At 43.8% G+C, this 219,124-nt stretch overlaps 4 protein-coding genes, 2 long non-coding RNA genes and 1 pseudogene across 8 annotated transcripts; 3 read left to right on the top strand and 4 right to left on the bottom strand.

Moving 5' to 3' along the window:
- Window positions 1-19,112: 19,112 nt before the first annotated feature.
- Window positions 19,113-20,090, bottom strand: LOC111169130 (chromobox protein homolog 1 pseudogene; annotated as a pseudogene).
- A 16,690-nt stretch (window positions 20,091-36,780) lies between these two features.
- Window positions 36,781-133,205, top strand: SLC4A5 (solute carrier family 4 member 5). Its single transcript, XM_089922948.1, has 25 exons — window positions 36,781-36,972; window positions 42,011-42,181; window positions 55,943-56,072; window positions 85,672-85,832; window positions 86,708-86,863; window positions 87,569-87,664; window positions 90,080-90,135; window positions 93,253-93,410; window positions 93,844-93,931; window positions 94,896-95,050; window positions 95,416-95,601; window positions 97,262-97,436; window positions 99,280-99,413; window positions 100,102-100,373; window positions 104,664-104,722; window positions 106,998-107,198; window positions 110,455-110,568; window positions 111,999-112,160; window positions 112,987-113,165; window positions 114,451-114,523; window positions 122,894-122,962; window positions 123,443-123,616; window positions 125,883-126,032; window positions 128,888-128,955; window positions 130,902-133,205. Exons 1-25 carry the CDS (start codon window positions 36,894-36,896, stop codon window positions 131,065-131,067), a joined length of 3,432 nt encoding a protein of 1,143 aa, XP_089779074.1. The 5' UTR covers window positions 36,781-36,893; the 3' UTR covers window positions 131,068-133,205.
- Window positions 126,157-155,797, bottom strand: MTHFD2 (methylenetetrahydrofolate dehydrogenase (NADP+ dependent) 2, methenyltetrahydrofolate cyclohydrolase). Of its 3 annotated transcripts, XM_022563086.3 has the most exons (9): window positions 155,598-155,797; window positions 141,037-141,221; window positions 139,474-139,596; window positions 138,676-138,828; window positions 138,151-138,258; window positions 136,992-137,084; window positions 136,483-136,608; window positions 134,995-135,150; window positions 126,157-134,674 (listed from the first exon to the last, which is right to left on the bottom strand). In XM_022563086.3, exons 1-9 carry the CDS (start codon window positions 155,780-155,782, stop codon window positions 134,580-134,582), a joined length of 1,224 nt encoding a protein of 407 aa, XP_022418794.2. In that variant the 5' UTR covers window positions 155,783-155,797; the 3' UTR covers window positions 126,157-134,579. The 3 variants fall into 3 exon arrangements, with proteins under 3 accessions (XP_022418794.2, XP_089779072.1, XP_089779073.1); XM_089922946.1 differs by having other exon boundaries at window positions 126,162-135,150; XM_089922947.1 differs by lacking the exons at window positions 126,157-134,674; window positions 134,995-135,150 and adding an exon at window positions 135,191-135,445.
- Window positions 152,793-155,591, bottom strand: LOC149747706 (uncharacterized). Its single transcript, XR_016395384.1, has 2 exons — window positions 154,867-155,591; window positions 152,793-154,720 (listed from the first exon to the last, which is right to left on the bottom strand). It is a non-coding gene; the product is annotated as an uncharacterized LOC149747706 (long non-coding RNA).
- A 6,674-nt stretch (window positions 155,798-162,471) lies between the features above and the next one.
- Window positions 162,472-175,136, bottom strand: LOC111169102 (uncharacterized). The gene is made up of 3 exons (XR_016395385.1): window positions 171,597-175,136; window positions 164,262-164,316; window positions 162,472-163,301 (listed from the first exon to the last, which is right to left on the bottom strand). It is a non-coding gene; the product is annotated as an uncharacterized LOC111169102 (long non-coding RNA).
- On the top strand, window positions 171,560-190,708 carry MOB1A (MOB kinase activator 1A). Its single transcript, XM_022563068.3, has 6 exons — window positions 171,560-171,769; window positions 174,998-175,164; window positions 179,845-179,938; window positions 181,392-181,525; window positions 185,627-185,790; window positions 186,913-190,708. The coding sequence occupies exons 1-6, from the start codon at window positions 171,756-171,758 to the stop codon at window positions 186,988-186,990; spliced, it is 651 nt and encodes a 216-aa protein (XP_022418776.1). The 5' UTR covers window positions 171,560-171,755; the 3' UTR covers window positions 186,991-190,708.
- A 6,881-nt stretch (window positions 190,709-197,589) lies between these two features.
- Window positions 197,590-207,890, top strand: BOLA3 (bolA family member 3). The gene is made up of 4 exons (XM_022563070.3): window positions 197,590-197,720; window positions 199,889-200,012; window positions 202,112-202,200; window positions 207,621-207,890. The coding sequence occupies exons 1-4, from the start codon at window positions 197,667-197,669 to the stop codon at window positions 207,684-207,686; spliced, it is 333 nt and encodes a 110-aa protein (XP_022418778.1). The 5' UTR covers window positions 197,590-197,666; the 3' UTR covers window positions 207,687-207,890.
- The last annotated feature ends 11,234 nt before the right edge of the window (window positions 207,891-219,124 follow it).

A 219,124-nucleotide genomic window follows, 5' to 3' on the forward strand; every position in this document is an offset into this window, starting at 1 on the left:
CATTTCTGAGATTGACAACAAACCTAGAAACCTTAAAGAAAAATATGGATAAATTTGACTTCCTTAAAATTCACACGTATCCTCAGCCTGCAAACCTGTTCCCTGTGTGCATCCTGGAGGGAAAGCTACCTATCCCATATCTTCTTGTTCCCTCCCCAATCCAGGATAAAGCTCACCCTCAAATACCTCTATGAAGTCAAAAACAAAAACAAAAATTAGAAGCTAAAATAATCTGAAGTAAATATCCAAGTGGTTTAGACAAAACCTGGGTGCGTAGAAACCAAAGGGTTTCACTTGAATGCTTGACAGTAATGTCCCCATTGGTCTTCCCACCTGTGCTACAGTCTACTCTGACGCCAATTACTCCATTCTTGTACAGAGTCCCATTCCACGTGCCTTTGAGTTAGACACATTTGCTGATGTTTATTCCTCTCTCTAGAATGGCGCAGCTTATCTTACAGGCCCAAACCTTTTTCTCCCCAAATTTGCCCCGTGCCAGGGAAACCACGTCCATATTCCCCGGATATACTGTGTTCTTCCACCTCTCAGTTCTTCATTTATGTGGCTCCTTGCCTCTGCCTCAAATGCTCTTAGAAGGCAAGAAATGACCGTTTGTGGAACGAGTTAATTCTCCAAACACACATAGTTTCTCTTTTACTGAATGCCTTCCTCCCTATGTGCTTCTTGAGGGGCCTCACACTCTTCTGCTTGTGAATTTGTCTAATCTCTGGCCTGCTGGAAACTCCCTGAGGCAAAAGTCTGTATGTCTTCTGGCTTAGGCTGTCCTGGTCTGCCTGAGCCCGAGGGGTTTCCTTGGTCACTGGACTTTTCAGTGCTTAAACCAGGAAAGTCTCAGGCAAACTGGGATGAGTTGGTCATCATCGTCTTGCTAGTCTTTCATTCCTTGGATTGTGAAGAGAACTAGGATGTACGGTTAACGCGATGGCTCAGCCATGGCCTCCAGAACATGTTACACTGTCTCCTGCAGGCAGGACTAGGTCCAAGAGTGTGGCTTTTCCATTGAGGGAAAACTCCACATGATCTGGGAATAAAGTAAGACTTTAAACCAGGAGATAAATTTCCTACGTGAAAGGGAAATAAACCCTGAAATACAGGTCTGAAGACACAGAAAATCCACAGAAGGGCCTGTGGAATAAGAGGAGTGGAATTCATTTTTCAGTGGAGCTTCCAGCCCCTCCTCTTCCTCCTATTTCTATGAGTCCATGGGCAAGTATTGTATTCTCTGAACCTGAGTTTCTATGTTTACAAGGTTGGGGATGAAAATGCTGTCCTGGCAGAACCATTGAGGAAGTTAAATAAGGGAAGGTATGTGTAGTATCAAGCCCAGTGCTTGGTTCCTGGAGTTCCCAAACTGCCAGAGACTTCTCAGCATGCTTCCTGCCCCCTCCCTGCGCTGGTGCCTGGCCTCCCACTCCCACTTGCTTTTTTTCTTTTCACTTCCCATTCACTGTCTCTCCTTTCTCTCCTCTCTCCAAACTTCCTATTTTCCACTTACTGCTCCCTCATCTTATGTTTCCTACTTACGAAGAAGGAAGTAATAAAATGAGTGCAAAAATCAGCATAAAACCTAGAAAAATCAGAAAGTATGCAACACTTTTCTTGCAGGCAGGGTTTGGTTTGTTCTTTGGTTTTCCTTTTCTGTATCCTTCTCTGAAAAGTCAGGAATTGGGGTTTGCAGAGCTGGAGTGGCAGTGGGATGTGGAACATTCTCCTTAATCTCAGGCTTATGGAGAGAAGAGGCAAAAGGTCTGACATCCTTCCCTAGGATTGCCTATTTTAAGAAGCTGATTCTGGGCTTCCCTGGTGGTGCAGTGGTTGAGAGTCCGCCTGCCGATGCAGGGGACACGGGTTCGTGCCCTGGTCCGGGAAGATCCCACATGCCGCGGAGCGGCTGGGCCCGTGAGCCATGGCTGCTGAGCCTGCGCGTCCGGAGCCTGTGCTCCGCAACGGGAGAGACCACAGCAGTGAGAGGCCCGCGTACTGCAAAAAAAAAAAAAAAGAAGCTGATTCTCCTTGAGTAAATGCCTCGGCTGGCCCTGTTGCACTTGGACAAGCTAAACCAGCAAATAATAAGCCTCCCTAGAACATGCTGATTAGATAAACCAATGAGAATCATGGAAGACACAGACAGTAGATTAAAAAACATAAAATGAATGTTACTTTTACAGTGTCTATGAATAGACAAAGACCTTTTGATTCTAAAATAGATGGTTGGCGAAGCAATAGTGGAGGGGCTATCTTAATAGCAAAAGTAGAAAAAGGAGTGACGGGTGGGTTCCAAATGCAAGGCCCACCTTAAAGAGATTGGATTCAAGGGCCCAGGAGCAACAGGCCGCTGCACTGGGGGTGAGTAGAGTGAATTTTAAATATATGGAGTTACAGCTTGGTTGTATGTTTTGGTTTGGGGATGTGAGTGAAAGAACTTAGTAGTATAGGCAGGAATCCCCAGCCCACCGAGGGTCACGTGAGAATATTACTGCTTTTTGCTAAAGGTCTGTGCAAGACTTAGAGAGTAAAGATAAGAGACAATCTAATTGTTTAAATTAATCTATAACTATTCCAACACGGTAAAGGACAAGTAAGAGAATGACCAGTTTGTCCTATAGTAGTGTTGCTTTTCTGTGCTCCCATCTCTGCCTTCAGAGAAGGAATCATGTATGCATGTGTGCATCTGTGCAGTGTCAGACTCCTACAGTGAGGGGCTGAGAATAGTTATATTCTCTGCATGGAGGTCTAACTACCCCTCTTAAATCCATGCTTTTCAGCCATGGAAGTCACAGAGGTTGGTCCTGTGCCTGCTTCACGCTTCTTCCAGTTCAGTAATGATTATTCATAGCATCTTTTTGGAGTCTCCTAAAAATCCAGGAAACATGGGACTTGTACAAAAATCCCCACTTCAGCTAAGCTTTCAGGCCTGAGGGATGCACCCTTTTATGAAGGACCCGCTTCTGGGGCTCTTGAGGCAGTAAGAGGGAGGGATGCATGAGAGGCCGGGGGAGGGGGCGCCGAGTCCACATCTGTCTCCCTAGATGGAACAGGCTGCATAGTTCTTGTGTATCAGGACCCCTGGAGATCAGATGGCTTTCTAAAGAAAGTGTCACCCAGCCCTTGATGAAATTCTGACTCAGAAACCCTGAGCCCTTGGCTCTGTGCGCTTTTGTCCCTGAGAAAGTGTGTTTTACTGTCTCTCTAAGCAGGCATCCTGGAATTTGGAACTGAGCTGTAAGCTCATGACCTGAGGTATTACCTCAGGAGTACCCCAAAGACCCACCAACTATGGTCTTTCTCCCTCTCACCTCCCAACTTATTTTGGATGGACCAGTCTAAGGACAGAACATCTTTCCCCATCAATTGCAGGCACTCAGTAAGTGGTTTGTTGCTTGACTGAATGCTTGCCCACTCTCCTTTCAGTCAAGTTCATTTTCCCAGAGAGACAGTAATCAACTACTTAAACTTAGTAATGGAGCCACTCAAACACCTCTTTTACCTCCCAACAGGGATGGAGGCCATGCCAACAAAGGAGATAACTTCAGCATGAGTGATGTCATGACAAGAATCAGACAGTAGAGTGTGTTCTCCAATGTTATCACTCCCCAAACCAGAATCAACTGGTCTCGGGTTTCCTTTTCTCAACCTTCATTGTAGAAATGGTTGCTCCTTGAGCTACTTGAGATATACTTCCCTATCTAAAGAATTGGGCTCTGTGCTTCTACTGATTTATTATCTCAAAAGTACATGATGGGGATGATTTTATATAACCTTGAGGACAGGAGCCCTTTAAGAGTCTCTTAATAAAAAATGAATTCAGCTTGGTTTGAGGCCTAATAAGGCACTGCAATACTCACTTCTGGTATAACAGGTTGTAAACTAGGTCTGACTCACCCTCCTCTTGTGGTTTAGCCTTCCTCTCCTTAATCCAGTACAAGAACAGCCCTAACAGAGAAATAGAAAATGACCATCCATACCTCCTTCATCTCTGCCTCTTTTACCTTAAGTCTGGGCAACCTGCAACATCATTTTATTTTATTTTTTTAAACATCTTTTTTTTTTTTTTTTTTTTTTTGCGGTACGCGCGTCTCTCACTGTTGTGGCCTACTCCCGTTGCGGAGCACAGGCTCCGGACGCGCAGGCTCAGCGGCCATGGCCCACGGGCCCAGCCGCTCCGCGGCATGTGGGATCTTCCCAAACCGGGGCACGAACCCGTGTCCCGTGCATTGGCAGGCGGACTCTCAACCACTGCGCCACCAGGGAAGCCCTAAACATCTTTATTGGAGTATAGTTGCTTTACAATGGTGTGTTAGTTTCTGCTTTATAACAAAGTGAATCAGTTATACATATACATATGTTCCCATATCTCTTCCCTCTTGCGTCTCCCTCCCTCCCACCCTCCCTATCCCACCCCTCTAGGTGGTCACAAAGCACCTATCTGATCTCCCTGTGCTATGCGGCTGCTTCCCACTACCTATCTATTTTATGTTTGGTAGTGTATATATGTCCATGCCACTCTCTCACTTTGTCCCAGCTTACCCTTCCCCCTCCCCATATCCTCAAGTCTATTCTCTAGTAGGTCTGCATCTTTATTCCCGTCTTGCCCCTAGGTTCTTCATGACCATTTTTTTGTTGTTTTTTAGATTCCATATATATATGTTAGCATATGGTATTTGTTTTTCTCTTTCTGACTTACTTCACTCCGTATGACAGACTCTAGGTCCATCCACCTCACTACAAATAACTCAATTTCATTTCTTTTTATGGCTGAGTAATATTCCATTGTCTATATGTGCCACATCTTCTTTATCCATTCATCTGTCCATGGACACTTAGGTTGATTCCATGCCCTAGCTATTGTAAATAGAGCTGCAATGAAGATTTTGGTATGTGACTCTCTTTGAATTATGGTTTTCTCAGGGCATATGCCCAGTAGTGGGATTGCTGGGTCGTATGGTAATTCTATTTTTAGTTTTTTAAGGAACCTCCATACTGTTCTCCATAGTGGCTGAACCAATTCACATTCCCACCAGCAGTGTGAGAGGGTTCCCTTTTCTCCACACCCTCTCCAGCATTTGTTGTTTGTAGATTTTTTGATGATGCCCATTCTGACTGGTGTGAGAGCAACATCATTTTATATCACACTTCCTAGAACACAGGCTCTCTCTTTAGGAAGAGTCATGTCAACTCAACCAGGTCTTGTTGCTCACCTGCTCTGTGCTAGGTACTGTATAAGCACACTAATGGCCCGGTGCTGCTTCCTATGGGGTAAGCCCTCTTGGTCAGCAGCCATTTCAGTGCCCACTGTGTACATACAAGGCACTTTGCTAGGCTGTGGGGGCAGTATGAGGATAAATAGCACATGGGACCTGCCTTCAGTGAACTTACAATCTAGGGGGAGATGCAAGATGCATGCATTTCAGTTAACAACTGAAAATAATACTGTATAACTATTCCATTGAATAAGCATGACTCATCAGATAAAATCAGAAAGTAACTTGATTTCTGCCTCTTGTTGCTTTTTTTAAAAATTAATTTATTTATATTTGGCTGCGTTGGGTCTTCGTTGCAGCGCAGGCTTTCTCTAGTGGCAGCGAGAGGGGGCTACTCTTCCTTGCAGTGCGCGGGCTTCTCATTGCGGAGGCTTCTCTCGTCGTGGAACACGGACTCTAGGCGTGCGGGTTTCAGTAGTTGCGGCACGCGGGCTCAGTAGTTGTGGAGCACGGGCTTAGTTGCTCCGCGGCATGTGGGATCTTCCCAGACCAGGGATCGAACCCGTGTCCCCTGCAATGGCAGGCGGATTCTCAACCACTGCGCCACCAGGGAAGCCCCTCTTGTTGCTTTTTAAATTTATTCTGTAGGTCTAGATCTTGCTCTGCCACTGGATGAAATTTAGACAAGTCACATGATTGTTCTGGTCACCCTTGGTCTCAGTCTTATTTCAGTAATGATCATGTCCATCCCAATAATAACCCAAACTTCAGTTTCAACTTAAAACTGAGGCCTCTTCCCAATCCCAGCTTGGTGTTGTTGAAGAAGAGAAGCCTATGGTAGCTGGTGGTCTGGATGGGGAGTCTGGTCTTCCTCACTTATTTAGCTACCAGGGGTCTGCAACCCCTTCAACGTTGTTGCCTGGGGAGGGAGAAGAGGCGAGAGGAGAGGAAATTCTCTCTACACATTTGTGATCTCCAGCGTCACCAGGCTCCTCAGAGGAAAGTGGTGGTTCTTTTACTCATCCCTGGTCTGGCCCCTCTGTGATTCCCCTCAAAGACCAAGCTTTTCTAGCCCCCTCAAAATCTACCCCCAACATTCCTCATGGAGAAAGTCTATGTGGTCTGGCAGGAATTTCCTCTACTTCTGCCCCAACCATCACCTCTTCCCTTCCATTTTCTTCCCTGTCTTGGATGAAGCTGCCCTCCTCCCATGGTCCTGGCTCAGCCTGTCACCTCTGCTCTGTACCATGAATCCCCCAAGAGCCATTCAGCGGAACAGGAGAAACTGGCATGGAAAAATGCCAGGATTTGGAGACCGAGTCCTTTTTTCGATAGCACCATTCTTTGTTGTGGCTCATTCGATACAGCTCCTCATAATTAATCTCTGCATTTAACATAACTCCGATCAAAATTTTAAAAATGACTATTTTTATTATTAAAATTATTTAATTGTTTTTTGTGATAAAATGTACATAATATAAAGTTTACCGTTTTAACCATTTTTGAGTGTACAATTCAGTGGCATTAAGTAAATTCACTTTGTTGCACCACCATCCATCTCCAGAACTTTTTTATCATCTCCGGCAGAAACTCTGTACCCATTAAACACTAACTCCCCATTTCTCCTTCCTTCTAGTCTCAGGTAATCACTATTCTGTTTTCTGTTTCTATGAATTTGGCTATTCTAAGTATCTCATAGAAGTGGAATCATACAAGTATTTGTCCTTTTGTGACGGGCTTATTTCACTTAATGTCTTCAAGTTTCATCCATGTTTTAGCATGTGTCAGACTCTCCTTCCTTTTTAAGGCTGAATAGTATTCCATTGTATAGATAAACCACACTTTGTTTATACATTCACCTATCAATAAACATTTGGGTTGTCTCCACCTTTTGGTTATTGTGAATAATGCTGCTACAAACAATGGCATACAAGTATCTATTTGAGTCCCTGCTTTCAACATTGTGGACATATACCCCAATTTGTTTAATTGTTTTTGACTAGAGAATACATCCCTATGATGGACAATATAAAAGGTACAAGAGGTTATACAGTAGCCCTTGAGCTCCTGCCTCTCACTGTCCCTCCCAGGAATCATCACTGTTACCAGTTTCTTGTGACTTCATCCCTGGAGAGACTGTGCACCTCTAGGCACACCCCACACACAAATAGTGACAAATCACAAGCATTCCTCTACACTTTGTTTTTTTTCCATTTAACAACATTTTTAAAAGATCATTCCATAGCACTGTTTAAAGAATATCCTCATTGTATTTAAAATCTTTGTGAATTTTCAATGTAAGACAAAACTTATTTTATCAGTCCCCTCTTGATAGACATTCGTGTTGTTTCCAGTGTTTTGCTGTCATGAACAATGCTGTAATAATAACAGCTGGCATTTACTGAGCACTTACTATGTGCCAGGCTTTCTTTAACTTCCTTTCCATGCGTTACATCATTTAATTCCCCTGATAACCCTCTGACATAAGTGCAGGAAGGTGAGTAACTGCCTCAAACCACATATGTGTCTTTGCCCACAGGTCGGAGTGTATCTGTAAGATAACTTTCTACACAGGAATAGCTGCTACCCAAAGGTATGTGCATTTTCAGGTGTTATGAATATTGCCGAAGTGGTGCCGTAGAGCCTGTACCCATCTGCCGTCTGTCCAACTGCTGTGTGGAAGAGGACCCATTTCCTTCCACTCTTGCTGTTGCGAAACCTTTTGATATTTGCCAATCTGAAGGTGAAAAATGATATTTCACTGTGGCTCTAATTTCCCTATTTTTCTTTTTTATAAGTGAGTAAGGTTGAGCATCTTTTCAAATGTTTAAAGGCAACTTGTTTTACTGGTGGGGCTTTAAAAACTTGATAAAATGATTCCACTGTTGACCTAGAAGCCTGGATTCCTTTATATTTTAATTTTATTTATGTATTTTTGAAAAGATAATATAGTAAAAAGATTCAAAATTCAATAGGAGCAAAAAGGTATAGAGTAGCCAGTCCTGCTTCCATGTCTCTTGTTAGTTGCCCAATTCCTATCCCCAAATGCAATGAGGTTCCATTTCTCCTACCTGCTCTCGTGGTCATAACTCAGACCATGCCATTACCCTGCACTACCCCATGTCTGAAATATTAAGTTCAAACATTCCACTCTGACCCCCACCACTGTCCTCTCAACTCTGCACAGCACCTGACCTTCAACCTCACCACAACTCCTCTCATCAGGTAACACGTGCCCCTTGCTTTTCTGTCCGGGTGAGATTCTCAGCCCATCCAGAGCTTCATTGTCCCACAGCCTCCAGCCACCCCTGCCTAGAAATCCTTACTTTCTATTTCATAGCACCTCACTCAGAGTTGGCCAGCCCATGGGATCACTCATTTAAAAATCTTGAGCAGAGTAACCATATAACTTACTGCCCAGACTGCATCCCTTTTGAGAATGAAAGAGGGCACTGCTGATAATGAAGCCAAGACAACAGGGCACCTGGTGATTGTCCAAGGCAACCTGGGCTGCAAGTTCAACCCCAGTATTAAGGGACAATCACATTTGATTTCAGAGCAGAGATAAATGTGCTGAGTCCAACAAATGATTAGGTTTCTGCCTTTGTCTGCTGCCCAGACTTCTCCTCTAAGTGTAACTTTTGAAATAGTACGTTTCCCCAACACTATTTTCTTTAAAAATCTATCCTTTGGAATACCAGTTTTGGTCCCTGCACTCAAGGTTGTAAGAAACATGAGTTTCTAAAACTCTTCATCTCTATTTTGAACCCTCATTTTTAAAAGGTGCTGACACTTAATCCCTGTCTGTTCTGAGTGTCCCTCGTGGTTTCCATTTTGGGGTCGGAGTGGGGTGCACTGCAGCATTCTCGACTCTTAGGGACCTACATAGGTCCCTACACTTGATGTCATTTGTTCTTGTTCCATATAGTCCTTGTTCATTGGTGCCTGCAAGTCATTGTGGAGCTCAGAGTCCCCCTCCATGTTTCCATGCAGCCTTGAATGAGGGGTAGGGGACAGCCTTGAGCCTTCTCATGAACATCCTCTCCTACACTTCAGTCTGGGTTAGCCAGGAGTCTTTTCTCTTCCTCTAAGGGAAGAGGCTCATTTTGTCTCTGCTTTCTGCTTTCATACACGCTCCTTGAGGCAAAACATGGAATAGTCTGGTTATTTGGGGGAAAGAAAAGGAGGCAAAGAAAATACCAGGCTGGAGGAGGCATTGGCTCATCTGAGGAGTGGCTTTACAGGGTGTCTTAGGTTGGCCCAGGTGGCCAGAGCATTGTGCCCTGGCTCAGGAAGTACAGCCTGGGGGAGGGGAGGGGTGGCCTTTCTCTGGGTCCCTCTTGGGGTCTGAGAGATGAATTCCTAGGTACCCACAGTTCTTCCGTGGTCTCAATGATTTCCAATCATGTTTGCCACATGATGGCTCCACTGGCGGTTTTGTCAAGGGCCAAACTTAAGTAAGGGGGCTGCCATCCAGCAAAGCCTCACTTCCCCGGGAAATACATCATCTGCCGAGCCCCTAACACAGTCGGCTTTCACCAGTGTCCAGCCAGGACCTCCAGAGGGCAACAGAGAGCAGGTGCAGAGGAGAGAAAAGGACTCCGGTTGGGAGCCTGCGCGAAGTAACAATGACTGCTTCATTCCCGGAATGCCACTCCCCACTCCTCAGAGTACACAGGTCATGGGCTTCCTGGGAGTATAATAATTATAATAATATTCATAGTTAATACTAATTATTTCCTGTGGCCCAGACATTGACCTAAGTTTTTTTTTAATTAATTTTATTTATTTATTTTTGCCTGCGTTGGGTCTTCCTCGCTGCATGCGGGCTTTCTCTTGTTGAGGTGAGTGGGGGCTACTCTCCGTTGCGGTGCATGGGCTTCCCATTGTGGTGGCTTCTCTTGTTGCCAAGCACGGGCTCTAGGAGCACGGGCTTCAGTAGTTGTGGCTCGCGGGCTCTAGCGTGCAGGCTCAGTAGTTGGGGTGCACGGGCTTAGTTGCTCTGCAGCATGTGGGATCATCCTGGACCAGGGCTCGGACCCGTGTCCCGTGCATTGGCAGGCGGATTCTTAACCACTGTGCCACCTGGGAAGCCCCGACCTAAGATTTTATATACATTGATTCAATCAGTTCTCATAACAACCCTTAAGGCAGATATAATTCTTATTCTCATTTTTCAGCTGAGGAATATGAAAGAAAAAAATGATAGGTAAGTTGCCCAAGATCCCACAGTTAGTGGAGCCAGGATTTGAACCCAACCATTTATGAGCCTCTATTCTAGACATCAGGGATAAATCTGTGAACAAGACAAAATCCCTGCCATATTAAAGGAACAGACAATAAATGAATAAACAAACAAACACAAAATATGATTTGGGGTAGAAACATCATATAGACAAGGAAGGCAGAATTAAGGACTAGAGAGGGGCATTTTAGATGGGCTGGTCAGGGAGAGCCCTCTTGGGTAGATGGCATTTGGTCAGAGAGCTGAAGACACAAGGGAGCAAGTCATGCTGAAGGTTGGGGAAACAGTAAGTGCAAAGGTTCCGAGTAGGAATGAGCTTGGGGTGTTAGAGGAACAGCAGGACATGCAGTGTGGCTGGTGGAGAGTGAGCTAAGGTCTCTGAGTTGCTGGCCACAGCCACAGCAGTGATCAGGGGGTAGATGGAGATGTGCAAGGCCAGGACCCAGCCACTGCCTAACCTGAGCCTGGCATTTTGGGTATCTCAGCTTCCCTTTAAGATACCATCTTTTTTTTTGCCCTCCTGTGCAGACTTGACACCATCACAGTATGTTCCCTCCTTGACCCTGGATACAGTTCAAAAGCAGCTAAAGTTGTCAAGAATCTGGGGCAGCCAGTCTTGTACCACCTGCCAAAGCTTGGCACAAACAATCTGAGAGCCAAATAATATACATACTGGAGTGAGTCTTGCCCAGCTCATGGAGAATTTCTTATGGGTAAAAGTTCTAGATAGGCCTGCTGGGGCCTTGAAATGTGTCCTTATTCTCACCAACACAAGGACCTGAACCTTGCAGACCTCTCCAGGGTAGGAGGCTTGTTCTCTCTTCATACTATGCCCTCCATGCCAGGACCCTGTGTCAAACCTGCTTAAACCCTGCCATATGTTAAACTCAGGTGGAGTTCAGATGGTATCTGGCCAGGAGATGGAAGGGGATCTGTCCCTGTGAGTAGCCACCTCTCTCCACCAGGTCTCTAAAGGAAATGGAAGCACAGAGGTCAGAAACTTCGAATTACTAAGAATCTTTGCCCCTCCTTCTTCCTTGTAGAGCCCAGACCAAGATGGGCCCATGTGGAATGCTCTTTTGGCCTGGGTTAGAGACAGCCTAGAGCCTAGACCAGAGGGGGCTGAGCTGTCTGATCCAGGACTTCTCGACCTCAGCACCATCGCCAGTTGGGGCCGGATAATTCTTTGTTGTGGGGGGGTGTCTTATGTAGGATGTTAACAGCATCCCTGGCCTCTACCTACTAGAGGCCAGAAGTACTCTCCTCTCAGTGTGACAACCAAAAATGTCTCCAGATATTGCCAAATGTCCCCTGGGTGGGGGATACCTCTGACTGAGAACCACTGGGTCCAACTTTTCCCTTTCCCCTAAGTGTGGATCTCCGCTGTTACCACTCTGGTGATAAAGAAGGACTGAAAGCCTCCAATTTATCCCAGAGCTTAAAGCCAGCTGGGTGAACCAGTCTCCTTGGAAGTAACATGGAGAGAGGCCAGCGGGAAGGGGGAGGAGAGAAAGGGGATGGCCAGATCTTCTCTTAACAGTTTTTGGCTCACAAAACTCAATCATGGGGAAGGGCAGGGATAGTGTTGGCCACAGGCATCATGGGGCTAGGTCTCCCTCCCCCTCCCCATCCTGTCTGTCTGTCTCTCCCTCTCACACCCCCCCACACGCACACCCCTCTGCCACTCTGTGTATTGGCTTTGTTCTCTCCCCTGAAGACAGGCTTTCTTCAGAGATGAAAGGGAGTTCAGTGCTGGAGGAGAAGGTTGATGGGTGGGCTGATCTAGAACAAGAGATTGGCAGGGCAGGAGCCAGAGGTTATGGGTATCACTGAGGGAGGAGTGAAGGGATTCATCACGGGGTCCAGACCAGAACAGGGAGTAAATGAAGCCACGAGGGGCTGGTGGAGAGGGGAGGAGAGGAAGATGTTTGAGGATTTGAGGTCTTCTTTGTATTGAGAAGCAGGAAGGAGGAGAGTCAGAGATTAAGAAGTTGTTTGCTAAGAGTTTGGTTTTTTCCCAGAGAAATGGACTCATAGAATCACAGCATGTTAGAGCTTGAAGGAAACTTAGAGACCGTTTAGTCCAATCAACTCCGTGCTGACTCTCTCATTAATTCACCAACATTGGAATTTGAGAGTGATCCTTGTTCCCAGTCTTTCTCTCTATGCTTGGAATCAAATGAGAAATAAGATACAGGGGTCAAACCACTAGAGATTAAAATAACTTCATAACAGATAAAGCTGACTGGAGAATTTGGTTTAGAAAGTACAACCACAATCAGGCTTCCTAACTCTTTCCCCAAGAACCAAACTTATCTTTCCAGCACTGAAAGACTCCATACCTGCGTGACAAGAACCTGCCCTGGGAAGTTTACTGAGAAGAGAGGAGGAGAGGAGGGCAGCTTGGGCCTTCTCTGGTGCAGGTAGTTCTCAGAAGGATCTGAGTCATGGCACGTGCCCATTTTATTCTCCCAAATTCATCAAGCACATGAGCCACTCCTCATCCACTAAGCAGGAGTAAGTAAGAGAGGTGAGTGGAGAGTACTTTTCTCAAAGCTTCAGAAAGGACAGAAGCTCCTACTTTGTAGGGAAGAGTAAAGTGCTTGGAGGGAGAAAGATGAGTTCCCCTAAACAAGCCACCATTTATTAAGTGCCAATTCTGCTGCAAGGATGCTGAAGCCCAAAGAGGTGAAGTATTTTCTCAAGGTCACACAGCTTTGGGGACAGAATAATGTTCTCCAGATTCCTAATGCCAAGGCTTCGCCATTTCACACTTCTAATCAAAGAAAGTCAGATTCATCCAGGGTCATCAGCATAATAGTAAAAATAATCTCCTACTCTGTCATTTAGGAGGTCTTCTCACCCATTCCTCCATCACCACCGCTGCCTCCACCACCTCCATCTACATCTTTTCCACCTCCATCTATACGTCCACCACCTCCATCTATACGTCCACCGCCTCCATTTATGTCCAGCTACCATATTGCCACTTCTACCATTCCACCTACCACTTCCACTTCTACCATTCCTCCGTTCTTATTACCACCTCCCCCATTTTTTTAGCAGGCAGCCAGCACAAACCATTTCGGGGGAGTGGCAGATGTGAACTAGAAGGTTACCCATACAGCTCTGGTCTCCAGAAGTCTTCAAGATCTTTGAGATCAAAGATCTCCCCAGCTCATGACATCCCCTGATCCCAAAAAGATCATCTTGGAGTATTTCATGAAGATTGTGATAGAGATACATAAACATAAGTACACATGTCTATACAAAAACTCATTGACCACAAGTACAAATTGCTGTAATTTCTAAGCCATGCCCTAATCTGATAGCTGCAGGTTTAGCTACCTGAAGTGTGACAAGATCCATTTAACTGGCATCTCAGCAGTCCTCAAAGCTCTAATGACCTAACAGTTGAAGATATTCAAGTGAGCTGTAATATTGGTGCCAGCCAGTCCTGGTCACTCCAGTATGCATTCAGACCCAGGCCTCTGCAGGCTCCTAGAAGTGCTGCTAACTGACTATAAAATGGGTGGCCCTGGGGCAGGACTGGATCATCTCTAAGGTCCCTTAGACCTCTACCTCTAAGAGCCCTCTAAGACAGAATTCAAAAGGATCTGGGATAGAAACCATGCGGGAGATAAACCAGCATTTCAAAATCCAGGCTGAAACAACACTGCCATGTAAAATCACCAAGTTAAAATCTAAGAAGAAACTTAAAGATGTCTGCCTATGATCCTGGGCAGCTCTGTTCAGACCCTGCACTACCCTTGTCTGTCAGCCAACCAGGCATCAGTCCCTCACCCTGCAGGAGTATCCCTTCCCCCATTCTGGTCACATGGCTGGCCGCCACTGAGCCCACAAGTCAATCTCCAATGCCCCAAATACTGTTCAGCCTGGAAATCACAGAGTGTCCTTCTCACCACCCAAGAGCAACAGAACGAGTGGCTCTGGCCTCCCTGAGATTTGGATTGTGGTTTCCAACGCTTAGAGCTTGAAGGTAAGTTTGCAGCTTGGAGATTCAGAGATAGTAGACAAAGCTATGCAGATAAGGGAATATGTGCTTTACAGTATGAGCACAGAGTATTTAAGACTGAGCTTTACACACACTGAGAAGGAGAAGAGCATGAAAGCTGAGGTAATCCTCCAAATGAGCATTGAATATTTGCCTTTCCTTAAAAAAAGTATAGTGTGTCATCTTGGTGCCTTGAGTTCATTGGTTTGGAACTCACACCAAATGAACAGAAATGACAAGAGACTCATTCTCTCTGACACCCTGGTGAGTTCTTTTTTGTCCTCATCTGATGGAACTGAGACTCTTTCTTCCAGGTAAATAAGTTTCTATTGTCTTTGCCAAAGTTACAAGACTGACTGATGTATTTATGAAGTACGCAAAACCCCTGAGACTTGCCTCTTCCCCAGAAAACTATGGGAAAATAGATTATATCTGTTAATGTAACATCTCAGAATTGAAACTGAATAATGGCTAGCCTCCTTTTATTGGACATTTCTGTTGTTAGGTTTTGGATATGGTACCTCGTTTTGTTACTGAAAGTTTGCTTAGGGATATTTTGTTTGCTTGTTTTTCTTTCCTCTCCTGGGACATGCATGTTAGGGGTCTGCTAAACCCAGAGGCAATGGATAAACTATTGGTTGTGAAGGTGGCCTTTCTCTGGCTTCTAGCTTAGTTTTTTTAAAGCCCAGTATGACCCCATGTCATTCTTGTCAATTCAGTTCACAAAATAAACTCAGAGGAGCCCTTGGGGAGGTCCTTTTCTCAAATACTTTGGGCTATCAGAGGAGTTCACTGGATACCATGTTGGGCTAGTCCTGTGTTCTTAGATAGTATAATAAGGTCAAATGGCTTAAAAGATGGGGTGGGAGGAAAAGCTCCCAAAAGGCTGACTTTTGATGAATGCGGCACAACTTTTTTTCTGTTTTTTTTTCCAGAGATATGAATGTCTAACCTGAAGGACTTTTTTTTACCATATTTTGCCCTTCTTCCCTAATAAACTATTTTGTTCTCTTTGTTTGCAGTGTCTAGTGCAAATATCTGGAACAAAGTGAATTTGTTGGACTGAATTGATGTGCCCTTGTGGAAGGGAGGTTGGGGTGGGGGGGTGGGGGGAGTGTTTAAATGGCAGGTGATTCAATTACCAGGGTTTTGATGGTCAAAACACACTGTCTGCCCATAAGACTGGCTGTATCACCACCTCCTTGCTGCAGTGGACATGAAGGCTACTCGTGCAGGGGCCCTGAGTGTTCACTGGTGTGGCACTCTGGTCCTTAGACTTACAGGCTTAAGACATTGATTTTTGTCAGTAGGGTTTGGATTCGCAGGATTCCCAGATGTGATTTCACACTGGTGGCAGGGACAGTAAAGTGGAATGGGGCCCTTAAGTGACTTGGGACAGAAGAGAATTTGGTCTGATCCCTCACTGTAAAGCCATGCTCATCCCCAAGACAATCTATGATCTAAAGATGGATGGGAGGATAATAGTGAGCTAGTTGGGCAGTGGAGGGGCTGGTATGGGTAAAACTGCTGTTACAAGTTCCTTCATTTGCTACATGCTGGGACTGCTGTGTTCTAACACAATTCCTTTGGCAACATATTGAGGTGGGTAGCTGTACTGGTTAATACTCTTTGGATGCAAGTAACTCAAATCAGCTGAAGCTAGGTGAAGAGAAAATGGGGTTTAGTATAAGGCCATTGGGAGGGCTTATGGTTGGCACCTAAGGCAGGGTCTGGAATCCAGAAGTGGAAGGCTTCTTCCAGACCTCCTCTATCTCTTGTTTCTTTGCTCTTCTTCCTCCGTCCCTCCCTCTCTCCCTCCCTGTCTTCCTTCCTTCCTTGGGTCCCAGAATCAGAGAATCCAATATGAGTCTTGGCTCCACCATGCCTGGCTCTGTGACTCAGGAAAAATTACTTAATTTTCTGAACCTCCATTTCCTCATCTATAACGTGGAGATCAAAATTATGCACCTCACTGAATTTTAGTCAGGATTAAATGAGATTATGAAAACAAATATTTGACAGCCAATTAATATATATTATATGAAATCGTGGAGATAGAGCTTCTGTTTCAAAGTTTAGGTCATGATTGGGAATTTTTATGATGGGCCATGTAGCTGCCAATCAGAGCAGTAATTAATCTAAACACTTTCTATATGGTCAACACTCTGTTTGAGTTGTTTTAAATGGATGGCTTCCTTTGAAGATGAATCTGGGCAGTCTGTGTTCTTCTACTTCTGCATACTCCTGGAAGGGAGCTTGTCTCAAATTGTGAGGATGCGGGACCCAGCACAGAGGAGGTGAGGAGGGAATGGTCTCAGCTAGTGCAGAACTGGAAGTTATGTGTCTACCTGAATACGAGCTACATTATAGCTCCATACTTCTGTAGCCCTGGAGAGTTTTCATCTCTATTTACATCTGTATTGTCATTTTGTATTCATTTTTGCTTGGTTTCCAATCTGAAAAATCCATAGAACTTCAAATATGAAAAAACACATTTTTAAAACATGTTGGAAAACTCTTACTTCATTTGCATTATTCAGGAACTATTGACTCCAAGTGTCAGAAACCCAACTCAAACATGAGGAAAAAGTAAAGTGAATTTATCAGCTCAACACAACTGAGAAGGCCAGTCAGAATTAACTGATTCAGGGAGTTACAGTGTTATCAGAACTGTTTCTCTACTTTCTTTGGATGCATCCTTCCACAGGGCAGGCGAGATAGTAGCCCCCCAAGCTTATAAGTTTCACAATGCCAGAACCAGAGCAAGAGCCAGAACAAGGCAGTGTTTTTGGATGGTTCAAGTGGAAATGTCCTGGGAAGAATTCTGATTGGTCCAGCTTTGGCCATGGGGTCATCTCTGAATCAATCTCTGACTGGGGACTAGGGAGTGTTTTATTGGCCAGCCTAGGTCACATGGCCTTTCCCTTTTGTGGTTGGAAGTGGTCTTTGTGAGCAAGAGGATTTGTTACTCAGCTTCTCTTTACTCCTCATGCTATGCCTGAGGAGGTGATTTTCAAAAAATCACCAACTATTGGAGCTAGCAGTGTGTTCTCACTAAGCTTACCAGTTCACAATGCCCAGTTTGAAAGAAAACGATGTGATATTGTTATGTATGTAAACCTCATGTGAAGCAAACTCCATGTATGGTGATTCAATTTAATAGAAAATATAAATTAGGAGCTATTTCCTTAAAATCATCGTTCTCAAAGTGTGGTCCCTGGATCATCAGCAGCAGCATCAACTGAAAGCTTGCTGGAAATGCAGATTCTCAGGCTCCACCCTGGATCTGCTGACTTAGAAACACAGGGGTAGGGCTGAGCAATCCAGGTTTTAAGCAGCCCCACAGATGACTGATGCCCACTTAAGTTTGAGAACCACCGTCTTAAAGTTTCTTTTTTTGTAGTTCTCCTGAATATCATGATTCAGTTTGAACAAACAGATTTAACCATGGATTTTCAGGGAATGCAATTATCACATAAAGTGAGGGCACATGTTAAATTATTTGTTTTAAAATGTTTAAAGTAAAAATAATATATAATCATAATTAAAAATCAAGTAACACATGTAAGAGCTTATAATATAAAGCAACAGAACTCCATCTCAGCTTTCTGCACACCCCACAGTTCTAATTCTCAAAGACAGTCACTTGGAATTTTTTTTTTGGATTATAAATCTATAGTTTTATTAAGACAAAAACTTACAGTGTTGGTATGAAGCTTAACATTTAAACAAAATTTTCACAGAAACCTAACACATGCCTAAAAATGTTTTACAATGGAGTTCTAGATGCAGGTCTAGATGATGTTAGAACTGATGGATCTCATGATTCAAGACAGAGTTTTGGGTTTTAGTTAATTCTTAGGATTAAAAAAACTTGTTTTGTTTTAAAGTGAGCCACTGCCCCAGTATGAAAATTTAATCTTCTCCTGAGACCAGGGCTTCTGAAATTATTCAGCTCTTGAAGTGATTCAGTGAACTTGTGCTGTCAGTGACTGAACCCTGCCACCAATGGTTTCAAAGTTCAAAAAACAGAGGCTCCAAGAGTTTTCCACCCTAAGAGTACCAGCCCTTGCCTTTCCCTACTCTCCCACCTCCTCTACCACCCTCTGCCCTTCCCCAAATACTTCAGCCAGTGGCTTGGGTGGAGAAGCTGACATTTATAACTTCATAATTGGAAAAGAAAGGGTCTTCTTGTCAGTTTCAAGAATTATCACCTCTAAGACAGAATGACCTGCCTGCGTATACACTCCAATAAGACTTTTCCTCCTCAACCAGTTTCCATCCCACAGACGACAGCTTTGGTAACTTCTTAACTGGCTTAGTCCTTTGTTGGGAACAGCATTAAGCTCAGGCAGGGAACACCTTGGCTTCTAAGTTTCAGGCATTCACAGCTTTTAAACAGTCTCTCACAGTCCTCATTTAGGATGCCAATGACATTTTTTGAAAGGATGAAATATTCTGGACACAGAACCAAATCATCATTAGTTGTTCTTTCCTTTGTTTCACCACTTCCCCCATCAGGCCCCAAATTTTAACAAAAATGATCCTAACCCATCTCCCTTCTTTCCCACCCCATCCCTCCCACCCCAAATAATACACCAGTAATAGCCAAAAACTACATATATGCTACGCTGTAAAAATGCAGAGTTAACACTATTGGGAAGAAGGCTGTGGGTTGTGGAGATGCTCTTTGAAGATCTATGGTATCTTTTTCTCTCCCACATCCCATTCTGCAAGTTTTGTCCTTCATAGAAAGCCCTTTGCTTTTCTCAGCAAAGTTCAGAGTGGGTTGCCTTGAAACACTGACCCTCCTTCCCCTCCACTGGAATGGGTGTGCAAACTATACAGCATGGAATGGCTTTAAAGCACTTGGGCTGCTGTAGGGCATGGAAACTATACTGGCTCTTCAAAGGACATCTTCTCAAGCCACCTCTATGGTGTCAAGACAAGTAGAACTCTTTCTTTCCCCACTTGAAACCCACAGTCAGATGTGACAGCGGCTGGTACTCAGGAGAGTTAATTCTTGTCATCTTTTTTGTCATCATCCTCCGAGGGGTAGGAATGCCACATCAGCCTTTCCTCATAGAAGGATATGACAACCTGTGGGCATGTTGACATTGGCTTCCTTGGCAGGAACCAGGTCAGCCTCATCAGAGTTTTCCCACTTCATCAGGAACATGAGTTCTCCACTGGAGTCTATAGCTCCAATAATCCACTCGGGTTCCAAACCCCGAGCAAAGCCTTGTGGCTTTTCTGACTCTTCTTTCTTCTTCTTGGTTTGCTCTCCTCCCCCTTATCTTCTGAATCAAAATCAGCTTTGCGCTTGCCTCCCTCTGATTTATCTGTCTCATGTGCTGTTTTCTGTGACTGCAGGAACTCGGCAATGAGGTCGGGGCAATCCAGGTTTTCTTCTGGCTCCCATGTGTTGTCCTCATCTGAGAACCCCTTCCACTTTAGGGGGTACTCCACTTTGCCCTTTACTACTCGACGGTGGAGAACTTTTTCCGCCACATATTCTTCTTCCTCTTCTTTTAGCACCTCCTCCACTTTCTTCTTGTTTTGTCTTTTCCCCATGGTGCCCGCCAGCTTTCTGGTATAAAGGGTGACGCTGCTCAGAGCAGTGCCCGTGAACCCGAGAGGAATCAGTGCCGCGCTACTTGTGCGTCTTGTCCGGCCGGCCAGGCGAGTGGGGACCAGAAAAGCAACAATCCGGTTGACCGCGGTCAAGCCCCTCACTGAAGCGGCGTTCTGCAGGCGCCGGCCAGCCGCCCTTCCCTCAGCCAAACAAAAGAGCCTGGCACTCTGCGCTGCTGCCACCAGCATCTGGAATTATTTTTTAAAATTGAGGTAGAGGACTTCCTTGGTGGCGCAGTGGTTAAGAATCTGCCTGCCAATGCAGGGGACATGGGTTCGAGTTCTGGTTTGGGAAGATCCCACATGCCGCGGAACAACTAAGCCTGTGCGGCACAATTACTGAGCCTGTGCTCTAGAGCCGGCGAGCCACAACTACTGAGCCCGCGTGTCACAATTTCTAAAGCCTGCGTGCCTAGAGCCCATGCTCCACAACAAGAGAAGCCACCTCAATGAGAAGCCCGAGCACCACAATGAAGAGTAGCCCCTGCTCACCGCAACTAGAGAAAGCCGGTGTGTAGCAACAAAGACCCAATGCAGCCAAAGATAAATAAAATAAATAAAATTTTAAAAATTGAGGTAGAGTTGATTTATAATGTTATATTAATTTCAGGTGTACCACATAGTGATTCAATAGTTCTAAAGGTTATACTCCATTTAAATTTTTTTAATAGATTTATTTATTTATTTATTTTGGTTTGCATTTGGTTTTGATTTGCATTTTCCTGATGCTTAGTGATATTAAGCACATCTTCACATACTTATTAGCCATCTGTATATTTTCTTTGGAAAAATATCTACTCAGATCCTCTGCTCATTCTGTAATTGGGTGGTTTGTGTTTTTGATATTGACTTGTATGAGCTCTTATATATTTTGGATATTAACTCCTTATCAGACATATCACTTGCAAATATTTTCTCCTATTCAGTAGGGGTCCTTTGTGGTTCCATACAAGTTTTAGGATTAGTTGTTATAGTTCTGTGAAAAATGTCATGATTATTATGATAGGAATTGCAGTAAATCTGTAGGTTGCTTTGGGTAGTATGGACATTTTAACACTATTAATTTTTCCAATCCATGAACAGGGATATCTTTCCATTTATTTGTATCATATTCAATTTCCTTCATCAATGTCTTATAGTTTTCAGAGTACAGGTCTTTCACCTCCTTGGTTAAGTTTATTCCTAGGTATTTTATTCTTTTTGATGCAATTGTAAATGGAATTTTCTTTCTTTCTCTTTCTGATATTATTAGAGTATCGAAAAACAACAGATCTGTATACTAATCTTGTATCCTTCAACTTTACTGAATTTATTTATTAGTTCTAATAGTTTTTTTGGTAGAGACTTTAGGTTTTTCTGTACATAGTATCATGTCATCTGCAAATAGTGACAGTTTTACTTCTTCCCTTCCAATTTGGATGTCTTTTATTTCTTTTTCTTGCCTGATTGCTGTGGCTAGGATTTCTAATACTATGTTAAATAGAGATGGTGAGAGTGGGCATCCTTGCCTTGTTCCTCATTTTAGAGGAAAAGCTTTTGATTTTTCATCATTGAGTATGATATTAGCTGTGGGTTTGTCGTAAATGGTTTTTATTATATTGTGATCTATTCCCTTTGTTGAGAGTTTTGTCATGAATGGGTGTTGAATTTTATCAAATGCTTTTTCTGCATCTATGGAGATGATCATGCGATTTTTATCATTCCTTTTGTTAATGTGGTGTATCACATTGATTGATTTGTGGATGTTGAGCCATTCTTATATCCATGCAATTAATCCCACTTGATCATGGTGCACTATCATTTTTATATATTGTTGAATTCAATTTGTTAATATTATGTTGAGGATTTTTGAATCTATATTCATTAGGAATATTGGCTTTTTTGTAGTATTTTTGTCTGATTTTGGTATCAGGGTAATTTTGGCCTCAGAATGAATTTAGGAGTGTTCCTTCCTCTTCAATTTTTTGTAATAGTTTGAGAAGGACACATATTAACTCTTCTTTATATGTTTGGTAGAATTCCCCTGTGAAGCCATCCAGTCCTGGACTTTTGTTTCTTGGGAGGTTTTTTTTTTTTTTTTCTTTTTTTGCAGTACGCGGGCCTCACACTGTTGTGGCCTCTCTCGTTGCGGAGCACAGGCTCCAGACGTGCAGGCTCAGTGGCCATGGCTCATGGGCCCAGCTGCTCCACGGCATGTGGGATCTTCCCAGACTGGGGCACGAACCTGTGTCCCCTGCATCGGCAGGTGGACTCTCAACCACTGCGCCACCAGGGAAGCCCTCTTGGGAGTTTTTTGATTACTGATTCCACTTCTTTTCTTTGGCCATGCCACGCAGCATGTGTGATTTTAGTTCCCTGACCAGGGATCGAATCCATGTCCCCTGTAACATAAGCAAAGAGCCCTAACCACTGGACTGCCAGGGAATACCCACTGAGTCCATTTCAATACTAGTAACCAGTCTATTCAGATTATCTATTTCTTCCTGATTCAGTCTTGGAAGATTATATGTTTCTAGTATTTTATTCATTTCTTCTAGGTTGTCCAGTTTGTTGGCATTTAACTGTTCCTAGTATTCTCTTATGATTGTATTTCTGTGACATTGGTTGTAATTTCTTGTCTTTCATTTCTTATTTGGTTTCTCTCTCTCTTTTCTCTTAATGAGGCTGGCTAAAAGGCTCATCAATTTTGTTTATCTTTTCATAAAACCAGCTCTTGGTTTCGTTGATTCTTTCTTTCTTTCTTTCTTTCTTTCTTTCTTCTTTTGGGGGTGGGTCTCTTATTTTTTTATTTTTATTTTTTGTGGTATGCGGGCCTCTCACTGTTGTGGCCTCTCCCGTTGCGGAGCACAGGCACCAGAAGCGCAGGCTCAGCGGCCATGGCTCACGGGCCCAGCCACTCCGTGGCATGTGGGATCTTCCCGGACCGGGGCATGAACCCATGTCCCCTGCATCAGCAGGTGGACTCTCAAACACTGCGCCACCAGGGAAGCCCAGGGTCTCTTATTTATTTTCTTTCTGATCTTTATTATTTTCTTCCTTCTTCTGACTTGGGGCTTTGTTTGTTCTTCTTTTTCTAATCTCTTTTGATGGTAGGTTAGGTTGTTTGAGATCTTTCTTGTTTCTTGAGGTATGCCTGTATCACTATAAGCTTCCCTCTTAGAACTGCTTTTGCTGCATCCCATAGATTTCAGAAAGTTGTGTTTTTTATTTTCATTTATTACAAGGTATTTTCTGATTTCCTCTTTGATTTCTCTGTTGATCCATTGGGTTTTTAATAGCATGCTGTTTAGTCTCCACGTGTTTGTGTTTTTCCCATTTTTCTTCCTGTAATTGATTTCTAGTTTCATACTGTTGTGGTCAGAAAAGATTCTTCATATAATTTCTATCCTTTTATTATTTTTAATTGGAATATAATTGCTCTACAATGTTGTGTTAGTTTCTGCTGTACAATGAAATGAATCAGCTATATGTGTACATATATCCCCTCCATATTGGACCTCCCTCCCACCCACCCTCATCCCACCCATCTAGGTTATCACAGGGCACCAAGCTGAGCCCCCTGTGCTATACAGCAGGTTCTTACTAGCTATCTATTTTACACATGGTAGTGTATATCTGTCAATTTAAATCTCCCAATTCATCCCACTCCCCCTTCCCCGCTGTGTCCACACGTCCATTCTCTAGGTCTGCGTCTCTATTCCTGCCCTGCAAATAGGTTCATCTGTACCATTTTTCTAGATTCCACATATATGTGTTAATATACGATATTAGTTTTTCTCTTTCTGACTTACTTCACTCTGTATGACAGACTCTAGGCCCATCCACATCTCTACAAATGACCCAATTTCGTTCCTTTTTATGGATGAGTAATATTCCATGGTATATATGTATCACATCTTCTTTATCCATTCATCTGTTGATGGACATTTAGGTTGCTTCCATGACCTGGCTAATGTAAATAGTGCTGCAATGAACATTGGGGTATATGTGTCTTTTTGAATTATGGTTTTCTCAGGGTATATATCCAGTAATGGGATTGCTGGGTCATATGGTAATTCTATTTTTAGTTTTTTAAGGAACCTCCATACTGTTCTCCAGAGTGGCTGTATCAATTTACATTCCCACCAGCACTGCAAAAGGGTTCCCTTTTCTCCACACCCTCTCCAGAATTTATTGTTTGTAGATTTTTTGATGATGGCCATTCTGACAGATGTGAGGTGATATCTCATTGTAGTTTTGATTTGCATTTCTCTAATAATTAGTGATACTGAGCATCTTTTCATGTGTTTGTTTGCCATCTGTATGTCTTCTTTGGAGAAATGTCTGTTTAGGTCTTCCACCCATTTTTTGATTGGACTCTTTGTTTTTCTGATGTTGAGCTGCATGAGATGTTTGTATATTTTGGAGATTAATCCTTTGTCATTTGCTTCACTTGAAAATATTTTCTCCCATTCTGAGTGTTGTCTTTCATCTTCTTTATGGTTTCCTTTGCTGTTCAAAAGCTTTTAAGTTTAATTAGGTCCCATTCATTTATTTTTGTTTTTATTTTCATTACTCTAGGAGGTGGTTCAAAAAAGATCTTGCTGAAAAAAAAAAAGAAAGATCTTGCTGTAATTTATATCAGAGTGTTTCTCCTATGTTTTCCTCTAAGAATTTTATAGCTTCTGGTCTTACATTTAGGTCTTTAATCCATTTTGAGTTTATTTTTGTGTATGGTGTTAAGGAGTGTTTTAATTTCATCCTTTTATGTGTAGCTGTCTAGTTTTCCCAGCACCACTTAATGAAGATACTGTCTTTTCTGCATTGTATATTCTTGCCTTCTTTGTCATAGATTAGGTGACCATAGGTGTGTGGGTTTATCTCTGGGCTTTCTATCCTATACCATTGATCTATATTTCTGTTTTTGTGCCAGTACCATACTGTCTTGATGATTGTAGCTTTGTAATATAGTCTGAAGTCAGGGAGCCTGATTCCTCCAGCTCCGTTTTTCTTTCTCAAGATTGCTTTGACTATTCAGGGTCTTCTGTGTTTCCATACAAACTGTACAAGTTTTTGTTCTAATTCTGTGAAAAATGCCATTGGTAATTTGATAGGGATTGCACTGAATCTGTAGATTGCTTTGGGTGCATAGTCATTTTCACAATATTGAATCTTCCAGTCCAAGGACATGGTGTATCTCGTCATCTGTTTGTGTCATCTTTGATTTCTTTCATCAGTGTTTTAGTTTTCTGAGTACAGGTTTTTGCCTTCTTAGGTAGGTTTATTCCTAGGTATTTTATTCTTTTTGCTGCAGTGGTAAATGGGATTGTTTCCTTAGTTTCTCTTTCTGATCTTTTGTTGTTAGTGTATAGGAATGCAAGAGATTTCTGTGCTTTAATCTATCCTTTTAAATTTGTTGAGACTTGTTTTGTGATCTAGTATGTGATCCATCCAGGAGAACATTTCATGTGCACTTGAAAAGAATGTGTATTCTGCTCTTTTGGGATGGAATGTCTTGTAGATATCTATTAAGTCCAACTGGTCTAATGTGTCATTTAAGGCCACTGTTTCCTTATTGATTTTCTGTCTGGATGATCTGTTCATTGATGTAATGTGTGTTAAAGTCCCTACTATTATTGTATCACTGTCAATTTCTCCCTTTATGCCTGTTCATATTTACTTTATATATTTAGTGCTCCTATATTAGGTGCATATATTTACAAATGTTATAGCCTCTTCTTGTATGGATCCCTTTATCATTATATAATACTATTCTTTGTCTTTTATCATAGACTTTTTTAGGGTCTACTTTGTCTGACATAAGTATTCCTACCCCAGCTCTCTTTTCATTACCGTTTGCATGGAATATCTTTTTCCATCCTCTCACTTTCAGTCTGTGTGTGTCTTTAGCTTTGAGGTGAGTCTCTTGTAGGCAGCATATAGATGGGTCTTTCTTTTTAAATCCAATCAACTACCCTATGTCTTTTTTTTTTTTTTTTTTTGGTACATGGGCCTCTCACTGTTGTGGCCTCTCCCATTGTGGAGCACAGGCTCTGGACATGCAGGCTTAGCGGCCATGGCTCAGGGGCCCAGCCGCTCTGCGGCATGTGGGATCTTCCTGGACCGGTGCATGAACCCGTGTCCCCTGCATCAACAGGCAGACTCTCAACCACTGCACCACCAGGGAAGCCCTACCCTACGTCTTTTGATTGAAGCTTTTAGTCCATTGACATTTAAAGTAATTATTAATAGGTGTGTATTTATTGTCATTTTGTTACTTGTTTTCTGGTTGTTTTTGTAGTTCTTCTCCATTCTTTTCTTCTTCTTTTAGTCTTATCCCTTGTGGTTTAACGATTTTCTTTAGTGTTATGTTTGTGTTCCTTTCTCTCTAGTTTTTATCTATTATATGTTTTTTTCTATTATAGGTTTTTTTTTTTTTTGCGGTACGCAGGCCTCTCACTGTTGTGGCCTTTCCTGTTGTGGAGCACAGGCTCCGGACACACAGGCTCAGTGGCCATGGCTCATGGGCCCAGCCGCTCTGCAGCATGTGGGATCTTCCCGGACCGGGGCACGAACCCGTGTCCCCTGCATCGGCAGGTGGACTCTCAACCACTGCACCACCAGGGAAGCCCTATTATAGGTTTTTGATTTGTGGTTACCATATGGTTCATATATGTTGACCTATAACTATATCTCCTTGTTTTAAACTGGTAATCATTTCACTTTAAACACACTCTAAAAGATCTACATTTTTCTACTCCCCCACCATGTTTTGTGTTTTGGGTGTCATATTTTACATCTTCATGTCTATGCCTTAACTGTTTATTATGGTTATAGTTGATTTTTACAATTTTTGTCCTTTAACCTTCATGGTAGGTTATTTAAATGATTGATCCTCAGCCTTTACTGTATAGCTGCCTCAGCGTTTACTGTATAGTTGCCTTTACCAGTGGGATTTTTCCCTTTCTGTAATTTATTTCTTGTTGTAGCCTTTTCTTTTCTACTTAGAAAAGACCCTTTAACATTTCTTTTAAGGTCAGTTTAGTACTGATGAACTCTTAGTTTTTGCTTGTCTGAGAAGCTGTTTATCTTTCCTTCAATTCTGAATGATAACCTTGCTGGGTAGAGTGTCCTAGGTTGTAGGGTTTTTTTCCTTTCAGAACCTAAACTATATCATGCCACTCCCTTCTGGCCTGCAAAGTTTCTGCTGAAAATCAGCTGATAGTCTTCTGGGGTTCCTCTTGTATGTGACTCCTTTTTTTCTTGTGGCCTTTAGAAGTCTCTCTTTAAATTTTTGCCATTTTAATTATAATATGTCTTGGTGTGGGTCTCTTTGGGTTTATCTTCTTTGGGACTGTCTGTGATTTCTGTACCTGGATATCTGTTTCCTCCCTCAGGTTCAGGAAAATTTCAGCCATAATTTCATGAAACACATGTTCTACCTTTTTCTCTTTCTCTTCTTCTGGGACCCCTATAATGTGAATATTAGTATGCTTGATGCTGTTCCAGAGGTCCTTTAAACTATTCTCATTTTTAAAAATTTGTTTTCCTTTTTACTCCTCTGATTGGGTGATTTCCATTATTTTATCTTCCAGATCACTTTTATGTGTTTTACTGTATCACCTAATCTGCTATTAATTCCCTTTAGCAGCTTTTAATTTCAGTTATTGCATTCTTCAGCTCTCCCTGGTTCTTTTTTATATTTTCTAGTTCTTTGTTAAAATCTCACTGTGTTCATCTATTTTTATCCCCAGTTCATTTAGCATTTTTATTCTTATTGTTTTGAACTCTTTATCAGTAAATTATTTAGCTCTGTTTCATTAGGGTTTTTTCCTGTTTTTTTTCCTCTTATTCTTTCATTTGAAACATAATCTCCTGTCTTCTCATATTGTTTATCTTTCTCTGTCTTTATGAAATCAGGTGAACAGTTACTTATCCTGGCCTTGAAGGCATGTCCTTGTGTAGGAGCTCCCTGTGCAGCCTGTGTGTGCCCAGTGGTTTTGGTGGGAGAGCTGGATCTGAAGTAAGCATGGGCAGTATCTTCCCAGGGTGTGCTGGCAACCACAGCCTTGGTGGGAGGTAGGGATGGAGTTGGAGGGGCTAGAGCCAGAGTCTGGCTGAAGCCATGGCTTATCCTATGCTCAAGCAGGAACCCTGAGGGAGTTGTTTATCCCATGTGTGGTGGCCTTCACTGAAGGCATGCCTGGGATCTGAGGGCTTGGGGCTGCACTTCTGTGCTGGTTTCATTCTTTCCCCAGTGTGCACACCTTGGTTATAGGCTGGGTTGGGGTTGGTGGGTTTGGTGCCACACCACTGGTATGGCCCTGCACCCTCTCAAGTGTGCACAGAGATGTGTGCCTCAGCAATGGTGGTCTCTGCCCTGGAGCTAGCTTCACCCCTTCCAGGTGTGCAGATCCTGAGCAGATTGCTTCTCCTCCCTTCCTACCAGATTCCATGTGGATCTTTCTTTACAACTTGGTTGTAGAAGAGCTGTTTTGCTAGTCCGCAGATCAAGTTCAGTGAGATTCACTCTATATATAGTTGCAGGTTTTTTTGTTTTGTTTTTGGCTGCACTGTGCAGCATGCAGGATCTTAGTTCCCCGACAAGGGATCGAACCTGTGCTTCCTGCAGTGGAAGCATGGAGTCTAACCACTGGACCATCAGGAAGTCCCTATACAGTTGTAGTTTTTTTTCCCCCCCACTGAGGAAAAATTTTAATGTAATAAAGATTCTGAAGGCAGTTCATTTGTTCATTTGTTGGTTCATAAAGTTAGTAAATATTTCTTTTTTTTAAATTTTTATTTTATGTAGTTTTTTATACAGCAGGTTCTTATTAGTTATCCATTTTATACATAATAGTGTATATATGTAAATCCCAATCTCCTAATTCATCACACCACCACCACCCCCTGCCACTTTCCCCCTTTGGTGTCCATACGTTTGTTCTCTACATCTGTGTCTCTATTTCTTAGTTGTAGTTTTAATGTGTTCATGGGAGGAGGTGAGCCCAGTGTCTTCCTGCCTGCCATCTTGATCTCTCACTTGGAATTCTTTTAGGTTTTTTTGTTGGTTACCTACACCCCTCTAAAATAATAATAATAATAATGATAATAAATCTCCTGCTAGTTATCAAAGTTAGATATCAGTCAACTACAGGTGACTATTTAACTATCATACACAACACCCATCTCCTCTTCTTTATACTTCCAATGTAGATATATCATTGCTGTTTTTAGTTAAAAATCAGTGTTTATGCTCTTATGGTTATGTATATACCATAATCACATTTTATTTCTTACAGTTTTAATTTTCCCTGGTGTTTCTAATTGCCTTTCTTTTTCTTTGCACTTTCTTTCTTTTTTTTTCATTTTTAAATTTTACTTATTTATTTTTTGGCTGCTTTGGGTCTTCATTGCTGTGCGCAGGCTTTCTATAGTTGCGGCAAGTGGGGGCTACTCTTTGTGCGGTGTGTGGGCTTCTCACTGTGGTGGCTTCTCTTGTTGTGGAGCACAGGCTCTAGGCATGTGGGCTTCAGTAGTTGTGGCATGTGGGCTCAGCAGTGTGGCTTGCAGGCTCTAGAGTGCAGGCTCAGTAGTTGTGGCACACGGGCTTAGTTGCTCTGTGGCATGTGGGATCTTCCCAGACCAGGGATCAAACCTGTGTCCCCTGCATTGGCAGGTGGCTTCTTAACCACTGCACCACCAGGGAAGTTCCTCTTTGCACTTTCTCTCTTTGTCACTTCCTTAAGTTGTTCCAAACACTCAAGGAGTGTATTAAGTCTCTTGAATTTCATCTTTTCCTTGGTGGTTCCTTCTGAAACCTCATTTTTAGCTATTTTGAGGACTGACTGCTCTCTAGGGCTATATCACAGCTGTTGTCCAGGGACCTTCCTTCATTATTATTCTGTTTCAACCCCTCTCTCCTGGATCCCATTGTCTTCCCCTTCTTTGTTAATGGAGGTAATATATATTATACATACATAACTTCCTAAGAAGATATGAGAGAGAAGTGAAAGTATTTTTTGCATATCCTAAACTGTCTTCTACCCTCACTCTTGACTGGTGGTTTGGCTGAATAGAGAATGCTAGGCTGGAAACTATTCTCCCACAGAATTTTGAAGGCATTGGTCCGGCACCTTCTCTTGTCTAAGTTCCTAAAGAGCAGTCTTCTGACAGTCTGATTTTTATTCATTTATAGGTGACCTGTTCCTGTTTCCTTAAAAGTTTTTAGGATTTTTCTTTTCTTCACACTTAATATTCTAAAATTTCATACTGACATATCAAAGTGTGAGGATTTTTCTTCCCAATCATTCTTTGTGTATAGAACTCAGCTGACCCATTTTATTTGAGGCTACTATGTCATAGTATTGGGGAATTATCTTATTTATTTTAAAAATTAAAATTTTAATAATAAAATATTTCAAACCTGTAGAATGATAGTTATATGTCATTGTCCAGAATTAGCAGATGTTAACATTTTATCATATTTGTTTCATATCTATATCTATCAAAGATACAGCTGAAACATCACCATTAAACCTTACCTGTCCCCAGAAGTAACCTGAAGTTAGTGTGTCTCATTCCCCTGCATGATTTTGCTTCTATTACTTATAAATGTAGCAATAAATAACATTGGCAGTGTTTTGTGCATTTTAAAGTTTTATATAAATAATGTCATTTTGTTTGTATCTTTTTACAACTTGCTTTTTTTATTCATTATGTTACTGAGATTTCTACAGGTGACACATAGAGATCTAGTTCATTCATTTAAACTCCCTATAGCTTTATATTATGTATCAGTTAGGAAGACCTTCAGCTAAAGGTAACATAAAACTTGGCTAGTAGTTTAAATATACTAGGTAGATTTTTTCCTTTCACATAACAGGAAGATCAGAGATAAACAGTCTAGAGCTCAGTGATTTTATCAGGAGCCCAAGTTTATTCTAGCCTTCTGCTTTGTCCTTAGCCTGTGGCTTTGGTTTTCATACCTGTCACATCATTGTTGCAAGATGACTGCTTCATCTAGAAGTCTCATGCCTAGAGTCTGTGCAGAAAAAAAGGGAAGGTAAAGGGCAAAACGTGCATTCTAACTGTGTCTGTCACTTTTTATTAGGAAGATAAAAGTTTTCCTGGAAACCCTACCCAGTAGACTTCCATTAAATCTCATTGGCTCGGTAGGATAGGGTCACATGACTACTCCTAAGATCATTTACTGGCCAAGGGCCATAAGATTACAATGAATGGTTTAGACAGGTCACAATTTATGTCTGGGGTTGGGGAAGGTATGTATGGCAATCAAGGGCCCTGTGTCTCTATCTGAGCAAAATGGGGTTCTATAAACAGGCAAGGAGAGGAAGGAACGAACGTTGGAAAGTGTAGCAGACACTTCTAGATGAGCACCCAGTGCCCATTCTCCCTGTTTTCCTTACTAGCAGAACCCAATCTTATTTTCCCAGAGTCTTTTAATTCAGGTGTGGTTTTGAGTAACAGAAAAGTTAACTATAAATTTAGTGGTTTAACTTTTCACCATAAAAAGAAGTCCAAGTGTGGGCTGTCCAGTGCTGGTAGAGTGGTTCACTGAAGATGTTAAGGACACAGGCTCCTTCGCCCCCTTTATCCATAGTTAGCATATGGCCTTCACTCCCATGATGACAAGATGGCTGCTGAACTTCCAGGCTCTAGATATAAGGATGAAATATAATTTGCCAGATATAATATAGTTTACCAGATAAAATAGAGTTTTCCCAGTTAAATTTGAATTTCAGATGAACAGTGAATAGTTTTTTAGTATAAGTATGTCTCAAATAGTGCATGGGGGGACTTCCCTGGTGGTGCGGTGGTTAAGAATCTGCATGCCAATGCAGGGGACACGGGTTCGAGCCCTGGTCAGGGAAGATCCCACATGCCACAGAGCAACTAAGCCCATGTGCCACAACTACTGAAGCCCGCGTGCCTAGAGCCCGTGCTCCATGACAAGAGAAGCCACCGCAGTGAGAAGCCTGCTCACTGCAACGAAGAGTAGCCCCCGACTGCCACAACTAGAGAAAGCCTGCATGCAGCAACAAAGACCCAATGCAGCCAAAAATAAATTAATTAATAAATTAATTAATAAAAACATAGAGCATAGGGTATACTTATACTAAAAATTATTTATTGTGTATGTGAAGTTCATAGTTAACCTGGAGAAACTGTATTTTTGTTTGCTAAATCTAGCAACCCTATTCAGGGAGGGAGGGAGAAGAAGGAAAAATGAAGGGGGTTTCTTTTGGAGAGGCTTTATCCAGGAAGGGAATCTTTCTCCAGGTTCTTTCACCTATATCTCTTTAGAGAGGGATTGCTGAAGGGCATCTGGGGGAAATGATTATTTTCAGTTGGCCACATTGCTGCCACGAACAAAATAAGAACAGAAGAGGGGACAGACGTCAGGCAGGTAGATAGCAGTGTCCTCCACATGTGCCTCCATGCACACAGCCCCACCTTGTTTCCCCATCATCCCGAAATAGTTATATCCAGTGGGGACATTCAAAATATTTCACAACCAATATGGCACCAACACTAACCAATCAGAATGAATACCAGCCACAAACAGAAGCCATACTGGTACATATTGGAAAACCAACTTTGCTTATATCGTAATTTTTGATAAAATTAACATTTATTTTTATTTATTATGACTGTATAAATTTTGCTCACAGCTGACTTGCATAGTATACCATGATTACTTTTCCTTTCTACAATTCTTTATTCTTGGTAGAATCTCGGTACCCTCTCGAAATAGTCAAATTCATCCAGATAATTGATCAGTTCTAGGTTCTCCTTGGAGACATCCTGTCCAGAGCGTGATCTAAGATGCACCTGTTGCTCCCTGGACTGCTGCACAGCTCCCCTCCTAGGACCTACCTGTGCCAATCTTTTGTGGTGAATCCCATTTCCCAGATGCCATATTCCTTTCTTTGATGTTCCTTCATCTTGCTTCAATCACTTCCTGAGAAAATTTTTGAGACATTTCATGCCTGAAAATGCCCTTATTCTACTCTCACATTTGATTGATAGCTTAGTTAGGACTGAAATTCTAGGTTGGAAATAATTTTTCCTCAGTTTTGAAGGCATGAATCCCTTGTCTTATAGCTTCCACTGTGGCTATTCAGAAATCAATGCCAGTTTTCATGGTGGATTCTCTGTAGGTGAATTATATTCTTATTCTGGAAGCTTTTAAGGTCTTCTCTTTATATGTGATATTCTAAAACTTCATGGTGATGTGAGTTGGAGTGGATTTTTTTGTATGTATGTATGTACGTATGTATTTTTGGCTGTGTTGGGTCTTCTTTGTTGCTGCACATGGGCTTTCTCTAGTTGCGGAGAGCGGGGGCTACTCTATTGCAGTGCATGGGCTTATTGTGGTGGCTTCTCTTTGTTGCAGAGCACAGACTCTAGGCGCGTGGACTTCAGTAGTTGTGTCTCACGGGCTCTAGAGCACAGGCTCAGTAGTTGTGGCTCACGGGCTTAGTTGCTCCATGGCATGTGGGATCTTCCCCGACCAGGGCTCCAACCTGTGTCCCCTGCATTGGCAGGAGGATTCTTAACCACTGAGCCACCAGGGAAGTCCTGGAGTGGATTTTTTTTTTAAAAAGTATTTTTCTGAGCTCTCAGCAGCCCCTTTCAATCAGGAGAGTCAAATCCTTCAGTTCTGGGAACTGTTCTTACGTCATTTTCTTAATAATTTCCTCTATGGGGCTTCCCTGGTGGCGCAGTGGTTGAGAGTCCACCTGCCGATGCAGGGGACACGGGTTCGTGCCCCGGTCCGGGAAGATCCCACATGCCGCGGAGCGGCTGGGCCCGTGAGCCATGGCCGCTGAGCCTGCGTGTCCGGAGCCTGTGCTCCGCAATGGGAGAGGCCACAACAGTGAGAGGCCCGTGTACCGCAAAAAAAAAAAAAAAAAAAAAAAGTAATAATAATAATAATTTCCTCTCTACCATTTTTCCTGATTTCTCTTTCAGAAACTCCTACTACTTTGATTTTGGAACCCCTGGATTGATCCCCTGATTTCCTTATCTTTTTCCTAAAATTTTTCTTTGTGTTTGTGCTCTATTATCTGATGTATTTTTTCAACTTCGTGTTCCAACTCTTGTATTGAAATTTTTCTTCTAACATCTCTTGAATTTCCAAGAGTTCTTTCTTATTCTTTAAAAGTTCCAGGTTTATAGCATTCTGCTTTTCTTTTTGTCATGGATACAATGTTTTTTTTCTAGTCCACTTGAAGATGTTAATTATATGGTTTTTAAGTGGTTCTTTGGCTGCTTGCAGTGCTCCTGTTTTCTTGGACTTTGTCTTTTCCTGTTTGTTTTGGTCTGTGTCATTCTGGTGATTCTGCTGGCCATCATAATTTGGAGTGGAGCTGCTAAACAGCTGTTTGACAGCCTGGACTTCTTGAATGATAGACTCAAGGTGGGCAATTGAGTGGAGTCCTAACCATTTTGTTAAAGATCTCCAAAATGTCAGAATCTTTAAGTCCTCCAGTCTCCTACCTGGAGTGTGTAAGCTTCATTACTGTTCTAGGAGAGGGCTGAATGGCTCACTATTTTTAATTAAATCCTTTTTTCCCCCAGTGAAATGACATCTTCTTGCTCTCAACTATCCAAGGGCCATCTGAGTTAACTTTTCCATCTTCTAGGATAGGGGAGCCATTCTAGGAGACTGAACCTAGGAGCGAGATCTGAGGGTTTAACTTAGTCCTTATGAAGATTTTCAACCAACTCTCCTGTTTTCGGCCCCATCCTCTATCCTGGTGTTCAGGTGAAACGACTACCTCCAACTCCCCTTTCTCTAGTTTTGAGAACAATTTTGTATAAGTTAGAGACTATATATACTTGAAGTTTCAGATAAAACATTAAAAAAAAAAAAACCTCTATGCTTCTGGTGTTTATTTTTCTTTTCATTACAGAAAATTTTCAAACTTAATAAAAATAGAAAAAAAATATGATGATTCTTTTGTCCCTACAAAGCTCCTTCAATAATTATCAATATATGACTGGTTGTGATGCTTTTCCTGTAACCATTTCAGTTATTGGTTAATTCGGAGTTTCTAATTTTTTAAAGTTATTTGATCATTTCTATTACTTTTCTAATCAACTATCTGTTTATTAGCCTTGTGACTAAGAGCTATAGTCCCAGAAACAGGCAGTCTGGGTTTGAATTGCTGTCCCCCCCTTTGAGCAGTCAATTAGGCCTTCTGTGCCTCAGTTTCCTCATCTGTAAAATGGGAACAACAATGTTACTTATAGTGAAGATTCAAGTAAGTCAGACATGCAGAGCAGAGCATTTAAAATAATGCCTGGCACATTGCAACAGTAGCTGTTATTATTATCTAAGTTAAAACGTATTGGCGTGAAGTTTCTCATGGCATTCACTTATAATTTTAAAATTCTCTACTATATTTTTAGTTACATCCCTTTTTCATTCCAAATGTTGTTTACATATGCATATTCTCTTTTCTTATTGATTACTCTTGCATGGTTTGCCTATTTTAATAATCTTTTCAAATAATTGCCTTTAGATTTATTAACCATCTCTGTGCTCAGTTGTTTTCTATTTCATTATTTGTTGCTTTCATCTTTTATATTTATGTCCTTCTACTTTCTTTTCTCTCTCGTTTTTTTCTAGGTTCTTTAGTTAAATGCTTATCACATTTATTTTCCTTCTACTTTCCTCTCTCCCTCCCTCTTTCTTTCCTTTCTCCCTTTTTTCTCAAAGTATATTGTAACCCACAAGTTTCAAGTTGTAATTCAAGTCTAAATATGTAATAAGTTCCATTGTGATTTCCTGTTAAGCCCATCATTAAAAATTATTTTTAGTTTCCAAATATATGTATATATATTTATTATACACATATATATAAATATGTATTTATATATATAGTCATTCCTTGGTATCTGTGGGTGATTTGTTCCAGGACTGCCCACTCCATACCAAAATCTGTGATGCTTAAGTCCCTTATATGAAATGGCATAGTATTTGTGTATAAACAAAGGTACCTCTTCCTGTATGCTTTAAATCATCTCTAGATTACTTATAATACCTAACAATGTAAAAAGTTGTAAATACAATGTAATGTTATGTAAATGGTTGTTGGTGTGTGGCAGATTCAAGTTTTTCTTTTGGGAACTTTCTGGAATTTTTTTTTTTTTTCCTGCGGTACGCGGGCCTCTCACTGTTGTGGCCCCTCCCGTTGCGGAGCACAGGCTCCGGACACGCAAGCTCAGCAGCCATGGCTCACGGGCCCAGCCGCTCCGCGGCATGTGGGATCTTCCCGGACTGGGGCATGAACCTGTGTCCCCTGCATCGGCAGGCAGACTCTCAACCACTGCGCCACCAGGGAAGCCCTCTGGAATATTTTTTAAAAATATTTTTCATTCATGGTTAGTGGAATTCATGGATGCAGAACCCACAGATAATCTGTATAGTTTTGGGTTTTTTTGTTTTTAGTTTTTTTACTGTAGAAGTATGATACAGATTCTTTAAAATTTACTAAGGTTTTCCTGAGACCTAGTATATGTGCTCTCTTTGTAAATGTTCCATTTGTACTTGAAAAAGAAATGTGTTCTCTTATATATATATATATCTCCCCAACATATATATATTTGAGCTTCCTCAATTTGTTTATATGTTCTTTTGTCTTAATTTTTTTCATCTGCACTAAGGTCTTCTGCTATGAGTATGAATTTGACCATTTCTCCTTGAAATTTTACCTTTTTGTGTCATTTACATTTTGAGGCTGTGTTCATCTTTTACTTTATAGTTATGAAGGTGGAGGAGGAAAAGGCTGGGGTAGGGAAGCTGGACCCCCCTAACTACAGGAGGCGATGTCAGGATCAGGAAGGTAAGGTCACCTTGAGAACTTCATGCAAATTCTTGGAGGGTCTGGGAATTCCTTGGATATCCTTATAACAGCCCTTCCAGCTGGGAAAACTAGAGAGTTGGTCCCTTTCCCTGACCCACCCACAGTGTCTCCCCTAGATCAGGTGGGACCAGCCTTAACCATTTCTTAAAGGGACCACGTGGTCAGGTTGGAGGCAGGTAACTGGTACTAGGATTACGGCATAGCTTCTCCAACACAAAATTAAACTCACTTATTTTACAAGCTCTACAAATCATACTAAATGCCAAATATCAACTTTCTATAGATTCTAAAAATGGCAGCTCAGGTAAAACCAGTGAAAGAGGATATTGAGTGGGGATATTTTTGTTGCTCCAGAATTGCTCACTCAGAGACCCTAAGTATCCTACATTCTACAGAAAAGCAGCCACAGAGTTTATGAAGAGACACTACCCCAGCCCTTTTGGAGGGATACAGTAATCTTCCTGTCCAGCTGGATGCTTCCTGAGCTGAGGAACGTGTAGAGACACTCTGGGGCTGTTGATGAAGAAGAATGCAGTGAGGAGCTGGCACTGTCCTGAGCCAAACTACAAGATGTTCACAGTGAGAAGAGAGGTCCTGCAGAGCAAAGAAACAAGCTGGGGGTGGGCTATGATTCCCTACAGTTTACCAGCTAAACAGCCACACTCTGATGGTTATAGTGGAGAAAATGAGACAAGTTAGATCCATGGCAGAAAGAAAATATTTCCCTGACAACCATCCCCTGATTTTTTTTTAAAAAGGGTGCTCTTTGTTTGTATAACCCCACACAATTCTCAAAATCATGTTCCCATTCAGCATTCCATTCTATCTTCTCAAGAACAACGCGTAGCCAGTAGAGAAAGAATTTTTATTCCTGCGCTATCAGTGAGGACACTGAGTCCCCGAGAGGCAGATGTGCATGGCCATACAGCAGGTGAAGAACAAGCCAGGGAGCACCCAGGGCAGCTAACTCTTGGTAGAGGCCTTTCTGATACATCTGCTGCTTCTCATTTCCATTCCTGGCCTCAAGGCTGGAGAATAGGAACTCATCATTGAAAGAACCAAATATGCTAAACCTTTAGAGTAGAACTACTTATCTCTAAATATTGGTGACCATGGCTTACCTCAGATTACAGCTTGCTCAGGCTCAGTGTAGGAGAGAGAAAGAAGGAGATGCACCAGCCATTCTGATACTGGTTCACTAGGAAGTGAGGCTGCGCTTCATAAATGTATCTACCTCAAATTTCTCATTACACCCATGAGAGATTGAGGGTCCAGAAGAGCAAGCAGTAGGATAAGGTGGGGGTGAGCTGGGGTTCTAAAGAGATTTGGACACTGACATCCATGTAACCTTACTCTCCAGTGCCTAGTAATGCACCAGCCAGTGTAGACTAACACAGAATCTGCTCACCAGAGTGGGCATGCAACATGTCTCTAAAAGGCCTAGACATGCTTCTTCAAGGTTCAGCTTCATGTGGTTTCAGTGTGATATGTGCAGTCAGTGATGCCCAGGCATCTAGTATGTCAGTTTCAGGAGTTTGAGCTAACAGGCAGCCCTCTCCTCCAAGGGAAAAAAACAAACAAACAAACAAAAACAAAACAACCCCCCCCCAAAAAAACCCTCACAAAGTTAGTGTAGATCTTGATGTAAGAACACAAAGTCCAATTTCCCACTCTGCCACAGACTTTCAAATTTTAGCTGCTATTCTTGGGCTTCAGAAATAGTCATAATGATCAACAGCTGTTGACCAGCCCTAGGGAAAATTTTTACCACAAATCAGTCAATGTGATACACCACATTAATGAAATGAAGAATAAAAATTATATGATCATCTCAATAGATGCAGGAAAAGCATTTGACAAAATTTAACATCCATTCATGATTAAAAAAAAACACTCAACAAACTGGCTATAGAGGGAATGTTCCTCAATATAATAAAGGCCATATATGACAAGCCCATAGCTAACATCATATTCAATGATGAAAAGCTGAAAGCTCTTCTTTAAGATCAGTAACAAAACAAAGATGCCCACTCTTGCCACTTTTATTCAAAATAGTACTGGAAGTCCTAGCCAGAGCAATTAGGCAAGAAAAAGAAATAAAAGGCAAGAAGAAGAAATTTTTAAATTGGAAAGGGAAAAGTAAAACTGTCTCTATTTGCAGATGGCATGATATTATAAATAGAAAATGATAAAAATTCCACCAAAAAACTGTTAGAATTAAAAAAATTATTTTAAATTAAAATTTCAGGTTACAACATCAATATACAAAAATCAGTTGCATTTCTATACACTAACAATGAACTTTCAGAAAGAGAAATTAAGAGAACAATTCCATTTACAATTGTATCAAAAAGAATAAAATACCTAGAAAAAAATTTAACCGAGGAGATAAAAGATCTGTGCACTGAAAACTGTAAGACACTGATGGAAGACACTGAAGACAACACAAATGCATGGAAAGATATTCCATGTTCATGGACTGGAAGAATTAATATTCTTAAAATGTCCATATTAGCCAAAATAATCTACAGACTCAATAGAATCTCAATCAAAATTTCAATGATGTTTTTTTCACAGAAATATAAAAAACAATCCAGAAATTCATATGAAGCCACAAAGAACCCTGAATAACCAAAGCAATCTTGAGAAAGAAGAACACAGCTTGAAGATCACACTTCCTGATTTCAAACTATATTACAAACTACTGTATTCAAAACAGTATGGTATTGGCATAAAAACAGACATATAGATCAATGGAACAGAATAGAGAGCCCAGAAATAAACCCACACATATATAGTCAATTAATTTATAACAAAGGAGCCAAAATATACAATAGGGAAAGGATAGCATCTTCAATAAATGATATTGGGAAAACTTGACAGCCACATGCAAAAGAATGAAACTGGACCCCTGTCTTACACCATACAGAAAAATCAACTCAAAATGGATTGAAGACTTGAACTTAAAACCTGAAACCGTGAAACTCTTAGAAGAAAACATAAGGGGTAAGCTCCTTGACATCAGTCTTGGCAATTATTTTTTTTTAATTTGACATCAAAAGCAAAGGCAACAAAATAAAAAACAAAGTTAAACTACATCAAGCTAAAAAGTTTCTGCACAGCAAAGGAAATTATCAACAAAATGTACAGGTAACCTACAGAATGGGAGAAAATATTTGCAAATCACATATCCGATAAGAGGTTAATACCCAAAATATATAAAGAATTCATACAATTCAATAGAAAAACAAAACAAAACAGAAATACAATTTTAAAATGGAAGAGAAACTGAATAGAAATTTTTCCAAAGAAAACATACAAATGGCTAACAGGTACTCGAAAATGTGCTCAACATCATTAAATCATCAGGGAAATTCAAATTAAAACCACAATGAGATATCACCTCACAACTGTTAGAATGGCTATCATCTAAGACAAGGGATAACAAATGTTGGCAAGGATGTGGAGAAAAGGAAACCATTGTGCACTGTTGGTGGGAATGCAAATTGGTGCAGACACTGTGGAAAACAGTATGGAGATTCCTCAGAAATTAGTAACAGAACTACTGTATGATCCAGCAATTCCACTTTTGGGTATATACCCAAAAGAAATGAAATCATTATCTTGAAAATATATCTGTACTCTCATGTTCATTGCAGCATTATTTATAATAGTCAAGACATGGAAACAACCTAAGTGTCCATCAGCAGTTGAATGGTTAAAGAAAATGTGATATACATATGAATATTATTCAGCCATGAAAAAGAAAGTAATCTTGTCGTTTGCAATATGAATGGACCTTGAAGACATTATGCTAAGTGTCTTAGACAGAGAGACAAATACTGTATGATCTCACTTATACATGGAATCTAAAAATCCAAACTCATGGAAACAGGGAATAGGTTGGTGGTTACCAGAGGCTGGGGGTGGGACGTGAGGAATTGGGTGAAGGTGGTCAAAAGGCACAGACTTTCAGTTATAAGATAAATTAGTCATGGGGATGTGATGTACTGTATGGTGACTGTAGTTAACAATAGTGTATTGTATGCTTGAAAGTTGCTAAGAGACTAAATCTTGAAAGTTCTCATCACAAGAAAAAAATTTGTAACTATGTGTGGTGATGGATGTTAACTGAACTTATCGTGGTAATCATTTTGCAGATATACGTATATCAAATCATTATGTTGTACACCTTAAATTAATACAATATTATATGTCAATCACAACCCAAGTTAAAAAAATAATAGGAGAAACTTGAGGTCACATATGGTAGGGTACATGGAACTTCATGTATTATCTGCTCAATTATTCTGTACGTCTAAAATTGTGCTAAAAAGACTATTAATTATTTTTAAAATTGTTGACCAACTCAAGACAATACGGATGAGAAACTGGTGGCAGAACGTCCTTTCTGAGGTCTGAGGGAATTCTAGCTGCCTCTTTGTGTACAGAGTTAGTGGGGGATTTACATAGCAGCCAGGCTTCTTAGTGGAATTCTGAATTAGGGTTCTTGGTAGCTCTAGTTCTTGAAAATTCTAGTTTACGAAACCAGCTTTGAGAAATCCTTAATAACTCACTTCTCTGATGAGTGGTAGTTCACAGAGTCCTTGGCTGTTAGTAAAAATGGCCCTTGATGGAAATGCATATGGCTTTCCCATAACAATTGAAGCCGCGGCTTGGCATTTTGAACTGAATATGTGACCCACCGAGGGGCTCTCTCCTGGACCATGTGTCATAAACCATATGTGTTTATTGCTGCTCTGGACTAGCAAGAATGGGGAGATGGGAGTTCTGCTCATTCTGACAGAATTCTAACTATAGGGCCAAGGGTCTCCCTTCCAGCAACTGGGGAGTTGGTTCAGAGTTGGAATTCTATCAAGCCCAGTGGCCCCGTCCAGGAATGCTTTGCCTTCTGATCTTCTTCAGTGGCCTCAGCTCTTTGTAACTGGAAAATATTAAGGAGAAATGCCAATTTTCAGTAACTCTACCTACCCTCTCTTTTATTCTGTGCCCACAGACTGCCGTTCCATCCACATTGGGCTTTCAGTCCCCAGTTACCCTCACAGGAAAAGAGACCCGAAGGGACATCTTTCAGGCCTGCAAAAGGTCCACTGGGGCTTGCGGCCAGACAAGCCGCAGCAGGGGCTGGCCAGTGCCTGCAGCACTGTGGATCATGTCATCAGGACACGTGAGTTCTTGAGGGGACCATTCTGGGGAGCCATCTGCTGGGTGGTCCAGATGGGGCAGGGCAGGGCAGGGCAGGGGGATTCTCTGGAGAATGTGAGGAACGCCCCATGTTGCTCAGGCCTCTCAGTCCCCTCTGCTCTGCTGCCATGGCAGACCAGCCTCTCTGCTCAGGGACACCTTTAGTCAGGCTGAGCCCCTGTCCCTCTCTGGTGACTTTGAGACCTCTGCTCTGATCCATTCTGCCTTGATTTCACAGTTTAATTCTCAGAATTATTTCCTGTTTCCAAATTCCTAGGGGCCACACAGCCGTTGCCCGAAGAGCCAAGAACAAACATGAGTGTCTGGCGTGAGGTGTTGTGCTCGGTAAACTGAATTCCTTATTGCATTCCCTCCACCCTGGCTCTTCACCTGAGCTTGAAGGAATGGTCTGGAATTGTCTGGGCACCCTGCTCCTCAGCTTGCAGGGTCCTGGAGGCTTTCTCCCAGGTCAGCAGAGCCCCTGAGGCCTTCCTCTGCTGTTGAGGAAATCAGTTCTGGGCTGGTTAAAAATCAGTCTTTTGTTCTTTCCTGTGGAAAGAAAAGTATCAATCTTAAGAGGAGTGAAAAGATTAGAGCACAACTGTGACATTTTATCCTTTTGAGCCTTCGCTGTTTCTAGGGACATGATTTCACCTGCAGCATACCCCAAATCTGCGTAATAAATGGTACCTAATTGGTTTCTGCTATATAGTTCCACTGTCTTGAGCAAGGCAAAATGAGTTATTTTACCATCTAAACCTTCAAAAGAATGTCAGAGGCAGTAACAACCTCTTAACATTCCAGATGGCCTTGCGAAGGCCATCTGAGTCACCCCCAACCCTGCACTGCCCTGAACAACTGCTGTCATTGGCACCAAGTCTACCAAGGCCTGTGACTTTTCCAAAGTAAATGTGCCTATGCGGGAGAAGGGTTAATGGGGAGTCCTTTGGAGGTGTCTAGTTTAAGAGATAAGCTTTGATTAAAATATGCATGTGCACACATACACACAAACATGCACACACAGGCTTATGCACACATATATGTTCAGGGGTAGACATACCAGAGACCCAAAGGAGGGCTAGCCTGGTGGGAAGGCCTGCTCCCCATGTTGGATCTGGATGCTCCCACTCACTCTCTGGGGCATTCTCCTGTCACTCCACCGCATTCAGAGGTGAAGTCACCCTTTCAAAGTTGAGTCTGCTGGATCCTTCCTGAGTCAGGGAAGAGGAAGGTGGGTTAGAGCTGGTGCTCTCTTATCGAAGGGTTTGGAGGAGGTCTAATACATGGCATTTGCTGATGCAACATGGTGCATCACAGAAGTGGTCACGAACGGTGGATTTTATGTTGTTTTGGTGGTTTCTGGTTAATGGGACACTGGTTTTAGCTGGAAACCAAAGGGGAGGGAATGGAGAATACTTTGGTACGTTTGCACATTCAGTTCGTTCTCTTCACAGCCTGCTACTCCCATGCACGTCACATGGCATGGCTGTGGAACAGGGGAGAGAATGGGAGGGCCTGGGAGGACAGGAAATTTCAGGCCATGTCTTTCAAGCTGGGGTAAAGTAAGAACCCCTTTTATAGGGAAAAGGGGTTGTGGACCCGTGAAAATGCATTTGTACCTCTGTAGAGCCCCAGGGGACCATAAAAATCCCAGTTTGAGAAATAATATCTTAATTAAGGTTTTATTCTGTAAAAGTATCTCACATTTTTGAATTATAACAACAGAAAAGTTTTGCCCTTATATCTAATGGAAGAAATCTTTTTAAGATTATCATCAAAATGGAAACATGAAATTTAAAAATTCTTATAGATCCCACCTACCCCTAAGAATACTTTCCAGACCACAGTTCCAGACATGCTGACTTAAGGGGGCCACAAAGCCTGCTAGCAAAGTCAACAGCCACCACAAGTTTTCTGTAGCCCATGGGGGCTGAGCTTGTTCCGGCCATTCTCTTAGGGGTGGTAGAGGTTCACCCCTCAGTCCTTCACTTCTTTCAAACCAAACAGGGCATTGTGTGTATGATGCAAATATAAACCCTGCTCCACCACATCCCAGGGTCAGTAACAATGACCCAAGGAAGGGAAAACAAAACAGTGCCCGAGTAATTTTACTGCATCATCTAGATAATTGCCTGAATCTGCCACTTTTCTTTGCTGTAGGACAACTGACCACATGTGTTTTCCCTCTCTGAGTGTCCTGTCTATTCTATGAATCCATTCAGACAGCCCAGGCAGGTGGTCTAGCTGGCCACAAAGTCCAAGTGGGACCTACCTCTATAGAAGAGGGGAATCATGCAGAATGGAGGGCGTGGGTGCTGGCCAGGCAGGTGGCTAGACATAGCTAGGCCTGAGAGTAAAGCAGGCTGTGCAGATGAAGGATTGACAGGTGACTCCTTTAGTTTCTGCCTCACAAGACAATGACAAGAATTTGTACCATGAAATGGTATTTCATTGTAATTTTGTTAACTAAATGTATGCTGTTAATAAAAAGGAGATATTATTATCCCCATCTTCAGATTGGGAAATCAAGGTTTGAAGAGATGTAGTGTGATACAGCGGTAATCAGTGAAACTAGAATTTGAAAACAAGTCTGTAGACTCTAAAGCCTGTGTGTGCCCCTTCCACTACACTACTATCCTTTGTAAGTTATCACTGGTCAGTCACCATGTTGGATATGGGCTGAGAATTGTATCCTTTTAAGCAGCCAAGCTGCCTTATGATGACGGGGATAGGTAGGTAGTAGTTACATCATAATATGGTACGCCATAGCTGTTGGATTACCACCCCTTCCTCCAATATGAATATAATTTAGGAAGTCAGTACTTAGCAGCCAATCAATTTTGACTCCAGCAGAGCATAGGTAGGGAATAGAACCATCAAGCTGTGGTGAGAACCAGCAAGTGCCATGCTTCCTTCCCTGGAAAGAATGCATTTTCTGGCTCTGAGAACCTCTTGAGAGCTATTACAAGCAAGAGGGTAAAAAGCAGCTGTAGAAATATGGCTGCCCTTTGGCATCTCTTGGCTGGTGCTAAGAACCGGAGCCCAGATCTAAGAAGAACAAGACCGGCCAAGCCCAACCTGGTGTGTAGGCACTAGGGTCTCAGCACCTTCATCTGCAGAGTGAAAGATTGTTGTAGGGTGACCAACTGTTTCAGTTTAACTGGGATGGAGGGCTTTCCCAGGACATGGAACATGGGACTGTCAGTGCTAAAACCGGTCAGTCCGAAGCAAACTGGGATGTTGGTCACACTAAGTTGTGAGCTCCTAGATGAAATATAAACAGACATGAAGTATTTCGCATGGTGCACAGTGCATGACAGGCACTTGACATATGTTACTTCAACTGATCTATGTTAACCCAATTTAAAAGCACTCCTTGGGCTTCCCTGGTGGCGCAGTGGTTAAGACTCTGCCTGCCAATGCAGGGGACACAGGTTTGAGCCCTGGTCCGGGAAGATCCCACATGCCGCAGAGCAACTAAGCCCGTGCACCACAACTACTGAGCCTGCGCTCTAGAGCCCACAAGCCACAACTACTGAGCCCACGCACCACATCTACTGAAGCCTGCACGCCTAGAGCCTGTGCTCTGCAACAAGAGAAGCCACCACAATAAGAAGCCTGCGTACCGCAATGAAGGGTAGCCCCCGCTCGCCGCAACTAGAGAAAGCCTGTGTGCAGCAACGAAGACCCAACACAACCAAAAATAATAAATAAATAAAAATAAATAAATAAAAAATAAAAGCACTCCTTTACGAGTGGACATCTGGTTTGGCTGCCGTCACTGGTACTGAGAAGCTTATGAGATCCTTCTGGTGGGAGGGGTGTGAAAAAGTATTAAGGTCTTCTTCTACTTGCCAAGTATTGAACAACTCTAGGGTCACTAAAAGATCAAAACCACCCCAAGATGAGCAGTAAGGGAGAGGAAGGCTATTTTTTGGCCAGGTGTTTGAGCCTCATATGGTTCCAAAGGCTTTAGATTTCATGGGGTCTTTCTTTCCCGTTTCTTTTTATTTATTTATTTGTTCGTTTGTTTATGGCTGCGTTGGGTTTTCGCTGCTGCACACTGTCTTTCTCTAGTTGCAGCAAGCGGGGGCTACTGTTCGTTGCAGTGGGCGGACTTCTCATTGCAGCGGCTTCTCTTGTTGCGGAGCACAGGCTCTAGGCACGCGGGCTTCAGTAGTTGTGGCGCACGGGCTTAGTTGCTCCGCGGCATGTGGGATCTTCCTGGACCAGGGCTCAAACCCGCGTCCCCTGCATTGGCAGGTGGATTCTTAACCACTGTGCCACCAGGGAAGTCCCTCTTTCCCATTTCTGATGAGGAAGGAGCAAGTGTTGGGACAGAAGACAAATTTACCTCTAAATAATCTGCTCCGCTAAGGAGCTCCTGAGACAGGCTGTGTTTGCAACATAGGAGCAAAGACAATTGGATTTCTTTTAGAGTTCGAAGCTTTAAAATGAGGTGGTTTCCTCTGTCTACTTTACCGACTTGTTTCTGGGAAGGAGTGGTAAAGAGAGGAGCAGAGACAAAGGGGAATAGGAGGGAGGAAAGGGGGAAAGAGTATCATCCTAGGCCTTTTAGGCAAGCCCCACCCCGGTGTGTGTGTAGTGGGGGGAGGTTGGGCAGACAGGAAGGCAAATTCAAAATTCCTGAAGGAAGCCTGTATTTGCTCCTCTCTCTCTTCTTGCCCTTGACATCTTAAAACCTGGATTTCCTGGAATTATCAACATAGCATTCAAACAAACAAATCACAAACAAAAACCCCTATTGGAAGGGAATCCTGAGTTAGTGACCTTAAGACCTAAGGGGAAATTAGGGTTGAAAGCTCAGTTTGCAAGTGGACCAATGAAAGTTCTAATAAATACAAAGTTATTATAACCCATATATGTTACCTGGATTTACCTTATTTCTTGAGAGTTAGTGTCCTTACCTCTGCCTAAATTTCTGTGAATTTCCAGCGACTTCCAGTCTCAGTATCACTGTAGCTCCAAGTCCTGCCTGCTGGGCTCACAGTCTCGCTGTGTCTCACCTCCTGTACCTGTTCTCTGCCCTCACCTCCAGCTCCAGCTCAGGCATGGGATCCAGTCCTCCTTTGGTCTCCCCCAGATTGGTCACATACCACATACAAGTGAGCAGCAGGCTTTCTTGAAGTTCAGAACCATGGAGCAGTTTTACCTTGCAGAGATACACAATTTTTAAAGTGAGATACTAGATATCCCCTTTCTTTAAAATCCCCTGGTCACAGGAAATTTCCTATTGGCCACTTTTCTCTGCAGTTTCAGCTTCCTACCATATTGGCAACTCCCACCTCACCCCCACTCCCCCTCGCCAGTTCCGTCACATCTCCTGCTTCTCAGTTTTCAGCCACCCCCCAGCTTCTCCGCTCCCTCCCAACACATACACCCACTCCCCTCCCTTTCAGTCACATCAATTTCCCTCTGCCCACCTGAGCTCAACACCCATTTTTGCACAGCTAAAGACACACAATGTGTTGAGCTAAACACAAAGACCATCGCCTCTAATTCTAGCCCTTTAGTTAGATTTAACATTCTTTTATAACATTTACACTTGCAGTTTTTTTTTAATTAATTAATTAATTTATTTATTTATTTTTGGCTGTGTCGGGTCTTCGTTTCTGTGCGAGGGCTCTCTCCAGTTGCGGAGAGCGGGGGCCACTCTTCATCGCGGTACGCGGGCCTCTCACTATCGCGGCCTCTCTTGCTGTGGAGCACAGGCTCCAGACGCGCAGGCTCAGTAGTTGTAGCTCACAGGCCTAGTTGCTTCGCGGCATGTGGGATCCTCCCAGACCAGGGCTTGAACCCGTGTACCCTGCTTTGGCAGGCAAATTCTCAACCACTGCGCCACCAGGGAAGCCCTCCGCTTGCAGTTTTTGAGAAGGTATGCAGAGGAAAATCTCCCTACCCTAGAATTTCATATAAGGGAGACTCCTCATGATTAATATGGTAATTTGATCACAAGTATCAGAAACCTACTTGAGCTGTCTTGAACAAGGAGGGAGTGAGGGGGTGGGGGGAGAGAGAGAAAGTTTATACTGTAAGAGCAAAGGATTTTCTCACAGTCCCAAAAGAACAAGCAACCAGGCTCAGCAGGAGGACGAGCACCCTCTCTGGGACTCATGGCCTTCCCCCTGCTTCTCCTGTAAGTCTGCTTTATTCCTCTCTCTCTGTAGCCTTTTCTGCCTCTCTGTGCCCTCAGCTTCCATTTTACATGCGCCTTCTCTCAGAAACCGTCAGGAAACGCCCAGCTATCTCAGAAACCGAATTCAGAATTTCCAGGCTTGAGTCAGGTGTCTGATTAACTGTTCCTGGTCCAATTAACCATGGCGAAGGGGCACAGGTCAAGCATTCCACAAACACGGCTACCCGAGAGTCATCCTTTGGGTGGGGGACTGTATGGGCTGGCAGACAGCCCCAAAGCTACTGACGACAGGATGGATTCCCATAAACACTGCAAGTCTGCAGATTCACTGCTCTTCCTTCCCAGAGATCATATTTTGAGTTTATGGACTGCTGTCTAGAAAAAAAACCTTACTGACCGTGAAACTATGACTTGGAGTCTTCCAGTCCCCTCTTGAAGACCACCTCAAATGACTGCAAGCATGACTTTGGAGCCCTCAGTTTCTGTCTCTCCCACTCCGCAGTACTCGGGGGCCTTGAGCTTGGTCCCCTACCCAGCTCCATTTCCTTGTTGCTGCTAAGGCTAGTCCCAGCTGCTATACTCGTGAGTGTTAAGCAGTGAAATTCACCTAGCAAATATTTAGAGTGTCCATGCTGTGAGCTGAGAGAGAGCACCTCTGAAAAGACTCAGAGCTGAGGACCCTGGGTCCAAGTCCTCACGCTGACTTCCTGGTGGTGCTAAATGCCTCCTGGCTCTTCTAGGAGTTGAAGACTTGCAGGTTGCAGTCCACACGGTGATTTTGTGCTTTGCTCAACTAATGACTGGACAGGTGCCCCCCTCCCTGCCCCCAGTAAAAACACGATTCTGTTTGCTTCTTTTTGTGTGTTTCCTGAAGCTTGCTCCTGCAGAGGTTAGGTTTCTCCCACAAACTGCTGGTTGAGTCCATACCTCCAGTTGAGCCATCGCTATGTGATTCTTGCTGTGAGCTATCAAGGGGCTATTATCTGTGGCCTTTCTCATTTGCAGATTAACTTGCGTGAAGGGCCCAGCAGTGCATTAGAGATGCACTGGTACCCTGATGCAGGAACCCAGCTCACAGAGCTAGGCTTCTGTGGGCCTGAGGGAAGGGAGTGGCCTCAGGGTGGAGTGGGAGGGGTAGAACAGGTATTTAGAAGCTGAAAAGGATTGAGCCCTTGGAATGTTTTAAAGGGCCGTTATTAGGGAGGAAAGTGTCAGACCTGTTGGCAACATCAATCATAGTGATATTTACTTGGCATATGCCAAGCACTGTGCCAACCACGTCACATATATCATCTCATTTAATGGCCACCACAATCCAGTAAAGCAGGTGTGATTATTCCCACTTTATAGATGGAGAAACTAAGGCTAAGATTGCTTAATGCCTTGCCAAAATCCCACTGCTAGTAGTTACCAGAGTCGGGAGTTGAACCTAGATCTGGGCTCTTAAAGCACCACACGAGTAAAGAGAATCTTCTGGCGTCCTTGGTGATCTCTCTCTGGGTGTTCCTCTGGGATTTTGAGGTCACCCACAGCCCCTGACTCGGTGTAGCATGCAGGGTCTGCCCCGTGGCGCTCAGGAAGAAATGGGCCGACTTCAGCCACAGTGTGGTACGAGCTGTAGAGCCTGGGACCTTTAGAGGGGCCCATCTACTCACTGCCCTGCCCTGCTAAGGAGCCCAGCAAAGCAGGAAGTCCTTGGTGGTGGCATTTGCTTGGGGCCCCGCACCTAAAAACCCAGCCCTGACCCTCTGCTGCTATGTTCTCAGCTTTAAAGTGGGCACACTTGATCCTTGAGCCTCAGGCATGAAGCCATGGTAAGGGAGTGCAGGGCAGTGCAGGGTGAGGGCGTCAGCAGACTGCTGTCCTAACCTGGGGCCTGGTGGGGCCTTCTGTGCTGTAAACTAGGTCTCAGATTTCTCATCCTCTCATCCATCGCTAAGCTCTCTCCCAGCTCTGAGACTTAGTGAATTCAGGGTTCAGAGCTCCTTGGAGCAGCAGCCACTCATGACCTCTAATCAACCTTGGCACATTGTAAGCATTCAGTAAGCACTTGTTGAACCAAACCCAGGAGATTAGGAGTTTCTCAGCAGAGCAAAATAATTCCCCAGGAGGGTTCACCACACACCCTGAAGTGACCAGTTCCCACTGTCCATGGGCTCTCAGAAAATACCCACTGAGTGATAGCTGGCATTTTGTCTTAGAAGCAGACTAGGAGGGAAAGGACCAGGAGTTTGGGTTTAAGGTTGGGGAAGGAGAGAAACCAGCTGCATGGAATATTACTGACCAAGGGTGGTTGCTGTGGAACATGAGGCCCCCCAGCCCCTCTCCCCCTACAACTCCACCTCCACCCTGGGGCTGTGCAGCTGAGAGAATCCAAGGGCCAGGACACCTGCAGCCAAGGCACTTTAGGAGGCCCTGGGGAGTCTCAAGGAAAATCCTACCTTTGCCTCTATAAAGGGGCCTGAGGAGAGGTGGCTGGGCTCCCCTTGGGCCCCTAGGCTTGGCAGGAAGGGCCCATGGGGGAGGGGGAAAGGGGCAGTCCTGCCAGTCCTCTCAGAGCCTGCAGCTGCCACCCCCTGCTGCTGTGGAGACCCGGCTGCCTGCGGGAGGTTCTGCCCCCGCCACAGAGCCCTTCTCTCTCCACCGCACCTGAGAACCTGAGAGCTCTCTCTCACTCTCCCCTCTGCCTTTCTCTCTCTCACACACACACACACAATTCTCTTATACTCACAATATCTTTAATTCACTCTCAATATTTTTTCCTTTCATGCTTACTACATCTTCTCACATACAACCCTCTCTCCACTTCCCCAGTCTTCCATACATTCCTTTTCTCTCCCCCCCACCCCCTCCCCCTCTCCCTCTCTTTCCCTCTCCCTCTTCTCCTCTCCCCACACCTCCCCTGGTGCTTAACTGGAAACAAAAGTGAGTTTGTTGTGCTCTGCTGGTGGGGAAGAGGACGTGTGAAGGCAGCAGCCAGGGTGGCAGCAGCAGAAACAGGCTGGGGCCAGAGGCAGTGTCCACAGCCGGAGACCCCAGCGCTCAGCTACTCCAGGGAGCAGGTAATGCCCCAGACAGGGCTGGTTCACGCATCGCCCTCCCTGTCGGGTCTCATCATTTCATGACTGTTCCATTTATTTGCCTTCTTATTTGGCCTTGAAGACAGAAAGGGATTGCAGATTTAGGGAATGGTAGGCACAAAAGGTCCAAGGAATGATGTGCTCTCCTCTTCAGAGAACTGTGTGTGGTCTGATGTGGCTGGGGTCCAGGGCATGTGGGGTCAAGAGTGGCTGGGGTCCACAGTGTCTGGGCTTAAGGATGGCTGGTGTCCAGGGTGGCTGGGGTCCAGGGTAACTTTGGTCCAGAGTATCCGGGGTCCAGGGTGGCTGGAGTCTGGGGTGTCTGGAGGAGGAACATGACAGAACCTACCAGGGCAGGTTAGGGCCAGATCATGAGGGATGTTTTGAGCCATGTCATAGACCCTAGGCTTTAGGTAATAGAGAGCTATTGAATGTTTTTCACCTGGAGAGTAACGTGACCAAATCTACATTTTAAAAGAGTAGTTCTTGAACTCTGATCTCATGGAGAATTGGTGTGCCCTCTCAGCATCAAGCAGTCATAGTCTTCTCCCAATTTAAGGACAAAATAAGGTTATTTGTTCAATTGCTAAATTTTCTTCTATAAAATTTCCTTAAACCTTTGACGTCTGCTAGCAAGTGTCAATAATCAATAAAAAGGATTAAGTTTAAAGTAGTAGAAAAATTCGGAAATAAAAATCCATTTAAATAAATGCAGTCCATTGAGCTATATCCAGATATATTGGTAGTATTTTCTGCTAGTAAAATTATTTCTAACTCATATGCACAATATTTTATGGTGCTGCTCAAAGAGCACCATGACTCCCAGGAGTCTGCCATGTGAACATGTTTGAAATGTCTTAAAGCAAACTCTGGTGCTACACAGGGAATGGGATGGATGGGGCAAGCAGAGGCAGTGGGAGCAGTAGGTGGCTCTTGCGATGATAGGAATAGGAGATAATGAGAACCTGAACAAAGGTGGTGGCAATGGTGGGAAAAAGGGAGAGAGCTAAAAAATAGTCAGGAAGTGAGTGGAAAACGTTAGTGTCTGATTGGACATGGATGATGAGAGAGAAGGAGGCTTCAGGAGTGAGCCCAAGACTTCTCCTCTGGATGGCTGGGTAGCCAGGAGCACTATTAATCAAAACAGAGGAGGGCAAGGTTGGGGTGTTGGAAGATGGGAGGCAGGGCTGCTTTGAATATGTTGAGATTGACTCGAGAAGGCTGGAGAACTCCCAGATGGAGCAGTCCAGCTGGCAGTCGGAAATGCTCAGTAAGTCAGGACCTAGAGACGCGGGTGACCTCGGCTATAGGGCGACACCAAAAAGAACATGAGGTGGCCCAGTCGGGGTGTAGAAAGAGAGGAGACAAGAAGGCCAAGGAGGAATCCTGGGGAAGATCAAGATTTAAGTGAGACGTGCAAGAAGGGCCAGGGAAGGACACTGAGAAGGAGTCCTCAAAGAGATAGGAAAAAATATCAAGAAAGTGCTATCTTATAAGAACCAAGAGCATTTCAGTTCAGAGGGAGCAGTCAGCACCACTCATGTCCCAGAGACACAAGCCAGACCATAGCTTCACAGTGTTGTAGGTTTGATTGATTTTATTGACTTATTGATTTGAGAATAAAACAAGAGAGATCTGAGAGCAGGGTTGTACACTTGGGTGCTTAGCATAAATGAGATTCGCAGGGTGATAATAGGGAGTAGTGGGGACTGTGGAAAACTGAAATGCATATTCTCATCCATCACTCAGCTCTAATTGATTGTTGTCAGGTAGGAATATGGGCACTGTCATCAGAGTATCTGAATTTTCAAGAAAAGTCAGAAATCTAGATTTTTATATGCAATCTCATAATTCTTTATATTAGCAACAATTTCAAAAACTTTTATACTCTGTGAAGGCTGAATTAAACACATCTTTGAGCTTCCAGTTTAAAATCTCTGCCTTAGTCAATGTCCTTAGTGTGGTGGGGATGAATCAGTTGCAGCAGGTTGGGAAATGATTAGGTAAGGAGGAAGTAGAGACAGCGAGTGTAGACCTCCCCTTCAATAAGTTGAGGAGAGAGAAGGGAAAAAGAGAGCAGCAGAGCTTAGAAGGCAGGCAGGATCAGGGGAAGGTGTTTCATAGTAGGAAGAGCTGTTTATGGGTTGAGAGAAAGAGGGTGGAGGGAGAGAAGTTGAAGACCCAGGTAAGGAAAGACTGGTTGACGAAATAAGGATCCAGTAGAAGGGAATAGATGGGGCCAGAGATAGGCTAGAGGAAGAACTCTTGTTCAGAGATAGACTCCAGCAGTGGTAAGGACACAGAAGCACTGGAAAGGAGGAAGTTGATGGATTTCATGCCTGGAGGTCTTATTTTCTTGGTGATGTGGGATAAGAGATAGATCAAGAGGCTTGCAGAGAGGAGCAAAAGTTAGTGGTGGCATCGAGGAACACGGGAAAGGGCATGCAAGGATGAGTGGAAGTGGCTGTACTTCTGAGACCTGTTAACAGTGGAAGCCCCCCATTTGTACAGCTGGGTGGTTTTCACCAGAGAGACTCATGAGCCTGAGTGCTAAGCTTGGTGGCAAGGGGGATTGGCACCTGTTATATTCCAGGCCCTGTATCACGTGTTATTCTCCTTACCTGATTTATTGGGACAATAACCCTGTTCACTCAGACTGAATTCACTCATGAGTAAGTAGCAACTCTGAGATTCACACCCACATCTAGATGGACTGAAAGCCTAGCGTGTGCCTTGCATCCACTGTACTACCATACCACACTGCCTCTCCCTGCACCCCAGGACACATTTGAAGAGGTGGAGATTGGGCCAGTGAATTCTTGTTTGGGCATCAGCTGCCTGGTTTTATTGGGAAGTCAAGGAGTAAGAGACTGGAGACTGTGATGAGAAGGGTAGTGGAAATTATTGACCATTGGGAGTCCATGGAGAAATAAGTGAAAGCCAAAGGGATGATAAACTGAGGGGTTAGAGAGGCTTGGAGGAAGAGGAAGACTTGATGAAGCCTAAAGACAGTCAGTGAGAGATTGAACCAGGGCAGGGGCAATGGGATTGGTGAGGAAGGAGAGTATTCTCGAAAACTTTTAATGTGGGAGTGGAGGTGAGAGAAAGAGGTGAGGTGAGAATGATGCCAGCATGTCTAGCCTGTGTGGTTGGGTGGACAGTTATGCCTCTAACCAAGGCATTCAATGTTGTGTGATACCTCTCTCTCTCCAGCCCACCATGCCCTAGACACACTAACCAGCACACCCCACCTCAGGTCTTTGGCACGCCTGCAGCACTCTTCTTCCAGATATGCAGAAGTGGTTCATTCTCATTTTTCAAGTTCCAATTCAAATACGCCCTCCTCAGAGAGGCCTTTCTTGACTATGCTATCTAATATAGCTCCGTGGTCTTTTTTTTTTTTTTTTTTTTCAGAACACTTATTACTACTTATCACTGAACTGAATTTTATGGATTTGTTTACTTGTTTATTGTCTGTATCTGCCACTGGAGAGGCTCAAGAGATCAAGAATATATGGGCCTCCTTCACAGCTTTGTTTCCCTACACCTAGACCAATGCCTGGCACATAGTAGGCATTCATTAAATATTGAGTGAGAGAAAGAAGGAAGAGAGGGAGGGAGGGAGGAGGGAAGGAGGAAGAAAGGGAGGCGGGGAGGGAGGGAGGCAAGGAGGGAAGGCAGGAGAAGCATGTTTGGGGAAGAGTATGTGTTCCGCGTCAGAATGCTGACTTGAGGTGCCTGAGAGACACCCAGAAGGCGACATCCCCTGGGCAGTTGGAAAGCAGACTGGGAGCTCAGGGATAGACTATTAGGTTGCGCATGAAGAAAGTGGGCCCACATGCCACACTGGTACAAGCACATCCTTTCACATGTCTGATTGCCCCTTCAAGGCCAATGCTGGGAGTTGAGTGTGTGGAGTCCAGTGGAAAAGGGGTCCCTCTGGGCATGTTATGCTCAAGTTGGGACAGAGTTTTTCTCCCCTCACTTATTTGTTCTGTTCCCTGTCCTTGCTGCTGCCCTGGCTTTGGCCATTTTCCGTCTTTCTTCAGTGTCAGCTACAAGACCCGGGAGTCTGAATACAGACTAAATCCTTTCATGTCTTTTATCTCGAAGAATATCCCACCTACATCCAATCCACAGAAACTTGAGTCTAGCTTTGCCAAGAGGGTGGACTTCGTTTTACTGAATTAGGAAATACTTTTTTTTGTGTGTGTGGTATGCGGGCTTCTCACTCCTGTGGCCTCCCCCGTTGCGGAGCACAGGCTCCGGACGCGCAGGCTCAGCGGCCATGGCTCACGGGCCCAGCCGTTCCGCGGCATGTGGGATCTTCCCGGATCGGGGCACGAACCCGTGTCCCCTGCATCGGCAGGCGGACTCTCAACCACTGCGCCACCAGAGAAGCCCTAGGTCGGGGAATACTTTGCCCTTGCACTTGGCTCCTGCTGCATTTCAGCTGGCCTCTACCTCCCGTGGGGCACTCAGCACACCTGCTGCCCTCCTTTTGCAGGGTCTCCAGCTGCTGAGCAGCTCCAGGACATCCTGGGGGAGGAAGATGAGGCTCCCAACCCCACCCTCTTCACAGAGATGGACACTCTGCAGCACGACGGAGACCAGATGGAGTGGAAGGAGTCGGCCAGGTGAGGCAGAACCCGGGAGACAGGTAGAGGGGCCTTTCCACTGCAGTCTGCCCGGGCCCAGGCGGAGCCGACCAGTGGCATCTCATACCTTGAGTTCTACTAGGGCGCTTCCTGGCCCCCAAAGACCCACCTACTTGCCTTCCTTGGTGTCCAGAACTGGGTTGGATGCTAAGGAGCAAACAGAAACTTATGGCTTTGTCTCATCCTCAGAGAAATGAAAATCCTGGTGGAAAAGTAGAACAGGCACCCATGAAACCATGAGAGAATAACACAGGGGCATATATCCTTTCATGTCAAGTGGTTCAAACTAAATGTTGTAGAAGGGAAAGCACCAAGCAGGCTGGGGCAGACAGGAGTGCTTCCTGGAGGAAGAAGAATGCGTGCTAGGAAAAACCCACTTGGGGAGCTCCAGTGAGCACTGAAGCAAAGGGATTTGGCAGAGTCTGGGGCAGGACAAGCAGAGCGTAGCCCTGGAGGCACACGTGGGGAGCAGAGAGAGCTGTGTATGTAGGGGCAGTAGAAGGAAGAGAAGAGCCAAAAGGCTGGAGGAGAACCACACGGTGAAGTCACGGGAGCCAAGGGAGAATCAGGGTAAGGAGTAGCGCTGGCCATACCCAGTGCCCGGGGCAGAGCAGCCTCTAAATAGAGCTGGATTGATCAGCGGCCTCAAATGCTGCCAAGGGCTCAAGGAGAAGGCAAAATACAGCAGGGACAGCAGGAGGGGCTGGTGAGAGGAGGAGGGACCCTGACACAGAAGTTGAGAGTCTGCAAGCAGAGCATACCAATGTTTCTCAACCTTTTTTTGGATTAACGTCCCCCCCACCAAAATTTTAAATTTAAATTAACTTTGTTAAAATAGAATTAAATTTATTTCTAATGAGAGGAATGAAATGCTAAGAAATTAAATGTTGTCGGGTAGGTTTGAGCTTTGGAGTGCCCCAAACCATTGTAATATCTTAAACTTTTTTGCTCTCCTAAGAACCAATTCTTGCCCCCTTGGGGCTGATATTGCCCCCGTTGAGAATGCCTGAACGAACTGCCAAGCTGTGCCCAAGGTGGCTTTGCCTGGGGGCCACCATGACACCCAGGACCTGGCAGCTGCCCCAATCACAGCCTGGGCCCCTTTCTTACCTACCAACCTCACTCACCTCAGTAGCTGTTCTGTAGAACGAGGTGCGGATTTAACATTCCCAAGCTTCCCCCTCCAATCTCTCCTGGAAAAAGAAAAAAAGAAAAAAGGCCATTGAGTGACTAGCAAATTCCTGCAGGCCTCAGAAGGAGTGCATTCCTAGCCTCATGGCTGGGCCCAATCCCTGTCTGGAAGCTGTGGAGCCTCTTCTTATCAGCCCATTCAATGAGCCCTTACTACATGCTGAACAGTTCGCAGGCTCATCTCATTCAAGCTGCACGATGACCCTGAGGAGGCAGGAAATACTATTATCCTCGTTTTATAGATGAGGATAGTGAGGTTTAGAGGGTCAAATAGATGCAAGGGTCAGAGCCTGCAGGTAGCTGAGTCTGGATGCTAGCCCAGGGCTATCTGACTCTCCAACTTGAGTGCTTATGAACTTTGTCATGTTTTCTCCAATTTCTCAGCCACTTCTCTCCCCTTCCTTCAACTTCCAGGGACTCTGTTTTGATTTCCATGGGAGGACATAATTCTGGAGGGAATTCAACTGGTGTGAGAGATAAACGGTGACAGCCACAGAGCCCAGGACATCCATCCAGGGCTGATAAGAGAGGGGAGGACATTTCAAATGACCAGGGCCCAGTCTGTGCTACTGTGGCTTAATGCCTCTGAGGGGCTTGTACCTCCCTGGGCAAATGACTTTCTTGTCCAAGGTGGGCATATAGAGAGAAGGAAAGTTGAGAAAGGCCTTCTCCAAGGCCCAGTAGGGAGAGGGTGACTTCTCCCTACCCTGGGTAAGGTGTGCATTCAGAATCCCTGGTAATAGTTGCCAGGACCAGACTTTCCATGAGGGCCTATCATACGCACCCACAGAGCCCTTGCTGAGAAGGCCCCAGGGCTCTCAGAGACATGATTGTTGCCATAGACGAAATACCCAGTTTCTCTCTGAGTGTTGATCCATAGAGCCTTGCTCACTATAGACCCTGCAATGAAAGTGATAAACTGTAGATAATGATGTTTCTGGAGGAAGGCTCCTTTAAAATTTAAAGGGGCCTGGGGTTACCATCTGCAAACCAGGTTGTTTCCCCACAAGGCAGGCTTTCCAAGGACAGCATTTGAGGAGCCCTGGGAAGGGCCCCAGTGTAACCCAAGTGGACCTCAAACCCATAGCGAGAGGAAAGTGGAGGCTGGAAGAAGTTAAACAGCTGAACCCAATTCCAGGTTGATGGAGAAAGGAGCATCTTGAGGGCCAGCTTTGGGGCAGGAAGCAGTGGGGGAAGAGCCGCTCAGGCCTCCTTATCTCGAGCTCCTTTCTCCACCCCAGCCTCCTTTAATCTTCTCTCCAGCTCCCCCCGGCTGGTTTGCAGCTCACTGTTGGAGGTCTGAGCAGTAGGCCTCTGCAGAAGTCAGAGACAGGGTTTGGTTATCGGTGAGCAGGTCCACCTTGGCCTGGACAGCTGTGCTGGGGGCTCCTCCTGGCAAACTGCATCAGTAGAGGTGCTCTGGGCCAGGCCTGTTTGGGGCCTGTCACCCCACCAAAAAATGGGAAGAATTTCCCTCAGCTGACAGGCTGTGCCATCTACTCAGGGAAGCCAGAGGTCTCGAAAGTTTCCAGAATACAAGAATCAGCAAATCCTAGTGGGTTCTGGGCCTTCTTGGAATAACAGGAGAAAATGATAGGAGGCGGGAACAACCCCTCATGTGGACACTCAGGCCCTGAGAGGGTTGCAGGTTTGTACCCACATCAAAGAGATTGGGGGAGGGGACCTTTTAATAAAAGTATTTAATTTGTTACGGGAGTGTTTGCTTTATTGAGTTAGGAGATTAACAGAGTGAAAATCTCAAATCCGCAAGGAATTTTCCCCGGCAGTGCTTTTCTGGGGGTTATTAGTTTGGGGGATGTTTTGGGCCCTTGGGGAAAGAATCACCACTGGACAGATTTAACTGGTTTTTTGAGCTCCACTGAGCCTGGCCCTTTGTGCATGATGGGGATTGTGTGTGTGGGCATCATTTCTAATGTGATCAATGCTGGTGGGTCAGGCTGTCAATAAGATAGATTTTTATTAAATTTGTCTCTTTTGCGTTCCCGGGAGGGGAGTGCAGCTAGCTTTTTGCTGATACTGACCTTGCCTGAAGGGAGGCTTGGGTTGGGTGGGGCGGGGTGGACCCCCTCACTGTGAGCAAACAATTTACCCATAATTCCATTGTCTCTCAAGCTTGAATCTGCCTGGCTGCAGGGGATGAAGGGAAGGAGAATGATCTGGGCTGGAAGCCAGCCAAGTGTGGAGGGGCTTTTGGGGTTACTCAAAAATAGAGCTTTGAGCCTTCCATGAATTCTGAAAGCAAACTCCAAATCCAAGCTGCCTCTGATCTCAAGTCAGAGCAGACCAAAAGCGTGAACTTGCCGGAATGTTCTTATAAGACACATATGCTCTGAAAAGATTCCTGCCGTGACCAGGAAAGGGCAGAAAGAGGGGCAGGAGAAGTAGGTCATCTTAGTTGGGTCAGACCAGATCAGTACATTTTCAAAAGCCCCTCCACACATAGGCAGGGATGCTTTCTCACTCTGTATATAATGGAAGAAGAAGCCTGAACTTTGTCTCAACCCTGAAACTGTTCCTGCTTACTACCTTGAAGCATGTTCTCCTACCATCATTCTACCTCTTAGTCTGGAGCAGAAGATGCCCCAGCCCTCTGGTCTGACCACTCACCTGGGATCACCCTTATGGCGCCCCAGCTGCCCTCTCTATGTAGAAAGCAGAGCGAGGAGCTGAGAGCTCTTAGTATAGACATCAACAAACCTCACTCATTCATTCAACTACTATTTACCAAATGTTTACTGTCTGTAAGCCCTGAGCCAGGTGCTTAGAGATACAAAAAACATGGCAGATGCCATCCCTGCTCGCTCAGGCTCTCAGTCTAATGGGGCACAGAGGTAAACAACTAGATACTTGATGATGAGGTTCTAAGAAAGCACAGTGTAGGGGCACTTAACCCAGACAGGAGGGATCAAGGCAGATGTGCAGGAAGAAGAGTTGTTCACATAGACACCTGAAGGATGGGTCAAAGTTAGCCAAGAGAGGGTACGGAAGGGGGAAGAGGCCCCTGGAACAGGGGAAACAGACACAGAGGAAGCGGCAGAAGTTCCCTGTAGCTGGACTAGAGAGGGAGTGGCCAATGATGCAGGTCCTACGCAGACCATGTTGTGGAGTTTGAACTTGATGCTGACAGATCTGGAGGACCACTGAGGGGTCTGAGGCAGGAGAGAGACAGGATTGTCTGTTTGAGAGAGACCACTCAGGCTTCAATGTGAAGAATGTATAAAAGAAGGTAAGACTGGGCCAGTTAGGAGGCTGGTCCAGGTGAGAGGTGATGAGATTCTGAACCAAGATGTTGACAGTGGGAATATAGAGAAGGTGTGGATTTGAGACATATTTTTGAATGTATAATTATATATATACAACGTATAGTGTATCTGTATTTCCTTTTAAATATACTTTATTATTTAGAGCAGTTTTAGATTCACAGCAAAACTGAGCAAAATGTACGGAGTTCCCATGTGCCCTCTGGCCCTATACACGCACAGCCTCCCCCATTATCAACATCCTCCACCAGAGTGGTACATTTGTCACTGTTGATGAACCTACATTGACATCATTATCACCCAAAGTCCGTAGGGTTCATATTTGGTATTGTACTTTCTATATGTACTATAATATGTATGTACTATAATACATGCCATTATACATTTTTAGATAAATGTATAGTGACATGTATCCACCATTACAGTATCACATGGAATAGTTTCCCTGCCCTAAAAATGGCCTGTGCTCTGCCTATTCATCACGCTTTCCTTCCTAATTTTTGGCAACCACTGGTCTTTTTACTGGATTTGAGACATATCTTAACAGGACTTAATGACAGATGGCATGTGGGAGAGAAGGATAGTCAAGGAGATGCCCAGGTTTCCGGCTTGAGCAAGTGGGTAACTTGTGGTATCAATTTAGGAAACACAAGGGGAATAGCAAGGTTTTGTTGTGTTGGGTATTTTGCTTTGTTTTCCCTGGGGGAGGTTGATGATGAGTTTTGAACATGTTATGTTTGAGGAAACTCCAAGTGGAGATATCCAGCAGATCACCATGTGGACGTAGAGACCTGGAGCTCAGTGGAGAAGCATAGATTTGTGAGCCATTCGCATCTAGATGGAAATCAAACCCAAAGAAAAGGATAAGGTTGCCCCCCAAGATCTGTGAAATGAGGAGAGCACCCAGGACAGAGCGCCCTAGAACACTAACGTTTGAGGGATGGGCAAAGGAAGCGGAACCCACAATGGAGACTGAGAAGGGGCAGCCAGACAAGTAGGAGGGGAATGAGAAGAGTGCTGTGTCCAGCAAACAGGGGCAAGATGGGGAGTGGCCAAAAAGTAGGGGAAGAACTGAAGAGTATCCACAGGACGGAGGGACACAATGGTCTCGGGAGAGGGAAGGGGACAGAGGGTGGAGAAGAGAGTCAGGAGGACCAAGGTGGGTTCTCTTGGACAGTTCTTCTAATGTGCTTGTCTGTGAAGGGCAGGAGTCTCTCAAGGCGAGCATGGGGTCAAGGGAAGCTTTTGGTTTTTTTGAGAAAGATGAGAGTGAACTGAGCGCTGATGGAAAGGGGCCAGACGAGAGAGAGCGGTTTAAAGATGCAAGAGGGAGAGAGGGCCTGCTGGATGGAGGGTGCAGGGCCCTGGGCACAGTTTGGGGGCTCGCCCAGCCAGAAGGGCCCACCCCGGTGCCCTGTGACGGGCCCGAGGGAGCAGGGGGCAGGGAAGTTGCAGCAAGGTTTGGGGGCTCTGAGCAGGAGTTGAGAGTTCTGAGCTGATAATTCCCATACTATCTCTCATTTGAAGAGAGAGCAGAGTGGAAGAGCTGACTGGAGGAGGTGCAGATTGCCAAGTGGTTCTGAGGCAGGTAAGCAGCTCCAGACCCTGGCCATAGTGGAGCCATGCATGGAGATTTATGGTCAGAGGAAAGATTTTAAGGTTGCCTGACTCTGACTTGATGCTTATCTACTGGCTCGAATAATCATACTCCATAATCATACATCATTGTCAAGCTACTTTCACATCCAATATCTAGCATGGTCTTTCCTTCTCTCTCCTCTAGTCAAATACTGATATCTGACATACAGCACTGAATAAGTTGAAGGTGTAGAGCATAATGCTTTGACTTATACACATCCTGAAATGATTACCACGGTAAGTTTAGTGAGCAACCATCATTTCATACAAAGTTAAAGAAATAGAAGAAAAATTGTTTTCCTTGTGATGAGAACTCAGGATTTACTCTCTTCACAGCTCTCCTGTATAACACACAGCTGTGTTCATTATATTTAGCATGTGTACATCACAGCCTTCGGACTTATTTATCTTATAACTGGGAGTTTGTACTTTTGGCCACTTTCATCCAATTCTCCCTACCCCCACCGCCACCTCTGGTAACCACAAATTTGATCTCTTTTACTATGTTTGTTTGTTGGATTTTGAAGTATAATTGACCTACAACACTATGTTAGTTCCTGTTACACAACATAGTGATTCAATATTTCTCTGCATTTCAAAATAATGACCACAATAAATCTAGTTACCATCTGTCACCATACAAGGTTATTATATAGCTTTTGACTATATTCCCCACACTGTACGTTTCATATCTGTGACTCATGTATTTTGCAACTGAAAGGTTGTACCTGAGTCTCTCACACCTATTTTTCTCCTTCCCTCAGCCCCCTCTCCTCTGGAAACCACCTGTTTGTTCTCTGTATCTATGACTCTGCATCTGTTTTATTATGTCTGTTCTTTTGTTTTGTTTTTTAGGTTCCATCTATAAATAAAATCATACAGTATTTGTCTTTCTCTGACTTATTTCACTTAGCATAGAAGCCTCTAGGTCCATCCATGTCACAAACGGCAAGATTTCATTTTTTTATGGCTAATACTCCATATATAACGGAATATATATGTGTATACATATATATATTTTATCCATTCATCTGTTGATGGACACTTCCATAACTTGGCTATTGTAAAGAACGCTGTAATGAACACAAGGGTGCGTAGGTCTTTTCTAATTAGTGTTTTTATTTCTTCGGATAAATGCCAGGAGGGAAAATGTGATTTTATGTGAATCAGAACCTGGACCAAGTCCCAGGTAGAAGTGGGCGTGGCTCCCCCAGGCCTCAAAGTCCCTGATTCTAGCCGGCACTCTCACCTGGGAGTTGTGTGAACGTAGGATGGGGACTGCGCTAGGGCCATTCATCCCCCAGGAACTTAGTGACCCCTTACAGTTAGCGCAGCCAGGGCAGGTCTGCATGAGGCCTAGCAGACCAGAAGGGGCCGCCTTCAAAGGGTCTGCAGTCAGGTTGGGGAAGCACCAGTCCACATCCATAGTGACAGCCAGGCAGCGATGCAAGGCCTCACACAGTGGACTGAGGATGGTAAGGTTACATTAGCTGGCCAGAGAGTGTGATAGTAAGGCTAGTTCAGTGAGGAGAGCTCCTTTGGCAGGAACTCTTTATGCTAAAGTCAAGAGCCCCTCCCACCCCCATCTGATATGTCTAGCTCTGCAACTACAGCCCAAGCTCAAGTGAGCTGTCAGAACCTGTGCATGCTGCCCAAGGGAAAGAGAAATGCCACTGTCATTGTCAGGATATTTTAGGCTGCAAGTAACAGAAGCCCATTCAAGCTAACTTATGCAAAAAGCAGAACACAGGGTGACCTCACGGTACCCAGGGACAGTCAGATCTCTCAAGGCCTGGGCCTGGGAAGCCAAGCTGTTCTCTTTTTCTGTTTCTGGTCTCTGCCTCTCTCTGGGTATCTTTTTTTACCCTTCTGCAGCCAGCTTCTTCCACGTGTCCCTGCCCTAGGCCATTCCTCAGCCTCTATGCTTACATCTACTCTACTCAAGGGACCATCCCAGAATGTGTTCCTCAATCCACCAATTTCTAATTCGTCAGAGATAATCTAATTTGCCCAACTTTGGTTGTCCCATCATTGTGCCCCAGATCAGAGTTATGGAGAAGTATGGAAGGGCCGGCCATAGCCTGGAGACTACATTGGTATGGATGGCAGCAGAGCAGACACTCCAAACATATCTTTTACACGTATGTAATAGTAAAACTATGCACTTTATGCATTGACCGCAGTTGTGCTTCTCATGCCAACCAGAACTTTTACCATTCTTCAAGTTGCCCATGAGAGTATAGGTGGTGGAGTTTTGCAAAACCATCCCCCTCTTGGACAGGCACCTCAGAGGTCATGCCCTGTCTTTGTAATGGACGCCAGCAGATGTCACTACAACACCACACCAATCCCTAGGGTAGTGGAAAAGGGGAAGCTCTAACCTGTGGATCTAGGAGAACTTTGGAAAGTTTGTCTTATCCACCACACCTTTCTTCTTTCATTCTAAAAACGTTTTAGGGGATGCTGTGTTAGGTCCTGTGGGAGAATTAAAAGGAGTGAAGTATGAATCTGTTCTCAGAATGCTTATCGTCTGGTGCAGGTGTCAACAAACGTATCTGTTAAGGGCCAAACGGACAGCGTTTCAGGCTTTTTGCTCATATATGATCTCTTCTTCCTCTGCGTTCTTCTTCTCCTTCTTTTTATCGCAACCTTTTAAACATACAAAAACCATTCTTAGCTAGCTGGCCATATAAAAACAGGCTGTGGTGTGCTTTTAAGCTGTAGGGCCTGGTTTTCCCACCCCAATCTAGGGTAATAGGCAGACGTGTGCTCATACACACAGATACCTAAAAACCAGGGCAGTACGTGGGAAGTGGTGCGAACATGGCTCTCTGTCAAAAGACTTGCCCTCAAACCCTGTCTCTTATAAGCTGCTTGATCTTGGGCATCCTCCTCATCCTCAAAGGGTCTCCCTACCTACGCAATGAGACAGACCTACCTCGGCGATAGATTTGCGGATTGAAGCCTATAATATATGTGAAGTGCTTAGCATAGCGTCTGGCACATACAAGGTACTCAGTAAGCTTTAACCATTGTCAGTATTATCGTGCATGTGACAAAGTGCATGGGAGTCAGAGGAAGGAGTGGTCTCTGCAAGCTGGGCCCCTGGGGGAGCTTTGTCATAAAGGAGGTAGCCTTTGAATTAGGCCCTGAACAGCAGAGGTGGAAGAGAGAGCATCCAGGTGTAGGAGGGTGTATCTCCTGAGGGCCAGTGAGGAGAAGGTGCTGGCAGATTCTGAGGGAGACTGACAAGTCTATAAATGACAGGCCCATTAGGTAATTACAAATGCCCTCTGGACACACAGACAAGCAGCCCTCAGAGAAGTTTGCCTCCAGAAGTCTTCCCTGAAGGAGCCAGTTCAGAATTTGCCAGTAGCTTTGTCTGATGGCATTCACGTAGCCGTGGGGTCCTCCTTACCCCTGAATGAAGACATAATGTGTGTTCACCAAATGCATGAGCTGGGAGCAAGCGCTCCCCACCCCATTCAATTCTCCACAGCTCTGGGAATGCCACCCCTCTGCCCCATCCCCGCCAGCTGCACTACTGGGTACACTTTTGGGGAAGAAGTGGTTCTCCAGTAATGCCCAAATCGCACTGCATAACTAAAGGTCCTTAGAGGAGACTCCTAGGTTGGCAAGAGGAAAGACTGTCAATCACAGGGAGTTAGCCATGGAAGTTCATGGGTTCATTCCAGAACAATCTAAGAGGTCTCCACCTCTCTAGTCCCAGGCCCAGGCAAATCTCATTTGCAGGGATGGAGGATTCCAGACATCTTATTCTGAGTCTATTAAACATCTGAATCACTTTGCTAATGTGCCTCATTCTGATTCTATAATTTTCTGATGATAATTTGATTTTCCATGTATGCCTGCCTATAAGGAGAGAATGCAAGGGCTAGAAGATGAGAATGACTAGCCCTTATAACTGTTGTAAATCTCATTGTAAATTAAATAAATTGGCCTTTGGGTTTATACATCAACCCTTGTGAACTTGGTTAGTGTTAGTCAATATCCCTGGACCTAATCATCTCTGGGACAATAAAAGGACAAATTTCTGAGTCTAGTCTGGAGTGGATACCCCAAGAGGCCTGTGGGGCCTTTCTGGTGCCGTCAGCCCCTCTTTGTACCTTCTAAACTCCTGCATATGGATGTTGACCCATGCCTGCTTGCTCAGTCTTACATACTTAACAGTCTTTTAAATTCACTGTCAAGTTTGGTTTGTGAACATATTACTGAACTCAGATTTGGCTGCTCACCACTTGAAAGCCAATGCTCAAGAGACAAGTGCTGGTAGGAACAGAAAGTTTGCTTTATTCAGGAGGCCAGCAACCTGGGGAGATGGCAAACTCCTGTCCAAAAGCCAGCTCCAAAGATTCTGCTCAACCATGAAAGTTTTTTGTTTGTTTGTTTTTGTTTTGACCATGAAAGTTTTTAAAGGGAGAATCATTTGGGGAGGATGTCAGTCTTCATTATCTTCCACTGTGTGCTGACTCTCTTTTGATTGGTTGGTGGTGAGGTAATGGGCATTGTTCCAGGAATCTTGTGCTCAGCCTGAAGTTACCATCCCCTACATGGGTGGCGGGCGGCTTTAGTTCCCACAGAAGAACTCAAAGATACTATTATGTATATTCTTTGAGGAGGAACCAGGACCCTGCCCCACTGGCTGCACTTATTGTTTCTTGACTGATCCGCCTTAGTTTCTGCATTCTTTCCCTTCCCTTATAAACAATTGTTTCAATCTGCTCTTCAGAACTCTGGGAAGGTCAAGGAGGCTGAATGAAGCTTATTTCCTTCAAACAAGAAACGGGGGACACAGAAAGAATTTGTACCCAGGAGGGCCCCACAGGGTCCTGCTCCCTTTCAAACATACACACCACATGTGTAGTTTTAATCAGTTGTATAAATAACTTTTTACATTATTTCACATACATATTTTAATGCATGTGTTTGTCATTGTGTAGTATGAATTTGCCAAATAAATTGTAGGAATGGGCAAGAATTTGCTTAGGAGTTCGTCTTTCGAAAAACTTTCCTCCTGTAAATCATCTCTTGGTGCCTCTGTCAAAGACTGAACCTAGGGAGTATCTGATGGTTCTCCGGTATCTCTAGGACAGTTCTTCACTGCCCCATAAGAGAATTAACACTGGCCTTTGGTTTCTGCTGGAAAATTCAGGGCACTGATATGACTCAGTGTGGAGTTAGAGAGCTTTGCTGGATAATGAGGATAAACTGACTTTCACATTACTTTTAAGAAATGAATCTGTTAGTATCACAAAATTTATTACAAACAAGCCTCAGGCAGAAAGTGAAAATACTGTCTTGATGCTTTGTAACTAATACATGGAACGTCTTACGATGATGGCTGATGGGGTGGTCATGGAAGAGTAACAGAATAAAAGTCAATGAGCCTACACAGAGAATTAACACAGTGTGGGTATGTACGTTACAACTTTTAGGTGAGTAAACTTAACTTCGTCTGAGAAATAAATTCATACAGTTCTAAGTCTTAAAACAAGTGTTGAGAGGCAACATAAACTTATCATTAAAGGTTGCATTGTATAGGAAACTAAATTTTTTAAAAATATTTAAATCAGGGTGTCCTAAGAGTAATTTTTCAAAGAAATTAGCCACATATAATTTAATGATATTGATACGCAAAATAAGTGCAGAAGGAAGGGACCTTCACTCTAATTGCCATAGATATAGATATAGATTTAGATATGGATATATAGATTTAGATTTAGATTTAGATATAGATACATATTTAGAAATAGATATAGATTTAGATTTAGACACAGATATAGATATAGATTCCAGATTTTAATCTTATCTAACCACACATAATGGTCCGCTCATTGCTTTGTTTTCTCAAAGACCTGTGTCTTCCTTTTAAAAAGTATTGTTTCTCAGGCCCCTAGATTCTTTTTTTTTTTTTAACATATTTATTAGGGTATAGTTGCTTTACAGTGGTCTGTCAGTTTCTGCTTTATAACAAAACAAAGTGAATCAGTTATACATATACATATGTCCCCATATCGCTTCCCTCTTGCATCTCTCTCCCTCCCACCCTCCCTATCCCACCCCTCTAGGTGGTCTCAAAGCACCGAGCTGATCTCCCTGTGCTATGTGGCCACTTCCAACTAGCTATCTATTTTACGTTTGCTAGTGAATATATGTCCATGCTACTCTCTCACTTTGTCCCAGCTTACCCTTCCCCCTCCACGTATCCTCAAGTCCATTCTCTATTAGGTCTGCAACTTTATTCCCGTCTTGCCCCTAGATACTCCTGACCATTTTCTTTTTTTTTTTTTTAGATTACATATATATGTGTTAGCATACGGTATTTGTTTTTCTCTTTCTGACTTACTTCACTCTGTATGACAGTCCCTAGGTCCATCCACCTCACTAAAAATAACTCAGTTTCATTCCTTTATATGACTGAGTAATATTCCATTGTATATATGTGCCACATCTTTATCCATTCATCTGTTGATGGATACTTAGGTTGCTTCCATGTCCTGGCTATTGTAAATAGAATTGCAATGAACATTTCGGTACATGACTCTTTTTGAATTATGGTTTTCTCAGGGTATATGCCCAGTAGTGGGATTGCTGGGTCATATGGTAGTTCTATTTGTAGTTTTTTAAGGAACCTCCATACTGTTCTCCATAGTGGCTGTACCAATTCACATTCCCACCAGCAGTGCAAGAGTGTTCCCTTTTCTCCACACCCTCTCCAGCACTTATTGTTTCTAGATTTTTTGATGATGGCCATTCTGACTGGTGTGAGATGATATCTCATTGTAGTTTTGATTTGCATTTCTCTAATGATTAATGATGTTGAGCATTCTTTCATGTGTTTGTTGGCAGTCTGTATATCTTCTTTGGAGAAATGTCTATTTAGGTCTTCTGCCCATTTTTGAATTTGGTTGTTTGTTTTTTTTTGTTATTGAGCTGCATGAGCTGCTTATAAATTTTGGAGATGAATCCTTTGTCAGTTGCTTCATTTGCAAATATTTTCTCCCTTTCTGAGGATTGTCTTTTGGTCTTGTTTATGGTTTCCTTTGCTGTGCAATAGCTTTGAAGTTTCATTAGGTCCCATTTGTGTATTTTTGTTTTTATTTCCATTTCTCTAGGAGGTGGGTCAGAAAGGATCTTGCTGTGATTTATGTCATACAGTGTTCTGCCTATGTTTTCCTCTAAGAGTTTGATAGTTTCTGGCCTTACATTTAGGTGTTTAATATACTTTGAGCTTATTTTTGTGTATGGTGTTAGGGAGTGATCTAATCTCATACTTTTACATGTAGCTGTCCAGTTTTCCCAGCACCACTTATTGAAGAGGCTGTCCTTTCTCCACTGTACATTCCTGCCTCCTTTATCAAAAATAAGGTGTCCATATGTGCGTGGGTTTATCTCTGGGCTTTCTATCCTGTTCCATTGTGTATCTTTCTGTTTTTGTACCAGTACCATACTGTCTTGATTGCTGTAGCTTTGTAGTATAGTCTGAAGTCTGGGAGCCTGATTCCCCCAGCTCCATTTTTCGTTCTCAAGATTGCTTTGGCTATTCGGGGTGTTTTGTGTTTCCATACAAATTGTGAAATTTTTTGTTCTAGTTCTGTGAAAAATGCCAGTGGTAGTTTGATAGGGATTGCATTGAATCTGCAGATTGCTTTGGGTAGTAGAGTCATTTTCACAATGTTGATTCTTGCAATCCAAGAACATGGTATACCTCTCCATCTATTTGTATCATCTTTAATTTCTTTCATCAGTGTCTTATAATTTTCTGCATACAGGTCTTTTGTGTCCTTAGGTAGGTTTATTCCTAGATATTTTATTCTTTTTGTTGCAATGGTAAATGGGAGTGTTTTCTTGATTTCACTTTCAGATTTTTCATCGTTAGTGTATAGGAATGCCAGAGATTTCTGTGCATTAAGTTTGTATCCTGCTACTTTACCAAATTCATTGATTAGCTCTAGTAGTTTTCTGGTAGCATCTTTAGGATTCTCTATGTATAGTATCATGTCATCTGCAAACAGTGACAGCTTTATTTCTTTTCCGATTTGGATTCCTTTTATTTCTTTTTCTTCTCTGATTGCTGTGGCTAAAACTTCCAAAACTATGTTGAATAATAGTGGTGAGAGTGGGCAACCTTGTCTTGTTCCTGATCTTAGTGGAAATGCTTTCAGTTTTTCATCATTGAGGATGATGTTGGCTGTGGGTTTGTCCTATATGGCCTTTATTATGTTGAGGAAAGTTCCCTCTATGCCTACTTTCTGCAGGGTTTTTATCATAAATTGGTGTTGAATTTTGTCAAAAGCTTTCTCTGCATCTATTGAGATGATCATATGGCTTTTCTCCTTCAATTTGTTAATATGGTTTATCACATTGATTGATTTGCATATATTCAAGAATCCTTGCATTCCTGGAATAAACCCCACTTGATCATGGTGTATGATCTTTTTAATGTGCTGTTGAATTCTGTTTGCTAGTATTTTGTTGAGGATTTTTGCATCTATGTTCATCAGTGATATTGGCCTGTAGTTTTCTTTCCTTGTGACATCCTTGTCTGGTTTTGGTATCAAGGTGATGGTGGCCTCGTAGGATGAGTTTGGGAGTGTTCCTGCCTCTGCTATATTTTGGAAGAGTTTGAGAAGGATAGGTGTTAGCTATTCTCTAAATGTTTGATAGAATTTGCCTGTGAAGCCATCTGGTCCTGGGCTTTTGTTTGTTAGAAGATTTTTAATCACAATTTCAATTTCAGTGCTTGTGATTGGTCAGTTCATATTTTCTATTTCTTCCTAATTCAGTCTTGGCAGGTTGTGCTTTTCTAAGAATTTGTCCATTTCTTCCAGGCTGTCCATTGTATTGGCATATAGTTGCTTCTGGTAATCTCTCATGATCTTTTGTATTTCTGCAGTGTCAGTTGTTACTTCTCCTTTTTCATTTCTAATCCTATTGATTTGAGTCTTCCCCTTTTTTTTCTTGATGAGTCTGGCTAATGGTTTATCAATTTTGTTTATCTCCTCAAAGAAGCAGCTTTTAGTTTTATTGATCTTTGCTATCCTTTCCTTCATTTCTTTTTCATTTATTTCTCATCTGATCTTTATGATTTCTTTCCTTCTGCTAAATTTGGGGATTTTTGGTCTTCTTTCTCTAATTGCTTTAGGTGTGAGGTTAGGTTGTTTATTTGAGATGTTTCTTGTTTCTTAAGGTAGTCTTGTATAGCTATAAACTTCCCTCTTAGAACTGCTTTTGCTGCATCCCATAGGTTTTGGGTTGTGTTTTCATTGTCATTTGTCTCTAGGTATTTTTTGATTTCCTCTTTGATTTCTTCAGTGATCTCTTGGTTATTAAATAGTGTATTGTTTAGCCTCCATATGTTTGTATTTCTTACAGATCTTTTCCTGTAATTGATATCTAGTCTCATACCATTGTGGCCGGAAAAGATACTTGATACGATTTCAATTTTCTTAAATTTAGCAAGGCTTGATTTGTGACCCAAGATATGATCTATCCTGGAGAATGTTCCATGAGCACTTGAGAAGAATGTGTGTTCTTCGATGGAATGTCCTATAAATATCAATTAAGTCCATCTTGTTTAATGTATCATTTAAAGCTTGTGTTTCCTTATTTATTTTCATTTTGGATGATCTGTCCATTGGCGAAAGTGGAGTGTTAAAGTCCCCTACTATGATTGTGTTACTGTCGATTTCCCCTTTTATGGCTGTTAGTATTTGCCTTATGTATTGAGGTGCTCCTCTGTTGGGTGCATAAATATTTACAATTGTTATATCTTCTTCTTGGATCAATCCCTTGATCATTATGTAGTGTCCTTCTTTGTCTCTTGTAATAGTCTTTGTTTTAAAGTCTATTTTGTCTGATATGAGAATTGCTACTCCAGCTTTCTTTTGATTTCCATTTGCATGGAATATCTTTTTCCATCCCCTCACTTTCAGTCTGTATGTGTCCCTAGGTCTGAAGTGGTCTCTTGTAGACAGCATGTATATGGGTCTTGTTTTTGTATCCATTCAGCCAGTCTATGTCTTTTGGTTGGAGCATTTAATCTATTTACATTTAAGGTAATTATTGATATGTATGTTCCTATTCCCATTTTCTTAATTGCTTTGGGTTGATTATTGTAGGCCTTTTCCTTCTCTTGTGTTTCCTGCCTAGAGAAGTTACTTTAGCATTTGTTGTAAAGCTGGTTTGGTGGTGCTGAATTCTCTTAGCTTTTGCTTCTCTGTAAAGCTTTTAATTTCTCCCTCAAATCTGAATGAGATCCTTGCTCAGTAGAGTAATCTTGTTTGTAGGTTTTTCTCTTTCATCACTTTAAACATGTCCTGCCACTCCCTTCTGGCTTGCAGAGTTTCTGCTGAAGGATCAGCTGTTAACCTTATGGGGATTCCTTTATGTGTTACTTGTTGTTTTTCCCATGCTGTTTTTAATATTTGCTCTTTGTATTTAATTTTTGACAGTTTGATTAATATGTGTCTTGGCGTATTTCTCCTTGGATTTATCCTGTATGGGACTCTCTGTGCTTCCTGGACTTGATTAACTATTTCCTTTCCTATATTAGGGAAGTTTTCAACTATAATCTCTTCAAATATTTCTCAGTCCCTTTCTTTTTCTCTTCTTCTTCTGGGACACCTATAATTCGAATGTTGGTGCATTTAATCTTGTTCCAGAGGTCTCTGAGACTGTCCTCAATTCTTTTCATTCTTTTTTCTTTATTCTTCTCTGCAGTAGTTATTTCCACTCTTTTACCTTCCAGGTCACTTATCCGTTCTTCTGCCTCAGTTATTCTGCTATTGATCCCTTCTAGAGAATTTTTAATTTCATTTATTGTCTTGTTCATCTCTTTTTGTTTGCTCTTTAGTTCTTCTAGGTCCTTGTTAAATGTTTCTTGCATTTTGTCTATTCTATTTCCAAGATTTTGGATCACCTTTACTATCATTATTCTGAATTCTTTTTCAGGTAGACTGCCTATTTCCTCTTCATTTGTTCGGTCTGGTGGGTTTTTGCCTTGCTCCTTCATCTGCTGTGTGTTTCTCTGTCTTCTCATTTTGCTTAACTTACTTTGTTTGGGGTCTCCTTTTCGCAGGCTGCAGGTTTGTAGTTTCCGTTGTTTTTGGTGTCTGTCCCCAGTGGCTAAGGTTGGTTCAGTGGGTTGTGTAGGCTTCCTGGTGGAGGGGACTAGTGCCTGTGTTCTGGTAAATGAGGCTGGATCTTGTCTTTCTGGTGGGCAGGTCCATATCTGGTGGTGTGTTTTGGGGTGTCTGCAGCCTTATTATAATTTTAGGCAGCCTCTGTGGTAATGGATGGGGTTGTGTTCCTGTCTTGCTAGTTGTTTGGCATAGGGTGTCCTGCACTGTAGCTTGCTGGTCGTTGAGTGGAGCTGGGTGTTGGTGTTGAGATGGAGATCTCTGGCAGATTTTCACCGTTTGATATTACCTGGAGCTGGGCGGCCTCTTGTGGACCAGTGTCCTGAACTTGGCTCTCCCACCTCAGTGGCACAGCCCTGATGCCTGGCTGGAGCACCAAGAGCCTGTCCTCCACATGGCTCAGAATAAAAGGGGGGAAAAAAGAAAGAAAGAAAGAAAGAAGATAAAGTAAAATAAAGTTAGTAAAATAAAAAATACTTATTAAGAAAAAAAATTTTTAAGTAATAATAATAAAAAGAAATACGGACAGACAGAACCCTAGGACAAATGGTAAAAGCAAAGCTATACAGACAAAATCACACACAGAAGCATACACATACACACTCACAAAAAGAGAAAAAGGGGAAATATATATATATCGTTGCTCCCAAAGTCCACCTCCTCAATTTGGGATGATTCGTGGTCTGTTCAGGTATTCCACAGATGCAGGGTACATCAAGTTGATTGTGGAGATTTAATCCGCTGCTCCTGAGGCTGCTGGGAGAAATTTCCCTTTTTCTTCGTTGTTCGCACAGCTTCCAGGGTTCAGCTTTGCATTTGGACACGCCTCTCCATGTAGGTCGCCTGAGGGCATCTGTTCTTCGCTCAGACAGGACGGGGTTAAAGGAGCCGCTGATTCGGGGGCTCTGGCTCACTGAGGCCGGGGGTAGGGAGGGGTAAGGATGCGGGGCTCTCCTCGCGCAGCAGGAAACAAAGAGGGAAGAAAAAGTCTCTTGCCTCTTCGGCAGCTCCAGACATTTTTCCGGACCCCCACCCGGCTAGCTGTGGCGCACTAGCCCCCTTCGGGCTGTGTTCACGCCGCCAACCCCAGTCCTCTCCCTGGGATCGGACCGAAGCCCAAGCCTCAGCTCCCAGCCTCGCCCGCCCCGGCGGGTGAGCAGACAAACCTCTCGGGCTGGTGAGTGCTGGTCGGCACCGATCCTCTGTGCGGGAATCTCTTCGCTTTGCCCTCCACACCCCTGTGGCTGCGCTCTCCTCTGCGGCTCCGAAGCTTTCCCCCTCCGCCACCCGCAGTCTCCGCCCGCGAAGGGGCTTCTGGCGTGTGGAAACATTTCCTCCTTCACAGCTCCCTCCCCAAGCTGCAGCTGCCGTCCCTATTCTTTTGTCTCTGTTTTTTCTTTTACCCTACCCAGGTACGTGGGGAGTTTCTTGCCTTTTGGGAGGTCTGAGGTCTTCTGCCAGCGTTCAGTAGGTGTTCTGTAGGAGTTGTTCCACATGTAGATGTATTTCTGATGTATTTGTGGGGAGGAAGGTGATCTCCACGTCTTACTCTTCCGCCATCTTGAAGCTCCTCCGCCAGGCCCCTAGATTCTGATGTCAGTGTGGAGTCAGCCTGGATGTTTGAATTTGTTGAAAGTTCCCAGATGATCCTTGCAGCTAAGGTGAGAGCCACTGATATACTTGCTAGCCAGGGCAGGGTCAGTGGGGGTTATAATTTATTTCCATCTGAGGATGGAACTAAAGTTCAGGTCTCTCAGTTTTCAGCCCTTTCCAGATCCTAAAAGGAGACCCTCCCATCTAGTGGTTTGGTGGTGCCTAGTAACTTGCCCGATGATGATTTCGACCACTCTTGGCATTAACTGAAAAGCAGCTTGCTCTAATCATATAGTGACCAAGTTACTAGTCACAGAAAAGGCCTCAGTTCTGGACACCCTTTGCGTGACTGAGAACTGCTTCCTGTGACATGTGACTCTTCGAGCTTCCATTCAGCTCCATCCCAGTTGGGAGGGACACTTGGCATCTGCCCCTGGTCTGGACAAAATCCCTGAGAGTTCTTTTCCAGTCCAGAGATTTTCTTTCCATTTGACCTGCTTCTCCAACTCTAATTCCCCACTTTTGAAGCCAACTGTGGTATAAAGCTCACTTTGCAATGAGTTGCTTGGGATTACCCATTAGCCACTTTATCAGGCTTCCAAAAGTTTTTAAGCCTGGCTTTGGCCAGAAGCTTTTTAAAGAGCCCATTCCTTTATTCATCCTGAAAAGTGGTTAAATGTTATATTATGGAAATTTATACAAAAATTGTATATAAATTTGTATACAAATTTATACAAAAGTGGTATGTAGTAGAATGACTTCCCTCAACATAACCATCACCCAGCTTCAATGGTTACCAGCTAACTCATGGCCAATTTTGTGCCTCTATTTCTACCCACTACCCCAGACACATACACTGGTTCATGCTGACACAAATCCCACACCCCATATCAATCCATCTGTAAATATTTCAGTAGGTGACTCTATAAGATAAGCCTTCTTTCTTTTTTCCCCCATTTTTTAATTGTGGTAAAATATACTTAAATATAAAATTTACCATCTTAACTGCCTTTAAGTATATAGTTTAGTGGTATTTAATACATTCATAATGGTGTGCAGCCATCACCACCATCCATCTCCATAGTTCTTCTCATCTTATAAAACAGAAACTCAGTACCCGTTAAACAATAACTCTCCATTCCCTTCCCCCCAGCCCCAGATACCACCGTTCTACTTTCTGTCTCTATGATTTTTAGCTAATCTAAATGCCTCATGTTAAGTGGAATCATATAGTATTTGTCTTTTCATGACTTGTTTATTGCATAATGTCCTCAAGTTTCATCCATGTTGTAGGATATATAAGAATTTCCATTCTTTTTTAAGGCTCAATAATATTCCTCTGTATGACTACAGAGGCACCACATTTTGCTTATCCATTCATCCACTGGTGGACAGCGGGGTTGCTTCCACATTTTAGTTACTGTGAATAATACTGCTGGGAACATCGTTGTACAAATATATCTTCAAGACACTGTTTTCAATTCTTTGGGGTAAAGGTGGTGCTGAAACCTTGGCCTCTGTGCACTGGTGCCAAATTGAATCTCAGAGACAGAGTTTTGGGTGAAGTAGAAAAGAAAAAAAAAGCTTTGTTACTTTGCCAGACAAAGGGGGACCCAGGGGGCTCATGCTCTCAAAACTGTGTCCCAACCCAGGGGAATTTGGTGAGGAGTTTTACAGCAATGGTTCAAGGGTGGGGTTACTGGTGAGGATCAGGGTGTGTGCAGGCCTGCATTCCTTTAATCTGGCCTCAGGTGGTCTCCCAGTTAGCTTCTGTGGATCTAGAGGTTATCAAACTGTGACCTTCTCTCTGGAATGAAGAGTTCTGCAGAAGAGCTCAAAGATATTGTTATGTGTATCCCTTGAGGTGGAACTAGGACTCTACCCCAAGGCTGCACTATTGTTTCTTGACTGCTCCTCCCTTGTCTCTGCATCCTCTCTCTTCCCTGATTAGCAACTGTTTGAACCTGCCCTTTGGAATGCAGGGAAGATCACGGAGGCTGAAACCTATTCCCTACAAACAAGAAACGGGGGACACCGAAAGGCCTCTGTGCCCAGGAATCCTACAGGGCCCTTCTTGGTCTCAAAGGCCTTTCTTTTTAACACAACCACAATATTACTGTCACATCTGGAAAAAAATGACAGTAATTCTTTATTTTCATTGAATTATCCATGCAGTATTCATATTTATTTCCCAGATCACCTCATATACTTTTTAATGTGACTGGTCCACACATTGCACTTGGGAGATATGTCTCCTACATCTTTTTTTTTTTTTTTCAGTACACAGGCCTCTCACTGTTGTGGCCTCTCCCGTTGCGGAGCACAGGCTCCGGACGCGCAGGCTCAGCGGCCATGGCTCACGGGCCCAGCCACTCCGCGGCACGTGGGATCTTCCCAGACCGGGGCACAAACCCGTGTCCCCTGCATCGGCAGGCGGACTCTCAACCACTGCGCCACCAGGAAAGCCCTCCTACATCATTTTTAATCTACATGTTCCTCCTCCTTTATTTTTCCCTTGCAGTTGCCATTATTGCTAAAGAAATTGCATTGTTTGTCTTACATGGTTTTCCACATACTGGATTTTGTTGACTGCATCCCTGTGGTGGTGTTTAACATCTTCCTCTGCCCCTGTCTTTCCTGTAAAGTGGTAGTTGGGTCCAGACTCATTTGATTCCTGTCTGGCTTTTCCACAAGACTATTTCGTAGGTGGTGACCTCTGCTTCCATCAAAATGCAGCTCCTGCCCAGCTGGTCTTTGTGTGTATATTTGTGACGTTACTAGACTCCGATGATCATTGCTTAGATCATTCTGAGTATTTTAAAACACATTTAGACCCACAATTGTTGCGCTCTCTTTTTCCCAGTCATTTTCTCATAGTGATTCTCATAGTGATTACCCAAAGTAATCACTGAGGCCTCACTACCCTCAAGCAGGACGCAGCAAACATTTGATGAGCACTACTCTGGGCGGGAGATCAGAAGGGACACCAGAGAGGAAACAAGGTCCCTGTCCTCAGGAAGCTTGATGTCTGTTTGGCGGGACAGGTATATACCAAAACAATTAGGAAACATGATTGACTACAAATTAATTGTCATTTTAGCCTCTGAGCCCCAGAAGTCAGGAACTTTACTTAGAACAATCTGTAGCAGAGTTGCCTGGATCCCACCCAGATATTCTGATGCAAATTTGTCTAGGATACGACCTAAACATCAAGATTTTAGAAGTATCTGGGCTTCCCTGGTGGCGCAGTGGTTGGGAGTCCGCCTGCCGATGCAGGGGACATGGGTTCGTGCCCCGGTCTGGGAGGATCCCACATGCCGCGGAGTGGCTGGGCCCGTGAGCCATGGCCGCTGAGCCTGCGCATCCGGAGCCTGTGCTCCGCGGTGGGAGAGGCCACGGCGTGAGAGGCCTGCGGACCGCAAAAAAAAAAAAAAAAAAATTTTAGAAGTATCTGAAGTATTTTTATATGCACCCAAGTTTAAGAATCATCATCCTAGGATAGGGGTTCTTCAAGTGTGGAATATTACTCAGCCATAAAAAAGAATGAAACAATGCCATTTGCAGCAACATGGATGGACCTAGAGATTATCATACTAAGTGAATAAAGTCAGACAAAGACAAATGTCATATGATATCACTTTATATGTGGAATCTTAAAAAAACGATACAAATGAACTAATTTACAAAACAGAAACAGACTCACAGTCATAGAAAACAAAGGGGTTATGGTTACCAAAGGGGAAAGGGGGTGGGGGAGGGATAAATTAGAAGTTTGGGATTAACAGATACACACTAGCATATATAAAATAGATAAACACCAAGGACCTGCTATATAACACAGGGAACCATATTCAATATCTTGTAATAACCTATAATGGAATATAATCTAAAAAAAGAATATATATAACTGAATCACTTTGCTATACACCTGAAACTGACACAACATTGTAAATCAACTATACTTCAGTAAAAAATTTTAGAAAAAGAAATGCAGGGACTTCCCTGGTGGCATAGTGGTTAAGAATCCACTTGCCAGTGCAGGGAGACATGGGTTCAATTCCTGGTCTGGGAAGATCCCACGTACCACAGAGCAACTAAGCCCGTGTGCCACTACTACTGAAGTCCGCATGCCTTAGAGCCCACACGTCTCAACTACTGAGGCCATTTGCTGCAGCTACTGAAGCCCTCACGCTCTAGGACCCACCTGCTGCAACTACTAAGCCCGCGTGCTGCAACTACTGGAGCCCGCATGCCTAGAGCCTGTGCTCCACAACAAGAGAAGCCACGGCAATGAGAAGCCCACGCACCGCAATGAAGGGTAGCCCCCACTCACCACAACTAGAGAAAGCCCGCACACAGCAATGAAGACCCAACACAGCCAGAAAAAAGAAAAAAGAAAAGAAAAGAAATGCAGTATCTTGGGCGCCATTCCAGACCTGCTGAATTAGAACCTGCATTTTAACAAGATCCCCAAGTGACTTGTATGCACATTAAAGTTTGAGACATGCTGGTGTAGAGGTATGTACTCAAAAAATCAGAGAAATGAAAGCATAGAATGGCCATGCTAGGAAGGAGGCTTCAGAGATCCACTCCACCTTTTCAACTGGTGTTCTTGGAGCCATTCTAAGGGAAAGAGGCCATGCCCCCTCTTATACAAAAAGAATGGGACCTATGTGCCCAGAGCATTTGCCTGTGTTGGAACCCCAGACAAGTCCAACTATTCCTGAGCCACATGGCTGTATATGACTACAGGGCAGAGTCTCATCAACCCTCAGGGCAAAAATAACCTGGGAACTTCCATGGGCAGGCCACCCTCCTGGTGGCATGACCATCCAGGCATCAGTATTTTTACAAATTTCCTCAGGCAATTCTAGCAGACAGTCAAAGTTGAAAACCACAGCTGCAGACTTTGGGTCCTCCACGTTTCTATGTTCTACTCAAGGTGAAAAGTGAGCTTAATTTCTAGCTGTAGCCATAAAATACACAAAATTAAATTCAGGCCTTGGGTTTACTGTTTCAATATCTGGATTCCCAAAATAGTTGCAAGGACAACTGAAGAGGTATCCCTAGTGAAGTTGTTGAGTATCATGGACTTTTTAAAAATCAAGTTCTCAAGAGATGGTGGTAGCAGGAGTCTAGTTTTGGCATTGCCCTGAACCTGGACACTGGTAACTTTGCTTTTCTGCAAACTGTGCTCAGGTTGGTTGAGACCTTGTCTGTGTATAGAGCTAATGTTTTATGGGTACCTGTAACACAGTACAAATAGTTGAAGTCCTGGGAAATGAAGAGGACCGATTGTTCTTGCTATCCAGCGTTACTAAAAGGATGTTTCGAAGGGTTTCGACTCACCTTCCCAGATGGAGCTGCATTTGTATACGCAGGAAGCTGAAGGATGGATGCGTGGGAGAGAACTGCCCGAATGTCCACCCAGGATGTTTATGAGACAGTGTAGAAAGCAATCAACCCAAGTGGCCCCACTTACTGGGACACATCATACCTTTGGGTGGATGGGGTAAGGCTGTAGAGTAGCAAAAGCGTCCTCAGTGGCCAGGAGACGGTGTGGTTTATCTCGCGTATTTTTGAGGTAAAAGGGGGCAATTTGAGTGATTAAATAGGAGAAGGGCTCTCACGGAGAAGAGTGAGCATCTCCTGACCAAAACATTTGGACCTGTCCTTTGATTTCTTCCTTGCAAACCATTATGTTGATACAAGTTTTAGAAAAACTTTGTATTGATATTATACAGACTTGGATCTACCATAATTTAAATAATGTTCTCCCAAACATATTTCCCCATTAAAAATGTCCACTACACCTTGGTGAGTCTCTGAGGCAAGTGTCTGAGCGGTCTCTGCTCCAGTGCCATGTCTTCACCTCCCAGGCCTCCTCTAATCAAACCTCCCCATCCTTCAGAGTTTGGGACTAGCAAATGCAAACTCATATATAGAATGGATAAACAACAGGGGCCTATTGTGTAGCACAGGGAACTATATTCAATATCCCTTAAGAAACCATAATGGAAAAGAATATGAAAAAGTTTATATATATATAACTGAATTCCTTTGCTGCACACCAGAAACTAACACAACTTTGTAAATCAACTATACTTCAATTAAAAAAGAATCATTTAAGGACTTCCCTCGTGGTCCAGTGGTTAAGAGTCTGTGCTCCCAATGCATGGGGTCTGGGTTCGATCCCTGGTCAGGGAACTAGATTCCACGTGCCACAACTAAGAGCCTGCATGCTGCAACTAAAAAGATCCCGCATGCCACAGCTAAAGATCCCTCATGCCTCAACTAAAGATCCCGTGTGCTGCAACTAAGACCCGGCACAGCCAAATACATACATACATACGTACATAAATATTTTTTTAAAAAAGAATCATTTACCTGTAATAATAGGTCCATAATAATGCTAGTCAATAAACATGTATAGGGGCTTCCCTGGTGGTGCAGTGGTTGAGAGTCCGCCTGCCGATGCAGGGGACACGGGTTCGTGCCCCGGTCCAGGAAGATCCCACATGCCGCGGAGTGGCTGGGCCCGTGAGCCATGGCCGCTGAGCCTGCGCGTCCGGAGCCTGTGCTCCGCAACGGGAGAGGCCACAACAGTGAGAGGTCCGCGTACCGCAAAAAAACAAAACAAAACAAACGTATATATTTAGAAAAAGAACCTCCCCATCCTGTGTCCATCCAAGCCCCAAGGCCCCACCAGGCTCCAAGTTAACTGGTCTCAAATAAATGTATTGAATCAGGATATTAAACACTGATACTGCAAAATGCTCACACAATTGTGTAAAGAAGAAATCTGACAAAGGAAAAGATGTTCAACCTCACATGCAGTCAAAAGAATGCAAATATGATATAATTTTTCAATTACCAAATGCACAAAAGTGAAAAGGAATGGCAATACTAGAGTTTGAGAGACTTCAAAGAAATGTGAGGTCTCCTGTACATTGGTGGAAGTATGAATTGGCACAGCTTTCTGGAGAGCAGTTTGACAATGTATGTCATACACGTAAAAATGTGCAGACACAGCAGTTCCACTCCTGAGAGTTTATTGTAAGGAAATTATTGAACAGGGGTCAAGGAAATTCAAACCAGCCTTGTTTATAATAAAGAATAATTAGAAATAATCTAAATGTTGACCAAATGAGGTTTATTCACATAAATTATGGTCTACTCATACAATGGAATGCTAAAGAGCCTTTAAAATGATATGAATATTTTTAGACATTTATAGACATGAAAGGATATCCATTAGATACCACGCCCTTATGGTGTCATTAATGTAAAAGTGTGTGTGTGCATGCATGCACGTGTGAGTTCATGCACACAGAGATCTAATATGAAGGTCATCAGAATATCAACCATGGCGTCTTCTGGTTGGGAGAGCTTTGAATGTCTTTACTTTCTTATTTCCTTATTGTTTCTAAACTTAAAAAAGCAACATTATTTATTTTCACATTAATAGCTAACACTAACAGAGTGTGCATTACGTGCCAGGCACTTCTCTAATTGCTATAAACTGTTAGTATTCCTAACGAAGACAAAGGTGGTGAGAGATTGAGTAACTTGTCCAAAGTCCGTAGCTAGTAAACGTGAAGCTGGAATTCAAAACCTGGTTGTCGGGATTTCCCTTGTGGCGCAGTGGTTAGGAATCCGCCTTTCAAGGCACGGGACACGGGTTCGAGCCCTGATCCGGGAAGATCCCACATGCCGTGGAGCAACTAAGCCCGTGCGCCACAACCACTGAGCCTGTGCTCTAGAGCCCACAAGCCACAACTACTGAGCCCACATGCCACAGCTACGGAAGCCCACGTGCCTAGAGCCCGTGCTCCGCAATGAGAGAAGCCACTGCAATGAGAAGCCTGCGCCCTGCAATGAAGAGTAGCCCCTGCTCACTGCCACTAGAGAAAGCCCACACGCAGCAATGAAGACCCAACGCAGCCAAAGATAAATAAAAAATAAAACTTGGTTGTCTTGCTCCACAGGTTGCACTCTTACTACACTAATTAACCCCAATAGATTGAAAGTCTCTTAAATCCTCCCCCCACCAACAACCCCACACTTCTCTTCAGAAGTAACCATTTAACCACCTGACAGGCATCCTTTCAAAACTGCTGCTGGGCATGTTCAGACACATGTGTAAACACACAAACACACATGTGTGTTTTTCTTTTTTTATAGAATGGGATGCATAGTTCACCCTTGTGCTTTTTATCTCTGAGTGTTATTCTTCAGCATGGATGTATGGAATTGACGTAACCATGTCTTTACTGAAAACTGGTGGTTTCCAGTTATTCACCCTACTGGACAAAGCTGCAGTAAGCATCTCCTGGTATACATATTACTGTGTGTAGATGTGCAATGATACTCCTGTGATAATTTCCTAGAAATAGAACTGCTCAGTCAAACGACAAAAGAGACTCCCCAGTTCCCCACCCCAAGAAGGCTACGTGGCTACACTATATATATATATATATATATATACATACACACACACACACACACACACATACTATATTCATACATACAGTTTGAGTGCCCACCCCCCATGTTTCCACCAACACAGGAAGTTGTCAATCTTTTAAATTTTTGCCAATATGAAAAGTGAAGGATGTTGTTTCATTTGCAACAATTTAAATGTTCTTGATTACTAGTAAAGTTGAACATCTTTTCATACATTTATTGGCCATTATTTCTTTTCAGAATTGTTCACTTTTCAGTTGGGTAATTTGAGTTTTTCTTATTGATGTGAAGAAGCTTTGTGGACTTCCCTGGTGGTCCAGTGGTTAAGACTCCGCGCTTCCAAAGCAGGGGGGTGCAGGTTTGATCCCTGGTCAGGGAACTAAGATCCCACATGCCGTCTGGTGCAGCCAAAAAAAAAAAAAAAATCCTTTGATGCCCTGTTTGTTGCAAATATTTTCTGAGTACGTTGCATTTATGTGAATCTCATTTATGTCTTATTGTGTTACACAGAGGTTTTAGTTTATTTTTATGTAACAAAATGTGCCCATTTATTTTCCCTTTATGGTTTTCCATCTTGCTTAAGAAGTCTTTCTCCACAACCACAACATTCTCCTATATTCTCTTCTAGTATATTTATATTTATAGATTTTAACATGGTTATTTATTTATTTTAATTGTGGTAAAATACATATAACATAAACTTTACCATTTTAACCATCTTTAAGTGTACAGTTCAATAGCATTAAGTACATTCACATTGTTGTGTAACCATCGCTACCATCCATCTCCTGAACTCCTTCATCTCACAAAACTGAAACTCTGTACCACTTAAACAGTAAGTTCCCTGCCTCTCTCCCCTCAGCCCCTGGTAACCACCATTTTACTTTCTGTCTCTATGAATTTGACTACTCTAGGTCCCTCATAGAAGTGGAATCTTACAGTATTTGTCCTTTTGTGACTGACTTATTTCACTTAGCATAATGTCTTCAAGTTTTACTCATGCTGTAGCATGCGTCAAAATTTCCTTTATTTTAAGGCTCAACAATATTCCATTATAGATTTATTTTTATGTCTAGCCTTTAATCCACATAGAATTTAGTAGTGCTTGGTAAGAAGTAGGGACTTTTTTATATTTAGGTTGGTCATCTTTTAAACGGCTCCTCCATCAAAACCCAAATTCCCGTGGGGGCTCAGGTCTGTTTCCAGACTGTTGTTTTACTGATCCCTTTGTCTATATCTGGACTGGAATTACAATGCTTTAATTAAGGTTTTCAGTAAGTTTTTATATCTGCTAAAAGCATGTCCCCTCCCCATTCTTCTTTTTTTAGACTTTCCCGAACCACTCTCAGACATTTACTTTTTCAGAGGAACTTTAGAATTAGATAGTCACAGTCCAAAAATACTCCCCTGGGATTTTGATTGGCATAGCTTGACGCTACTCACTAACTTGAGGTCGACATCTAATAAAGCTGAGCCAGCAGGTCTCCAGCCAGATTTTGCTTCCCAGCGGCTCTCCAGGCTGTGCGGTGCTGCCCTCTGCGGGGGAGGTACAGGCCAGTGCTACCTCTGCCAGCCTGCCCGAGGCCTTCCCACTTGGTCCCCTCCACCCCAGCCTATGATTCCAAGGCTTCTAGAAAGGACAAACTCCTACATACCCTTGGTTTAATTTCTTTCCTTCCTCAAATGACGTTTAGATTTTAACTTGAACTTTCAGAGCCAAAATACGAGTGGGACTCATGGAAACCTCAGGCCCTACACTAGAACTGTGGGGAAATACTTTCCTGCTCCCAGCAAACACCCCATAAGGCAGACACTGAACACATGTGTGACCAGTAGACGGGTACCTAGGGCCCAGTGGACGATTTTTTAACGGCTCTATTATTAATGGGTACCATAACGTTCCCTTGTTTTAAGTGTATGAATTAAATGAGTTTTAGTAAATGTACAGGAGTTGTGTGACCATCACCAAATCCAATTTTAGAACATTTCCACCACCCTAAAAGTATCCTTCATGCCCGTTTATAGTCATTCTCTGATACCACATTGTCCTGAGCATTACTGCATCAGGAGGAGTGGGGGACCGAGTGCGGATGTCCCCAGGAGATCCTCTGCCTGTGAGTCTAGGACCAATGCCCCAACAGTGTGCATAGCATGACTCACAAGCCAACACCCCTCCCCTGAAGAGGCCCAGCTCTGGGCTCCTCCTGAGGGCAAAGGCCATGCTGAGCCCCATCCTTACTTTTCCAGGTGGATAAAGTTTGAAGAAAAGGTAGAGGAAGGAGGCGAGCGCTGGAGCAAGCCCCATGTGTCCACACTGTCCCTGCACAGCCTCTTTGAGCTCCGGACCTGCCTGCAGACGGGGACGGTGCTGCTGGATTTGGACAGCGGCTCCTTACCACAGATCATAGGTGAGGCAAAGGACCGCTGTGGCCCCCACCAAGCAGGGCAGCGTCCCCCTTCACCTGCCCCATCTCATGCCCACCCTTGGTCTGCATGGCACACCCACCTCTGATGCCTGCCTAATTCTGCAGAGACCAGGCTTTGGGTCTGAGGCCCCCAAGGCAGTGTCACAGTTGCTCCAAGTTTCAGATACACGTAGAGAGGGAAAGGTCAGCGTCTGAAATGCCATCCAGCAATGTAACAAAAGGGAGAAGGGCTTCTTCGCGTGGTTGGAGACACCTATTGCCATGGCAACCTGTTTCTTGTCAGGGTAAATAGATCACCATTCATCTTTAGGAAATTAGCTCTCGTTTGATAGAGTGGCAAAGGGAGGGAGCGGCTTGCCTTATCATCCCTAAAACTTCTTGTGAATTTTGTTTTAGCACATTCAGTTTTGCCAGAACTACATTGCCCAAAATACTTTTCTAAAAAGAATTCACGTTAGGACTAAAACCACTTAGCATTGTACCTTGTGCTTCTTAGGGTACTTTCATGTGTACAATTTCATTTATTTTCCACAATGTTATTGATAGAAAGAGCAGAGAATCCTATACCCACACAAGCATGCACATGTGCACCCACATGGGCACACAATGCACCCCCATGCACACGCACATACATACACCAACTCCCACAGACATGCACACACCCTTTTACACATAAGGAGGCTGAGCGTTCATGACTGGTTCAAATTTTCAGTTCTGTGGCAAAGGTGGGACTATTTCTACATTCCCTGCCTCCTTTAGGTCACTTTTAATCCCACTAATAACAGATGAAACTGAAGACCCCCACACCCCTGGTCATTCGGTGCCACGTGGACAAGGCATGTTTGTTTCCCACTTAGATGATGTCATTGAAAAGCAAATCGAGGACGGCCTCCTTCGGCCAGAGCTCCGAGAGAGGGTCAGCTACGTCCTACTGAGGAAACACCGTCACCAAACCAAGAAGCCCATCCACCGCTCCTTGGTTGACATTGGAAAGTCAGTCTCCTCCACCACCAGTGAGTTGGGCCATACGCTGGTGGCTTGTTCTGTGCACGCATCTCAAACCTGCAACCCTCCACTCTTGATACCCCAGAGTTGAGATGCCCAGACACTAGCCTTGCCGGACCTGTCAGATAAACGCAATAATCGGTACAAAGTCGATAACGCTGCTACCTAAAGAGACTTGAGGAATCTCCTTAGATGAATTATTTTAAATGGAAAATGTTTAGCCTACAGTGGGCACGTACTCGGCGCTTACCTGGGTTCCAGGCACTGGCTGAGTGCTCCACACGTATCAACTCACTTCATCCTCACAACAACCCCATGACTAGGTATTGTCCTCATCACCCCCAGTTTACAGACGAGGAGGCTGAGGCACGGAGAGGCTGAGTTACGTACCTAAGATCACATGGCCAGTAGGTCGTGGGACCAGGGGTCATCTACGACACCTGGTGTCTATTTAATCAATTGTATATCTATTTCACTTTCAAAGGTACAAATATTTTCTCTAATCATGTTCAGGCTATTCACTTGCTGAAAAAAATCCTGAAAAACAAGAACCAAAACCAGAACATCCTTTCTTCCTAGAAGGGGAAGAGACATGTCTTGCAGCCCAGCTTTATTTAGGTGTCACGATTGTAAACGTGAATTGTGCTAACGGAAGAAGCTGCGCCACTCCAGCAAGTCGGCCGAAGTCAAATCTCTTCTGTCCCTCCTCCCAGATCGCAGCCCAGGCCGGAGCCCCGCGGCGGGCCCCGGCCTACACCACTCCACCGAGGACCTGAGGATGCGGCAAAGCGCGAATTACGGCCGCCTGTGTGAGTATCTTCTTTCTCTGCCACTGTGTGGCAGCTTCGTCCTGGCTGTGGCCACTCTGGAGTCAATTTTCATGCTTTCATAGCAGAGGAGGTAAAGCCCAGGGTCTGTCTAGAACTCTCAGGCATCCGAAGAAATCTAACTTTCACCCTAAACCTGGGCTGCCCTCAGAGTCTAACTTACTACCGTAATTTTCTAAATAATTCCTCCAAAAACTGCAGCTCTAATCAAGTCCTGTCATAATCAATACCCAATCCTGTGTGCTAGGCATTTTTAACTTAGTCTATGGCTTTATTTTCACCAAACTGATCATTAGCTCTGTTTTTGGTGAGACGTCTTCCTAGAAACAATTAAAAGCAGGCTAGGTCCTTTGCCCCAGGACAGAGAATGTTCCCATCCCTGGATGACGGTCTTGGGCCCCAGACAATGAAATGCTGGTGGAGCTGCAGCCCCTGAGGGCTGTGACTGGGTGAGTGGAGCCTGTGAGGGGCATGGTCACAGACCGGGTTTTGTCAGGCAATTCATCAGGGCTGAACAGACAGGTGAGCTGTGAGGCAAAGAAAAGAGGGAACTTGGGAAGTGAAAAGAAAAAGCAGTGTGAAGGAGTATTTTCCTTTAAATGCTTTTACTAGAATGACAAGATACGAACAAGCACATCCCAGGGCTGTGTCCCTGACCAGGCCAGAGGAATGCTTCAGGACAGTGACAGTGATGTGACCTTTGCCACGGCAGGGGTTTGTCACGGTCTTTTCTCTCTGTTCTTAGTGACCCCTGCTCTTAGTGACCTCCTGCTCTTAGTCTCCCTGGTCTTGGTTATTCCACAGAGGGAAGCTGGCAGTCAGAGACGGTGAATGGCTTTGGGACGAGCCTTCTGCTCTGTTATTTACTGTATATGAAGTGCCAATGCTGCTGTGGTGGGGACCTGGATAAAAGACATGAATAAGTGATTACAGCTTTGTGTGCACACCTCCCTACCCCAAGGTGGCACCTGGGAAGGCTCAAAGAGGAGGAGACACTTGCCTGAGTCTTGGAGAATAAATAGAAGTTTTCCAGTAGCATGGGGGGAGGAAGAGCGTGTTCTTTAGAACAAAGGAAACAAACAGCAGGTGAAGGGAAGGTGCTGTGAAGGGTGCCCCATATTCGGGGAAATAGGGTGATTCAGTTCACCAGGCTCTAAGGGAAAGAGGGTCCAATCAAAAGGGGCCTATGAATCCTGCAAAAGACCCCAGCCTGTATTCTGAGGGTAATGGGGACTCCTGAGAAGTTTTATGCAGGAACGTATCATGGTCAGATTTTTATTTGAGAAATAAACTAGAAGGGGCTGAACTATTGGGAGCAAGAGACGGGGACCGTGTTCGGGCAGTGAGAGCAAGAACAGACAGAAGGACCCCGCTGGGCTTCAGCGACTGGTGGGAAGTGGGAAATAAGGAAGAAGGAGGCGTCAAGGCTGGCTCCTGGTCTGCTCTGATTGCCAGTGGACAAGGGGGAGGAAGCACTGGCGGTGTGGGGTCTATGCGGGGAGACATCTGATGGAAGACAACGAGTTTCGTTTCAGGTGTGTTGAGTTTGAGTTGCCAGGTCAGGCTGCTCAGAGGAATCTGGAGCTCAGGACAGATCTGGACTGGAGACCCAACCTGGGCATCCCCAGCACAAATGTGGATGGGGATGAAACAGGAGGGGATGGGACTGACCGAGGAGGACGGGGGTGAGGCCTCTGGAGGGTCTGAGTGCAAAGCAAGGCCCTGAGGAGAGCCCAGCAAGAGAGGATCCTGGATGGAAATAAGAGAGGGGAGCCGAGGGAAAGCAGAGTCTGGAAGTGCGGGGACACCACAGACCACAGAAAGCCTGTGGATGTGGCTGCTGGTGGGAAATGAGAGCTGAACTTCTCCTGCCTTAATGGAGGAAGGAGCTGTTCGAATAGTTCACCACCACTGTTCTCGCCATGGGGAGTCCCACCTTCCTTCCCTCTGCTGGCCCAAATCCCCAGCCGTCTTTAAAGACTCGCATGGGTCATGGAGGACAGAGGTGAAACTGCTCTTTTCTCTCCAACAAGGCCCAAGCTTAGTGACACCTGGCTCGTTACCCAATAGTGTGTCTGTCCCTCCCCACCTCAGGGCCTGGCGCAGAGCAGCATCTTAGTCTCTGCCCAAGCAGGCAGGGCGAAGGGCTGGGACCAGGGCGTAGCACACTGAGGAGTGAGAAGGACGCAGCAGAACCTGGGGCCCAGCAGTTCTTTTAAGAAAGCTGCCATTGAAAAGAAGAAGAGAGAGAGAATGCTTGCTGAAAGGGGCTGCCGGATTAGGGGAGCGGGGTTTGCTTTGGTTGTGAAGATGGGAAAAGCCTGTGTAGAGACCAAGAGAAAAGGGCCTGCGAGAACCTGTCTTCCCCTGATGGACCTTCTTTTCCTTTTCTCCTAGGTCACGCCCAGAGCAGAAGCATGAATGATATTTCTCTCACCCCAAATACAGACCAGGTAGTAAAGCCCCTGCCCTTGGCTGCAGTGGAGGGCCAGGGCAGGAAGAAGTCTTTGGCTTCAGGGGTAGGGAGCCCCTACAGGCAAAACTCTACTCCCGTGAAAAAGTGGGAGTCCCCAGGAAGGATGCGGGTGGGGCTCTGGGTTGCCTTGGTGACTCAGCCCAGTCCCACACTTGGGTGCTGGCTCTGTGCCAGGCCTTGGAAGGAGTAGGGGACAGAGAAGTGTGATCAGATGAGATGCCAGCTCTCCCTGACCTTGGGGTTTATTGGAGAGAGAAGACCGCCACACAGAATTTCACCTCCTCCATGACACGCAAACACTTTTAAGGATGAAGTGGGGGCTTGGGCTGGTAGAGAAGAGCAGTGGGGCCTCCCTGTGGGGACAATAATGATAGTGAATCACCTGGACTGCCCAATAGTGTATCTTCTCCTTGGCTAGTGCCGGATAAAGTCAGTTCTTGTCTCCCACCAGCTTGGCTGAAACCTCCTTGATGAGATCAGAATCCCGCAAACAAGTTGAGTCCAAGTTCTAAGCCCACAGCCCAGGACCCCCATGACTGTGCCCCCGAGGGAAGCCCAGAGGAGGCTTCCCTCAATTCCAAACATTCACATCTCAGGGGCAGAAGGTCCCAAGGTCTCCTTGCCTGTGCCCCCAGGAGTAGGAAGGAAGGTGATGAGGGAAACCTGAACTTTGGCACCTACTCCTCAGGAGCTTGGGTGACCTCCAGGCCTCCAAGGCAGTCCCAAGTTTGGTGGAAGGCAAAACAAGAGTATTCCCTCATGTCAGTGTCTCCAGGGCCCTTTGGTGGCCAAAATAATAAAATAACAATAATAACGGCATCAACCAACATTTGAGGTCCACACATTGCATGCGCTACATTGTGTGGTGCGTTTTCTGTGCATCATGAAGGTACTATATCGTCTTCACTCTACAGATGAGAACATAAAAGCAGGTAAATAACGTGCCTAAGTTCATGCAGCTGAAAGGTGGCATGCCCATGATTTGATCCAGGCAGTGTGACTCTAGAGCCCTTAATTTGGGAGTGACTTAGGAACGAGTATTCTGGAATCTTATTTAGAGAAGAACCCCACTTTACTATAGTCATGCGCACAGACAGTGGAGCCGTTATAAGGAAGCACTGCCTAGTAAAAGTTTTTCACAACCTATTTTTCATTACCTATGTGGTAAGAAGAGTACCATCTGCTACTTTCCCCCGGCAATGCTGCCTTTGATTTAGGGGTTGGAACCCAACACCGGGCACTAGCGTCCCCTGGGTTCAGGCAGTGGGGTCAGCAGGACCCTGGTTAGACAAGCCCATGGCCAGACCATCACCAAACCAGGGTGGCCAGAACACCAGCATGGCCCATTTCTGGGATGCCACAACTCTGGCCTCCTTACTGGGGTGACAGACTACAAGGGAGGACCAAGGCCCTGTTTTAACTCCTCTCTGCTCATGGTTATGAGCGTGTTGCATGGGCCACTCCAGAGCGTTGCTGTTTTCAAAACCTTGTTCTCCAGGGCACTCCTGCCACCCACCTGCTCCCTGCCTGATGCCCAGGGACATGGAGTTGGCAGGGAGACAGTGGCTGCCCTGGCACACCCAGAACTCCATCCTGAAGAACCTGCTTATGGACCCGCTAACTGCTCCTGGGACAAAGGAACTTTCTGAGTTGTGGGGATTCTGGCCTTCCCATTAACTCGTGCTGTTGCTTATTCTCACTGCGTTAGGGTCCTTGGGGCTGTTGCCCAGGGGGTTGTGGAGAGTTTTATGTTTTTTAAGGGATTTAAAAGATTATAAGGGTGCAGCCCTTGCTCACAAGCCTTTTCTAGGGCTGGTAGGTCCCCAGCCCAGTATGTATCACGTCCCCCACGAGTCAAATCAGGAAATGGCTGTGGGCCCAAAGGGGCAAGACCTGTTGGCCATGCCCATGCCCATAACTGACCCCTCTCCAGGGACAGAAGGAAACTATCTTCACTGAGCTTATGAGAAACAAACATTTCTGTGCCCACAAGAGAGACTCCCATCAAGGGGGAATAGGTGGCAAAATTGTGGCGTCCGCAGAATCTCTCTGTACCACTTGCCTCCACCTCCTGGGCCCTTTCTTCCTTTGTTGGCCACTGTGGACTCCCACCAGCCCGGTCCTCCCCAAACACTCCTTCCCCACCTCTCTCTGTGAAACCATCTCTGTCTCTTGCCTATCCCCTTGCTGCCCAGAGGGAAAGTGATCTGAAAAACTAATGTACCCTAAGATGTACCCTAAGATGTTAAAGACCAAGAAGAGTGTGTATGTGGCCACCCCTGGGCACTTTCATCATAAGAGAGGGCTCCGGAGGAGTTGGCATCTTGTCCATAGGATGAAAGTCATGACCACAGAGAGTGGGGCTGACTTGGGGCAGAGGGCTTGTCTCCAGCACCTCTCACATTGGACCCCACTCACTCTTCCTGCCCTGACTAGACACCAGCCAGAGGGACTGGATAGAGGGTACTTCGATAGTCTCAGTTGGAAAGGCTCAGAAGCTATGAGTTTCCTGGGAGGTCCTCTAGGGGTGACTTGGGGGCACAGAAGCCTCTCACAGGCTTGGACCCACAGGTCCAGGGGTTTCCCGTCAGCCAGGAAGCTGGTGGTAAAGAAAAACAAAGTGTGTCCACTCTGGCCATCAGGATGGTCTCATTCCTCCCACGGCCATCCAGGGTAAAGGCAGAGAGGGAGGGCTGGGTAGCTGGAGTGTAAGGGCCGAGACTCCCATTTGCTTGAGCTGCTGCTGGGGGAAGAGACCTGATGTCCAGCAAGCCCTGACTTTCTACTCTGACCCCTCAACTCACACTTCAGTAGAACAAGGTTTTCGCCCATCAAGGAACATCTTAGGGGGTCAAGTCGTTGCCTGTTCCTTCCCATCTACGAAAGGCTTAACTGGTCCCTGGGGTTAACCAACTTTGAGTCTTCTCATCCGCAGATTGTGTGAGAGTGTCGGCTTATTTCCTTCAGTCTCTTGAGAAACGCTGGGAGAATTTTGTAAGGTTAGGGCTCCACAGTAGTCTGAACGGGCTGAGTGAGAGCCGAAACCACTGCACGTGAGTATCCATGGGTATCTCGTGTCCCCCTCACTGACCAGCGGAAAAACAAATTCATGAAGAAGATCCCCAAGGATTCAGAAGCCTCCAATGTGCTCGTGGGCGAGGTGGACTTCCTGGACCAGCCATTCATTGCCTTCGTGCGTCTCATCCAGTCAGCCATGCTGGGAGGAGTGACCGAGGTGCCTGTCCCCACCAGGTGAGAGCCATTGAAATCTGCCCACCATACCCACCCTCGGGTGGCCAGCTGTCCATGCAGTCAGCTAGTAGTGCAGTTGGAGACACCCCTAAATCGAAGAAGGAAAAGTAGGGAACTGTATGGGGATGGCAATCTGACTCAGGAAGAATTTGAGAGAATTTATTTAAAATAATCATAAACAAGAAGTAGCCAGCAGCTGGAAGAGGCGCTGCTGGGTGAGCTCTGGGATGCCAGGGCGTGGCAAAGATGCTCAGGTGGGAGTGAAGAGGAATGTCTCTCCAAAGCAAATATGGGATTCAGAGGAGGGAAGGGACATGTTTCTGCCCAGTTAAAAAATTAAGAATGGACACTATTTAGGGCCAGAAAATCCTTCTCTCCACCTGCTTTTACTTTTCCTTCTCACTTTCCCCCTCCTCCTCCATCTTCTTTGCAGATTTCTGTTCATACTGCTGGGACCTTCTGGGAGAGCAAAATCCTACAATGAAATTGGCCGTGCCATTGCAACCCTCATGGTAGACGACGTAAGTGCCACGAGAAGCATGTACTCCTGAATGTCATGGCTCCTGCGTCAAACACTGTGCCTTCATTCATTCACTTATCCAACAAGTCACGTTTGAGCACCTACTGTATGCCAGACCCTGTGCAGGGTGTGAGGATTACGAGAATGAGGGAATAGTCACTGCCCTTTAGGAGCACCAATCAAGTGGGAGAGATAGACCTACAATCCTAGAGTGAACCATGTGCTAACTGCCCAGGCAGTCAATGGGCCCTTCACACACGAGGGGGCTTTAAAGCTAAGGATGAGCACCAGCCTAGGAGGCAGGCATTCCAGGCAAAGGGCCACGGTTCAGAGAGGGAGGGGCTGGATGGAAGTGGTTTGATATAGGCTCAGTGCAAGAGCTTCAAGAGCAGGAGGTAACACCAGAGAGAGGAGCCATATACTATACGGAGCCCGTAGGCAGAGCTGAGAGTTGACACTATGTGACAGGGAGCCTAGAGGAGTTTAAACACGAGCACAACCCAATCAGATCTGTAAAGTCAGAAGGAACCCTCTGGAGACAGTGTGGAGTGATGCAGCCTGAGCCTCCAAAGATGAAGGGCTGGGATGTTAAAACAGATTTGAAATACCTGAGCTTCTCCGACTGGGCTCTGCACAGGTTTTCTGAAGAGCTCGCTCTGTGGGAAACTGAGAGCAGAAAGGTTAAGTAAGTAACTCAACCCAGGTCGGACAACTGGAATACAGAGACCTGGCCTTCAGGTCCGGGAAGAGCCGCCTTGCTGCATGTCCCACTGTCCCCACTGTGCTATGTTCCAACTGCCCCGTTGTTCTCATCTCAGAAACTGAGAACAAATTGGCAGCTGGAGTAATGGCTCAAAGTGACTTTCTTTGAAAGTGTATGTGGTTGTGCCCCCCGGGAGGTGGATGAGATGATGACCGCAGCAAGAGAGCGGTCCTTTCTCTTCCTCTGCCTCTTTCCCTGCCAGCTCTTCAGCGACGTGGCCTACAAGGCCAGGAATCGGGAGGATCTGATCGCGGGGATTGATGAGTTTCTAGACGAGGTCATCGTGCTCCCCCCTGGAGAGTGGGACCCAAATATCCGAATTGAGCCACCCAAGAAGGTGACTTCTGCTGACAAGAGGTGTGCATGAATGAAGGGGTGGCAAGCGGGGAACCGGGTCAGAGGGAGCTTTCAGTCTGTCCGTTCCTTTTTTTGGATTTGAAAGAAAGATGTCAGCCTACATGGGTTTATACTTTTTTTTTTTCAGTCTCACTTTATTTCTCTGAAAAAAAAAAATCAGAAGCAAATATGCTGAATGTGACCATCTGTAAAACCTGGGTGATCTGTGTGTGGGTGTTGCTAGATCATTCTCTGCATTCTTCTCTGTATTTTAAGCTATTTGATGATGTTAGAAAGGTAAAGGAGTTATGAGGACAGCCCCGGAGGTGCTGATCTCTTCCTAGGATTGGGAGCCCCACTGTCCCCTGTCGCCCTTCTCCTTCCAGGAAATCCGTGTTCTCCCTGACTGAGCTAGGTCAGATGAACGGCTCTGTGACGGGAAGCGGCGGAGGGGCTGGAGGCGGCGGCGCTGCAGGCGGAGGCGGCAGTGGGGCCGGCGGAGGGAGCAGTGGGGATGATGGAGAGATGCCAACCGTGCACGAGATCGGGGAAGAGCTCATCTGGACAGGAAGGTGCCCACTCCAGGCCTGACAGCGACACCAGTTGTCTTAGATTTCTCTTCTCTTCACCCACCATTTAGGAACCTTCTCCACCTCTGTCAGCAGCACCCACTCCTGGCCTTGGGATCTGGCCAATGCACGCTTTTCCTCCCCAGCCCTCAAAGCCCCTCCTGGATCTGGCAGGAAAGGGGAAGCTAGTGGAGGAACCCAAACTTTTCTCAGGACACCCTTTGTTACCTGTATTAGTTTCCTAGGGCTGCGGAAACAAAGTATCACAGTCTGGGTGGTTTAAACAATAGAAATTTATTCTCTCACAGTTCTAGAGTCTAGAATGTCCAAATCAAGGTGTCAGCAGGGCCATCCTCCCTCTGAGGTTCTGGGTGGAATCCTTCCTCGCCTCTCTGTAGCTTCTGGTGGTAGCCAGCAGTCCTTGGTGTTCCTTGGCTTGCAGCTGCACCATTCCCATCTCTGTCTGTGTCCTCAGATGGTGTTCTTCCTGTGTTTCTGTCTTCGTATAGCATTTTCCTCTTCTTATGAAGACACCAGTCATATTGGATTAGGGCCCACCCTAATGAATTCATCTTAACTTGATTACATGTACAAAATAAGGTCACAGTTACAGGTTAGAATTTTGATATATCTTTTGGGGGGACATAATTCAATCCATAAGAATACCTTTTGAATTTTTTTAACCTTTTGTTACCTAGTCAAAAAACTTGTTTTAAAAGAAAACAATAGAGAATTTTCCTGGCCTTCGTTTCTTTGCCAGCTCTTAGAATAACTTGGGTAGATCTGAATTTAGGAAAGGACACAGCCCTGCAAAGCTATGTGTAAATCATAACTTTGAGAACGAGTCATGTTTTTTTACGCCCTTGGCTCTCTGCCCGCCAGTGGTTCCCAACTTTACCTACTCCCCACTCCCATCCTCACCCAGGGGACATTTGGCAATGTTCAGAGACATTTTTGTTTGTCCCAGCTGGAGGGGAGATGCTACTGGTATCTGGCAGATAGAGACCAGGGATGCTGCTCAACATCCTCCCGTGCACAGGACTGCCCTCCCCCAAACAAAGAATTATCCAGTCCAAAATGTCAACAGTACCAAGGTTGAGAAAACCTGCTCTGTGCTAAGCACTGTGTTAGGAGCTATGGAGACTAGCATCCCCAGTAAACATTCTCCCTAAACCTAAAATTCCCCACTTGTTTGTTCCACAAAGCAAGGAAACCAGTTATAAGGTTCAGAATCTGCCCTTGATGAACCTGTTATAAACCAGGATCTCTCCATCTCCTAAAGCTGGACACACCTATGTTTACCAAGCACAGGCACCCTGTGGATGATCAGGGACGTGAGGAGGATAGCCATCTATGGTCCCCAGGATTTCCATTCCCTGTGAAATGTTAGGTCTACCCCAATACATATTCCCATAAGGCCTTCCCTCTCCCACCCAGGCTGTCTGTGACCACCCTTCCCAGTGGAGATGGTGCCAACCACAAACTCAGTCTAATGACAGAATTCTTCCCTGGTCTTAAATGTTCTGGTGGAAAGATCCCTTTCCCCATCCACCCCTAGTCAAGTTCCCCTCCTCACTGCAGACTCCGCAGGCTCCTGTAAATAGCCCTGCCCCTGCACTGGTGTCTGTGGTGAGAAAGCAGTATCTGGGCCTGTCTTGAGCAGGTTCTTCGGTGGCCTGTGTCTGGATGTCAAGAGGAAGCTGCCCTGGTTCCCAAGTGACTTCTACGATGGCTTCCACATTCAGTCCATCTCTGCCATCCTATTCATCTACCTTGGCTGCATTACCAACGCAATCACCTTTGGTGGGCTTCTGGGGGATGCCACCGACAATTATCAGGTGTGTGTGAGCTGGGGACATGCATGCAAACCTCAGAAAACTCTGCTGCCACCAGGTAGTGGTAAGGAGCTTATTCCCATAATCCCAAAACCAAGGTTTGGGTTTGACCTACCATCCAGGTTCAGACCATCACTTTTTGTAATCCTTTACCCTTGAGAAAAATAATAACAAGCTGGCATAATTAAAAGGTCTAAAGCCAAATCATATTACTAAAGACCAAATTTAAAGATTATATAAATAGAGCAAATGTTTAAGGGGAAATCATCTACTTTGTTAGTTGGTACTTTTCCTACTGATGCTTTAACGAATTCAATGAGCACAATTAATTGAGTTGCTAATTGTGACCTTCTTCCCATACTTTTTAAAAAAACTAACCTTAAATTCTTAGCTTGAAGTTAAGACATTTTTAGAAATGTCTACCATGACAACAACGCAGGTATACCTGGGGAAAACAGTTCAGCAGAGACACTAGCCTGAGACCCAGACAAGGGTCTTCTCCATTGGGGGCCTTTGGGATAGTATCACTGGAAAGCTCAGAGCACCGGGGTGAAGACCCACTTTCCCAGATAAATTAAGATGAGTGTGCCTATCTCCAGCCCACACCACTCTTCTGAGCAGCAGGTTCAGTATCCGGCTGCCTCCTGGGCATGTCCACATAGCTGCCCTTTGGGATCCCCCGACTCACAGGGCCAACATTGCATCCATTACCTTCCCTCCAGACCTGCTGCTCCAGCCAATGAGCGACACCATGGTTGACCCAGATATTCACACATCATCCTTGACTCATAAATCCCAGCTTCCCCCAGTAGCCCTCATGACATGGTCCTACTTGCCTCTCAAGCCTCATCTCCCAGTATTCCCTTTCTCAGATTCCTGTCCTCCTCACTCATCTGCATGCTGTTTTCCATCAATCCTGATCATCTCTCAGGTCTTCAAAGACATGCTCCCTTTCAGCTCCAGCCTTTGTGCCTACTGTTGCCCTTCCCGGCACACTCTTTCTCATCCACTTACCCTATTCTCCTGGTCAATTCTCTGCTCATTTTTTGGTTCTCAGCTTCCGTGTATCTACCTCTTGGGAGGCTTTCCTGACCAACCCTTCACTCTTACTGTATGCTCCTACCTTATCCCAGCTTATCATATTTCTTGGCAGTGGTTCTTAACAAGAGACGATTTTGACCCCTAGGAGACATTGGGTAGCATCTAGAGACAGTTTGGGTTTTTATAACTGGGAGGTGAGGTGCTACTGAGATGCTAATAAACATCCTACAATGCACAGGATAGCCCCCTACAACAAAGGATTATCTAGCCTGAAATGTCAGTAGTGCTGAGGTTAAGAAACTCTGCTGTATGGAAATCGCCTAGTTTCTTGTGTGTATCTCCCACTAGAATGACGATGCATTATGTTGTTTGTTCATGGGTCCTCAATGTCTAGCACAATGCCTGATACATAGTAGGCCCTTAATAGATTTTTGAATGCATGAATGAATGAATGGTCTGACCTCTAAAAGCACCTACTAGATCTTTGAATTAATAAATGATTGGGTGGATGAATGGACTGTCCTCTGGGAGTAGAATGGGCACAGGAACAAGCACGACCATTGGCAGCCCTGTTTTCTAGGCCCTAGGGTGACAAAAGGAAGTCACATGGGACCTAGAATTAGAGAGTGATGCTTGGCAATTATGTGAGGTTGTGGAGTCAGAGATGGGGAGCAGAATTTGAGCAGGAGAGGACCTAGGATAAAGGACGAGCATTGTGGCCCTTGCTGAGATAACTGGGTTCTAACCTGTCAGAGAGGCCCCTTTCGCACACCCCTACTGAGCCTGACACTCCTCATGCCCCCAGGGAGTGATGGAGAGTTTCCTGGGCACTGCCATGGCTGGCTCCTTGTTCTGCCTCTTCTCGGGACAGCCTCTCATCATCCTCAGTAGCACAGGGCCCATCCTCATCTTCGAGAAGCTCCTCTTCGACTTCAGCAAGTAGGTGCCCTTGGTGGCCCCCAGTGCCTGCTCTCACACTTGGGACAGTATGCCAAGGTTGGAGTAGGGGAAGAGCCCCGAGGGGAAGGTGGGGTGAGAAGGTACCAAAGCCGTCTTTACCCGTAGGAGGCACTGCCAGGTGGTCCCTCCTGATTCCCTCCGATATCTGCCTTTAAGCCACCTTAGTGCATATTTGCGCAGCCCATGGGGAGAAATCCAGGCAAGACAAGAGGAGAGAATTCACACTGCTCTGCTCATGAGCAATTATGACTTGAAAGTCAATGCGGTGTATAAAAAGGTTTCAAGCTGGAGGTCAGAAGGCTATGCCCTGACTCACGCAGCTCTGGGCTCAGTTGCCTCACCCACAACATGAGCCCATTTCTAAGGTCTGCTCCAGCTGTGTCATTCTGAAATTCCCTGTTCCTCATTCACTCTGGTGTTTGTTACCAAATGTGTAAGAACCGAAGTGTGTGAGCACCTTTCTGCCACCCCATGGGAGCCTTTCCCAGAATTCTCAAAGACCAGACAACCCCACCCGGGAACTGTCCCCATCCCCAATCCTCTTGTACTTCCTAGGAGGGCATCTGTGCCACAGGAGGGACAGATGAGGCACCCAGGGTGGGTCTGGGGAGCCGAGCACAGCCAAGAGCCTTGGGCTGGAGGCCCTTCGATTCCCTCTGCTCTCCAGAGGCAATGGCCTGGACTACATGGAGTTCCGCCTCTGGATTGGCCTACACTCAGCTGTCCAGTGCCTTATCCTGGTGGCCACAGATGCCAGCTTTATCATCAAGTATATCACCCGCTTCACTGAGGAGGGCTTCTCCACCCTCATCAGTTTCATCTTCATCTACGATGCCATTAAGAAGATGATCGGTGCCTTCAAGTACTACCCCATCAACATGAACTTCAAGCCTGACTCTATCACCATCTACAAATGCGAGTGCGTCGCCCCCGACACAGGTGACCGGTAAACCCAGAGGTGCCCTAGGCCCGCACCCACTACCCACTCCCCTCTAACACCCACTCCCCCTCTGCCTCTCCCCTCCACCCCGTTGTCTACTCAAAGGAAGGAGCATGAGCCTGCTTGGGAGGGGCTGTTCAGCCAAGGACTTTCTGTCCCAAAGGAGCAAATACAGGGTCTTAAACCAGTTTTTGGAAGGAAATCAAGGGGACAGGAACTCTAATGAGGATCACAATACCAGAGCCCAGGGTCGTAGTCAGGAGGAAGCAGTGATAGCGATACCCCAGGAAGGGAAGAAGGCATGCTTGGTCTCAGTGTGGAGTAATGTGGAGGCCACACCAGTCAGAAATGCTACTCAGGCCAGAGGCCTGCTCTAGGCCAGAGGTAGACCTGATGGAGCCTAAAGTCCCTCCCAGCTCCATGAACACATGACACCATGAGTTCTCCCTGACACATCACTGCCAGTGTGTTCACACCAGAGGGATGAACATCCCTACAGATGGGGACATGTCCAGGGTGGAGGACTAGTCAGGGTGGAGGAGGACCTGGCAACTATGTCATTAAAGAATGGTTAGAGAACCTGGGGTTATCCAGGCTTTTAGAGAGGTATGAGAGAAAGTCTGTCATGACGCAGAGGGGCCAGATTCACCCTGTGTAACTCTAAGATGCAGAATGAGGGCTGAGGAACAAAATCTCCAGGAGCCAAACGCTGGCTGAATTCAAGGTATATCTTAACAGTGGTGGAAGCCACCACCCTGAGAGGTATTCGTCCCCTCGGGTGGTAGCAAGCTTCTTGGACACTACCTGGATATCCATCTGCCAGAGGTATCGTAAAAAGGATCCCTGTGCTGGGTGGGAGGCTGAATCAACCAAATGGTCAACCCATTCCTGTGAAGTCCCTTTCTGACCAAAAAAGTGTCATCTGTAAAGTTAGGACTTTCCATAGCTGAACCACTGGCCTCTTTCGCAGTCAGAATCATGCCCCTAAGAGCTTTCAGTGGGACGTGCTCAGAGTGCCCAGGATGCTATAGAGCGGAGGCTAGAGAGCCATCCACATACCTCTTAGCACCACCAGGCTGGACTCACAGAGAAAACTGAGGTCCAGAGACACCCAAGGTCACACCAAATGTCAGTTCCCCTAGAGGATATCAATGCTGGCCCTTCCAGTCTCATGGAACGCTTGTGAGGTTTTCATATCTATACTCAGATTCAGTTGGCATTTCACATAAGTAGTTACCATGTTGTTCAGCACCTTAATGCATACAACCGATAAAAAATATTGATAAGTCAACCAGAAATATTTGTTGCACAATTATTGTGCACTCCACTTTAGACTAGGCCTTGTAAAGATAAAGTTGTTCTGACATCAGGGAACACAGTTTTGGTTGTACCCTCTCACCCCCTGTCACTGCTCTGAATTTGTAAAGATATCGAGACAATTTTTTTCTCTTCTTTTTTTTTCTATAATTCATTTTGAGTTATTTCATTAAAACCCAGCAGTAGGTGAAGCTGTCTGTTGTCCTGAGCCAGGGCATGTTGCTTGCCCAGGGGACTGAGGAGATCCTACCTGCAGGCTCGTGTCATCACACGGTAGAGCAAATCCCATCTCTGTGGACTAAGCCCCATCAGGGCACTTTTGTTTTCTGCTCACACCCTCTGGACTACAGATCCATTGCACTGAACACAAGTGTTCCCACAAACATGGCTTTTGGAAGTACACATCCTTAATTTCTTTCAGAAATGGTCCAAATTCTAGGGTCGTATGTGGAACTTCGGCCATTCTGGGAATCATCTGTCCACAGGAGAAACCAAACATAGGGGTGCCCTAGGAACAGGGCACATCAGGTAGGATTTGAGAACTATAATAGGATCCACCTACCTCCAAATAGTGTCCCCTCTGGCCTTGCCCAGGTGCCTAATGTCACCTCATTCTTTTGGGTCATGCTATTGCCATGATTCTCAAAGTTGGTCCCTGGAAGCAGCATCAGAACTGTCTGGGAACTTGTTAGAAATGCAAATTCTCAGGCCCCACCCCAGACCTGCTGAATCAGAAACTCTGGGATAGAGACAGCTGTATATTAACAAGCCTTCTGGGTGAGTCTCACGTATGCTTAAGTTTGAGAACTACTGCTCTCTTAAACTGAGTCATTATTAGCAACTAGCCGTAGTGAGATTAGGTTTTCAGTTTCTTCATGGAGAGTAAAGGAACTGGAAACAGGACAAGTTAGTTTTGATTAGGAGAATATGAAAGGGAAAATTCTAGATGTTTAGGACCCTGGGGAGGGGGGAGCTAACTAGGGGGGTTTCTTTCCCAGTCCATGGGCCACTCGTTTACCCACTGTTCCATAATCCTAGTGCTACTGCAAAACCCAGTTTGACTGTGGCACACTGTCACTCTTTGTCACTCTTTATCAGTCAGAGCTTGTTTCGGGGCACGCTTTTTAATCTAATCTTGTTTCCATTGTAACTGATTTGTATTCTATTTATGGATGCTGCACACACTGACTTGGCTGCTTTCAATCCCAAGTGAGTACCACTTTGTAAACACTAGAATTTAAAAATATTTGATACTTGGACCCTTTCTAGGATTTTCCATGTTATGGTTCTTCCTTCTTCATCTCAAAGTGGCTTTCAGATAAACCTCACAAAGTTCTCGATATAAAAGAATGGCAAAGCCTAAGCAGAAGACATCAAAAGAATGTCTGATCTGACAACCTTGGGCAATGGAAGCGCATCTACACTCACCAGGCTCGAGTGTTACCTGGGGGTCCTGTAGCATCTGTGAGGGGACCCCTGAGTCAGCCTCCCTGCTCGCCTTCCCTGCTCCATTGTTAACTGTGCGTCGTGTTCTTTTGGTCAGTAGTGTGAGGAAAGGCAGTAGCTGTCCCTGATTTCTCTTAAGTGAAGCGCTCTTCAGAATAGTTGTAACAAAACTCTGGGTTTGTAGAACTTCTCAGAATATTCTGCCCTAGGTCAAGACTGAATTCCTTAGCCGCTCCCAGCCCCAACTGCCCCAGAAGTAGGCAACATAGAAGGGCCCTGTGATCACATCCACCCCATGACAGTTTATTAGAGGTTGAAGGAAGCTTCAGGAATAACCTCTTATTCCCTCTGGGTTCCTAGCAGGAGTTAAATGGGGTTTGCGATGCATTTAGACTATTGCTAGCAAACTGGCTGAGCCTCCTCCCTCCCTCCTTAAATCAGCTGCAGAGGAACTGCTTCGTCAGTCTTCACTTGGAGGATGAAGGCGAGGAGAACCTGGCCCTTCTCCTCTATGCATGCAGTGCAGGAGCAAGAGAGAGGGTGACCTCCAAAGCTGCCTTTTTAATAAATGGCTGCATCCCTCAAGCAGGGGATCACAGTTCCTCTCAACTCGTCTCGTGGCCCCTGAGGGGAACCCTCCTCTGTTCCACTTAGGGACACTGAGGCTGGGGCAGGGGATTGTGGACCAGGGATGTAGAGTGAACAGCTGAGAGCAGTACCTCTGAGGTCCTGATTCTCCTTCAAGTCCTGGGCCCAGCTTTAATTTTCCTCAGCTAGCATTTAATGGGCAGATTAGGGAAGATACCCAACAAGTTCTTACAGGCCCAGCTGACCTGAAGAAAAAAAAAAAAAAAACATATGGACAGGGCAGGAGAGAAAGGAAGTGTACGTGGAGGGGAGCAGGGCAGGGAAGGAAGCTCGTCGTATAGAGCTGGGAGGTGTGTAGGCTCTGGGCCAGCCTGCCTGGGATGGATAACGGCTCCCCCAAGAGTGAGTTCCGTGACCTTGGGCAATGGGCAGGTTACTTAGTCTCTCTGGGCCTCAGTTACCTCATCTTTAAATTGTGGAAATTTCTTGGGGATTTAGGAACTTAGCAAGATGACGTATGTAAGGGATTGGCACAGTGCGTGGCAAAGAGTTAAGTTCTTTGAAAATGTTAATTAAGTCTAAGAGCACAGACATTTGTCAAGTGGGTGGTAGGGATTCACAAGGCACATTATTTACCCACTTGTGTTAGCATCTTGTCTTGGCAGCAGTTTTTAAAGCCAGCCCTTCCATGTCAGACAGGAGCTGTCCTAACCCGGCCCAGCTAGACTGTCGGCGCTGTGGCCCAGTCTCCCTCCCACCACCCCTGCCCTCCCTGAGCCAAGTGAGGAGAGGGAAGGGTGCAGCTGCCCTCACAATGAAAGCCAGTCCTTGTCTCTAAGGAACTGGAAGGAAATGGGAAAGAGTGGGGCCCGGGGTGGGGTGCAGGATCCCCACCCAGCAGTTGCTGACCCTCCCCCATGTCCTGTGCTCACCCACAGCGAATACAACCGCATTCAATGCTTCAGCCACGTCGCCACCAAACACCAACACTTCTCTGGTAAGTCCTTTCTTCATGTCAGACATGCAAGGGCTTATGTTTGTGGGGAGATTGAGAAGATTTGGGAAACTTAGACCAGACTTGCAGAGATTAACCCTGCTGCATACCCACACCAGGGTCACCCGCAGAGCTGTGAAAATGAATATTTTTAAGTATATACTGTCAAAATCCTATTTTGTCTCATTTTTTTAAATCCTTGTGCACAAACCTCCCCCTCCTCCCTCCCTCCCTCACACACACACACACACACACACACACACACACACACACACACGACGGGGGGGGGGGCGGGGTGGGGTGGGGTGGGGTGGGGTTGAGGTGAGGAATGGTAAGTAGGGCTGTGCAAGGCTGTAAACTTTCCCGCCCATCTTTCTGCCTTCTTCCCTGCCTTTGTACCGAGGACTCCCAGTTCCTAACCAACAATGCTACCCTCCAGCCCCAGAAAGCTTATTATTGCTCCCCCCTCTCTGAATCTCATCTGTCCTTTGCACTCATGTGTCTCCGAGGGCCCCTGGTCTGGTCTGCCTTTCCCAATAATGATGAGCAGTGGCCGTCAGGAGAAGACACCTAGCCTAAGTGGCACTAACGGTGGGAAGTAGAAAACCAGGTGAAGGGTAGCACCTGGTAGGTACTGGGAGGAGACTTTTGGACTTTTAGTGTCCCTAAGCTTGCCTCTTAACTTACCCCTGCACAGGCAGCTGACTGCTCAATGGCAATTTAACCTAAGATTTTCTCAAATATCTGATTTTGAGGGAGGAAAAATGGAATCAGTCAGTGCCTATGTATGAATACTTACTATGTGTAAGGCGCTGTGTGCGGGTGATGTGATGGTTCGAAAAACATCTAAGAAACAAATGTGGTCCTTGCCCTCCAACCTGCTTGTAATGTGCACGTGGAGATTAACCTGAAAAAGTAACGGGCAGCACAAGTAGAGCGTGCCATGCATCAAATATAGGTCGAATGCATCCTTCCAGCAGTGGAGGCAGGACGCACTCTGCAAACTAGAGAAGAAAGCCTCATAGAGAAAGTAGAACGCGATCTGGTCTTGAAGGTTGGGAAAGTTTGTTCCATAGAGAATAGCACATTCCAAGCCTAGGGACCAGCATAGACAGAAGGGCACAAGAGGAAAAGCACAAAATCTGTCCTGAGGACAGTGGGTGGACCAGTCCTGCTGAGACAGAGTGAGGGTGGGGCATCACACAGGGAAATCAGGAGAAATAAGTCAAGACAGAGATGTTGGGCCAGATCAGTGGGACAGTAGAGGCACGGCTACATTGCAGGGGGCATTCGCATTGTCTTGGTCTGTTGATCCCCATTCTATTGGTCTATTGATCTAAGCAGGCCCAGGGCCAGCTAAGATTCAAAGGGGAATCACCTTTTGATGGGAGGACGGTTGATGTCACATCACAGAGGAGTGTGGACACAGGGAGCCATGATCCATTGGGGACTGTTATTATATCAAACTACCACACTTCTCTTAATACAAACATACATTATGGCTAGTTGCAAACATCTGTTTACTTCATTATGTAAGTTCCTGAATATTTGCACATTTATTTTTCAAAATATAAATTAAATTTTATTATACATTACTCTCCTTCTATTACACTTAGAAACATATATATTAATATACATGTGTGAATATAGATATATAAATATATGTACCTATACATACTTAGGAACATAAATAAGAATATATATAGGAATGTGTATTTTATATATATATATATATATATATATATATATATATATATATATATATAAATTGTTTTGTATGCCCTGGATTTTAGGCATCTGGGACACCAAAGGTCAAGTGACTGAAGTGATTAACCCAAGAGAGGTCTGACAAGGGTCGGGTGTGAGCCCCTTTCCTTCTTCTATGCACACAAAAAGTGTGTGCATAGAAGAAGGAAAGGGGAGGATAAATGTGAGACACTCCAGGAAGGAGTTGTGGACAGGACCCATGGTTGATTGACTGAGATGGGAGCCAGTCCTGCACTTTTCCTCCTCACTCACAAAGCAGTACATCCTAGAACACAATGAAGAAGCACATGTCAGCTCCTAACCTTCCCAGGGAACCTCCTGCTTGTCATTCCTTGAAACAGCCTGTTCCCAGGACCATCACTCTGTTGCTGGGCACTATCATGGGGCAGGAGGGCTGGGGCCCCTTGGAGGGTGGGAGGGGTGCGTGGGCTGCCTGGAAACTGCAGTGGGGAGGAAACAGCTGACCTCCCAGGAAGGCCCTGACTGTTTCTCTCCTGTCTTGGTCTACAAGTACAACCCCCTTAACCTCACAGCGTTGGACTGGTCCCTGCTGAGCAAAAAGGAGTGTTTGAACTATGGTGGGCGCCTACTTGGGAATTCCTGCCAGTTCATCCCAGACTTGGCACTCATGTCCTTCATCCTTTTCTTCGGGACATACTCCATGACCCTGACCCTGAAGAAGTTCAAATTCAGCCGCTATTTCCCTACCAAGGTAACTTCACCCTACAGTCAGACAGTTCACATGGAAGCCACCACTGAGTCCCTGAGAGGGTTCTGGTCCAACTGTTGGAATGGACACCACATCAGCACTTGCTCACTGAGGTTTTTTCAAGTTAAGAACACAGACTTTGGATCAGAGAGAACTGGGTTCCCTTGTTGTCAAGCCCCATGACAACACTTGATATTGTCAGACTTTTATCTTTAGCCTAGTAGTATATTGTGGGTTTTTTCCTTTTATTTCCCCAATGACTAATGAAGTTGAAAATCTTATCATGTGTTTAATGGACATATGACCATTGACTTTCTTTTTTCTTTTTATACTGAGTTGTAATTTTAAAAGAAGTGACTTATAAAGAAGTCACTGTTATCTTTTTTAAAGATCTTTATTGGAGTATAATTGCTTTACAATGGTGTGTTAATTTCTGGTTTATAACAAAGTGAATCAGCTATACATATACATATGTCCCCATATCTCTTCCCTCTTGCGTCTCCCTCCCTCCCACCCTCCTATCCCACCCCTCTAGGTGGTCACAAAGCACCAAGCTGATCTCCCTGTGCTATGCAGCTGCTTCCCATTAGCTATCGATTTTACATTTGGTAGTGTATATATGTCCATGCCACTCTCTCACTTTGTTCCAGCTTACCCTTCCCCCTCCTCGTGTCCTCAAGTCCATTGTCTAGTAGGTCTGCATCTTTATTCCTGTCCTGCCCCTAGGTTTTTCATGACCATTTCTTTTTTTTTTATATATTCCATATATATGTGTTAGCATACAGTATTTGTTTTTCTCTTTCTGACTTACTTCGCTCTGTATGACAGACTCTAGATGACCATTGACTTTCTTCTTGTAAGAGCCTGTTTAAATCTCTTGCACATTTTCATCCGGGTTGTCTGTCTTTTTCTTTCCAATTTGCAACTCTTTATATATTCTGGATAGAAACATTTTTGTGATCATATGTGTTGCAAATATCTTCTGCTCTATGACTGACCTTTTTACTTTCTTAATGGTATCTTTTGATTAATAGAAATTCTTAGCTTCACTGTAATCAAATATATCCAATTTTTCCTCAAGGAAAATATTGGATAGAAGATATTCTCCTATGGTATCTTCTAAAAGCTTCATTGTTTTTCCTTTCATGTTAAATCTATAATCTACCAGTATTGCTTTTAACATATAGTGTGAGAAAGTGTTTGTTTTTTATTTAGATAGCCAATTGTTCTAGCACTTTAAAATTTTATTTTATTTTTACAAACTAAAGAGGAAATTTTATTTACTTAGGTAACATTTGTTTATAACATTATATAAGTTTCATGTGTACATTATGTTTATACTTCTTTTTTTTTTTTACATCTTTATTGGAGTATAATTGCTTTACAATGTTGTGTTAGTTTCTGCTGTACAACAAAGTGAATCAGCTATATGCATACATATATCCCCTCCCTCTTGAGCCTCCCACCCACCCTCCCTATCCTACCGTCTAGGTCCTCACAAAGCACTGAGCTGATCTCCCTGCCAGCACTATTTTTTTTAAAAAAGACCATCCTTTTCCCACTACTCTGCAGTGCTTCCCTTGCCATATATCAAATGTTCACATGTGATGGGATCTGTTTCAAGGTTCTTTACTCTGTTTCACTGATTTATTTGTATGCCAATATCACAGTCTTCATTTCTAAAACTGATAATAAGTCTGTATATCTTACAGACCAAACTTTCCCTCTTTGTCCTTCTTTTTCAATAATGCCTTGGCCCTTTGTATTTCCACATAAATTTTAGAATCTTAAATTTCACCAAAATAAAAACTTATTGGAATTTTGATAGAATTATATTGACTCTAAATGTCAGTCTGGGGAGAATTTACACCTCTCAAATTCTGAGTCTTCTAATCCTTGAATATGGTATACCTTGCCATTTATTAAGGTCTTTTATTTATTTATTTTATTTATTTATCTTTGGCTGCGTTGCATCTTCGTTGCTGCACACGGCTTTCTCTAGTTGTGGCGAGCGGGAGATACTCTTCGTTGCGGTGCGAGGGCTTCTCATTGCGGTGGCTTCTCTTGTTGCAGAGCATTGGCTCTAGGTGTGCGGGCTTCAGTATTTGTGGTGCACGGGCTCAGTAGTTGTGGCTCATGGGCTCTAGAGCGCAGGCTCAGTAATTGTGGTGCACGGGCTTAGTTGCTCCACAGCCATGTGGGATCTTCCTGAACCAGGGCTCGAACCCGTGTCCCCTGCATTGGCAGGCGAGTTCTTAACCACTGTCCCACCAGGGAAGTCCCTATTAAGGTCTTTTTTTTTTCTCTGTCCATAATATTTTGTAGGTTTTGATCTTGAGGTCTTGCATATTTTTTGTTAGATTTATTCCTAGGTACTTGATTTTTTTTTTTTTTACCTATTGTAAATGCTAACTGCTATTTTAATTTCATTTTCTAACTGTTTTGTGGCTAGAATAAAGAATTTATTAATCAAAACAGCACTTGCATATGTGAGCAACAGTTATGAAATGAGGAGGGGCACTGGGAAGATTTTTAGCAATGCTCTTCTAACAGAAACCACATGCGCGCTCTTCTAAAGCCATCTTAAATAAATTTTCTACTACAACTACTACCAACAATAATCGTGATGATGATGAAAAATATCTTTGATATGAATAATTGAATTTTTGCCAATATTTTGTAAAGACTAAATAAAAGACTTTTGGGGAAGATTTACAAAATACAAACTGAGCAAAAAATAGTGTACTTGCAACACGAATGCATCCTCAAGACAAATTCCCTCCCTTCCTTCCAACTTCCAACCAGATCATATCCCTAAGTTGCCTTTTATATAAAAATTCCAGAGCAGTGACTGCATCTGAGGATATCTATTGCCTGAAGGATGAAATAAAATTCATGTTAGCGTCATATTCTTTTATCACCACCTTTTTTCCCCTCAAATTAATACTTACAAAGTGCCATGTTGCTACCTGGAATTTAGTGTTGCAGAGAAGAATGAGATCATACCATTGCAGAGCCATCAGTTTGGTAAAAACACAAAGGTCTTGGAAAACCAAGTATTGGAAATGAAAAGTGATGGGTGGGAGTGTCACCAGGTTCATCCAACTTAGAGAGTGACTGGCACTCTCTGAGATAGCTGAAGATGGGTCTTCTGACTCTGGAGCTCAAGCTCTCAGCAGCTCTCCTCTTCACTACTGGAGGATGGGGTCTGCCTGGAGTGGGCAGGAGCTTCTCTGACTTGCTCATCTCTTTTCTGCAGGTTCGGGCCCTAGTAGCTGACTTTTCCATCATTTTCTCCATCCTGCTGTTCTGTGGAATTGATGCCTGTTTTGGCCTGGCAACCCCCAAGCTGCTCGTGCCCAGCGTCATCAAGGTTTGCCCAGGGCCCCTGCTCTGTGCATTCTCTCCTCCTGCCCTGCCCACCAGCTGCAGATCCTTTCCCCTCTATGCTGATCAAATTTTTATGTGCTCAGCCAAGTAACCACGTGGGTTCCCTGTATGCTCCACCCTTCCCACACGGCCTGCTAGGGGCGGTCCTTTGAGATAGTGGTTTCCTCAAACCACATATATCCACGATGAACTCCTGCTGTGTAGCCACAGGATGGGGAAGGTGCTGGAATCTACTCTCCAGCCCAGCTGAAGCCCCTTGATTTCCACTTACAGGTTTACAATTCCCTCACTCATGGCAGTCTACAAGTTGGGCCATCATCTGAAAATGATCCTTTAAAACAGTGATCCTCGGGAGTTCCCTGGTGGCCTAGTGGTTAGGATTCTGGGCGTTCACTGCCATGGTTCATTCCCTGGTCGGGGAACTGAGATCCCGCAAGCCATGCGGCGAGGCCAAAAAAAAACAAAAAAACAAAACAAAACAAAACAGTGATCCTCAAAGTGTGGTCCCCAGACTAGCATCTCGCCCTCATCTGGGAACTTGTTAGAAATGCAAATTATCAGCTCTACTTGAAACCCATGGAATCAGAAAGTCTGGGGGTGGGGTTCAGGGCTTTGAATTTAACAAGCCCTCCAGGAGATTCTGGGGCCTGCTTAAGTTTGGGAACCACTGCTTCAGAATTTCCCATTAGTCTAGAGTTGGTGCCATTTGCTTGTAGCTCCGCGTGAGCCCTGCTCCCTCACAAGGAGCTCGACCCCTCTAAACTGGACTGGGAGGTACAGGTTCTAGAATTGACCCTCCCTGCCTTTGAGGGCTTGACCTTTGCAATATTATTTCAGCTTAAACATCTCATAAAACTCATGTTGGCCTTGAAATTTAAAGTACTTCTTTCTCTGAAGTAAACAAAAGGTAAACTTCAGCCCAGCTCCTGCACAGATAATCCTTTATTCTTAATATGCAAGTCTAAATTAATGTTCGGTGTTTTACAGACAATTCTATAACCTCCCCAGACAGATGACTCAGAGAAGAGGCAGAAAGCATCAGGCACTGGGCCCATCATTTTCTTTTTTCTTGCTGTTGGGCCTCATTGCCATTTCTTGTTAACATCTTTTGCAATTAGTGACCACAAGCTCTCTACCAATGCCCCCTGACTCTGCACCTCCCTGTTTCCCAGAGAAGCCCATGGCGGCTGCAACAAACCATCTCCTTTGTTCTGTAGACACCACTGCCCTTCCCAAGTCTGTGCCTCCGGGGTCTCTTTAAAGTTGCAGGTGCCTAATGTCTTTAAGGGATAAGATTGCACTTGAAAAGTACCCCAGGTGTGGGAATAGCGGGAAGTCTGGGAGAGCGGGCTAGACAACAAGTGCACCGGGACAAGGGAGAGAGAAAAGGGCCTTCTCCTTTGCTCTGCTCAGCCCACGCGGCCTGATCGAGGCTGGTTCGTGGCCCCCTTTGGGAAGAACCCATGGTGGGTGTACCTGGTAAGCATCCTGCCCGCCCTGCTGGTGACCATCCTGATCTTCATGGACCAGCAGATCACGGCCGTCATAGTCAACCGGAAGGAGAACAAGCTGAGGGTAAGGCTGGTGCTAGGAGGAGGGGCACAATCTCTTTCTTTCCACAGAGTCAGAAGGAATGAAGGAGGGAGGAGGTGCTTCTTTCAAAATGTTGGGCCATTTGTGAAGCAAAATATGAGGGCAGAAGACTGGAGTTCCGGGGGTGGGGAGAATGTGACCTCAGGGAGAATGTGACCTCCAGATGTGGGTAAGGCCAGAAGGGCCAGCGGGGAGGCTCCAAGGACCAGGACCAAGCCCAGGATGGGCCACTGGGCACGGCTCCTTGCTTCTCCCAAAGTGACCCTCCCGCTCTGTCTCCTGACAGTGAACTTGGGAGTCTGAACAGATCCTAACAAGGGGATTTTGACCCAGAACCATAAGGCAGAGGAGCATCCATAGCCTTCCTGGCCCCGCCAACTGTCCTCCCTGCCTCTGAGTCTGAGGAGACTCAGACTACTCTCTCCCCCATCCCAGCCTGGGTCACTCTCGGCTTGGTCTAGGCCTGCCCCACCTGGGACCCCTCATTAGGGAATTATAGAGATACTGGGCTGCTGGGTAGGAGAACTTCTTCCCAAGGACCCAAACCCAGGGCCTCTCCAAGCCTGAACCCCCCTCTCCTCCCTTACCTGCATCAGTTCCCTGGTTCACCAAACCCTGGGGTTGGTGAGGCCTGATCACCTCAGGGCGGCAGTCCTCTCAGGGTGCTGTGTAGAAGCCCACGGGGAGCCCTCAAAACATGTTCCACAAAATGGCTGCCTTGGGAGAGTTCTGTCTCCCCCACCCCACCCCAACAGGTGGTTGGGAACAGGCTCCCTAGACAGCTTCCTCCCTCCCACTGCCCCTGCAGAAGGCTGCTGGCTACCATCTGGACCTGTTCTGGGTGGGCATCCTCATGGCTCTCTGCTCCTTCATGGGGCTCCCCTGGTACGTGGCTGCCACGGTCATCTCCATTGCCCACATCGACAGCCTCAAGATGGAGACGGAGACCAGCGCCCCTGGGGAGCAGCCGCAGTTCCTGGGGGTCAGGTAGGTGGTGGTCAGGGCCTGAGGACCACCTGGGCAGGAGTGGTCAGATTGGGGGTAGTAGGGAGAGAAAGCAGGTTTTTCTTACCATCAAGGTATTTGGGTGAATAGGACCCCTTCTCTAACAACCCAGGAACCACAGGGATAGGAGTGATATCCCTGAAGGGAGGGAAGAGGGAGACGAAAAGTCAGTTTTAAGCTGTGCTTTCTTCTTAATAGATTCCAGTCAGTACACCCCAGCCCCTACACATGCTCTCACCTCTCACCTGTATAGGCTGCTCAAGAGTTCCCACAGAGCCCCTTCTGACCTGACTCTTTGTCTCCTCTTCAAGACTCCCTAGCCATGCCGTCCCCCAAATACCCCAAAGCAGGGTTCGGGTCCTGCTCAATCTCCATTCCTCCAGAAAGCCTTTCCAGGACCACTCCCACCCCCTGGGCTGTGGCCCATGCCCTGTCACTTCCGTTCCTTCACTCGCCCCTCCTCTCATGTGAATGTTTCAGGCAGGGAAGCGCATCTTCCACCCCTTCGGACCTCTGGGGTGAGCCCACATCAGACCCTGGCATTCTCATACATGGCTGTCCTAAGAGCTTCTCCTCACTACCTCGGAATTCCTGGGCTGCCCGGCCAGCCCTGAGCAAGGTTCCTATGGTCAGGGCAGGGTCCCCTCCCCAACCCCTGAGCCCCAGATGGCTGGGCCTGAGCAATCTGCCCCAGAGCCCCAAGCTTCCCCTGGACTTGTGCCTGGGTCTGAGCACTCCAGAAAACATACCTGCCCTCCAGCCCCTGATACCTGCTCTGCCAGCAGCCAGGCCCCATTCCCTTAAATCCTCATTCTGTCATGCTTTACAAGCGTGCGACCTTGTTATAATCAAAAGGCAGGGATAATAAGCGCTTCATATCCCACTTCATCCTCACAACAACCCCTGAAGTGCGTGCCATTAGTCATGTTCTACTAATGCTGAAGACATTTAGGGCCTTGCCTGATGTCACACAGCTAGTAAGTGGCAGAGCCAGGATTCAACCCAAGCTGGTCTGGCTCAAGCACCCCTTGTTAGCCACTGCACTGGATAACCTCCTGAACACCCCTACAAATGCCCTCACCTCAGTTGGATTCCCTCTCTTCCCATGTGCCAGGCAGCTGGTCCTCACGTCACTGGTTTACTCTCTGGAATGGGGCAGCAAGGCAGAGGCCAGAGCCTCGGACACAACCTTCAAGTGCCCACAGAGGGCTGGAATGGTCATGGAGCATCTCCCAATCCACCCTGACCGTGTGTTCTTTTCTGCCAGGGAACAGAGAGTGACCGGCACCATTGTCTTCATCCTGACAGGGATCTCTGTCTTCCTGGCTCCCATCCTGCAGGTGAGGCTCTGCACCCTCTGCTAGGGCCCTGTCCGCCTGAGAAGGCACTGATCCGATGCCTCAGAGGGGGGAACGGCCTCCCCACAAGGCCCCTAAAAAGGCAGGATCCTATTAGGCCAGACATGTTTCATCATTATTACTGTTTTCTGTAATGTTGCATCCTTTATTATCAGCAGCAGGCCATCCTCACTGCTCTTTCCCACCCCTCCCAGGGTCCACCCTCACCTTTCTGAAGGACACTTCCCACAGACATTTCTGCCAATTTCCATCCTTGCTTAAATCAGTAGCTTCTCAAGCTGGTTGTGTTTCCACGTTGTGGTTTATGGCCTCCTTGCTCACCTATTTTCTGAAGTTTAAAACTTGCAGGGGAGAGGGAGGCTTCTGTCCTTGTTCTTGGGGCCTGTTTTCTGCTCCTCTGTTGCATGTCTTGGGCGCATAGGTGACTTTTTCCCACACTGTTCGAAGCCCCTCTTGCTCATGTCCTTCCAGATCAGCTGGAAGAGATGATAGCAATGGGGTGTGCATTTGGAGCATGGGTCCCCCAGAAAGGCTTTCCATTCCAGCCATTCACCTCTTGTATTAGTCTGCTCTGGGTGCCACAACAAAAGGCCACAAACTGGGTGGCTTAAACTAGACATTTATGTTCTAGGAGTAGATCATGGTCTTTCCTCATGTGTGCACGTCTGTGTCCTATGTAATGTGTCCTGTGTCTCTTCTTATAAGGACCAGTTGTATTGAATTAGGCTTCATCCATATGACTTAATTTTACCTTAATTACCTCTTTTAAGGATCTATCTCCAAATTCAGTCACATTCTGAGGTACTAGAGGTTAAGACTTTAACATATGAATTTGCCTGGGCGGGGGTGTGGGGGTTGGTTAAGGCGCAATGGCTCTTTGGCAGCCTCTCCACAAAAGTAGACATTCCCTGGCCATTTAAAATACTCTTATTAAATAAACAAAATGCCTGCCCCCCACCCCCCGTATGCAATCTGTTTCCTGCCAAATGGAAACATCCGTTAAAAAAAATACCCAACCTCAAACCTGTTTGGTTGTGCCCAGCACCAGTTCTCAAGCCAGAAATATTTTCCATTGTAAACAAATGAATTAACATCATGGTTCTTTAGCCTTCATTGTTTTACAAGCTTACCGCGAATGAGCTTGTAAAAAGATATTCAAAGGGAAAAATAGCTGCAAAAGATTGGGTGACTACAACTTAGCTTAATTCAAGAAAGGAAAGCCTTCTGAAGGCATTAAGGGAAAGGGCCACTGACAGGTCACGACGCGGAGTCTTAACCACTGCGCCACCAGGGAAGTCCCCTGCTGCAGTTTCCGGCACAAATATTGTAACTTCCAAGCTGTAGACTGTATTTCCGTATTAATTTATGCATCTTATAAAAACAAATGGCGGGGGCTTCCCTGGTGGTGCAGTGGTTAAGAATCCGCCTGCCAATGCAGGGGACACGGATTCGAGCCCTGGTCTGGGAAGATCCCACATGCCGCGGAGCAACTAAGCCCGTGTGCCACAACTACTGAAGCCCGCACACCTAGAGCCCGTGCTCCACAGCAAGAGAAGCCGCACCAATGAGAAGCCCAAGCACTGCAATGAGGAGTAGCCCCCACTCACCGCAGCTAGAGAAAGCCCGCCTGCAGCAATGAAGACCCAAAGCAGCCAAAAATAAATAAATAAATTTTTTTTTTAAATGGGGGAATTCCCTGGCAGTCCAGTGGTTAGTTAGGACTTGGCACTTTCACTGCAGTGGCCCGGGTTCGATCCCTGGTCAGGGAACTAAGATCCTGTAAGTCTCCCAGCACAGCCAAAAAAAACCTAAATGGGCTCTATAAATAGGATAAGATGCCAGATACGGGGAAATATTCATTATTGCTTTGGCTGTAATGAAAAAGTTTTTATGGGGTTTATTATAGCTCCAGATGCTCTGATATTATCTTTGCATTCAATCACAAAAGGATATGAAAAATTTGCCTGCTCATGTTCTTTTACAGTGAGAGGAAAAATATATATAATCATTTTATTTAACCATTAATCTATTTGATAAGTTTTATAGCATGGAAGACATCTAGATTTTTATTGAATATAAGATTTAAGATTTCTGCTTAGATTGTATCAAGGTGTATATCAAGGCTTTCAAAATTGTTAGGTGATTAAAGCATTATCACTAGCTGACACCAGTACTAAATATTAGATTGATTTTAGGTAAAGGAGAGATATTTGGTATAGCCAGTTAAAGAAAAATACAACTTAATCCAGATCTGTATTCTTAGATTTAATCCCAGAATTTATTACCAATCAAGAAAATTTTCCATAAAACTTGTTTAACTTTTTGCAACTGTAAGTTTGCCTAGTTCTGTCAAATTAGGCATAGCCAAGTACTAGACTCATAGAGAACTTACATTAGAGAGCTGTCTACCCAAGACCATACTTTAGTTGAAATTTTTCATTCTTATTTATGTAGCCAACAGAAGAGAGGTCCCTCTGATGCTACAAATTTAGGGGGTGCAAGTTGGATCCTAGTTACTAGTGGTTCTATTTTTATTAATTTTTCTATATCGCTTATTAACTTCACCTATTTTTGTACCAGTTCCTCCAGTCGAGTTCTGTTCCAGGGCTTCTCAAATTTTAATATGTATTCAGAACTAGAACAAAAAATTTCACAATTTGTATGGAAACACAAAAGACCCCGAATAGTCAAAGCAATCTTGAGAAAGAAAAACAGAGCTGGAGGAATCAGGCTCTTGGACTTCAGACCATACTACAAAGCTACAGTAATCAAGACAGTATGGTACTGGCACAAAACCAGAAATATAGATCAATGGAACAGGATAGAAAGCCCAGAGATAAACCCACACACATATGGTCACCTTATCTTTGACAAAGGAGGCAAAAATATACAATGGAGAAAAGACAGCCTCTTCAATAAGTGGTGCTGGGAAAACTGGACAGCTACATGTAAAAGAATGAAATTAGAACACTCCCTAACACCATACACAAAAATAAACTCAAAATGGATTAAAGACCTAAATGTAAGGCCAGACACTATCAAACTCTTAGAGGAAAACACATGGAGAACACTCTATGACATAAATCACAGCAAGATCCTTTTTGACCCCCCTCCTAGAGAAATGGAAATAAAAACAAAAATAAACAAATGGGACCTAATGAAACTTCAAAGCTTTTGCACAGCAAAGGAAACCATAAACAAGACCAAAAGACAACCCTCAGAATGGGAGAAAATATTTGCCAATGAAGCAACTGACAAAGGATTAATCTCCAAAATTTACAAGCAGCTCATGCAGCTCAATATCAAAGAAACAAGCAACCCAATCCAAAAATGGGCAGAAGACCTAAATAGACATTTCTCCAAAGAAGATACACAGATTGCCAACAAACACATGAAAGAATGTTCAATATCATTAATCATTAGAGAAATGCAAATCAAAACTACAATGAGATATCATCTCACACCAGTCAGAAGGGCCATCATCAAAAAATCTACAAACAATAAATGCTGGAGAGGGTGTGGAGAAAAGGGAACCCTCTTGCACTGTTGGTGGGAATGTAAATTGATACAGTCACTATGGAGAACAGTATGGAGTTTCCTTAGAAACTGCAAATAGCGCTACCATATGACCCAGCAATCCCACTACTGGGCATATACCCTGAGAAAACCATAATTCAAAAAGAGTCATGTACCACAATGTTCATTGCAGCTCTATTTACAATAGCCACGACATGGAAGCAACCTAAGTGTCCATTGACAGATGAATGGATAGAGAAGATGTGGCACATATATACAATGGAATATTACTCAGCCATAAAAAGAAACGAAATTGAATTATTTGTAGTGAGGTGGATGGACCTAGAGTCTGTCATACAAAGTGAAGTAAGTCAGAAAGAGGAAAACAAATACCGTATGCTAACACATATATATGGACTCTTAAAAAAAAAAACGGTCATGAAGAACCTAGGGGCAAGACGGGAATAAAGATGCAGACCTACTAGAGAATGGACCTGAGGACACGGGGAGGGGGAAGGGTAAGCTGGGACACAGTGAGAGAGTGTAAAACAGATAGCTAGTGGGAAGCAGTCGCATAGCACTGGGAGATCAGCTAGGTGCTTTGTGACCAGCTAGAAGGGTGGGATAGGGAGGGTGGGAGGGAGACAAAAGAGGGAGGAGATATGGGGATATATGTGTATGTATAACTGATTCACTTTGTTATAAAGCAGAAACTAACACACCATTGTAAAGCAATTATACTCCAAAAGAAATGTTTAAAAATTTTTTAATGTGTATTAAAAATCACCTGGGAATCTTGTTAAATGAAGATACTGACTCAGTAGGTCTTGGGGGGCGGGCGCCAAATTCTGCATTTAAAAAAAAAATTTATTTATTTATTTGGCTGCGCCAGGTCTTAGTTGCGGCACTCGGGATCTTTAGTTGAAACATGCAGGATCTAGTTCCCGGACCAGGGGTCAAACCTGGGCCCCCTGCATTGGGAGCATGGAGTCTTAACCATTGGACCACCAGGGAAGTCCCCCAAATTCTATATTTTTAACAAATTCTCCAATGGTACCAAATTATGCCGGTCCAAAGATCATACTTTGAGCAGCAAGGAACAAAATCACCCCCACCCCTCTCTCCGTATCAATGGATGGTCAGACTGATATTAGATACAGTGATGTTTATTAGAGGATCAGTGATAACGTTGCAGGAAGGGGGACCCCTTCCAGGGTCCAAGAGTGGGCTCTTGTCTAACACGCGGAAATGAATTGTCTGAGGAGATACACACGCTGACAAAACAAGAGACTTTATTGGGAAGGGGCGCCCGGGCAGAGAGCAGCAGGGTAAGGGTACCCAGGAGAACTGCTCTGCCACACAAAGTCTCAGGTTTTATGGTGATTGGGTTAGTTTCCAGGTTGTCTCTGGCCAATCATTCTGACTCAGGGAACTTCTTGGTGGCGTGCGCATCACTCAGCCAAGATGATTCCTGCGAGGATTCTGGGAGATTGGTAGGACATATGGATTGGTGTCTCCTCTCTTCTTTGAACTTTCCCGAATTCTTCCCGTTGGTGGTAGCTTATTAGTTCCTCGTTCCTTACCAGGACCTCCTGTTGTAAGATGATTCGTGCGCGTGGCTACTATCTTGCCTGGCCAGGGCGGGCGGCTTTGGTCAGTGTTTCCCCTAACAATAATCTTCAGTCCTTCCAGCACCAATTTGCAAATATTTGGTTATCTTGTCAAACGAGGGTACTGAGGGATGAAGTGACCATGTACCTGATGGGCAGCATAAATGGCTTACACACTCAGAGTTCATCCCAAGCCCCAAAGGTTTTTTGTTTGTTTTGTTTCCTTTTTTGCCTGCAACTCACCACAGCTCATTAAGACTGTGGATTACTGTATTCTGCCTCAGAGGAACTCCTGACCATGTGGAAGTGCCCCCTCTGGTCCCCATGTTGTTCTCATGATCTCAGCCTCAAATTATGTGGGAAGGCTGTGATGTCCTTATGTTTGTAGGGCTGTGATCCTTGTTCATTCCTTTAACAGGTGGTATAAAGCTGACACCAGAGGCATCTTTTTGCCACTTGACTGTGTCACTAATATTTGAAAAGGGCCTTTCCCTGGAGATCCAAGAAAGATTTGCACCGATTAATCTAGAATTCTAGATCACAGCACTATCACTTGTGATGTCATGGGCCATTGGGATTTTCTGAGAAAGCTGCTTCAGCCTGCAAATGACAAGACTGGAGACAATTTCCTAGTCTTGATAATGAGGTGACTTGATAATCAGTCACTGGTAACTATAAACTAAAACAACTCAGTTTGATGTGGTTTTCACACTCATTAGGGTGAAAGGGAAGTTTTAAGCCATCTTAAATTTGTGTTGTTACAGATTATAGCTTGGTCTTTTTTTTTAATTAATTAATTAATTTTTGGCTGCGTCGGGTCTTCGTTGCTGAGTGTGGGCTTTCCCTAGTTGTGGCAAGCAGGGGCTACTCTGTCGCAGTGAGCAGGCTTCAGTAGTTGTGGCTCGTGGGCTCTAGAGCGCAGGCTCAGTAGTTGTGGTGCAGGGGCTCAGTTGCTCTGCAGCATGTGGGATCTTCCCGGACCGGGGCTCGAACCCGTGTCCCTTGCATCGGCAGGCGGATTCTTAACCACTGCGCCACCAGGGAAGCCCCTATAGCTTAGTCTTTTAAGGTTTTATTTCTCTGTTAATTCTCCCACACTTTGAGGCTGATTAGTACAGATTTTTTTTTCAGATTATTTTCCCATCATAGGTTATTACAAGATATCGAAGATTGTTCCCTGTGTTATACTGTAAATCCTCGTTGTTTATTGTATATATAATAGTGTGTATCTGTTAATCCCATATTCCTAACTTATTCCTCCCCCTCCCTCTCTCCTTTGGTAACCATAAGTTTCTTTTCTTTGTGAGTCTGTTTCCGTTTTGTTTTGCTCTTTTAGAAGTAGACTTATTTATTTACTTATTTATTTGGTTGCACCGGGTCTTAGTCGCAGCAGGCATGCTCTTTATTTTTATTTTTTTAATATGAATTTTAAAAAATAAATTTATTTATTTATGGCTGCGTTGGCTCTTCATTGCTGTGCGTGGGCTTTCTCTAGTTGTTGTGGCGAGCGAGGGCTACTCTTCGTTGCAGTGCACGGGCTTCTCATTGTGGTGGCTTCTCTTGTTGCGGAGCCTGGGCTCTAGGCTTGTGGGCTTCGGTAGTTGTGGCTCGCGAGCTCTAGAGCACAGGCTCAGTAGTTGTGGCATATGGGCTTAGTTGCTCTGTGGCATGTGGGATCTTCCAGGCCCAGGGCTCAAACATGTCTCCTGCATTGACAGGTGGATTCTTAACCACTTCGCCACCAGGGAAGTCCCAGGTGTGCTCTTTAGTTGTGGCTCACAGGCTCCTTAGTTGCGGCTCGCCAGCTCCTTAGTTGTGGCTTGTGAACTCTTAGTTGCAGCATGCATGCGGGATCTAGTTCCCTGACCAGGGATCAAACCCGGGCCCCCTGCATTGGGAGCGTGGAGTCTTAACCACTGTACCACCAGGGAAGTCCCTGTTTCTATTTTGTATAAAGGTTCATTTGTATGATTTTTTAGATTCCACATATGTGATATCATAAAATATTTGTCTTTCTCTGTCTGACTTAGTATGATATTCTCTAGGTCCATCCATGTTGCTGCCAATGGCAATATTTCATTTTTTATGGCTGTGTAATAGAATAATATTCCATTTTGTATACACATATATATCTTATTAAAACAATAGTCTGTTGACCTTATTTCATAATTAGGCAAAAACTTCATAAGCCATGTACAGATGGAATGATGCAATGGGCCCAGATTTCCTTTCTTTAAATTCAAGTGTTGTAGTTTAAGGTTTATAGCATATGGGTCCAAATCACGCTTTGTGTTTAAAAAATGAGCACAGCCTAATTTTAAACGAGAGGTTATTGATTTGCTTGGATTTGCCAGCATTCTTAAATGACTTCTAAAAGTTGGACACAGTACTTTGTGTTCTCACAAGTGTTCAGCACAGCTGCCCTGGGAGCGAGCAGAGTAGCCTTGCTCGCAGTGGTGAGCCACGGGTGCAGGTAAAGGGAAGGATGAAAGAAGCAAAGACTCAGCTTGGAGAGACATACCTCAGAAGTCTTCTAAAGAGTCACAGTGATGATGGTAGAACAGTATGGGTGACATGATCCAACTTCTGAAAAAGCCAACAAACTACCTGTGAGCATGATGGGAAGGAGAGATACCCACCAAACCATCAGCAGTTGGTTGTCAGCCAGTAGGGGTTACTTCATACACTTCTGTTGATTCTTTTTTACCTGATCGTATATGAGGCACGAGCTTTGGCCATCAGCAGGTGCTCCCCACTCATTAGTAGGTCAGCTCATCAAAGGTCCCCAGTCCCCTGCAAGCTGAGCAATGCAGTCTGAGGGGGGGGCCCTTAGCTGGCACTGGAGGTGGCAAGGGGCTGGCAGGAATGAGCAGTCTGTGGAGAATTGCCATGTTCCGGAAGGTCTATCTTCAGCCAGACCACATGGCTTCTGCAAGGCCTAAAGGGGGGCAGGGGGGACCAGGCTGGGAGAGCAACTGTCCACTGGGCTAGAGAAGAGGGCACGAGCGCCTCAGAGAGCATCTCCTTCCCCAGTGACACTCTGGCTCCAGATCTGCTAGCAGACACTTCATTCCCCCAAACATCCAGCTCTTTCACCCCTTGGAGAAAGCCGAGGCTGACCAGGCTGCTTCTGTGGCTCAGCAGACAGTCACCCTGAACAGGGTGGCCAATAGCCTGCCTTGGGCAGAGGCCCAGTCCAGAGCTCTGCTTCCCTCTCTCATTTCAGTACATCCCTTTGCCAGTGCTGTACGGAGTCTTCCTCTACATGGGTGTGGCCTCCCTGAATGGCATCCAGGTAAGGCTCTCCCCTTAGGTCCTCTAATCCTCATTTTACAGATGAGGAAACTGAGGCTCAGAATTCAAAACCCAGATTGAGCTGACTCCTACGAGGATTTTACTACACCTCTCTCTTCTCTAAGGCAATTTGCACAGAAGAAAACATTCTGTTCTGTTTTGTTCTTTATTTACCATGATACACCAGATGTCTTGGATAGCTTGTGTTGCTGTTAAGTTGCATTCTCCTTGAATGTGGGCAATGTTTACTGGGGCCAGCGCCAGGGCTGTAGCCCTCACCAAGGGCTCAGCTCTCCCCCGCCATAAGACCTCATTATACATCCTCCGAGACCTCCAGTCCCCTTCTTTTGCATCCTTAAGGCCTGACCAGGGGCTCCCCTCTATGAGACCCCACTGCAGCACCCATTTCACCAGACCCAAGCCCCCAGAGGGGCCACCAGGGTCCCCATGGCCTGGCTGAGCCTTCCTCTCTCCTCACCAGTTCTGGGATCGCTGCAAACTCTTCCTGATGCCGGCCAAGCACCAGCCGGACCATGCCTTCCTGCGGCACGTGCCCCTGCGCCGGATCCACCTCTTCACCCTGGTGCAGATACTGTGCTTGGCTGTGCTCTGGATCCTCAAGTCTACGATGGCCGCCATCATCTTCCCAGTCATGGTAAGATGAGCGCAGTCTTCCCCCTCGTGTTCAGCAGGTTCAGATGGGGAAGGTGTCCAGGGGGAGACTCACCCTAGCCTTCTCCTCCACAGTGGCCTGATTCTCTCAGGGTCACAAAGGCAGGCACAGATCAAGATTCGGGTTGTGACTCCAGACCAAGTAGAGCTGGGGGGCGGGGGTGTGGTGGAATGGAGAGGAGAGATGGGGAGGGAAGTTGTATGTGGTGGGTGGATGCTGTAGTGACAGCCCACACGCCTGCCTCCACCCAGCTCAGGTCAGGGCGGCTCAGTGAGAATGCAAAAGCCAACCAACCTTCCCAACTCTGGGGTGCGATGGAGAAACTGGGCAAATTCAACAAGGAGACTGAGTTCCCCACTGCCAAAATTCAAACCCAGTGCGGAAGTAGATCTACACTAAATATAATTCTTCACTCTTCAATATAACTGAATTTGAAAAGATAAATGGGGGGATAGGATGGGGAGAGCTAGAAATAGAGATTTAGAACTTCAGAGTCCAATGTCATTAACATGTCATTGTTTGGAGAAGCTGGGGCAAGTATGTGAGCATTCTTTGTCTATTCTTGAAATTGTGTGTAAGTTTGAAATTATTCCAAAATTAAAAGTGAAAAGAAGAAAAGCCAACAACATGTTGCATCTGGCATCTAGATCGCCCATGGAGGGCAGTGGCCTCTGCCCCAGCTGGGGCATGGGGAATGGGAGGGGGGACTGTGGGCTAATGCTTGTGGGAAGCCCTAGGTGGGCCCTAAAGCCTGCAGGGCTGGATTAGGGACCGAAGTGAGGACACAGAGTAGGATTTGAAATATCCTGGCAGGATTCTGAGTCAGTGATTCTTGACCCTGGCTGCTCATAAGAGTCACTTGGGAGCTTTTTAAAAGCACATGCACCCAGGCCTCAGCCCAAATCAATGAACTCAGAATCTCTTAGAGAAACCCAGGCACTGGTATTTATAGTAAGTCTACAGGTAAGCATAAATGTTCAGCCAAGGTTGAAAACCACCACTCCAGGGAAAGTGAAATGGATCCTCCCCAACAGTGCCCTCATGGGTTTCAGAGGTGAGGAGGGGAAAGGATCGTCACAATTGGCATGGACTGAGTGCTATTTCATTTAGTCCACACCTTCCCTAAAGAACTACCATTTTACAGACTGGAAAACTGAGGCTCAGAGAGCATGTGTGAGTGACTCAAGCCACACAACCAGCAAGGAGCAGAGCCAAGATTCACACCTTCCCCCATATTGATATTTTTTAATTTACATGCAGTAAAATTGACTCTGCTGTTCTATGAGTTTTGAAAAAACACAGAGTAGCGATTCCGCCACCACAGTCATGATACAGAACAGTTCCATCACCTCTAAAATTCTGTGTTGTCCCTATGTAGACAGCCCTTCTTCCTACCCCTGCCCCTAGCAACCATGCTCTGTTTTCAGAGCCAGGAATTTTAAAAACCAGGTCTGACCAACTCCCGAGCTCTGCTTGCTTCCAAGACACAGGGTCAGTGAGGACCCAGTGCTGGATGGTTTTCTCCCTGACCTCATCTAATGGCTAGTTCTTGGTGGTGAAAGGACAATATTCATAACTAGCTACTTGGACCCATTGCATCTATTAAAAGTCAGTGTTTAATCTTCTCCAAAGAGCACGTGTTTTGCCTTTGTTTATCCTGAACAGAACCAAACTTTCTAGACTTTCCTTTAAAAATTCTAGATATGCCAGTATACTTTATTCAGTTTGTTAGCAGAGAGATTGGCAGCTCTCAGAAATGGGGGCATGGGGACAGTTGGTCTCAAAGTGTAATCCCTGAATCAGCGGCATCAACATCTCCTGGCAATCTTGTTAGAGATGCAAATCTCAGGCCCCACCCCAGACCTTCTGGGTCAGAAACTCACCCAGCACCTAGAAGTGTGGGTATTAACAGCCTGCCAGGTGATTTGATCTAAGCTCAAGTCTGAGAACCACTAATTTAAAGAATAACTGTAGTTCTCCACCCACGGTCCCCATCTGGCTCCCCCCCCCCCACAGCTGTCACAGGCTCTGTGCCTCTGGGTCACTGGTAGGCATCGCCACTCAACTGAGGAGAGGCTGGATGAGAGGAACCAAGATGGGTGGGAGGTGAACAGTGGTTTGGGGGAGCTTTGAGAATGTTCCAAAGATACCAGAAAAAGTCCCTGAACATAGCTGACTGAGGGAGAAAATGAATTGTGCCCAAGTTCGGGGCCTTGAGCCCATGGTTTTCTCTGAACTCTCACCACAGATACTGGGCCTCATCATCGTTCGAAGGCTTCTGGACCTCATCTTCTCCCAGCATGATCTGGCCTGGATTGACAACATCCTTCCAGAGAAGGAGAAAAAGGAGGCAGATAAGAAGAAAAGGAAAGGGGCCCATGAGCACAGTGAAGAGGAGGTGGGGAGGATGTGAGGCCTGGGCTGATGGGAGGGATCAAGAGACCCTCCCTCCACCTCTGCCATGGCCAGGGTGGGGAGGCTTCTCGGGTAGCCAGGAGCGATTGATTGCCTGGGCCCCGTGTCAGTCTGGTGTGCTGAGATCGCGTCTATTCACGTGAATACCCTCAGCGTAGGCCAGAGTGAAGAGCCCTCTCATCCAGGAAAAAGTCAGTTGGCCATGACTATTTTCCCCCATTCCTGTGGGCTCTTGGGGCCATTACAACAGCACTGTAGGTCCCTGAGGGGACAGGGCAGAAGACTCGGCTCCATCATGGAGGAGGTTATGAGGACTGACCTCCAAAGAACAGAGCAGGCCCAGGGGGAGGGGTCTAATAGGGACTCATTAGTAGACTGGACTCCCGGGCAAGTGGGAGGACGGGGGACAAGCCTTGCTTGGGCCTGTCCATAGGGTCCTGGGCAGAGAGGTGGGGGAAGACGCACGTGGCCTCCTGAAAGGAGGGTGACTACATTCCCCAGATGCCTGGGACCACTCAGTCTCAGTTGTCCCATCTGCCCCTCTCTTCTCCCACGCTTCCTCCCCATCTCACCCCAAAACACTCAGGGAGTCAACAGACAAGAAGCCAGTCCAGGACTTATAGTAAATCACAAAGTGTTAGTGAAGAAGCCTGTCTGGTTCAAGTGTTCATTACAGATGATGGAACTGTCCCCCAAAAGGGAAGTGACTCGCCCAAGATGGACGTATAGGCTAAATGTCTAGGAGGGAGCTAAGAAAACCATTCCGGCTTTGAATCTGATCATTTCCAACACACTAAGCTGCCCATGTCCTTCCTAACACCATGCCTGGCTCCCATTCTCCCAGTTTGACCCAAACCCACATCCCTGCCTCCACCGTGAACTGTTCTCCTAGCAATCTTGCCTTTTGCAGATCAAAGCTGCTCACAGGCAAGCCCTTGCTGACTGATTGGTGACGATTAAACCATCTTCTGATGGTAGTGATAGGCCAAAATTCCCCTGGCCCTTAATTACTGTCCTCTTCCCAGAACGTAAGAGGCCCATAATCCCCACTCACATGTTTTTCATTGATGATTTTTTTTGGCCGTGCTGCACAGCTTGCAGGGTCTCAGTTCCCTGACCAGGGAATTGAACCCGGGCCACAGCAGTGAAAGCCCAGAATCCTAACCGTAAGGCCAGCAGGGAACTCCCCCTTGTTGATGACTTAGATGATTTGCAAAGTTAGGTTCTGAGAACAAAGAAACTGAGAGTCTAAGTGCCTTTGAAAGACAAGTATTATTCTTTCACTGATTCATTCAATAAATATTTCAGTGGCTACCACATGCCAGGAACTATTTCAGGGGTGGGAAAAAGCATCTCTGGTTTATATGATACATTCGATGGAAAAACGGGATTCAATTTACATAAGTTCGTTTTATACACGTGTCTTCAGCTCTTGCGTGAGGTTCACTCCCAAGTGACTGGTTACCACGGCAGCTGAAACTGTTCTGATGAGTAACATTCCTGCAAGAGTTCTGTCCTTTCTCGTGTCCTCAGTGGGCCCCAGGGTAATTGCAGCACCCACTGTCTAGTCTGGATATGAAGAGGATGGCGGTTTGCACACTGTGGACGCATGTATTTTCCATCTTGGCAAGAAAGCCAACACTGTCGTATTGGTGGTATTTATCAGCTTTTCCCACTGTTTCTCTCCAGCCCCAGTTCCCTCCTCCCTCAGTTATAAAGATTCCCATGGAAAGTGTCCAATCAGATCCCAAAAACGGTATCCACTGCGTTGCCAGTAAGTAAAACACACGGTGTCTCTTCCTTCCTACTTACTACTAATGCTCCACCTCTTCCTCAAGGAACTTTCATCTCTAACTCAGGTCTATTGGTCTTAGATACTAAAGGACTCCTGTGCTAGGCAGAGTTCAAGAAGAACTGGGCTACAGGAACTGGAACTCCAACCATATGGAAGCCCCAAATCAAACCATGTAGACTTCAGTGGTCAATCTTCATTAGTTTAGGCAAACCCCCTCTTTCCCTCCTTACCCCTAGTGCCCTCAGATGCCTGTGGCACCACCTTGCCCCCTCTTGCATGACCTGCTGAGCCTCTCATGTTTGCCAGTGGTTACTGAAATGATTGAGAGCTCAAAGCCAAGCTGAGTCGTCCCCTTTAGGAAAACAAGTAGCATCACACTGGGATTATAAATTAGTCAAGGTCCTAGTGGTTGGGCTGTGATTCTGTATGTGCTTGATTCACAAGCACCTTCCACATGTTGAAAGGGAACCTGCCTGGGAAGGATCAGATGTGGCTTATGAAGATCTTGGGGGATTTTATTGCTGCCTTTACCCGCTTCCAGCCTCAGCTTCCTATTGGTGGATAGTCTTGTCATCAAGACAACACAGTCTATCCTGGGAGTAGTCTGAAAGATGCCAACATGGGTCCTGACCCTGGCGCTCCTAAGGGCTTGCCGCTTTCCCCAAAGGCCCATACTGGGGATCCTGCCAGCCCCCACAAGGGCCCTTCAAGGAAGGGCTTCCCATTACATTCTCCTCCAGAAGTACCTCCTCCTTTTGAATTTCTCATGCCCTTCCCCCTTCTCATTTGTATACCTCCATCACCCTTCTTCATTCTTCCCTGGCCCTCACCATGCCTCTCACCCACCTCCGGGTGAAGGAATAATTGAACCAGAAGCCACCCATCTCTGTGAGGCGCCTGTATTCCTCTTGTGTAGTACTGGCCACGGGGTTAGAGAATAGAAAGGAGAAGAAATGGGTGAGGGGAGCACTGTAGAAAGAGGGTATATTCTCCAGAATAGTTCACAGACTGCTCCACATCTGACACTTTGATTTTCCTGCCAGGACAAAGATCTTCCAGTTGGAGTTACTCACTCTGATTCCTCCTTCAGTGATTCAGAACTCGACCGAAGGTAACAGAGAGATAAGACTCTCTCTCTGAGTGTTAGATAAGAGCCTAAGCAATGGCTTTGAAAGCGGAGGGACTAGGATTTCCCGGGCTAACCAGTGTCTCAGTCAAAGGCCTTTGCTGGTGCGCCACAGGACACAAAGGTACAGAGCTGATTATTGGGTGTCAAGTAACAAATCTGTCCTCTTACTGACAATATGATTGCACCATACAAAGGCACTGAACTTCAGAAAAGGAAGTTATTACAAAATATTAAGCAGAATGAAAATTGAAAGTAAATATTGAAAAAGGAAAACAGAAGCTAGACGTGATTTAAGCATATATTATTAAAAGCCGGGAGGAATGAACTCTCAAGATCAAAACACCAAGCGCTCGAATACTCTGTGGAGTGGAATAGCAGCATGGTTACTAGGCAAAGGTCAGAAAGGGTATCAAGGAAAGCTAACTAAATATCAACGATCAAGGGGAGATAAAAAACAGTCAAGAAAGGATTCAAGGCCCAGGTTCCAGGAACTCCGATGCCAGCCATGTGATTCCTTGCTGTTCTTAATGAGAAGCCACCCTCAAAAAAAGGTGGGACCACTTGATGACTGAAAACAAGGGGGGGGATCAAAAACGGAAAAGAGGAATTCAGAGGCAAGAAAGTCTGCCTCAGTCGTTACTAGGGAAGATGGTGGGGGCAGTCCCACTCCTACAGTGTGCCCTAAGCTGGACAAGAATCACTGTGCTACATCTGACAGTAAAAGCACGGGCTATCCCAGGACTAGAGGTAGCTGGCTCCAGACGGAGATGGGACTCACCTGAGAGACTTTAGGAAACATGTACAGGATCTTCGGAGTTATGTGTCAAAGCTGTTATCACATTGCCAGGATGAGAAGAGATCTATCACCAGGGTAATAAGCCTCCCTAAGCAGCACTACTGTGTCGCACGTCCAAATGACATCTCTGCCTGCCTTCTCATCCCACCTCCCCAGTCAGGGCTCCTATGCCCTTAATGCCACAGATCTTTATAAATAAATGTGTTAAGAGAAAAGCACTGTCTATCTTATTTTCATTTTAAGGTAGCCTACACAAAATTAAACCTCTTAATGCTCTAATTTCAGTTAATGGAGAGAGAATTTGGTTCAGGATAGGACACCTCCAAAAACCTGTTAAAGTACACAAAGCAGGGGACAAGGTCAGAAATGCAGACAATTTCATAACTAGTGATGGCACCTCCCAACTATGCTGGTGTTTTACTGAATCTATGAAAGTACCTAGAAGTAAAGACAACTAAATAGCAGGATTCCATTTCAGTGAGGAAAAAACTCAGCAACATGATCTGGTTTAACAAAGATTAAGCATCCATGGTCTACCAGGCATGATGCTTAACCTCTGGGAGTATAGAAAGACAGGCATGTGTACCACATGCCAAGAACGGAGCACACATAAGAGAAAGGACAGGCATCTAAAGGAGGAATCTGCCTTACCCAGAGAATCTGGGAACAATAAATAGGAGTCTTCCAGATGTGCAGAGTCAAAGAAAAAAGAGAGAAAAGAAGGCACTGCAGGTATGGAGAAAAGGCCTGAAATATCACACAGACACAGGGCAAAGAACCCAGGATGGATGGGGCAAACAGCAAGCAGGCAGAAGTTTGAGCAAAGAAGGCTCTTGTCTCGCCAGGCTAAGGAGCTTGAATTCTGTCCTTTGAACAGTGGGGAACCACAGTCAGGTTCATGATCCAGAAAGTTCACTTTGGCAGCAATGTGACAAATAGGTTGAAAAAGAGTGAGACCAGCAATTGTGACAGCTGAAGGCCAAGCAGATAGGATACTGCTAGTTCCTGCGATGTGTTAAGAGATCAAAAGCAAAGACAGAGCTGTTTGCACTAGAACCCTGTTCTGGGGGATAGCATTAAAAAACGCCAAATCCTAGATAAATCGTTCTTCCCTCTTCTTTTTCTCATTCAGCATCACCCTGCACTTCAAAATCTCCTGTCCAGCTTCACCTGCCTTCAGCTACTCACAGAGCCCAGTCTTCACGGTGCCACAGGTGAAGATAGAGATGGAGCCAGACTGTGACTTCACAGACATGGAAAGATATGGAAGAGAAGCTGACAGCGAGACCACCCTCTAGGAGGACGGACGGGGCACAGAGTGAGGGCCTGGTTTAGTCTTCACTGCGAGAGTCTGGGCCAAAACCCTTCACTTTTCCAAAGCTGTTTCCTTATTTACCAAACAGAGGGAGTCATTCTGCTTGATAGAAAACTGGAGAGCTGCTGATGGAAAGTACTACTTATGTGCAAAGCCCTCTACTTCCCTCTGTAGTTATGAAAATAACAAAAGCTAAATGTTACACCTTATTTTAAAATGCAGTCCAGCATAGAAATTATAACATTCCTTTTGAAATGAAAAAATGCTTTCTCTCAAAACTGTAGCTAAGATAAAGGGGCACTACTCAATTTTTATATTAAAACAAATATCAGTTAAGACTTTTTTTTTTAAAGCTGAGATTTTAAGTTATCTAGATGGTCTTAAAACAACTTAAAATACTCATGCTTTAATAGACCAAGGTTGGAAATTTTGTTTTGCAATTTTGCATATTAAGAAGTGCTAAAAAGGACCTCTTATCTCTCCATCCACTTCAGTCTTCTAAGGGTCAGAGGACAAGTTTGAACTATCTGCGTTATGAGTCTCGTTCCAGCACAGAAGTGTGCCTGGGGCTTTTCCAGATTGAAAGCTATTTCTAAAAGTCTGGTAACGAAAGAACCAACATGTTTGAGTGGATATTTTAAAAACAAAATAGTTCCTGTTAAAATGAAATCTCAAATCACATGGCAAATCAACAAAATGATCCTCTAAATTAGTATCACTGGTTTTTAAAGCCCAGAGTCACATTTCATTATGCATTTGGGTAGGTCTTTCCTGCGAGTTTTCAATGGCCTGATTCCCAAAGTCAAACTTGCATTCACATTAACATTGCATATTAGGCAGGGCTCATGTGAAATTTTGGAAGATTAAAACTCTGCAATACTAGTCAGACTAGTACTTTAAAGGAATAATTAGAAACAAATTGGGTAGATTTAAAACCCGTTAATAGTGAAGCAAACTCTTTTCCTCATGAAACTTAAGATCAGTCTTCTTATCTTCAAGTCACGTTTAACAAACACCAACCTTGTTTATTTACCACCTACTGTGTGCCTGATAGCCACAATGCATCTGACATTTACCTTCTCCAAAAAAACTGTGGATTTGAATCTTGAGTAAATCACTTTGGTTACGGTTACCACATTTACTCAAGATGACAAATGCAGGTGCTTTTTCTTTATCCCTTTCTATTTTTTAAAGACAAATGACACTAGATCATTAACCACCTTGAGTACAGGGACAGTTAATTGCCTCTGTAATCCCCAGAGCCAGTACAGTGCCTGGTCCATAGAAAGCTCTCAGTGTTTATTAAATTAAATCTCAGAACGCCCTTCCAAGGATACTGCCATGAGGTAAAGCTCTAAACCTCCACCACTTCTACTGAGAGCAGCAGAATTACTTAGCTTTTCACTAATCCAGGACGATTGCCTGAGCTTAAGTATAAATTCTTTGTCTTCATCTGCACCAATTTTGGGAGAGCTAACAATCTACCCTTAACATTTCAGTTTTAAAAACTGGCTGATTTCCAATAGCATTTTGTCCAAATTGAATTGTAGAAATGTTGTGGATTCAGGAGTAAATGTGCTTGATTAATCAAACAAGCTGGAAAACTAGAATGTTAATTTTTTGTTGTTGTAAACTGATCACTGTAATTTTCACATTGCCTGTCATTTGCATTTTGTACACACACACACACACACACACACACACACACACACGAACATTTTAATTTCCATCGCTTTTAATAGGTTGTCAGATTGGTACTTCTCCATGCAGTAACAATAACTTGTAACTACAGTTCAATAAAACTTAATCCTGTCTGCTCGTCTCGCTCCATGTTTGATAATTTGGGTGAGTCAGCAGGCATGGCTGATGTACAGGAACTACACTTCACTTGCAAAAATATCTCTAGCAACTATCACCCCTCTTCGTCTCCAGAAAACTATCAAAAGCATAAAGGCGACGGGCTTCCCTGGTGGCGCAGTAGTTGAGAGTCCGCCTGCCAATGCAGGGGACACGGGTTCGATCCCTGGTCAGGGAAGATCCCACATGCTGTGGAGCAACTAAGCCTGTGCGCCACAACTACTGAGACTGTGCTCTAGAGCCCGTGCTCCACAACAAGAGAAGCCACCGCAATGAGAAGCCCACGCACTGCAATGAAGAGTAGCCCCCGCTCACCACAACTAGAGAAAGCGTGCGCAGCAACGAAGACCCAACACAGCCCAAAACAAATAAATAAAATAAATAAATGTGTAAGAAAAAGCATAAAGGCGGCACATGAACAAGGAGGGGGAGAAGGTCAGCTCTGCATTGCTCTCCTTCCTCTCTGCCTCAAGCTGCCTGGAACAGGAGTTGCTTCTGCCTGCATGAAAGCCAAATACCTAGCCCTTGAGCAGAATACACCGGACCTATCCTCGCTGCAAATGTGCCACAGCAAATACCTTTCAATCTGTGTGATCAAACTAATGCTTTAAACACACACACACAGACACATGAAAAAATTTATATATATGGCGGGGGGGGGGCTTGGCAAAGCACATCAAGAAGTCCTGTGTAAATTGAACATATGGTTTAGAAAATAATCAGAACAAGACTAACCACTTAAATGACTCTTACAGATTAAACTCCTGGCTTGGCACAACCTTTTGGGATGTAAGATTAAAAGGACTAGGCTGGTTTCTCCACAGCTCTTTAAACCAATTTGTTTAAGGCATTGGATTGGGTATTACCAAATACAGGAATATTTAGGTTGATTACATCCAATGAGAAAAATTAGGTCACAACAAGATAGTAGCAGAAAGATACAGTATTTCAGAAACTCATTCTATACCAGTTAGAAGTGTTTTATTTAAAAAAACGAAATGAAGGAAAAAAGTCCTTTTATCAGAAAGTCTGATTAAATTCAGTATTAACTCAAGTTCTCAAAAATCAATCAAGGAAAGCCAACAGGTGCATCAGAGAAAAGCCAGCAGCTCTTGACAGTTCTTTGGTGGAAAAGTGAGTTGCACACTTACACAAGCTGCCCTGATGATCATGAAGCCCAAGTTATGTTTTCCAAATACAGGTTTTAAGATACACTAAAGAAACCATACAGACACCCCCAACAGTATAAAAATTTGACAGTGAAGTTTAAGGATGTAGGAAAGTCAAATATGACAACACACATGAATAATTTATAAAATAAGCCTTTCAATCCTAGAAAACTGAAATGGGGAAACCTCAGGGATGGTAACGAACATAAAACGAGGGCTAATAGCAAATGAAACAACCCCAAACATTTTCCCAATGACTAAAAGCTACAAAATGACAGCTTAGGAGGCTATTAACATGTAGTTTTTCTTCTGGTTATCAATCAGTACATATATTAAATTAGGGTAATTTTTTTCCTACTCAACTACCATCATTTCTTTCTTTTTTTACCTTTTCCCTAATTTTCTCTTGCAACATTTTTCCTTTGGTTTGACCAGTTGAACTCAAAAGGTCTGGAACCTAAAGTGAGCATCAACTCATTATTGGAATAGCACTTGGGAAATGCAATCGTAGAAAAGACAAATTTGTGCAGCGTTGGTGGTATAGCGGTAAGCATAGCTGTCCTCCTGAAAAAGACAAATTTTAACTGAAGTGGTTGACAAAGTTAGGCAGCCATTCTCAGTGTGACAGCGCCCCCCTGTTAATCAGTAGGTTAATGGCTTCTCTTGGCTGGATCCCATGACCCAGCACGATAGTGGCATGTTCCCTGGTGGGTAACTGCAGGGCTATGTGTGCAAACACCCACCCATTTAAGCTTACAAATAAATAGAAAGCATTGTTTTAAACCATTTAAGTAGAATAAATATTGCATTTCTATTGGCCTGGTTTTCCTCGTGAACTAGCCTGGAGTGCTGTTCGTGACACAGAAGACGCAATAGTTAATTACTTGCTACTCCAAGCTCCTTAGACTTCAGTACTTCCCGCTCTTCAAGCCTCAGCACTTTTTTTGCAGCAATAATGGTATTCTTCATTAGCATTGCCACTGTCATGGGACCAACACCCCCAGGGACTGGAGTGATGTAACCGGCTTTCTTCCTGACTCCTACATAGAAATAAGACAGGCAGACTGTTTTAATTATGGCAAAGGAACTGTATGTACTTTATCATGGAAGAAGCATTCAAAGAAAAAGCAATAAAATACATAAGCATCTTCATAAGCCTCAAACTCATTCAAAAAAATCACAGCTACATTACTCAAGAGTAAAGGCTTTTGAACATACTAATATAAACTAACACACATATAGGGACTTCCCGGGCAGCTCAGTGGTTAGGACTCTGCTCTTCCACTGCAGGGGGCGCGGGTTCGATCCCTGGTGGGGGAACTAAGATCCCGCATTCTGTGTGGAGCGGCCAAAAATAAATAAATCAATAACACACATATAATAAGCAGAGTTGTTCAGTGAATATTTATATATCTAAATAACCTATAATTTACCAGCCATACTTTTCCTCCATATTAAATCAACTTAAAAAGAAACATCTCAGTAGGTTAACTGTATGGGAAGTGTAACTATAATAATAATAAGTATTACTTCAATTAATACCTGCCTACAATATTCTCTTTATTTTATCCTATTTATTTAACTATACTGTTTGCCCAAAGCATCAAGCAAAGTGATTTTCTGGAAAGTAAAAAGTAAGATTTTTTTTACTCCAATCTAAAGGGAAAAATACTTAAGATACCTAGGCTTGGGTCTGACTGCTTTAGAAGAAACAGAAAGCTAGAAATAGGATTATTGGCATAAAATTCAGATAAAATCAGAACTGAAAGGAGAAATCTACTAGCAAATTCCAAAATTTTAGCAATTTGGCTCTGTCCCATACTTTTAACATGCCAGGTCTGTGATCTCTCCTCCCAATATGAAAATGAGAAATCTGTAACACTTTTTAGGAGACTCAATAGTTTAGGAAAATCACTTCATTAAATTTTCAGACTTGTTAAAAGTCTTGAAGTTGTTTTAATTATAAAATAGACCTAAGTGGAAAAAAACAAAACAATTCTCTGAAAACTCTATATCTGTTCTCCGTAATTTGATGATACAAACACCTAAAATAATTCTAGAATGACTGTAATTGTTAAAAAGATTTTTCTTAATTAATTCTCATGGAAAGCATTTTAAATGGTATTACCAAGGTAACATAACTTTAACAGTTAAAATAGTCTGCCCTAAATGTCCAATAACGATAGTATTTATTGACTTTTATATTTTTTAAAAATTATACCATTTACCTTCAAAATCCACATCTCATGGAAAGCATTTTAAATGGCATTACCAAGGTAACATAACTTTAACAGTTAAAATAGTCTGCCCTAAATGTCCAATAACGATAGTATTTATTGACTTTTATATTTTTAAAAAATTATACCATTTACCTTCAAAATCCACATCTCCAACCAACTTGGGTTTAGCAGTTATGGGATCTTGAATTCTGTTTATTCCCACATCAATGACAGCTGCTCCTTCCTTAATCATATCTGCTGTGATCAGATTTGGAATGCCTAGAGATGGAGATAGGAATGATCGGTTTAGTACTGAAAAGAAGATTCTTAGATAAGATTCTTATCTACTTTCAATTGCAAGAGACCTGGAAGAACGAATTAGCTTGTTTTACAAAAACCTATAAAAACTATTAACCCAGGAAATGTTTAAACTTCATATAGTAAACAGGCTGTAGAAAAAAACATTCATCCATCAAATCTATAATGGAATGCCAGAAATCAGTGTTCCAACCACGACCCTCTCCTCATGTTTGTAAGCAGCTCACATTATCGATCCTAGGGGAATAATGAATGGAACAGCAGTGCAGCAGGCAAATTCGAAGATGAGAGTCCCATCTTCACCCTGAGGTGACGCACTCCCGCCCCTTCCCTGGTGCTCGCACCTGCAGCGGAGATCACAATATCAGCAAGAGCCGTATGTTTCTTCAGCTGCTCCTTGGGAGTATATCGATGAGATATCGTGACAGTGGCATCACCTATGAGTTAAAAAATATTTCCGAATCAGAGCTGGGATTGGATGAGATCTCAACTAGGCAAAACATGGCAGAAATTCAACATCTCTGAAAAAATAATTGACAGTTTCTGTGCCATACTTTCTGGGCAGCCAGTTGTCCTTTTTTAAAAAAAAAAAACAAATACTCAGGGCTTCCCTGGTGGCGCCGTGGTTGAGAGTCCACCTGCCGATGCAGGGGACGCGGGTTCGTGCCCCGGTCCGGGAAGATCCCACGTGCCGCGGAGCGGCTGGGCCCGTGAGCCGTGGCCGCTGAGCCTGCGCGTCCGGAGCCTGTGCTCCGCAACGGGAGAGGCCACAACAGTGAGAGGCCCGCGTACCGCAAAAAAAACCCAAACAAACAAACAAAAAACCAAATACTCAATTTCTTGTAACTTTTACCTGTTAGTTCTAGCTCCACCCTTTGGAGTCATACATCTTTAGATTTATTCCTCATCCTATTTAACAGTCTTTCTAAACAAAATATCACTAGGATTACTCAAGGATTTTTCTTAAACGTGTGCTGAAAGATACCTGGAAATATTTAGTTTTGACATTATTTCTGATATAATCATGTATAGTCATATTATGATAATCACATTAACTCTGATTTGAAGCTTTGTCTCAAATAGAACTTGACACAATGATGACACATTACAGTAATAGCAATTCAATCCTTTGCATTGGTCTAAGATTTTTTTCTACCAAATGGCACAGAACAGGACACTAACTTTGAAAAAGTTCTACATCTTAGCTCCAACTATCAAAGCCGTAACTGGAAATTCTAATTGTCTACAACCACGCTTATACTCAAAACTCAAATTTCTGAGGCATATCTATCTCTGAACTAGTTCCATACTAGTGAATATAAATGAACTTTCAAGTGACACTGAATACAGCTTCTCCTACAAAGATTACTCCCCAGGTACCTATTAACAAAATTACAACAAAAACAAAGTTAACACTTCCAAACATCCACAGGGCAGTCTCTCAAGCGTTTCTTGTCTCTCGTAAGGGAGAAGAGGACTCATCCCTGGGAGCAAAACCCTTACCTCCGGGACGTTCGTGCGCCCCATCCGTGTGCAGCAGCACTGCAATGGGCATTCCAACGTTTTTTGACCTTCCAGCCACAAGCACATTCTTCCCCAGGGTTGGAATACCTATGAAAAATAAAGATATTTGCATTTAAGATAGGGCCTAATTATCTTAGAAAGAGCACCTAAGGAAAAGGAAGGCTGATGGCCTAGGATGTGACTCTAATTGTGATAATGAAGGAATTCACTAAGCTTATTGCCTCATCAGTCAACTGGACTGTCACTCGCTACACAGAGCGAAAGCTAAAAGGAAACATTTTATAAGCTGCAAAATGTTATGAGTTGCACAGTCACCACTAGTAAAGCTTAAGTTTCCCTCAGAAGTTTCTGGATTAAACAGCAAAAACAGTTGTCGGCAACTGCTAAAGGAGTTAGGCTCTGGGGAGCAGGACTAGAGGCTGTGGGGTGGGAGTTTCCACTCTTTGCATGAATTTTTACCATTTGTAAGTACTGCCTTGATAATACTGAGACGGATATACCTACCAGTTCGCTTAATTATTTCCCACACACCCCATGGAGTAGCTGGCAACATGGAATTCTGGTCCAAACACATTCGCCCTACGTTAATTACATGAAAGCCATCAACATCTTTGTCTGGAGAAACAGCATTGCAGATCTTTCTCTCATCAATGTGCTCTGAAAAAGAAATCAGAGCGGTGGTCTTAAGTCACTGTTACGTAGTTAGCACTGCTTGACTCCAGCTTACCTGGTTTGCCACAAAAACCTATTCCGCTTTTACAGCTCGCCCCCATGACTTATTTCTTCATCTGCATATAAGGAACACACATCGAGCAAAGCCAAACGCCAAGATCAAAGCCAGTGTCCTGTTGTACAACTGCTTCCTTCCACGGTCCTTTGCTTTAAGATCTCAATACCAAATCAAGGAGTAATTGGTATTCTGAGTAGGTCTGTCCCATATCTAATAACATACTCTCTCTCTTGAGTTTACCTCCCCTTTATATCAAATCCACACAAGGGGCCAGTTGTATAAAGTAAACAAGCCTCTCCATTCCTCAGATATCATTTAAAAGATTTATTTATTTGGCTGCACCGCGTCTTAGTTGCAGCATGCGGGATCTTCCTTGCAGCATGCGCGATCTTTAGCTGCGGCATGTGGGATCTTTGTTGCGGCATGTGGGATCTTTGTTGCGGCATGCGGGATCTAGTTCCCTGACCAGGGATCGAACCCAGGTCCCCTGCATTGGGAGCACAGAGCCTTACTCCCTGGACCACCAGGGAAATCCCCAGAAATCATTTTAAATGGTGATGTCCAAATCTCACCCGGAAGAGGCAGCTGAACAAGGAGGCCATCTACGTTATCATCATTATTTAGTTTATTGATTAAATTCAACAGTTCTTCCTCTGAAATTGAAGCTGGTTTCACAATTGTCTCACTGTTGATTCCTATAAGAAAATTTCAAGGTAAGAAAAAAAGAGGCATTTATTGAGACAATGCTACGTTGTCTGCCATGCTACCAGCGAGGCTTTTTATCATCATACCCACCCTGGTAGCTGGAAAGCTTGAATCGGCTCACAAGTAAACTTAAGTAACTTCCCAAATACAAACACTAAAGAATACTAGCTTGATACTTTCTTTTCTTTTCTTTTTTAACATCTTTATTGGAGTATAATTGCTTTACAATGGTGTGTTAGTTTCTGCTTTATAACAAAGTGAATCAGCTATACATATACATATATCCCTATATCTCTTCCCTCTTGCGGCTCCCTCCCTCCCACCCTCCCTATCCCACCCCTCTAGGCGGTCACAAAGCACCGAGCTGATCTCCCTGTGTTATGCGGCTGCTTCCCACTAGCTATCGGTTTTAACGTTTGGTAGTGTGTACATGTCCATGCCTCTCTCTCGCTTTGTCCCAGCTTCCCCTTCCCCCTAGCTTGACACTTCCTATATATTGTACTACATAATCCTCATCAACCTCATTTTATAGACAAGGCTCAGTGAAATTGAAACACAGCTGGCTGGTGACAATCTTTCCCGTTCCAAAGTCCATGTTCTTTCCACTGTATCACACTACCTCCCATCCCAATGTCTTAGAAAGCCATGGCTTACTATTTTCTAGAGGTTCTAAAGTTTTTCAATGAAAAGGGCGGGAGGCTTCATTCCTCAGTGATAAAGAATAGAGTATACTAAGGGCTCACAGTCCAGTAACACTGGCCAGACACGCCAGTGGTTTCACAGCCCTTCAGAAGGGCAGGCACACAGCTCTCAGACCACTGACCCACGGATAAGCTGGCAACGGCACAGCTGAGCCTACCCACCTCTGGTCTGCGGCCACACAGGGTCTGCAGTATAGCGAGACCTAGAACACAAACCTCCCATCACTCAGACCTGTGCCTTCTGCACTCAAACCTCCAACCACTTCTAAACTGCTGATTTAATTGGCTTTGGAACCAACTGGTGGAGAAATCAAAGGCTATTTCAAAGAAGTCAGAGTCATTTCCTTCAAATCCATGACTGTGTTCTAGGCCACATCATTGAGGTCTCCTCAACCAAATGCTCAAACACCTCATTCAGACTCATTATTGCTCAAGGAAAGCAGATGTAAACTGTGTTCAGGGTCACCTATCAAATGTTAGACTAGAACAGAATTTAGATTACATTCCAGAAGACACCAAGAATACCAACCATATTCCTGCTGTCCTAGTCTATAAGCCTCCCCAAGAGACAGCCTGATTTCTTTATGACAAATATTTGGATACAGTTCAATCACATTAGCCTCCTCTGCCTGGGTTTTCTAATCAGAAAAAGGAATCATAAAGTGCAATAGAGTTTGCCTCAGGTCAGTCTCAATTTAACAGCAGTCGGGGTCTGAGAGTGACACATACCCACATCGGCAGCTGCTCTGGTTTTGTTGAGGACATAGGAGTGACTTGCAGGATTCTCACCAACCAGGACGACGCTCAGGTGCGGCCGTTTGTGGCCTGACGCCACCCACTCTTCCACCTCCTGCCGCACTTCCTGCTTGATCTGCTCAGCAAGTTTCCTTCCCGAAATGACAACAGCTTCATTTCTGCAGAAGGCAACAGAATCACAAAAACAAATAGCTTGAATCTTTGTAAAGAATAAAGATCAGGCTACAAAAGTGTTATTAAATACCCAAAACTTCAGGAGGTGGGGGAGGGGGAATTGGAAGGTGGTCAAAAGGCATGGTGGGCCCTCCTATCTGCAGGTTCTGCATTTGAGAATTCATCAACCATGGGTCGAAAATATTGGCAAAAAAAATTCCAAAAAGCAAAACTTGAATTTGCCCTGCACCTGGCAACTATTTACATTGTATTTACACTATTAACACAGCATTTACATGGTATTAGGTATAATAACCTAGAGGTGATTTAAAGTATATGGGAGGAGAGGTTATATACAAATACTATGCCATTTTATATAAGGGACTTGACCATCTGGGAATTTTGGTATCCTGGGGGTTCCTGGAACTAAACCCCTTCAGATACTGAGGGATGACTGTACAAACTTCTAGTTATAAGATAAATAAGTACTAGGGACGTCATGTACGTCCTACATTCCCAGTTAGTGAATTGGCTTTTAATTTATACATGCTTTTAAATATATAAATTATGCTATGCAGTTAAACCAATAAGCAATATGCTAGACAAACCTCAAATACCTACCACTCCCTACAACCACTCCTGGAAAAGACTTTCCTGATGAAGAATAGGGATTGGAAGGGGGACTAAGGCGATTCCATCTCATAGGTGGCAGTGTGCTCTACCCCGAGACCCCAGTGCCCCATCCACAGCTGACACACCAGGAGTAAGTATCTGACGCCAAGAATAACAATTTCTAGGCTGGCCAGTGGTCCAGCTGGTGCAAAAGTTTATTCACCGGGAGCGGTGGTAGTGAACTGGACCAGTAAACGCTCCTCTCTGAACTACATTCACACGCTAGAACCACAGGGATGAGAAACTGCTTGTTGGGGGTGAGACAATGAGAAAACTCAGATCTAGAAGAACCTTCAGTTCCCAAAAACATATTCAAATCTCTGAAAGCCTATCTCTCCCCAATAAGAATTAGTAAGAACAATAAGAACAGTTCTTCCTGGGTTCCAACATGTAAGATTCCTGGTTTTCTTATTTCCACATATATGCTTAAAGTTCCCATTATTTAAAATAGGACAAGCATCTATTCCTTAAGAAAAAACACACTGGGGACTTCCCTGGTGGTGCAGTGGTTAAGAATCTGCCTGCCAGTGCAGGGGACACGGGTTCTAGCCCTGATCCAGGAAGATCCTACATGCCGCGGAGCAACTAAGCCCGTGGGCCACAACTACTGAGCCTGCGCTCTATAGAGCCCGCAAGCCACAAGTACTGAAGCCCGCGCGCCTAGAGTCCGTGCTCCGCAGCAAGAGAAGCCACTGCAATAAGAAGCCCGCGCACAGCAACTAGAGAGAAAGCCCGTGTGCAGCAACGAAGACCCAAAGCAGCCAAAAATAAATAAATAAATTAATTAAATTAAAAAAAAAAGAAAAAACACCTCACTGAAAACAAGACTTTCCCGTTAGATTTTTGTCCCCAGTGTCATAAGGAATGCTCCAACCTCAACACCAATGAAGAATACAATTGTTTGAAACATTGAAACAATCTATTTCCCCTTATAGCACATATTTAATTCTCAGGGATAACATCAAGGTACTGGATATCTTGTATGGTCAGATATAATTAATTCTCAAGGCCACTGTTAATTAAAAACTTTAAAGCTTTAATGGTCTAAGCCTTCAATGCCTGCTTTTCAGTTGCACTGTGATTAAATATCTACTTTAAACCAAATCTCAATGTCTTAGATATAATGCAGTAATTTTATATCTAAACCTTATATTAAACATTAATTTGTACTTACATCTTTTGAAGTATTAAGAAGACACCCCTGAGCAGAAGTGTGCATAAGCACTTCTCTTGTGGGGGTCCCAGGCAGACTTTATCAACCCCTCAGCAGAGGAAGTGGGTGAGCACCTTTCTCAGCAGGCTTACAAATCTCTCTTAGGAAGCATCATGGCTGTACACCTTCCCTCCTGTCCTGGATTTCTCTTATCCTCCTTCTCTCCTGACTTCTTGGACTGTCTACTTATCCTTAAGCCTCCCAGCTGGCTTTGCCAGCACGTTGGGTGTTGCCTCTTTTACTTCTGTGGAGAGGTAGCCCTCCTCACCATCTAAAGGACCATATCCTGAGGGGAGCTGTTACCTTGTATTGTTATCACTGCCTTGTGGTCCTTCAGCCCTACCCTTCTATTTGTTTTTCTTTTGTTTAATTGATAAAGTTAATCCATTTAGTTGGCTCAGGGCCTAGGCCTCCTCCCTCCCTCTCTGAAGGATTTAGGCCCTGGGACTCTGGTTGCTTTTTCTCCCACTGGCTCTTGTTCCTTTCCTTGACTAATCCAAAGGGCCTACTCAGGGTCACCGACCAGGCAGATTTCGGGTGCTCACAGGGACCCCACTGTTGACACTAGGAGAATGTCAGGACAAATAACTACCACCTGGCCGGTATCCATCAGACTCCCATCTTATCAGGACATCCCAATTAAAAAATGGGGGCAACTACAAGCATCCCGAAGGACTCGCTGCTAGGATGTGTTACCGAGTCCAAGCTCGCCCTGCTCGCTGCACGACAGGCCAACAGATGGGAGATGAGGTATTGAGACAAGGAATACGACTTTATTCGGAAAGCCGGCAAACCAAGAAGATGGCAGACTAAAGTCTCAAAATAACCATCTTACCATGGTTTGGATGCCAGTTTCTTTTATAGCACAGAGAAGGGAAGGAGATGAGGAAATAAAGTAAAAAGGCCATAAGTTCTGCAAATATCACCTGGAATGGCCAGTCTCGGGGAGGGGACGTGTTAATTTCTTCTTTCTTTTAGCCATCCACAAGTGGAACAGGGTCTGGATGTTTCCCTGAACAAAGGCACTTTGGTTTAACATTCAGGCAGAGGGGCAGGGTTCCCCAAGGCAGGCCATTATGTATAGACAGTATCCTTTTAGTGAAAAAAGCAGCAGAAAGCAAAGGTTAAAGTAAAAGAAACAGGACTTCCCTGGTGGCACAGTGGTTAACAATCTGCCTGCCAATGCAGGGGACACGGGTTTGAGCCCTGGTCCGGGAAGATCCCACATGCCACAGAGCAACTAAGCCAGTGCACCACAACTGCTGAGCCTGCGCTCTAGAGCCCTGAGCCACAACTACTGAGCCCGCGCGCCTAGAGCCCGTGCTACGCAACAAGAGAAGCCACTGCAATGAGAAGCCCACGCACTGCAACGACGAGTAGCCCCTGCTCTAGCCCCTGCTCGCCGCAACTAGATAAAGCCCGTACGCAGCAACAAAGACCCAATGCAGCCAAAAATAAAAGTAAAAATAAACATCAAATAAATAAATAAAAAGATAAAGTAAATGAAACAGATCCAACATGTAGTCTGATTTGGCTCTTCCCTGCTACAGATGCATATTAACTAACTGCGGAAAATTTAGACAGGGTGGTTTAAGAAAAAAATTAATTTTCTTTTGCAATACTGTATGGTCCCAGTACAAACTAGGGGACGAAGTGATCTGGCCAAAAAAAAATTGGGTCATTGAATTACAATACCATCTTGCAACTGGACCTATTTTGTAAAAGGAAAGGTAAATGGGGGGAAGTCCCATACATCCAAATGTTCATGACTCTATTCCATAATCCAGGTCTAAAGAACTGCCGGGTGTACCTGGCTCACACCCCTTTCAAAGTGCCTTCTTCACAGGAGCCAAATGTTTTAGATGATCTCTTTATGAGTCCACCTCCCCGAGAGGTCTACCGTGAACTCCTACCTCCCCCAATTGTGAGGGGGGACAGTCTTCCGGACCATTTACCCCTGATGCCGCATCCGAGGAGCTGGAGACACCAGACCCCCATAAATCAGCTCATGGATTTGGCCTTTGGAGTATTTAACAATAGAGAGGCAAAAAGGATTCAGGGACAACAGCAAAAAGCACAGCAAGTGGCAGCAGCCCTAACCACTGCACCACCTCAGGGTTACCATTCCTTGCGAAGGCCCATGGTGAGGACAGGATCCAGGAATGCTGGATCAGAGTCACTATCTTGCCAAAAAGCATCTGTTTTAAGTGTGAATCAGAGGGTCACTGGAAGCAGAACTGCTCCCAGTCCCGAAGGGGACTCGGAGCTCCCAAAGCAATGATGGCCAGGAAGATCGAAGACTGATGGGGCCTGGGACCCTCCCTGGCTCCCAAAGGACACCTGGTCATTTCTCCGGAGAAGCCTCGGGTAACCTTTGACATGGAAGCTAGGAAAGTTATTTTCTTATTAGATACCTGGGCCGCCTACTCTGTGGTGACTGATTTCCCTGGACCCTTGTCCTCCACAAGCTGTATAATAACAGGGATTGATGGAAAGCCCCAAACCAGTGATTCACTCCTCCCCTCAACTGCTTGCTAGGAAATTTTACCTTTGCACATCAGTTTCTGCTCATGCCTTAGTGCTCCCTCCCCTTGTTGGCAAGGGACTTGCTCACTAAATTCCCGACAATAATCCAAGCTGGAGATCCTCACAGAGATAGCACCCACCAAGAAAAACAATTGCTCTTGGTCAGAGGAATCTACCTCAGTCCCAGCGAGAGGAGATCTCCATTCCACCCCATCTAAGCTTTTAGACTATGGGCTGTTAAACTAGTTCATAGCTCTAGAACTAAAGGTTGCTTTCTTCTGCATTCCCCTGCACCCCAGTATCTCTTTGCCTTTGACTGGACAGATCCAGACACTGAAATGCCATGAATGCCTCCACTCTGTGTGCTTATAAAATTCAAGCTGAGGGTGCTTACATGATAGGAATGGAATGGACCAAAAAAAAGAAAAAAACGTGGGCTAGAAATTGTCCAGCTACCTTTAAAAATGCGATCACGTGAGGCCGTAGGCAAGCCGCCTCAGATCAAAGGCCTGACTGAGGGCCATAATTTAAAAATTTCTTAAACCCAGGGAGGATGACCAAAAGTGCTTGTAAATAGAGTACCAAAATGGGAGGCCACTGGTCTGACTAAGCTAACCATACCTGATAGAAATTTGGCAGGACTTCTCCCCTAAGCTAAATGAGGAAAGTAAAACATACCTCAACATAGGTAAATGTATAGCAGTCCTTCAATATCATTGTGGTAGCCACCCAATTCTTTAAAAAAAAGAAAAAAAAAACAACACCTGTCCTTATTTTACAAATGTAGTCTTTACAAGACCAGAGATGTAGCTCCAAAAAACAAATCCAAAACTTACAATCCTTTTACCACTCCCCAAACCTTCCCTATTTATCTGAAGAGGCTTGTAAGTATTAAACAAAGGGGAAACAAAGGAGGAACTTACCTGTGCCTTTGAGATGCAAATATCCTACCTGTTTTTTTCCAGGAACCCTTATCTCTGCCATCTTTTTAAAATGCAAATTTTGAAAAAGGGGGTAAATAATTTGGAACTTGTCATGGACAAATAAAAATCTTAAGTATCGGGCTTCCCCAGTGGCGCAGGGGTTGAGAGTCTGCCTGCCGATGCAGGGGACACGGTTTCGTGCCACGGTCAGGGAAGATCCCACATGCCGCGGAGCGGGCTCGCTGAGCCTATGCTCTGCAATGGGAGAGGCCACAACAGTGAGGGGCCCACGTACTGCAAAAAAAAAAAAAAAAAAAAAATCTTAAGTATCTTTTCCATAAATATTAGTAAAAAGGGTTTAGCCATCTAGACAAGTGAGCTTGATTTGTTCCACCTGCCAGAAACCCAATTTTAATCCAACCTCCTTTGTAGACTGATGCTGTACGTGACTCCTGGCTAAAATTTTGGAATGGGAATTATGAGGCTTCTGTGTTTGTTTGTATGTTTGTATGTATCTATGTGTGTGCTGCAGATGTATGGTATTGCCAAAAATTAATTCATAAAAGAGCTCTATTTAGTTGACTTAAAGAAAATCAAATGCTTATACAAATACTTAGAAATAGAAAGTAATCTGGCCAGAATGAACTTCAGGTTCATGTTATCTGTAAAATATTCAGTACTAAACTGATATCTGGTATTGAAGGTAGCTTAAGCTTGTTGGTTTGATTAATATAGACATGTCTTTAGAGTCATCAGTGTTAAGTATAATACTTCTGTTGTGGGCTTCCCTGGTGGTGCAGTGGTTAAGAATTCGCCTGCCAATGCAGGGGACACGGGTTTGAGCCCTGCTCTGGGAAGATCCCACATGCTGCAGAGCAGCCAAGCCTGTGTGCCACAACTACTGAGTCTGCGCTCTAGAGCCCGTGAGACACAACTACGGAGCCCGCGTGTCACAACTACAAAGCCCGTGCGCCTAGAGCCCGTGCTCCACAACAAGAGAAGCCACGGCAGTGAGAAGCCTGCGCACCGCAACAAAGAGTAGTCCCCACTCACCGCAACTAGAGAAGGCCCGAGAGCAGCAACGAAGACCCAACACAGCCAAAAATAAATAAATAAAAAATACATAAATTTAAAAAAAACTTACTTAAAGAAAAAATACTTCTGTTCTACCTAGATTTACTAGACCTTATTATATGTATTGCAAATTTGTTAGCAAATTTAGTTATGGGAGTAACTCAATGAGGAAGAAACTTATAAGGAAGGTAAGATATGTGTTTTCAGTAAAAGAACGTGTGAGGAATGAAAAAATACTGAAAAGTTATGCCGCTTTTGATAACAGGTTGTGTGAGTTTCTTTGCCTTTAATCTGTATTCGCTTTTGAGATCTCTTGACACTTCGGTTAAGAAATAAGTATTGTCTCATAGTGACCAATGATTTTATTTGATCAAGTGTTTTAAAACTTTTTGACAAACTTCCCAAATGTCAAATTTTAATTAAAGTTCTTTTGACTTTCAACTAACTTTGGGGTGTTTTAGAGGGCCCCTGAGGCATCTCAGAGAGAAATATTTAACTAGTATTATTTAGTATGTTAAGTTACATAGACAGCATTATCACAAGAGCAATAAAACTATTTAAAAAATACTGTATGGATGAATGTTATTAATATAGACATTCTAAAAATTATGTAAAGGTTCTAAAATTTGGATATGTCCTGGTATAATGCTATAGTTCTAGTTGTTACCTTAAAATGTTCTACGTCACAACAGTAACCAAGCTTCTTTATCAATTACACTGTAATCAGATATTTAACCTTTTAAGTCTTTTGTCATTTATAGACAGTTACTATTGTACTCTGATGCTGTTCCAAAAGTGCTTCATCTTCAAGAAGATTCATAGGGAGGCTACAGAAGCAGTTCCACATCAAGATGATGGCTATGCAATGATTCCAGCTCATGTCAACTTAAAACAAGAAGCCATCCTGCTCCTGGGGCCCCTAGATCAGGCATCCAGAGATTTTTCACTCCCTGACAGGCAGAGTTGATGCCCCTGCTCAGCCCTGAAGCAGCTACAGATGACAGACCATTGCCCCTCTGCTTCCCATAAGATTATGGGAGTAAAATCTGAGGGGGGAATGAGACAGGAAGGGGGCAGGGCACAACGTTTTAAAGAATGACATGGGGCTTCCCTGGTGGCACAGTGGTTGAGAGTCCGCCTGCCGATGCTAGGGGACACAGGTTCGTGCCCCGGTCCGGGAAGATCCCACATGCCGCGGAGCGGCTGGGCCCGTGAGCCATGGCCGCTGAGCCTGTGTGTCTGGAGCCTGTGCTCCGCAACGGGAGAGGCCACAACAGTGAGAGGCCCGCGTACAGGAAAAAAAAAAAAGAATGACATAGCCCAAGGACATGACATAAATTGGTTAGAACCAGCTAGGTCCAAGATGGTGGACAAGTTGTCTTCCACCAAACCTTGAGCCTCAGTATATGCTCATTGTAACACATCAGTGCACTAAATGACACACCCATATGACAGTTCCAAGGCCGACCATAAAAGGTAAAAAAATGGGCAGTGGCTCAATTCCTGGAAATCCCCACCCATTCCCCAAAATAGGTGGAATACTCCTTCTACTCATCAACCTATGATTACCCACCCCTATAAAAACTGACAACCCCATACCCTGGTGCCTCTTGCCTTCTGAGATGGCCCACCCTCTGTCTAGTGAGTGTGTTTCTCCCAGAATAAACCTTCTTTCACTTAAAAAAAAAAAAAAAAAGAAGAAGATATCACAATTTTATAGCAAACCAAATGCATTTACCCGATTTTACATGATAATTCTAGCAGAGCATAAAATATATAAGAGCATTTCATATATACTCATGATATATTAAGGAACTGAAAACATGTTAATATTTACAAATCCAATCCAGATTTAGGGTTGAGGAGGACTTCTTTAAAAGGGCTTCACTGCTGTCACTGTTTGCAGATGACATGATACTATACATAGAGAATCTTAAAGATGCTACCAGAAAACTACTAGAGCTAATCAATGAATTTGGTAAGGTAGCACGATACAAAACTAATGCACAGAAATCTCTTGCATTCCTATACACTAATGATAAAAAATCTGAAAATGAAATTAAGAAAACACTCCCATTTACCATTGCAACAAAAAGAATAAAATATCTAGGAATAAACCTACCTAAGGACACAAAAGACCTGTATGCAGAAAATTATAAGACACTGATGAAAGAAATTAAAGATGATACAAATAGATGGAGAGATATACCACGTTCTTGGATTGGAAGAATCAACATTGTGAAAATGACTATACTACCCAAAGCAATCTACAGATTCAATGCAATCCCTATCAAACTACCACTGGCATTTTTCACAGAACTAGAACAAAACATTTCACAATTTGTATGGAAACACAAAAGACCCTGAATAGCCAAAGCAATCTTGAGAAGGAAAAACGGAGCTGGAGGAATCAGGCTCCCTGACTTCAGACTATACTACAAAGCTACAGTAATCAAGACAGTATGGTACTGGCACAAAAACAGAAATATAGATCAAGGGAACAGGATAGAAAGCCAGACATAAACCCACATACATATGGTCACCTTATCTTTTTTTTTTTTTTTTTTTGGTCACCTTATCTTTGATAAAGGAGGCAAGAATATACAGTGGAGAAAGACAGCCTTTTCAATAAGTGGTGCTGGGAAAACTGGACAGCTACATGCAAAAGAATGAAATTAGAACACTCCCTAACACCATACACAAAAATAAACTCAAAATGGATTAAAGGCCTAACTGTAAGGCCAAACACTATCAAACTCTTAGAGGAAAACATAGGCAGAACACTCTATGACACAAATCACAGCAAGATCCTTTTTGACCCACCTCCTAGAGAAATGGAAATAAAAACAAAAATAAACAAATGGGACCTAATGAAACTTCAAAGCTTTTGCACAGCAAAGGAAACCATAAACAAGACAAAACGACAACCCTCAGAATGGGAGAAAATATTTGCAAATGAAGCAACTGACAAAGAATTAATCTCAAAAATTTACAAGCAGCTCATGCAGCTCAATAACAAAAAAACAAGCAACCCAATCCAAAAATGGGCAGAAGACCTAAATAGACATTTCTCCAAAGAAGATATACAGATTGCCAACAAACACATGAAAGAATGCTCAATATCATTAATCATTAGAGAAATGCAAATCAAAACTACAATGAGATATCTCACACCAGTCAGAATGGCCATCATCAAAAAATCTACAAACAATAAATGCTGGAGAGGGTGTGGAGAAAAGGGAACCCTCTTGCACTGTTGGTGGGAATGTAAACTGATACAGCTACTATGGAGAACAGTATGGAGGTTCCTTAAAAAACTAAAAATAGAAATACCGTATGACCCAGCAATTCCACTAATGGGCATATACCCTGAGAAAACCATAATTCAAAAAGAGGCACATACCAAAATGTTCATTGCAGCTCTATTTACAATAGCCAGGACATGGAAGCGACCTAAGTGTCCATCAACAGATGAATGGATAAAGAAGATGTGGCACATATAGACAATGGAATATTACTCAGCCGTAAAAAGAAATGAAATTGAGGTATTTGTAGTGAGGTGGATGGACGTAGAGTCTGTCATACAGAGTGAAGTAAGTCAGAAAGAGAAAAACAAATACCGTATGCTAACACATATATATGGAATCTAAAAAAAAATAAAAGTGGTCATGAAGAACCTAGGGGCAAGACAGGAATAAAGACACAGACCTACTAGAGAATAGACTTGAGGATACGGGGAGAGGGAAGGGTAAGCTGGGACAAAGTGAGAGAGTGCCATGGACACATGTACACTACCAAACGTAAAATAGCTAGCTAGTGGGAAGCAGCCGCATAGCACAGGGAGATCAGCTCGGTGCTTTGTGACCACCTAGAGGGGTGGGACAGGGAGGGAGATGCAAGAGAGAAGAGATATGGGGACATATGTATATGTATAACTGATTCACTTTGTTATAAAGCAGAAACTGACCCACCATTGTAAAGCAATTATACTCCAATAAAGATGTTAAAAAAAAAAAGATAACTGTAATAAAATCTTAAAAAAAAATAAAATAAAATAAAAGGGCTTTGCTGATACAAATACATCGGCAACATTCTTTTTTTTTTTTTTTTTTCTGTACGCGGGCCTCTCACTGTTGTGACCTCTCCCGTTGCGGAGCACAGGCTTCGGATGCGCAGGCTCAGCGGCCATGGCTCACGGGCCCAACCGCTCCGCGGCATGTGGGATCTTCCCGGACCGGGGCATGAACCCGTGTCCCCTGCATCGGCAGGCGGACTCTCAACCACTGCGCCACCAGGGAAGCCCAACATTCTTGAATTATAGTAATACCTGCCCTGTGCCAGAAATAGATTCCCAACCCTGGAATAGAATAGAGTGAAAGATTACTTTAAAAGGGCTTAGGACAGTCATTTATATTGAATGAAATAACAAATAAAGTGCCAGGAATATGGGGACTTCCCTGGCAGTCCAGTGGTTAAGACTCCGAGCTTCCAATGCAGAGGGCAGGAGTTCGATCCCTGGTTGGGGAACTAAGATCCCACGTGTCACGTGGCATGGCCCAAAATAGAAAATAAATAAATAAAGTGCCAGGCATATATATTCACTAAAAATTAATATCTAACTCTGTTGGCTAAATTTATACACACACACATCCTTAATATAGATATATTTATCTATTTATACACTCATAAGGATAGCTTTATAAAAATAATCAGTGAATAGGACTTAGATTGCACTTCATTAAAAAGCTCATTTAAAAAAAATGTTTTTTAAGTTCCTTTTGAAAGTAGTAAACTTAGAGAAAATGGTAGCAGCACATTTGGGCTAAGCATGATATAATAAAGTTAAGGACACAGGGTTCTGGGAGAATCCATTGTTCCAAGTTCCAAAGGCAACTTCTAGATGTTATGCCAATTTGCTTAAAAAAAAAAAAAAAGAAAGAAAGAAAGAAATCAAAGAGTAACAAGAACCAAAACAAAGCCACAAAGCAATGAGTATCTTTTACAACATAACTGTGTTTTAGCCCTCGCCTGCATACCACAACTCTGCCAAATGTGAAACACAGTCCTGAGAGGGAGTCATTACCTAATTTCCCAACATTTTTTTTTTTTTTGCCAATGGGCAGATAAAGTTACTGCTACCCCAAAATAAATGGAAATGGAAACTGAGATCAGTCCCAAGGGGAATCCAAAATTTATTAACCATATTAGCTAACACATTTAGGAGTGCTTTCACAGATGTTTTTAGAAAAATTTCCAATAAAATTATGCATCAACAGAGTAGAAAGAAGAGGGCTATCTAAATAAAATTAAAAACTGAAATCCAAGTCAGTAGCATCTTCACTTTCCTTCTAATTCAATAGTTTACAGTACTGTAATTTTCCATGAAAAATTAATATCAGGTGCATTTTACAATTCATGATCAACTTATTTTGGAAAGAGTTCTGTTATCTACTAATTAATGGAACCAGTAATGCGTGAACAAAGACACAAAGGGGGATGGATCTAACATCTCTGAAACGGGAGATATTTTGCTTAGAGTTTTACGTATATTACTCTCAGTTACCTTGGGACTATTATAAGCATGTTATACAGAAAAAGTGACTGAGGACAGTAGAAACAAAATTAAAACACAAACTTCTGCCTCCAAAGTCCATTTTTTCCTTTACCTCACTGTCGCCTAGACTACAGTACTATCTCTCTAACCATGAAAACTCTCACACTACCCCCCCCATAAAAAGGAATATATGCAGACCCATATTTTTTTTTTCATTTCTGTTCAATTTTATTTTATTTTAACATCTTTATTAGAGTATAATTGCTTTACAATGGTGTCAGTTTCTGCTTTATAACAAAGTAAATCAGTTATACGTATACATATGTCCCCATCTCTTCCCTCTTGCATCTCCCTCCCACCCTCCCTATCCCACCCCTCTAGGTGGTCACAAAGCACCGATCTCCCCCTGTGCTATGCGGCTGCTTCCCACTAGCTAGCTATTTTACATTTGGTAGTGTATATATGTCCATGCCACTCTCTCACTTTGTTCCAGCTTACCCTTCCCTCTTCCCGTATCCTCAAGTCCATTCTCTAGTAGGTCTGCATCTTTATTCCCGTCTTGCCCTTAGACCCATATTTTTTAAAGGATGTTTTAATTTTACCAGCTAGCAGTAATCAAAGCAATACATTAGAACCCTGAATACCAAATGTACTTATTGCCTTCAGAGATGTGGAAACCTACATTTCATTCAGAAAAGGAAGTGAAGGGAGGGCATTTGTTTTTTTGTGTTTTATAAATTTATTTATTTTTGGCTGCATTGGGTCTTTGTTGCTGCGCGCGGGTTTTCTCTAGTTGCGACGAGCAGGGGCTACTCTTCATTGCAGAGCCTGGGCTTCTCATTGCGGTGGCTTCTCTTTTTGCAGAGCACAGGTTCTAGGCGCATGGGCTTCAGTAGTTGTGGCTCGTGGGCTCAGTAGTTGTGACTCGTAGGCTCTAGAGCACAGGCTCAGTAGTTGTGGTGCACGGGCTTAGTTGCTCCGCGGCATGTGGGATCCTCCCGGGCGGGCCAGGGCTTGAGTCCGTGTCCCCCTCATTGGCAGGTAGCTTCTTAATCACTGCACCACCAGGGAAGCCCCAAAAGCAGGGCATTTGTTACTGGAGAGTGTGAGCAAACTGTTCCAGTTCTTTAGGTAAGGAATTGGAGTATTTTTATAAATCTCTTCAATCATGAAAGCACATGTGGCCAGAACTCAGGAAGGGAGGAAGAGGGAAGAGAACAGACAGTAATGAAAGATGGGGCTGGAAAGGCAGGTCAGGGTCAGACTAAGGAAATCCTTAAATGTCCCCTCTGAAGTCTTCTTTCAAGAACGCATTAATCCCCATTCTGTGCTCCAACAGCACCTTGGAAACGTCTCTAATAGCATTTTTACACTGATTGGAAATTACATTTTCTGCCACATGTACGTGTTCTGCCTCTTGACAAGTATGGAAGTTCCACTAAAGAAAATCGCTTTTACCATCTCTGAATTCGCACAGCCTAGCACAGTGCCTGGATAAAGGGGCTGCTGTTTCAAGGCTTAGGTCTCTGCAGTGTAAAGGCTCTAAAGATTGACGGGAAAGAGGGTGCATAGCTTTAAGGAACGAAATCACAGCTCTCCCTCCACCGCCCCCCCCCCAGAAAAAGATTCTTCAACCTAGGTTTAGAATAGGAATTTGAGGTCCAAAAAAATCAGGAAATATTTATTACCTCCCTAAGAAAACGCAAACAGAGCTTTCGCTCTTCTCTTCCCGGGCGTTTACCACCTCAATTTACTCGGTCTGGCACTGACCGACTCCGGGTGGGCTGCAGTCAAAGTCCTGGTGACCACAACACATTTATTCCCTTAGGAGGGAAAGGGGCAGCTTGTAGAGCAGCGCGAGCCACACCCACGACCGGGAGAAGGAGGGAAGTGCTGGTACCCGGCGAGCAAGGCTCCGCCCTAACCCCCACCGCCGCTAGGGTCCCGGGAAGGGACGGCTCACTGAAGGCTGCTCACTCACAACTCTTCCCCGCGCTCGCCAAAACATCTCCTCTGCTTTCCCGCTCTTGGTATCAGGGCCAAGGGCGGCCGGCAGGCCCTGGCCGGTGACCTCCGTATGCTCCCAGGTAAGTCGCTGAGTCCCAGGGCCCGCCAGCACCTCCGCTCCACACCGTGGGCCCCGTTCAGCCGGCGGACTGGCCTTGAGACAGGACGACGCCCGGAGCCTGCAGGAGGCCGGCTCCTCCGAAAGGCGGGCTCTCGATTTCAGCCCACACAGCCGAACGAACGCCCTGGTAGTAGGCTGCGGCCACTCTGGGATGCCACGTCGCCCCGCCACACCCTTCTCGGTGGCCACCACCTCCCGGGACGGAGATGCTCATGAAGGGAGTCCCTGGGCGGGCCCCGCGCTCGGTTCCCCTCGGATTTCCGCGCTAACCCAGCCCCCCGACCCTCTTACCGAACTGCCGAGAGGTGGAAGGGGCGATGGTGGAGGCGGCAGCTCTGCGCCGGCCGGAGCAGCCGGGTGGCCAAAGTGGATAAGAGGGACATTGCAGCCATGGCCAGCGCCGGGAGGCAAACGCGCGCGGGCCCTGCAGTTATACCGCTGTCGCGTGGCAGGCCCCGCCTCCTGCCGGCACCCATTGGTCCCTGCGGCTCTCCACTTGCAGTCTGTTGGGCCGCTGGAGCTGAAGGAACCGATCGGTTGTCTTCTTTCAAACGTAGAGAAGCCCAGTAAAGCCATGCTGGTGATTGGAGCAAAAAGCGCCAAGAGCGGGGCCCTGGATGGTTCCGAAGGCTCGATAGCTTGCCGAGACTGGCTGAGGAAGACAAGCCCCTGCCAAACGTTGTCACGGAAGCCCGGCCAACGCGTTCATTCACTGCCCAAATATCTGAGTGCCTACTGTGTGCCAGGCGCTTTAAGAGTGGATAAAAAGATAGGCAGATGGAATAGCAACTAATAAATGTAGAAGAATGATGCAGTTAGAAAACGACTAGTTGGCAAAATCATAGTAAAAATTGATTGAGAATCATCAATGGATGTCAAAACAACTGAGTGAAGTTGGATGAGGACCAAGTTATTTGCACATAGTGTTGCCAGATCTTGCAAGAAAAATACAAGATGCCCAGTTAAATTTGGATTGGGAGGAGGGGTCATACTTTACTAAAAAGGTATTCGTCTGTTACCTGAAATTCAAATTAAACTGGGCTACCTGTATTTTATCTGACTGGCCGCCCTATTTGCATAGTCTCAAAGTATCTCTCCCACAGAGTATTTTTTTAATAGCAAAGGGGGGGGACTTCCCTAGTGGCGCAGTGGTTAAAACACTCTGCTCCCAATGCAGGGGGCTGGGGTTTGATCCCTGGTCAGGGAACTAGATCCTACATGCACGCCACAACTAAGAATTCAAATACCACAACAGTGGAGCCGGCGAGCCGCAATTGAGGAGCCCGCCGGGCGCAACCAAATTAAAAAAAAAAAAAAAAAGATAGAAAAGGGAGAAAATGGTACATTTACAGTGGAGAAACCTGACAGTCATCACCTTAAACAAGTGATCAAAATTAACACCAGTAATAGGACAAAAACACATTATATGCCCTCAGATATGACGCATTGAGGAAGACACACCACTTCATAAATCTTAGCAAGTCTGAATATTGAATAAAGTGATTTTCCTAAACCATTGAATTCCCTAAAATTGTTACAGATTTCTTATTTACACAGTGAGAGGAGAGATCATAGACCTGGAATGTTAAAACAGTCCAGGAAAAAGGCACATTCCTGAAATTTTGCAATGTACTAGTAGATCTAATCACAAGGAAATATCAGACAAGTCAAGACTAAGAGATGTTCTACAAGAAAAGCAGCCTGTACTCTTCAAAAATGTCAAAGTCATGAAAGACAAAGAATGAGGAACTTTTCTAGATCAAAGGAGCCTGGGCATGACAATTCAATGTAATATGTGATCCCAGACACACACCCCCAATTATTTTCTTTCTTTTTCCTTCATTCTTCTTATTTTTCTGTCTCTTTTTTGCTATAAAGGACATGATAGGACAACTGGCAAAATAATAATAAAGTCTGTAGATCAGTTAATAGCATTGTATCAATTTAAATTTCCTGTAGCTAATCATATTGTGGTTATGTAAGAGAATGTACTTGCTGTTAGAGATAAAGGGACATCATATCTACAACTTACTTTCAAATGGTTAAAATATATATATATATATATATATATATATATATAGGTTTTGTTAGGGCTGCAATAAAATACCACAGACTGGGTGGCTTAAAAAATTATTATATCTATATGAGATGATGGCTGTTTGCTAAACTTATTGTGATGATCATTTCTTGATATATGTAAGTCAAATCATTATGCTGTACACCTTAAAATTATACAGGGCTCTATGTCAATTATATATCAATAAAATTGGTAGAAAAAAAACAAAATTTTCTTGCAGTTCTGGAGGCTGGAAGTACAAGATCAAGGTGTTGGCAGGTTTGCCCTCTCTTGAGGCCTTTCTCCCTGACTGGCAGGTGGCTGCCTTCTCACTGTCCTCACATGGTCTTTCATCTGTGGGAGCACCCCTCTGGCGCCTCTCTCTGTATGTCTTAATCTCCTCTTCTCATAAGGACACCAGTCAGATTTAATTAGAACCCACCGTGACCACCTCATTTTAACTTTATTGCCTTTTTAAAGGCTCTATTTCCAAATACAGTCACATTCTAAGGTACTGAGGGTTAGGGCTTCTACATATGAATTTGGGGGGGGGTGACACAATTCAGTCCATAAAGATGTATATACAAAAAGAGAAGCTAATAAAGCATATAGTGAATATAGCATATTAACCACTGGGGAATTGGGCGAAGAGTACGTAAGCATTCCTTGAACTTTTCCTGCAACCTTTCTGTGTGTCTGAAATTATTTCAAAAAAAATTTTTAAATCAGATTTCTTCCCTCCTGGGGTTTGAGGGAAAGGTAGACATACAGTGATCAAGAGAAGAGACTAAGAAAAAGACTGTGGTGCTGAGAACCCTCCAGACAGTGGGTGTGAAAGGTTGTACAGCTCAGAGCATGCCCTCAGGTTATATGCCTGGATGTGATAACTCACAGAATCTATCCCCAGCAAGCCCTGGTGAGGAGGGCCTTACAGTTACTTGGACTTTGCAGCAGTGGCTTTGAAAGAGGGAAAGGAACCAGACATGCCCAGATTTTAGGATACACAGCCCTCTGCAAAATTTTGGAAATTCTCTTTTCCCAAAAAGAAAACTTGAGAGTGAAAGCATGAGAACATTATTATATATTTTTTACTATGCCTAATGAAAGAACTTCCCTCCATGCTCCCACAGTATTATATTGAAATACCACTTGTTTAACAAAAATACTTTATGCTCTAATTTTTAGCCCAAATTCTGTGGGGTGCTCAGGCCCTTCTAACTCAGGCCCTAAATAGCCTTTCTGCATACTCTTTCCTTGCTCTGGCCTTCACTGAGCACATCCTGTACTTCTACCTGCTGTTTGATTGCCCTCCTCCATCTACTCCCCAGAACCACTGCTACTCATCCCCAAGGCTGCACCCCCAGACTGCCTGACTTGCCCATCTTGCCTGTGGGCCTCCACGTTAAGTGGCCTCACATGTTTCATTGACACATAAGGAAGAATTGGGACCACACACGGGCAAAAGAGCATTTTTGCTCCAACATAACGCCGATAGGCAGAATTAATTGCCCTCTCTTTGGGGCTATCGTAGAATATGAGAATACTCCTATGTCAGTCCTCAGAAGGACATCTTGATATTTGTGCATCTGTCTATCTCTTCAAATACTGAAACCGTGCAACTCAGATTGGGACTTACATGCTGGGTCTTTTTTTTTTTTTTTTGGCCCCATTGTGCAGCATGTCGGATCTTAGTTCCCCGACCAGGGATCAAACCCATGTTCCCTGCATTGGAAGCATGGAGTCTTAACCACTGGACCCCCAAGGAAGTCCCGCATGGTCTTTTAATTGAGATCACACACCTGGTCTCAGGACCTAATGAAGCTCAGGTTCTTGATGTCTCATCGCAGAAAGAATTCAGAGAGAGACAAAGTGATAGGTAAGAAGTGGATTTATTTAGAGAGAAACACACTCCACAGAGTATGGGCCATCTCAGAAGGTGAGAGGCCCCACAATATGGCATGGTTAGTTTTTATGGGCTGGGTAATTTCATAGGCTAATGAGTGGATTATTCCAACTATTTTGGGGAAGGGGCAGGGATTTCCATGAATTGGGTCACCACCCACTTTTGGGCCTTTTATGGTTGGCTTCAGAACTGTCATGGCACCTGTGGATGTGTCATTTAGCATGCTAATATATTACAATGAGCGTATAATGAGGCTCAAGGTCCACTGGAAGTCAAATCTTCTGCCACCTTGGACCTAGTTGCTTCTAGCCAGTTTTTGTCATGTCCTATGGTTATGTCATTCATTTAAAGGTTGTGCCCTGCCCCTTTCCCTCCTGTTTCAATATGATGTGAGCTTATTAAGCCAAGACAATTCATATCTCATGATTCATTTCATTCATGCAAGCACAAAGCACATTTATAATCAAACATCTATTAATAATCATTCTAATAATAGCTAAGCTTTATTGAACACTCATAATGTGTCAGGCACTGTTTTATGCCCTTTGCAAATATTATCCTATTTAATTTTCACAGTAAGCCCATGAAGTAAGTGCTATTATTATGTCCATTTACAGATGGGGAAAATGAGGCACAGGAGGTTTAAGGAACATGTCTAAGGTCAGGGTGCTAGTAAGGGGAGGGCAGAGATTGAAGCCAGACAGGCTGGCTCCAGAGTCCATGCTCTGCTATTAAGTACCATTTATTGAGCACTTATTCTGTGCCAGGCACTGGGTTCAGCACCATCTTCTTTAATCCCAACAACCCTGTGAGGTACGTATTATGTTCTGCATTTCAGATGAAAAAACTGAGACTCAGAGAGATGACCACTTGCCTGAAGTCACTCACCAGCAAGATGAGGCCTGTCATGGAAGCCTTCCCTCTAGCCCTCCACTTCACGTGGGCCTGAATATTTAATAGATAGCTAAGGAGGAAACCGGACCACACACAGGTGAAATCACTTAAAACTATAAATGGGTGAGAGAGAACTGTTGGGCAGAGGAGGCCATGGTGGTGGGACCCACAGAATTGGCAGCTAAACTCTAACAGTGTTCCACGTCTAGAAGGAACCACAGAGCTTATGAACACCAACACATTCCACCACCCATCAAACATCCAGTGTAACTGATTTACCTGAAGAAATCAAGGACTCATTATCATCCCAGAGCAATTTCTAAGTAAGGACTATGCTGGGCACCCCTCATGACCTAGAGTTCATAATGGCATCAGGATAGCCACTGCAGTTGTGAAAATATTGAAATGTTTCTGTACAGATGGGTAAAACCTGTTCTCCCAAGCCCTCTGATTGTCTACCACACCCTAGTACCCCTCCCTAGGGAAATTAATATCAACACCCAGACCATGATCCTGCTTTCACACTAGGCTAGTTTGGGCCATGCCTATCCATTTCATACCCCTGACTTTCTCTCATCTTAGAACATACTGTTTTGGGGGCAATGTGCCTTCTATTTCAATACCACCAAAGTAGACAGCACTAAGACAGGACAGCCCAGTCTCCGAAACACCCAACCAGAGAGAATTGTTCCTTTTTTCTTACTATGAAAGCAATTCATGTTCTTTGTTTAAAACACACACATGTATGCATACACACTGGAAAATACAAAAAAGATTAAGAAGCAGAGATAAAATGACACCCACTCCAGCACCAATCAGAAACACCCAGGATTAGGTAAATGGCACTGTGCTTGGAAGTAAGGATATTTTTAAAAAGTTGAATAAGATACAAACTTGTTCTAACTAGGTTTCTAGCTCAGTGAGGTGGAAGACAAACCATGTTCACATCGAGTAGGTAAGTGACAGAGGTATGCCCAGGGGTCTCTGGGAGCTGAGTGGAGGGACCCCTGACTCTTGGCAAAGTCCTGTCCTCGCCTTTATACTGGAATCACTTTATGGCCATAGTGAAAGTGTGGACTCAGGGAAGCAGGCCGAGGAGCATGTTCAGTCTTTCTGACAGGGCCATAAGGCTGACAGAAAACAGGAGAGCTCGTGGCTCACAAGCAGTCCATCCCAGCTCATAAGAAGCTGGGAACTTTGTTCAGAAGCCTGTACAGAAGCCTCCAGTGATTTACAGGGCCACTTTGCATATCTCCTTCGTAAACCATTATAGGGTGAAAGGCAGCAGGTTAAGGATCCAGTGGTTGGAGAATATCAGCCTCAGAATTTTCAGGATTTAGGTTCTTTCTTCAATTCTTCTCATTCTTATATTTGAACCGGGGGTGGCTTCTGTTTCAAGGGTTCTGGATATTGGGGGAGTCCGTGTAGCATCCTGAGGAGATGCAGTTCAGTTTTCTTCTAATTTCAAGGAGAAGGAAGGGGACCTTACTTACTTGACAGGATAGGAAAGGGGGCAGGGAGTCAGACTGCGGAGAAAAGGGAACTAGTTTCATAGACCATTAACCACGTGCCAGGAAATATGCTAGATACTTCCCCTACATTTACTCATATAATCCTAATGTTCCTGTGAGGTCAATATATTATTATATCTATTATAGAAGAAGCAACAAAGTTAAAGTAATTTGCCCATGACCACCAGCTAGTAATGGCAGTGCCAGGATTAAACATAGGTCTGTCTTCATTCAAAACCCATGTTCTTTCACAAAATATGTCTATCACAGTTGTGTGAGGTCAGATTGAAGAGAGGGCATTTGGCAGAATGTAATGGCTGGAATGGAGCAAGTGGAACAAGGAAGGTTGACAAGGTTACAGAACATTTAATGACATGATCCTCCCCAAAGGTTGTACTTTATTAGCCTGCCTGCCTGCCTTCTTCCTTTTCTTCTCTTCTTTTTCCTCCTTTTTCTTCTTTTTGGCCTGCCAAAAAGAACTCTTACTAAATTTTTATCATTTACAAAAATTTTGTATGATTTTTTTTTTTCCTTGCGGTATGCGGGCCTCTCACTGCCGTGACCTCTCCCGCCGCGGAGCACAGGCTCCGGACGCGCAGGCTCAGCGGCCATGGCTCACCGGCCCAGCCGCTCCGCGGTACGTGGGATCCTCCCGGATCGGGGCACAAACCCGCGTCCCCTGCATCGGCAGGCGGACTCCCAACCACTGCGCCACCAGGGAAACCCTGTATGATTTTTTAAAGAAGAGAGATGATGTTTTACCAAAGCGGTTAAAAATACATGTTTCTAACAGCAGCACCAAAAATTGTTATGGAAAATATTGTTTATCTTCCAAACTTCAGTACTTAGATGCCAATCCATCATGTTCTTCCTTATTATCTCCTTAGGATTAATTACAAATAAATCAAAACTTGTATTTTATCATGAAAAAAAATCTACACACTTTCTCCTTGTCCTCATTTTATTACATTCAAGATTAAAGGTGATGGCAATACCGAGGGAAATGATTAGCTGCAGAGAACAACATAACTAACAGGTAGCACTTACTATGTGCCAGGCACTGTTCTAAATGCTTTACGCTGCATAACTCATTTAATCCTCACCATAACTCTGTAAAGCAGTGTGCTGCTATTACCCCATTTTGCAGATGAGGAAACTGAGGCACAGAGTGGTTAGTAACTTCCCGAAGATCACACAGCTAGTAAATGGCAAATTTAATTTTCAAATCCATTTCCTTTTTTTTTTTAATATAAATTTATTTATTTATTTTTGGCTGCTTTGGGTCTTTGCTGCTGCGCGCAGGCTTTCTCTAGTTGTGGCCAGCAGGGGCTACTCTTCGTTGCAGTGCGTGGGCTTCTCATTGCGGTGGCTCCTCTTGTTGCGGAGCACGGGATCTAGGAGTGCGGGCCTCAGTAGTTGTGGCATATGGGCTCAGTGGTTGTGGCTCGCGGGCTCTACAGCACAGGCTCAGTAGTTGTGGCACATGGGCTTAGTTGCTCCGCGGCATGAGGGATCTTCCCGGACCGGGGCTCGAACCCATGTCCCCTGCATTGGCAGGTGGATTCTTAACCACTGCGCCACCAGGGAAGTCCCTTTCTTTTTTAAGACACGAGAGAAATAGCTTTTGAACTCTAGAAGAGAAAAGATGTCAACAACACAAACTTTGGTTTCTGAGACTAATAATAGCCAACATATATTAGCACTGTTCTGAGTATTTTACATGTATTATCCAATCCTCTTATCAGTCTTATTATTGTCCCTATTTTACAGATGAGAAAACTGAGGTACAAAGAGGATAAATAAGTGCACAGGTGCACAGCTAGTAAGTACACAGCTAGTAAGTGGCAGGGTGCACAGCTAGTACGTGGCAGGGTTAAGATAGCAAAGGAAAATGGCAAAAAATATGAGAAAAGGCATTAAAAACTTTAGAGTCTTTGGGCTCTCTTTGTGACTGAAGGCAGTCTGAGCCAAATTCTTGTCACCATTTCTTACTCAAGAGTATGCTTTCAAGGGGATTATATGAAATGTGAAAATTTTGAAAACTGTGAAGCACTATAGAATTTAAAGAATCTTTCAATTAAAAACAGTTGAAGCAAAAAAAGAGTACACTTTCAGAGAAGGCTACTCCTCGGTGAGTACCACAGGACATGCCTGGGTGACAAAGGTTTTCATCAGTACATCTGGTTCCTGCCTGACTCTCCTCCCCCACAATGATGGCACTCATAAAGCTTCTCTCCTAAATCACCGCAGTGGAACGTGAAGATGAGAACACAGTCAGAAGATTTCCCCAAGGTCACCACTTTTATAAACTTTCCCTTCAGTCCTCTTCCTGGAACTTTCAAGATCATTCCATAGAGTTGACCCCCACTCTTACCCTTCAACACGCTTCTCTTACTTTTATAACATCCCCTCCTAGTTTCCCTCCTACTTCTCTGGCTGCTCCTTCTCAACCTCCTTTGCCAGTTTCTTCTTTCTATGTGGTCTTTAAATATCAGGGCTCCTCGAGGTTCTGCCCTGGCATCTCTTACTCTCTACTCTCCCCCTGGCTATTTTAGCCACTGCCATGGCTGTAAAGATCTATATGTTGGTACCTGCCAAGATGATCTTCATCCTGGTCTCTTCTTTGAGCTCCAGACCTGTATATACCTGCATCGTAGATATTTCAATGTTAATACATTCAAAACAGAACTCCTGATCTACCCCCAAAGCTGCTTTTCCTCCCATCTTCTCTATCTTAGTAATTGGGAACAACCAGCTAGTTGTTTGTGCCAGAAACACAGAACTTAGCCTTGACTCACAGTCAGCTCATCACTGAATTATTTCTCCAGAGTAGACCTCAGTTCTGTCTACTTCTCCCCATTGATCTAGTCTAGGGCAACTCCATCTTCTGCCCAGACAACAACAATAGCCTCTTAACTGCTTCCACATTTTAAAGTGTAGATGGCATCACTCTTCTCCTGAAAACCTTTCAATGGCTGGCCAACCGGCTTCAACTAAGATCTAAGTTTTTGGTGGCTGGTTTCAGCTCCCTCCACTTTCCCTTCGCCTACCACATTCTCCTTACACTGGCCTCTTCCGGTGCTTTTTTTTAAAAAAATTAATTTTTATTGGAGTATAGTTGCTTTATGATGTTGTGTTAGTTTCTACCGTACAGTAAAATGAATCAGCTATACGTATAAATGTATCCTTTTTTGGATTTCCTTCCCGTTTAGATCACCACAGAGCACTGAGTAGAGTTCCCTGTGCTATACAGTAGGTTCTCATTAGTTATCTAATTTATACATAGTATCAATAGTGTATATATGCCAATACTAATCTCCCAATTCTTCCCATCACCCCTGCCGCCCCCCACCCCGGTATCTATACATTTGTTCTCTACATTTGTGTCTCTATTTCTGCTTTGCAAATAAGATCATCTATACCATTTTTCTAGATTCCACATATATGTGTTAATATACGATATTTGTTTTTCTCTTTCTGACTTACTTCACTCTGTATGACAGACTCTAGGTCCATCCATGTCTCTACAAGTGACCCAGTTTTGTTCCTTTTTATGGCTGAGTAATATTCCATTGTATATATGTACCACATTTTCTTTATCCATTCCTCTGTTGATGAACATTTAGGTTGCTTCCATGTCCTGGCTATTGTAAATAGTGCTTCAATGAACATTGGGGTGCATATGTCTTTTGGAATTATGGTTTTCTCAGGGTATATGCCCAGTAGTTGGATTGCTGGGTCATATGGTAGTTCTATTCTTTTGGTGCATTGATCATAGCAAACTCTTACCTGCTTCAAAGCCTTTGCACATGCTGTTGACTCTGAACAAACCCTCTTCCCTCTCTCTTCATTCGGCTACCTCACCTTCTCGGGTCTTGGCTTAAATCACATCTCCTGAGACTCCCCAGCCTCTCTTAGGTCTCTCCTGTTATGCTGTCTTAATGCTCTTAATGCATTTTGTGCTTTTCTTCCTAGTAGTAATTATGTAATTATTTGTTAATATCTATCTTCTCCAACTGAATGTGAGCTCCAGGAGTGCAAGGACCATGAACTGCATTCACCAGTGTATGTGACTGACAGAGGTCTGACCTTAGACTGAAGACATTTTCAAAGTGGAAACTTTCACATGGCTTCTTCACTGAGTGAGTTTTCTGTGTTCAACAAATTGGGATTTCTCTTTCATGACCTGTGACCTGAGTCATGAGATAACGAGCAGGGACAGTTTAGCAACTTTACTGTCTGTCTTTTTTCATCCACTTGTGACAGGGGCTAAAACACAGGCTGCCAAGAGCACTGACTAGCTGGGAGGGACAGGAACCTTGCTGTGACCAAAGTGAGAAGAGGTGGGGCTTGAGCGAGTTTGTTCAAATGATGAGACAGGACACTTATACAGAATGAAAATGCAAGGTTGCAAATTCTGCCCGAGGGAGCTGAAAAGGGGAACTGCGTGATGAATGCCGGTGGGGCAGGGGGTGGGAGAGGTTCAGAAAAGGCAGTATTGGCTGCGGTACAATTTGCTGCTTAGCTTCTGCTTTCAGCATCTGCTGTGACCAGATGGTGTGCAGTGATCTCTCTGGCCAACTGAGCCAAGGAAAGAGTAAAACCTCCCCAGTATTTGTAGACTATAGGCTGTGTCTGACGGGAGCAAATTGCCCTGTAGCAATTAGCAATTTCTCTCACTCTTTTCCTATGTTTTACTCTATCTTTCTCTCTCTCAGAAATCTTATTTTTTTTTTTTACATTTTATTACTTTTAAAATTGAAGTATTATTGCCTTGCAATATTACATTAGTTTCAGGTCGATATTTTTATACACAAATGATCATCATAAATCTAGTTACTAAGTGTCACCATACAAAGTTATTACAATATTATTGACTATATTCCCTATGCTCTACATTATATCTCCATGACTAAATAAGTCATTTTAACTGGAAGTCGGTACCTCTTAATCTTCCTCATCTACTTCACTCATCTCCCCCGCCACCCCCACCATGACAACCACCAGTTTGTTCTCTGTATCTATGAGTCTGTTTCTGTTTTGTTATATTTGTTCATTCAGAAATCTTATCTTTGATCTCTAAGTGATCTATATTGATATCCTGGTCAAATATTTCCAAATCCCTAAGGCTCCCCCTCCTCCCCTCTGCTCTCAAATGTAGCTATCTGGAAAGGTTTTCTTATAAATGGCTGGCCTTTCATATCCTCGGTGATTCTCCAACTTAAGGAACAATCCCATTAAAAGGGAGGAAAATTTTCACAAACTCACTTCTCATGCTGTCTGGAAATATTTTTAATGACAATTACATTATTTAAATAATATAAATTATTATAAAAGTATAAATTTCTAAATGTCCTTATGTTTATAGCTTTTAAAAAGCTATGAAATTACAGTTATAAATTAAACACCAACAAAACCAGTAAAGTTAATAAAATCCAAATAACATCAGTACTTAATGTGACAGGGAATATTTGGATGAAATAAAATCACCTGCAACATGAATGTGGTAGTGACAGGTACAGGGTAAATTCTTTTGCACTGGGCATCCTGCACCACCATTTGCTGAGCTATTCTTGATTCTCTCCCAATTTTGCTTTTTCTTGCTTTCTTCATTCCACAGCGTGTCATGTGGCTGTCAGTTGGTACTGATGCATTGTTTTCACATTGCTTGCTTCTGTTAATGTTTTATTAGATCATGACAACTGGCACTTTGATACCAAAAAGAGCAAGCAAAAATGAAGGTATGTTATGAGAGGATCATGCAGATGATCTAGAACTGTGTTGTCCAACATGGCAGCCATTAGCCATATGTGGCTACTGAGCACTTGAAATGTGGCTCGTCCAAACTGAGCTGTGTGTAGATGTAAATACATTCATATCGTGTTTTGCAAGAAAAAGTAAAATATCTTATTAAAAATGTTTAAATTGATTCCATGTTAAAATCACATTATTTTGGATACATCAGGCTAAATAAAATATATTATCGATTAATTCCACTCGGTATTTTTATTTTTGCTTTAAATATCTATCTATCTATCTATATCTATCTATCTATCTATATATATATTAGAAAATTTAAAATTACTTATGTGGCTCAAACTCTGTTTCTATTAGACTGCACCTTTCTAGAATAATTGTGTGTGTGCGTGTGTGTGTGTGTGTGTGTGAAAGAGAGAATGTGTACAACAAACTGAAAATACCATATAAAAACTCTCATAGGGACTTCCCTGGTGGTGCAGTGGTTAAGAATCTGCCTGCCAATGCTGGGGACATGGGTTCGAGCCCTGGTCTGGGAAGATCCCACATGCTGTGGAGCAACTAAGCCCGTGTGCCACAACTACTAAGCCCACGTGCCACAACTGCTGCAGCCCCCATGCCTAGAGCCTGTGCTCTGCAACAAAGAGAAGCCACTGCAATGAGAAGCCCACACACCGCAACAAAGAGTAGCCCCTGTTCGCTGCAACTAGAGAAAGCCCGCGCACAGGAACGAAGACTCAGTGCAGCCAAAAAATAAACAAATTAATTAATTAATTAAAATTCTCATAGAAAACACGTGGGTAATGAAGAGGTTTCCAGTTTAAACCACTGCTCTATCATTTAATGGCTGCATTCTTTCTCAGAAGCCAAGGTTACAGAACCGGCATAGGACTTTCCTTGTGGCTCTCACTCTAGTAGCCTCGTGATATAATATCTCTGTTGTTTTCACATATGGCTTCCTTATTAAAATATTTTGGGGAAGGATCCAGGCACTTCCATCCCTTCCAGAAAATACATACTGCCTTACCTGGTCATTTTACTGCCATTTGATCAAAGATTGTTCCCCATTGAGGAAATATGAGGTAGGTTAAAAACAACAACAACAAAAAGTGAGAATGTACTCCCTGGGCAAGCAGATGCAACTACTTCCTAAGCTACACAAAAACTGCTGAAATTCAGGGACTGCATCTGTTTTAAAAAATTGGTCTAAAATAATACATAGCCCGGAATTCCCTGGCAGTCCAGTGGTTAAGAATCTGTGCTTTCACTGCCAAGGGCTCAGGTTCAATCCCTGGTCGGGGAACTAAGACCCCACAAGCCACGCAGTGCCACCAAAAAATGAATAAATAAATAAAATAATACTTAGCCAAATATTCAGTTGCATTACTTAGCAAATATTTGCTACATTTCTATTTGCTGAATATCTCATACAAGGCTCCACAATAGGCACAGTTAAAATACAAAGATAAGTAAGTCAGGGATTTGCTTTCAAGAGGCTGGTCATCCAACCAAGGTAATAAAACATGTCAAAATTTCTTCCTTTTTAAATAGCAAATGTTGATTGAGTAAATATATGTTCTAGAACTGTCTAAGGGAGTTCTATACCTTATTTAATCCTCACAACCCTAAGAGATTGCCCGCATTTTACAAATGAGAAAACTGAGGCAAAAAGTTATGAAAATACTCAACGTTATATGGTTATTAAGTAGCACTGGCAGGGTCCAAATACAAATAGTCACCTCCAAAATACGAGCTTTTTAGTCACTATTCTATCTTGCTTCTCTTTTCAAAAAGAAAGAAAGAAATTAATATTAGTATTTGCTTTTAGAGAAAAATTGGAATTATACAGAAAAATAGAAAAGAACATAAACTCTCAAAGTCCTACCACCTAACAAAACAGCTGTTAAATATGCAGATACTACTCTTTAACTTCAACTATAATTATATTACAAGAAAGATATATCGATACAGGGCTACAAGAGTTCAGAGGTAGGAAAGAGGATTTCCTGCTGGATCTTGAAGGACAAGGTAAGATGTGGATGTTGAGGCATTCCAGGCAAAAAGAACTGCAAGCACAGGAGCATGGACTCAAAGAGGCCCAGGACTTATTGGAGAAACAGCAAGAAGTTGTTTGGCTGGAAAACCACCTTAAGCAATGAAGCTAGAAAACTAGAAAACTAAAGGCCAAGTCATAAAAAGCCTAGAATTCCTCTACCTTTCATCTTATCAGTACTGGTAATACCGCAATAATTACTGTTTATTCCTGTGTCAATCTCCTCTGTTAGTCTGGGAATTCCAGTCTATATCACCCTTCATTCATTGAGCATTTATTGTGTGCTAGGCACTGTGCTGAGCACTGGCGATGACAAATAAACAAGTTATGTTTTGCCCCCAAAGGAATTCACAGTCTAGTGGGGAAGAAAACGTTAAGATAGTTCTGATGGAAAGATGAACAGTGTGGGTTTCCGTCACTTGCATCCAAACAAGCCTGGCTAAAGTAAACTATTATCAACATATCTGGCCATGGTTTCCCCTTCTCTGTGCCCTACTTGTACCCTATAGAAGCCAGATCACAGGGAGGGACAAAGAGGTTCTTGAAAAATAAAATCAGTGATCAAATCAGGAGTCTAGTGGGATGGGCCAGATAGAACTAAATGGCAAGTAAGATAATGATTGAAAAATGCCTGTGGGATTTGGAAACTGACACTGGAGAGCCTGGTGAGAGAATTTTCTGTGGGAGGGCAGGCACCCTGCAGAATGTGGACTGACTGGTGTTGAGGAACAAAAGAAATGGTAATGTTGTGGAGATAGTGGATGAAGACTGTTATTGGACCAGGACCTTTTTTCAGATGGTCTTTTGGGGGCCTGAGGTAACTTAAAGGAAGATAAAAATGTATTTGTTTCAAAGGCCAATAAGCACATGAAAAGATTCTCAACATCAGCCAACAGGGAAATGCAAATCAGAATCAAGAGATACCAGTTCACACCCACTAGGATGGCTATAATCAGAAAAATACATAATAGCAAATGCTATCAAGGATGTGGAAATATCAGAACCCTCAGACGTTGGCCAGTGGGAATGTAAAATGGTGCAGCCAATTAGGAAAACAATCTGTCAATTACCCCAAAGTTTAAACATATAGTTACCATATGACCCAGCCACTCCTAGGCATATACCCAAAAGAAAAGAACACATTTATCCACACAAAAACCAGTACAGGAATGTTCGTAGCAACAGTATTCATAATAGCCAAAAGTGGAAACAACCCAAATGTCCATCAACAGATGAATGGATAAACAAAACATGGTATATTCATACAATGGAGTAGTGTTCGTCCATAAAAAAGAAGGAAGTACTGATACATGCTACAACATGGATGAATCTGAAAAACATAAGAAGCCAGACACAAAACACTACATATTGTGTGGTTCCACTTAACATGAAATATCCAGATTAGGCAAATTCATATAAAAAGAAGGTACACTAGTTGTTGCTAGGTGTTGGGAGGAGGGAGGCATGGGGACTGCTAATGGGTACCGGTTTCTTTTTGGGGTGATGGAAAAAAATGTTCTAGAATCAGATAATGGTTATTGTTGCACAACTCGGCACACACACACACACACACAAACACAGGAGCGTACTTTTTAAAAGGGTGAATTTTATGCTATGTGAGTTAGAGCTCAACTTAAAAATCAAATTAAAATTAAAAAAAATTTGTGGGTAATTCCCTTGTCGGCCAGTGGTTAAGACTCGGCCTTTTCACTGCCGTGGGCCTGGATTCCATCCTTGGTTGGGGAACTAAGACTCCGCAAGTAGCACAGCACGGCGGAAAAAAAAAACTTTAAAAAAATTTTGCCCTCACAGAGGCCCCTTGCAACCTAGTGAGATGGAACACGCAAGACATTAACAACAATTCCAACCAACCACAGGCTCAGCCGCTCTTCCAGTCCGAAGACCGCAATTCCACCACGCCTCCGGCAGCGGAAGTCCCGGCCTAGAGGCTGCTGATTGGCTGAGGCGGAGGAGCGGGCGGTGCGAAAAGCGGCCTCTCCAGACCCTCTCAGCGGGGAGGAGCAGAACGAAGCCTTAGCTCGCGAGATTTTGCTGGTTCCGCATTTTGGGTCTGTAAGGTGGGGGAGGGGGGAGAGGCGGGTGCAGTTGCTCTCACCTGCTTGCCCCAGCTCGATCCCGGCCCGGAGCAGCGGCGGCGCGGGCTTCCGCTGTCCGCTGGCTGAGGACCTTCAGCTCCCCCTTGGTCCCGCGCGAGCTCCGAATCCTGTCCGCGGCAGGGGCCAGCGGCCCCTCCCCTCCCCTCTGAGGATAGAAGATGAGCTTCCTCTTGTGAGTGTGGCCCGGACGAGGGCTCCAGGATTGAGGGCCGAGGCCCGGGAGGGGCGGACGGACGCCTGAGGCGAGGGCGGGTCCCCGGGGCCGGGGTCGGGTGCCCGGCGCTTGCTTTGCCCACGCTCTGGGTCACGGGGGAGGCTTGGATGTGGGCAGAAGCAGAGGGAGATGAAGGTCGAGGCAAAGGAAGCGGAGCGAGAAGGTTGGGGAGTAGAAAGGCCCTGAGGCCGGTAGTGCCTCCAGACTTTTCCGCCCGAGGGCACCTGAGGGCAGAGGGACGATCTGGGGGGTCTCAATTTGTCTTGAGTCTCGAGCCTTTTAGTAACGATGCATGCTGACTTAGCTTTTTACTCCACTGTACGTCCAGCTTTATTATCGTCAGTATTAAATTACCCCCGCGGAAAAATGCCGCCCCAGGAAAATGTGGGAGTGCCGCTGAAGTTAAGCTGCGGGCCTTGCATCCAATTCTGATTCAGCCCACTTTGTGAATTTGTATAGTTAACTAACTTCTTTTTAACTCAATAGAATCCTATTTTAGAGATAACGTCTGGGCCCAAAGGAGCCTTCAATGGGAAAGTTTGTAAATTCTCTGATGATTCTTAATCGCATTAAGGTTTGAGAAGCATTGCTCTAGCACCTTATTTTTCTCAGGTGGCTCTCTTTACCTAGCATGTTGCGTAAATATGTATTGTATGAGCGAATAAATAATCCATTTTCAGTTATGGGCATCACCCACATACTTGACATCTAAAATAGTGTTTCATAACCAGAGTTTACCCCGTTTCTTATTGTGAGAAGTTTGGATTCTTTCTAGTATTTTGCTATTATAAAATAGGACTACTGAGACTATCTTTGTCTAAATCGCTTTTCCCCTCCTTTGGATTATTTTGTTAAGCGTATGGTCTTCAGAGTATGATTACCATTTAAAAAAATCTTTATGATTTATATTTTAATTGCAAATTTCCATATTACTAGAAACCACCACTACCCTCCCCCCACCCCCCAGTCTTTTTTTCTGTTTTGTGGATGCACAGTTCTTATTTGCTTTTTGGACCTAAATGTGAGGCTCTTTATTTCTTTTAAACTTTGTTTTGTTGATGGACATTTGAGTTTCCACTTTTGGTTATTATGAATAATACTGCTATAAACTTGGATGTACGTGTGTGTTCCTTTCTCTTGGGAATTGCCTGGTTATATGGTAACTATGTTTAACCTTTTGAGGAACTGCCAGACTTTTTCAAAGCACTGCACCATTTTGCCTTCCCATCAGCGCTGTATGAGTTTCAATTTCCCCACACCCTCCCTAGCACTTGTTAATTGCATTTTTGATTATAGCCATCCTAAGTGGACGTGAAATGGTATCTCATTGTGATTTTAATTGGCATTTCCTTAATGACTAATGATGTTGAGCATCTTTTCCCGTGCTTATTGGCCATTTGTGTATCTTCTTTGGAGTAATGTCTATTCAGATCCTTTGACCATTTTTTAAATGGGGTTGTCTTTTTGGTTTTAAGTTGTAAAAATTCTTTATCCTGGATACAAGTCCCTTATCACATCTATGATTTGCAATATTTTCTCCTACTTTGTGGATTCTTTTCACTGTCTTGATGGTGCCATTTGAAGCACAAAAGTCTTAATTTAGATGAAGATCTTACTGAACCTTGAGACATCATTTCTTGCTAAGTACGGAGAATATTTAGCTACCTGTCATTCACAGCTTGTTTCTATTGAAAGGGCCATTCCCTCTAATTTAGTACTTCCTTATTAAATTTAGCTCTTTATCAAGTTAAACACAAACTTTCCATATTTGATTTTTATTGTTTTCATAACTCCTTTTTACTTCATAATCAGTCTTATTTAAAATTCAAATTACCCAGGTAAAGTGAAAGTCCTCAGTTTTATTCCCTTCCCCTTCCTAGAAGTAATCACCACGATCAGTTTGATGGGTGACACTTTCTATGCATTTACAAAATGGGCTTTTGCTGTACATTTCATTCTGTAATATGTTTAAGCATGTATTGAGATCTATCGGTGTGAATTCAAGTACCTCTATCTTGTTATTCTTAACTACTGTATGGTATTCCATGATATAGATGTATCATAGTTATTCATTCCTCTACCAGTAAGCTTTAGGATCATTTCCAGGTTTTTCGCTATTAAAAATAATCTTGGGAAACACATCCTTATCCATATCGAGGAGAGACACCTAGAAGTAGAAGGGATGGATTGAGAAGCATTTCAGTGTTAATAGATATTGCCGTGTTGCCCTCTTAAAATGTTAATGCACTTTGACCATTAGCAAATTAAAGTACTAATTTCTCTCTACCCTATCCCACACTTAATGTAATTGTTCTGATTTCTGACAGGTTAAGGAAAAATAAATCTAATTTTAATTGAACAGCTTTTCATATGTTCATTTGTCATTCTGTTTTTCTTTCTGAATTGTGTATCATCTCCTTAGCCCATTTTTCTAAAGCATTCTTTGCCTTTTTCTTAACAGATTATAAAAGCCCTTTATAATTTAGTTAATATTTTTAATATATGTTGCAAGTACTTTTTTTGGCTACTTGTCTCCTTGTTCTGAATTATTGAAGTTTTAATTGTTACCGTTAGAAAGCTGTCCATTTTTTTCTGGGCTTTGTGTCATGTTAGGAAGACCTTCCTTATGAATGGTGTGAGATAGGAATAAAAACTTGTTCCCCCCCCCCCCAAAACCAGTTGTCTCATTTATTTTCCGTGCTCTAAACTCTAAAATGTTAGTACTACTTCTCTGGTTTGCTTTGATGGCATCACAAATATTTTGATACAGAAAACTGGATTTTTGAGCTATACGAACCTTAAAGCTAACACCCTCACAGCACTATTAGGTGAAAATTGAGGCCAAAGGAGGTTAGGTTTCTCAGGCAGTCACAGAGTTAGTGGCAGATCAAGAACTAGAATCCAGGTTTTTTCTTCTTTTGGTTAAGGTGCCCTTTCTGTTACACCAGACTGCTTCATGAGGCATAGTAAAATTGCCTTCTGTGTGAAATTGTGCTGCTAATCCTGTTTCTATGTAGGGGAAAAAATTTAACTCTTTCTTTTATTGTGTTTATTCTCTCCTCCCCTACCCCCCATCTTGGCACTTTTCAGGGAATATTTTTTAATTTCAAAACAATTTATATGCCTAAAATTGTCATTCTGCTTCCGGTCCTAAAAATTGATGTACTTTTACTTTTAACCTAACAGTAGTAGCCGCTCTTCTAAAACATTCAAACCAAAGAAGAATATCCCTGAAGGATCTCATCAGTATGAACTCTTAAAACATGCAGAAGCAACTCTAGGAAGTGGGAATCTGAGACAAGCTGTTATGTTGCCAGAGGGAGAGGACCTCAATGAATGGATTGCGGTTAACAGTAAGTTCTTAATAACTTTCAACTTTACTGGTTTATAAGAAGATTTTGCTAAAATCTTTTTGTTAATGAACTTTCTTATGGATGTAGCTGTCTTAGTAAAACAGATTATCTGTAAAGAAACATGTAAGTGCAAATACATCCAAAGTGTGTTCTCTTCAGAGTGTACCTGATTGTAGCTTGTGTGGTTAAATAGAGAGAGACCTGAGGAGAAATGAAAAGTACTCTGGGGTTATCTCTGAGGAGAGTGGTCTGAATTGCTGAGTAAGGTCAAATGAAAGATTGATAAATACAAAGATTCTACCTGTGGTGGACATGACTTTGTAGGAATCCATCTTCATAGTTGTGCCCCCACTCCCAGCAGCTTTCATCTGCCTGTGTATACAGAAAAGTCAAGTGCAGTTGTTATGGTCAGTCACTTGATTATTGTGAGTTAGGAGTAGTCAGAAGAAAATTGAGAGATTGGGAGAAAACAGAGGGACCCATGAGCTGAAAGTCACTCTGAATTCAAGAAGTAAGGGCATGACATGGAAGGATATGCTGAGGCTAGAGGTTTGAATATTAGTGTCTATCATTTCTGAGATGAGATCAGTTCTGGATGATAGGGTTTAAGTCTATTAGGAATTTTAGTTGTTCCAGGAATCTTTAAAAATTTTTTTTTTTTTTTTGCCGTACGCAGGCCTCTCACTGTTGTGGCCTCTCCCGTTGCGGAGCACAGGCTCCGGATGCGCAGGCCCAGCGGCCATGGCTCACGGGCCCAGCCGCTCCGCGGCATGTGGGATCTTCCCGGACCGGGACACGAACCCGTGTCCCCTACATCGGCAGGTGGACTCTCAACCACTGCGCCACCAGGGAAGCCCTGTACATATGTTTCTTGAATCTCTTAATTCACAGGTTGCCCTTCATTGCAGTTATTTTTCCTTGCTCTTTTTGTTGTTGTTGAAGAAACCAGTTTCTTTTCTACAGAATGAATTTTGCTGATAACATCCCCAAGGCGTCCATTATCTTGTTCTTTTATTTCCTGTAAATGTTAAATCTAGAGCAGCACTGTCCAAGAGAACTTTCTGTGATTAGGCGAATGTTGTATATCTTCACTGTGGCCATTTAGCACTTGAAATGTGGCTACTGTGACTGGAAATGAATTTTAAATTTAACTTCATTTTAACGTAAGTTGCCCTGTGTGTCTAGTGGCTACCATGTTAGAACAGATGTGGAGCTTTGATCAGATTCAGGTTTGATTTTGTTTAACACTACTTCATAGGTGGTGGTATATACTTCCAACAGTGTAGATATTTCCATAGTGTCTAGTTGTCTTTTTATGTGGTATTCAACTGTTGATAATCATTGCCTTGGTCAGTGTGGTCCAATAGAAATAAATATATTGTGAGCTACAAATGGAATTTAAAATTTTCTAGTAGCCACATTAAGAAAAATTTTATTTTTCTCAACTCATTAAAAAGCCATTATTCATATTACTAAGAGAAAAAAAATCAGATGTAGAACTATGTAATGTGTTTTCTTTTGTGTTAGATGGGATAAAGAAACTTAGGGGGCACGACACAGAAAAAATTAGTATAGTAGTTACCTGTGTGTAGGGTGGAAGTTGGAGTGGTTGGAACTTAGATTTTTCACTGTATATTTTTATCTATCTTTTGGCATGTGAACCATGTGACATATTATCTATTCAGAAAAGACCCCTTTTTTGTAACCTTATTCAAATTATCATCTTTCATTCATTTTTTTGATTTCTCTTAAATTGAAGTACAGTTGATTTATAGTGTTGTGTTAATTACTGCTATACAGCAAAGTGATTCAGTTATACATATACATACATCTTTTTTTATGTTCTTTTTCATTATGGTTTACCATAGGATATTGAATATAGTTCTCTGTGCTATACAGTAGCACCTTGTTGTTTATCCATTCTATGTATAAAAGCTTACATCTGCTAACTGCAGCCTCCCACTCCATCCCTCCCCCAACCCCTTCCCCCTTGGCAACCACCAGTCTGTTCTCTATGTCCATGATTCTGTTTCTGATTCATAAATAGGTTCATTTGTGTCATATTTTATTTTATTTTTAAATTTTTATTATTTTTTAAATTTATTGATTTTAATTATTTATTTTTGGCTGCATTGGGTATTCGGTTGCTGTGTGTGGGCTTTCTCTAGTTGCAGTGAGCGGGGGCTGCTCTACATGCGCTGTGAGGGCTTCTCATCCTGGTGGCTTCTCTTGTTGCAAAGCACAGGCTCTAGGCGTGGGGGCTTCATTAGTTGTGGCATGTGGGCTCAGTAGTTGTGGCTCGCGGGCTCTAGAGCACAGGTTCAGTAGCTGTGGCTCACGGGCTTAGTTGCTCCTCGGCACATGGAATCTTCCTGGACCAGGGATCGAACCCATGTTCGCTGCACTGGGCAGGTGGATTCTTAACCATTGCACCACCAGGAAAGCCCCTGTGTCATATTTTAGATTCTACATATAAGTGATGTCATATGGTATTCGTCTTTCTCTTTCTGACTTACTTCACTTAGTATTATAATCTCTAGGTCCATCCATATTGCTTCAAATGGCATTATTTTGTTCTCTTTTTTTTTGGCTGCACTGTGAGGCATGTGGGATCTCAGTTCCCTGACCAGGGATTGAACCCATGCCCCCTGCATTGAGAGTGTGGAGTCTCAACCACTGGACCGCCAGGGAAGTCCCATATTTCGTTCTTTTTTTATGGCTGAGTAATATTCCATTGTATATATGTACCACATCTTTATCCATTCATCTGTTGATGGACATTTAAGATGGTTTGATGTCTTGGCTATTGTGAATAGTGCTGCTATGAACATAGGGGTGCATGTATGTTTTTGAATTTAGTTTTGTCCAGATATATGCCCAGGAGTGGGATTGCTGGATCATGTGGTAACTCTATTTTTAGTTTTCTGAGGAACCTCCATACTGTTTTCCACAGTGCCTGCACCAATTTATTGATACATTCCCACCAACGGTGTAGGAGGGTTCCCTTTTCTCCACATCCTCTCCAGCATTTGTTATTTGTCGACTTTTTAATGATGGCCATTCTGACTGGTGTGAGGTGGTACCTCATTGTAGTTTTGATATGCATTTCTCTAATAATTAGCAATGTTGAGCATCTTTTCATGTGTCTGTTGGCCATCTGTATATCATCTTTTATTCTGAAGGCATCTGTTGACCTTCAGCTTTCAATTTTTCTTTGAGACTTAATGCTCTAATCAACTGTTCTCAAACCTTTTGGTTCCAGGATCCCTTTATTCTCTTAAAAATTACTGAGAACCTTAAAGGGCTTTTAATTATGTGGGTTATATTTAGTGATACTGTGTTAGAAATTAAAACTGAGCAAGTTTAAATACTTATTTTAAAATACATGTTAACATAAATATATTTTTATGAAAAATGACTATTTTCCAAAATAAATTTTAGTGAGAAGTGTGGCGTTGTTTTACAGGTTTGCAAATCTTATTTAATGTCTGACTTAATAGGAAGTTGGCTGGATTCTCATATCTGCTTCTGCATTCAGTCTGTTGTGATGTCATACATTATGGAGCCTCTGGACAACTCCACTGTGCCTCCTGAGAGAGAGTGAAAATTCAGAGCAATTAAAATGTTTCTGACCTCACAGATTCCCCTCTGAAACAGGGGATCTCTGGACCGTATTTTGAGAACAGATCAATAAACCAGCACACCATCTGGGCACACTCTTTGTTTTGAATGAATTGAATGCCTAAGTATTACTTTCTTAGAAACATGACTAATTTAAGAGGAAGGTTTATAAGTGAGGGAGTTTTGTATAAAATTCCTTTTGACATGGTGGAATATTGATTTGTTTTCTAAGAAACTTGGAAAAGCCCTAGTTGATTTTTTAGGTAGTCTTTTAAATGGGGAACTAAGACATTTTTAAAAAAGCTTGCCAAGGCTTATGTGGTTCTCTTTGCACAGAGTAATATGTTTCACTCAGTTAAGTTCATTTCTTACCCCCTTCCTCTTCTGTTTTCTTCCAGATCTAGCTGAAGCTCCTTTAGGAGTACTCCTTGACTATCTCAGCTCCTCGAGATGTTGCCTTTTCTCTGAACTCTTCTAGCACTTATTGTTGGCCTTTGTATGCTATCTTCTTATATGTTGTATTACTCCTCTCTTTTAATTTTGTCCCTTTTGTTAGCTGGAGACTCTAGGGGAAGGGGCATTATCTCCTGTCTTTTTTATGTTCTCAATATGCACTAGGTCTCAATTTTTTATGATGAACTAGATTTTTTAAATGCCCGACACAGCTGATACACCTCCCTCCCAGTATATTCCGCAACGATTTTTTTCTCTTTCCCAACACAAATGATATTGTCTGGTCCAGATTGGTAAGAAGCTATGGATTTTTTCATTTGCTTGTATATGATCAAATTGTATATTCTAATGTAATAATCACCATTACGTTAGAATTATCCCTAATATTTTATTTTCCTGCTTACAGGCTGTTTAAAAGCTTAGTATATTAAAAGTTAATGTATATTAAAAGTTAACTTTACTTAGGTGTAACAACTTAGAGAATTTATGTGCCCCTGGATTGTTGAATCTCCTGAGGATTCTTGGCTGAATCCTCCGACTGAGAGGTCTGATGTTTTGTTGTGTTTACACAGACATTTTAACACAGTTTTGCTATTATCTTTCCAGCTGTGGATTTCTTCAACCAGATCAACATGTTATATGGAACTATCACAGAATTCTGCACTGAAGCAAGCTGTCCAGTCATGTCTGCAGGTCCAAGGTACATATACTGACTATTATATAGGTATTTGAATTATTACCAAATAAAGCTAATCACCAATTGATATAAATTAAATAATAAAGACTTGTTTTTCTTACCCATTTGCTTGTGAAAACAAAAAGTTTACCTATAAGCTTTTAGTTATTAAATAGTTTGGTATGTGGTACCCAGTATTTTGATTTTTTATAATTGCATTATATTAAGTATGAATATTCAGTAGTAGGATTGACAGTAAAGAAATTTGAGTTAGGATTATCTTGCTTTTACAAAAGTTATTTTTTTCAATTTTATTAATATTTATGGTTCTGTTTCTGGATTTTAAATTAATTTCTTGGAAGAGTTTTTAGTTGACCCTTTAATATTTGATTTTTTTGTTGTTGTGCTTTTTACTGTTAGTTACCTCCAAACTGTGCTGCTTTAGTTATCTGGCTTAAAAATGCTAGATTAAAATTTTTTTGACTATCATAAATTTCTAGAAATGTTGAAAAAGAGATGGAACTCTTTATCACCCATAAAGTTAAGATGTGATGGAATTAACATTTTAGTGTGTCCTTCCGGCCTTTTTTCCTATAACAAATGATTGATTTTATGTGATGACAGATGGTAGCAAGATATTTACCTCTTGGGAAAAAATAGTCCTTTCTGAATTTGCTATAGATGTAAAGGAAAAAAAGGGCCCCAATGAGTTTGAGTCCTATTTTTATTATGTTATTTTAGGAGAGATGTTTTTTATTTTGTGAAGTGTTAAGTTTTATTCCTCAAACTATCTTTGGCTTAAATGCTTCACACAGTGAAGTTTTGATTAAGTCTTATTAATCATTCTAGCCCAGCAAAGGTGAGGTAGAAAAAGACGCATGCGTAAGATTGTTTCTTTAAAACCTTCTCCAAGAAACAGGGTTTTATAATCTTGGCTCTGTTGATGATTACTTAATGGCCAACAAGCTCAGAATGTGGTGGATCCATCAGCACCTTACCCAGTCCTCAGCACCCTCTGTCTAACAGACAGGAATGCAGTTCCTTTGTCTTTCTCAGGGCTGTGTTGTAGAACAGATTCTGGCACAGCCAGCTGCCACACTGGCTTCCTTTTCTTTTCCATTTATTACCATCACATTTCAGAATACAGTGTAACTATGGTCGGCCCTCCGTATCTATGGTTCCTCTGCATCTACAGATTCAACCAACCGTGGATCTTGTAGTATTTACTATTGAAAAATATCTGTTTGTAAGTGGACCTTGTGTGGTTCAAACCCACATTGTTCAAGGGTCAACTGTACTTCTACAGGGAACTCTCAAGTAATCTTCAGTAGAACTTTAGGTAATTTACTAAATATATATACTATACTATACTATAGTACTATATATATAACTTCTGTTGACAAACTGTGAACCTACTTTGATTACAAGTTGCAACATGTTTTTGAAAACTTTATCACTAAAACTTTTTTCTCTCCAGATATGAATATCATTGGGCAGATGGTACTAATATTAAAAAGCCAATCAAATGTTCTGCACCAAAATACATTGACTATTTGATGACTTGGGTTCAGGATCAACTTGATGATGAAACTCTTTTTCCTTCTAAAATTGGTGAGTTAATGTTGTAGAACTAATTTTCTTTTTAAAAGATAAATGTGTTATTGTCTTTTTAATGCTCTATTACTATAAAAAAATGTAATAAAGACTGCCAAATTCCTCTCCAAAAAGTTTGTGAATGTGTACTCCTTCCAGCCATGTTTGTGTCTGCCTGTGTTTCTTCATCAGTACTAGTTGTTACTCAGTTTTTCATCTTTTCTAATATGGGTAAATAAATTTCTAGTATAATGTGCATTCTAAAAAATATCAATAACATTGAGCATTTTTTGGTTTATTGATCCTTGTGTGTTTTCTGTTTATATCCTTTTTCTGTTTCTTTATGTTAAGGTTATTAGCTCTTTGTCATGCATGTTGTGTGTATTTTTTCCCTGGGTTGCCGTATTGTCTTGTTTATGAGGTTTTTTTTCTATGTATAATGTTCTTATTTTGACCTATTAATCTTTCCCTTTATGATGTCTGGATTTTAATACAATGATTAGAAGGGATTTTCCTACTTACAGATTATAAAATATTTGTCCATGCTTTTATTTAGTACTTTTGTGGTTTTGTTTTTACATTTTATTTTAATCTTTGTTCTGTCAGGAATTTTTTCTCAATGCTCCCTTTACTTTTTTCCAACTATAAATGCTAGTTTGTCCAGTACCATTTATCGAATACATGTGTCTTTTATCCCCTCATTATCATATGTGTACACCAAATTGACATATACCTTGGAGTCTTTTAATCTCTTTATCTATTGTTTTAGAAATTCCACACTGTTTTAATTACCATGGCTATGTATCTTTGAACATCTTGTAGGGCTAGTCTCTCTTCCTTGCTCTTCTTTTTCAGAATACTTACAGCTATTCTGGAAAATTTGTTCTTCCAAAGAATTTAGAAACATTTTGCAAGGCAAAAAAAAAACACTGAGATTTTTTATTATGATTTCATTCAATTTGTAGATTAATGTAGGGATTCTCGTTCTCTTGACAATACTGAGTCTTCCTATCCAAGAACAATTCATATTCATTTATTCATGTCTTTTAATTATTTATTTCCTCGTGTAAGATTCTGTATTTTACTTTATGCTAGTCCTTCAGGTTTCTTAAGTTTATTCCTAGGCACTTAATGTTTTTATTGATAATCTGGTTTCTAACTGGTTATTGTTTAGTATATAGGAAAACTATTCTGATTGTTTCTTTTGGATTGGTTTTCTTGAGTTTTTAAAGTATATAGTTACATCATACTAAGATAATATTAATTTCACCTCTTCTTTTCTGATAAATATACTACTTGTGTAACTCTTATCTAATTGCAATAACTAGTACTTCCAGAGCAGTACTGATTAATGGTGATGATGGCAAACATCCTTTTCTTGTTTACTTTTATGTGAGTGCTTCTAGTATTTCAGCATTAAGTAGGAATCTTGCTTTTGGTTAGAGGTATGTGAATTTTTAAAAATCAAGTTGGTTATAGGGTTTTATCAGATACTCTTCTAGTATCTGTTGTTGATCATAAGGTTTTCTCCATTTTTTTTAATGTTCTGCTGCAAGAGTATTTTTTTTATTTCTGCTATTTAAGATTTTGGCATTGGTATTCATGGATGTGATTGGTCCTTGTCACTTTCAGTATAAGGATATCTTATGAACAACATATTGTTGGATTCTGTCTTGTCTGTTCGGGCTGTTATAACAAAAAATACTGGAGACTGGAGGGCTTATAAGCAATAGAGATGTATTTCTCACAGTTCTGAAGTCTGCAAGTCCAAGATCAGGAGCCATCATGGTCAGGTTCTGTCATAGGTCCTCTTCCTGGTTTACAGATAGCAAAAAGCAGTGTTTTTGTTGTATCTGCACATGGCAGAGAGGGAAATCATCTTTGTCGAGTTTTTTCTTATAAGGGCACTAATCCTATTCATGAGGGCAGATGCCCTATGACCTAATCACCCCCAAAGGCCCCACCTCTTAGTACCATCATCTAGGGGGTTAGAATTTCAACATGATTTTGAGGGAGACACAAACATTCAGAACATAGCAGATTCCTTTTTGAAGTCTAATCAGAGGCTCTTTCAGGAGAAAAATTTATATCATGTTGTGTTTGGTCTGTTTGTTTTTGGTCAACTTTTCCGTTCTATAAAACCTTTTGTTTCCTTTCTCATAGATCCTTTATTGTGTATTGGGTGTGCCTGAATGTTAAATTCAGCTTGGAAAGTGCTGCTTAGATTAAAACAAATCACTTGTATTTCTTTATTAAAGTCTCCTTCTTATGGAGGTAAAGAATACTTTTGTCATTATTCTCTTTCCTTGGCTTCCCAATTCTTCAGTATTTTACCCTAATGTTCTGGAATTCTTTCCCCCTTCATTAGGCTATTATCCAGAGCTTACTTATGCTAATTATTTATTCTTATTAGACAAAACTGTCTATTATTCATTTTTAAACAAATATATCCAACTTATTAATGTTTTTTTCTTTGGTTTTTTTTAATTCTTTTTTAAAAATTCTTAATGTTCTTTTTAATAGCATGGGGCTCATTTGCGAATTCTGAGAGAAAAAGGATTTGACTTAAATCCATCTTTTCAGTACATGAATATAAGACCAAGTCCAGAAAAAACATGTCCATAAGCCCCAGAATAATGTGTGAAAAGGCAAGTTGTTACCAAGACTAAGGGTGGGGGGTGGGACACACACACACACACACACACACACACACACACACACACACAAATCAGCTAACAAGAGCAAACTCTACTAAATTTCAAGCTATTAAGGACTGGTTGAGAAATAAAGAATACAAAATGCAGGGAAGGAGAAAGTGACAGCCTTTGTTTTCTGAAGGAAGGAGAAAGTGACAGCCTTTGTTTTCTGAAAGATTAGAGAAAAGAATATGTTCAAGAGTAGTGTAGTGGAACAGACCTTTAAGGCCAACTAATCTAGGTTATTTTGGAAGCAGATGCCTTCTTATGTATTTGTTAGCTATACACAGTGCCAGTTGTATTGTCTTTCTCCTGTCCCTGTTTTCTAAGAAACATTGGTCTTGTCAACCAAAATTCTCAGGAATGCAATCAGTCACATCCCCACCTGCAGTGCTTGGAGAGAGATGACTAAGTCCTCTCCCAGTTCTTTTCTAAGGAAAAATAGGGAGGTGCCATTCCTCCCCTTTACAGAAAGTATTATTCCCCTTCTTAGACTATAGGAAAATGAAAATAGCACTTTAAAAAATTAAATAAAAAGTTGGGGACTCCTAGTTTAAGAAGGAAAACTGGTTTTTCAGAGTACTTCAGAAGAGGAAATACTTTTTTTTTTTTTGCGGTACGCGGGCCTCTCACTGTCGTGGCCTCTCCCGTTGCGGAGCACAGGCTCCAGACGCACAGGCTCTGCGGCCATGGCTCATGGGCCCAGCCGCTCCGCGGCATGTGGGATCTTCCTGGACCGGGGCACGAACCCGTGTCCCCTGCGTCGGCAGGCGGACTCTAAACCACTGCGCCACCAGGGAAGCCCCGAGGAAATACTTTTTATTTGTAGACAGTAGATAATAATGACTCAAAGTGTGCCTTTCTTTTTTTTTTGCTCGGGAGAGTTTCCAGTCCTGGTTGAGTGTGTATGTGTTTGTGTAAAAAAATTATTTTAGAGTTAAAAATTGCAAAAAGTAAAAATTTTCTATTTATAGTCAAAAATACTTATTCTCCAGGAGTTCCCTTGTGGTCCAGTGGTTAAGACTCCATGCTTCCAGTGCAGGGGGCGTGGGTTCAGTCCCTGGTTGGGGAACTAAGATCCCAACATGCCACGACGTGCAGCCAAAAAAAAAAAAAACTTGTTGCATTTAATTTTAGGAAGAAACTCTTCTGTATTAAACAACTAAAATTGTTTTTGATTCCTCATCATCTTGCATAACTTGATACCTGTGTCTACTATTCTAAGGCAGTCAGGAAAAGTGTGGTATGTGAGGATACCTCATATACTTAGGTTTGGGGGGGTTCCCTTGCCTTTTAAAAAAAAAATGGAAATAGGCTTGTATTTGTGAATTTGTGTATTGGAGTTGCTCATTTCAGCATCTAAACTTTTCTGCTATTTTTCTTGAATTGATAAAAGACTGATTGATACATACCTATATTACAGGTGTCCCATTTCCTAAAAACTTTATGTCTGTGGCAAAGACCATTCTAAAACGTCTGTTCAGGGTTTATGCCCATATTTATCACCAGCACTTTGATTCTGTGATGCAGCTGCAGGAGGAGGCCCACCTCAACACCTCCTTTAAGCACTTTATTTTCTTTGTTCAGGTAAGTTGAACTGCGTTGACTTTTGTGTCCTTTGACCTGGACATATCCGGATTGGTAGTTTATATAGAGTAATTTTTAGAGTCTTATTTATAGATGTAGAGCTAAGCATGCAGGGTTCTCGTGTTTTGTTCCCTTTTCCATGTTTATTTCTTTGATGTGCATAGCAGCATAGAAACCATTACCCCCATTTTGGACCTTTTGCCTCTGGAGAGACCTGCCCCAGGTCTCTGGTTAAGATATGACAAGAAGCACCAAACACTCAAGAAAGCTTGTCCATACCCTCCTGTTCCATCGCCACTGCTGGGTAAAGGGATGCCACGGGAAAACATCTATGGTTGGGTTGTTTCATGAGATGTCTATGCCTAAAAGAGAAACTTTTGGAAGAACTCATTAGCTACTATCTTGGGTTAAGTTTCCAGAAGTCCACTTCAGGCCAAATCTTACAAAGCCAGCAGCTAGAAACTTCAAAAAGAACCACTCTCTTCAGAGGTGTGGCCTATTTCCTTATGGGCCCTTAGTTGGAATTAGAACTTTTTAAAGTCAAAATAATTCACACTGTTTGAAAAAGATATCAAAGAATAGGGACTCGTTAGCCTAACTTTCGAGATATATAATTCTATATGTAAAATATAAATATGTCCCTCTAGATATTTTGGAGGGAAAGCAGGTAGTTTTATAGTAGATATTGTATGTCACAATTCTCTATGTACCACACAAAGGAGAATGTACTGTGCTCTCTTCTTTGTTTTCCGTCTGAGATTATTGCATGGCATAGATAGAGTGTATATATATAGATATACGAAAGTAAAAGGTCTGCTGCCCCAGATGAGGCCACTATCAATGATTCAGTGTATAGTTTTCAGATAATTTCTGTGTAAATGCAAACATTATACGATTTTGATTTTACACAGGATCATGCTAATATGTACGGTTGCTTATTTATTAAGTCCCCTGTATTTAAAACAGGGAGTAAAAATGACCCCATTTTAAAATGTTCATAGAGATTATTTCATCATTCTTTTGGATTTCAGAAAGCTAGGGTTGGGAAGCCCTTCTCAATGACATTTATAGAGTTTTAATTTTAGATCTGTTTTTAAATTTTATTTTTCTTCTTTATTTTAGGAGTTTAATCTGATTGATAGGCGTGAGTTGGCACCTCTTCAGGAATTAATTGAGAAGCTTGGATCAAAAGACAGATAAATTTTTCTTCTGGAACAGTTACCCTCTTGCTTCACCTACTGCTAGAGCTATCTCGTTGCTTTCTGTTATAGACTAGTGATACAAACTTTAAGAAAACAAGATAAAAAGACACCTATTGTCTGTGTCTACTGATAAAACTGTCCCAAAGGTAGGTTGGCCTAATACCTTCAGAGTGAGAAATTCAGGACACAGCTGAATCTGAGGCACTGTGTGACCACTGCTGTTACTGCCATAGAGCCATACTTGGTTGTAGAATGTGAGGACTAACCTGTAGTTTATTAGTTTACTTACTCTTTTACTGAAGAAGATGATCGACTCTGTTTCAGGTGACAGCATGATGGATATTAAGAATTTCCAATAATTTATTAACAGGTTTCCAGAACAAATTTCCTAATAATGCAATCACAGATCAGTTTTATTCTGCTTTTATTTTACAAATAGAAGAGGTGTTCTAAAATTTCCTTAAGATTTAGAACATTTGTGTCACTTTGGATAACCTTGTAGTTTGAAGTTTGTATGCTAGTGTTTTTATAGGTAAGATTATATATATGTATATTTTTTCAAAATCCATGATTGCAGTTTAAATCATCATATGACATGTGGTATGGGAGTAACCAAAGTTATTTCTAAAAGGACTTTATTTTTTAATCTTTATTTGGGATTTTATTCACATAAACCTATCTAAATTTTTAGTGTGTGTGTATCAAATAATTTTTTTAAGGCATCTAAGGATCGTCTTGCAGATTTTTATTTTGAAATGCTTCATTCAGATTAATTTTAATATGTAGGTTTTGGCTGAGGAAAGAAAAACTTCCAAAAAATTATGACAAATTTGGGTCTCATAAACCATTATTTTCATTCATGTTTGTTTCAGAGGCCTTAAAATTTGGATAGGAGAATGGAAGAAAGTACTCAGAGTACTTGACTATTTTATTTTGAGTTTTCCTTTAAAAAGAAACTACTTTTATACGTTTTTATTGTGACTTGAGACTTAGTTAAGTGTAGTGTAGAAATGCACGAACCTTATCCCAATAAGGATAAAACGTAAGGAAAACCACAATAAAAAACCTTGAAGGTGTACACATTTTATAACCCAGCTAAAAATTTGATGTGCTGCCTGTTCTTTAATGTGTGCGTGTGTTGGGCGAGGGGGGGTAATATGTTTAAATGAGACAAAATGGGATAAGTTAAAAAAAAAAAAAAAAAAGGAAACTTCATCTGTTAATAGTCAAAGGATGGATTGGGATTTTATTCTGTTTTGTTTCTGTATTAAAACTTGAAATTATTCTGTTTCTATTGGGATAAAAAGAATCTTTAGTGAAGAAAAGATCTAATTTTCTTTAGGTTTCTAAGATTTAGACTGTTTAAAATGTAATGAGGCACACATATTACTAAAGACTTGCCAGACTGGCAACACTTTAATTTCATCAATGTTCTTCGTTTCAGAGCTATGATTTTTTTTTGCAAAGTACTCACCATCTTCCATCTTGATACCTTTGGTTAAGGTTAAATTTGATAGGGTTTTATTTTTATTATTCCACTAGAATGTAAAGAAAAGAATTGCTTAGAAACTCCATTTTTGTAATAATCCAGTTTCAATAAATTCTTAAATATATGTAGAATTTTAAAGGAAACAAAACATTTTATCTGATTTAGGCTGAAACCGTACATCGTTGTTTTGGGAAATAAAAGAGTAGAAAAATCCCTTATGAAAAAAAAGAGAAAAGCCCTCTATGAAACATTCCATAATCCATGTTTTAAGAATATCCAAAGTCCCTGTCACGCATTCTGTATGTTTATGTTGATCATTTCCAAACAAGAAAGACGGTTTTTACATGCCACCTAGAATGTTACTGACTCTTGACTTTGAACATTGTTGGCTTTAAGTATGCAAGGAATGAAATATTTCTCACCTAGGATTGTACTTTCATCATTTCTAATATTTCACATATCATCAAACAAAAGGGTTCTCACTTTTCTCCATTTATTTTCAGTGGTAGAAATCCTCCCTCTCTTCATGACTCAGCCCTAAAACTAACTAAAGATGGCCACATTTAGGACAGTAGTAGACGCAGCTTAATAATGGGACATAAATTTTAAAATTTGTTGGTAATTTGGGAATTCAGGTAATTCAGAATGTCCTTTTTTTAAAAAAAAAATAAAAGCATTACTAGGTTCCCAAGCTAATCTGGCTTAACCAACAATGCATCTAAACATTGGTGTTAACATTATTTGTTTACATACAAGGCCAGGGAGTTGAGAACAGGAGAGTTGGAGGAAGGGGAGAGAATAGGGAGAGGATGACACCTTTCTGACTTGGCTGGAGGGCCAACCTTTGATTAAAGTTGGAAGAAATCAGTCTCTCTTTGACTCCTCTCAATCTTGATTTATCTCCCTGAGTAACACTCACTCCCCTGGCTCCTCCTAATCAGAAGTCATCTCTCAGTGTCTGATCACTGCCCTTCACACCTGACTAAAATCATGGGTTGGACAGTACTTGCTAAATTATGCAGTTAATCCTATGGTGCTTTAATTTCCAGGCCTTTAAAAAAAACTTCTGGCCTGGAAAGTTTTTTTTAAAGGCCTGGAAATTAAAGCACCGTAGGATTAACTGCATAATTTAGCAAGTACTGTCCAACCCATGATTTTAGTGCAGGTTTTTGTTTAAATAGTGCAACTTCCTTGTACTACAGTTTTTGTATTGACAGCCAAATGTATCCTTTATTCTCCAAACTGTGAATAAAGTGATTTTTAGTGTGCTGCCAGCTAACAAAGTATTTCCTTTCATCTTAGACTTGTAGATCCCTAGCTCATGTAGCTGCTTGAGAAATGCACATCTGTATTCATCATTACATTGATAACAGCAAGAGGAAGGTTTTTCTAGTAATGCAAGAGGAACAATTCTGGTGGTGATTTTAATTTTTCAAATATTGTTGAGGTTTCTTGATTATACTCTTGGCCTTCTCTCTGAGCAGTGAGGTCACATTAGAAGTGGAGAAGCTTCTAAACATAACATCATCACCTTATAAGCATAAATAAATCATTACTGAAGAGTATAAGTCCTAGAAATTTGTTTCTAAGCAACTCCAGTCATGGTGCTGTTGTTACCCTTGCCTGGTTGTATGAGGCTGTCTCTCCTGTCTAGAATTCTGGCCTGAAAATACCAGCTGGTACACCAAACTAAGCAGCTTCAACAGGGACATTATTTCCTCCTAATATCAGTTCAGTAACTGGATTTGGTTTTTTACTATTGTACAATTCTGGCAAAGAGGGAAAATAAGTAGTTCCTCAGTGTTCCTTTGTTTTGCATTAGATTTTGATACTTCAGACTGTAAAGGGCTTTGGGGGATGCTATTGATATTACCTGTGATAGCAGTAATTTTACTGAAGCAACTGCATTGAAATTCACTTGGGTTTTCTCTCATTATCAGGTTCTTTTCCAAACAAGTATTCTGTAAATCCAAATGGATTACCAGTGTGCTATAGATTTATTATAGAACAACATTCTATGTTTGGTCTACATTTAAAATAGTTTAAGTTAGTCTTGGTTATCATCTAAAATATTTTTAAATGTTCTTTACATGAAAATTTATTTTGTATTTTTAAACCTTTAGGGGCTTTATCTATTTTTCTAAGTCAGTTAACTGTACTTTTAAAAAATATATTTTGTATCTACTTTTGTAACTTCATCAGAATAAAATATATTGAAAGAAAGGAAGGACTGATGAAAGTATGTCTCAACACACTTGTTTCTATTTAAATGTGAAACTTGAGATTTTTGCAGGTTCTGTGGAAGGTTACCTTTGCTTATCATTTAGTAGCGAAAATGTTTTCTTAACTCTTAGAAGAAAGGGAAGTTCCTAAATGAACTAAACATCTTGTAATAGCAGGCCCATCCCCAAGGAACAGACTGTGCCTCTGGATGCAGTGGCTAAAACCTATCCCAGACAAAAAATAAGTTGTCTCCTTCTTACCATGCTAACCAAGCTCTTGACCTTTTTTGTACATTCCTGGTTGTGAGATTGAGAAAAGGGAAGAGGAAAGACTAGACTTACTAATTTTCTGACCTTGAAATTTAGTACTCGGCTTATCCATAAGACACCCCTCCCCACATCAAACACATTTTTCATTATTATAGGAGAAATATTAGTTATTTTTAGAGGTTCAAATGACAGATACCTAATTTTAGGTCCATTCAAAATATCATTGCTAGAATTGTTTCGACCTTTTTTGAGTAGAGTTAATGAAAACTTAACGAATGTGGCTAAATAATATGGGTTAACACTCATTTTGTATAAAGGTATGGGTAAGCTAGTAATCAAAAATTGGACTTTCTTTTTTTTTTTGATGGTTATATTTCAGTAAACTTAAAATCTGTTGCAAAAGTGTTAAGTTTGTGAAGGTGTCTAATGGCTAAGTTTGAAAGCTATTTTAAACTTTATAAATGAGTGGAAGAACTCGAATAATATTTGGGAGAGCCAGAGTCTGGCTTTGAAGCTGCATAGCCAGAAACAGTGTCCAAACCATGCTTTGAGCCTTTTTTAGCAAATACCACAGTGCTGTTGAGGTAGTTTTGGACACTGTAGCCTGCATTGTTTTTGCTGACCACTAGATGTCAGTGAGCCTTACCTCCTCCCCAAAGCTAGATGCATCTGCCTTGACCAGAATAAAGGATTTTACCTAGCACCTCCTTCCTTTCGTGTCTCTTCCTAATCAAAAGCTTAAATGGGTGACTCTCATTGGCAGATCCTAGGTCACATAGCTCTCTTCTGGCTGCAAGAGGGGCTAGGAAAAAGTTTCTGGATTTTACTTGGGGTTCAGAGTTCATAGCAAATTGTTGAACAATCCTGGATGGTCCAAAAGCTTGGACAGGCTGCTGTTCTGTGAACTTTTTGCTCCTGTTCTGTGAAAAGATGAGGAGTTTTCACTATAATGTAAGTATACTTACATTATAGTGAAATGTGAGTATACTGTTTAGCTCAGCTGACATTTTTTTGTAGCAGATTTGCTAACTGAAGGAAGTAGATTATTGATTCAGATTCTGGCCAAACTCTTTGTCTTGTGGCTGACCAGCATTTTGAATATCACTTCCTTAGAGGAACCTACCTGTTTTAGGGGAGACTTTTAGCAGGTTTATCTCATTTAATCCTTACAGCAATCTGTTGAAGGGGTGACAGTTGAGAGGTATGTTAGGAATTTTTCAGTGTTTTTTAGACTATGTCACAAAAGCTCAGACTTCGAATACATAGTGAGGTGGGTCTCCTTCACTGGCTTGCATTTGTAAAAGTTCTGTGTACTCAAGAGTGCTAGGAGACTCTAAAATAAAATGACTGCAATTTAAAAATCATCCCAATGAGGTAAAAAAATATATATATATATCCAAATAGATCCTACTTAAGGAATTTTCTGCAGTTAGCTCAGATATAAGTATGAAAGCTGGGAGTGATCATGGACTGATACAAGTGAAGAGGAGAGAGTCTCAAGTTCAGGGCAAAAAGAGTAAATGCAGAAGGGATAGACCCATTCTTAGAGACTAAAGGCATTATGCTTCTAATCATAAAGTAAAACTGGCCTTTTTTTAAAAAAATAAATTTATTTATTTATTCTTGGCTGCATTGGGTCTTCGTTGCTGCATGCGAGCTTTAGTTGTGGTGAGCAGGGGCTACTCTTCGTTGCAGTGTGTGGGCTTCTAATTGCAGTGGCTTCTCTTGTGGCGGAGCGCGGGCTCTAGGCGTGTGGGTTTCAGTAGTTATGGCACATGGGCTCAGTAGTTGTGGCGCACGGGCTTAGTTGCTCTGCGGCATGTGGGATCTTCCCGTACCAGGGCTCAAACCCGTGTCCCCTGCATTGGCCGCTGCACCACCAGGGAAGTCCCTCACTCTATTTTTTATGCTGCCAATCCTCTTCTTTTGCATTTTTCATCCAAGTCCTAAAACTGGCCTTTGATTTGCTTCTATTATAAAAAATTATGTGAAGTTATGTTGGAACTAATTTGGAAGCCCAAGATCGTGAGATTGTTCTGAAAATCCTTTTCTAAAAAGGTTCAGATTCATACTGTGGAGCTAGAATTGTTAAACCACTGTCAGTCAGTGCATACCCTTTTTGTCCCATGCCATGCTGGGCCTTTGACATAGGTTACTAAAGCAAGATCCTGTCATGGAGTTTATGGACCAGTGCGAAAAACAGACATATACATAAATTGATAGTTCTAAAGGGCTATTTTGTGTAGTAAAAGTTATGCAGAAGTTATGGTTTAGTTTACTGCAGGGCAGTCAGAGGTGGCTCCCTGGAGAAGACAAGGCTTGGACTGACTCAAAAGATGGGTAGGGGCTTCCCTTGTGGCGCAGTGGTTGAGAGTCTGCCTGCCGATGCAGGGGACACGGGTTCGTGCCCTGGTCTGGGAAGATCCCACATGCCGCGGAGCGGCTGGGCCCGTGAGCCATGGCTGCAGACCCTGCGCGTCCGTTGCTCTGCAACGGGAGAGGCCACAACAGTGAGAGGCCCGCGTACCGCAAAAAAGAAAAAAAAAAAAAGGGTAGTTACCAAATAACCAGAATTGTTGCATGGTTTGCATAGGGAGGTATAAGCAGTCCAGTATTAGTGAAGGGTATATTTCAGTTGGACGGGTAGGTAGGGGTTAAATCACATGAAAGCACTTGGATTTTTACCTGTAGGTGATGACTCTGAAGGATTTTAAGTAAGCAAATAAATGGACAAGTTTTCGTTTCAGATGGCTCTGACAGCAGTGTGGAAAACTGAGGGTAAGAGGAAGATACTAAAGCTTTAATTAATTAAGTTAGGTATTAAGCCCCAGTTTGGTGGTGTGGCCCGGCATAAGTGACCCCATTTGGGGCCTGTGGTTTTCTTTTTAATAATAGGAGTCGGAGCTTCCCTGATGGCACAGTGGTTGAGAGTCCGCCTGCTGATGCAGGGGACACGGGTTCGTGCCCTGGTCTGGGAGGATCCCACATGCCGCGGAGTGGCTGGGCCCGTGAGCCATGGCCACTGGGCCTGTGCGTCCGGAGCCTGTGCTCTGCAACGGGAGAGGCCACAACTGTGAGAGGCCGCGTACTGCAAAAAAAAGGAGTCAGGCTTTCCTGGTGGCGCAGTGGTTGAGAGTCCGCCTGCCGATGCGGGGGACATGGGTTTGTGCCCTGGTCTGGGAGGATCCCGCGTTCCGCGGAGCGGCTGGGCCCGTGAGCCATGGCCGCTGGGCCTGCGCGTCCAGAGCCTGTGCTCCGCAGCGGGAGAGGCCACGGCAGTGAGAGGCCCGTGTACCGCCAAAAAAAATAATAATAAAAATAAAAGGAGTCATTCAACTAATACTAGAATGAATGAGCATACTTTTAGCTGATCACTTTAAACAACAACTGTAGGTCCATCTGATATCAGGTGGCCTTGGCCTGCAGCAGCTTGAAGCAAGATTTCGGTTCCCTGGCCAGAGATTGAAGTCAGGCCATGGCAGTGAGAGTGCTGAATCCTAGCCACTAGACCACCAGAGACAGTGGCCAGTGACAAGGCCCTGGCCTGTCGGTTTTTAGAAATGAATTTCCACAAGGAGATGGAAAGTAGTGAAACAAATGAAGTGTTTATTAGGAGGAAAAATAGTATGTGTGAATAGACACACACAGGCGGACTCAGAGTCATGCCCTCGTGGTAGTTTGAATCACTTAATATGGGACATTTCTTCCGGGTTTCCTCTGGCCAATCATCTAGCATTGCCTGGCTCTGAGTCCATATTTGGTTTATCTCAGGGTCCTCCCTGTGTGCGTGCATCTCTTAGCCAAGGTGGCTTCTAGTGAAGAGGCCTATGGGTAGGTTGACATCATCTACTATGTGTAGTCGGGAAGGTCTCCTTGACGTCAAGAATGAGAAATATGTGGTCTCTTTGTCTCTTATGTGGTCAGGGCTCAGCTCCTCTCTGCCCCTGCCATTACTGTTATCTTAAAGTGTCCACTGGAGGCAAAGTCCAGCTATTTACCCTGTTCCTTTTGTTACTTCTATCTGGAAGTGTAAACAGAAGGCTGTCTGTAAATGTCTCCTGTCTCACGTCCAACTGTTACCCGACATCTGGGTTTGCCTCTTGGTGGGTGTCAAGCCAAATGACACAACCAAGTCAGAGGAGGAGAAGGGAGGATTTATTGCAGCAAGTAATAACACTGGTGATCTTTCCCAAAGCAGTATCTCCCCAAGAGCAAAACTGGAGAAGTTTTAAGCTAAGGGTACATGCATATTCATGAAGGGGCTTAAGCAGAGGAGAATTCAGTCTAGAATTGGGGCACAGGTTGACAGAGTCAAAGTTTTAGTTGAAGTCACAAGGGTCAGGAAAGATCAACATAATTTCTTAGCTTCCAGTTGACCTGGTGGCTGAGCTCTCAAGGCGGGTGGGGATGGTGTTTGAATTCTGCAAAACAACTCAAGAGTGTGTGCCAGGCTAATCTTTACCGTTGAAACAGAACTGGGAGTCTTTATAAGTGATTTATTATCTTTGCGATTGTTACTACTCTTGCTGGGTTACAGTCGTTTGTTCCTGCATTCTTTTATTTCCTTAAGATCATTAATTACTGAGACCTATTCAAGGGCAAGTGCTGTGGCCAGGCTTAGATCACAAAATGACTTAGGCCAGAAATGGCTCATGTCAAGAAAGCCATGCCTGATTCTTTTTCTCCGGGGACCTCCTACCCTATCTGCTTGCACAACCCATCCAAGTGCAACACCGAACATGTTGATTGTATAAGCCAGAATGCAATACGAAAAAGCTGGTACATCCTTCAGTGTATACCAGACCACATGCTGCAAATATCCTACTAGAGAAAGGGCTTGGCTGAATTTTGGCTTTGATATCTTTCTGAAGCATTCCAGCAGTGGGGCAGATTTGCTGATAATCATACTGAAACCGCAGAAATGTGTCTCGGGGCTCCAAGGAGCTCTGGTTCTTTATGGCTCAGCACAGAAAGAATGCAGCAAGAGGCAAAGTGATAGATAAGTGATTTATTAGAATAGGATGCTTGTGAGGTTACAAGCAGCCGGCAAGAAGGGTGCTGCCCCGAGAGCTTAGTGGGCTACAGTTCTGTGATCAAAGGAGAAGTGGGGAAGGGGAGAAGACCACCACCTTCCTCATTCTTCAGTAGATGTCAAGCTTCCGTCATCAGTTCCTCCTCCATGTCAGGCGGGGGAGTTTTCTTGTCCCTACATGGTCAAACTGGGACTGCCGTGGCACAATGGAAATGAGCAAAAAGGCAGTAACAGGGCTTCCCTGGTGGCGCAGTGGTTGAGAGTCCGCCTGCCGATGCAGGGGACACAGGTTCGTGCCCCTGTCCGGGAAGATCCCACATGCCGGGGAGCAGCTGGGCCTGTGAGCCATGGCCACTGAGCCTGCGCATCCGGAGCCTGTACTCCACAACGGGAGAGGCCACAACAGTGAGAGGCCCGCGTACCGCAAAAAAAAAAAAAAGGCAGTAACATATACTAAAATGTGATAAATCATCTCAGGTTTCAGTATAATGTCACCTTTTCCTTATATTAGTGTTTTCAGTGCATGAAGAGAGGTATGTCTTAGGCATCATCAACTTCCTGAACTTACTGGGTAGGATGTGGGTCTCATTACACCATTGTTTTATTGTTTGGGGGCATGTCTCATGCTTCTGTTGCATGGTTTTGTTGCTAGGCAAGCCTGCTTGGTTTTGCGATTAAGCAAACCTACTTTCTTGGGTGATCGTTAACTTACAGGGGTCTTCTATACTTTTTTCTTTACTTATGATTCCTCAGTGGAATTAACTGTTTAATCACCTACTTTGTTCCTTTACTCAGTCCCTATCAATACCGGTCCCTGATGGTGTCAGTTTCCACTGCATTGTGAAGAATCCAAGGTCTGTGTTTCCAGCAGCATCTCTGCTGGGCCGTGTCCTGCAGGCACCTTAGACTCAGACGAATCCAAAACTGAGTTAGTCGACCCCCTTCACCCCAAACCTAGTTCTCCTCTACTCATTTCATTGTCCAAGCCGGAACCCTGAGGGTCCTCCCTGCTGCCTTCATCCCCTCATCCGCCAATCGGGTCACTCCAGTCCATTCACCTCCCAGGTGTCTCAGTCCAGTCCTCCCATCCCTGCTGCTGCTGCTGCTCTAGTTCGGGCCTCAAGTCTCACTTGGACCATTGCAATAGCCTTGGGACTTCTGTCCTCGTCTCCAATTTCAGCCTCCTTCTGTCCCCGCTCCTTGCAGGAGCGAGTGATCTTTCTAAAACACGAATCTGAAAACGACTCCCCTGCTTAAAATCCTCTCCTGGTTCCCTCCTGGAGGGAGAAACCCAAGCTCCTCAGTTTAGCAGCAAGTTTTCGGGGGGGGGGAGTTGGAATGGAGGCGTTCCACCTAGGGCCCCAGGGTCCTTGGGACGAGGGAAAGTCCTGCAGGACCGAGCACCTAGCACCGGCTTCTAGGCAGAGGAGGAAGGACCCGCTGGGGGAGAGCCTTGGGAGGCAGGGGAAGCCGGACCAGAGCCAGGGCAGAAGGCAGGGCCCTGGGCGTGGGGGGGCGGCGTGGGCGGGGCGTGCGGGGGCGGCTCGCGGCCTCCGGACAGCAGGGGGCGGCCTAGCCCGTGGCGGCGGCGGCCCTGGACCCAGGCTCCGCGTCTTTTGGGCGACAAGGCGACCTCAGACGGCGGGCCGCGTCGGCCGGGCATGGCGGCGTGGAGTCCGGCCGCGGCAGTGTCTCTGCTCCGCGGAGCCCGTCGGGTGAGCGCGGGCGGGGGCCGGGCTGCTCTCCCCTGGGCGGGAGCTGCGCTGGGACCGCGGGGCCGGCCGCGGCCGCGGAACTGGTCCACCGAGGGAGGCGCGCTGGGCCCAGGGCCTGCCCTTCATTTCTCTTATTCACTCACTCGTTGGTTCGTTCATTTAGTGGGCCCGGCTACGGGCACTGGGAGAAGTGTCAGGCCCGGCGCGTGCTGGGGGAGCTCCCGAACGGAGTGGGGGTTGAGGCCGAGGGGAATAGATAGTCATAATACAGCGGGCACGGAAAAAGCAATGTTGATTTACTGAGCCGAAGACATGGGACTCGTAGCCCGGAGTCGCGGCGTGCGTGCCGGGGACTGTTGGCTGGGTCAGGGCTCCGGAAAGTCCGCCTGGCTTCTGTGACCTTGACCCTCCCCAAATCCCATACTCCCGGGGTAGGAGGCCAGCAGAGGGCACTCACCACGCGCCCTGCTAATTTTCTCTCCGCCGTTTCTGATTCATTCTTTCCTCACTTCATCCACTTCTTTCGCTTTCCTCTCACATTCCTCCTTCTCTTGGACCTGCCTCCCCCAAGCATGAAGAGCACTTCTGCTGGTGACTTTCAGAGTGGACAGTCGGCTTTCCGGGGATTTTGTCAGTAGATTACTGGTTTAAAGGCCGCTGCCTGCAGATTAGCTGAGATGAGGAAAAGGCTTCTCCCAAGGAGTCAGCAGTGCTAACCACCCTCACTCCTTAGTGATTGCCGCTTCTGCATGCCACCTGGCTACCCTCTGCCTTTGCCCCCCCAGGGCACTGTCTTCAGAGGAGGTCCCATTCTCCCCTGCCCCCCCCCAGTCTTACCCAGGCCCACAACTTAAGATTCTGTCCCTCTATACATCACTCAGACAGCCTCCCTCCCGATCTTTCTCCTGACCTGCATTTCAGTTGCCTGCTAGAATCAGGACTTCTTTGCAGGTGCTCAGTACATATGCCTTGAATCGTGTGGTTCTTCCCCTGCTCATTCATTCATTCACTCATTCATCCATAACCCAAGTCCTCCTGAGGGCCTGCCCTGGGTCAGCTCTAGAAGACTGCAGTAACAAGACAGACCCAGTCTTGGCCTCTAAGACCCGTTGGTGAAAGAGTCAATGCACAGGGCATTTTAAAGGAGGCGCTCTGAGGTTCTATAACCCAGGACCCTGCTCTGGGCCGTCAGAAAAGGCCTGAGGATGGGCAGGACTGAGGAGGTGAAGGGATGTTACCTTCAGCACCAGCACTTGATGAACAGCGCTCCACCTGCCTTCCTTCTCCAGTTAGGGATGCCTGGTACTACTCCCTTTGTAATGATACCGTTATCTGGGAATCTTTCCTGACTTACTTCAAAAGGCACTGTTACTTTGGCACCAAGAAGCCTGTCTAACAAAGTCCAAAATCTTTGGCCTGACATTGAAGGCCTGCCATGCTCTATTTTCAGTCTCCCCTTTCAGCATGTGCTCAGCCCAGCCAAGGGGCTGCTGACATGGTTTTGTGCTCTTTCATCCATAAGGTTGAGACATATTCCCATCAGGAGCACTGGGTCCTTAGGGTAGCCATTGGGGGAGGGGGGAGTGTTACTGTCAGTAGTAAATAATCTAAAAATGTTCTGACTTCAGGTCCTTTAATAGAATTCTGTTTCTTCTCCCAGTAAGAATTGCAAAGGGTAGCTGGCTTATTGAGCAGTAGGTCACAGGGTTACATCCCACTGGAGAGAATGTAGAATGTTAATCAGGCTTAAAGGGTGGGTGGCATTTGGCCCCATCAGTACATGGTCAGTGGCCTGCTGGCCTAAGCAGGGCATGCCTGAGCCAGGCTGCTGCCCGGCCTCTCCTGACTCTGCATCTTATTAAGGGATCCAACCTTGGCATATTACTTAGTGCTTCAGGCGCCTCACTTATTAAACCGTCATCATGTTAGTGTCTCACTATCATGAGGAGTTAAACACTTGTTGAATTAAGTTGGGGCCCTTGTTATCTCTAGAGTCAAAGTGAGTTATTTACAACTCCACTCCCCCCTCAAAAAAAGTTTATTCTGCATCCTGGAGAGCTTAAATGGACATCAGACACCATGCAGTCCCCCTGATTTAGCTCAGGGCCCTGCCTTGCAGGGGAGGGCAAGGGGGGCCTGCACAGTGACTCTCCTCTGTTCTGTGGCAGCTTCCTCTTCTCCACTGTGCCCAGCGTATGTTTGCCTCGCAGACTGAGGGGGAGCTCAAAGTGACCCAAATTCTCAAAGAAAAATTTCCTCAAGCTACAGCTATCAAAGTCACTGACATTTCAGGTAAGGTTTTCTCTCATCTTTCCCACAGAGTTTGGTAAGATTTTACCTGCTGGAGGGATAGAGGCTTGAATGGAACTCGCCATCAGTGGCTTCTCAATACATGTGGCTTTTAGACACATAGACCTTGGCCTCTCCCGCTGGAAGGGTGGAGGTGGGGATGCAGAAACATTGGCGGGGAACTGCGAGGACTTGTGGTTGCCAGCTTGGCGCAGCTCAGGTTAGGTCTCTCTCAGTCACCCTGGGGCTCTGGTCCACAGCCTTTAATTTGACTTTGAGATGAGCCAGACTTTAATTTCCCCACATTCTTCTGACACCCTAGAATGCCAGAGCTAGAACAGACTCCAGGAAGACGAGCCCAGAGAGGTCTAAGAACCTGCCTAGCCCTTCACAGGGCATAGGTGGCAGAGCCAGAACCCAGGGCAGACTCTGTCCTGAGCCCAGTGACCAGCCCCAGACAGGCCCTGCCTTTCTCAGATGGCCGCTGGCACCTCAAAGTTCAGGCTGACTGTGAGTTAGGAGCAGGCTGGGATGTCAGCTTCTGCCCACACCAGACGGGGAAGATGAGGCCTTTATCTAGACACACATGTGGAAGAGCTGGCCAGGGGTGGCATCTCCCACACCCAGACCCAGTCTTTATCACTCTGCATTGCTCGAGGGCTCACTGGCTTCTCTGGGAACATAACATTTACAAGGATAGGGAGAAAGTTTAGAAAGTAGTTTTACTCTGGACACTATAGGAAATTAACCAATCTAAAGATCTGTTGGAATGGTAGGTTGGGTGAGCCCTCTGCAGGGGTCCCAGGGCAATGCTGAGGTCTTTTTTTTTTTTAATTAATTTATTTTATTTTTGGCCGTGTTGGGTCTTCATTGCTGTGCGCGGGCTTTCTTTAGTTGCGGCGAGCGCAGGCTACTCTTCGTTGCTGTGGGCGGGCTTCTCATTGTGGTGGCTTCTCCTGTTGCGGAGCATGGGCTCTAGGCGCGTGGGCTTCAGTAGTTGTGGCTTGTGGGCTCTAGAGCGCAGGCTCAATAGTTGTGGAGCACAGGCTTAGTTGCTCTGCGGCATGTGGGACCTTCCCAGACCAGGGCTCGAACCCGTGTCCCCTGCATTGGCAGGCGGATTCTTAACCACTGTGCCACCAGGGAAGTCCCAGTGCTGAGGTCTTGATGTCACCAGTCTTGTACCTGCCTCAGCCCCAGTTAAGGGAGAGCTGGAACTTGACCTCCAGTCTCACTCTGCCCAGCTCTGGGTAGAGTGCAGAAAGGGGATCAAGGCTAGGAACCTTGGTTTAGCCAAAGCTTAGGCTCCTAGAACCCATGAAAAAAGCTTAACAAAGCCTATTGAGTTCTTTCTTGCCGCTTTGTGTCATGCTGGAGCAGCACGTTTTATTATCGTCAGTCATTAGCACTAGCTTTCCAGCCATGTGGAGACAAAGCTCGGGTTGGGGGTGGATGGGTCCACACAAGCTCTGCCTTGAGAGCATCCCCAGACAGCCACCCCCTCCCTGCCGCAGCCCAGGGGGAAACCCTTAATGCTGCTTGTAGAGCAGGGGTGCTGGAGAGCCCAGCTCCGTGACCAGCATGTTTTCACTGTTTATTGTAATGCTGTGTCCCTGTCTCTCACGCTTCCTTGTTCCTTTTATTTTGGATAGTATTGCACGTGGTTTTTGAATCACATTTTAGTGTGTTTTTGCATTTTAAAAAATACCAATTGCTAGTCCTTTGGGAGGTGGAGCACTGAAATTCAGCCCCTCCCACCTTCTTCCACAGCATTTGCTGGCTTAATAAAAGGAAATAGTAGGAAAACCTACATTTCCTAGGCTTTACATGTTTTGTGCCTTATCTTTCCTACCCCAAAAGCAAAATTCTGGGCAGTGCAAGTGCCTTACAAAAGGAAGAGCATGTTTTGGATTGAGGCAGCCTGCCAGGAGGAGGACATGGTCAGATTGTAAGCCATGATCTTCTAACAATCTTAGCAACTTTCTACAGAATGATAACATTCAGACCTTCTTTGGATTGTGTGGTACTTACTTCAAGGACATAAGGAACTGTGGCTGCTGTAACTTAATAATTGAAACACTTTCAAATCACATTTATTTCAGGAGGCTGTGGGGCAATGTATGAAATTCAAATTGAATCAGAAGAATTTAAGGAGAAGAGAACTGTCCAGCAGCACCAGATGGTAAATCAGGTCAGTAGAGGCCTTGCCACGGGTCTCCGCATCTGAAAGGGCCTGCAAGTGGGGATGTATTGTACCACCAGTCCTAGGAAAGAATAATGCAATACCACAATCATGTGAACAGGACTCAGGATCTGAGAAAAACATAAACAAACTATCTGGGATTGGACTGTGGGCAGATATGAATTTTATTCAAAATTGAAAACAAGCCACCCAATAGCTATTTTGCATTTCCCTGTATAGTGCTACCGATGTTTACTGTGTACTGTTATTGTTGCATATTGAATAGTATTTGTAAACACAGGAGTACTAAAATATATATGTTTTTGTAGATTTGAACATTTTTTTAAGCCTCTTTTAGGACTACTAAAGTAGTCCTAAATTGGGTAAATTGAAGGATGGCTTGATTGAGAATTGCTCCAGCTGCCCTGGACCCAGTGACAGCAGCAGGGGTCCGGAACATCAGATTAAACCAGACTAAGGCCCAACGTATTCATTTTCTATGCTTATTTTACTTGGAATTTATTCCAGCCTTGACCCTTGGGCCTATGTCTATAAACTCACCCCATTCAGCCAGTGTGTTTGACATCATTCTGGAAAGTTGCACTTTGTGAACTAGTTTAACTTTTGTAAAGCACAGCTCTGGTCATGAAAGTCGAGTCCAGGTGTTCCAGACTGCTCTTCCAGGCCTTTCCCCACCCTTCTTGGCCTAGAGTCTCCCTCTGGGCCCTGCCCATTGGTCTCTCCATGCACCTGGACCTTTGTCCAGATCAGACCTCCTGCCTGGGCTGCCCCTCCCTCACTCCACTGCCAGGCTCAAATGCTGTCTTCCCACCTGCCCGGCAGGGAATGAATGCCCTCCACCGTCTGACTCCAGGCTTTTCTGCCTTGTGTCCTGGATACTTAGGTCCCTGCCTCCATCCCTTGGCCCTGCGAGCCCTTTGTGGTCCGGTTTCTTGTTGGATCCATATTTGGATTCCTCGTGGAGTCCACCTTCACTTGGATGTGGGCACATACAGCCCTAAGGCGTGCTGGTGGTCTGACTGGGCAGTCTGGGGTGGAACAGCAACCGCTTCTGTCCTCCAGAAGCGCTTCTAGCCCCATGTGATCCCAGGGATTGGAGCCAAGGTAGAAGACAAGGCAGGGAAGACCCAACTGGCCCAGATCATCCCCAACTGGTAGGACTTTGTTATCAAAACTACTCAGGCTGCCTAGTGCAACTGGGCTCCGGGGGGTGCTGTTAAGTACAGCACATCCCCTGGCCTGAAGCCATGGTTACAGGGATGCAGGTTCTGGAGTTGGACTGCCCACATTTCAAATCTGGGCTCTGCTACTTTCTGCTGTGTGACCTTGAGCAAGTTACTTAACCTCCCTGTGCCTCAGTTTCCTAATCTGTAACAGGGAGAGTAATAGGATTTGCCTCAAAGGGCTCTTTTGAGGATTAGTGGTAAAGTCATGTAAAGCACTGAGAACAGTGTCTGACACATGCTAAGTCCTTCATAAATGTCAGCCGCTGTCACCATCATCATCACTGTTACCTATAAATGCTGTGAGGGACCTGCCACAAGTTCGGGGGCAGCAGTTTTCCTCTGCTTGGGAGAATGTCACCTACATCATCTTGGGCTCAAGGTTTCCTTTGGGCCCCTACTGAACATGTACCTTCCCTGGCCCCGTCCTTGCTGGAGAACCTTGCTCATTTGTCTGTCATTGCCCTGGAAGCAGACTATGCGGGCCAGGCCCAGGTCTGTTTTCTTTTTCTTTTCTTCTTTTTTTTTTTTTTTTTTGTAATTTTTATTTTATATGGGAGCATAGTTTATTAACAATGTTGTATTAGTTTTAGGTGTACAGCAGAGTGATTCACTTATACAACCCAGGTCTGTTTTCTTCACTGCTGTGTCCCCAACACCTAACAAAGGACCTGGTACATAAAACAGCTCAATCAGTATTTGTTGAGAGTTTATAGAGAGTAAGGAGAGCTGGCCTGGGTTTTCTAATTGATTTACAGAGAAATTAAATGTTTAATGCCTGGAAGGCTTTCCACTTCAGAGCATTCACCTCCTGGCGTTGCTGTACTTTTAACCTGGAGCAGCTACTGCCTGGGTTACCACAGCAGCCGCTTTGCTGGGCCAAGCACTGCTTGTCGTGGGGTGGGTGACGCAGGAGGCAGTGGCAGAGGGCGTCACTGCCATATGCTTTGGGCCGGGCCCCAGTGATGGCAGGATGATGAGGATTCCTTCCCCATCCATCCTGCCCCTACCCTGGGGAGCAGCCACACAGAGGAGAGCAAGCGCCGTGTTCCCTTCTGTGTCGGGTGAGCTGGTCCATCCCAGCTCCGCACGTTACAGTGTGACTAGAGCTTCAGATTCCTCGTTGGTGAAGATCACGTGAGGTGCTGGCCACACGTGCCCGCCTTGTGCTGGCATGGGAAAGGCGTTTGGTAAATAGCAGTTGCCCTCTCCCTTTCTCTGCCCTCTTTCCTGTCTGTTGTCCATCATCCTCCCCAAAGGGTGCCTCTGCCCTTGTTCCCCCACTCAGAACCCTTTGGTGGGCACCCTGGTTGCCCATGGAGCCCGGTCCCACCCTCATCTGGGATTTCTGATCCTCTTTGTGGTCGGCCTCAGTCTCCCCTCCATGGGCCTGACTCAAAGCCAGGCTTTTCCTGGTGAATTGCAGCAGGTTCCCAGCCTTTCCTCACCTGCTCTCCTGGGCCCAGTGCCCTGTGCCTCTGTGCCTGTTGCACCTCCAGCTGTCCCGCTCCTGGGCTACCTCCTCCACAAACGGCCAGTGCAGTAGCAAATGCTTCTTCCTAACAGTACCTGCAGCAGCGCTGAGCTGACCTGTGGTCTGGCAGCATCCATCACAGTCTGTGCTGAATCCGTTTCTTGTGGGCTTGAGTTACTTTCCTTACCTTTTTTATCATTTTCCCATGCCTTTTTCATTTGTGTCCACAGCACCCAGCATAATGCCATGGGCATAGTGGGTGCTGAAAAATGTTTACCTACTGTACATCTTATAAACTGTGGGACTTTGGCCAAGTCATTTCCCTACTAGGGCCTCAGTTTCCTGACCTATTTAAAGTGACCCAAGTGATCTCTAAGGCCCTCTGTAGCTGTAAGATCCTGTGACCTGTGTTGGGGAGCCCTCTGAGGGCTGCAAGAGAGTGGGGAGAAGGCCCTGGAAGGGGAAGTGCACAGGGCTTAGGGATCAAAGCCTGGATGGTTTCTCTGTCCAGGGTCTTTCATGTGAAGCTGTGACTGGGCCCTCATCTAGCCACAGAGGCTTTAAGAATTGTGGCCGAGACACAGGGACAGCCTCTAGGGAACATTCCATGCCTGCAGAAAGCAGAGAGCATGTGGCTCAGGGCTCTGTGTTTCCCTCTCGCAGCAGTGACATGAGGCTTTTTCCAGGGGCATTTCTGCTTATCTGCAGAGCTGAGGGGCTTATTTGTGAATATGGAGATGGTGGGGCAGCTCATTGGCTCCCAACACAACCACAGCTCCTGGCATCAGGGGTGGCCAGGATGTCAGGATTCCCTGGGTTCAGGTTCTATCTCACTTGCTGTTACTCACGTGCTGACTTTGGACAAGGGATAAACTCTATTTCTTTTTTTTATCAAAGATGGAGATAGGACTAGATTATCTCTGAGGATCCTTCTGACTCAATAAACTTGACCGCATGTGTTAGTATTCTCTTTGTTGTAAGTGGCAGAGACAAAGTTAAAACGAGCATTAGCAAACAAAGGTAATTAATTGGCCCATGTAATGAAATTATCTAGATTCAGGGTCTTAAGTTCATCTGCTTGTTCTTTCATATTCTCTTTTTCTGAGCTTCCAGTTTCTGTATGTTGGCCTCATTTTCTCCTACTGGAGATGGGCTTTCTCTTCTTGGTGGGGAACGGGACTCCAAGTTGCCTCCAAGTGACAGTATTCCAGTATGCAGGCATACCTCAGAGATATTGCAGGCTTGGTTCCAGGCCATGATGATAAATCAAGCACATGAATTTTTTTGGTTTACCAGTGTATATAAAAGTTATGCTTACACTATATTGTACCTATCAAGTGTGCAGTAGCATTATGTCTAAAAAAAAAAAAACTATATATCTCAATTTTAAAATACTTTGCTAAAAAATTCTAATCACCATCTGATAATACAGGGATGCCACAAACCTTTAGTCTGTGAAAAACACAATCTCCGCAAAATATAGTAAAGCAAAGTGCAATAAGACAAGGTGTATCTGTGGTGACCAAGAGAGGAGGCTCTACACTGAAAAATCCCAGGGAAGACTCTGATTGGCCCAGTTCGAGGCATGTGCCTCCCCTGGACCAGTCAGGCTGGTCCAGGGGCACATAGCTACCTCAGTGCAGGTCGACTGGTAGTCCCACCAGCAGTACACAATTAAAGCGGAAAGGGAGAAGGGAGATTGCTGGAGAGACTGGAAAAAAATGTCTACCCCACTGTGATGTCTTGGGCCTAGTATAAAAGGACTTAGACTGTCATGCCTCATTCAGGTCCTGTAGTGTGTCTCCTGGTGCTGCAGGAGCTAAATACCTATTTGATTGTGGTTGCCCATTTACACTTGGGCCCTGACATCATTTGTAACTTAAACAAATCTCGTAATTTACAACTTTATTTTCTGATTTAGAGTAAAATCGGGGAATTGGTGCTGATTAGTGTGGTTTTATCTTTTTATTTAAAAGAAATTTTTTTACATGAAGCTATATATTGTCTTTTATTCAAGTAATTTTTTTAAATTTTGGCCGTGCTACTCAGCTTGTGGAATCTCAGTCCCCCCAACCAGGGATTGAACCCAGGCCTCCGCAGTGAAAGCGTGGAATCCTAACCACTAGACCACCAGGGAACTCCCAGTGTGGTTTTAAAGAACAGCTGTTCTTTGCTCAAAATAGCAAAACACAAAAAACAGCCCGAAAGTTCTTCATTAGGGGACAGGCTAAAAGGTTATGATACATATAATGGATGCTATGCTGATACAAAAAAGAATGAGGGCATGCTTTGTGCCTGATATGGAAAGATCCCCAGTGTTAGGGGAAAAGAGAGTGCAGAACAATGTGTTTGAAATACTATCATTTGTGTTTTAAAAAGGTATTGGGATGGAATATACATTAATATTAGTTTGAATATGCATTTTTAAATCCTTGCAAAGATGCACGTGAAAATACCAACAGTTCTCTATTTGGTTTGGAGGTGGAAACTGGGGGACAGGTGTGGGAGGGAGACTTTACTGCATGCCTTTTATGCCTTTTGATTTTTGAGCCAGCTTAAATGCTGATTCCAAAAATAAAAAGGAAACATTGTTAAAGAAAGTGTGTGCAAAGTTTCCTACAGAGATAGAGCTATATAAAAATACTCCCATAGAGACTTATTGTAATCAGTGTCAAATACAAAACAGTGATGATGCTCTTCTGCTTCCCTAGGCACTAAAAGAAGAAATCAAAGGTATGCACGGATTGCGGATATTTACCTCTGTCCCCAAACACTGACCACGCCCTGGCTGCGTAGATGTTGCTGCTGAAACCTTGGATGTATCTTATTGCCACCATTCTTTCCTAGGCATACGACAAAAAATTTATCTATTTTGTTCATGGACATTTCCATATTGTAATTATAGAAGAATATGATATCTATTTAGATGTTAATTAAAGGCAACAGACAACTAAAAAGTTTTTCATTACAAAAATATTTATTTGATCCTGCTCTGTGCTAGGCAACATTCTTCTTTTTTTTTTTTTTTAATATTTGTTTGTGCTGGGTCTTAGTTGCACCTTAGTTGTAGCTCACCTGCTCCTTAGTTGCACCATGTGGGTGCCTTAGTTGCAGCTTGAGGGCTCCTTAGTTGTGGCTTGCGAACTCTTAGTTGTGGTATGCATGTGGGATCTAGTTCCCCAACCAGGGATTGAACCCGGGCCCCCTGCATTGGGAGCGAGAAGTCTTATCCACTGCGCCACCAGGGAAGTCCTGGCAACATTCTTAATATGGGGATAATGTAATTAATAAGAAGCAGACCAAGAAAGACTATATGAAATTTTTGAACAGTCATGAGTAATGCTTTTAGTTCCTTTACTTCAGAAGCATGTCCTTTTGTTCAAAGTGGTCTTGTCTTTGAACAGTTCTGTCCTGATGCTAGAGGCAGAATGGGGTGCCAGCTTCCTTGTCTTGTCAAGAAACTTTGTTTCTCCTCCTCTGTGAAACTGCTCAGGTCCCTTAATTTTACCAAAAAGAAAAGGAAAGACCCTTCGGTTTTGCTCTTCCCTTAGTTCACCACTCTGTTTCCCTTTCCTTCCAAACTTCTTACAAGAATGATCTTGGACCCTCAAGTTTCTTACTTCCTGGAGTGAGCTCTGAGGAGTGTGGGCTGCCTGGATCAGGGTCTTCTTCACGTTTGAAGATCCCCCACCCTTTGCACCTTGGTGGGAGGTTGAGCCCACCTCCAGTGTCAGCAGCTAAGAAGGCTTGCTTTCCTAGCTCCTTGGCAAACAAGGCACAGGCAGATGATCTAGACTCAGCCAGATGGATCTGCCTTGAACTTTGCATCGGGAGCAAGTCACGCTGAGAAGCGGGGCAGTGGCGTGTCCATTTTGGCAGCTGTGGCAGCAATGTCCAGTGTTCTGGGAGGTGTCGGTGTTATAGGCCGCTGTCTCTGGAGTCCATGGTGGTAGTCACTGTGTCTGCGATATGATCTGGGCTCTGGCCAGTTTTCCTCTTCCGGCCCATTTTCAGAAGCTGCTTCATCAGTGTTCCCAGAAATTCTATGATTATCCCCATATCCTTTCACTAAATTCTTTTCTGCTCACATCGGCCTGGTCGGTATCTGTTGCTTACAACCGAGAGCTCTGATGGGTTCACCCGCCCCTCACAGTGTGGCTCCTGCCCTCCTGCTCCCATCTCTCCACTGGACAGCTTTATGAGAAATCACATCCACTGCCTCTCTCAGTCCTCCACATGACCTGTCACCATAGCGATTGCAGGTTGACCATCCACTCCTTCCTCAAACTCCTCCTTTGTGTTTCATGGAACTGACCACCAGAGAAATCACTGGTCACTATCAGCTCTTAAGATCCCTCTTGCCTCCCTAAGAAATAAAAGTATGTAGGTAAAACAACCTTAAGCCCCAGAGCTTTGGAGCAGCACAAATTTTAAATATTCTGTTCACATACAGTGCCCTCATTTTTTGGTTTAAAATTATTCTCTAACCCCACAGTCTGGGGGAGGGATTGGTGTCCTGCCAAGGCAGAACTGCCTTTTGCATGGAATAGATTCACTAAGTTGTATCAGATTTGAAAAGACAGGATAAAACAACTCCTGAGGGCCCAGGGCACCTCCAAAAGACCTAGACACCCCACAGGACAGCTTTTAGGGTGGTATAGTGAGGGAACACCTAAGTCCCAGAGGCAAGAAGAAGGCAGTGGTCAGTGAGAACAGAAAGACCACAGAATTAGATACATGTTGATTACTTGTGTGGAGCGTAATTGTCCTCCTCTTGAGGGTGGGCTGGACGTAGTGATCTGCTTCTAAAGAACAGATTAAAGTGGAAGTGACCACAGCTTCAGACACTAGGTCATAAAGGGCACTGTGGCTTCCTCCTTGCTCTCTTGGATTGCTTGCTCTGGGGGAAGGTAGCTGCCATGTTGTGAGGACACTCAAGCAGCCTGTGGAGAGGTCCATGTGGTGAGGAGCCAAGGTCTCTTACCAACAGCCAATGAAGTAGGCCTGCCAGCAGCCCATAGAGAACTGAGCCTTCTGCCAAGACAAGAGCCATTCATCTTTGAGGTGGATCCTTCCAAGTCTGTCACAGCCAAGCCTTCAGAAAACTGTAGCCCCAGCTGACACCTTGACTGCAAACAGCTGGAACCACTCAGCTAGGCTACTCCTCAATTCCTGACCAATAGAAACTGTGAGATAATAAATGTTTGTTGTTTCCAGCCATGGAATTCCGGGGTGAATGTTTATGCAGCAATAGATAACTGATACACTTGTGCATTACTAGGAGGACACTGGGGATTACACATATTGAAGGAAGGGTTGAAGAGCCAAACTGCAGAAAGGACAGGGTTACAGCTAAATGTCAGGAACAGGAACACCGCCGCCACTGGGGCTCCTTGCCTCTCCTGTCTGCTTCTCTCTGCAGATCGGCTTTATTGTCTCCTACTGTGCACCAGCGTCCACCACATGCTGCCAGTATACAACCGACTATACTGCCAGCAGCTCTTAATTTTTATATCTTAATGTGCAGATCGTGAGAAGGACAGACTGTCCCTTCAACTTCCACTTCAAAGGATGCCAGGGAGGGCCTTTGATCAGCCTGTCATTAATCAGGAGCCACCTGGAGTACACTGCAGCCTCTCTCTGGACTCGGGTTTGGAGTGGAGGGAGGAACGACTGCCAAAAGAAGTAGGGGTTCTATTCTCCAAAGCAGAGACTGGGGACGAAACAACAGGATTTCTCAACTGGAGGAAAAGGTGAGTGGGAGAATAGGAAGAAAAGACCTCATAGGAGTGTGGAGACACTAGAGAAACTGGGACTCTTGCCTCTGCTTCACCACACCCCCACCCCAGAGGACCCTTCAGACCCAGTGAAATGTGTCAGTCCTACCACCTCACATGTCTGCTCCCAAATATGGCAAGAACTTTTTAATGTACCCCCCCGCCCCCCGTCAAACACACACACATACGCAGTTGTTCTTACCCACAGATTAGAAGGCAAGTTGGGAGAGGAATGACAGGGTTTCTTTTTTAGTTGACTGAATAAGAAGAAATTGTTTCATGTTAGCAGCCACAGTATATACATTGCATCTGATACAGCCAACTCCTAGAGTTTAAGTGCTACTTACGGAAACTGCTGAATTAACCTGAGACATTTTCTGAGTCAAGGGTCCTTTTGAAGACAGTGTGCAGTTTTCCAGTGGAAAATCCAAAGTGTCCTAGGGTAGGTGATTGCTAACTAGGCAAGTCAACCTAAGTAAGAGACACTGCCGGGTCCCAGGCCTGTTTTGTTCCATGGGTTCCTGTGGTGCCCCTCTCACCCCTGATTAGAGTACCCAACTAGCAGTTGTGGGACAAGCTGGCCTGCAACCTGGGAGGGGATTAGGGCCACAAAGCCCCACCCAGACAGTGGCAGTGGCAGGGGATCAATAGATTCAATTTCCTTTCATGGGAATCCAAACTGGAAAGGGTAAATGACCAAAGGACAGATAATGGTTGGTGGAAAGCTCTGGGCAAACAAATCTGGTTCAAATCTGGAAATACGGAGAAAATCAGTCAAGGAGAAGCGGAAGTTGAAAAAAAACCGGCCTGGGAGCTGTCATGAGGGGCACTGGCAAGTCCGAGTTTAGAGAAAGTCAACACTAGGAAATAAAGACAGCGATTCTCAACCTACTGCAAGTCACAACTACCTCGGGTATTTAAAAAATCCCCATACCTGGTCCCTGCCAGGTCTACGAGACCAGCTAGTGAGGGGTGGGGAGAGTGGATTCCAGAGCCCAAGTTTAAGACAGACTCCCTTAGTGACCCAGGAGTCGGGACCCACCCCCCCACCCTAGACCCCTCACCTCTGCCCCCAGTCGGGTGAGGCCTGCCCTGCCCACCCCCTTTTCCCTCTAGGGAGCTGCTGCACAGAGGGCAGTTGGCTAGCTCACCTCCGCCCTCACCGTCTAGGGGGAGCCACCCCCAGGCCCCTAATTGCGCAGAGTAAAGCGTGGCAGTGCGCGACGCCCCCCAGCCAGGTGCAGCTCCGACCTAACCTGGGCCGAGGGCACGCTGCCCTGGGCGGGATCCGCCCCGGGATCCAGGCCAAAGAGCAGGGCCTCCACCAGCCGCGACGGTCTCGGGGGAGCAGAGCCGGCCGCCTTCCCGCCCTGCGCTTCCTCGCGACGACTCAGACACGCCGGCCGGCGCGCGGCGGAGACTCGGGCTGGGGCCCGTGGCCACGGCTCCGCGCCGCCGAAGACCCAGCTCCCTCCACCCCAACCTCTGCGGGGCTCCCGGCGCCCCTCGCCCGGCCGGCGGGGTCTCTGCTGCTCGCCCGCCGAGCCACGCTTTGGACGCCTTTTTATTTGCATTTGTTGTGGGGGTGAAGTCTGCCGTTAGGCACCTCATTTCACGGAACTGAGCTCTTAGGCTGTGGTAAAATACCCTGACACTGTGGATTTATTTTTTTTAATTAATTATTTATTTTCGGCTGCATTGGGTCTTCGTTGCTGCGCGCGGGCTTGGGCTTTCTCTAGTTGCGGCGAGTCAGGGCTACTCTTCATTGCGCTGCGCGGGCTTCTCATTGCTGTGGCTTCTCTTGTTGCGGAGCACGGACTCTAGGCGCGCGGGCTTCAGTAGTTGTGGCTCCCGGGCTCTAGAGCGCAGGCTCAGTAGTTGTGGCGCACGGGCTTAGTTGCTCCGCGGCATGTGGGATCTTCCCGGTCCAGGGCTCGAACATGTGTCCCCTACGTTGGCAGGCGGATTCTCAACCACTGCACACTGTGAATTTAAAAGAACATTTATGCACTTTAATTTTTTGAGGAAAATATAATATTTATAAAAGAGGCAGATAAGAGGGTACAAGTAAAAGGTGCCAGATGGTTTCATTTCTTTTAGAATAAGAATAAAAACAAACAATCATGTTGACCTTTATTCAAACACAGTTTATTCAGAACCCAAGTGTCTATAGTAGTCTCATGTGTCTCATCCAGCAGGCAGCCTCTCCGGCAGGTATGAAAATAAAAAGGTCGTTAGGGAGCAGAATAATCAGCTAAACAAATGGATAAAAGAGTAAAAAGTTAAAACAACTGAAGTTCAGGTAATCACTTTAGGTTTTTGTTTTTTATAAGCAGTTTTTAGAACAGTTTATATTGAATGTAAGTGTTTTTAGAACAGCTTTAGATTTACGGAAGAAAATGAGATAGTATGGAGAGTTCCTCTGTACCCCAGTTTCCCCTATTATTAACAGCTTACATTATTATGGCACATTTGTTAGTAAACCCCAATACTGATACAGTATTACAAATTAAAGCCCAAAGTTTAGTCACATTTCCATCGTTTTCCATAATGTCTTACCCAGGTATCCCCTCCACAGCACCACATTACTTTTAGTCGTACAGTCGCCTTAGGCTCCCCTCTCCCTCAAAACAGTTTCTCATAATTTCCTTGTTTTTGGTGACTCTTTAAATAGCAGTATATTCTGTGCGGCGAATTATAGATGTGTTTGATTGAAAGCACTTTTAAAAACAAAACCACAAAGGGAGTCATAATCCAGTTGGCCAATTGAAAGTTATTCTAAACATTTTGGCAAACATTAAATAATCACATGTTAGACACCACACCGAAAAAGTGCCCTAGCATTATTAAAAAGAAAACAAGTGCCCTGAGTTTTGGACCTCAGGGAGTAACAGCTTCACCCAAACAGGAGGAGTTTAAAGAAATGCATTGTCTGGGGTGAGGTTTGGTAGATTTATAAACAAGGTTAGGGAGGAAAGACTTCAACACACACATTATTAACCTGTAAGTGAAACTGCAGAACACGCTTCGGGGCTTAGTAGAGCATAGGTTCTTCTGTCTCCACGCAGAAAGAATTCAGTGAGAGGCAGAATGACAGGTAAGGAAAGAGTTTATTAGACTAGGACCCTTGTGAGGGGTACAAGCAGGCAGGCAACGGAGTGCTGCGCCGAAAGCTAGGCGGGCTACATTTTTATAATCAAAGGAGAAGCGGGGAGAGAAAGAAGACCACCTTCTTCCTCATTCTTTCAGTAGATGTCAAGCTTCTGTCATCAGTTCCTCCTCCATGTCAGGCGGGGGAGTTTTCTTGTCCCTACATGGTCATGGTCAAACTGGGACTGTCATGGCACAATGGAAATGGGCAAAAAGGCAGTAACGTATACTAAAGTATGGTAAATCATCTCAGGTTTCAGTATAATGTCATCTTTTCCCTGTATTTTTGTTTTTAATATGCTCAGAGGAGCATGTCCTAGGAATCATTAACTTACTGACCTCACTGGGCAGGATGTGGGTCTCAGTTCACCATTGTTTTATTGTTTGGGGGCATGTCTCATGCTTCTGTTGCATGGTTTTGTTGCTAAGCAAGCCTGCCTTCTTCAGTGATCATTAACTTACAGGGGTCTCCCATACTTTTTTTTTCTACTTACAGTCTCCTAGTGGGACTAACTATTTAATCACCATCTTTGTCCCTTCACTCTGTCCCTATCATAAGTGTGTTATTATTAACCTGTAAAATAAAGGAAGAAAACTTTATAATCAGGCTGAGATTTTTCTTCTTTTATTTAACAGAGAACTGTTGGAAGAAAAGAATATCTTGGGTGGAAAAGGACATTCCTGATGCTTTGGAAATTGTTCGATACTTTTCCTAATACTTCAGGCACTGACTAAAGGAACTGCAGCTACAAAATATCTTGAACTCTTTAGTCAATGTCCCATATCTCCATCTGTTTTTGGTGTGGAGGCAATGGCTTAAAATAATGATTATAAGTTTATGCACACAACACTTGCTCTATACAAACAAATCGAGCTATTTTCTGAATCAAATCTGCACAATCCTAAAGAATAAAAAAACTTCAAAAAACAGGATGTTTTTCAAGGCAGGCTTTTTAAAAACTAATGTTGACTTGGCCTGTTCTAGGCTTTTTCTGGTAGTTAACAATTTGGAAGTGAGCTCATAATCTGACATAAGAAGGTCAGATTATAATACCTTTGGTCTCCCATTCATTTGGTTAAATGCCAGAAGCAGTTAGTCAACTAGTTTAATGAGCATTATGGCTCATTCAAACAAATCTCCCTCATTTAAGGGTCAGCTGATTTTCTTGATGCAATACTTGAAAAGGAGATCTGAAGGAAACAATCCCCTGAAGAGGTCTGGATCAAGATAGGTGGCTTTATCAATATCATGTCAGTAAAGGCATAATAATGCAAAAGAAATTTTAATTATAAAATTTTAAAAATTATATATGTAGTTGTAAGTTGGGCTGTCATTAAGTACAGTCCGCTATATCTCACTTTGGTAGCCAGTGTAAAATGTAAGCTGACTGCAGCTAACTTACCTTGAAACACAGGCCATCCAGAGCAACAAGTATGAGTCCCTCCTGCCATTTTCTGATCCTCTGATATGAGCTTATGAAATGAGCCCATAAAGTAGAGGCAAGAAGCTAATTTTCCTATCTAAATGTAGGAAAGACATGAATAAATATTTTTCAAAGCCAAAAAAAAAAGGGTATGTCTCAACCTGGCACCTTCCTTCTGACCCATTTATAGCTGGGTCTTTATTGAGCATAATCAAACACTCGATTTGGTGGCTGACTATGCATGTGACCAGTTTCACTATCCATCCTCCTGCTTCAGTGCCAATTTAAGAATGCAAATCCTATGTGGCCAGATTTCTTTAAAGATGGTGAGAAATGTTTATTTTATTCTGGCTAAAGTTAATCACATTTTCTGAAGTGGGTCCTTACATTTACTACTTTTTAAAAATTTCAGTAACTGAAAATTTGGATCTTAAAGATGGGAATGATTTTAAAATCTACCCTTTGGAAACAGTATGCTGCGCTCTTAGTCTGTGTATGACTGTAGTTATCACCACACTGCATTCAAATTATAGCCCAGCCTGGGGAAGTGTGAGCTGAACACAGCTTCTCCTGCCACCAAACCTCCAGCTGAAACAGAACCTAGGTGACTGAGAAGTGGACATGTGCTGTTTTCATGTAAGTGTGTCTGTACAGCACTAGAATATCTGATCTGCAATTGGTGGAGAGCTCAGCTGGTGCCATATGTAAAAATCAACAGGTTAATTGACCAAACTTTTATAGATTTCAATTAGTTGTTTGGGATCAAATAGACAGGCTGGGATAATCATGATGAACTAGCCATGATCTTAACCACATTTAAGCATTTAGTACCAATATAAGTATTTTCTTATTTACTTCTTTACTCAAGTAGGGTGAGATTTTATTTTGTTCATGATTTCCTCTAAGTGAATAGTGGTAAAGTTTAACAAACTAGCATAGTTCAATTTATTAAGTTACAAAATGTAACATTAGAATATGCTTCAATTTGTGGCAGACACTATATATAAAGAAGAGATCAGGGCTTCCCTGGTGGCACAGTGGTTGAGAATCTGCCTGCCAATGCAGAGGACACGGGTTCGAGCCCTGATCTGGGAAGATCCCACATGCCGCGGAGCAACTAAACCCGTACGCCACAACTACTGAGCCTGCACTCTAGAGCCCGCGAGCCACAACTACTGAAGCCCGCGTGCCTAGAGCCCGTGCTCCACAGCAAGAGAAACCCCGGCAATGAGAAGCCCGCGCACCACAATGAAAAGTAGCCCCCGCTCACCACAACTAGAGAAAAGCCCACGCGCAGCAACTAAGACCCAACGCAGCCAAAATAAATAAATTAATTAATTAAAAGAAGAGATCAGGAGAGAGCAGAAGCACCCCCAAGATGCTGTGCTTTTTGATTCAGAAATAATGGTTAGAAGGTAGAATCCAAATTTTTTGTTATTTATAGATGCTGCCCAAGGAAGAAATGTTTACCAGATTTCAAATATTGTAAGTTGTAAATTGGTAGTTGGCAGCTTTGAATGTAAAACTTCAACTTAGCAGGAGAAACTTGACTAAGTCAAAACTCAAGGAAAGGAAAGTCAAGGAAAATTCGGGGTATGATGCCTAAAAGCTCACTATGTGGCTGTATAAAAATATGTATTGTGGTGCTATCCAACCATCCAGTATTTTGAAGAACTTGCTGTAATAGTCACAGTTGTGGGTAGAAACAACTGTGTTTCAACAAACTCCAGTGTTGTTGAGGTGTTTTTATTTTAAGTTTTTAAAGTAATATTAAATACAGGCATACCTTGTTTTATCTCTCTTCACTTCATTGTGCTTCACAGATACTGCATTATTAGCAAATTGAAGGTTTGTGGCAACCCTGCATTGAGAAAATCTATAGGCACGATTTTCCTAACAGCATTTGCTCACTTTGTGTCTCTGTGTCACATTTTAGTAGTTCTTGCAATATTTCAAATTTTTTCATTATTACTATATTTGTTATGCTGACCTGTGATCACTGTGATCCTTGATGTTACTATTTTTTAAAAATTTTTATTGGGACTATAGTTGATTTAAAATATTGTGTTAGCTTCTGCTGTGCAGCAAAGTGAATCAGCTATAGATATACATATATCCACTCTTTTAAAAATTCTTTTCCAATATAGGTCATTACAGAGTATTGAGAAGAGTTCCCTGTGCTGTACAGTATGTCCTTATTAGTTATCTATTTTATATAGTAGTATGTGTATTTCAGTCACAATCTCCCAATTTATCCCTCCCCCCTTTCCCTCCTGGTAACCATAAGTTTGTTTTCTACATCCGTTACTCTACTTCTGTTTTGTAAATAAGTTCATTTGTACCCTTTTTTTTAGATTCCACATATAAGCGATATCATATGATATTTGGTTTTCTCTGACTTACTTTACTCAGTATGACAATCTCTAGATCCATCCATGTTGCTACAAATGACATTATTTCATTCTTTTTTATGGCTGAGTTGATGTTACTATTGTAATTGCTTTGGGGAGCCACAAACTGCACCCATTTAAGACAGCAAACTAAAAAAACTAAATGTTGTGTATATTCTGACTGCTCCACCTACCACCTGTTCCCTGTCTCTCTCCCTCTCCTTGGGCCTCCCTATTCCGAGACACAACAATATTGAAATTAGACCAGTTAATAACCCTCCGGTGGCCTCTAAGTGTTCAAGTGAAAGGCAGAGTCACACATTTCTCACTTTAAATCAAAAGCTAGAAATGATTAAGTTTAGTGAGGAAGACATGTCAAAACCCAAGACAGGCTGAAAGCTGGGCCTCTTGTGCCAGTTAGCCAAGTTGTGAATGCAAAGGCAAAGTTCTTGAAGGAAATTGAAAGTGCTACTCCAGTGAACACACAAATGATAAGAAAGTGAAACATACTTATTCTGATATGGAGAAAGTTTTAGTGGTCTGGATAGAAGATCAAACCAGCCACAACATTCCCTTAAGCCAAAGCCTAATCCAGAGCAAGGCCCTAACCGTCTTCAATTCTATGAAAGCTGAGAGAAGTGAGGAAGCTGCAGAAGAAAAGTTTGAAGCTAGCAGAGGTTGGTTCAGGAGGTTTAAGGAAAGAAATCATCTCCATAATATAAAAGTGCAAGGGGAAGCAGCAAGTGCAGATGTAGAAGCTACAGCAAGTTATCCAGATCTAGCTAAGATAATTCATGAAGGTGGCTACACCAAACAACAGATTTTCAATGTAAATGAAACAGTCTTATATTGGAAGAAGATGGCATTTAGGACTTCCATAGCTAGAGAGGAGAAATCAATGCCTAGTTTCAGAGCTCTCTTGCTAGGGGCTAATGCATCTGGTGGCTTTATGGTGAAACCAATGCTCATTTACCATTCTGAAAATCCTAGGGTCCTTAAGAATTATGCTAGATCTACTCTGCCTGTGCTCTGCAAATGGAACAATAAAGCCTGGATGACAGCACAGCTACTTACTACATGGTTTCCTGAATATTTTAGGCCCACTGTTGAAATCAACTGCTATTAAAAAAAAATAGATTCCTTTCAAAATATTATTATTCATTGACAATGCACGTGGTCACCCAAGAACTCTGATGGAGATGTACAATGAGATTAATGCTTTTTTCATGCCTGCTAACACAACATCCATTCAGCAGTCCATGGATCAAGGGGTAATTTTGACTCTCAAGTGTTAGTACTTAAGAAATACATTTTGGATTTTGTTAGGCATAGTTGATTTTAACTAAACAAGAGAAACCTGGCAATATCTATTAAAATTAAAATTCAGATAGAAAAAGAGGATTACATTTTGTAAGGCTATAGCTGCCATAGATAGTGATTCCTCTGATGGATCTGGGCGAAGTCAGTTGAAAAC

Source organism: Delphinapterus leucas, chromosome 13 (genome assembly GCF_059928025.1).
Source record: "Delphinapterus leucas isolate spDelLeu-1000000601 "Yukka" chromosome 13, BTC_Dleu_Yukka2, whole genome shotgun sequence".
NCBI lineage: Eukaryota > Metazoa > Chordata > Mammalia > Artiodactyla > Monodontidae > Delphinapterus > Delphinapterus leucas.

Bases quoted from the DNA above. Each gene is read 5' to 3' on its own strand.
- SLC4A5 (XM_089922948.1), top strand. From the start codon at position 36,894: ATGAAGGTGGAGGAGGAAAAGGCTGGGGTAGGGAAGCTGGACCCCCCT. The intron at 86,864-87,568 runs GTGAGTTGGGCC...CCCTCCTCCCAG, and splicing joins GTCAGTCTCCTCCACCACCA to ATCGCAGCCCAGGCCGGAGC. The intron at 99,414-100,101 runs GTAGGTGCCCTT...TCTGCTCTCCAG, and splicing joins CTCCTCTTCGACTTCAGCAA to AGGCAATGGCCTGGACTACA.
- MTHFD2 (XM_022563086.3), bottom strand. From the start codon at position 155,782: ATGGGTGCCGGCAGGAGGCGGGGCCTGCCACGCGACAGCGGTATAACT. The intron at 138,829-139,473 runs GTGAGATTTGGA...TTTCTTTTTCAG, and splicing joins TGTTCAGCTGCCTCTTCCGG to AGCACATTGATGAGAGAAAG. The intron at 138,259-138,675 runs GTAGGTATATCC...TATTTTTCATAG, and splicing joins GGAAATAATTAAGCGAACTG to GTATTCCAACCCTGGGGAAG.
- MOB1A (XM_022563068.3), top strand. The intron at 181,526-185,626 runs GTGAGTTAATGT...CCTATATTACAG, and splicing joins TCTTTTTCCTTCTAAAATTG to GTGTCCCATTTCCTAAAAAC. The intron at 185,791-186,912 runs GTAAGTTGAACT...TCTTTATTTTAG, and splicing joins ACTTTATTTTCTTTGTTCAG to GAGTTTAATCTGATTGATAG.
- BOLA3 (XM_022563070.3), top strand. From the start codon at position 197,667: ATGGCGGCGTGGAGTCCGGCCGCGGCAGTGTCTCTGCTCCGCGGAGCC. The intron at 200,013-202,111 runs GTAAGGTTTTCT...CATTTATTTCAG, and splicing joins CAAAGTCACTGACATTTCAG to GAGGCTGTGGGGCAATGTAT. The intron at 202,201-207,620 runs GTCAGTAGAGGC...CTGCTTCCCTAG, and splicing joins AGCACCAGATGGTAAATCAG to GCACTAAAAGAAGAAATCAA.